A 242,314-nucleotide genomic window follows, 5' to 3' on the forward strand; every position below is an offset into this window, starting at 1 on the left:
ATTCATAATTCTATTCAATGTGATCGAACCAACATTTATTAAGTGCCAGCTGTGTTCTGAGAACTGGGGGTACAAACATTTTATAATGATGGGCCTTGCTCTCGAGGAACTTAGACTCCTTGGTGGGAGGGGAAGAATCGATTCAAACTGCCTTGTCTCCAGGTGTAATTTGTTCTCTGAATGATTAAGAAAAAGCTAAAGATGACCTCCCACAATGGTAACATACTGAAGACATTCATCATTGACAAAAAACCCCTCATTTACCCCCCACCCAAAGGAAGCGATGGGTTTCCGTGTTGTCTGACAAGGACAAAATCCACCCCCCAAAAGAAGGCGATAAAGAATTCAGTGTTAGACATCCAGTTGCTTGTAAAACACCAAAATGTATTTGAATCAAACTGTTAAATGTAAAAATGGATTTATCACAAGGTTGCCATTAAGATTTAACTCTCACAGAATGAAAAGTTATCCCCTTAACAAAAATTTTCAATTCCAGCTTTTCAAATAAATATACTCTTAACAGAAAAAAATTAAAAATCAATTCAGAATCAATTCAGAATGAATGCTTTATTTTTTAATTTCCCACAAAATAAACTCAAACTATCATTTACATCAGTTGAAATGGCAAAAAAAAAAAATTACAAATCAATCTGCTAGAACTCTCTTGTAAACACTTTATGAGCACAAAATAAGGGTTAAAAGAAACAAAATGGAAAAAACGAAATACCTCTTAAACTGAGGATAATCTGGCTGTCGTATTACCCACCTGCGGATGTATGAACAGCAGATGCATTTCAAGTAGTGCAAGATTTAATGAATTGAGGACAAGACTCAAATCAGCCCTAACCCAGTTTTCAATTACTTGCTCAAGTTCATGTATAAGAATCCATTTAAAAAGCAAATCTCTCCTAAAACTTAACCAGCAGATAGATGTCATACCCAACACAACACTAACTATGGAGATCTTGAATATGAGTTCCCCACCCCCACCCCAAAAAGCCAAAGCCCAGCACCCAAAGTGCATACACTTCAATGTAACTACAGGTCCTCCCGTGTCTGTCGCTTGTGTAAAAAAGGTTTCCTTTAATATTTATATATCTGGGAGTGAACGTATTGCTTCAGATCCTCTTTCTGAATTTAAAATATACACACGTAATCTTCCTTTGTCTTTGATAAGTACAAATCTTAGTTGATAATGGGGGAAATGGGTGAAGAAAGCTCTATGGCTGAGGTGAATAAAACAAACTCTTTCTTCTTTAAGAAGCATGAGCTGAAATGTAAGGCATTCCAAATTTTGTTGTTGCATGTAATAAGGGAATGCGGTTTTTGTAAACAATAGCTCTAAGACAGAAATACTGAAACCAAAAGACATTACTAGAGGATCTCTATTGAAGGTCCCCAAACCTAACCTATTTCACTAGAAATTAGGGGAAAACGTTTGGAATTTCTCTTGTGTTAGGAGATGCTACCCTCTGTCTTCCCTTTCTTTGTTCCAGCCCCCCACAATCAAGCATGAAAACATTTCCCCAAAGATCCTTGAAATAAAATACTGATGTAAATGCTGATTTCAAGGGCAAACAGCTTTCACAAGAGTCTATTTCTCAGGCATCTCGCCGTCTGCTGATTCTGAGGCAGCGCTGTTCTGGGGTAAATTGTCAATGGACTCCTGTGAAGCATTCCTTCGGGGAGAGTTTATTGGGACCTGAGGCTGGTGGGTAGCAGCAGGTTTGGCAGCATTGAGTGGCTTTGAAGAAGAATTAGACGGAGGTCTACGGCGACTACTTTCCTCACCAGTAGAAGCTGAAGAATGTCTTTTTCTCCCAAATTCCTCACTAATAGGAGGCTGTGTATGAACAAAGGGAATATGGTTTAAATCACCAGAGGTGTGGATTTTGGCACCTTAAAGAGGTCAAAGAATCAAGAGGAATCCGCTTTCAAAACCAGGTTCTACTATTTGCCATCACCCCCACCCAAGCTGCTTTTCCTTCTAGGGGCTCCTGACCTCTGTGACAGTTAGCTACTCCTGGCTAACAGTTTTCTGGGGGACCCTGGAATTTGGAACACGAGTCTAACATTTGTCTGAGCTTAAGTCACCCTGCCTCCCTCTTCTCTAAGGCTTGGGTTCCTGGCTCAAATCAAACAGGAGTTGCCAGGACTATAGCCTTCAAGAATGCTGGCTGCCAGGGGCACTTGAGAAAATGGCTTTACCACCTCCCAGGGACCATAATCGGCCAAGTGGCACAACTTCAGAGCCATCACATCCAAGGACACAAACAGGAGATCCCCTCTTTCCAAATCTCTCGGAGCAGTGTCCCCCAGCCTCTCTCTCCCTTCCCCCTTTCTTCTCTTTTGCTTACTCCATAATCCTCCCACATCCCTCCCCAAGACACCACGTGCCAGCCCTCCAGCATGCCCACAAAGCTTTGGATAAGGAGCCTTGCTCCCACATCACAGCATGGACCATCACCACATGTTTCACACTTGGAATCCAAAAATCTTGGGGGATGTTTGGAGAGAGCTCCAAAGGAGTAACGGACACCACAGCTGTCAGCTGCTGCGCTTCAGTGCCTACAAGACAGACTGTGGGCTTTTGGAAGGATGCAAAGAGAAGCACAGGATACTATGGAGACCCACAAAGGTGCCACCATAAAGTTTGGAAGGCACTGGCCTAGACAGTACTTGGGAGAAGATTCAATAAGATTAAAATCTAAAATACATTTTCCAAATGGTGCCCAAGATAATAATATTAAGACATTGTGTTCAAACACATAAAATATTACTAATTACTATCAAGTAAAAATAGGCAACACAACCAACTCGTTTAATACATTTTGTTTTACCATCGATGCCATGCCTTAATGGCTTCTCCTTCTGAGCAGGGCCCACCTTCCTATAAAAGGGCAGACCATCACATCTTCATTTGGGAAATTATCAAGGTTAACTTTCAAGTTTAGGGACAAAAACGTAAGAAAGCTGTTAACAACCCACACCAGACCAAAATACAATTGTAAAAAAAAAGATTACAGAGAAGGATTTAAGAACTTACATCAACTCGGAAGTCTTCTAACCTCTTAAAACTACAGAGGTATTCCTGAAGTTTTGGGTCAATAGACTGAGTCTTAGATTGGGAGTATTTTAGATAAGCCCAAAACTTTTCTAGTCCATACAGCTGACCTGGTAACAGAACCACACACACAAAAGTTACATTCATGCTACTGGGCCAGATCCTATGACTAATACATCAAACATATTAGTCAGGTCTTGATAATACCATTTCAAAAAGCCCATGTGCTTCACTAAAGGGGTGGCCACAGAATCCCAATCAAGGCCCCCCCTATCTCTTCCCCAGGATCTCAGGTGGGGAGCACACAAGAAAGATCTTTATGTGGTATCTCTACCCTTTATCAAGAGTGATTCAGGAAGCCCTGGGTTTACATATCCCTAAAAATTCACCCCATTCACTACTAGGATCAGGCCCCACATTTTAAACATGATAAAATTAGCTTTCATACCTGATTCATAATCTTTTTTGGTTTCTTCTTGGAAATCCTTGAAGATCTCTTGTCTGAATTTTTTTTCCAGTCCATAACTATAAAACCTGAACAGACATTCTAACCCATATCTGAAAGGGGATGAGGGAGTTAAGAGATAAATGTTTAATTGTTCAATCTATGTTTTCAGTGAAAATATAATAAATTCATTAAATACAACAAATGGAGGGAAGCAATATGATAATCCAAGTGAAAGGATGATGTAGCTATTAGCATAGCTGATTTTGAAATGTAAACTTCTGTACAAGATTTCCCTCTGCATCTGGTGCTGGTAACTAAGTCTTATGAAATGGTTTCATGGCGGTCCCACGCACAGCTCGAGGGCTCCCCCATTCTCCTCCAGATGTCAGGTTAAGGACAAGAGTCATCCTGAATGCATAGGCATTCATCAGTAATATCAGAGGGAATGTGCCAGGTGATGTGAGGGTACTATCACATAATCCAAAGCTAGTCTCAATTTGGCTTTGTATTTAATTTGTAACTGGGTATGGCACTGAAATAAAAGGTGCGTGGACAAAGGTCTCTTTGAGAAGGGAGCCCCCCCTTTCTTTGAGGGCACTAGAAGCAAAGTTCTGGCCTGGACTCATGCCTACTGTCACTGAGCCCCAGCTAGCTGCTCCTTCCTGAAAGGAAAGGAAATAGGCTGACGATAGGAAAGTATCCAGAGAACACAGGAACTGGATGAACTAGGCCTCTGTGTAATTACAAAGCTGAATCCCTCCCATTAGACGCTGACTAAAGCTTCTGGATTCGAGCACACTTTTCACTTTGGTTTTGTCCTTCACAAAGGCTGCCAGACCAAATGTCTCGTAAGGGGCGATATGTGAGTGATATGAATGAATGTGCCTGGTTCGCCATAACCACTGTGCAATCCCTCTCGTCTGAGTCTGTAGTGCCTTTGAGCCGCAGCACAGACACGCTCATCGTGGCACCCGCCACTGAGAAGGCAGGACGAGAAGATGAAGGAAGCGAGGCGGAATGATATTTCCGTCTGTGTACATGTGTGCAGGGCACACAAAGCCCCAGCATCATTTCCCGTGATCGAGTTTCTCTCCAGCAGGCCTGGGTGGACCACAGCCCAGGAATTAGACAAAGTCACTGTGGAGAGAACACAGTGCCCACCCTCAGCTGGGGCCCAGGGAGTTGACTGACATCAGGAGGACATCAGGCAGGTTGAATCTTGGTTGAGCCCTGTGCGTGTATCACTTGTGGGCAGCCTGAATCCAGGGGTGATGGGGAGTGCTGGAAGAGGTAGGTTGGTATAAACTAGGGTACTGTTCTCCCCCCATCTCAGACTAAACCCTGCTGTAGGCAGCAATGAAAAATATGGGGTGGACGGAAGGTAAAGAGATGAGGCACAAAGACCTGCCACAAGCCACTTTACTACTGCCTGCCTGCCTCAGTTTCCTTAAATGTAAAGTGAGGATCATAATAGCACCTGCCTCCCAGGGTGGTCAAGAGAAGCAACTGAGAGACTATGTGGACAGCTTAGCCCTGGGCCAGGCATGGAGCAGGCAGACAACTAATGACTGCATATTATTCCCTTCCTTTCCCCCCACACCCATCATAAAGGACTAAGGGCCTGAACTTCTTCCTGTGGCTGCAAGGGGGATAAAACGCTAGCTTATTACTATGAGAAGGCATCTAGGAATGAAGATGCTTCAATATGAACTCTTTAAGAATGTTAGTTTATTCAGGACGACTGGAGATGGCCCCAGATGTTTAAGGCAATTGGAGTTAAGTGACTTGCCCAGGGTCACAGAGCTAGTACATGTTCAGTGCAAGTCATAACATCACCACAATGTCATGGTCCTCTTTGAGAATGAAGGACAAACAACAAGTTTATTCAGGACATACCAGCATTATTTGAAAGGTCATCTGCCACATGAAAAGAAAAATTCAAAACAATTATTTGTGAAACCCATCTGACCTGTAGTTCTCTTTTGCATCATCCCAGGCAAGTTGTCTAAATTCCTCGTACATTTTCTTATTGAAGTGGTCTCTGAGAAAAAAGGACCAGAAACGAAAGAGGGTATTCATTTCTTGGGACTGGCCAATTCCCAAGCGTTTTCTCTCTGGAAAAATTTGAATGATAAAGTTAAGTTTATATAAATAAATATATATACACACATATATCTACAGATTCCACTAACTCAATTCAAAAAAATTAATGTTTTACTTAAGCTAAAAGGACTAAGTCATAAACCTTAACCAATAGTTTAAAAAATATTTCAAAATGTTGAATCTGGAAAAATTTTCCAATGCACTTAAAAATCACTACTGAAATTTAAAAGCTTAAGAGTGAAAAAAAGGCTCATATCATAATAAAAGGTTTTAACTTTCAAATGCTATAAAATAAGGCAATGATAAAACTTTCAAGATAAATAAAACTGATTTTTACTGCCTCAAATAAAAATCTTAAGATTTTTACAGAGGTGCAGGTTATTAACTACAATTATTAGTAACTAATCTCCAAGATTTAAACTCTAACTATAACTTTGTGAAAATGAAAGAATAATTCTAATTTGATTTATCAATTTTTTATAGCATTGAATACTATGTTAATAGAAACAAAACATTTAATTTAACAATCTTAAATTTACCTACAGACAAGTGATGGGAACCTTACCATTTAGGCACCTTCGACGATATTTATGATATACTTGTTGTGTAAAGCCGTTTTCCTTCAAAAGTTCATGAGAAGGATGCTGGAATTTTGGGAGAGAATGAGGGGTACATCCATAGCTTCCTACCAGAGGTGCACCTTCTGAAGGTGAAGCATTTGAACTACTGTTTGAAAATAAAAACAAAAAAAACTTCAAATTGGAATACTGGTGTGTAAAAGGGAGAAGATCTGGTTACACCTCTCCCCGACCATGTGCTACACAAGGAAGCAGTCAAACCCAAGTTGTACTGTTTTAGCACACTGTTGGAATTCTTTTAAACTGGTCTTTTTTTAAAAATTAATTTATTATACTATAAAAATTGCAACAGTTGAAACTATGTTACATATAATCAAAACATAAAACCAAAAAGTCAAAGTTTCAAAAACTTTGAAAATTCAAAAACTCAAGTAATAACCAAAATAAATTAAGTGGCTCTATTCCACCTTCAGCTCCATTAATTTCTATTTTAAACTAGAAGAAACATATTCACATCACTTACCTTTAAAGCAGAGAAGGTAATGATGCCAAAGATATAAAGTGGGAAGCGCAAGGTTAAATGATCCAAAGCACAGATAAAGGGGTTAGTATTCAAGAATAGAAAAGATGCATCTCAGAGGAGTCTGGGGATGAGCACACAGCAGCACCCCAAATTCCAGCTCCATGGTGCTTCCCTAACTTGCATCCTCCTGCAATATCCTATAATTAACGTATGTAATGGTGTGGCTTGTCAGTAAATAAAGAATTTGCATGCATCGTTATTCCTTGTTCTTGCTTCTCAGGATGACATCAACCTGGAATTGATGTGAGCCCCGCCCAAGGATTAGCCCCATCTGGCTGAAGTACTGAGGCTGTGGTTACTTACCGGGTAAGTGTAACTATTACAAACAGCTTTTCACACAACTAACACGTTTTATTAGTAGAAAAGCATGTAAATCAAAATGACTCTTTTTCAAATCTCAAATCTCTGTAACAGGTATCGGAAGCAATTAGCACCAGAGCTGTGTGCAGAGCAGCCACTAGGCAGTTATAGAGACTTAACGAGATCTCAGGCTCCTGGTGGCCTGACATATTTAGCATCATTGCAAATTAGATTTTAAAGCACAAACGTGATTATTAAGGCAAGGCTTATGAGATATCTCAGTGACATAAAGACTATTTGGATCAACCAATAAGCATCGGTTAAGCACCTAATCTTTTATGGTCAGACATTGTGAAGGTAACGGAAATACAAAGGTCAAAGCATCCTCACCCTCAAGGCACATGTGTACAGTCGAGGGCATACTATACAGCCAAAAGTAAGGCAAGGTCGATGAGTGGGAGGGAGGGGGCCGGCAGCTACAAGGATTCTAAGAAGCTGGGGTCAGGAGGGGAGCGTTCAGCCATGGATAACAGCCTGTGCAAAGGCACAGAAATAGGAGATGAAAGTGTGGGAAGCAAAGAAGGCCAATGGTCCTAAGAATTTACTATAAATTATAATAGCTTAGGGCAGCTAGGTGGTGCAGTGGATAGAGCACCAGCCCTGGATTCAGAAGGACCTGAGTTCAAATCTGGTCTCAGACACTTGACACTTACTAGCTGTGTGCCAAGTCATTTAACCCTCATCGCCCCAAAAAATAAATAAATAAATAAATAAATGAATGAATGAATGATAAGTTAACTTTGGATTTAAGGAGGCATGTAAGCACAATGAACCCAGCCATGTGAGGGAAGAAAATCAACTGGTCAAAGTGAAGCAAGGGATCAGACTCCCAGGAGACAAAGAGGAATAACTATTGTTATGTTGACTCAGGGAAAGCTCCAAAATCATCCGACCCCAACTCAGTGTTCACTCCGTTTTCCTGCAGATGCCCTCTGAGGTCTCCAGAACAGACCCACTGCACTTCCTCCCATGGACAACCTGAGAATCCTATGGCCCTGCAGCTACCTGCCTCCAGCTAGGGCCACCCAGGGAGACTCTCAGCAAGACTCTTTGTTCCTTTTGCACATTCCCCTAGAGGAAAACTGTGGACACCCCATCCTACCTAAATTCACAGGACAGAGTAAAATGTATTCTGGAGACATGAAGTCTGGCCAGCCAGTCATGGTAATAACTGGCACTGATGAAACATGTTCAAGATTCACTGGGTCTTCACAACAAGCCCATACGGTGGGTGCTACTGGCATCATGATTCCCATTTTAAAGGCAAATACGAGGAAGCGCAGACAGAACGGACGTCCCTTGCCTGGGTCACACATAAAGTACCCAGGGCTTCCCACATTCAATCTCCCTATGGATTGTCAATTTCCAAAGAGTTCAAATACAATAAAGCACAATATATAAACTAGACTGTTTATCCTTTTGTTAAACATAATGTGGATAGATGGGGAAGCTCAACTGGCAGAGCTGTGATTGATAAAATATTTTAAGAGTTTATATCACACGCTGTCATAACACCTAAAACTCCTTTAGTAAAAGAGCCACAAAGGCAACATATAAACCTGAGTCGGACTGAAATACCTCATTTGAGATCACCACTAACCATCCTTCCCCAGAACTCCCTGTACCCATCCCCCAAATCCCCCAAACATCAGGGAATCTGCAGGGAAAGGAGGAGAGACCGAGGCTGAGGCTGGGAATTGATTGCCCTGGCATAGGGAGTTTCCATTGAGGATATGTCCTCTACCTACATGGATGGGCACCTTTTTTGCAATTCAGTCCAGAAAGTTACATGAGCACCAAGTGATTGACTTGCACAGAGAGTTACAAGCCAGCATGTGTCAAAGGCAGGACTCAAACCCAAGTCTTGCTAGCTCTCAGATCAGCTCTCTCTCCGTCACCCCAAGTTGCTTCTCCATATTTACAGATAATCCACTTTTACTGTAAATTGGAGATCACTCAACAGTGGTGAGTATGAGTATTTTGACTAATTCACTGAAATATTCATGGGAATGTCCTATTAACCCAATAAAAAACATGCATTAATATCTGGATTAACATGCTTGAGTTTCACAGGAAAATTTTAAGTACAGCCTGAGCATGTGGAGCTCAGAGCTCTATTTCTTTGGATCATTGATTTTAGAAGTAAAGGCCAAAAAAAAAAAAAAAAAAAGAAGAAGTAAAGGCCAACTCAGAGACCACCGCAAAGGACAGACAACATTCACAACTCCAAGTTTGTCCCTAGCTCAGACACAGCACAGTGCTGTTTTAAGATACCAATGGCACTAAGACTTTTGGGACACCACCCTGCATTGGAGATTATATTAAAATAAAAGTTTATCTATTATATGCATGGCTGCTTCACCAAGGAAGCTATTTAGTTCATTATAGGGCCATGTCTTCATGTGCAGTGTTAATTCATTACTATTATTACAGTAAGCTGTAGATAAACCTCAATTGGCTTACTGAACCCCTATAGTCACTAAGCATCTCACAGAGAAAATCCCTCCCTAAACAAGTAACTAACTAGCTGTGCCAGCTAAGATGTGCTTTGACTTAGGCTCCCCGGTTGTTCTAGACAAGCAAAAAGAGGGTTGGATTAAAATGGGGAGGGGCTTTAACCTGGAGTCTGTGAAGGTGTTTTCAAAAAAGTCTCAATAAGCATATTTCTATATAACTGGTTTCCTTTGTAATCCTATAATCCTAAGTGTTTTACCTGATAAGATTTAGAAATATTGTTCAGAGAAGGGCTTCAACAGACTACAAAGGGGGTTCAGAACACAAACAAGGTAGAGAAGCCCCAAACTCAATCATTTCTAATGACCTAACATCAATGTCTGCAATTCTAAGATGCTATGTTTAATCTGCTTTGAAAAACTGCAATATGAATGTACTACCAACTAATAATGTACTTTATATATTTTTCGTACACACACACACACATATATGTATATGTATATACATATATAAATCAGGAGTAAGAGACATGAATGTTAGGAAACCGCTTTTTTTCTTTAAAGATGAGAATACCGTTGCATAGGATGGCTCTCCAGGACACAGATGGGTTATGGGAGAAATGTAAAAGCAAATGTAGCTGTGCGGGACCCTGGGGAAGTCACTTAACCCCACCAAAAAAAAAAAAAAAAGCAAATGTAAAAGCAAAAGATAGCAATAAAAATGTTATTTTAAAGATTTAAAGATATATAAAATAACATTACTAGGTCTATAGCCCAAAGAGATCAAAGAAAAAGGACCTAGATGTACAAAAACATTTTATAGCAGCTTCTTACAGAGGCAAAGAATTGGAATACCCATCAAATGAGGAATGGATGAACAACTTGTGGTACATGATTGTAATGCAATACTATTCTGCTATAAGAAATGACATGCCGGGGCAGCTAGGTGGTGCAGTGGATAGAGCACCGGCCCTGGATTCAGGAGGACCTGAGTTCAAATCCAGCCTCAGACACTTAACACTTACTAGCTGTGTGACCCTGGGCAAGTCACTTAACCCCAATTGCCTCACTAAAAAAAAAAAAAAGAAAAGAAATGACACACCAGATAGGTTCCAAAATATGTGGGGAGACTTATACAAACTGATACAGAGAGAAGTGAGCAGACTCAAGAGAACATCATACACAGTAACAGCAATACTGTGCAATAATCAACGGTGAATGATATAGCTATTCTCAGCAATACAATGATCCAAGAAAATTCTGAAGGATTTATGATGAAAAATGCTATCCACCTCCAGAAAAAGAACTGAAGTTTGAATGCAAACTGAAGCACAGTTTTGTTTTGTTTTGTTTTGTTTTTTTTCTTTGGGGGGGAGAGAATGCAATTGGGGTTAAGTGACTTGCCCAGGGTCACACAGCTAGTAAGTGCCAAGTGTCTGAGGCCAGATTTGAATTCAGGTCCTCCTGACTCCAGGGCCGGTGCTCTATCCACTGCGCCACCTAGCTGCCCCTGAAGCACACTTTTTAAAACTTTATTATCATTGGCTTTTTTGATCCATATTTTCTTTTGCAACGTGGCTAATATGGAATTGTTTTATATGACTGCACATGTATAATCTATATCAAATTGCTTGCTATATCAATAAAGGGATAGTTAAGGGTGGGAGAGAATTTGGAAATGAAAATTTTAAAAAATGAATGTTGGGGGCAGCTAGGTGGCGCAGTGGATAGAGCACTGGCCCTGGATTCAGGAGTGTCTGAGTTCAAATATGGCCTCAGACACTTGACACTAGCTGTGTGACCCTGGGCAAGTCACTTAACACCAATTGCCTCACCAAAAAAAAAAAAAAAAGAATGTTAAAAACTTGTGGATGTTATTGAAAAAAAATAAAATAAAAATGTAAAAAAACCCATAAAAACACTGTTAACCAGGCCATTTGATTTTTTTCCCCATTTATTTAGAATTTACCCAATTACATGTAAAAACAATTTTAATGTTAATTTTTTAAATTTTATGTTCCAAATTCTCTTCCTCCTTCCCTTTAAGCCCTCCCCAATTTCCCTTAAGAAGGCAAGCAATTCGGGGCAGCTAGGTGGTACAGTGGGATAGAGCACCAGCCCTGGATTCAAGAGGACCTGAGTTCAAATCCAACCTCAGACACTTAACACTTACTAGCTGTGTGACCCTGGGCAAGTCACTTAACCCCAACTGCCTCACTAAAAAAAAAAAAAAAAGAAGGCAAGCAATTCAATAAGTTATACATGTGTAGTCATGCAAAACATTTCCATATTAGGTTGTGAAAAAAAACAGACCAAACAAACTTAAGAAAAAGAAACTTTAAAAATAAATTAATAAATATGCTTCAATCTGTATTCAGATCATCTTTCTCTGGAGATGGATCACCTTTTTCATAAGTCCTTCAGAGTTGTCTTGGTCATTCACAGCTGATCATCTTACAATATTGCTGTTACTTTGTACACAGTACATTTCACTTTGCATCAGCTCATGTAAGTCTTTCCAGGTTTTCCTGAGAGCATTCTGCTCATCATTTCTCATAGTACAATAGCGTTCCATCATAATCTCATCCCACAATTTGTTTAGTCATTCCCCAATTGATAGGCATCTCCTCAATTTCAAATTCAACTTTGTTTCTTAATCTCTTTTTGGATACTGACCAACTAATGGTATCACTAGGTCAAAGACTATGCATGGTTTTATAGCCCTTTGGCCATTGCTCTACAGAATGTTTGAATCAATCTACAACTCCAACAATAGTGCATTAAGGCAGTGAGCTCTCAAACTCATGACACGATCACTCCAAAAAACATCCAAATAAGGCCATAGGAAAATGCCCGGAGCAGCAAAACTCACAGAAGAATGTGCTGAAATCATCTTCTAACCAAGAACAGCTTGGAAGGTCAGAAGGAGGGAGCTGCTCTGCTGATACAGGAGCGGAACCCAACCCCACAGTCACCCTGACACAGATCCAGTCCCAGGAAGGTCTCACCAGAGAAGGAGACCCCCAGAGCCTCTGAATCAGCTGAAGCGCCAGTGTTGTCTGGAACTAAGCTCACAGTCTGGTGAGTGGGCTGAGCCCTGGGCAGGGGGGAGACTACAGGGGTCTATGCTGGTGCTAAGGCAGAACTTGAATTTTACACCCCTGCTGAGAACCAGGAGGTAGGCTCAAGTAAAAGTGGCCCAGGGGGGGGAGGGGCACAGGCTCGTCAGAGCCACAACACACAGAGCTGGTTGATTTAGCAAATTGGTCTGAAGTCATCTATGGACCAGGGGAACAGGCCGGGTGAGTGAAGAACCTGATCCTCCTTAAATCATACCACCTGGGACCTCTGAAGTTTGGGATACTGCAGCCTGGAAACAGTGCTCCACTTTAAGGAGGTAAAAGCTAAGTAAAAGAAAGGCAAGATAAGCAGACAGAGAAAGGTGAGGCCCATAGAAAGTTTCTTCAGGAACAAGGAAGACCAAGGGGCACCCTCAGAGGAAGATGTCAACATCAGGGCCCCTCTATCTAAAGCTTCCAAGAAAAATACGAATCGGTCTCAGGCCATAGAGGTGCTCAAAAAGGACTTGGAAGATAAAGTTAGAGAGGTAGAGGAAAAAATGGAAAGAGAAATGAGGGAGATGCAGGAAAGACATGAGAAAAAAGCCAACAGCTTGAAAAGTCAAATTGGCCAAATGGAAAAGGAGGCACAAAATCGCGCATTAATATCTCATCTCCCCCATATCCCCCTACATTTGTAGTTTTCCTCTGTCTTATTATCCAAAAGGTATGAGGTAGTAATGCAGAATTGTTTTGACTTGCATCTTTTTCCAATCAATAGTGAGTTATAGCATTTTTTTTCACGTGGCTATAGATAGCTTTGATTATTTCATCAGAAAACTCTTTATATCTTTTGATTATCAATTCAGGAATGGCTCTTATTTTAATAAATTTGACTCAGTTCTCTACATGTTTGAGAAATGAGCCCTTTGTCAGAAAAACTTACTTCAAAAATTTTTCAGTTACTATCAATAACTGTATTTCCCTCTATCCTATTCCCTCCTCCCCATGGCATTTACTCTATTCTCTATCTCCTTTCACCCTGTCCCTCCCTCAAGTGTTTTGCTTCTAACTGCCCCCTCCTCCCAATCTGCCCTCCCTTCTCTCTCCCCTGCCCCCATCTTTCCCTCCTACTTTCCTGCAGGGTAAAAGAGATTACTATACCCAATTGAGTGTGTATGTTATTCCCTCTTTGAGCCAATTCTGATGAGAGTAAGGCTCACTTACTCCCCCCCCCATTGTTCCCCTCCACTCTGTAAGCTTTTTCTTGCTTTTTGAGATACTTTACCCCATTTCACCTCTCCCTTTCCCTTTCTCCCAGTGCATTCTTCTCTCACCCCTTAATTTTATTTTTAAAAGATATCATCCCTTTATATCAAACTCACACCTTTGCCCTCTGTCTAAATAAACTCCATCCAGCTGCCCTAATAGTGATAAAGTTCTTAAGAGTTACAAGTATCATCTTCCCATGTAGAAATGTAAACAGTTTAACCTTTTAACCTTTTAACATTCCTTATTATTTCTTTTTCCTGTTTACCTTTTTATGCTTCTCTAGAGTCTTGTATCTGAAAGTCAAATTTTCTATTCAGCTCACATCTTTTCATCAAGAATTCCTGAAAGTCCTCTTTTATTGAATTCTCATTTTTCCCCCTGAAGGACTATACTCAGTTTTGCTCAGTAGGTGATTCTTGGTTGTAATCCCAGTTCCTCTGCCCTCCAGAATATCATATTTCAAGCCCTCTGATCCTTTAATGTAGAAGCTGCTAGAGCTTGTTATCTTGACTGTGACTCCAGAATACTGGAATCGTCTCTTTCGGGTTGCTTGCGGTATTTTCTCCTTTGCCTGAGAGCTCTGGAATTTGGCTATAATATTCCTGGGAGTTTTCATTTTAGGATCTCTTTCAGGAGGTGCTCAGTGGAGTCTTTCAATTTCTATTTTACCTTCTGGTTCTAGAATATCTGGGCAATTGTCCCTGACAATTTCTTGGAAGATGATGTCCAAGCTCTTTTTTTGATCTTGGCTTTCAGGTAGTCCAATAATTTTCAAATGATCTTTACTGGATCTATTTTCCAGGTCGGCTATTTTTCCAAAAGGATATTTCACATTGCTTTCTATTTGTTCATTCTTTTGGTTTTGCTTTATTGTTTCTTGATTTCTCATAAAGTCATTAGCTTCCATTTGCTCAATCCTAATTTTTAAGGAGCTATTTTCTTCAGGGAGCTTCTGTACCTACTTTTCCATTTGGCCAATTTGGCTTTTCAAGGCATTCTTTTCCTCATTGGTTTTTTGTACCTATTTTACCATTTGCCCTAGTCTGTTTCTTTTCTTTTCTTTTTTTGGTGAGGCAATTGTGGTTAAGTGACTTGCCCAGGGTCACACAGTTAGTAAGAGTTAAGTGTCTGAGGCTGGATTTGAACTCAGGTCCTCCTGAATCCAGGGCCGGTGCTCTATCCACTGCGCCATCTAGCTGGTCCCCTAGTCTGTTTCTTAAGGTGTTTTCTTCAGTATTTTTTTGTGTCTCCCTTACCAAGCTATTGACTTTTTTTTTCATGATTCTCTCTCTCTTTTTTTCGGGGGGGGGGGGGGGGGGAGGGAGGGCGGGCTGGGTTAAGTGATTTGCCCAGGGTCACACAACTAGTAAGTGTCAAGTATCTGAGGTTGAATTTGAACTCGGGTCCTCCTGAATCCAGGGCCAGTGCTTTTATCCACTGTGCCACCTAGCTGCCCCATTATGATTCTCTTGCCTCACTCATTTTTCTCTCTACATCTCTTACTTTATTTTCAAAGTCCTTTTTGAGCCCTTCTATGGCCTGAGACCAATTCATATTTTTCTTGGAAGTTTTGGGTATAGGAGCTTTGAGTTTGTTATCTTCTTCTGAGGGCATATTCTGATCTTCTTTGTCACCATAGAAACTTTCTATATTCAAAATTATTTCTGTTTACTCATTTTCCCAGCCTATTTCTTGACTTTTAACTCGTTGTTAAAGTGGGGCACTGCTTCCAGGGTGGAGGGCACAGTCTCAAGTTTCAGGGGGTTTGTGCAGCTGTTTTCACAGACACTTCTAGGAATTTGTAAGTTTTTAGTTCTTCCAAGGTGGTATGATTCAAGGAGAGGTATATTTACTACTCTCTTGGCCTTTGCTCTGGTCTGCAAGCAAATATATCCTGGATTCAGGAGGCCCTGAGTTCAAATCCGGTCTCAGACACTTGACACTTAATAGCTGTGTGACCCTGGGCACGTCACTTAACCCTCACTGCCCCACCCCCACCCCCAAAAATGCATCAACAAAGAATCCTGTCAGTTCCTCAGTGCCTGGCAATCATCAGGCTTTTCATCAGCCTTGCCCCCTCCTGAGTTAGTGTGTTCATTCTGTATCTTCTACTTGGAGACACTCATGCTGTCTATGTAAGTTCCTCCTTGAGGGTAGGGGCTGTTTCTTTCTGTCCCTGTATCCCTGTCCCCAACAGTGACTGGCACCTAATAAATGCTTTTTGATTAAGTGAATCTCAAATCTCACAGAACATACTGAACACCGCTCAGATGTTCTGATGTCACCAAAATGCATGTGGCTGAAAGATGCTGCTGAAAGCTGAGGGGCGAGAGCCTAACCACTAAAGCAGCTGAACAAAAGGATGAGGAAATACAAGGGATAGGACAGGACCTAAGAAATGGAAACCATCAACAAAAACTTATAAAAAGAACAACAGGGGGCGGCTAGTGGATAGAGCACCAGCCCTGGATTCAGGAGTTCCTGAGTTCAAATCCGGCCTCAGACACTTGACACTTACTAGCTGTGTGACCTTGGGCAAGTCACTTAACCCCCACTGCCCTGCAAAACAAACAAACAAAAAAACCCAACAACAACAGTAAAATCAAAAAGAAAAGGACCAGAAGGCCTTACCAAAGGCTACCAAATCTGCCACAGAAATTATTCAGTCCTTTTTCATGAAAGCTAATGAACTTTCACTATACACATATGAAGTGAAGTTGCACGACAAGGGTGATAGCGAAGAAAAGCAATTCACCAGCTCGATCACTTCAGTGACCTGTGATTAAAGCCCTCACCAGGACATCTTGGTTAGGTCCCCACACCTCAACACTGAGAAACGCCCCCTCCAAGACTCCCAGCAGGCAGGCAGCCAGCCCTTACAGGTCTCCTTGTCCTGGGAGCCCTTCAACACTCAAAATAAGACACAGGGGGGCGGCTAGGTGGTGCAGTGGATAAAGCACCGGCCCTGGATTCAGGAGGACCTGAGTTCAAATCCAGCCTCAGACACTTGACACTTACTAGCTGTGTGACCCTGGGCAAGTCACTTAACCCCCGTTGCCTCACAAACAAAACGAAACAAAATAAGACACAGTGACGATCGGCTGATCTAAGAAAGAGATGATCGTCTGGATTCAAGCGATCCCTCTGCAAGTGAGAATCTTCATTGTTCTGAACATGCAAATTCAGATTAAGCATCATTGTCATTTTTAGGAAAATTTGCTTTCACTTAAAAGAGGGAAGGAAGATTCTAAGTTCTAAAATTCAAATACTATCCTGTTATTATGTTTACCATCCATGTCTCCTTTTTGTCCTTTTCCTCCTTCTCTGGTCTCTTGTATTCTAGAAAACTTCCTATTCATTCATTCATTCATTCAATCATCACTAAACACCTCCCAGGCACAAGGCGCTGTGTTGGAAGCTCAGGGGTGGGCAGCAGGGAAGGCGGGCAGGGAGGCGTAAGAAGGAAGGGGACACCGAGCCTGCCCCTAGGGGCAGCTGACACATTTCCCTCATTAACCTCTCGAACTCGGGAACAAGCCCCAGTTCCTGTGCTTAGAGCAGCTACCTGAGGGAGGACGCTCGCGGCCTGTGGTCTCTGGAGTCCATCACCCAGCCAACATGGCACTCTAGAGGGGGGTTGGTGCTGTGCCGTGTTTTCCTCTTTCTCGGGATCTAGAAGAAAAGGAGTCAAACATCGCAATTACTTTTCAGGAGTGTGAACTTAACAAGTAAATTAAAACCCTCTGAGAGCAAAGCAGCAAGAACATTTTCATACCAAGGATAGCGCATTGTGAAATCACATGAAGTCACAAAACTCACCCCCCCCTCCACACACACACACACATACACACACACATTACCAGTCCCCCTTACACAAGCAGTGTTGCTAGTAGCTAAGCTGCCTATGGGATGTAGAAGAGGAGGCTTCAGCATTTCATTATGTCCCCTCAACTTCATCACCCAAATTCAAAGAAGTAATTTCCATATCGTCAAAGGAAATCGGCACTAAGGTAATTTTGTATATGAAACCGCCCCCCCACTCTTGAAGATGGCCATTTTGAAAGCACTGAAGGATGGATTTTTCAAGATGACTTGAAGGAAGAGGAGACACTAGCAATGTTTGTGGCCATCTTCTCATGACAAAGAGATCCTTGAGGGAAATGATGAGAAGAGAGATGTTTACAAATGACTTTATAAAGCACAACACACTTCCAAGGCCACAAAACTGACTGAAAGGTAGAGAGTTAGACTCTGCTGTGTCCATTTAACTTTTTCCATTATAAAAAAGCATGACGTGACAGGACAAACTGAGGAAGCAATTTCCCCTAAGAGTCTTTAACATGGCCCTCTGCAACCACAAAGAAAACCCTTTTTCAATAATCCTGAAATGAATAATATCAAGCCAGAGAGTTGTGAGCTCAAGTCATCTACAATGTCTCAGACCATGTCCTGCAGAGGGTCCCAAGGGAAGAGAAATATGCTAAAAGATGATGAAATATTTCCAAAAAGTCTATTTGGAGAGGACTCTGAACTGAGTCAAGTCCCCAAAATCCACAAGAACCATTCGAGAGAGTCCTTCTACTAATCAATATATGCAAATACACACAAACGGACAAAGGGATATGTTGGGATGACGATATGCAGCTGGATGTGCGATCAGTAACCAATATACTGGACAGGGAGCGCAGGCAGAGATTCCTTTTACTCAGCTCAAGGTTAGAGAAGAATGGCCCAAAGAAGATTCGGAAAATCACATAATGCTTCCAGTGGTCCCAATCTACTCCAAGAAACAAACAGAAAATCCTCTTTAAAAGACCTCTCCTCACCCTGGTGGCAGATCATGAAACACTACAACCTTGGAAGAATACCAGTTACGGATGACTGCAACAGAGAGCTCAGACGGTAAAGTCTAAGTAGAGAGTCAAAGAAATGTCTGACCAGGAAGAGTGGTGGGGTCAACCACAGCATGTGAAAGTGAGGCGTCACAAGGCACACAGTGCAAGTGCTGACCTGGGACTCAAAATATTCAGATATTTAGTTAAGCTGGAGAGCATTTGTGATCCTAGGATTTCTGGGAAGGTCATGGACAAGAATCCACAAGACCTGAAAGGAGATATGGGTCGGAAGGAGTCACAGCTGCCCTGAAGTAAGAACTTCTTATGATCTAAAGGAGGTCGGAAAACGACGTAGAAACTTTTACAATTGACACTCATTTCACAGGCTAAGTTTTCCAGCTTACCTTCACATCGATGGCTTTCGGTTCCTTCACAACAGGATAAAATCTCGGTGTTTTGTTTGGATCTTGTAGTCGGGGCGTCCGGGGTGTTTTGGGCGTTCTTGCAGGGTGAACTCTTGGAGATTCTGGAACTGCTGTTGGCAAGGAACGAGCCATTGTTGTTGCAGACACTTCTGAAATACCAAATAATTTATGAGCCAGCTCATCAGTCAATTCTGTAAAATAGGAAGACAAAGAAAATGTTAGCAAAATTCCAAAGCTTCTGCTTTCTTCATTGGGTACAGACAGTTCTGTAAATGCTTGTCCCAAATGAGTTTGACATGATGAGGCACCGCGGCATCACAGCTCTGGAGCCAACATCAGAAAACAGACAGCAGCCCCTGTAGTTGGCTACTGACTAGATGCATCATGCTCACATTCTTTCAAGTAGCCTAGAAAGCATCATTCAAAGTGGGCTCCAAAAGCCCCCAAACAACAAGGAAACAAGGCTTATATTTCATCCTCTCTGTCTCTAACACTGTACCACCTCCTTTATCTTTATAATCCCTCAACACACAGGCTGCCCTTTCCTTCCATCCCCTGCCACAGTAGGCCGTTCATGGCTGGGGAAACCTCCCAATCTCTTCCCTTCTGTTCCAGGGGGGTCAGCCCTTAGGAAGGACCATGACCCAGGCACCCAGCAGCAGTTAATATTATTAGGAAAATAACTCCTCTCTCCTTCCTCCCACCATCCAATCTGCTAAAAATAGAAAAATGGAACATCTTAAGATTATAGTTTGTGAGAAAACTACTGACAGTAGCTGAATTTCAAAAGACACAGCCTATCTGGTTTGTGGGATTAAAAACGACTAAGAGAGCACAAGAGATAAAGAGAAAACCTTCTAACTACTAAGATCTGTGTCAGATTCTGCCTCAGGCACATGCTGGCTATGTGTCTTTTCTTCCTCTAACTTTTTTTTTTTTTTTTGCAGGGCAATGAGGGTTAAGTGACTTGCCCGGGGTCACACAGCTAGTAAGTGTCAAGTGTGTGAGGCCGGATTTGAACTCAGGTCCTCCTGAATCCAGGGCCGGTGCTCTATCCACTGCACCACCTAGCTGCCCCTCTAACTTCTTCTTGAAGCTCGAAGCAATGCTCCCCAGGAGCTCCTATCTCTAACCCCGTCCCCTACCCAGGCCAATGATGATTCAGCAAGCTGAGTTAACAATGCACTTCTCCTCCCATATGAACTTCTCATCTTTGTGAGGGATCTAGCTTGTCTAACTATGACAACCATTCAAAACAAGTTATGAAATAAATAGAACTCAGAACCACACCTTCAAATCACTGCGTAACAAATATTAAACCAACGTTTTCCAAAATAATGAAGCTTATTCAATCACAGTGCTCTCACTACAAATATGAACATCGCAGAGAAAAGTAGCTGTTGCAATTTTAAATTCATCCCATCTCTACTTTTCATATACAATCCTGTGGCTCTCGCGATCATGCCAGAGAGATCGGGGAAAGGGCATGAGCATGTTCTATCACAGCCATCCCCTAAAAAAAATTAAGAGGGCAGTGAAATGAGGAAATCGGGAGCCACTGGTTCTTGTTCCATGGCTCTATAACTGCTTGTTGAATGAAGGAAGTCACCAGCCTGTTGGGGTCCTTGAGTAGGTTTTTTATGCTAATCTGTCTATGTCCTCTTAGTGCCTAACAGATCTTAAATGTTGGGTGGGATGAATGAATCACTGTAACAAGTGCCCTCTCTGGCCAACTGCAATACCTTTGTTTCAGACCTGAGAAGGCCCTACGTTGGGCTCCTCATCTTCTCCCTCCCAGCTCCCTGCACACTTCTGGGTCCTGTAAATTCTCCATAGCCCTTTTTTGAGGCAATGGGGGTTAAGTGACTTGCCCAGGGCAACAAAGCTAGTAAGTTTCAAGTGTCTGATGCTGGATTTGATCTCAGGTACTCCTGACTCCAGGGCCAGTGCTCTATCCACTGTGTCACCTCGCTGCCCCTAAATTCTCAAATGTGAACAAGACTAAGCAGGGAACAGGACCTTTAGAGAACAAAGAAACTTCAGCTATCACCTAGTCTAATCACCTCACTTGACAAACAAGAAACTGAGTCTCAGGGAAATGAAAAGACTTGTGCCAAGTCCCACAGACAGACTACACCTCAGCCCTCCTGGTCTGTTCATCTTTTCAAGAGCCTGGGCTGCCTTTGCATTCCCCCGTGGTGAAGATGGCAGGGTTGAATTAGGAAGCCACAATGAATGGAGTGACAGCAGGACAGAGAACGGCTTTTCTACATAAAGGGCTACTGGTATACTGAGTAAGGACAAAAAAACCATGACAAGAGACAGCGAAGTCTATCCCAATTGCCAGAGCCTCCTCTCTTTGCGACCCTTACCCTAGCAGTGCCCCAGAGTAACAAGGGTCATGAGATCATAAAATCACCCATCTAAACCATCTAAAGCTGGAAAGGAACTTGGAGGTCACTGAATCCAGCAGTCAGTGGCAGAGCCAAGAACTGTTCCACACTGAACGCCTCCAGTGGTCTTGTGTGTGCCCACCCCTTCCTTTCTCTCCACCAAAAACCTGCTCAAGAAATGCTCCTAGCAGCTCTGTAACAACAATACAGGGCTTCCATGTAACCTTTCTCAGAAACCTTTGCCTTAGGCGAGAGGAATGACGAGCTAGCACATTTCAGATGTGAAAGACCCAGTGTAGAAGATTTCTTCATTTCTTTAGAGCACCCGGGAAATCACACTATGCAGGCAACCACATCCTTTACTGACCTGGAGGGTCTAGCCCTGGTTGTGAGCACAAAAAAAGGACATAACGACCTGGAGTCAGGAAGACCTGAGTTCAAATCCAGCCTCAGACACTCCTAGCTATGTGAGCCTGCCCAAGTCACCCAAGTCACCGAATCTCTGCCTGCCTCAGTTTCCTCATCTATAAAATGGGGATCCTAGCAGCACCTACCTTGCAGGGTTGTTGTGAGGATCAAATAAGATCATAGGTTTAAAGCGCTTGGCACACAGTAAGTGCTTAATAAATGTCTATTCCCTCCCCTCCATAAGTTATCATAAGTTACACCAGGTGTTACAATTTAGTGATCACTTGCCCAGGAAACCCTGGGCTTTCTGGTGCATGTTCATCCATCAGCATTTATATGACATATGATTTCTGGATATTAAAATGTTGATCAAAAACCAGGAAAAACAAACAAAAGAAGAAACATCTCATTGAAGTGATTTAAAGAGTGGAGAACAAACAAGTTTACATACCTTGCTGAGACTGTGAAGGTCCTACAGGAACGTCTAGATTTGGCTCAAAGGGAGGTTCAGGTGCTAGATTCTCAAATTGCTCTTTACTAATTAGATTTAGCTTCTTAAAGTTCTCAACTTCTTGCTGAATTAGAATAAGGAAGTGATATTACTACTAAATTGGATAATAAATTCATAAAAAACAATGTGCATACCAACTTCAAAAAATGAAACCTGCTTGTTAATAGCGACAACAGATAGTCACAACATTCATAACAAATTGAACAGAAATGGCTGTTAAAATGATTGTACTTTGGGGGCGGCTAGGTGGTACAGTGGATAAAGCACCCGCCCTGGATTCAGGAGTTCCTGAGTTCAAATCCGGCCTCAGACACTTGACACTTACCAGCTGTGTGACCCTAGGCAAGTCACTTAACCCCCACTGCCCCGCAAAAAAAAAAAAAAAAGATTGTACTTTGAATAATACTGCACAAAGTCTAAAATAGTTACCTGCCCCAATTATGATTACGTGCACTGCTGCACATGTTACACACCCTTTACAAAAGAGTATACACCAACCAGGTAGCAGCACCTACTGTGCACATAAGGCCATCCGAGGGACTGTGAAGAAGCAGAAAGACGAGGCCCCTTCCTGGCACACAAACATACACACATGAGACGCTCACAATAAAAGGCCGCATGTGCTAAGTGCCAAGCAGTGGTACAGATAAGCACAGAGGCGCTCTGTAAAGACGAGCACAATTCACAAGAGGAAAGGATGTTCCTGAAGATTGGAGGAGGCCCCACTGATTCTTCCCCCCACCCTATAGTGGGCCAATTCCTAATCATTGCTGTGATTCAGTGACAGGGTCGACCCTACCCAACCCACTCCTACCCCTTCTCCACAGGCCGTAGCTCACCTATCTTCCCACAGACTAGAACTTGGAGACTGGCTAGTCCAACTCTTCTTTTTTGCTGGACGTGTCCAAGGTATCTCTTCATCTTGCCTTGTGCTCACTGTAATGCCTGCTCTATTGTTAACCAACCTATCTAGCCTACATTTCTTCACCTCACATTCTTCCCATCTGCCCCCTCTAGAAGACACTGAATCGATAATCAGCAAGAGGACCCTCCCCGATCTGCTGCTATCACTCAGGAATTTAATTCCATCATTCTCCATTACCAAGGTGGTCCACTTAGCTCATAGTGTCTCCATCCTAACTTCAGCCCCCTTCCTTAGGGACATGATATTCCTCCCTCAAACATTTTGGTCTCCCACTTCACCGGTCTCAATCTGCCTCCACCATACACCACACACCACAACTTATAGTCAATACCTATGGAATGAATGACTGACCTCTTCACCCTTACCAAGACCTCCAAGATCTCTTTCCCTCCTGGTTCTCCCAGGCCATCGGCACTGCTCTGCTGTCAGCCAAGACCGAGTTAAGACCCTTCAGTCTTAACTGTGTAGGTGAGTATTTCAACTCATTTTCTACCTCAGGCCTGGGTGAGCCCCACCATCCACATTCTCCACCCCTGCTCCGGCACCGCTGGACACCACCAAAGGGAGTCCTCTTGTTCACTAAGAAGGCCAGTTCCTCCTCACCCTAAGTTGTCTGGTGCACAGCCACCCTTTCCATCTTCCCTGACTCTCAATCACGAGCCCCTCAGCGTCTAAGGCAAATCTTCTCTTCTCTCAACATCCCCCTTCCCCAATCCACTCCTCTCTCCTCCTCTCAGTAGAGAGGAGCCTTCATTCCCTCTACCCACCATGAGATCCCTCTCCTCTCCTCTTCTCCTGCTCCCCGCTTCTCTCTGCCTTTCCTACAGTGAGTGGTCTCTAAAGAAGACACGCTCCTTCTCCTGGCCAAGGCCAGCCTTTCCCTCAATAACAGATCCCTCCTCTCAGTTCCCGTTTTCCCTCATCAATGGCTCCTTCCTTAGTACCTGTAACAGTGCTCAACTCCGGGGCAGCTAGGTGGTGTTGGATAGAGCACCAGCCCTGGAGTCTGGAGGACCTGAGTTCAAATTTGACCTCGGACACTTAACACTTACTAGCTGTGTGACTCTGGACAAATCACTTAACCCCAATTGCCTTTAAACATCAGGGACCATCTCTAGTCATCCTGATGCGTGTCTTGCCACTGGACCCAGATGGCTCTGGAGGAGTGAGCTTGGTGACCCGGAACAGCCCTCCCTCACTTAAATCCACTTCACTGTAAGTCATGACATCACCCTGATGTCATAGTCCTCTTCCAGAACGCAGGACAAACAGTAACAGCAACAACAACAACGATCTCAACAACGCTAACAAGTTCAAACTATCTTCTCTATGAAGATGACACTCAAATCCATATACTGAGCCCCAACCCCCCCTTCCTAAACTGCAGTCCTTTGTCTGCCTATTGGGCAGATCCACCCAGATGTTAGTCAGGCGTCTCAAATTCAGCCCCCTCCCAAACTCTTCTCCAAAATTACCTATTTTCACTTGAGAACGAGCATCTCTCTGGTCACCAACAACCTTAGGGACATCTAATCTTCCCTCTCCTAACTTGTTATAGTTTACAAGTACTTGCTACTGTATCACCACAATATTTCTCATGCCTCTCTTCTTCCTGTCATATAACCAATACCCTCATACAGGTCCTCATCACATCTTCCCTGGACTATTACAGCTTTCCAATTCATTTGTCTTCCTGCCTCCAGTCTCTCCCCTCTCCAATCTATTTTCCATATAACTATCTAAAATTAATATTATTTCATTGCTCTGCTAAACAAAAATCTCTAGTGGCTTCCTATTGCATCTAGGACAAAATAAACTCTTAAGCCAGGTATTTAAAGCCCTCCCTAACTCTCACACACCTTTACAGACTCTTTCATAGTATTCTCTTTCAGACGGCCAAACTAACAAGCTAGCTATTCTATGTATCAGACATTCCATTTCCAGCCTCCTTGACTTTGCATACAACATCCCCCCTGCTTTAACTCACTCCTTTCTTAATTACCCCTCTCTATGGATCCTGCCATCTTTCCTATGGGAAGCCTTTCCTGATCACTCCTAGATATTAGAACTCTCCCCTCCATTGATCAAACCTCCTACCAAATGCATTAAGCTCACTGGGGCGAGGGACTATTTTACCTTTATTTTGTAGTTTTTTAATCTCTAATGCCTAGCATAGGGCTTTGCACACAACAGGTACTTAATAAACGTTTGAAGTATAAAACTAGGGGGTGGGGGGCCAGCTAGGTGGTGCAGTAGATAAACACTGGCCCTGGATTCAGGAGGACCTGAGTTCAAATCCAGCCCCAGACACTTGACACTTACTAGCTGTGTGACCCTGGGCAAGTCACTTAACCCTCATTGCCTCACACACACACAAAAAAAAGAAAGATAAAAAAAAAAAACCAGGTAGGAGAGGGAAAAGGAATATATTTGGAAGTCAAAGTGGTGTAAAAAATATATTAACACTTCAAAATTTCCTTTTTACTTTGTCAACTTGAACTGATATTCCTGGGAGAGTAGAATAATGTACAGTGAGAACAACAGACTAGGCAAGGAAAGCCTTAAGGCTTTATCAAGTATAATCCTTGCTTTTACAAAGCAGGGAACTTAGGCAGGGGTGACTTGCCCAAGGTCACACAAGTTTTAAGTAACAATGCTGACATCGAAACCCACGTCCTCTGACCACAAGCACTCTCTCCTCGACTCAAGGTCCCCTGTGACTTCTGACTCTAACTTCTTAAACTGTGGGTTATGACCCCATGGGGGGAGGGGGGAGATTTGGCAACAGTCAAAAGTGACATATATCTATTTTATACACCTATATACCCAGGGTCGTGTAAAACATTTCTTGGGAGAAAAGGAGTTGTGAGTGGAAGAAGTTTTTACCAAGTCCGACAGGTACTCGCTGCAACTATGGCCTCTCTTGGCCCCTCCCCCTCCTTCACAGGTGAGGCTGCGGACCCTCTCCTCTGGGCTCTGCTCTTTGCTCCCTAGGGGGCGCTCTCCTGAGCAGCCATCTTGATCTTAGTGGCATCAGCCCTCACTACCAGGCTGCTAGCACCGATGTCTCTTCTCTACTTCTGTTCCCAATGGAATTTTGAAAGGACAGGAGACATTTCTACACAAACAGAGCTGAACTGTCCACTCACCTTCAGCATTTCCAAAACAGAATTTAGTATTTCCTCCTGTGCTTCTCTTCCTAAATCTCTTATTTTAATAGATCATAATATGATCATTCTTCTTGTTTCGTAAGCTAGAAATTTTGGGGTCAGATTGAATATCCTCCTCTCTTTTATCTTCTGTATTCAATAAATACTGTAAATTCTTACCTCGAAATGTCTCTCAATTTACTTCTTCCTCTCCTTCCCACTCTGCTGTCCATTTAGTTCAGGAACGTGTCCTCACCTCATAGCTGAATTCCTGCGACAGCCTCCTAACTCATGTCCATCCTCACTTGGGACAATCTGTCTAAATACTGTGTCATAGGAATCTTTCTAAAAGCCACATTCATCATCAAGTCATTCTGCAGCAGACCTAACCCTGCCCTGCCTTCCTCAAGTCCAGTCCAGTTCTCAAGGCCATTCTTTGTCTGGCTGCACCCAACTTTGCAAATCAAACCTGAGTCTACGGACGATTTTTGGTTGGTGGCCTCCACTAGGTACGTTGGGGAGTATATCTGAGTTTTTTCTTCAATCCCTTTTTTCTATGTCAGTGAAGCTCCTGTTGTCCCTCTGACCTTCTCTAGAGAACTTAAGTTCTATACCGTATCAATTAGTCCTTCTATTGTTACAGCTGTTCTTTATTTCTTCTGCACATGTCTTGTGTCTTACCTTTTTTTTTTTCATTTCTTTCTTTCTTTTCCAGTTACATGTAATAGTGTGTCTTACCTTTTTAACCCAGCTATTAATGAAGTTTTATACTGATTTTGTGCCACCTGTGAAACCTAGCACTGGTGGGCTCATGGTGCATACATTACTTACTGAATGATTTGCAAATATATAGCAACAAGTATAATTTTCTGAAATGTTAGTATAGTTCCCTAAGGTTTTTTTAATTTCCAAGTTGCACCAAAATAATCCATGAGCTAGTTCTTACTAGGGCAAAGAGAGAAGAATTCCGCTTTTAAACTTAACTATATACTCCTGAAATTATTCTCCAATAAAGTGAGTTCAGACAATTGATTCACTGAACAAATGCTTATTAAGTTCTAGCTATAAGCAAGATAACTTTGTGAAAAAGAAATACAGAGAAAATTACAAGAAACTTGCATTCTCAGAGGGTAGATAAAACATATAGACAAATAAATCTATTATGAAGTAGAGTGAAAAATATATAAGCTAGATAGACATAAAAATATAAATATCTTTAGGGATAGATATAGGTAGAGAGACAGATATACACATGTAAAAAGCAAAGTGCTATAAGGTTTCAGGACTGAGCTGTTACTTTGGATAAGAGAATTAAGGAAGTCTTCCCAGAAGAGGCAGACTTTGAACTATACCTTAAGATTAAAAAGTTCGGTTTTAAAAAATTTTTACGTACAAAAAGCTTACATTAATTTTTGCTAAAAAAAAAAAAAAGATTACGAACTTTAAACCAAACCAATTAATTTACAATTAAACTTTACTTAATGACTCTCAGCATTCAGATATCTACACAATTCAGATATTCCCTTCTGTTTTCCCTCAGTCTGTCCTTTAGCTGTTGAAATGTTTATTTTCCTTGTATAGTCAATGTGCAAACCAACCTCATTCAGTTGTCTTCACTTTGCATTAATACATTAAAGTCTTTCCATATCTCTTCATATTACTCCTATCTGTTAATTGCATTTATAGTACTCCACAATACTGATATACCAGTCTGCTCCTTCCTCAACACCTGGGATTTAGATCACTGCTAGTTTTCTGCAATTAGTCATGTTTCCATAAATGTTTAAAAGATAGCTTTTGTTCTTTCTGAAATTTTTCTTACAAAATCATCAGACCGGAAATTTAGAAGCTAGAAGGTACTTTAGAGATTGGCCATCTACTCCAACCCCCTCATTTTATAGATGAATAAACTGAGGCCCAGAGATTTTAAGTAACTTGTCTAAAATCACATGGGTAGCCAGGATTCAAATTCAGTTTCCATAATCCCAGTTCTTTCCACATAAATGCACTGTCTCCCCAAATTTAGGATTACTGAGGAGGGGGCAGCTAGGTGGCGCAGTGGATAAAGCACCAGCCCTGGATTCAGGAAGACCTGAGTTCAAATCTGGCCTCAGACACTTGACACTTACTAGCTGTGTGACCCTGAGCAAGTCACTTAACCCCCAATGCCCTGCAAAAAACCCAACAAAACAAAACAAAGAACTGGAAAAAAGGATTACTGTGCCAAAGAGTATACCTTTCTGAATCTTATAAACTTCATAAATTCCTAATATATAGTTATGATTGAAGTTTTTTAAGATAGCTTTTTAAATATGAAATAATGACTTTTTCTTTTGAAGGGAAAAAGTATCTTTTCATTTTAAACAGCTTGCTTGAAAAATTCTATATGAAAACAAGCAACTGTTTCAACTTTAAACCTGTAATATTCATTACAATGCTGTTATAACAAAAAGCTAACTTACTTTCCTTGCAAGATCAGTATTTGCTTTAAAGAAATTGTATGTTAAATTTTCTCTTGACAAAAATTTTCTTGATAACCAACAAAATTCACAAGAGGAATCCTCATGACAAAAGAGGGAAACTGCATTTTATAACAATAATGTTGCTCTTTGGAAGAATACATAAGATATGAAAAACTAACATTATCTCCTTTGAAAAATTCCCCCCCAAAATTAAGTAGACACTAGATTTCATGATCAAAATAATTACCTTCATAGTTGCATGTTCATTTTCATCTTCCTCCATCCACAAATCTTGTTCATAATAATATAAGCCATCATTGATGACTTTGGCAAGTTCTGATGTAATTTTTGCACGGGACACATGGTTGCCCGTACGATCCCCACCAGGATGTTTTCGCATATAAGGCGGTGTCTGAGTCACAATCAAGATCTTGTTTAAATCCTGGTCATCAATTTCATAATCTGAATCATTATCAGACCAATCAGTAAATGTGTTTTTTCGTCCCTCTATTTGTTCCATTTCTTCATCAAATAAAAAATCAAGCTCTTCTTGTTCTTGTTCCTCTGAAGGTTGTTGGGGTTGGTTCGATGCTTCTTCAGAGGTGGCCATTGATTCCTGAAGAAAAAGTATTTGCCCTTCACGTTTAAGAAAATTTAGATCTACTGGAAAATAGTTTAGTTCTTTAAAGTGATGCTAGGAACAGTGCTACGAGAAAATACAACCAACCCTGTAGGTCATTTGCCCATGTCATGTCATTTGTCAATAAGTGGTCAAACGAATGAAACCAATATTCCTCTGCTCCAGGAAATACAAATTGGCTACAAAGGTTGCTTTCAGACTTCAAAGATCACTCTCTATTTTGAGTGCTCGGAGCACCTCTCCAAACCTCCCACCCTCCCCACCTACCCCCACCCATACTACACACACACACACACACACACACACACACACACACACACACACACACACACACACACTGTCAGAACCATAATTACTTTAGGGATCATCTAATGAAACCTCCTCATTTTAGAGATGAGGAGACTGAGGTCCTGTAAAGAGATATACTAACTCACCCAAGATCACACAGAGAACAAATGTAGATGATTTGCCATTTAAAGCTAGGTTCCCTAACTTAGCATTCAAGGTCCCCTCTAAGAAAGCTGAGAGAACATCTAGCTGAAGATGAGGGGAGGGGAGAAAGAAAGGGAAGGATTGGTCCAGACCTGTGTTTTTACCCACACATTATCATCAAGTACAGTTATCCCTTCCGTATCTCTGCACCCCATGATTTGGAAAATCTTAAGTAAAAAATTTTGGCCCTCCTTTGTACCAGAGAAGAAGTCTGATTTTTTTCTTTTTCTTTTAGAGGGTGTTTACAGTACCTTATTGTAAAATTTGGGCTTAGTACCTATCTGGTCGTAGTCTATACGTAGATCAATGTTAAATAAAAATACCGTATGAAAAATAACTTCTCATTAAAAAAAACAAACAAAAACTTCTCCTGTGTTGCCTGCTGGCCTTCACATATCATCTGCAGCTTCTGCAAAACTTCCCCAAAATTCCCATTCAATTTCTTATGCCAACCTACAATATATCGAAACCATAATGGGGAAAGTTGCGATGTGGAATTGATAACTGTATTCTGAAATATACACTACAACCTTAAAGGGCTGAGACTGAAGGCATGCCCTGGATCACAAAGCCAGCATGTGTCAGAATTGGAACTTGAACCCGAACTGGGGCCACATCCTAATGCTGGCCAGAATCTCTACTGAGTGAATCACTCGACCAACACACATTAAGTGTCTACACTGTGCTAGGGAAACAGACAAAAGTGAAAAAGCCCCTGCCCTCAGAGAGCTTCCCTTCCATCAAGGGAAAAAGTCCATGTAGATACATAAGCACACATGAGACAGAAAGCTTGTTAAAAATCCATCACATCTCCGGCTGTGCTGAGCATCAGCCAACAAAGACAAGAATCAAACAGGCTGTGTTCTCAAGCAGCTTACAGTCTAGCAGTGGGGAGCAACGAGACCACGGCAAAACAAACACAAAAATACGAGCAATTTCTAGGAGAGGATGACACCACGTGTTTGAGAGGTGGTGGTGAATGGCACAGACACAGGGAGCAGGAAACAGTAAAAGAAGCACTTAGGAGCCGGGGACCATCCCCATAGATTATCAGCAGGTATTATACAAAACTGACTTCTTCTACCACACAAAAAGATTTCTTTATAACTCACTGAATAAAATCAGAGCTTTTGAACTGAAAGAGCTAGAGGACTCACCCAACACCACCACCCCCTCCCCTAATCTACCGGGAGCATCAGAGAAAAATGATCTACACGTTGGATGCCATGGAAAAATGCCATCATTTGAAATAAAGTCAACGAACTGTCTTGTTTATTACAGATCATTAATTTAAAATATTTCCATTTCGGTTATGTTTGAAGAATACTTCAGAATCACTTATGTTGATCCCTATTCCCCCTGTCTCTTCTCCATAGAATGATGGACTATCATTAAGGCCCATTATGGCATGGAAGCTATATACCACATATTTATGTCTATAACTATATACATAGGTCACACATGCCTGGATATTGAGATAGCAACAACGTAAGTCATTTACAAGTTGGTTGTTGTTTTTTTTTTTCATTTCCTTTTTAGGGGCTAAAAGATTGTTCAGTTGTGTCTGACTCTTCATGAGCCTATTTGGGGTCTTCTTGGCAGATGTTGTAGTGGTTGGTCATTTCCTTTTCCAGATCATTTTACAGATAAGCAAACTGAGGTAAAGAGGGTTAAGTAACTTGCTCAGAGGTCACACAGCTAGTAAGTGTCTGAGGCTGAATATGAACTCAGGTCTTCCTTACTCCAGGCCTGGCATTCTATTCACTATGTTACCTAGCTGGCCTAAAAGGTAGGTACACCAAATTATTTATTGACTGAATTTTTTCCCATGTATAAAAACTCACCTAGTACCTATATATTCTGCCAAGTGCTCTTTGTAGCAAGGTTTTAAAAAGTGATCTACCTCTAATCCGTTCAGACTGCACAAAGACATGTTAGCTTAAGAACTAAAGATAGCCAGCCAGGCTACCAATTGTCTGATTACTGGGGTCAGGAGTTCTCAACCTGGGATCCATGAATTTTTGAAGTATTATGGTAACTATTTCAACATGACTTGGTTTCCCTGGCCATCCTGTATATTTTATTTCATCTGTTTATCAGCAGACTGACACTGGGGCCTAGACCAACAGGGTTAAGAATGTTGACAAAATTCAGACGAAAGCCTTTCCATACCACAGTGAATTCCTAGCCTTTAAGTAAAGGGAGCTCAGGTTTGAAGTTTTACATGGTCTTTCCCAGCTCATTCTGTAAATCAAAAGGCTCCCAGTTCTGGCTTTTTCTCCTTAGTCTCTTCCCTAGTGGGCAACACTTTGCTCCTCCTACGCGTTCATGCTGGCAGAACTCAAGAGGGTCCTCTTCAATTTCCTAAGTCACATTCTTAGGGAAGACCTTCCACAGATGAATCATTATTGGGTCATTACTATGCTATCAACTCCCACAAACTCAACTAAAATGTATGCCAACGCTGCTGGACCTGCAAGGGGAATAGCTGGGCTGAAATCCTGCCCCCGGCAACATCTCGGCCAGACTGACCTCCTTCAACTCCAAGGCCCTATCAAGTTCTCTGATGCTAATAAGGTTAATACAAAACCCCAACTGTAAGAAAAGTGCTAAAACAGGGATTTCCGTAAAGTTCTTTTCTAAGAGGATAAAAAATGGGTTGTCAATCTCTGAACTTGAGGCCGAGTGGTTTGCCAGAAGGGTTCCAGCCAGGCCACCGGCATTCTCTACTGACATTTCCTCATGGCTCTTAACTGTCAAGATTTACTTAGAAGGAAAGTGGATCTCCAATCCAAACCAGCCTGACCTTTTACATCATTCCTCTGAAATGCCTACAAAGGCTTCCTACTATGGGAAGCAGGAAGGCCTAAGATTCCACCTGATTTCTTTTTTTCTTGGCGAGGCAATTGGGGTTAAGTGACTTGTCCAGGGTCACACAGCTGGTAAGTGTTAAGTATCTGAGGCCGAACTTGAACTCAGGTCCTCCTGACTCCAGGGCCGGTGCTCTATCCACTGTACCTCCTAGCTGCCCCACCTGATTTCTAAAGCCCTCCACAGTACAGCAGGTCTGACAACGAGCTCTTGAGCAAGCCAGTTCATCTCTATTCCTCACCTGTAAAATGGTGAGAAGTTTTATAACTTACAGGGTTGTTGTGTGCAAAGCACTTTATAAACCTAGAGCTCACAAATACAAACCTTGAAGTGGCTGCAGGCGAGGAAACTGAGGAACATAAAGCTAAGTAACTTACACAAGATGGCAGGGAGAAGACACACTCCAGGCAACATGGTGTCTTTAGGTCCTGATCATGTCCTATCCATGCACACTTCCATGCTGCATCCCTTCCTCCAATTCTATCCCTCTCCGTTACCTAAACTTTGCTCATCCAGCAACGTTCTGTTCCAGATACACGACCTTCCAGGAAGTCTTCTCTAATATACCTATAACTCATGCTTTTTTTTCAGCTTAATATTTAATTTTCAATGGTTAAGTCTTCCCAATTATAACACAAATTCCTTTTAAGTAGGGGAGACACCCTATGCTAAAATTATCTGGGATCTCTTACAATCTGTAGCACCATGCTAGCATCCGTAGAAGGTTCTAGGACACTTGGCTGATTTACAGTGAACACCTATCAAAATCTAGTTTCACTGCCAATTTCACTAAAACTTACACTGGGACAAGAGTTTTAAGTGACCTTAAATCTACAGAAAAAATAAAAGGTTTTTTGCCAGCAAAATAAAGAATTCAGATCTCTAAAGGGTATGATCCTGTCCAGTTCCTGGTGAAGACAATGGAGCACACTCCCCTCCTTTTGGGTAGGGAATGTCCAATACCCACACTGTCGGACAGGGTCCCTGTTCAACAGTTCTGCTTAGCTGTTTTTCATTAGAAAGGACTCACGAAGGAGAACAGAAACAAGGCTAGCCAAGCAATGCCATGCTGAAGGTTATGTGTGAAATATTATACACTTAAAAAGATGGACATGAGATCTCCAGTTTCACGTTCAATACAGATACAGATGGAAATGTTAAATTTTATTTGGTGCTTGTTAAGCCTGGAATGGTTTTCAAAGCAGAGGGGAGGAGGGAGGAAGAAGTGTTCATAGGGAAGGATAGAATTGTTAAGCTGTAAATGGTTGACATTTTTTAAAAAAATGCATCAGGGCAGCTAGGTGGCACAGTGGATAGAGCACCAGCCCTGGATTCAGGAAGATGTGAGTTCAAATCTAGCCTCAGACACTTGACACTTACTGTGTGACCCTGGGCAAGTCACTTAACCCCCATAGCCCGGAAAAAATAAATGGATGAATGAATGAATGAATGAATAAATAAATAAATAAATAAATAAATAAATGCATCAATAGGGGCAGCTAGGTGATGCAGTGGATAAAGCACCAGCCCTGGATTCAGGAGGGTCTGAGTTCAAATCTGTCTTCAGACACTTGACATTTACTAGCTGTGTGACTCTAGGCAAGTCACTTAACCCTTGCTGCCCTGCATAAAAAAATTTTTTTTAAACCACATCAATAAAACTTATTTTTATTTGTTTAGGTTTGGGTGAAAGGGCATAGATCACCACCCACTGGAAAAAACTAGGAGCTAAAACCAGAGGTCAGTGTTGAGGAGAGAGGATGTCCAGGATGCTGACCGGCAAAAAAAAACCTTTACTGATCCTGTCACTGCACAGCAGCAGTCTCCATCCAAAGTATGACCCAGAAAAAAAAATATTAGACTTCCTCTTTACATTTTTGTTACCTTTCAAAATATTCCTCCAAAAACCAAGAGCACCAACTGATATTTGAAATGCTGGCTGATGCTGGCCCCTTCCCAAAGTCCTTCTCGTCAGTGACCTACTACTCCTCAGCGTATCTGGAGAGTGGCAGCTGGCAAATTTGGTGGGGTTCATTGCAGACCTCACAAATAGTCATTTCCACTGAAGTGCATTTGAGCTTCAATGCCCCCCCAGGAAAGTATATTTACAAAAGCCATCTAAGTATGAACTAAACTAAGTCATAAAATGGGACACATCTTAAAAAAAACAACAAACCCTCAAATTCACTCAAGGGAAGATCAAATAGCATGACAAACAGAACTTTAAAAATCAAAGTACAGGGGCAGCTAGGTGGTGAAGTGGATAGAGCACCAGCCCTGGAGTCAGGAGGACCTGAGTTCAAATCCGGCCTCAGACACTTGACACTTACTAGCTGTGTGACCCTGGGCAAGCCACTTAACCCCAATTGCCCAGCAAAAACCAAAACAAAACAAAACAAAAAATCAAAGTATAGAATTATATACTTAGAGTAACTGGTATGAAACAGAATTCATAATTTCATATACATATACATATATTTTTTGCATGTTTTGATTTATGTATGGAAATTCTCTGTGCTTTTTAAATGTAGCATTAAATTAAAAAACCCAGACAAGTTATAATTTAGCTCTTTTAGAAGAACTTTAGTGACTGGGAACTTACTGTGAACTTACTGTTTCCAAAGCATCCCATTTTGTCACGTTACTATAATGTATATTATTTTCTTTACAACAGCTAATCTGCTCTCCAAAATTTGGACCCATTGTTTCTAGTTCTGTATTTGCTTCCCACCTAATTTTTTTTTTACTTTAAATAAAAATGTTTATTTTTTTTTAATCCTATAAAGAAACTGCAGACTGAAAATTATACCTGTAATTCTACTACGAGCAAACAATAAAATGGCAGAACTCACACTAGTATGCCTAAAAGCGTCTTCTGCCCTATTATAAGATTTTAAAAGCCCATAAAAATGCAGCATCTTCTGGTGAATTTGCAAGAACAACTGATTGAGCTCTGCTCACAACAATTCTGAGTAAGTAGTGTAAATGTTCCCGTTTTACTGATGAGGTCCAGGATGGCTTACCCAAGCTCACATAGGTAGACCCTCTGCACCGGAACCTTTGTCTGGGCTTCAGTTTCATCTTCTGCGAAATGAGTATTAAGACATCTACCTTACTGCGATGAGATGCAAATGAAATAATGCTTGGAAAGCTCTTCTTTAACAGCATTTACAATTTAGCCAAAATCCAACTGAACAGGACTGAAAAATGGGCAGCATAATTGAATCAACACAGGCCAAAATGTAATTTTCCCACATTCCCATGCTATCTTCTTTCTCAAAGTACTTTTTTTAGATATGAGCCATTTAAAGTGAGTCCCAAAATACATAGACCCCAGAACGAGAACTTTGAATCACCATGTCAGTGTTAAAACATTTTGCAAAATAAGAATGTTCATCATTATCACTAACTCATAAGAGCAAAAATACACAAAAAATTAATATCTATAAATATGTATTCGTATTCTAGTGAGAGCAAAAATTATTTTATACTGTTAATAAAATAAATTCTACATACCCAGTTCATCTTCATCTCTTTTTAATATCTATTTTTGAGCATGGTTTTTTTTTTTAATTTTTAGTGAGGCAATTGGGGTTAAGTGACTTGCCCAGGATCACACAGCTAGTAAGTGTTAAGTGTCTGAGGCCAGATTTGAACTCAGGTACTCCTGACTGCAGGGCCGGTGGCTCTATCCACTGCGCCTCCTAGCTGCCCCTGAGCATATTTTATAACTTAGCAGGGTAGAACTACAAATATACAGATATTGGGAAGATGTGCTTAACCAGTTAAGCTGGCAGGGAAAATTATGTAGCATGTGGATCCCACAGTGTGAACCAGATAAAATGATCCACTTGGGGGTTCAACTTTTATTTTATTGATTTTTTTTTCTTTTCCTTTTTTTTTTTTTTGGCAGGGCAATGGGGGTTAAGTGACTTGCCCAGGATCACACAGCTAGTAAGTGTCAAGTGTCTGAGGCCGGATTTGAACTCAGGTCCTCCTGAATCCAGGGTGGGTGCTTTATCCACTGCGCGACCTAGCCGCCCCCTCTATTGATTTTTTATCTTAAATAAGTTAAGCTTTACTAATATTTAATATACGGCTTGGTACTGGTACCCTCATTTGAGACATAACTCAAGTGGTCACACAGACTGATGGAAGAAGGGGACAGACAAGCAGGGGCCTCTCTTGTCACTCCTTTCAGGGAATGATGACTTATTCCATTATGAGTCTCTGCTTAAGTAGATTTATAGATATAAGATGAACCCTCACAAAATGGGCAGGTGACTTAGAAAAATCCCGTAAGGAAGCCTAGAATTGAAGACAATACTAATGATTTGATCAAAAAATGAATAAGCAGGGCATCTAGGTGGCGCAGTGGATACAGCACTGGCCTCGGATTCAGGAGGACCTGAGTTCAAATCCAGCCTCAGACACTTGACACTTACTAGCTGTGTGACCCTGGGCAAGTCACTTAACCCCAATTGCCTCACCAGAAGGAAAAAAAAAAAAGAACAAGCAAAAGTCAGAGAGAACACTTCTAAGTGTGAAAGAACTCATCAGCCCAAAGGGCTATAAAACTGTATACCCTTTGATCCACCAATACCACTACTAGGTCTGTATTCCAGAGATCATAAAAAAGGGAAAAGGACCCATATATACAAAAATATTTAGAGCAGCTCTTTTTGTGGTGGCAAAAAATTGGAAATTAAAGAGATGCCTATCAATTGGGGAATGGCTGAACAATTTGTAGTATATGAATATAATGGAATACTATTGTGCTATAAGAAATGATGAGCACACAGATTTCAGAAAAACCTAGAAAGACTAATGAGCAGAACCAGGAAAACATTATACACAGTTAACAATGATTCAAGATAATTCCAAGACTCATGATGGAAAATGCTCTCTGCATCCAGAGAAATAACTTTGTTGCCAGAATGCAGACTGAAACATAATATTTTCACTTTTTTTTTTGTTTTTTCCTTTTTCTTTCTTGTGGTTCTTCTCTTTTGTTCTAATTTTTTTCTTTCACAACATGACTAATGTTGAAATTTTTAACATGATTGTTATGTAGTACAATTATATTAAACAAATTTCCACATGTCATGTTGTGAATTGGAACTCCAAAACTTACTAAAATGAATGCTGAAAATTATCTTTACATGTAAATGGAAAAAATTAAAAGAAAAATCTTATTAGTTTACAAGTATAAATGATTAGCACAAAGAAAATGGAAATTTCCTAGCAGAATCTTAACAAAAAACTTTGCACAACTGATAGATAGCACTGAAAAGTGAGTGTCACGATTTAATGACTGCACCCAATAATGCCCTTCTTCCCTTTGGATACTCGTGCCTTTGTGAGTTGGTTTTTTCAACTACAACAGCAATTAAAAATCAAGCATGAAAACAAACTAAACTTAGAACAGAATTTCAAACTGCTTTACTAATGGGGAGCTAGGTGGCGCAGTGGATAAAGCACCAGCCCTGGTTCAAATCTGGCCTCAGACACTTGACACTAGCTGTGTGAACCTAGGCAAGTCACTTAACGCTCACTGCCCTGCAAACAAAAACAAAAACAAAAACAAAACAAAAACAAATTGCTTTACTACCAAGTGTAAAATAGCAAGATTTTCAAAAATACTGAAGCATATTTAATAATTTCTCACTAAAAGCTGTTATTTTTAGCTAGAGCAAAGATTTTTATATGGTTAATGAAGTTTAAATTATTTTTGAAAATTTCTTGTCTCATTTTTATACTTTTTAATCTCTATTTTTTGTGGCATTTATAATCTAACAGTAACATGGTAGTACATGTATATGGCATAAACATATTAAACTCCTAGGTATATATCCATATCTAACAGGTATACACACACATCCACATGTGGTACTGAAAACTGTTCTACTGATAAGATAAACAGAATCACTAAGAGGCAGCTGGGTGGCACAGTGCATAGAGTGCAGAGCATGGAAAACAGAAAGACTCCTCTTCACGAGTTCAAATTTGGACTCAGAGACTTACTAGCTCTTTGACCCCCAGGCATATCACTCACTGTGTTTGCCTTAATCCACTGAAGAAGGAAATGGCAAACCACTTCACTACTGTTGCCAAGAAAACACCATAGATATTATGGTCCATGGAGTTACAGTCACGAATGAACAACAGGATCGGTGGAGTTTGGAGTTCACTCTCTATTACCCTACAATGAACATATATCCCCAGTGTTCCAAGAGCTCCAAGCCATAGAGCAGTCCAGTGCAACAGAAAAGGCACCAGACTGAGAAACAAGGGATATGACTTTGAGCCTGCATTTTCTTCCTGTAGCAATATGACCAAGTCAGAAACCTCAGAGCTTCATCTGTAAAGAGGAATAAAAATGCCTGTAACTTTAGCGTTGTTATAAGCAAAGCAACTTTTGTGCTCCAAATATTTATTTACTGGTAGAAATTTAGGGATAAGTAGGGGTAAGATATTGGTAACTATCAGGAAGCAGTAATACATTTTTCTTTATTACAAAAATACCTTCATTAAGAAGGTACTTTTTAAAAAAATGCTTCGTAATGACTAATCTTTTTAAATAACCTGCAGCCTGAACAATTATCACATATTTAATGTGACAAAATGATATTTAAAGTAAATGCATTCAATAACTATATTTTATACCCATATTAAATCAGTTTATAAAGATTGGCACCTCAGAACTCTGGGTATAAATGAGACCAAATAACTGAACTCTGTCCTCAAGTTAGGAAAAAGAAAAAAGCCCAAACATCTTTTATAGAACATCTTATAAAACACTTGAAGGTAATAATTAGCCATGAATCCTTTTCTTTTACTCTTTTTGGAAAGAGATAAATGAATGTAAATTAAGTCAAAGATTGTGGATAACAAAAACCTCCTGACTCAGAGCACTAAATCTGGGATTACTCATAAAAGATAAAGAAATGAAGGACGTGGAGCCATGAAGACCCAGGTTTGAAATCAGTCTTAGGCACACGTTAATATAACCTCTCTGAGTCAGTTTCCTCATCTGGAAAACGGAGAGTGACTGGACAAGGTGGCTTCCAACAAAGTCCCTTTCCAAGCCTATAATCTAAGAAGTTCTATAGCATAACACTGAGATGCAGTTAGTCAGTATCAGACGTTCTTGCTTGTTTTTCTTTGGGGATTGGAGAGGTTGAAATGACTAATGTACAGGCAAAAGGAAACATTTTAAAATAAGAAATTAAAACTTTATTTAAAAGCACTGCCATTCGTTCCTGGCTGTGGGCACAGGGATCCAGACCCAACAGTGGGCTAGACACAACTGGCCAGCAGAGGAGAGAGCAGTAAGACAAAGCCTACGAGTGTACAGCAGTAGAACAGAAATACAGAGGAGGAGGGTCCATGATACAGGATAAAGGCAGGAAGGGATGGAGAGCTAAGGGATGGTCTTAAGATAGTCCAGATGCCCCTCCATGTCTCAAGGTCTCATCTCCAAGCACTCCAGCTAGGCAGTTCTACAGTGCTGTGCATTTTCAGAATGTGGAGAAGGCTGCTGAGTCTTCTTAGTTAGAGACAATAGGTAAAGGTCACACAGGCGGTTAAGATTGATAAAAGGAAACGCTTCCTAACAACTAAAACTATTCCAAGTGTATGGGGGGCCTCTCAAGGTGGAGTTCTCCCCTCAAGGACAGAGACTAAAGGATCACTTGTAGGATTTGTTTATGAAGATTGTTCCTAGGTGTTGAGCTGTACTGTGGGCAAGGCCACAGGTTCCAGGGCCTCTACTTAAGGAAGGGGCTCAGAACAGTCTTCTCCCCATTCCTCATCAACGACACTGCATCTGGACTTCTGTGGATGTTTCCGTCATAGTCCAGGCCAGGTATCTTCACCCCCTGAGCCGACCCCTTCCCAAATGTTTTCTCTTAGTGTGGTCTTATCCCTTCCCATATTACAGTATAAGCTTCTGGAGAGCCGGGACTACTTTTTTTACTCATATCCCCAGGACTCAGAGCAGTGCCCAGCACGTGGTAGGTACATAGTCAATCATTATTGACTAAGTCGATCATTTCTGAGTGTAAAACAGAACACTAGATAAGGAGTGAAAAGACCAGAGGTTACATCCTGCTTCTGCCATTTACTATTTGGGATTTGGACAAGTCACTTAATCTCTTTAGACCTCATAAAATGAGAGGGCTGGACCAGATGGCATTTGAGGAGCTCTGACAGCTTTAAATCTACCACTGTAAAACTCCGGGTTTTGGTGATTCTATGTATAAGTGACATTCAATCCTCTTTAGGAGAAAATATTTTGGGGGGGGGCGGAGCCAAGATGGCGGAGAGGAAGCAGCAAGCTGCCTGAGCTCTCCTTCTGTTCCCTCAAAACGAACATTAAATCAAGCCTCTGGACGGATTCTGAAACTACAGAACCTGCAAAGAGACAGAGAGACACAGCCCTCCAACCAGAGATAATTTAGAAGACTTCAGGAAAAGGTCGGTCTGACTCGGGCAAAAGGGAGGCCCAGCGCAGGGCAGCAACCCAGCGCCGAGGGGGTCGGGGCAAGTCAGCAGGAGCTGCGGACCACAGCCGAACAACTGAGGCTCCCGGAACCTGGTTCAAAAATCTGGTGGCCAAGAAGGACAGTGGAAAAACCTACCTGCACCGGCCGAGAGGGCCACGAACGGCGGGATCAGACGCCGGGGTCTGGCGCCTGGCTGGCCGAGCACAATCAGACAGGAAGTGCAGGGCGGGGGATCTCCACACACCATAATGGCCTCAGAGTAAAAGCCCGGTCACACAGCACCTATACACCTGCACAAGAAGCCCAAAACAGGGACCCTGGTGCCCCCAGAGCAGACCTCAACTTAAAGAATAAATAAATAGGCTGCAATAATGAGTAAGAAGCAAAAAAGAGCCCTCTCCATTGACAGCTTCTGTATCAATAGGGAAGAAGCCAACACAAACTCAGATGAGGACAATAGCCTCAAATTGGCTACATCTGAAGCCTCACGAGGGAAGGTGAATTGGTCGCAAGAACAAAAAGCCTTCCTGGAAGAGCTCAAAAAGGATTTTAAAAATCAATTGCAAGAGGTAGAAGAAAAAATGGGGAGAGAAATGAAAGCAAAACAAAAAAACTATGAAAAAAGAATCAGCAGCTTGGAAAAGGAAGCTGAAGAAAACAAAGCCTTAAAAAATTCATTTGGCCAAATGGAAAAAAAGCTGCATAATCTCACTGAAGAAAACAATACCTTAAAAAATTCACTGGGCCAAATGGAAAAAAAGGTGCATAATCTCACTGAAGAAAACAATACCTTAAAAAATTCACTTGGCCAAATGGAAAAAAAGGTACATAATCTCACTGGAGAAAATATTTTGATTTCAAATGCTTTAAGTAGTGGCTAATATGGGGGAAAATCCAAAGTACACAGGAACCTAACTCAGGACATCAAGAGCCTTGCAAATGGCCTGCCAAAGGGTAAGCAGCAGTAGTTCTCAAAGAAACAACAAACTACTAAAAATCTAATCGTTCCAAACCACTCCAGAAATGCTCTTTGGCACAACCTACGGTTTCACCGCACACCCAGGAGGTTGGCCATCTGTGGTGAAAGACCTGTGAAGAGAGGTACATACCACAACACAACACAACATCTGGTGGGTGCTGAAATGGTCTAGCCGTTCTCGAAAGGCATTCACTTACACTATCAGAGGTGGCCGAAATGTCCTTGCCCATCCTCTGAGAAATCACACTGCCGAGGAAGTCAAAGAAGCAAAGTTTCCACACACACACACCCAAGCATTTATGGCAGCAGTTTGGTGGAGTAGCACAGAATTGGTAACAAATGAGCCCATCAGCCCTGGAATGACTCGATGCGGTTGATTTTCATAGACTATTTGTGCATATTAACAGGATGAATATGGTGAATACAGAGAAGCTTAGAAAGACCTTATGTAGACTAATAAAGTGAACCAAGAAGAATCAAGGAAACCACATGTACAATGAGTACGTCAATGAAAAATGACAGAAAATAAAAGCTGTGTAATGACAATGACCAGATTTAGTTCCAAAGAAAACAATTAAGGAGTTTCTTTGCAGGAGCTTGGGGAGGGGCAATGCCAGACTTGTCCAGTCTACTCCTTTATTGTGCTCAATTGTTCCTTTTATTTCCCTCTTTTTTATTCTTTGTTTTAAGGGATGGTTCTCTAAGAAGGAAAGGGGAAGGGAATATTTTGGGAAACATCAGTGATGTAAAGACAAGAGATATTAATAAAACTTTTTAAAAGGGACCATGGAGAAGTAGATCTGGTACTAGATGGGAAAGAAAGCCAGTGCAGGAACAGAAAAATAGTTGAAGAAACTGTCCAGATTTCAAAAATACTAGATAGCTCTAAAGATTGAGTAATGAAGCAGTCATTCTCAAAAGAAATACAAAAGCACCTTCCAAAATAAAAAGCATAGACTTGGGATGATCATTGATCTCCTCCATTATCACAGACACTCATTTATTGGGTTTTTAATTTTTATTTCTCTTTCTTTGTACAAAGTTTAAGAAGATGAACACATATCTCAAGCTACCCAAGAGAAGCTGCTCCATCCCTCCCCCCTCAAGCTTCCAATGCTTCCATCTATCCCTGGCCCCTCTCAAAAAAGAGGCTCACGGGGGCAGCTAAGTGGCACAATGGATAAAGCACTGGCCCTGGATTCAGGAGTACCTGAGAGTTCAAATCCGGCCTCAGACACTTGACACTTACTAGCTGTGTGACCCTGGGCAAGTCACTTAAACCCCATTACCCTTAAAAAAAAAAAAAAAAAAGAGGCTCGCCGCCAACCAAGCCTCTGATGAAGTTAATTGTACTCCTCTTTCAAGGCCAAACCCTTAATCTGGGCCCTTGATCCCACTGTTGGACTTGGGAAGTTTTTGCCTCTTCTATTAACCTCACTCCACCTTTGAACTCCCATGTCTGTTTCCTTCCCTGCTGGCCACAAATGTCCTTGGGTTTCCTCACCTTAAAAAAAAAAAAATCACTGGGGCAGCTAGGTGGCACAGTGGATAGAGCACCAGCCCTGGAGTCAGGAGTACCTGAGTTCAAATCCGGCCTCAGACACTTAACACTTACTAACTGTGTGACCCTGGGCAAGTCACTTAACCCCAATTGCCTCACTTAAAAAAAATTTTTTTTTTAAATCACTAACCTTCCTCACAAGCTTTGGTTCTCTATCTTCTCCCCCTTCCATTGCCAAATTCTACCCTCCTTTAAAGAGTAACTGGGGCACTGGACTCAGAATCAGCAAGACTTGGGTTTAAATTCCATCTATGAAACTTATCCTTTGCATGAGCCTCACTGAGTCCCTTAACATTTCTCAGCTTCATTCACATTCTGGGACAGGGACAAAGTAAACTCCTTACTTATTTGTATGCCAAAATGTAAAAATTCTTAAATTCTTGAAACTTTTATTTTGTATAGTCCTAAAAGAAAAACATGAAGTGTATCATAGTAAACTGAGACTTAGATTAAAACACACACACACACACACACACACACACACACACACACACACACAGAGTGAAATCGCTACATACATAAACAGGTTCCTCCTTGACCTTCCCCCCTTCTTGGTAAGAATACCACCAAAATGACAAAGAATTGAAAACAGAGCACATCAGCTGAGGAATGGTCGAACATGTTCTGGTATATAAATGTGATGGAACACTACCCTGCAGTGGTAAGAAATGATGGCAATGGTTTCAAGAGAAACTTGGAAGAGTTCTATGAACTGACTTATGCCATGACACAGGACTTGGAGAACATTTGATCCCATAAGGACAAACTGATCAAGACAATGATCAGCCATGATACCAGAGGGCTCATGATCCAACAGGCTGCCCATCTTCTGACACAAGCGATGGAATCATGACAGCAGACATATGGGTGGGTGGGGGGTGGGGATGAGGGTTGCAGTGAGATTTTATTTTGATTGACTATGTTTTTAAACAAGAGATTCTGGTTTTCTTGGTGTCTCATCTGAGGGCAGGGGCAGAGGTGACAGGTGGGAGAGAAAAAGGATCTTTGAGAAAAGAATGTTTATTTTTTACAAGTCATCCCATGTTGTGTTCAACACCACCAAAGAATTATTCAGAGTTCAACTTCCAAGCACAAAGGAGAGCATTTTCTCATTTCACTTTGTAAAAACGTAATGAGAAAATTTTGTGGCATTTCTAAATGAGAAATGCTTGTACACTTGAGTAGCACACATTTTAAAGCTGTTCAGATAATGTGATCTGAGCAATGCAATGCTGCCCATCAAATTAAAATTTTATAATGTGGCCTTCAAAATTTACATAACGTACTTTACTTAATAAAAAAATATAGAGTTTAGCATTCTCTTACTCATCCTAAGCCTACTCTAATGGATACTGTCCCTTATTGGGGAGATGGTAACAGCTTACCTTTAATTTAACTGGGGACGGACGATGCCTCTTTTTTACTTCTATCCAAGGCTCCGAGTCCAGATCAGGCAAACTGGTAGACAACCCTCTAGACATTGTTTGAAGGTTACTTGTTTCAATATTTTTCTTTGGACTCAATGGACTTCCCATTCTTGGAGAGCTTGGGGCAGACTCTAAAATTTTAAATTAGTTCTACAGTTAAAACAACTGTTCTTACTTTTCTATTAAACATCTTATATTTTCTTTGAATTTGGGCGTTGAAAATGTCAATCCATGTAAGAATGAAGATAAACAATAAACCTAAACTACTTGTTTCCTTTTTAAAGTTTTTACAACTGAAAGTGTTCTTTAAATGTTAAATATTAAGCCTTAAAGAATGAAGCCTTCATTAAGCACAGGAAAGATACAGAAAGGACAAAATCCTTGTGCAGACCTGTGAATGTGCTTCAATCTTGCTTGGAAAGAACCACCAAACATTATTTAAAATAGTTGATAAAAATATCAAGAAGTGGGCTGCTTACTAAACATAAGGATAGGAGAGAGATTTAGGGACACTAGTCCATGAAAAACTGGATTGAAATCTGCAGAAAAAGTTATTTCTTATGAAGTTTTAAGTTAAGAGGGAACATTAACTTTCTATCATTATCCTGGTCCATGTTCTAATGAAGAAGTTTGTGAAAGGTTATTTACCAATCCTCCATACCATCTTATTTTGAGCATTTCCCTCAGTTAGGAAGGCAAAATAATTTAAGTGAACATTCCATGCATACATTACCTACGCAATTCAATATAGTACCAGGCACTTCAATGTGCTTAGCACTAAACGTACTGTCAACTCTTCATTTATCATTTGTGAGGCCTAACAAAATTTCAATTCGACAAATTCTACACACTCATTTTCTCTTCACCAGGTACTTTTTATTTCAAATGATCTTTCCTTTAGAAATAGGCATTTTGAAAGGGTAAGGCATTTCTTCTGCAATGTGCTTTAGGTTCCCATGCATGTCCTATGCACATCTATAGGGCAGGCAAATTCAGTTCTATGGAACTGCACTGGCAAACATGTGCAAGTCATATTTTCTTTGTTCTCCTGAATAAATATTTCACTGTAAATGTTCAAGTATATTTAGTAGGTTTTAACTTCATCTAGTTATTAGCTAAGACAAGTAAACAATGTTATGCTACACTGTAGAAAATGATTTAGCCCTAAATTTGGGGATGCTACAGTTGAAAGGAAAAACGGGCGGGGGGGGGGGAGAAGGAGGAGATGGAGAGAAACAACTACATACTTTAAAATGAGAAATATGGCTTTATAATGAAACAATATGTAGGACTTTACACAGACAAAAATAAAATTGCATAAGAAAGCCAATTTTAAAAGATGGATTTCCTGAGCCATGAAAGACCCAAGAAAATACTAATACCAGAGATGCCTCTATTTTCACTATTCTCTAACAGGGGAAAAAAGTAATACGGTTAAAACACCAAAATCATAATGGAAAAATCCGATAGGCAATCAGGAGGCCCAAATCCAAGTTGAAATTCTACTACTAACTAGTTATGAACAATTTACTTATTTTATGGGCCTCAGTTCCCTCATCTGTAAAACAGGTTACACCATCCTATCTAACCAAACAGGCTTCCTATGTCAAACAACTGTATGGATAGGAAACCACTTTTTAAACCACTAGTGCAAATCAAGATAGAGATATAAAATTGTTTAAAGAAAAAATAGATAGTGGGACAACATAAGCTATTCCCTAAAGTTCTAAGTGGTATTTTTTGGGATCATGACAAATTCAGTTGTTTTATCAAACAAATATTCTTGGAGATTAAAGAAGCATTTCACAAAATACAAACACTAAAAGTGCAAATATTTTTGGTCTGAAAAAGCAATTATGAAATGCTTTTGGATAAAACACTCTGACATAGCAGAAATCTAAAAAAATTCCTGCAGATTACTGTATTTTTGAAACTTTAGAGTGCAGAATTCTAATACTCTCATTTCAAGGTCAACAATGAATAAACTCATGTGTGTCTACTTACTGAAGATCATGCGAACTCAAAACTGAGACACATCCTCTTGGGTTAACACTAGTGTCAGTACAAACTGGAGCATTTACTACATTCAGATACCTTTATTTTAAAACCTTTCAAATTCTAAAATTGGACAGCATACTTAAGAATATAAAGTATTTAAAAGGCATCATCTTCTCCCAAAATGTCATAAAACATTTCCTTCCCATTGACTTTTCCCATGGTACCAATCATAAGAAAAATAATTTCCAAAGATTTCTTCCCCTTGAAACTAAAATACTTTGTTGAGAAATTTTAACTGTTGGAAACTTAGACTTGGCCAATCTATACTGGTGTATTTCTTAAACGGAAAACAAAGCTTCCCTTCAGATGAGGGGAAAAAAAAAGATTTAAAACCATTTCTTTAAGTAACTACTGCCTCATTTAGATTTAATTACCACTATGTCAGATGATTCCAGTAAAAAATCTGCTAGCAAGTGCCGTGACATTCAGCCCTACTCCAGTGCGGGTTTTGTGATCCTTCATTCAGTATATCAAGACAGCCAGCATTTCATCAGTGCATGGGCCCTTCACCCACCAAAGCAGATACCAATCCCTCCCCTCCGTGCCTGACGAGGTGTCATGAGATGCCTCGGACAAAAAAACTCTAATGTGGTGGCTCGCTCACCACCTGGTGATGAGACTGAGGCTGCCTGAGCTGGTGAGATGGGACATCCATGGCTACCTCCACTTAAAAACCTTCCTACTAAGTAGGTCCTACTACCAGGACATGCTCTCCTGGGAGCAGTATAGCCAGTTTAAAAAACAAAAGACTAGTTTACTTTCATGCTATGGGGAGTCTTCAAAATGGGATTTTAATGGAGATTTTCTACATTGCATTTTTGTGGAGAAGAGGTATCTATAAGGTAAAATTACTTACCAATAAACTTGATTCTCCAAAGTACATCATGTCACCTGCCCATTACACCTGCTGACATGATTTTCTTTATCCATGTAAAAGGAACCACAGCCTTTGGGCATGAATAAGCTTAAATATAAAAACCTATCCTCTTGACACGGCACCTAACCAAAATTCACCTATCAAAATACATGTTTTCAGAGATGTCAACACCTTCACAATGGACATGCAGTCAAAGAGCTTATCAAAAAAGGGAGCTACCTACCAAAAGAAAAAAGAAAGATCCCAACAAGAGAGTCCAAGGGCAATTCTAGCAAACATGTCCTCCATTTTCAAAATATGGAACTTCTTTATGACTCAAGGTGTTCATTACTAGAAAATATCCGTGTACTGCTAACATTACTTGCCGAGAAAGTAACAAGTAAGTATACATGGTAGGTCTGGGATCACTCATCAAGTACATTTTTCCCCACTTGAGTGAGCACTGTGTGTGTTTTGGGGGGGAAAAAAACAAGTCTAACATCTTACCATTCCTCTTCTAATCAAGTTGCTCTTTAAGCTTTCCTGATGCAATAAAGTCCTCTGCTCGTTGCAAAGGCCAATCAACATTAGACAAGTCAACCTGATTTAAGAAATATTCTACAAAAAAAGATCAGGGTTTTCCCTGAAGGAAAAAGAAAAGACTTGTTTCTGTGATGAAGAGAAGAGGAAAAATGTTGAGAAATAAATGTCTCCCCCTCCCTCCCCCCCAAATTCCTCAGAAGAATAAAGGACCTGGCTTTAAGGCTCTTTATGTCTCCACCATATCATTTGTTCTAAAAAAGGATGATGCAAACCACTTTCCCACCCTACCAGGATGTAAACAGTCAGGGACCCAGAGCTCCATGGCTTATGGTATACTTTTATCACCTCAGTACACCAAATTTAAGTGACCAAGACATACTGGGGAGGTTGATCAAGGTTATTCCAATTATACCCCACCCCCCAATTGGGCAGTAAATAACTTTACAAAAGATTAAAATGAAAATAAAAACAGCTATATATCCTGTACTATTTATCAAGGGCTTAATCCTCAAATTTCAAGGAAACAGCAGCTCCAGAAAATTCAGAATTTCATGACTGCCCACTTCTCTACTTTGGTATCCATTCATTAAGCTAGGAGCAAATTAAATTTTGTATTTTAGAAATGACCTGAAAAGGGTAGAAATGTGTTTGAACACACTTGGACTGTTTCAGAGGCACTAAATTAACATGTGCATGTGTCTGAGTGCTAGTTATAAAAACACACACAAAAAATATACAAGGCATTCTGATTTTATTATCTTATTTTTATTAATAATGCAAAGATGATTAATAGACTAATGGCATCTCCAATCTGGCTGACCTGTTTCCCGTCTGCCCTGCAAATGGTATTTTCCATGGCAACATTATTGGCCTATTAACTCTAAAATTCCTGTTCTTAAGTTAAAACTTCCATCTTGAACTCCATTGATGTTTTACATAGTAAGGGAGAGTAATCTCTGACATGCACAAACAACATACATTAATCACTTAGTCAGGAGGCAGTGTCATCTTTCCTTCAATTTTTAAAAAAATCACCTGGCCATATTAACTCCTATAAAGTAATGTTACAATGGGTGTTTGCTGGGATCAGAGAGGCACAGAGGTGAAAATCAACAGCTAGGACAATCAAAGACAGATCAGAAAAGTCAAAATAACTCTTAAGACTGCCCAACATCACTGCTGACTGCACTGGTATTTCAAGTACCTTGAAATATGATCAGTAATACAATTCATGAGTGGAAAAGGTGCCTTCTTTTTCCTTTTCTGTATTTTAAAAATTTAATTTTAAGACATTCTTAAATTCTTTTAGAGAATCAACACTCACGAATGATGCAAGGTTCCATCAATCTACATTTAATTACATACATAACATGTCAGTAGTGAGCAGCTGATGAAGGGTAGACCAATTATCAGACAGCCTCATAGTTTGGAAAATGCCTTCACATTCAAACCTATGTCTGTAACACTGCTGATGCACACAAGCCTGGCAGCACAAACACACACACTTGCTAGATTTCCAGAATGACAGCTGGAGACGCCCTCATATCCTGGAAAGAGAAGCCCATGTAGCCCACTTCCACGGTGATGGGCGGAGTCTAAGACAACAGCAGTCCTCTAGTCCACCTCATCATCCCATAGGCAGACTCTCCACCGTAGTGTTGAACCACGCTCCTGCAATAGGAGTGAGAAAGCAGGCTTTCTTGTGCTGATGAGAACAGTCCCAGTTTCAGATCTGCTGGACCACATAGCTCCAAAAGTGATTAGATTGACTTTTCAATGAGTCACCCATTCCACTGCATATTCCGTTCACATGACATCCAAGTACATCAGAAGATCATCCCACTGACTGAAAAAAGTTCTAGTACACATTTTTCCCGAGGCGGCATCATGCCTTAAGGATGCTCCAGGAAACCATCTAACACAAAGCAGTTTGTGAAGTGGAAGTCACAACCAGTTTTTAATCCACAAAACGAGATTAACCTTATAGATAGCCCCTAATTCTGCTTTAACCAGAGTGTAGACAAGGTCTGTGTCCCTTCAAGTCAAGGTTGAAGCACATTGGCAGGGAAATTAAGGGAAGCTTGCATTGTAATTGCGTGTGCTCTACTATACCTGTATTGTGGATAAAAGAATACTTTCCAAGGATAAACACCTGGAATATTCCAACATTAAATTTACTTGGGAAAAAAAAAAGGTGGCATAGTGTATCTGAAAATCCTCTAGTTGTTTTCCTTATTCATTTACAAAAATATGATTAAATAATCATCAAAATCAAAAGCAGTTAGGCAGAAACTTCATGCCTACCAAAAGTAAGAAAACAATCTAAAAGAATGAGAGGTGAGTGAAGAATACAGTTTCAACTTTAACTCTCAGATCCCTGCTTTGGGTAGTTTGTAGCTCTCTATGGGAATTACATGAATAAAATTCAGGGCATCGAAAGTCATAGTGTGAACTTTACTCTTTCTATTGAATCCAAAAAAAGAAACTAAAAAAGGGACAGGAAGATTGGGCCACATAGCCTTTCCTACTGCTAAACTGTCTGTTCTGGAAAAAGAAAAGCCGTTACCAGTATGTGAGCCAAAGGCTTTGCCTGGTATGAACTCTGGGCAGTCGATGAGCTGAGAGAAGTCAGTTTGTGGCACGTTACGTGGAGGAGGGCCAGGAATTGGCCATTTTTCTGGTTCCACCTTTTTCCTCATCTTCTGGTCCACTATCTCCACTTCCGTGCTGTCTTTCAAAGCCTAGATGAAAAATAAATCGCCTACTGTTAGTTTCACATAACAGAATTCCTAACAATGGTCATCATTCCTTCATTGCCAACAGTGCACTTGCCTGCTTCCTGCTTAGGCCTTGAGGCCTTTTGGCTTCACAGGCTCAGCCAGAGCCCAGTGCTCAACTTCAGCTCACAATAACTTTGAAACCGTGTTTACTTCCACAGCCCAATGAAGCAGACTTCTGGGGTTTTGATGGAGCCCCAAAATAAAATGTCCCCTACCATATTCTATCAGGGATCAGTATAGTACCTGCGTGTATGCCCCATCTACAATTAGTTCCTGTATTTTTTTAAATTAATTGCTATTGCTATATACTATCAGTTCTGGGCAAGCATATTAATATAATAATATTATACCAGTAAAGGTTTAACCATGTGTCTCTGTAACTTCTCATGATCTCAGGTCAAGTGGTAGAGAAAGCAGGGAGAGCTTCAGTATGCCAGTTAATAGGAGCAAGAGAAAAGCCCCAGAAAGACCCCACCAAGACCCATGTTGTCCTAAAAAAGAGACCTTTCCTGGTATCTTCCAAGGGTTTTTATCCTCTTTTGTTTTGGGGTTTGGTTTTGGTTTTTTTTTTTGGCAGGGCAATGAGGGTTAAGTGACTTGCCCAGGGTCACACAACTAGTAAGTGTCAAGTGTCTAAGGCCGTATTTGAACTCAGGTCCAAGTGAATCAAGGGCTGGTGCTTTATCCACTGAGCCACCTAGCTGCCCCTTTATCCTCTTTTGATACAGGCAGGTCATTACTGGTGACCTATATATATATAAATATAAGGCAATTGGGGTTAAGTGACTTGCCCAGGGTCACAAAGCTAGTAAGTGTTAAGTGTCTGAGGCCGGATTTGAACTCAGGTCCTCCTGACTCCAGGGCCAGTACTCTATCCACTGTGCAACCTAGCTGCCCCTGGTGACCTATATATTAAAATGAACCCTACAGATGACATCAGGGAAAATATTGCAAAAGACCCTCACTGAAGTTGCTCAAGGCAAAGTTCATTATCTAGGTGTGGTTAGATCCAAACAGTCCTTCACAGATCTAGACAAAAGAATCTATCTCCATTCTTTTTGTCCTGGTCCTCCCCCCACCCCCACCACCACCCCACCCCCACTGAGAAATTACTTTGATAGTCCTTACCAAAATAACTTAATCAAACAATTAATACCCAGTTCAGATACAATTTGAAAACATTTCTGGCTATTCAGGGCATTTTTGTGCTTACTTTCTTGTGCTTTATTACACTCTAGAGACATAAGTATACAGTTTGTTTTTTATTTTTATTTTTACCAAATGGGTTCAAGCATACATTTGTTGAGAATACAATACTGTTCCATACTGGACTACAAAGCCCCGTATACTTACAAAGCTTTAAGCATGTTTTTTTATACTACTACTTATCTCCTACCCTGCAGCTAAGCTAGGTGCAGTCATTTCTAGGTACCTATCTGTACCAGTGTACCTTTCTACTCCACAATACCCTGGCTTCTAATTGGCGGGGTTTGAATACCAAGTGGAAAAATCTATTACATTTATATACAAAAATAAAAATAAACTGGGGCAGCTAGGTGGTGCAGTGGATAGAGCACTGGCCCTGAATTCAGGAGGACCTGAGTTCAAATCTGGCCTCAGACACTTAGCACTTGCTAGCTGTGTGACCCTGGGCAAGTCACTTAACCCCAATTGCCCCGCAAAAAAAAAAAAGTAAATAAATAAACTGAGGGCCCTTGCCCAAACCAGAAATAAAGAGCTTTCATTCCCAAATTTTATGATACCTGCTTCTAAGGGCACAGAAGCCCTTGTAACTGTTCACTTCTCAACTACAGTCCCATTTATGTAAGGATGGAGCGACTGCATGAGATTCTAGCCAACTTTATGTCTTATGAATAGGAAAAAGAAATGTGTTTTTCTCTGCTTTAAAAGCACAAAATGACCAACTCCCCGTGCCATTGTCCAAATCTAAATAGACTATCAGCCAAGAGCCATTACCTCTGTCCTTCACTACCCATCTTTACCTTCTACACTCAGCTCAGCGACCTGATCTTCCATGTAACTTTCTCTGGTCGCAAATATTTCTCCAGACTTTTTTTGTGTGTATTTTGCCTTTGTTCCTTTTGCCCCTGGAACTTATGGGACTACATGTCATAAGCCACAGCCCCACCCACTCATCTTCACCATCATCTGTAAGTACGTAAATTAGTTTGTTTTGGTATTCTCATCACATTACACAGTACCTTTCAAATACTGGAACTTAGTAAAAGTCTGTTAAATTGAACAAATTTTACTAAATGGAATTTAATTCTATTTCCTCACTAACAAAGGCATTGAAAACTTAGCTTTCTTTCGGATTGCCAGTCTTGACATCACCAGAGCTAGAAATTAGTTGTCGCCACCCCCCCAAACCCAGTGCTTCATATTTTCTAGCTGTGCAAAATAGGCCCATGAGCACAGAACATAGCACAAGGCATTGGGCAAAGATGCCAAGATTCACTAAGCTGTGTTCTCCTGCCCTCAGTCTCCTAAAGAATATCTTGGGGGCAGCTAGGTGGCGCAATGGATAAAGTACTGGCCTTGGATTCAGAAGTACCTGAGTTCAAATCTGGCCTCAGACACTTGACACATACTAGCTGTGTGACCCTGGGCAAGTCAGTTAACCCCCATTGCCCCACAAAAACAAACAAACAAACAAACAAAAAGAATATCTTGTATATTTAGTAACCACACAAATCACTAACTTATCTTTTGGTAAGGCAAGACTTTGAAATACAACAAGTTCTCTTAAAACAGGGTACATTCAGAACCACCATGGTTAAGGAAGCTTTTATTTGTATTATATCAACATCCCCTATAACCTAGAGTTCCAAAGGACAGAGACCATAACTTACTGAATAGGCTTACTTCCCCTGAGGCACATAATAAATCTATTTCTGTTTTGCAAAAGAAAAATTAAGAGGAACCTAGAAACTAAATGATCATTGATGACCAAAGAACAAATGACTAAAAGCTGAAATTAGAATTCCAAATCTAATTTTCTTCAAGCTTCTAATTCTCATTAGAAGAAAAAGAGGCTGGGGCAGCTAGGTGGTGCAGCGGATAGAGCACAGGCCCTGGAGTCAGGAGTACCTGAGTTCAAATCTGGCCTCAGACACTTAACACTTACTAGCTGTGTGACCCTGGGCAAGTCACTTAACCCCAATTGCCTCACCAAAAAAAAAAAAAAAAAAACCCAAAAAGAAGAAAAAGAGGCAAAAAAGAAAGTTCTCCAGTAACCCAAATACTAAACACCACATATCCCTCTGAGTTTTCCTCTATTGCTCTCCCTCTTCAATCCCTCTATAAGTTCGTAACAATGGCTCTTCCCTCTAGTGGGACAAACTGCAACACATCAGACTCCTGTCACCCTTGGGGAACAACACCTTCGACTGGTTCTACCTCATTCTCATTCCATGATGGGTTCACCTCCATTCCTGGCCATTTGTTTCATAAATAACATCTGATCACTTCTGCACAATTCAAAGTTGATAACATATTACGGCCTTTTCACTAGTACCATGCACCTACCCATCCTACTTTAGGTAACCAAGAACAAAAGTAGGGGGGAGAAGCTAAGGGTCACCACTGCTGCTTTCTCATCTGCAAAATGGGTACATCAACTCTCACAAAGGCTGTTGTTGCTATTTATTATTAACCTGCACAGTTCCTAAACGTCATCCAGGACAATCCCTGCTCTCCTCTCTGAAACCTGCTCTTTTTCATTCCAGATCCAAATTGTTGTCTATCTGCAAAGTCTAAGAGCTCTATTAATTGTCCATCCAAAATAAAGATCAGTCTAGAATTCTTCATTCACTAAAGCTTTTCCTGTAAATACCCCAAGATGTTTTTATGTGATTATGCTCATTTAAGAAGTTTTATAGGGGGAAGCTAGATGGCACAGTGGATAAAGCACCAGCTCTGGATTCAGGAGGACCTGAGTTCAAATCCAGCATCAGACACTTGACACTTACTAGCTGTGTGACTCTGGGCAAGTCACTTAAGCCTCATTGCCCCACCCACCCGCCGAAAAGAAAAGAAAAAAAAAGTTTTGTATCTGGGTTTTGCTATAATCAGCATGTTACCTGAAAAAAGGAGATTCTGCAGGTCTTCATGAATCTACATAAGAATCCCTCTTCTACCTGAACTCCATGCTGGACATCTATCTGATTTATATGTTGCTCTCCAAGTGCTCATCAGAAGAGCTCTTTCATGTGTGTTCTATAATAGCTAAATTTTATATAGAAAAGTGCTTTACAAATATCTCATTTGATCTTCATTAACAACCCTGGGAGGTATGGTTTTTATATCAGCCCCATTTTATAGTTGAGAAAACCACGGCAGGCAGAGGTCAAGTTACTTGCTCAGGGTCATACAGCTCATATGTGAATGAGACCAGATTCGAAGATGAATCTCCCTGAGTGCAGGCCATGCACTCTCCATTTTTGAGTCATTTTCAATCTTGTCTGACTCTTTGTGACTCCATTTGAAGTTTTCTTGGCAAAGATACTATAGTGGTCTGCCCTTTCTTTCTCCGGCTCATTTCGCACTTGAGGAAACTGAGGCAAAAAGGGAGAAGGGACTTGCCCAGAGTCACACAACTAGTCTTCCTGAGTCTGGGCCCAACTCTCTACCCACTGTGGCACCTAGCTATCCCCCAGGACGCTATGCATGATTAGATTAGATAGATCGATAGACAGACAGATTTAACTATAGATATGTTACACACACACACCCTGCTTCTGTATTACCCAAATTCTAAGATGAGAACAAGTAATTAGTTTTTCGTCTTCTCCTTCAGATGCTAATACAGACCTCTACACACAGTAAATGCTCAACAGTCCAAGTTTTCTTGCTTACTAAAAACACTCTTGGTACAAAACACTTTAACATTAAATGATGAAACAAGACTACTCCATTTTCAAAAAGAAAAAAAATTGAAACAAATCAATTCAGGAAGAGGGAGGGCAGAGAAGGGTTGATAGTGTTCACAGGTAAACATATTCCATTTTTGGTTCTAAATACCTGTAGACGCAATCCTAATGGTAATGAGATATTCTTAGAATTCGTGTTTTTTTCTGAATTAGAGCTAAAGAGTACAATGATAAGAAGGTCCCACAACATCCTCTCCATCAATGAAGTTCTTTTCAATATACAAAACATAAGAAGAGGATACATTTTCTCACATTAAATTTACATTTAAAAAGCAAAAGGCAGGCACTAAAATTTCACTATTTCATATGAAATCTCCTTTTTCTTTTTTCATACATTATAAAATAAAATTTACAATACATATTTTTTAAAAGGTCACAAGGAGTTCCAGAGTCTTGGTGCTAACTGAACAGTCACCAAAGATTATTGAGAAAGAGAGAAAACAGCAGGCAGGATGAAGGCAGTGTACCTAATATATAACCTGATTACATAGTTTGATGTTACATTAAGGCTTTATAGCATACTTTTCTTCCTCAAAAATATATTTTAGAAAAAAAATTTTTTAAATATATTTTAATTTATTTAATAGGAAAAAGGCACATTAAATTCTTCACTTACAATTTAATTTTTATTTCATCACTGTACTCCCGGGTTACATCTAAATGTAATTCTATTATTCAGTTGGAATTTATGATATTTTTAGTTCACAAAATATACAAAAATAAAAATAAACTTGGTAATGTTAAGCTCTCTTATAATTAAGCATTCACTATCTTTCTCAACTATCTTAGCTCCCACTTACAATTAATCCTCTACCTGGTTCTCCCACCATGACCTGCCCACCTTTGTTAATTCCTTTACATATATTTTCTTCAATACTCCTTTACTGTGTTCTTCCCTTCTCGTTCTTGAGAAAAAATTCCCTCCAGGGAGATCTTCGGCTTCCCAGCCTCTGAAGGGCATCAAAACCTTGCTGTGGCTACCAAAGGCAAGTGGCTCAATGAATGAAATCCAAGAACCTGATGGGCCTGTACTCGAAACTAGCCAAATCATTGTAAATCTTTTGAGGTTCTGTCTATAGCACAGGAGTAACCTAGTAGCATGAGAGGGCTCAGAAAGTCCAATTTAAATATGAAGCTGAACACCAGGAGAGAATCTGTACTGGGAATTCAAATCACTGATCATTTGAACATGTAAAAAGGATACAAGGTTCTCCCACAGAAAGAGAAATGAAATATAACATGAAACACAGAGCGTCACGTTTGTAAATATAGTTTGATTACCTCTAAAATGAGATTAACATTTGTAGTCAGGGCCTGAACACGGTGGAAACTGGCAATCAGAGAAATAGGCAAGAAACCTTGTTCATCCATCTTCCTCCTAAGAAAGAAGTCCCGTTCCAAATTTTCTATACTGAAGTAATATTCACTGAAGAGAGAAATAAGGAGGTAAATATAAGCTTAATTCTTTTATTGAAAAAACTATCATTGTCTGTTCTTTACCACGTCTCATCTGCCACAAAACACGTTTTAGCTATGGTTAGCAATAAAAATAATGGGTTAATAGATGGAAGATTAACACTAAGTAAACATCAACAATCTAGCATAAAAGTCATGAAGTCTGGCCATGGAAAAAAAAAATCTATAAAAATTCCCATGCCTCATCTAAACATGACAAAAACATTCCAGTAGGAAAACATAACACTAATCTTTTGCAGTGCATTTAATTGTGTTTTCATTTTTAGGTATTATTCAGGTGGAAATAGGTGAGTTTGCATTTTCCACAACACTGAGACTGATCTAACATGTTTATGTCAGTCATGCATATAAAAGTACCAAGAATTAACCAGTCTCTCATTTGTATTTCAATCATTTCTAAGGAAGTGTTCAAGTTAAAAGAAATTAGCATTTAAGTAAATATCACTTACTACTAGAGTTAAATTTGCAAGGTTGACTGGGGGAATAAGAAGAGCTACAGAAGAATCCCTCTTTTCTAGGCATTTCCCCAAGTAAGCTTTGTAGAGAACATACATTACATTTATGAATCAGCAGGTAGCTCTCCCAAGTTATTTCAAAATAAAAATAGGAAGTATCCTCCTTACCTAACCAAAAAGCTGATTACGCTTTATTGTTCCACCACCTAAGAGCAAGGTCCACACGTACACTGCTTTTTTATCTAAGTAGCAATGGGCAAAAATACGACAGTAATAATCATTTCCTGACTAATGCCCTCTCTCCTCCATACAAAGAATGGCAGAAGCCTGAAGGACAACAGCTAAGAACAAAGGTCTTCAAGGACACCATTCCAAGTGTGAAGGAACCAGACACGGCTTAAAGGCTTAGATGGCATCTGGAAGTGTCCCTGAACTGTGAGGACTTTCACCAAACAATAAATGTCTGATAAAGACTCAGTCATATCCAGAAGAATAAAGAAAAAGAAGGAAAAAAAAAGACATTATGAAAGACAACTCTGCCACAGCCTTTGAGAATGAAATCTTTCAGACAGTAGGCTTCCTATGAAAGGTGGGCAAAGTAAATTCCTAAGACAAAGATTAAAATTTCTCAAAGAGATGAATTATTATTAAGCACAGAAGGTTGAAAACAAAAAAGTCAAGAATACCAGGAAAGCAAGTACTGTCCTTCACAAATAAAAAGACTTGAAATTAATCATCAGCTTCTATAGCATGTTTTCCTAATGGAAGAAATAACCAGTAAGTTAAAATTCCAGAAATGAGATTTTCTAAGACTGGCATGCTACAGGTATGTATATATTAAATACACATATAAATACAATATACACATGTATTTTAAAACACTTAAGTTTCTAAAGATATTTCTTGAAAAAAGTAATTCTAAATACACAGAAAAAAATAAACAATAAGTCCTGTTCCTAAGAACTAGTTATTTTGCAAGTTTTAACCACTGAAACAACTTGGGAATTTATATTCTGGTATCTATCTCCCCACTCACTTACCAAAAACAAAAGTTAAAAGTAAAAGCACTAGAATGTATTCTGAAAGTTTAAATTATAATAAAATACCATAAACATCTCAAAAATGTTTTAACAGGAATTCAAAAAGTTAAAAAAATCACTTAATTCCTATTTTCAAGACTTAGCAAACTGGAGGAAAAAGAGTATTTTGAATTTTCAACAAAGAACCAAATGATCTTGAGGATTTCTCATCTACTTAAAAAGTCTTCTCAGAAATCTAAAAGAATTCAATTCGTGCTTCAGACTGCTATAATGAAAATTTCTACCCTCACTTAAAAATGGCTGCTGTCAAGAAATGATGCCAAATGCCTGTTAACGATGACAAAAGTTCTCATATGACTCTGGTACAGCCACTGTCACTGCTACAGAAGGTTAAATCATGACATGATGACATTCTTCCCTAGACCTGAAATAACTAAAGAGAACAGTTTGAAGGCACCAGTCTTGGCTAGAAATGATGAAGAATACAAGTTTATTTGAAAGGCACTTTCTTCTCTTGCTATTTTGTACTATTTCTGTATTTTTCCCCGATCTTGTTTTTTATGAGCACAAAATTTTTAAGATCCATTTAACTGCATATTCCTCCTTCAAATGCAAAGGGAAATTAAAATTACATCTCTGGTGGTTTCTGGAAAAAAATATCTAAACACAACAGAAATTTCCAGGAGACAAAAGGTTTTTTTTACTAAGACTCTACCAAACTAGGTCTTCTATGTTCTCCAACAACCACAGATCAATAAAACCAAGTTAACAAGCTGTCTTAAGCTTTGCACTAAAACTTGCCAAAAATCTGATGCTAAAAACAAAATAGAAATGAAAACAAATCCAAGAGATCATGAGCAACACTGTGTCTGACGTTGTGTTGAGTGTCAGAGGGGACATCATCATGTCCTACCTTAGAAGCTCTGGATTCTACACTGCATGACCAGAAATTTTGCCAAGCCTGGAGTGGCTCTGCTCCTCCCTCACTTGTCTGAGGACAGTGGAGGCCGATTATCCTGACAGGGAGCTGCATGTCCACTGTCAGGTCTCAGAAGGGGCCTGGCAGCAAGAGTTACAAAAAAACAAAACGGAATAAGTGGTTTGAGGTTGGTAGCCATATGCCAGACATAAAAGGCCTTTTTCTTTTTTTTGTAATCACTGTAACAAAAGAAGCAAGAACAGAATGAATGAGCTGCTTCATTTATTATCAGGAAAATTAAATCCACCATGATGGCATCCCAGGAGTGTCCAGCTGGTGCGGATAAAGAAATATTTGCCAGTAATAGGCAGAGGGTGTTTTCTTATTAAATAGTAAGATGACTATTCAAGAATTTTCTCTCTACTAATCCCTTCAAAAATAGCCTTCCTAAATGCTTTTTACATGAAAACAAGTATTTCAATTCTGAAAATTAAACACACAGATCTTTTGGGAACTTATCCTCTCTCCACTAAAATAAAGCAGTGAAAACACTGTACAGCTAAATGACCAGAGGACTTTTTTTTTCCGAGAGACAAAAGAACAGACTAAAGAGCCTCTAAGTTAAAATGTAACTGGGAAAGGAGCTACTGAACTCTTCCTAGTTACACTGTCTCAAAGCCAACCCAAACCCTGCTCACAAGCTGAGCCTGACAGCCATCCTCAAGGCCAAAATAAAGAAGAAAACAAAACAAGTAAACAGGCCAAACCAATTTAGAATTCATACTCAACTGACAGACAGATGCACAAGATCATCACAACCATTTCCTTTCACTTTTCTTTCAATTTATGAAATTAAGCACCCATCTAAAAAAAGAATGGGATAACACTACTTTTGACTAAGTTGCAAACACAATTTGCATTCTTAATTTAATCACTTATGAGAATTTATTTATAATTTTACAAGTAGGTTTCTTTGACATTTCCATTAACTCTTCTTAGAAATCTACGGGACACCCTCCCATGACATGTTTAACTTGCATACACCTATCTTATTATCTCATTGGGTAGAGAAATACTCAAATATGGAGGGGGGGAAGGAGGAAAAGTCTATCCATTTTACAAAGAAAAGTCAATCAACTACAGTATTTCATTAGAATGAAAATCCTTTCCTCAATGAATAAAATATGACTGGAACATTTATTTTCCAAATTTACCAATGTATTTTTTGACAAACAGAAAACATGCTAACACATTTAAGTCATAGAAATCTGAATCCATCTACTTACATGAACGATCTACTTACATTTGCCGCTTAATGTATTCTTTGAGCAGTGTTTCATCCACAGAATACATCTGAACTCCTGTACCATCATCATAGTAATACATCATGCTAGTGTTAAGTTCTGGTTGAAATGGCTGATCCGTTCTTTCACCATGCTGTTCTCGATACCCATACGAATATTCAAAGTTCACTTCAAAAAACATGGAGGGAAAAGGTTATTCAAAAGTCCAAGGCTGAAGTCAGTAACATAAAAATGCCTAATTTTACACCAGCGTGACACTGTAACACCAGTAAAACATACCAATATTTAAATACTTTAGACAAAGACAGAAGGGGGAAACAACAGCTTAATGAAAATCAGAAATAATTTTAGTCCACTTTAAAGAAAACAAAAAAGACGGCAGTCATACTTCGAGGGTTTCCTCGGCCTCGGCCTCGGCCCCGGCCACGTCCTCTTCCTCGACCTCTAAAGCAACCTCGAATATTACCACCTTCACTTCTCACACTGGAAACTTCATCCTGATCATCTCTCTTCTCTCTATCACGTCTCCAACCTTTTCAAAAGAAAATAAATCAGATGTGTTCATTGTGTTGAGTGGTTTTCCTTAGCCACTTTTTTTGGTTACAAAAGAGTATTGGGGGGGTGCTCCTATGAGTGGGAAAACATAACTAAAAATGACTTTTTTGGAGGGACAGGGCGGTGTGACTTGCCCAGGGTCACACAGCTAGTAAGTGTCAAGTGTCTGAGGCCAGATTTGCACTCAGGTCCTCCTGAATCCAGGGCCACTGATTTATCCACTGTGCCACCTAGCTGCCCCTAAAAATGAATTTTTTAAAAAATAAAATGCAAAGTACTAACAATACAGAGCAGAATCTATTTTTAAATCAACCAGGCAGGTGACAAAATTACTATCACTGCAGACTTGAACAGAACTAAACAATCCAAGCAGATTAAAATCTAGACAGAGGTTTAACCTCTAATTTGGTGTTGTTACCCCTTCCTCTATATCAAAATCAGACTCCAAAGATAGAAAAATACAATTTGGAATTAAGCAAGAAACTAACAACTATCTATACCTATTGACAGTGGGGCCTCACAGTTATGTACCCCAATTTAAGGACAGAAACAAAGCAGGTGCCCATGAATTGACAGAGCTGAAAAGAAAAAAAACACTATGGTATTGGAATCAATTACTTTGCAATAATAAATGATTAACTTGGGAAGATTTGTATGAAATGCAAACAAAGCAGACTTGAGAACAACATAAACAATCAAGACAATATAAATGTGAAGATCACTAAAGGGAAGCTCAACTTTGAGTAAATGAAAAACCCAGAGAACAGATAACAGCTCACCTCCATCTCCTTTTAGCTCAGGACCTAGTGCTGATTACTATCATCTTTGCTGAGAGCTCTTAAAATCAGCCTTTCACTGCTAACATTGACTGAATACTACTTAACTAAGATAACAATGGACAGAAAAGGCTGGACTTCAAGAAGAGTCTGAAACAGGTCCCAATCCTACTTTTCACACTTAGTTGCTGTGGGACTTGTTTCCTCATCAATAAAATAGGGACTTATCCTAGCCACAGCACCGGAGCCACACTGAGAATTATATGCCATTATCTATGTAAAGCATTTTGCAAACTTTAAAGTCTATATACTGAAGATCAGCTACTCTTTGGGACAAGGATTACATCTCATTTCTCTGGCACAGTAAGTTCCTGAGCAAAGAAACCTCCTCTCCCAGTGCCGGGCTACATCTTAGAGTGTCGGCTGAGAGCACGAAAAGGTCAGTAAGTGTCATCCTTGCCTGGAACCCTGAAAGACCCCTCCCCAGCAAGTCCACATCCAAGTCTGTCAGGAGAGGCCCTGACCCCGATCTTCCTCCCTCTCTACCCACTGAGGAACACTGCCTCTGCAGCTATTGTGGCATCTGACTTAAAACACAACATGAACAAAAATTTACCTATGCCCAGTGAGTCTGGCATTAAGAATTCACCTTTAGCCCTTTGCACCGTGAGACAATGACTTACTTCGTGAGTCGTTTCGCCGGCTGTTCTGCGCTGACTTGTTGGCTTCCGGCTGAGATCGGGAGCTGTTCCGTGATCCTGGTCTTTCTTGGCTATCGGGTCTCACATCATCTAAATGAAGTGGTACCCACTTGTGCTTATTAGCTTAAAGAACACAAAACAGAATCTTTTTGAATAATAATTACTATTGTTTTCCTAATATTTAAAAAGAAAACTGGAAAAATCATATGGCTATCTTAGAAATTTTAAAAAGCAAGTATCTTAACTTTTAGAAATAGTAGTCAATGGATACATCACCTAAAATTAATACTGTAGAACTTGAACTTTAAAAAATAAAGTAAAAAGTGAATAAGCAATTCCCCCCAACAATTTTCCAAATGAAATTAAATATGAAAAAGAAAAAAGGCAAAAGAAGGTAACTGCTTATCTAATCTCAAGGAGATAATTGTGGGACATCTAATCATTTCTCTGCATTTATGAAATTCCTAATTAAATTTGCTTAAGGTACCTCAACTAATGATAAACATTTTGCATCTTCAAAACAAAGGTGTTTGGAAAGGAGGGTGGAAATCAGTGTTAGAATACATACATTTTTCTTTTGGATCCATAAAATTATTCCAATATTTTATACTGAGAAAAATAATTCTCTGAAGATAGAGATCTTCACAATGATTTCCCGACCCTCCCCCCCCACCCCCGGTATTGAAGAGGCCTGCCAACTTCAGTGTTACCATACTAGATAATCCTGAAGAAACATCCTTAGAAATCCAAAATGCTCTGTCTGGTTTTATACCAACTTATCATAATGTAACACTAATACCTCACAGTTGCCTGGGAATTACTAAAAAATGAGGTGTCACATAAATGAAAAAGATTATCTTAATTTGATCATTCAAAAATTTTTATAGGAATATTTCTAAAAGTGTATTTATACAAATACTGAAAACCTGTTAATGCCATGTTTGGGAAGTGGTAGAATTGTGGTGTAGCAAAAAAATGGGGGATATCATTTTTACAAAGTAATACAGAAAGATCAGTATGATATAATTCAAAGGATAAAAGAGGGCAATCAAATCAGTATGCATGGTGACTAAAACTATATACTTTGTGTATAAAAAGCATATTCTTACATGTGAATGCCTAATTGGGATCAGAAGACTCTATTCTCTTTCTTACTGCCCATTACATATATGTATGAGTAAATAAATATGTCTATTTCTAGTGTCTTCCCTTGGTTGATCTCCAGTGTGTCCCGTATCAGTCTTGTCTGTCCATAGCAGTTTCCATGTTGTCCCAGCCCCTATCAGATTGGGAGCTGCTGGAGAACAGGCCAATCTTCTGCCTTTCTTTGTATCCTTGGTGCTTAGCACAGTGGGCATTTAACAAATGCTTATAAACTATTCCCTACTTTTTCCAAAAGGAAACTGAGCATCATTTAACCCTTTGTGGATGACTCAGGGTCATTATGGCTCTTGTAGAGCAAGCAGTATTAGAGGCCCTCTGAACAGAGGCAAGATTTCAAAATCAATGTCTTTCTGTGTCATCCCATGCTTCCATCACATGCAATATGCAGAGAGGGTAGGAAAAGTTAAGTAAAAAAATGTGGGACAACACCAGTGTGCCTACCTTCTACTCCCTGACAAACCAGGTATGGAACAGAAGTAATGGGAGCAAAGAATACCTAAGGAACTCAGCAAGTTCTTCTTAAAAAAACTGCAAAAGCCTTCTTTCTCGAGAGCTGTTCAGCACTGTTGTACTCATCAGTTTAATCAAATCAAACCTATCAGAGTCCAGCTGAATTTCAAATGGTGCATTTTGGAAGGGAAGAGGCATCTTAGATAAGCACTTAGCCTGTGCTAAGGAATCTGAAAGCCCCAGGAAGACACTAAGTATCTGAACGGTAAAGAAAAAGAAGGCAAAAGGTAGGAAAAGGGTCCAGAAAGGGACGTACAATAAGAAATCACAACAAAATATGCCTTCTTTTCAATTCTACCAAATACCCTAGACATGGCTTATCTGGTATTATTGAAGGTCACCAATGCTGATGGGAAAAGGAGGACCTATATGGAATCAGCCTGTAAACACCAACTTACTCCATTCCAATCTAATCCCCCCAGCATGAGCAAGTCCCATTTGGTTTGATGATGCCTCATTTAATCTCCAACCCTCACCTATTTAGAGACAAAGATGGAGAAAGGAGGTAGCAGTGATGGGCTTGCGCCCATTGGGTCCTCTTCTCTCTTAATCATTATTGTCCAGGACCCTTTTAAAACACCTTCCAGAGGAATCCAATCCTGAAGCTTTCAGGCACTTCCCTTTCCTTGCCATTCAGGATGTCAACTTTGATTTCTCCTGCCTCCTGAAGGTTCTCACTGCTTCTATAATGCTCTGCTCTAAAAAGTCAGGGGAAGTTCTGAATGAGCAAGGGGCAGAGCTCTGAACTAAGAAGCTTAAGAGGCTTTTCGATGCATTCCTACATCAGGGAGATTGCCTCAGAATATGGAGAGCTTTATTATACTTTTATAATAGAAATAACAAAACCATAATGGATTTACCTGAAATTGACAAAGAAGTCCTCACACAGGATACAGAATATGGCAGGTTTCCTGTAGGGTGGAGCAAGCCACCAAGAACACATCAGCTCCATCCTTTACCTTCCAGATTGGCTGGTGATACTAAGTGAACTCATGCTCATAGCTTAGTCCTATCCTCCAAGTTCCTGACTTGCAACCCCAATTCAAGTAGTCCCATTTTTCACAGGGCTTTAATCATTACTCAATGACAACAATAAATTTTTTTTCCAAAGTCTTCACTCACTTATTTATCTATTTCTATAACAGGGCCCCAAAAGGACAGTGGCCTCTGAAGGAATCTAAGAAGGAAGTGGTTCCTGGCACTTAGCATTTAATTTAAAAAACAACAACACATAAACCCCTCATGCTGATTAGACGAATTTCTAAACAAATACCTATCAGTAGTAATAATATATGGCTGCTCTTCCTTCTACAACATGTATGTATACATGTGTTTTCCATCATTTTTTTCCCCTTTAAGGTGGGGGGGGGGGGAGAAGAGGAAGCAAAACACATCACCAGAAGATCTAGATCCCAAAAGCTTTTGTTCTACCGTCCTCAGAACTCAAGTCCTTAGGGATACTGTCAAAGGAGAAGTATGTGCTACAATGTTCTTTATTTTTAAACAACTGCTTTTCACTGTAGGGATCTTATAAAAAAATAATAATGTATCTGCTACAACTCTCCTAGTCCCAAATCATTTCCAAAAAACCCTTCAAACCCTGATTAAATGGGCAATAACTATATTATGGCTTGCATATTTTAGAGAAAAAATTTACATTTCAGTAGCACTGTAGCTTCTAAGTACTAAGTAGAGAAATATTTTACAGTAAAGTGAGACTTTGTAAATGATCAGAATAAGCAGTGCCTGTGTGCCCATTTCATAGGATATTTATCAAGGAGAATAGAAATATAATATAATAGAAACAGCACAAGATATGGAGTCAGAGACTCCGTTTTGAGTTTCAGCACAACCATTAACATGTCTGACACAGTAACTGAACATTTCTTTAAAGTCTCAAAGGAGGTTGGAGTAAATATTTTCCAAGATCTTTTCCAGTCCTACAATGAAATGATTTTAATATCTGGAACAAAAATATATTTTAAATGATGGAGAAGTCCTCAGAGTTGCTCTATTTGTTTTAGGATGGTTGATAACCATTATTCGATGCTGGACAAAACTGAAGATTGGCCTGTAATCTTTGGGGCTATCAGATACCTAATACTAATTTAGAATTTCTAAATGGGCTGGAAAAATTTTTAAGAAATACTGAAATATAGTAACTAGGCAGTGTCCATTATAGAATATTACTCACGACTTAGTTTACTCCTAAAACTAGATTTAGGGTTTTTAGAGAAAGGTGTAAAGAGGACCACCCAACGCATACAATTTGGAGAAGATACATTTAAAAGCCCAAATCACTAAATAGCCAAATCCCAAAGAGCGGAATCTCCTTTCTCCCTGTAGAATAGATTGGGGGTTGCAGGGGAAAGAGAAGATACACAGGACCCTAATGGGGCACAAGGCTTGTACAACACTACTACTATGTGGGTTTGGGATTTTTGTTTTGTCACAGGAAGGGTTCAAGCTAGGGTTTGAGGAAGGGGTTGTAGTCTTCTCCCAAGAAATGACTACTAAATAAAGGCGTCACTAACACTTTTTAAAAAAGAGGAATGGAAGGAAGCAGATGAGTTGCAAAAGGAAAGACTCTTCCCAGCTAATTTTCTTTTATTTCCTCTACACTTCTGCATCTTTCTAGATCACTCAATTTTTATCTTTATCTTTCCAAGTAAAAGTTTAATAATTTTTAAAGCCCATACAAATGTGTGAGTAACTTTATGAAAATAGATTCTATAATATAAAAAGCTCTGGGAGATATAACCCAGCTTTATCAGACACCATCAGTTTCATCCCAACCCTCCATTTGTTTATTTACACACTTCCCTTTCCATTACTTACACACACAAATTGGATCAATAACAATCCTCAGTGTTTGAGGTTTTTGTTTTTGTAAAACTATATCCCAGTTTTTACAACTCTGGTAGAAAGAATTCCAGGAAAAGGAGAAAATGTTCCTGATATTTCCTCCTTTGTTTAGGCTTTCATCTCCATTTACTTTATGAGTAGTTTTTGCTTCACAAAAGGTCTCCTTCCTTAAAGAGTCAAGTTTGCCTAACCCCTTTGGGGGGGGGGGGGGGGAAGCATAGTTCAGAGATGAGATTTATAGATGAAGAATCAGGATCCCTAGGTGGGCTCCTAACTCTGCTATTAATGACCTTTGTGACCTCAGACACATTCCTTTATTTCTATGGAGCACAATTTCCTCAGTTGTAAAAATATGTTCAGGTTTTACTTAACATCAGAGAATCTTTGATGTCTATTAGACCATGCGCCACATGATGCTGGGAGATTATCTTCTAATATTACATAGCAATTGCCACATTACTGGTGATTTTAAAACTCCTAACATTTTTTTGGAAAGAAAAATAGCTAAGGGTTTGAGTCCTAACAGTGTGCCAAGTGGGGGAAGACTAAATGTGAGCTAAGACTGCGTTCTAAGCAAGTCAGTGTGTCTCCAGTAAGAGAGGTGACAATCTTTTTACTACTTCTCATTTTCTGTCCTGGTCATATCAGGTCTAAAATATCTTTTTTCTGGATATCACACCTTAAGCGGCATTACTGGTCACCTGGAGAGACAATAGGGGACGGGTCAAATTAAATTTGGAGAAGAATGGGGGGGGGGTGGCGAGGGGGTTGAGAAACCTTAAGAACTACCTTAGTATTTAAATGAGCAGCATGTAGAAAAAGGGTCAGCGTGATTCTGGCTGGCCCCAGAGGACAGAGCTGGGAATGACAAAAATTACAAAGCTAAATTTAGGCTTTGATTAAAGAAGATTTTGCTAACAATTACAAGGATCCACAAGTAGAAAGGGCTGTCTTTAGGAAATAGTGACACCTTGACCTCTTACCAGAAGTCTTCAAAGAAAGGCTCACTTGCTAAGGATGTATATAATGTATATAATAGTAGAGAGTTTCTTGTTCACCAGATAGGCTCTAAGGCAACTTCCTACCCCTTGAGATTATCTGAGTCTTCGACTACATTTTATAGTTCCATTTTACTGAATTATTTACTGCCAAATTCTTAGTTTGCAATTGTCAGACCCACTGTCAGTGATCACTGATAGACCATGCAGTATGGCAAATGTCCTAATGTTCAAAAAAGGGGGAAAAAATGAATTTGAAAACTACAAGCTCAATCTGATTCCTAGAAAAAATAAAAGTATATTCAAAAGTTTAAACATCTAGACCCAACAGGACCTTCATTAAAAACAGGTTCATAGAGGGGCAGCTAGGTGATACGGTAGAGCACCAGCCCTGGAGTCAGGAGTACCCAAGTTCAAATCTGGGCTCAGATGTTTGACACTTACTAGCTGTATGACCCTGGGCAAGTCACTTAACCCCAAATGCCTCACCCCTCCCCCCAAAAAATGTTAAAAACAGGTTCACAGCACTCTTTAACACTACAACATTTCCTTTTTTTACAGGGTCACTAAAGTGATTCAGGAGTTATATACATACACTTTACCTAGATTATAGGAAAGTGTGTGACAAAGTTTCATATCTATCTTTATAAATAAGGAGGGATACAGGCCAGGCAATAGTTGAGAACAGGATGAAAGTCTGGACCTGAAGAACAGTTACTAATGGCTCCACAGAAACTTGGGAGACAGTCTGTAGTGACAGTCTGTAGGATCTGGGCTTCTCCTTTGATGTTTTCCATCGTTAGAGACAACCTGAATAAAGGTCTAGAGAGCAAGCTTATCCAGAGAAAAACTGGGAGGCACAGCTAACATACAGGATACCACAGAAGGGTCCAAAAAGGCCTCAAGAGGCTGGAACATTGGACTGAAGCAAATGAGATCAAATGCCATAAGAAGAATAAAACTCTACACTGGGGTTTCAAGATGGAGGAGGCGTGGCATCCCAACAAGAGTATCAATCACAGATGACATTACTACAGATGCCAGGCAGAATGAGGTAAGCACCCCATCTGCAGTCCTGCATTCAGTTTGGGGCACCACATTTTAGGGAGCTAGAGAATAACCAAAGAAATGGTACTATAACAGGAAAGAGCCTCGAGAGCATACCATGAGGGGGTTAGCTAAAGAAAATGGGGAAATGTAGCCAATTAATGAACTATAGCATCTTCCCCTCACAGGGAAATTTTCAGGGAAAGGCTAGATTGTAGAAGGGATTCTCACAGATTAGAGGTTCCTAACTGTGTCATGGAACACTTTGGAGGCCTAGTAAAGACTATGGCCCATTTCTTAGGGTGTTTTTAAATGCATAAATACATGATTACAAAGGAAACCAATTTTATTGAAATAGTTATCAAAATATTATAGTTTACAAACTCCAAGTTAAGTAAGAGCCCAGGTCTAGATGTTCCTCAAGGTCCCTTCAACCTCTGAAATATGACTAGGAAGGAATTCCTTCCATTTTATTTCAGTTTTCGTCTTAACTTCCTTTTCACAGATAAATACTAGGGGTGATAAAAGTATGGAAGTAGAAATACGAAGTACACTGACCTCGGAGAGAGCCCCCAAAGGAATTGCTCTTGCAGGTGTTTCACTCAAAAGTGCTCCCTCCTAAGCAGTGATTATACAGGCCCTCCTTCATGAACACTTATTCTTCAGTAAGTTATCTAAATAGTCTAGACCAACCTCTTTTTCTTTGATTATTTGACTGGGCCTCGTCCTCACTGACATTTTCTCCAGGGCCATCAAGCTTTGCTTCCCGGTTTTCTTTGCTCTCATTGCTGGTTCTCTTTTCAGTCTTTTCTTCCTTTTCTTTTCTGTTTTGTGGCTTCTTATTTGGTTGACTGGTAGCATTCTGGCACTGTAAAAAATTCTGATCAATTATTAACAATTAACACTATTATGCTCATACTGAACATATGTGAGAATATATCTTGGGGTAAAATTAATAAATGAACCAAAAAAGGCTACTGAAAGCTAAACTCATACTAATTCCTAGAGGGGCCAACATACTGCCCAGCTATTTTAGCCTTTGTTAAATCTAAGGCATCAACTTAAAACATCTGGATGAAATGGCCACAAGTTAACATGGGACATCTATATGGAGGCTGAACTATGAGACACAACAGGAGAAAAGGAGATGAAAACCTCATATGAAAGTCTGGGTTCAAGTCCTATCTCTGAACGCACAGAGCTTTGTGTGACTTGGACAAGTGATCTGACCTCTCAGTGACCCAGAAAACTCATGCCTGACTCGAAATTACATACAAATTGCTGATCTGCATCAGTTAAGGGAGTTCCCCCCACAGAGATGATCTCACAAGTTTGGACTGAAAAAAAGGAAAGAAAGCTCTCCTTCCACAGAATTGCCCTGATTTTCACTGGGAAATGCTTAGAAAAGGAAATAGAATCTACAGATTCAAGTTAACAAGCATCCACCTTGTCAAGCACAGCTTCATTAAGACAGCAACCCTCCCTAAGAATGCTGGATGCCAGTCCACCAAGGTCCATGTCTAGAGTTAAATCATCAGAAATTCAATTAAAGTTTTCTGGATTTGGGGCAGCTATTTAGCACAGTGGATAGAGCACCGGCCCTGGATTCAGGGGGACCTGAGTTCAAATCTGGCCTCAGACACCTAACACTTACTAGTTATGTGACCCTGGGCAAGTCACTGAACCCCAATTTCCTCACCAAAAAAAAAAAAAAGAAAAGGTTTTTTGGCTTTATGTCAAATGCAAAGAACAATGTGTTTTGTTTTTCAGCAATAACCACCTAATACTTAAGAAATTACAAATGCAACACAAAATTCTTTAAGTTAGGCAAGCTGACTTCACATATACACACACTGCTAAAATCACTGATAACACCAAGGGTGAACTGTTAGTTCTGACCAACAACTTTAAGTGGTTCAACAGTGTAAATGAAAAGATCACTAAAAGGAAGCCAAACTAAGGAATTTTAAAAATCCATGATGGTCCTCTCAAAGTGATAATGGAACAAGCCTCCTCTCTTCAGATGGAGGGAGGGAAGTAGGGGGTTTATGAGGAGAGAATGTTGGATAAATTGTCCAATGTAGTCACTAGATCTAGTTTTTGCTTATTTTGTTTGTCACAAGAGATGGGAAGGGTCTTTTCTCCCAGAAATTACTAATATAAAGTCAAAAGGCATCAACAAAACATTTTTAAAATATTTTCAGTAGTTAAAAAAGGACTGCTAACGAAGCATACCAATCTCTGGTAGAAGGTTAGTGGACTATAGACAGAGAATGAGGTCTATAGTGTTAAGTATGGTCACTGTCACATACAAAACAAGGAAGGATCAATCAGGAAAAGGGGCGGCACACTGGAAAATGACAAGATAACAACAACAACAAAAAGCCAACCCATTTTTCAAAAAGCATAATGCAGCAGCTATTCCTTCTTAATTTACTTACCAACTCCTCAGTTTGAAATCTAAAGCTTTTCACAGCCTAGCTCCAGCCCACCCCTCCAGATTTATTTCAAATTACTCCCCTTCAACAAATCTACTTTAGCCAAATGGGCCTTGACCTTGCCATTCCTCGAACAGCTCATTCTCCTTCCCACCTCCATGCCATTGTATGGACTTTCCTCCATTTCTAGATTCTATTTCCTTCACTGCCTCTTTCTCTTAAAAATCTTAGCTTTCTCCAAGTACATCAGCCCTAGAGAGAAAGTCTTTCCTGAATCCCACAGCTGTATTCTCTCCCTCCACAAATTAAATACACACATGCAACAAATGCTGGTTTAGAAATGCTGGGTTTGGAGTCAGACTTGGAGGTTCAAATAGCCCTCTGATATTTACTAAGTGTAGCCCTAAGTAATTCACCCTTTGTGTCTCAGATAGGCTTGGTCTGGGGGAAGAGTTCCTCATGCTGACAAAAAAAGAAATCAGATCCTTTGAATCTGCATTACATTTATTGTATCCCATTACAAAATTTAATCTCCTTAAAGGGAAGTCTAGTTTTTATTCTTTGTTCTCAATCCTAGAACTACCACCATAGATCGACTCTTTGAAAGAAACTGGACAGGTATTAATCTTTTACTAAAATCCAAACGTTTTTACACCTTGACCTTGACCTTTATATTAAAACATACACACACACACACACACACACACACACACTTATACACACACATACATACATATAACTGGCATCAGATACACACACAGATCATATTACTGCGATCCTGGTAAATGAGTGATGTAAAAAAATTAAAATTGACTTTGGAGAACAGTAGTTAATGGCCTAGGTTCCAATCCTCACCCTAACAGTTATTATCCATGACCTCTGTGAGAAGCAAATGAAATAAGATCTGTAAAGCACTTTAAAAGCTATACAAATGCTAGCTATTATCACCTGAGTCAGAGTTAAACTGTAAAACAAAAACAACCCTTGATTTCTACAATATTATACCTCCTAAATCCTATGACAGTACACTTTGCAAGCTGACAATTATGTGAATTATATGACAAGCATGCTGCTTTGTGATAAGTTGAAATAATAGCCTTTTTCTTATTTAAAAAGTTCCAAAATATAGAATACTTACTTCATTGTTCACTAATTCACTTGGTGTTGGCCAATTTGTGATGTCACTGAAATCACTAGCCTGCAAAGCAACAAAATAATTACTCTGAAATGTTATCAAAATACTTCTATATAAAACATGGAAAAAATTGTATTCACTGGTAGAAATTTAAGACCAATAAATCAAGCAAATTTAAAATCATATAAGCACCTAATGCATAACCAGGAAAGAAACCACCAAAGATCAAAAAACCGTTTCAAAATAATAACTGCTAAATATTCTCTGGAATAAATTAATGCAACTGTAGCCAAACTAGGAGGAAGATAGATGGGATGCTAAAAAATATCACCTCTTTCTCCCTCCCCACCTCCCTCTGTCTCCATATATCCTTTAATATACATTTTATACTTCCAATTGAGCTTATCCAAATTGGGGAGGGGGTGGGGGACCACTGAATAAAATTTCTAAACCAATCACAAAAATAACTAAGATGCAGAAACTCTCAACGTGATTTTTCAATTTATTTCTTGAAAAAAGACATACCTTGTTAGTTTTCTTTGTCTTGGGTTTTCCCGCTTTTATAATTTTTGTGGAACTTAGTTCTAAGGGAAAAAATTATAATGTTATTTGCTTTTGTGACTTGATTTCAAGATTCATTTTTCATAAGCAATATATGTATGTATGTATGTATGTATGTATATATCAACTGCAGTTATACCAACTTCAATTTAACTACTCAACTTCAGTCTATCACATGTACACTTATTATACTCACCCTTCCCATTAAGAAATCATAAGGGGGTGGCTAGATGGCGCAGTGGATAGAGCACGGGCCCTGGATTCAGGAGTATCTGAGTTCAAATCTGGCCTCAGACACTTGACACTTACTAGCTGTGTGACCTTGGGCAAGTCACTTAACCCCCATTGCCCCACAAAATTAAAAAAACAAAAACAAGAAATCATAAGGTTCACAATACGATTTTCTGGCAACAAGCCCACTATAATTTATAGTTATCTACAGCACCAAAACCACCAGTACCTTGATAAGACCATATAGCTATAATAAATAATGAGCATGCCTAACAAATAACTTTAAAAATAAAAAGACTAAATGTTTCTCTTTCTTGCCCTGGAAGTCTCAAAAGTGCAGGAGCCAGGGCAGCTAGGTGGCGAAGTGGATAGAGCACCGGCCCTGGATTCAGGAGGACCCGAGTTCAAATCCAGCTTCAGATACTCAATGCGTACTAGCTGTGTGACCCTGGGCAAGTCGCTTAACCCCAATTGCCCAGCAAAAAAAAAAAAAAAAAGAAAAAGTGCAGGAGCCATTCATAGGCTGATCCCATTGTTCAACTGGTACAGAGACTCTGAATCTCTCCATTTCCAAACTGAGTTGGTTCTGCCCTCCCTAGTCAGCCTGCCCCTCCCCCCAACCCCGCTCCCACCAGATTGGTTCTGACCTCAGGTGCAGACAACAAATTGGCTTAGCATGACTGCAGCCCAGAATTCCAGAGCTCAAGCGATCCCCCAGGATCAGCCTCCACAGGAAGGACAGACCACAAGTGGGCATCGACCTCCTCAGCCTAACCTAACTTTTCAAACCACAAATGAACTGATAAAGTACAGGGTAATTTGTCCAACACAATACAAACTACTTCAAAAGCTGACATTAAGGGCTGTAAAAACTGGCAGAACCGTAAACTGTTCCAGTCGTTCTGGAAATCAATTTGATATTAGCTTTAAAAGAGACTAAAACATTTATAACCTTCAGCCTGGAGATCCCACCCCAAGGAAGTAAGAAAATAAAGGCCCACATACACCAAAATATTTGTAGCCACACTTCTGGCAGAAGCAAAAAACTGAAAACCAAGTAAATGCCTATCAGAGAATGGCTAAACAAGTTGTTTATGGAGACAGACACAACCAAATATTACTGTGCGACCCAAACATGGGAAGAGACAAATACTGGTGGAAAGTGAAAAGAGAACCAGGAAAGCAGTGTGAACACATACATATAACTAAGACAAAATAAAAGTATAATTTTTAAAAATTGAAAATAAATGTTAGGTCACAATGACCAAGCTTGACACCCAAGAAATAAAGAGTAGACCTTCCTCCCTTCTTTGCAGAGGTAGGGGATTATGAATGTGGAACACTGCGTATAATGTCTTGACTTGATTGATGTGCTGATTAACTGGTTTATTCTCTTTTTCTTAATTTTTACTTTAAAAGTATGGGGGATGGATATTGGGAAACAAAGAAGACGGAAAAACAAAAGATCAAAATGGCTCACCACACTAAACATTAAAGATCGTACCATTAAAAAAATGAGAAAGCCAACCACACCCACCCCTCTCACTGCTATGCAACAAACAAGGTATAAAAGTAACTACAAAAGAAAAAACACGTAATTTTGATTATATGGAATTGGAAAGCTTCTGTAAAAATAAAATTAACGTATCTGGAATAAGCAAAGCAACTGACTGGAAAACAATTTCCTACCAAATCCCTATGATGAGAGTGATCGGAAATATTAACCCCAATAAAGTGGTCAAAGTATACGGACAGTTCTCAAAAGAATTACCATATTCACAACGATACTGAAAGAACTTTCCAAGTTGTTAATATTAAGAAAAAAATCTTACCCTGAAATTTCACCTCACACTCAGCAAATTGGCAAAGATGACAAAAGATGGAGCTTAGAGTAGAAAGACTGGCACCGCTGTGATCTGACAACTATTCTGAAAAGCAATTTGGAATTAGGCTAAAAGAGTGACAAACATCCATGCCATTCAGCTCCAGAGATGCTGCTTCTTGACACGCCCAGTGAGGTCAATCACAAAAAGCAAACCTCCGGATATAACCAAAATATCATTGGGGGGGAGGAGGGGGGAAGAACTAGAAACAAGGCAAGATGTCTATCAACTAGGTAAAGATTATTAAAGAAGTTGTGTTACATAAGAATACAAGGATGCATAAAAAGGCTGAAATGAACTGATGTAAAATGAATTCAGGAAAGCTAGGAAGACAATATTCACAATCAAAATACAAATAAGAAGAGCCACAAAAAAATAGAAACCGAATGTTGCAAAATTATAAAGACCAAGCTTGTCTTCATAGGATAGACATAAGAAAATGCTTTCACCTCTCTTCCTCCTCCTCCTTTGCAGAGGTTAAGTCCACTGGTGCAAAACATTTGACTACAACAGATATTTTTTCAATTTGGAGATTGGCTTTGCTCAATTTTTTCCTCTTTAAAAAAAAAAAAGTTATCGAGGCAGCTAGGTGGCGCAGTGGATAGAGCACTGGCCCTGGAATCAGGAAGACCTGAGTTCAAATCCAGCCTCAGACACTTAACACTTACTAGCTGTGTGACCCTGGGCAAGTCACTTAACTCCAATTGCCTCACTATAAAAAAAAAAGTTATCTTTGTTATGAGCTATTTGGGAAGAAGTGGGAAAGTCATGGGGGAAGATGTAGCTGATATAAAAAAATCAATAAAAATGTGGGTTTTGTTTTTAAAAGATCAATAAAAAGTTGTGGGGTTTTTTGTGTCCTCAAAATGTAACCTGTTTCTTCTACATTTTCACAAAATCAAATGGTCTTGCTAAGGATAAATTTTCACAACTATCTTTTACACACACACACAACTTGGAAAGCAATAGACGCAAGAGGCTGTTCTAAAAACAAGTTGAGCATTACACGTTATGCTTCAAGTCAAGTAAGTCACAAAGAGGTACAAGCAAAAGTAAGCTCTGGAATCACTCGTCCATCTCTTGCATAAAGACAACAAAGAATAACCAAATAACCAACATTCATAATACTATCTACCTGAATAAGTTTTTACATTCCCTTTTAGTTTGGTTTATTACACACAAGATTCCCTTACTATACATGACCTAAATGACTTCCAAAATGTGACAAATTTTACAATCTATTAATATAGATTTTTCAAAACAGAACAATGATTTAAGGAGTTCTAGTGATGATATGCAAATTCATTACCCTAAAAACTGGTTGCATAGTGAAAAGAAAAAAAGGCAGAAGACCAAGTGTAGCCAATAGCAGCCCTAAGGGAAAAAAAAATTAAGCATTGTGCAATCAACAATATGTATTTTTTTTTCTAACTCATCACAAAAAAGACATCTCAAATAAGCTCATAATGAAGCAACTGAACTCTGCCTTCTTTAAGGACAAGTAGCACTGGAGGGGGGCAGCTAGGTGGCACAGTGGATAAAGCACTGGCCCTGGATTCAGGAGGAACTGAGTTCAAATGTGACCTCATTTATTTGACACTAGCTATGTGACCCTGGGCAAATTACTTAACCCTCATTGCCCCACAAAAAGAAAAAAAAGAAAGAAAGGAAGGAAGGAAGGAAGAAAGAAAAGAAAAAAGGGGGAAAAAAGGAAAAGAAAAATGACAAATAGCATTGCCACCTCTGAAAACTCAGTTTGTTGTTCTGTAAAACAGGAAACGATGACAACAGAACATTAGGTAGAACAAATCTTGACAAGTGATGCTATGAAAATATTGTTTATCTATGCAGAAATGGTAAAGCACATACATATTTTATACAAAAAAACCAATAGAAAAGCCCCCCCCCCCAAGAAATGTAATCACTTTCAGTGCTTGACAGCTATAAGAAGTATATTTATTTTTTTCTTTCTGGGAGATTAGGAGCATTGAAAAATATCATGCAATTTTTTTAGGTGATTGTCAGTGAAATAAATACCCTGCAGGAAATAAAAATGTTTATCGTCCTTCATTCCAGCAATACATACAAACAACCTCCTACTCCTACTCCTGTCTAAACTTCCATTCATTCTCACAGAATTTCGGTGTTGGGAGGGTGAATTTCAACAACTCCCTAGTCAAACCTAAATGAATCCTTTCCATAACATATAACAAGTAATCATAAGCACCTGTGTTTGAAGACTTCTGTAGGCAAGAAGACCCACCAACTTAACTCCAAAGGCAGCCTAAGTCAACTAACTTAAGACTGGTCAGACTGCTAGGTTTTCTCCCTTACTTCAAGGCTAAAATTGCCTAAACAATTTCCATCACTCCTACCTCTGCTCTCTGGGGTTCAACCAGACAATCTTTCAAATACATGAAGACAGTTATCATACATGCCCCACAAGTTCTCTTCTACAGAGTTCTCTTGTCATAAACTTAAGACATTCTGGTTCCTCTCCTCAGGATACTCTGGTTTTTCAGCACTGTTCCTAAAATGGGGCAACTAGAATTGAACACAAAATTCCAGCTGTGCTCTTGGGCCCTTCTGCCTCTCTTAAGGCAACCTAAACTGACATCAATTTTCTTGGCTGCCAGATGACACTGTGGACTCCCAGTGATCCTGCAGTCCTTTCCAGCTAACCCTAATCCTGATTTTTTTCAAAATGCTCTCCTATGGCAAAGGTTCCTTCATCTTATATTGGTTCTGCTATTCCAGGAATTGTCTTACGGCATTTTTTGGAGTTTTTTTGGAGGGATTGTGTCAGGAGCTCAGAGAGGTTTCCTCTGCCATCTTGGCTCCAACCCCCTCATCTTATATATTTGTAAAAGGGATTTTTTTTTAACCCAAACTCCAAATTCAAGGCCAATGACTGAGGCAACAGGATAAAAGAAAACTGAAAAACAAAATCTGCTTCAAGATTCATCACATTTCTGATGAATTGAGTGACAAATTAAGTTTTCCACACTATTTTTCTTGTTATCCCCCCCCCCCCAGCCTCCCAGGCAACATGGCTAATGTGGAAATGTTTTGCAATTGTATAATGGGTATCATATTTTTTGCTTTCTCAATGGGTTGGGAAGGGAGAGAATTTGGAACTAAAGAAAAAAATGTTAAGATAAGCATGGTCCGCCCCCCTCCAAAAAAGGTTTATCATAATTCTGTTTTTTACCTTTACTTTCTAGCTTTCTTACCCATACACCTCTAAACCCAAAACTTAATCATTTGAAACTCACTTTATTCACTTGAAAAAAGAATAGATGCAGTTTACAACACAGTAATCAAAAAGGGGACTTTCCTTAATGACAAAATAATAAAGATAATCTTCACTTTTAACAAGAAATAAAAATATGAGCCATTAAAATCAAATAGTGGGGGCAGCTAGGTGGCGCAGTGGATAGAGCACCGGCCCTGGAGTCAGGAGTACCTGAATTCAAATTGGGCCTCAGACACTTAACACTTACTAGCTGTGTGACCCTGGGCAAGTCACGTAACCCCAATTGCCTCACTTAAAAAAAAAAAAAGTTGACTGAAGGTTTCATAATTCATTTAAGTATTTTAAGTTTCATATTAAAGACAATAAATGTATCAAAAGTAATTTATGGGGCAGCCAGGTAGCACAATAGATAGAGCACTGGTCTTGAAGTCAAGAGGACCTGAGTTCAAATTTGACCTCAGACACTTGACACTTGCTAGCTGTGTCACCCTGGGCAAGTCATTTAACTCAGTTTGCCTCACCAAAAAAATAAAGTACACGCAAAAATATTTCAGTAAGCTTTCTCTTCACAAATTGTACTTGATCCATTAAAACAACTGGTATATTAATTACAATTGTCACATGACTAATACATAAAGCGAAATTTAATGGAATATGATAGCCTTATGATAGGTTTTCTGAAACAAAAAGTTTTAAGTTGGGGTATAAAAAACTGGCATTTAGAGCTCTAAAATCTGACCACAAAGGAGGAGGTACGATCACGAAGTGGGAGAACTAGATGTCATTGCTAATGATTCAACTGGCTAATGTCTAGAAGTGATTACATAAAAAGTAAATTCTAATCTCACCTTGCTTTCCAGAATTATTTTCACAGCACCCACTTATGCCCTCTAGCCAAAGTAGTTTACCTACATGCACACTAATCCATATCTCACCTCAGCACCTTTGCAAACTGGATCACATGTCCTGAAATGCTCTCCCCTTCCTCACTTCTGGCTTTTTAAAGCAACACTTTACTTCTTAGAAGAAAAAAAATATAACCATGAATAAAGAGAGACATTTCTTGTTGCCTCTTCCTTTCCACTTTCTCAGGAATGTCCAAGAAACTGGAAATCACTCTCGAGTGATATCTGGGGGCAGCTAGGTGGTGCAGTGGATAGAGCACCGGCCCTGGAATCAGGAGGACCTGAGTTCAAATCTGGCCTCAGACACTTAACACTTACTAGTTGTATGACCCTGGGCAAATCACTTGACCCCAACTGCCTTACCAAAAAGAGAGAGAGAGGGAGGAGTGACACCTGACAATTCTGTCTCATCAGCAAAAACTCCTTTCAAACTATAGCACAGGCACCACCTTTCTGACCATCTTTTTCTGCTTCCTTTGCTGCATCTTCATCCAGGTCTTACCTGTTAAACCCAGGGGTCACCCAAGGCTCTACCCTGGGCTCTCTTCCTTTCGATGTATATATACCATTTCACTCAATTTCATCAACTTCCATGGATTCAACTATTATCTCCAGTCACATGATTCTCAACTCTATTTGTCCAGACCTCAAGTCTGGACATTTCAAACTGGATGTCTTGTAGACATCTTAATCTCAACACATCCAAAAGTGATTCATCTTCTCCCCAAAGCCCCGTCTTCCTACTTGTAACTATCAGGGCAGCACCACGCTGCAAAGCTCTCCAGGCTCCCAACCTAGGAGTCATCCTGGAATGCTCCCTCCCAATCAACTGCCACATTCTGCCGTTTCTACCTTCCCTTCTTCTGACGCTGCTCTCAGCCTGCTTAAGGCCTTCACCTGACGCCTGAACAACAGCCTCAAGTAGCTTCCCTTCAAATGACCAACGGGTCTTCCTAAATCTGAAGTCTTGCCACGTAACGTCCCGCTGGTCACTGGGTTCCCCATTCCTGCCTCAGGAGCCTGATCAAATCTTGTTGGGCTCACCAAGTCCTTCATAACCTGGCTCCTCCTTCCCTTCCCAGTCTTCTTACACCTTCCTCCCCTAGCCAGACACTATGTACGATGGACATTCCATCTCACTGACTCACCCCGTCTACTCAGAATGCTCTCCCCGTCCTCATCTCAGTCTCTGAGCTTCCTTGACATCATTCAGGTCTCAAGAAGCCTTTTCCAGTTCTTCATCTTAGTGCCTTCCCTCTGAGATCAGCCCCAATCTGAACTGTACAAAGTGTTTGCATGCATAGGACTGTATCTAGTGCTTAACCCAGTGTCATACACACAGTGAGAACTTCAATTCTGGCTGATGACGACAACAGGCCTTTCTTTCTTTCTTTTTTGGTGAGGCAATTGGGGTTAAGTGACTTGCTCAGGGTCACACAGCTAGTAAGTGAAGTGTCTGAGGCAGGATTTGAATTCAGGTTCTCCTGAATCCAGGACCAGTGCTCTATCCACTGCGCTACCTAGCTGCCCCCAACAGGCCTTTCTTGATCCTCCTCAAACTTAGTACCTTCCCTATCAGCCCAAAATTACTCTGTACATACTTGATATTCACGTCTCTTTATACATATTTCTCCCAAATAAATTGTGAGCTCCAAAGATATGGGGCTGTTTGGGGTTGGATTTGAGGAAGTGGGGGTGAGAGGGTTATATCCTCAGTGCCTAGACTAATGTCTGGAACATAGCTTTTCAAACTGATGTAATCTAAAACAGGTGCTTAAAACTTCTGTTTAAGATTTTAATTTATTGGTCAAAATCTTATATCTTAAACTTTTGAAGTCACAGAAAAACCTTTGAAATCCATGCTCTCAATGATTCTTTTCACAAACCTAAATGCTAAGGAAATAAAAAATACCCCCCCAAAAGTCACTGATCCCCTTGAACCCATCCATCTACTCATGTTAACAATCTAGACATTAAACAGACACAAAGTAGACAAAATACCAGTCAGCACTGTCCAACTCAAATAGAAATGGATCCCTGAAATCCACATATTGACTTAGAAAACAACAAATTAGCAGTATCCACACTGTATTGTATTTTTATTTGCTTTGTTAATCATTTTCCAATTGCATTTTAACACCAGAGTTTTGCAGGCCTGTTTGACAACTTTGCTCTAGGACCTTGCAAAGTCTCCAACTTTTACTTCACAGAATTCAAGACTGTCACCATAAAGTTGTTCTTATTACGGGGGCTGCTAGGTGGTGCAGTGGACAGAGCACCAGCCCTGGATTCAGGAAGACCTGTATTCAAATTTGGCCTCAGACACTTGACACTTACTAGCTGTGTGACCCTGGGCAAGTCACTTAGCCCTCATTGCCCCGCGCAAAAAAAAAAAAAAGAAAGAAAAGAAAAAAGAAAAGAAAAGAAAAAAGAAAGTTGTTCTTATTACATATACTGTACATGAATTTTTTAAAAAGGACACACTAAAAATCCACATGTAGGTTCATATTACTTTCATATTAAACTTTGCCTTCCAACCCCCAGGATAAGGAAAAATAATTTTCTACGTTATTTGATAACTTAATTCCAAAAAAATTTGCTGTTTTCAAACTAAAGCTCAAACACTAGACACATTTATCAATGAAGCACTCAAATGTAAAAGAAAAAGAATCATTGATTACCATGTTTTTTAAAGCATTTTAACTGTTAATATTAAGGAGAAGTTATAACCTTACTTAAAGGGTAGATAACTTGTGAGGAAGAAAATGCCCAAAGTATTCACAAAACTAAGAAGCCCAAAACACCCACAGGGACCTCCATCATATCCATTCTAAGACTGTGTGTCCACATTGACTTGAGACAAGCCCTTATTCAAAAGCTGGTTATTTCAAAAGGTTTTTGCCTGTTATCCCAACAATTGCCTCAGTAGTAAACCCAGCTTTAATTTCCTTCTTTAGAGTTTTCTTCTACCAAATTCTAACAATTTCCCAGTACCTACTGGAAATCAAATCCTCAAATTGGAGTCAGGGGAAAGAAAAGTAAAGGAAGCAAAGGGAAGTGAGAATAGGTCAAAGAGTGAGTTACCAACAGCCATTTAGTGAAAAGAAAAATATGGGCTCATCCCCACTCACCAAGTCACTTGTGCCTTGTGAAATTCCCAAAATGTTTGGTTCAATTCAATAATCATTTATTATTAACCTAATTCTGCTCTGGGGCAGGAAAGCCCTACCCATTCTCCATCCCCTCCACTCCAGCCCCATGGCCAGGCCCCACTCCAATTCTGGAACCAAGAACAAAGATGAAATCTGCTGCCATTGTTCATGGATGGGGTGTTATCAGTCTATTCCCTAAATGCCTCACACACCATCCCAGGAACTCTAGGCCCAGGTGCCCCTCCTTTAGCCACCATTCCCTTGTATTAAGGCCTCCATTAAAATTTAAGCTAAGTGCTTAATAAATGCCTTTTCATTTATTCATTCATTCACTAATAGGCACTTAAGCTAGTTGCCAGGATGCAAAGACAAAAATGAAAGTTCTCTGCATTACATTCTACTAGAAGAAAAACAATATATCCACAGAAAAGTACATACTAAATACATAAAAATAAATGCTCCCCACAACCTCTGAGGATGAATAAATTCTTTTTGGCCTTTCAAGTACTTCTGGACCTATGCCTTTCCTCACTTTCACAGGTCAAACCATGCTAGCCCACCCTGCTGTACTCACATTCCCCTGCCTTCTCCTTACCTGGGTGTGTTAGATACTACTCCCTTCAAGGCTCAGCTAAAACCCACCCCCCCCCACCTCCTCCTTTCCCATCCCCCTCCAACTGCTCCTCCTCCCCCTCCCCCCCCCCCACTCTAAAGTGACCTAATACCCACTTTGTACCAATTTATGTGCCAGTACTCTCCTCTTTGAGACTGTAAACTCCTGGAGAGCAAGCAATCTATTTTTCTTTTTATCCTCAGGACTTAGAATGCCAGTGCTAAGGGCTTAAGAAATGTCTGATGATTGATTACAAAATACTTTGGGTAGAGATGTTAGTGAAATGGGATAATAGATTTCCTGTAGGAGACAGTATTAGGAGCACCTACGTGGATCAGTGGATATAGTATAGCGCTGGGCCTGGAGTATGGAAGACATGTTCCTGAGTTCAAATCCAGCCTCAAACACTTACTTAGTAGCTGGGTGACCGTGGGCAAGTCCCTTCACCCTGCTTGCCTCCATTTCCTCATGTGTAAAATGAGTTGGAGAAAGAAATGGCAAACCATTCCAGCATCTATGCCAAGAAAACCTCAAATGGGGTTACAAAGAATCTGAAATGACTGAATAAGAGGTTCACAGCTGAGTTTTTAAAAAGCTACAGAGAGCCAAACAGATGGACTATGTCTAAAGAGAAGAGTAAGTAAGCCAGTTAGGTTGGAATAAAGAATGGTTTAAAGGAGAATAAGCAAATAGCCTATAAAGGTAGATCACAAACAACTCATAAAGGGCTTTAAAAGACAAAAAAAGTTTTATTTTAGAGGAAACTGAACCACTAGAACTTTTTTTGGGGGGGGGGGCAGGGCAATGGGGGTTAAGTGACTTGCCCAGGGTCACACAGCTAGTTAAGTATCAAGTGTCTGAGGCCGGATTTGAACTCAGGTACTCCTGAATCCAGGGCCGGTGCTTTTATCCACTGCACCACCTAGCTGCCCTTGGAACTTCTTGAACAGAAGAGGAACAAACCTATGATTTAGAAAGGTCAATATAGCAGCAGTTTGTTGGAAAAGGAAGGCTGGAGGCCAATTAGTAAGTTATTGCAGCAGGGGTGATCAGAGTGGTGGTCATGCAAACAGAAGGGGACACTTGAGACCTTGTGGAAGTAATCACCCGCAAGACTTGGCAACTGATTGGATATGAAGAGTGAGCATGAGAAAGAATAGGGACTGGCTCCCCAGTTGCAAAGCCAGGTTATTGCAGATGATGGAGAAATAGGAAATTTCAGAAATATGAACATTAAAAAGAGGGGAAGGTTTGGAGGAGAAAGACAAGCTGGGATTTGAACATGTTGTATTTGAGATCCCTGAGATAGCAGGACAGAGACTATTTAGTGAGTGATGTGATGTTGGAGTTCAGTAGAGTAGGGTTTGTATGTATAGAAATGGAAGTCAGCCTCACAGAAATGCGGGCTGATCCCATAAGAGCTGATGAACACAAAACATGTAGAGGATAAGCCCTAGGCCCAACCATTGAGCATGGTGGTGGGTTTGTCAGGCTTTGGGGGAGGGGAAAAGGTTGCACTGGTGAGGGGATGGGCATTCTTAAGGGGAAAAAAAGCACCAAAATGCATCTGGTGCCCATCCTAATTACAAGACTATTTTAAAAAATTATTTTTGAAATATGTAAAAAACAATTACTGCAAACCTATCCTGTATAAAGCAGATAAAAGAATGGGTACCTTTTAACGAGTAAAGTTCTCTATAGTAGCATTTCTCAGTTTCATGAAAGAGGTGCTTTGGTGAGTGGCAGGCAGGTCTACCTTCAGGGTTCATTTAATACTGGGGACACCTTTTCCAACCTGTCCACTGATCTCTACATACATAGAACCACTATGTTTGACTTTAAAACAAGCACAGACTCTGCAACCAGAAGATGGCATATGACTGTGCCGGCCAGGATACCACAACCAACAAATCCCACGTACAGTGGTCCTTCAACTAAACCCCCTACCAAAGATCCCCAGTGACCTATGGAATCAGACCAAGTCCTGCTCTCTTCATTGCCAATTTAGCTGCAGCAGCAGCAGCCAAGTAGTCCTATTTCAGGCAGAGGCCTCTCCAGAGGGTAGGCCAGAACAGGGAAGGGCTTGGGCTTGGAAAGGACTAGCTTCCCAGGCTGCTTTCTGGGCAGAGGGTTGAGTAACACTACCTAGGTGGTGGCTGTGCTCAGCCTCTAAATCACCTAACATTCGAAGAGGCCATCCAGACGTACTCACAGCCTTCCAAAGAGGACAACCAAGGAACTTTTTAAAAGCAGGCTGGCCTAGATGGGAAAGAAGGAGCAAAGGCTACCAAGGCACAGTGGGGGGGGGGGAAGAAACATAACTGCTAGAATACATGCCTCTAGTCAATCAATCTGTATATATGCCAAGCGCTGTAGTAGTAGCTGGGGAAGCAAATACAAAGAAACAATTCCTACTCGCTCCCTTCGTTAACAAAACTATCATGTTCTTTCTCAACCTATAATTACTTCATTTGCTGCAGATTCCACTCTGTACTTCTAGCCCCTCAGCTCACTTACACTATTTCTGGAGCTTCAAGGCAATCTCCAGTCAATATATGGATATCAACTCTGCTCCCTCTTGCTTATTTCTTTATACTAAACAGAATAACCAAGCAAAATGGAAAGCCACCTAAACCTAAGTTACACTAAGTTATTCCTTGATTGCTAAAAGTAATACAGTCCAAATCCCTTTATTTGACAAATGAGAAAACTAAACAGTAAGGTTGGCTTGTGTTAGGGTCACACTACTTATTAAGACTAGAACCCAAATCTCTGCCCAGTGCCATTTCAATTATACCACATTAATCCAAGTCAACCAGAAAGTACAGAAAGCCAAGATGAAGGGCTTTATTAAAGATACAAGATCCAAGTTAATCTAATGCTAAAGGATTAAAAAAGTTTTCGTAGGGCTGTAAATTCACTGAAGAATGGTCATGAACGTTATATAACTATTATAAATTTCCCCCAAAAGGTACAAAACATCTATGATTAAAATATTTGACATTTTAAATACTTGTAAATAAACACTTCCCCTAGGAGAGATCAAATTGTTTCTACCCAATTTCATCCAAATTACGAATTCTTAAAGGAAAATTTCCCAAAATAATAGGCCATATCCTAAGCTTTTAAACTATCTCAATGAGTGATAACGAAGGGATTAGATTCATTGGCCTCTAGCTGCTCCAGTGACAGCTATGCCAGAAGGGTCAAGGCTAAAGACTCCACAGGTCAGAGTCCAATGCATTTGTTACGATGCCCTTCTTTGCGACGCTCGCTGTCAGTTCTGACGGGAATCCGGGCCTCGGTGCCCGCTGCCGCTCTTAGAGGGTCGAGCTGGCGGTGACAGCGGGCCCGGGGCGGCCGGGGCTCCCAGGAAAGCGCGCTGCGCGCCCTTCTAGACAGGCTCCACCAGACAAAAGCACGGAGATGACAGCTCACAAACGAGCCTCCAGCCCTCGGCCAAGTTTGCCCACGGCAGCCCCGCGTCTCCTCCGCGGCGCGATCCCCTCTCGGTCGCCCCGAGCGGGCTCCCCCTTTAAAGGCCGCCCCCCGCCCTGCCCCGGCTCCCCCCGCTCCCGGGCCCCGGCCCGCACACACACGCACCTGGCTCGGCGGGCTCGGGCGGCAGCAGCAGCAGCAGCGGCGGCGGCGGCGCGGAGGCGGCCGGGGTCGGGCCCGGGCCCGGCGCGGCGGCCACCACGGCCGGCGGCAGCAGCGCGGACGGCGGCGGCGGCTTCTTGGTCCAGGGGTTCTCCTTGGGCGGCGGGGCCCGGGGCCGCTCCCTCACGGCGGCCACTTCGCCGTCGTCCTCATCGCCGTCGGCGTCGTCGTCGTCGTCGTCGTCCTCGGGCCCCGGGGGGCTCCCCGGCTCCGGAGGCTTGTGGGCCAAGGGCAGTCCGAGGGGCTTCACGGCCACGGCCGCCTGGGGCACGCTGTGGCCCAGGGGCGCGGGCGCGGCGGCGGCGTTGGCGGCGGGGGGCGCCGGCGGCGGCGGAGGCTCCCCTCGGGCTCCGGGGGCGGCGGCCCCGGCTCTCTCCGGCTCCCGCTCCCGCAGCGGGGGCAGGCCCAGCTCGGCCGCCGAGGCCGGCTCCTCGGGCGGGGGGACGGAGCTCTCAGCAGACATGGTCCCGCCCCGCCCCGCCGGGGCCCAGGCCCAGGCCCGCCCGCCCGCCGCCCGGCTTCCTCGCCCCGCCTGGGTCACAAACGGCCCCGGCCTCGGCCAGAGAACCGGATACAGCCCGGCACGGCCCGCCGCCGCCCACTTAGCCTCTCTCCCGCGGAGTGCCCTGCGCGTGAGTGTGCGCGCGTGCGTGTGAGCCGGGCGTGTGCGTGTGCGCCGGGGGTGGGAGAGCGCCCCCTGCCCCACGCGCCGGGCCGAGCGCTAACCGCCCGCGGCCGCGGCCCCGCCCCTCCCGGCGCGCGCGCGCACGCGCCCCCTCCGCGCACACCTACACTCTCACGCGTCCTCTCGCTCGGTCTCTCCCGGTCTCTGCCCTTCCTTCTCCTTCTCCCTCACGCCTTCCTCCTCTCGCACACGCACGGCGAGCAGCGCGAGCCCCTCTCACGCCAAAAGCGCGGCGCTCTGGAACCCGGGCCGCGAGAGCGGAGCCCGACGGAATGGGGCGGAGCTGCGCACGCGCACGGCGGGGAGCCGGTAAGCGCGAGGGGCGGTGTCCGAGGGCTGGCGGAGCGGAAGGTGAGGATTTCCCCCTTTCCCCCCCCCTCCCACTTCACTGGGGGCAATGACGTGGCCGGCGTCCCGCTCCTTCCGGTCCTCGGACCCACAGCCACCACCTGAGGCTATTTACTTACAAACGCCCGGGCCACCGCGCGCGGGAGAGGAGGGAAAAAGAAAACGAACGCCGCCACCGCCCCTTCTCTCTCTCTCGGATTAAGGAGACTCGGCCCCCCGACCCTCCGAGGGTTTGGGGAAGAGGGAGGGGGCTCCGGCTACGGCGCACGCTCTGAGCCCCCTTAGAGACAGACCACTGTAACCACACAGGCTCCTGCCACTTTAGAGGCCCGAGGAAGGGAGGAGAGGCGCGGCGCGGGGCGGTACCGCGCACGTTGGCTCCTCCCTTCGAGGACGGCGAGCCAGCCCAAACCCCGCCTCCCGTCCCCGGCGCGCACGCGCGGCCGGTGGCCCGCCCCCTGACCTGGGAGCGGCGCGGGGCGGTTCCCCCCAAGTGACCCGGCCGCTCTCCGGCGGCCCTGCCGCCCTTTGCCCGCCCGCTTACCCCCCGCGCGAGGCCGAGCAAATATTGACGCTTGCGGCGGCCCCTCGGACAGCGAGGCTTTCCTCCCGAAAGGCTGCGTGACTGATGCCGCGGACGCAGGCCCCGGGCCGACGTGGGGGAGCAACCGTGGCGGGTCCAGGGGAGGTGGGCCTTTGCCTCCGGGGCAGAGCGGGCCTCCCGGGAGCCGGCTCCCTTTGACGCGTCCCTCCCCCAACCATCGCCGGCAGATTGTCTCGCTGGGCCCGGTTTCATAACATTGCATTTTATAGGTGTGACGAGTGAAGTTTTATTGGCGTGATCGATAAGGGCCTTTCTTGGTTTCTAGATAATAAAACGTTGGCTTGAATAGACCCAGGAGTTCAGAGGTTAAAGTGACATGCCCTTTGACCTATACATTTCTCGGCACAGGCCGAGCCAGCTTCTGACTCTTCTGTCATTTTGGAAAAGGTTCGTTGAGGGTATTGGATTGGTTTTTTAAAATTGCTTCCCAGGTAAGCTTTTTTTTTTTTTTTTGCTAAGCCTCAAGTCCTGCCAAATACTTTTTCACTCTTTGGGAAGCCTATAAAAAGATCGAGCGCTATTCAAAACAATGACTCTTCCTATCTGCCCCACCTTACCTGGTCGTCCCTTGCCAATAAGGCATATTGAAGGACCTCTGGACCTTGCCACTGACTCTGCAGCTGAACTCTTCTCTGTGGACTATCTATCTCTGGCTTTGGTTCATGTTTCTGTTCCCAGTGCCTAGCACAGTGCTTGACAGTTCTCAATAAATGTTTTCTCTTTCCATTAATCAGTTAACTGAGAAACCCCACCAGGCCAGTTTAGAAAACCAATAACATTTAATCAACTGCAAAAACCATTTTCCATAAGTAGTAACTCTCGTGCCTCTCTCTCCCTCTCCCCTTCCCTCCATCACCCCCCCCCCCCCAGTCATCTTCCTAAGTTCAAATCTGGCCTCAGACCTTAGCTGTGTAACCCTAGGCAAATCACTTAACCCTCTATACCTGTTTCCTCAGCTGCAAAATGAGCTGGAGAAGGAAATGGAAAACACTCCAGTAACTTTTGCAAAGAAAACCCCAAATGGGGTCCTGAAGAGTCAGACAGGACTCAACAACAAGGAAACCAATTATATTGAAATATATTTTGGAAAATGTTTCAAAAGGACCAAGTCCAAGGATCTCTGTTTCAACATTTTTAAGTTTATAATTAGGGGGAAATTATATAAGGATTTTTAAATTCTTGCTTGACAAGATTTGTTGAGTTAAACCTGTGAGAAATTATATTTACTAATGTCTTGGGGAGATTCAGTTTTCCCACTTTCTTGAAATTCCTGACCCACTCTCCCCCCAGCCCCATTCTCCATTTTTTTTTCCTTCTTGATAAGATTAAATTAACTCCCTAGCATCTTGGTAAACCCACCCCAACTTTTTAGGAATTTAAAGTGGTGAAGTTCATTGTGCTCTATTCAAGCTGGGGTGAAGAGGAATTAGTTTGTCTATATATGAAGGCCTCTCTCTCCAGGGAGGGCATCACTCAGCCCACCCAATGAAAAGGGTATACATTCTCTGAATTGATAGACCAAGGCTGAAGGGGGTCTGGTATAGCTCTTCATTTTAATATAGCCTATTCCTTAAACCCCTGCAATCTGTTACTTAGTGTCCTATTTGGCAGTAGTACCCATGATCATGTTAAATTTTCTTCCCTGCTTCATAAAACCTTTTTTTTTCCTTAGGCATTGTCTTTCTTTGGTTTCCTTCCCTTTTAGGAAGAAGGGGATTTAAATCTTGAGAACTGGCCTTTGTGTTCTCCAGTCTTTGGGGAAAGAGAGATCTAAAGTCCCTTAACAGAGTGTTTGCCTCAGTTTACAAATCTGAGGAAGTAAAGATGAGTCACTGACCGCCTGGAGGATCTGATTAAAGAGATTAGAGGCAGTTAAACCAGGACCAATGAGGTTTTGAAAAGAAGCTATAAAATGAAGCAAAGAGAAAAGTTATAGAAGATTAAGAAAAGCGCTGGAGTCACAGGCAGCTGGGCACAGATGACACAGAAAGTTTCCAGTTGACATAGCTGACCCTTGCTTTGCTAATTGAAGAAGGCCTAACTGATGGAAAGTCATTGGCTGAGAGATGAATCCTACCACCTGGTGAAGAGCTATTGGGGCTATTGTGCTTTAAGACTCCCAGTGAGAGTTGTTTCTCTGGTTTGAGGAGAAACAGGACTGGCCAGACCTGCTTTAAATCTGTTTTGCAGCTGGTTGGACAAAAAAGAACTCTTGCTATTTGCTTCTGTATGGAGATTGGCAATTCTCATCTGGGAAGGATCCTAACCCTTTTTTTTTTTTCAGTGCCCTGTTAAGGGCATTGAGCTGTCATTGCTATTTGTTTGAGAGCAAGAACACTGTTTTTGCCCAGAAGCACATAGTGAGGACCAAAAAGGGAAGCAGCTCTGGGGGTACAAATTATTCTTAAAGGTGCTCAGAGGGCAGCTGGGTGGTACAGTAGATAAAGCACTGGCCCTGTAGTCAAGAGGATGTGAGTTTAAGTCTCACCTCAGACACTTATTAGCTGTGTGACCCTGGGCAAGTCACTTAACCCCAACTGCCTTAAACTTCCAGGGCCATCTTCAATCGTCCTGATCTGTACCTTTCCACTGGACCCATATGGCTCTGGAGGAGAGAGTGAGGTTGGTGACTTTGCACAGCCCTCCCTCACTTCAATTCAGTTCAGGTCATGACATCAACCTGATATCCTGGTCCTCTTCCAGAATGAAGGACAAACAACTGTGGCAAAAATTATTTGTGGTAAATGTTAATATTCCCATTTTTAGCTAACTCATTTGGAAGGAGCCACACCTGGCCCACCCCGAGGTTATGTATGCTACTGAGCTCAGAAAGGCAGCTTTTGAAGGACCTCTCCTTTTGGGGGAGGAGAGATTGAACGCTTGCTGAAGGGAGGCAGGCTGCTTTTGGAAGGCTAGGAGTCTCCCAGAACTCGATCTTTTTCTTCGGGGGCCCTTGCACTGGCTGCACATGTTCGTGCTCTGTCTTAGGCAGCTGCTGTTCTGGCAGCAAGTGTTTGTGCTCTTGTGTGGCGACTGCAGTCTGGGTGGCGCACCAGCAACCTTAGACTGGTGGGCTGCTCAGGTGTTTGGTAAGTTTAATTACAGAAAACCCTAATAGGCTAAGTTTAGAGTTAAGAGCATTTCTCTGTATTTCTATTTTCCTATTTCCTTATCTTTGATTTTTATTAGTTTCACCTTTGTTGTCTAATTAATTCCCAAGTAATAAAATCTGATCCTTTTGTGAACTAAAGCTTAGAGGCTCCTTTCTTATTGGCCTGGGAGAAATATCTAAAAACGGCAGTTCAGAGGGGAGGGTAAACCTAAAAGGTCCCTCATATTTCCAGGACCCCAACATTAAGGCGAGTCACCCAAATTACACTCCATATATCAGATTTTGGCCCTCACACAAGAAAAACAAAGGTGCTAAAGATAAGGCCTTTGATCCAGAGTTCTAATCTGTCCCAGGGACATGAGTTCTACTTTTGTGTTTCTCAGCCAAATGTCTAGATATATCCACATGGGCAATGGTTTCTTTGCTGGGAGACTGTGACCCAGATTTAGGTGCTGGCCCCACTGTCTGCACAAGTGATTCCATTACATTACATTTGCTCCAGCAGATTGACCCTGCTAGCATCAGCCATCTTCATTTGCTCTCTTTCTTCCTTTCTTTCTTCCCTTCTTCCTTCCTTCCTTCCTTGCTTCCTCCCTCCCTCCCTCTCTCTCTTTTTTTCCAGGTAATTAGGGTTAAGTGATTTGCTCCTGATTAGAAGCTAGTAAGTACCTGAGGAAAGATTTGAATTCAGGTCCTCTTAACTCCAGGGCCAGCCCACTATCCACTATACCTAGCTGCCCCTAACAGCTCCCTTTCTTTTCTTTTCTTTTTTTTTTTTTTGGTGGGGGCAATGAGGGTTAAGCGACTTGCCCAAGGTCACACAGCTAGTAAGTGTCAAGTGTCTGAGGCTCCCTTTCTGTTGGCTTCTTCCCTGCTGCCTACAAACATTCCCATGGATTTCCCCCATCCACAGAAGGCTCATCATACTTGATCCATCCCTCCCTGCTAAATATTTTCCTCTCTCTTTTCTAGGGCCTAAACTCCTTGCGAAAGTTGTCTATATTCTTTTTGTCTCTATTCTCTGCAGGCTGGCTGCCAGCCTCATGAACCAACTCTTCAGAGTTTACAGAGTGTCTTGTAATTGCCAGATCTAATGGCTTCTTCCTCAGTCCCTACAGCCTTTGACAAGCCCCAACACTCTTGTCCTTGTAGGTGTCTCCTCTCCAGCTTCTTCTGACATTGCACTGCACTGGTTCTCCTCCTACTGTCCGACTGCTCCTTCACGGTCTCCTTTGCTGGATCTTTGTCCATGTTATGCCCACTAAGGGGTCCCCCAAGGCTATGTCTTGGACCCTCTTCTCCCTCTGTACTACTTTAAATTATCCCATTTGGTTTCAATTATCCTCCCTATGCAGAGAACTCTCAACTCTACATATCCAACCCTGGACCTGAGACATCTCAAACAGGATGGAGACATCTTGGACTCAACATATCCCAAACTGAACTCGTTATCTTTCCCCAAAAACTCTCCTCTCTGATTTTGCTATTACTGGTGAGGGCACCTCAGTCACTCAGGTTTATAACCTGAGTATCATCCCCAACTTCTCACTCTCACTCCCAATATCCATTTCATTGACAAGACTTATCCATTCTCCCTTTGGAACTTTTCTCATCTACATGCCCTTCTTTCCTCTGACCCTACCACCGCTCTGGTGCAAACCCTAATCTCCTCATGCCTGGACTATTGCAATAGTCTGCTGGTTGGTCATCCTGCTACAAGAATCTCTTCATTCCAATCCATCCTCTATTTATTTGTCAAGTTGATCTTCCTAAAATGCACATCTGATTATATTACCCCCTATTCAGTAAATTCCAGTGGCTCTCTATTACCTCTGGGAACAAATATGAAATCCTCTTTCACTTTCCCAGCCCTTCATAACCTGGTGTCTTCCTGCCTTCCCAGTATTCTTACATCTTTCTCACCCCCGCAAACTTTACAATCCAGTAACACTGACCTTCCTGTTCTTTAGACAGGACCTTCTATCTCCAGACGCACAACATTTTTCCTGGCTGTCCCACATGCCTGGAGTCCTCTTTCTTTTCTTCCCTGCCTCCTGGATCCCTTGGATTCCTTAGTGTCAGCTAAACTTCCATCTTCTGCAAGAAGCTTTTCCCAGTCCTTTTAATTGAGGTGTCTTTCCTCTGAGACTACCCCACAAATTTATCCAGACTATATCTTGCCTGTGCATAGTTGTTTGCGTATTGGCTTTCCCATCATACTGTGAATTCTTTGAGAGCAGAGACTTTTTCACCTTTTTTTGTATCTCTAGAACTTAACACACTGCCTAGAATATCCTTTAATATATCTCAGTTGACTGATTGACCAATTATTATATTTGTTTTTGTTTTTGTGTTTTGTGTTTTTTGTTTTTTTGCAGGGCAATGGGGGTTAAGTGACTTGCCCCAGGATCACACAGCTAGTAAGTGTCAAGTGTCTGAGGCCGGATTTGAACTCGGGAACTCCTGAATCCAGGGCCGGTGCTTTATCCACTGCGCCACCTAGCTGCCCCCAATTATTATATTTGAGTAATGCTACTCTAGTCTTCTTTTGGGTAAATGTTATGATGACTCCTGCTCTTGCCTCAAATGGAGTAAATAACTTGATTATTTCTGCTTCTATCATATGGGTTATTTTAAAAACTTAATAGTGTCTTATTTCCTTGGGTCTTCTCATCTATAAAATGGGGATAGGGCAGGTGGATGGCACAGTGGATGAAGTGCTGGCCCTGGATTTAGGAGGACCTGAGTTCAAAGCTGGCCTTGTACACTTGACATTTACTAGCTGTGTGACCTTGGGCAAGTCACTTAACCCTCATTGCCCTGCAAAAACAAACAAACAAACAAAAACAAAATGGGGATAACAACATATGTATTACCTACCTCATGGGGTGGCTGAGAGGAAAGTGTTTTGAAAATTTCAAATTCTTAGAGAAATGTGAAATATTATTCTGGGGTTAAAAAAATAATTTGTATAAGAGACAATATATGTAAGAGATAGATGATAGTATCTCAGACACCAGATTTTTACTGTAAAAATTTATTTAATAAATTCCTCGATAAAAAAAACTTAATAGTTTCCTGGTGTTTAGTTGTAGGCAAATGGGAAGAACGCCAGTGGTTGCTCAGGAGAAATACCGGTGAGTTCTAGGAGTCTAATGACTGACACGGGCTGTGGATTGCTTTACTTTGGGAGTTCTGAGGTGTGTGTAGCAAAGTTAAAGCTAATCAAGTACACAAGTTAGGGATCAATTGATGCATACACATCATTTCCCTAGGAGAGAAGGTTTTTAGGAGTCACCTGTGGCTGGGGCATCTCTCTCTGGGAACCCCCTCATAGCTATGTGAGTGAGTACAGGTTCTGTAAGCAAGCCAAGCTGGAGAGTGAGAAGTGGGGTCTATGGCACGCCTTGGCAGCATTGGCAAGGAAGCCTTGGTCATCCCCATTCTTTCTCAAGCCGTCGTCATTGTTCGTTGTCTCCCCAAGATGACAGATAAACTGCCACTCTTTTAACATCTGATGGCCTCTGTGTAATTTAAGATTCTAAATGTGGATTCTAATCTGTTCCCCCAGTTTTGGGGAAACTGACTAAAATCACTGATAAAACGAGTTTAGGTTTTTAAGGGTTTATTGAAAAATAGAAAGAAAAAGATTGAGAACAGAATTCCAACAGCCTGGCATTCCTATCTTTCCTCAAATTTCCTGTGAAGTCTTCTGCCGCCGCCACCACCACCATCCAGTCAGGAACCCAAAAGAGCGAGCGCTCTCCACACAGGCTCCCTCTCCTCCTTCCTGTCTCCTCCCAGAAAATAGGAGGCTCCTCAAGTTGATTGGCTGGTAGCCTTGATAGACAGCCCCCATGAGCAAACACCACTTCCTGATGCCAAGGAAAAGCCACATGGCCTTGCCCTCTGAGGCATTCTCCTCATGGCGGAGCTTTCCCACAGCAAGTCTCCAGTAGGGGACGTCATTCCAATCATTACACCTCTGAAAGATCCAGGAGCAGTTTCTGTAGACTATTTTGGAGAGGCTGGTATTTGATATAGAAAGTTTTAGTGCCATTCGAAACTTATTGGAGCTTACCAAAGCTTCAGGCTACCATAGGGCTTTGGGAGCACTTCCTATTTATTTATTTATGTGCATGCGTAGATTTCCCTGGTAAGCTCCTTGTCTTTGGATGGACAATGCCTGGCATCGTGCCAAGACCACTGGCACTAGATAAGTGATAGTTAAGGTTGATTGGTGAATCAGGCTTATTAGATGGAATTGCAGGGACTGGGCCTTGTGTTGTATGACTAGTGGTCACTTGGTAACTTTTACCTGAAATCAAACAGAGCTAAAGATACTGGCCTTATTATCATGTCCCTGCTTTTTCTTTTATAGCAGATTTCTATAATCAGAGCAAGTAGTCAGTAGAAGAAATGAGCACAATGCGAGTATGTAAGATCTTACTGTTTTCAGTTTGAATGTGGGGTCACTTGATATATCAAACAACAAGGTATATTAATATTCAGGTTTGTCATCTACCTACTAATGCTTACATGGTATTATGATAAGGTTAAATTAACGGGGTATTTTTCTGGTTTAGAAGAAAGTGAAATTCCTCCCCATTGCCCATGAGAGGGAAGATGGTAACTAGGAAACATTGTTATGCATTTTAGGTTTTATCATCAATCTGCCCAGTCAGATCTCTGTTATGTACTGCCAAGGGCACCAAGCTACCAACTCCATAGTACAAGGTGTAATGATCGGAATGACGCCACCTGCTGGAGACTTACTGTAGGAAAACTCCACCATGAGGAGAAGGCCTCTGAGGCCAAGGCCATGCGGCTCTTCTTTGGCGTCAGGAAGTGATGTTTGCTCACGGGTACTGTCTCTCAAGGCTACCAGCCAGTCCACTTGAGGAGCCTCCCATTTCTGGGAGGAGGACACACAAAGTAGGAAGCGGACGCTGGGGGAGGAGTTCGAGCTCTTTTGGTTCCTAACCTGGCCATGGTGGAGGCGAGACTCCAGAGAACTTCACAGGGGAGTGGAGGAAAGATAGGATTGCCAGGCTGTTGGAATTCTGTTCTCAATCTTTCTCTTTCTATCTTTCAATAAACCCTTAAAAACCTAAACTTGTTTATCAGTGATTTTAGTCAGTTTCCCCCAAAAAACTGGGGGGACAGATTAGAACCTACATTTAGAAATTTAAAATACACAAAGGGAATCACAGAGCAGACCTTGCTGCTAGATTAGTTGCCAGGTCCATTCACCGGTCAACCCTAACCCTGGTCCCCTTGCACCCTATGGTGCCCCAAAGGTATTTCCCCTTCCTGTAACAAGGAGCAGATTATAAGTCTTTAGTGTTAACTACCAACTGCTTAAGCCCATATATTATCTTGGGCTATTTGGATCTGAGTAAGAATGCTACTGCCTCTTCTTATACTAGAGTCGGAAGAGGGATCTGGGATAATTTTCTTTGGTGGGACTGGAAAACTGCTGTCTTCACTATTCCTTTTGTGGGGTAACTTGAACATGAAGCTATGCTTACAAATTTAACATTGGTAATAGATAAAATTTCTAATTTTACTGCATTAGGGTTACAAGAATTGGAAGAGTGCTTTAACTCTCTGGTAAATGTGGTCCTGGACTGAGGTGGAGGCTATATGGTTCAGAACACCTCCTGAAGTTTGAGCTGCTGTACAGATATTACCTGGATGGCTGAAACTGTTCACAACTGCTTGCTTCATCCAGTTTTTCATGGAACTCTTAGATTTGTCCTGTATTAGGGTCCCTGTTGCCCCTTGGTCTGTTTGTAAATCATTTGTGTTTTGTGTTGTGGTTCTTGCATTTGCAACTCTAGTTCCTAGATCTCCCTCAATTCATAAACCCCCTGTGGGCCCCTACTTTGCCCCCTCTCAGCAGGAAGCAGTAACAGAAGAGATGATCTTCGTCCTTTTTCCGGGGTATATGAAAAGAGGGGAATGATGTAGGAGGCAAAAAGGGGTTAATAGAAAAACCTAAGACCCAAGCTCTAATTCAGATACTAGCTCTAAAAGGGAGTCAGACCCCAATTAAAGGATAACTTACAAGTCAGGATGCTAAATTCTCTAACCCATAGAAATCAGTACCCATAATGGGAACAGAGGGAGAGAGGCCATGAAGACCTTAAAAGAAATGACAAGCTATAGAAACTCAAACTAGGAATAAATGATAAATGAAGATGTTTTGAAACTAGCCATGGGAACCAGAAAGAGACATACGCAGAAAAGGCCAAATTTATCCCCAGATTCACCTTATGACGTGTAAACCCCCCAAAACACACCTCCATTGAAAAAGGTCCCTGGCTCAGGGTTGGCTTAGGACCCCAGGAACTCCAAATTAGGATAAGCCCTCCCCAAGGGGGAGATTATTATAATGAGACTGATAATCAATTTATCCATACTATAAATGTAACTGTCCTTTCTTTCCCTATTTTGAGAGATACCTTCCACTATTCTGGTTCTTTCGCTGCGGTCACCCACAGTATTGCAGCAAAACTTGAGAAACAGAGTCCCTGAGTCTTGCCATTCTTTTGGGACGACTCACAATCACTTTGACCCCAAATTCTATCCCACATCACAATCATGTCAATATCAACCCCCTGCCCCCAACTCAGACTCCAGGAAGTCCCTGCTGCCTTCAGAACCCAATGCAAAAGCCTGTGGTCTTCACAGCCCTTCAGAGCCTGGGCCCTGCTACTGGGGCAGTCCTTTTACAAGTATTCTTCAGTCCAGTGACGCTGGTCTCCGGGCTTTTCCATGAACAACACACTCTTATCTTTCACCTCTGGGCATTTTCTATGGCCCTCCCCCATGTCTGCAGTGCTCTCCCTCCTCTGCTCCAACTACTGACCTCCCTGGCTTCCTTTAATTCCCAATTAAAATCATACCTTCTGCAGGAAGGCTTCCCCAACCCTTTTTAATTCCGGTGCCTTTCCTCTGGGAATTATTTCCTACTTGTCCCGTATATATATCTTGTTTGTACGTGTCTGTTTGCTTGTTATTTCCCCCATTAGATCGGAAGTTTCTTGAGGGTAAGGACTCACCATCTATTGCCTCTTTTACCATCCCCAGTGCTTAGCCCACTGCCTGACACATAGTAAGAGCTTGATGTTTATTGACTGACTGACTGACTGACTGACAGACTGACAGACAATATAAGTAGACAAGGAACAGTTCCTACCTTCAAGGAATTTGCATTTGACTCAAAGGATACTATAGGTAAGGTTGTTTAAGGAGGAACAGAGGACTAACAATTAAGGAGATGGCAGGAGTGGAGACTTGAAGGAAGCCAGGTATGCCGTCCATGCATTCAGGACACATCACGGAGGCTGGAGGGGAATGATAGCATCAGAGAAGAACAAGCTGGCTGGCTTAACTCTGTTCCAACAGAGTGGGTCGTTGGAAGTCATGTAAAATGGGTATGGAAATGTAGATTCAAGCCAGACTCTGGAGGGCTCCAAATGCTAGACTTCAGAATTTCATTTTATCTCATACACAATCAAGAGTTACTGAAGCTTCTTGAACCCAGAAGATAACAGGGACAACCCTGCTTTAGGAAGATTATTTTGCTACCTTTTTTGAGAATGGATTAGATACTTGAACCAGAAAACCAATTAGAGGCTTTTGCAATAATCTGGGAATAGGACCCACTGTGGGCAGCAGTTTCTTCCTGTTTAAAGTTATGGCCTGAATACCACTATTAGGTCTGTATCCCAAAAAGATCACAAAAAAGGGAAGAGGACCTACATGTACAAAAAATATGTATAGCAGCTCTTTTTGTGGTAGCAAAGACTGGGGAATGGCTGAACAAGTTGTGTTATACCAATGTGATGGAATACTATCATACTGTAAGAAATGATGAGCAGGCGGATTGCAGAAAAACCTGGAAAGACTTAAGTGGACTGATGCAAAGAGAAGTGAGCAGAACCAAGAAAACACCGTACACAGTAACAGCAACATTGTGCAGTGATCAACTATGATAGACTTAGCTCTTCTCAGCAATATAATGATCTAAGACAATTCCTAAAGACTTGATGTAGGAGGTGAAAAAAGGGTTAATAGAAAAACCTAAAATCCAAGCTCTACTTCAGATATCCTCACACGGGGTACCAAATGATGTGGGGTGGAATTGGGGGTCAAATTGATCGTGAGTCATCCCAAAAGAATTACAAGACTCAGTGACTCAATTTCTCAAGTTTTATTGCAATACTATGAGTGACCACAGGGAGAGAACCAGAATAGTAGAAAGGTAACTCAAATAAGGAAAGGAAAGACAGTTATATTTATAGTATGGATAAATTGATTATTAGTCTCAATATAATAATCTCCACGTTGGGGAGGTACAGGGGAGGGCCTGTCCTAATTTGGAGTTCCTGGGGTCCTAAGCCAACCCCCAAGGTGGGTACCTTTTTCAGTGGAGGTGTATTTTGGGGGTTTACATGTCATAAGGTGAATCTGGGGCCAAATTTGGCCTTTTCTGCGCATGTCTCTTTCTGTTTCTCATGGCTAGTTTCAAAACATCTTCATTTTTCATTTATTCCTAGTTTGAGTTTCTATAGGCTATCATTTTATTTAAGGTCTTCATGGCCCAACTCCCTCTTTTCCTGTTATGGGTACTGATCACTGTGGGTATGATAACCTAGCATCCTGATTTGTAAGTTATCCATTAACTGGGGTCTGACTCCCTTTTGAAGCTAATATCTGAATAAGAGCTTGGATCTTAGGTTTTTCTATTAACCCTTTTTTCACCTTCTACTCATGATGGAAAATGCTCTTTACATCCGGAGAAAGACTAGAGTCTGAATGCAGATCAAGGCCTACTATTTTAACTTTTTTGTTTGTTTTCTCTTTCTTGTGTTTTTTTCCCTTTTGTTGTGATTCTTCTTTTTTTTTTTTTAAGTGAGGCAATTGGGGTTAAGTGACTTGCCCAGGGTCACACAGCTAGTAAGTGTTAAGTATCTGAGGCTGGATTTGAACTCAGGTCCTCCTGACTCCAGGGCCAGTGCTCTATCCACTGCGCCACCTAGCTGCCCCTGTTCTGATTCTTCTTTCACAAAATGACTAATGTAGAAATGTGTTTAACACGATGGTACATGTAAAATCTATAGCAGATTGCTTGCTGTCTTGGGGAAGGAGGCAGGAAGGGAGTGAGGAAGAAAAATTTGGAACTCCAAAATCCTACAAAAATGAATGAAAACTATCTTTACACATAATTGGGAGAAAATGAAATACTATTAAGTGAAAAATAAAATAACATTATGGCTTATAAGGTCCCTTGTGAGAAAATAATTATTAATAATGGATTTCAGGCAGCTAGGTGGCGTAGTGGATAAAGTACCGGCCTTCAATTCAGGAATACCAGAATTCAAATCCGACCTCAGACACTCAACATTTACTAGCTCTGTGACCCTGGACAAGTCACTTAACCCTCATTGCCCCGCAAAAAAAAAAAAAAAAAAAAAAAAAAGATTTCTTGGGAGACCCAGAGATCAGTTTCTCAGTCCTGTTTCCCTCCCCACCCCCAACTCCAGAAAGTCCAGTTCTCCTAGAGAAACTTTATCAAATCTCATCTGGGACAAACCCAAGGGAACAAAAGAAATGAACAGAGATTCTTTTATCTAGATCATTGAAGGACTGCTGGGATCAAACCACACCTAGATAATGGACTTTGCCTTTGAGCAACTAGGGAGGTTCTTTTGACATTCTTTTCCAGTTCATTTTAATGTAGACCACCTTCAAATCTTTTCAGTCAGTAGAACTGAATGATGCTTAACCAATTAGCTTTGACCTGTCTCTATCAAAAGAGAATGAAAACCCTTGGAAGAGGCCATTTGAGGTCTTTTGGGGTTTTAGAGGTTTTTAGGACCTCATAGGTCTTTCCCAAATCTTCTAGGTCTCCTGGGTATTCTGGGGCTGCCCTTGAGTGTGCTAAAGAGACAGCATGGGTCTTTTGGGGCTTTTCTCCCAGTTGCTAACTAGCATGCTGAAGTTCACTCCTTGATTTTTCTTCCACAAAGCCTGAGACCAAGAGAAGTTAGGGAGATGTGGTGAAATATGCACACCTCCAAAACTGATATCTATAACAAAAGCAAAATTAAAAAAAACACACAGCTTTAGGGGGCAACTTGGTGGCTCAGTGGATAAAGTAATGGCCCTGGAGTCAGGAGGACCTGAGTTCAATTCCAACCTCAAACATTTGACACTTACTAGCTGTGTGACCCCGGGCAAGTCACTTAACCCTCATTGTGATGTGAGATGGATTTAGGGTCAAACTGATCAAGAGTCATCCCTTTTTTTTTTTTTTTTTTTTTTTTTTTTTGCTGGGCAATGATCTCCACTTTAGGGAGGTCCAGGGGAAAGCTTATCCTAATTTGGAGTTCCAGGGGAATTAAGCCAAACCCTGAGGCGGGTACCTTTTTCTGTGGAGGTGTGTTTTGGGGGTTTACAGGTCATTAAGATGAATCCAGGGACAAAATTGGCCTTTTCTGCGCATGTCACTTTTTGATTCCCGTGTCTAGTTTCACTTTTCAGTTTGAATTTCTATACCCTGTCAGTGTATCATTGTTATAGTTAAGGTCTCTATGGCCTGCCTCTCTATGTTCTTGTTATGGGTACTAATTAATGTGGGTAGCAAGAACCTAGGCCTTGACTTGTATTAATGAAGACTCAAGTCTTAAGTTTATTCATTAATCCCTTTCAGAACTGGGGCCTGTAAATTATAGCCCTTCTTGGAGCTCAGATCTAAATTAGAGCTTGGATCTTAGGTTTTTCTGTTAACCCCTTTTTTGCCTCCTACATCAATTGCCCTGGAAAAAAAAAGAAACACACACACACACAGAGCTTTAAATCTATGATTATCCAATCTTAGAAAGCATCTGCCTTCTATATATCTGCAACTTCTGGTAAAATTATTTTTTTTTCTAACAACGAAGGATATTGATGGAATGAATCTTCATTAATAGAAGTAGATGAGTTTCAAGAGAAAATAGAATAGAGAAAGCTGAGGATTTAGTACTAAATCTCATGAATTTGTCATAGCTAATGACAAGGAAAATAAAAGAAGCTAGAAAAAAGAAAAAAAATCAGGAGAACCAAGACCAATATCATGTAAACTAAAAAATGAAAAAGATGACAGTGTCAAATAAAGGTGAAACATCAAGAAATATGAGAACTGAGAAAAAGCCATCAGATTTAACCATGAATTGATTTCTAAATAATCCTACTTACAGATAACATTGCATCCATTCAACATGCCCCAAAACATGACAAGGCCTTCTCAATCACTTCACAGTCACTCAGGAAAAAATGGCCTATCCATTCATCTTAGAAAACAAATGAATGAAAAATATCTATTACCTAGATTTTTACACACACACAACACACACACACACACACACACACACACACAAAAGAACAGGATTAAGGGAAACATTTAAATATGAAAAGCCAACATGTGTGGCTCTCATTAAATAATCCCAAGCTACTCCCTTAGCATGAAAGCACATTTTTTTAACCTCGTTCTTCCAGTAACAGTTGCAGATCATGTAACATTCCAGAAAATTCAAAATGGTAGGTGATTCAAAAGACAATGGAAAGATGCATGGCAGATACAGCCAGGGTTCAGGATATCACTAACAATGACTGGCACAAGAGGAGCCACAAAAACATTTCCTTGGGGATCTTTAAAACCCAAAAAGGAAGCAGTACAGTCAAACTGACAGAATGAAGGATCACACACAGCCAAAGGTCTACGCTGGAATTCGAGAAGTATTGATGTAGGATAGTAAATAGTACATTGTGAGGTGTCCCAAAAGAAATATGAGACTCAGTGACTCCGTTTCCCAAGTTTTATTTAAAGACCGTGCTGACCATAGGGAGAATCACCCAAGGAGAGAGGTGTCTCAAATAGGGGCAGGAAGAATAGTTATAGTAAGAAAAAAATTATTATCTCCTCATAATCATAATCTCCACCTTAAGGTGGCACAGGGGACGGCTTATTCTAATTTCGACTTCCTGGGGTCCTAAGGCAGCCCCCAAGTTGGGTACTTTTTTCCCTGGAGGTGTGTTTTGGGGGTTTACACATCATAAGGTGAACCTAAGGACATATTTGCCTTTTCTGGCATGTTCATAAAGACGTGCTTAAACTTGTCAGACACAGAGGGTCTCTGTGTTTATGATATCTCTTTACTTAAGATCTGGTTTCTAGGTGTCCTGTCATCTAGGAATATTAATGGCTATTAATGGTTAATAGTCCCTGGCTACTGTCTGTTGATGGTGACAGGGACAAACTCTCTTGGTTACTGTAAGAACACAAACCTTAGTTTCTCTGTTAACCCTTTTAGGTACTATTGATCAAGTCTTAGGTTATCTGTTAACTCCTTTTTGCCTTCTCCATCAGTATTAAAACATAATAACAATAATAGTAGTAACCAAAGGAAAACCTCTGGTGCAATGGAAGAACCTGGGTGATTTACCTCAGTTTGCTGGAACACAGTCAGGAAGGTCTGCATATGAATCAAGCCTCAAACACCTACTAGCTTTGTGACCCTGGGCAATTAATTTAGCTTTTCATACTCATTTTCTTCATATGTAAAATGGGGATAATAATAATAGCACCTAACTTGCAGAGCTGTTGTTAGGACCAAATGAGATAATTAGGTAAAGTGCTTTGAACACAACAATTTAGTACTGATTATAAAGTAGAGGTTAATTATTGAAACAGATGGGATATGTGAAATCAAAAGAACCTAGTGTTAGATAAAACCAAAGATCTCACTCCATTCTTTTGATTTTTTCATCATGCCCCCCCACCACAAAGACCTTTCTTCTCCCTACCACCTGGTCCCTTTTAAACCAGTTCCTTTTGTGTGCTGTCTTCCCCCATTACATTCTTGTTGTTTTTTTTTTCTGTGAGGCAATTGGGGTTAAGTGACTTGCCCAGGGTCACACAGCTAGTACCTGTCAAGTGACCGAGGTCGAATTTGAACTCAGATCCTCCTGACTCCAGGGTCGGTGCTCTATCCACTGTGCCACCTAGCAGCCCTGTTTTCTTTTTCATATTTCTATTTCTAGTGCTTAGCATAGTATCTGGCACACAGCAGTTGCTTAATAACTGTTTTATTCACTGACCGGCCCCATCTAGTGGGGAAAGTAATCACAATTTGACAAAAACTCAGAGGAAAATCGACAGCAATTTGGCAGCAATTGGGTTTTAGACACCATATACAAGCTCCAAATGGATACATGACCTACAATATAAAAGGTCAAATCACAAACCGATTATAGGAGCAAGGAAGAAATTACCTGTCAGACCCATGGATAGGGGAAGAATTTCATTACCAAACAAGGAATATAGAGGATCACAAAAGATAAAATTGAGAATACTTTTAAATAAAATTTAAAAGTTTTGCACAAAAAATTCAATACAACTAAGATTAGAAGGAAAACAGTTAATGGGGGAAATCTTTGAATCATTCTCCTTATAAATGCCTCATTTCTTTTTTTAATCCATTTTTTAATCATAAAAGTATTTTATTATTTTATAGTTAATGTAGAGATAGTTTTCAACATTTGTTTTTATAAGATTTCTAATTCCAAATTTTTCTCCCTCCCTTCCTTCCTTTACCCCTCCCCAGGACAGCAGGCAATCTGATATAGGTTATGTATATATAATCACATTAAACATATTTCTGCATTAGTCATGTTGTGAAAGAAGAATAAGAACAAAAGGGAAAAACCTCAAAAAAGAAAAACAAAAAAAGTAGAAACAATATGGTTCATTCAATCAGCGTCTAGATTCAACAGTTCTTTTTTCTGGATTTGGAGAGTATTTTCCACTGAGTCATTTGGACTAATCTTGGACCATTGTATTGCTAAGAAGAGTTAAGTCTATTACAGTTGTAAATGCCTCATTTCTAAGCTATATCAGGAACTGATGCAAAATTATAAGAATAAGAATCACTTGCCAATTGATAAATTAATTGTCAAAGGATAGGAGTAGGCAATTCTCTTGAGAAAAAATATAAACTATAGTCATATGAAAAATGCTTCAAATAAATAATAATTAAAGAAATACAAATTAAAGTAATTTTGAAGTTAGACCATATACCCATCAGGCTTGCAAAATGGACAGAAAAGGAAAATGACAAATATTGGAGAGGAAGGGAAGGGAAAGAATATTGTTTAGCAACTACTATGTACCAAGCATTGCACTAAAAACTTTGAAAATATCTCATTTGAGGTGCTGTGGGGAAAAAGAACACTTTTGATAGAACTGTGAAGTGGTCCAGCCATTCTGGGAAACAGTTTGAAATTATATCCCAAAAGTCATTGAACTGTTGTGCATACCCTTTGTCCTAGCAATACTAATTCTATGCATATGCCCCGCCATTAAAACTATTCCTCGGGGCAGCTAGAGCCCTGGCCCTGGAGTCAGGGGTACCTGGGTTCAAATCCGGCCTCAGACACTTAACACTTACTAGCTGTGTGACCTGGGCAAGTCACTTGACCCCAATTGCCTCACTAAAAAAACTAAAAAAAACAAAACAAAACAAAACAAAAAAAACTATTCCTCAAAGAAAGAGGAAAAGAGCCAAATATTCAACAACTATCTTTTTGAAAACTAAGGAGGTGCTCATCAATTAGAGAAGTGCTAAACAAATATTGGTATATAATGTAAAGACTACTATTATGCTATAAAAAAATAAATACTTTCAGAAAAATAGGAAGACTTGTAGGAACTCATACAGAGTGAAATGATTAGGACCAGCAGAACACTACTGTACAGCAACAATCATATTGTAAAAATGAGGAATTTTTAAAGACTTTAGAACTCTGATTAATACAATGACCAGCCATGATTCCAAAGGATTTATGATTATGAGTGTTACCTATATCTAGACAAAGAGGGCATAGATTAATCTGCACAATGTGACACATTTGGAGGCATGGCCAGTATAAGATTTTGTTTTGCTTGACTGTGCTTATCTCTTACAAGGTTTTTTTTGTTTGTTTTTGAGTGCTGAGTTGAAAAGTGGGAGGGAAAGAAAAATAAATGCTAGGTAATTGAAAAAGAAGTAATTATTTATTTATTTTTTTATTTTTAGTGAGGCAATTGGGGTTAAGTGACTTGCCCAGGGTCGCACAGCTAGTAAGTGTTAAGTGTCTGAGGCCGGATTTGAACTCAGGTCCTCCTGAATCCAGAACTGGTGCTTTATCCACTGCGCCACCTAGCTGCCCCAAGAAATAATTTTTAAAAAACCAAAATGCTAGTAAACCTTAAAGTACTATATGTTATCTTTAATATTAACAACAACAACATTGTCATTCTTAGTGAGAATGAGAAGCTGTGGATGGGTTTCAATCTATACCGGTAGAGGCAGTGCCTGTGTTTAGAAAATTATGAGTCTACAAAATAACTAAAGAAGCTCATTAATAACTTAAGAGCAGATTTGGAGTAGTAAGCAGGAAAAGTCAGAGTTTGGAGATGTAGGGCCTCTGAAGAACAAGCCAAAGAGCTTGACATTTGGAAAAATATTTTCCAAGGAGGATGAGAAAAGAAAAACTCTATAACATTTCATGGACTTAATGATCATATTGTTCAAATGTGGTATGTGTATATTTTTAAGTGAATCCTGTTTTTCCAGTTTAGAGCATGCTGGATATAGTTTTACCATGTGATTACCCCTTCTAAGATGCTCTCACGTTCTGTATGCCTTCCAAGGAGGATTATAAGCCGTTTTCTAACATAAAAAAGTATGAACATAGCTTTGGTTCAGCTCAGAAGCAAGTACACTTGCTGACAGTCTGACATACCTTCAAGGATTGTATTAATGGTATTGATTAGTCATTGCCATCCACAAGTTGTTGTTTGTTTGTTTTAAGAAGACAGTGTGCATAGAAAATTTTAAATTCTTAATATGAAAGAACTAAGAGCTGGCTTAAGAATCATAGTAAATTGGGGCAGCCAGGTGGCGCAGTGGATAGAGCACTGGCCCTGGATTCAGGAGTGTCTGAGTTCAAATCCGGCCTCAGACACTTGACACTTACTAGCTGTGTGACCCTGGGCAAGTCACTTAACCCCCATATCCCCACCAAAAAAAAGAATCATAGTAAATCAAAACAAAACACAACAATTATGAATTAGTTTCTTTGAAGACTGTTTAATTTTGAATGTTTTAATCATATGCTGTGTTCTCATAAATACTCTGCTTCAAGGGGATAGGTTTTTTTACTTAATAATAATAGCTAACATTTGTATAGTACTTTATAACTATAATCTCATTTGATCTTCACAATAATGCAGGGAGGTAGGTGCTAGTATTACCCACATTTTACAGGTGAGGAAACCAAGGCAGAGGTTAAGTGACTTGCCCAGGGTCACACAACTATTAAGTGTCTGAGGCCAGATTTGAAACTGGGGGCTGAGCCAAGATAGTGGCTTTATGGACCTCTCCCCACAATCCCTCCAAATAGCGCCATAATTCCTGGAGCAGCAGGACCCACAAAAGGACGGGGTGAGATAATTTTCCAGCCAAAAATAGCTTAGAAGGTCGGTAAGAAAGGTCTGTCATACAGGGGTGAGAGTGGAGCCCAGACCCAGGTCTCACAGATACAGATCCAGCCCCAGACATGCCAGAGAGAGACTCTGAATTGGCTGCAGTGGTGGCTACTTCTGGAACTCAGCTCACGGTCTAGTGAGCAGGTTGAGAAGTTGGCCAGGGGGATATTGGAGGGCTTTCTGCTGGCACTGAGGTGGAACTCTGTTGTGTTGCCTGTGATTGGAACCAGGAAGCAGTCTTGAGTGGTGGCCCAGGTGGAGGAGGGGCACAGGTGTGTCAGAGCTTGCAACCACAGTGAAACAGAAATCTGTTCCCAGGTTAAAGAGCAAGCAGACCTATGGATACTTACAGACCAGAGCACAGGCCAGGGAAGTGCCTCTCCTTAAATCATACCACATGGGACCCCCTGAAGCTTGGGAAAGTGCTCCCTGGAAGCAGTGCACCATTTTAAGAAGGAGTTAAAAGTCAAGAAATAGGCTGGCAAAATGAGCAGACAGAAAAAGATGCTGACCATAGAAAGTTTCTTTGGTGACAAGGAAGATCAAAATACACCCTTGGTGTCAAAATTTGTTTTTACATATAATTTGGAAAATAAAATTCTATTTATTTAATTTTTTGTGGGGCAGTGAGGGTTAAGTGACTTGCCAAAGGTCACACAGCTAGTATGTGTCAAGCATCTGAGGCCAGATTTGAACTCAGGTCCTCCTGAATCCAGGGCCAGTGCTTTGTCCACTGTACCACTGAACTGCCCCTGGAAAATAAAATTCTAAACAGAAAAAAAAATACACCCTCAGAAGAAGATAACAAAGTCAAAGCTCCTATAGCCAAAGCTTCCAAGAAAAATACGAATTGGTCTCAGGCCATAGAAGCACTCAAAAAGGACGTTGAAGATAAAGTAAGAGAGATAGAAGAAAAAATGGAAAGAGAAATGAGAGTGATGAAGAAGGGTCATGAAAAAAAAGTCAACAGCTTGAAAAGCCAAATGGAAAAGGAGGTACAAAAGCTCTCTGAAGAAAATCATTGCTTAAAAATTAAGATTCAGCAAATAGAAGCAAATGACTTTATGAGAAATCAAGACACAATAAAGCAAATCCAAATGAATGAAAAAAATAGAGAGCAATGTGAAATGTCTCCTTGGAAAAACATCTGACCTGGAAAATAGATCCAGGCGAGATAATTTGAAAATTATTGGACTACCTGAAAACCATGATCAAGGAAAGAGCTTAGACATCATCTTCTAGTAAATTGTCGGGGAAAATTGCCCTGATATTCTAGAAGCAGAAAGTAAAATAGAAATTGAAAGAATTCACCAATTACCTCCCGAAAGAGATCCCAAAATGAAAACTCCCAGCAATATCATAGCCAAATCCCAGAGCTCCCAGGTCAAAGAGAAAATATTGCAAGCAGCAAGAAGGAATTAAAAGTCAAGGAATAGGCTGGCAAAATGAGTAGACAGTAAAAGATGCTGACCCTAGAAAGTTTCTTTGGTGACAAGGAAGATCAAAATACACCTTACACCTTCAGAAGAAGATAACAAAGTCAAAGCTCCTACATCCAAAGTTTCCAAGAAAAATATGAATTGGTCTAGGTCATAGAAGTGCTCAAAAAGAACTCTGAAGATAAGGTAAGAGAGGTGGAGGAAAAAAAGGAAAGAGAAATGATGCAGGAAAGGCATGAAAAAAGTCAATAGCTTGAAAAGCCAAATGGAAAAGGAGATACAAAAGCTCTCTGAAGAAAATAATTGCTTAAGAATAGGATTGAGCAAATGGAAGCTTAATGACTTTATGGGAAATCAAGACATAATAAAGCAAATCCAAATGAATGAAAAAATAGCAATGTGAAATATCTCCTTGAAAAAACAGCTGACCTGGAAAACAGATCCAGGAGAGATAATTTGAAAATTATTGGAGTAACTGAAAGCCATGATCAAAAAAAAAGAGGTTAGATATTATCTTCCAAGAAATTGTCAGGGAAAATTGCCCTGATATTCTAGAAACAGAAGGTAAAATAGAAATTGAAAGAATTCACCAATCACCTCTTGAAAGAGATCCCAAAATGAAAACTTCTAGGAATGTTATAGCCAAATTTCAGAGCCGCCAGGTCAAGGAGAAAATATTGCAGGCAGCCAGATTTGAACTCAGACCTTCCTGATTTTGAGGCCCAATACTCTATCCATTTTGCCACCTACCTCCCCATATGAATGGAGTTTGGGGAGCATTAGGTAGGGGCAGCTAGGTGGCAAAATGGATAAAGCACTGGCCCTGGAATCAGAAGGACCTGAATTCAAATCTGGCCTCAGACACTTAAATCCAATTCACTGCAAACCAAGACATTATATCCCAATGTCATGGTCCTCTTTGAAAATGAAGGACAAACAACAACAATCCATCCAGGTTTCATTTTAATGTATTGTGAAATCTGGCAGATACTGAGTTCCTCCCTTTAATTTTTAATTTTTGTTTTTGAATTTTAAAAAATTTCTATCTTTGTTTTCCTCTGAAATTGAACATTTAAAAAGAAGCAAGAGAAAATGCTCACAACAAATATGCATAGTCAAAAATATTCCCACATTGGCTATGTCCAAAAAATGTTATTTTCTGCATTTAAGTCCATTTCCTCTATGGCAAGAGGTGAGTAGCATGCTTCATTGTTGTCCCTCTAGAGAATAGCAGTGTTACCTTGATTAGAGTTCTTAAATCACTTAATGCTATTGTACAGTTAGATAGATTGGTAAATAGAGGGCTTGACCTAGAGTTAGGAAGGCCTGAGTTCAAATCTGACTTCAGACACTTGCTAGCTGAGTGACCCTGAGCAAGTCATTTAACCACTTTCACCTCAATTTCCTCATGGGGAGAATAATAATATCTCTCATCTCAGTTAAGTGATAATGACTTCTCTCCCAACCTCTCCTTTCCTTCTCAGTAATTGCATTAGTTTCAAAGTGCATTTACTCAAATGCAGCTTTAGTGACAGTAATCAGAGACAAAGAAAAACTTCAGAGAGAGAGAGCTCTTCTCACTCACAATACTTCTATCACCATAGCACCATATTCCCAACACACTTGGTTAACTGGGCCTTCCTTAAAAGAAACATCCAAAAAATAGCATACAGTTGCCAACCAGGAGGCTACAATGCATAGTACCAAAGTACCCAAATGTATCTATGACTTTATCAATGTAAAGGGTGTCTCCAGGAATTCAGATAACAAGCCATCCCTGTCTGCTCATCCAGGGCAACCCTTGTCCATGTCCTCTCATAGTTTCACCATAAGAGGATCACCCAGGATACTGGGACCCTTCCTTGTTTTCTCTTGACCTTGCAGGGATACCAACAGAACACATATACAATCCATCACATATCACTTGATCTTGCAGCTGACCAGACCCAACTTTCTACTGATCAGTTTTTTTGCTGATGTTACCACTATAGCTCTCCATGGTTTGTCTGTTGACACTGCAGCCTGCTTACACCCACCATGGACCTATCTCTCCATTGCCCTCAGAGTGATGCTCATAAGGAGACAATAAATGTGGCAAAGATTCATCAGTGTAGACCATTTCAGAAAAAGACTACTGGATTAATGAAAAGTTTTCATTTTACAATAACCAGCTTCTATGATCTCCAGAAACATATGGGGATTGAGCAAAAATGTTCAGCTGCAAAGTAGTTGTACATCTGCCTTGGTAGAGGAAGTATTCCTACCAGAAGTTACCCATACCAGTGAAACCTATTTCAAAACATTTCAGTTTCACAAACTGCATAAAGGAGAATTTAAAATCACTGAAAAGCAAGATACCAGAGGCTTTCTCTTGCAAAGCCTCAGCCACCATGTTGCAAGAGTGTCAGGTTTGACAGAATTCCAGGCTGCTTTCCCAGAATCAAGCACTTGGAATTTCATTTTGAATGGACCTTGTCAACATCTTTTATAAAGTAGGGGTATTTAGATCAGACCTGTGATGTCATTGGCATGGGGAACTCCTAGGGAAGAAATACCCTACTCCAAAACAGGAATATAATCCATATCAAATGCAAGATAATAGGGAGATAAGAGGAACAAAACTTTCATCCCTTGTTGAGGGGTTCAAATGACATAACAAATGTAAGCATTTACAAATCCTAATGCACTATGCAAAGTTCAGCTGTTATAATTAAAAATAACTCATAATCCTTTTTTTCTTCTGTATAGGGTGGAAGTACTTTTTTTTTTCCCAGTGGTGGTTGGGGTTTGTTTGTTTATTTGTGCCTTCTTTAACAAGCTGTTGACTTTCTTTCTTCCTTTCTTCCTTTCTTCCTTCCTCTCTTTCTTCCTTCCTCCCTTCCTTCCTTCCTTCCTTCCTTCCTTCCTTCCTTCCTTCCTTCCTTCCTTCCTTTCTTTTTGGTGAAGCAGTTGGGGTTAAGTGACTTGTCCAGGCTCACACAGCTAGTAAGTGTCAAGTATCTGAGGTTGGATTTGAACTCAGGTTCTCCTGAATCCAGGGCCGGTGCTTTATCCACTGCACCACCTAGCTGCTCCATCACTTAACTTTTTGCCTCGGTTTCTTCATTTATAAAATGAGCTGGAGAAGAAAATGGTAAATTATGCTAGTATCTTTGTCTAGAAAACACCAAGTGGGATCACAAAGAGTCAGACACAAATAAAATGACTGAACAAGAATAACAATAACAATTGCCTCTTTCCCCTTCTTTGGTTAAGAAGAAATCTCCTGGGGCAGCTAGGTGGTTCAGTGGATAAAGATTTGAACTCAGGAGTACCTGAGTTCAAATCCAGCCTCAGACACTTGACACTTACTAGCTGTGTGACCCTGGGCAAGTCACTCAACCCCCCATTGCCCCCTCCCCCCAAAAAAGAAGAAGAAATCTCCTGTTACTGTATACGCTCTCCTGGTTCTGCTCCTCTCAGTTAGCATCAGTTCATGTAAGTCCTTCTACGTTCCTCTGAACTCCTCCTGCTCGTTGTTTCTTATAGCACAATAGTATTCCATTACATTCATATACCACAACTTGTTTAGCCTTTCCCCAACTGATGGGCATTCACTCAATTTCCAATTCTTTACCACCACAAAGGGAGCTGCTATAAATATTTTTGTACATATGGATCCTTTTTCCCTCCTCTGTGATTTCTTTGGGATACATACCTAGCAGTGGTATCACTGGGTCAAAGGGTATGAACAGTCCCATAGCCTTTTGGGCATAGTTCCAAATTGCTCTCCTGAATGGTTGGATCAGTTCACAGCTCCACCAACAGTGCATTAGTGTTCCAATTTTTCCACAGCTTCTCCAACATTTATTTTCCTTTTTTTGTCATATTAGCTAATCTGATAGGTGTGAGGTGGTACCTCAGAGTTGTTTTAATTTACATTTCTCTAATCAATAGTGATTTAGAGTATTTTTTCATATGGCAATAGATAGCTTTGATTTCATTGTACATAGCAATAGCAACATTGTGTGATGAACAATGGTGATAGACTTGGCTCTTCTCAGCAGTGCAATGATCCAAAATAATTTCAAAGAACTCATGATAGAAAATGTTCTCAATATCCAGAAAAAAGAACTGTGGATTATGAATGCAGATTGAGACGTACTGTTTCTATTTTTGGGCTGGTTTTTTTCCCTCCTTTTTTGAGATTTTCCCCTTATGCTCTGATTCTTCTTTCACTAGATGACTAATGCAGAAATATGTTTAATGTGATTGTACATATATAACTTATATCAGATTGCTTTCCATCTTGGGGAGGAGGGAGAGAAGGGAGGGTGGGAGAAAAATTTGGAACTAAAAATCCTATGACGGGCCAGTGTGGAAATTTATTTTGATTTGGGGACCCTACCTTTAGGCTGAGATTAGAAAGCCTTAGGCTCTCAGGGTCTCTTCTGTGTGGGAGGTGCTGGTGCCCCTCCCCCTCTGCTTCAGCTGAGCCCAAAAGCCCCGTGGTGTGAGATTTAAAATTGGATACTAGATCATTAACTTCCCCTTTTAACTGTTTCCCTTATTTATCTCCCAGACTAGTAAATGGAAGAAGCCTCTGGTCTCTAGTTAGAGCTTTTATTGTTTGGAAATTACAAGGTGATGTTGATTAGAGGGATAGCAAAGTAGAAATACAAAACAAATAATCTTAAATCTAAGCTTAGTCTATATTCCGTATAAAACTCACCAAAAGCCCAAGGCCACCTTTGGGGGGGAGAGTCGAGTCAAGCACGTGCTGCTACAGCGAGCCGGGCCGAGTCGAACTCCAGTCAGCCTCTGTGTGTTGTAAAAAAATTATTAATAACTAACCTGGAAAATTATATATAATTGGATTTATGAAAAATTATGATTATATGAAAAATGATAAATTTAGAAAAATTATAATTGGGCCATAAGTCCCTTCGTGGTCACCATTAAATATGTGAAAATATTTTGTTAACTAGTGCTAATTTGGGGGCTGAAGCTGACTGGAGGACTAATCTGGGAACTTTTGACTATTTGGCTATCTGACTGCGTTTAATTTAATATGGGCCGTTTATAAAGTTCCACCACACTGCTCCACTCCCAAATTGATAAGCAAAATATTAAGAAGCCTCTTAACTAAATAATCAAAGCAGAGTTTATTTATTAAATACTATTTAAAATTAAGAATACAGGGAAATAAAATGTACAACCTGATTGCTTTCCTGTGGTCTCTTTCCCACCTGTTGCACTGAACTTCTTGAATACAATAAGGGCCTTAGCCACCTCTAGCCTCAGGGCACATTACACTTTCCCTGGTTTGTATTAAGGCCTGTAACTTTGTCAGCCCGGTCTCTCCTTTTCTGAACCGAACTCTCCTCTATCCTTGTCTGCGCTCCCATCTAGTCAGCCCCTCTAGTCCGTCCCATCTAGTCCCTCCTTCTCCAGTCAGCCCTTCTCCTCTATCTAGTCCGTCCTCCCCCCTGTCTCACTCCCAGGTCTATATATACCTTTTCTTCTCTCCACTCAAATCTCGGGGCTTCCTTCGCCCCCACAGACCCAGCTAATCCGCCAGCCAGGGCTGCGGCTGGTTGGGGGGGGTGCACTCCCACTTCACGTGCCTCAGCACAGGTTATCCGGGCTCCACTCAGGTCGGAGGGAGCTGGGGATTTTTTTTCCCCCCAGCTGTCTGACCTGGCGTCTTGTATAGCCCATGGGGCTTATTAGCTCAGCTGAAGCTGAGGAGGAGGGGGAGAGACCCTGAGGGCCTAAGGCTTTCTAATCTCAGCCTAAAGGTAGGATCCCCAAATCAAAAAAAATTTCCACAGTGTGTAGTGCAGCCAGCGAACAAGGAGAGCCGAAAAGAGCTCCCACTCTGTTCTCTCCTTGCCTTTTAAGCTCGCACCTGGAAATGGAGTGCTTAGCAGCTGGACTGGCGTGCATAGCCCATGCACGGCTGTTGGTCTCCTCCCCGAAAGGGTGGTCCTTTAAAAACTGGTGTCTTTCCGTATTCACTAACCGACTGTTACAAACTTTTTTACCACAGTGGGCTGTACAAGATGCCAGGTCAGACAGCTGGGGGGAAAAAAGCCCTGAGGTCCCTCCAACCTGAGCGGAGCTATCCGAAAGATCCCAGATAGCCTGTGCTGAGGCACGTGAGGCTGGAGCACACCCTTCCCCCCTTGGTCTGTGGGGGCACAGGAAGCCCTGAGATTTGAGTGGAGAGAAGAAAAGGTATATATAGACCTGGGAGTTAGACAGCAAGGGGGGGCGGATGAGAGAGGCTGAGAAGAGGTCAAGAGGCAGCTGAGGAGACTGCAAAGATTGGAGACTAGAGACAGGTCTACAAGGACACAGGAGAAGACGAGAAGGACTAGGAGCAGAGAAAAGAGAGGCCGGAGGGCAGACTGACTGAGCAGACAGACAGAAGGTCAGTGAGAGAGAAACATAGGGGTTCAGCAGTGGCAGTAAGGAGAGGAAAGTTAGAAGCAAGGCGATTTACAAAGTGAAAGGGGCTCAGAGTTAGAATGAAGGACTGAGTGCCCTAAGGCAAGCGGCGGCTAAGGCCCTTATTATATTCAAGAAGTTCCAAAGAAACGCAATGGAAAGAGAGGCACCAAAATGCAGTCAGGTTGTACATTTTATTTCCCTGTATTCTTAATTTTAAATAGTATCTAATAAATAAACTCTGCTTTGATTATTTAGTTAAGAGCCTTCTTAATCTTTAGTTTATCAATTTGAGAGCAGTGTGGTGGAACTTTATAAATGGCCCATGCTAAGTTAATAGCAATCAGATAGCCAAACAGTCAAAAGTCCCCAGATTAGTCCTCTAGTCAGATTAGCCCCCAAATTAGGCTAGTCAGTAAAAATATTTTTACATTTGAATGGCAACCGTGGCAGGACATACGACCCAATTATAATTTTTCGAAGCCTATAATTTTTCATTTAGTTATAATTTTTCATAAATCTAATTATATATAATTTTCCAGGTTAGTTATAGTTATTAATAATTAATTGTTTTTTACAGCAGTTAGGTGGCACAGTGGATAGAGCACTGGCCCTGGATTCAGAAGGACCTGAGTTCAAATCTGGCCTCAGACACTTGACACTTACTAGCTGTCTGACCCTGAGCAAGTCACTTAACCCCAATTGTCTCACCCCCCCCCAAAAAAAATCCTATGAAAGCAAATGTTGAAAACTCTCCTTATATATAACAGGAAAATAATGAAATAGTTTTATTTTTTAAAAAGAGTAAATCTCCTACCCATAGCTGTAAAAATTAAATAATTTGATTCTCTTTTAATTTTTTTATATTTATATTTTATAGTAAGGTCATTTATTTTTTTTAACTTTTGGCTTATATATCATGTTAAACATATTTCCTCATTAGTCATGTAGTGAGAGAAGCATCAGAACAAAGGGAAAAAACTTAAGAAAGAGAAAACAAAAAGGTGAAAATAGTATGCTTCTATATGCACCCATTTTGACTTTACTTTGTTGTGCAGTGGAAGATGTTGGTCTATGCCTAGTTTCTGCCATACTATAATTCCAGTTTTACCAGCAGTTTTTGTCAAGTAGTGAGTTCTTATACAAGAAGCTGGAGTCTTTGGATTTATCAAACAGTAGTTTACTATAATGATTTACTACTGTGTTTCCTGTGTCTAATCTATTCCTTTGATCCACCACTCTATTTCTTAGCCAGTACCCAATAGTTTTGACGACTGCTGCTTTATAGTATAGCTTCAGATTTGGTATGGCTAGCCCACCTTCCTGTGCAATTTTTTTTCATTGGTTCCCTTGAGATTCTTGACCTTTTGTTCTTCCAGATGAATTTTATTATTTTTTTTCTAGATCTATAGAATAATTTTTAGGTTGGCATATCACTAAGTAAATTCATTTAGGAAGGATTGTCATTTTGTGTGTGTGTGTGTGTGTGTGTGTGTGTGTGTGTTTTAGTGAGGCAATTGGGGTTAAGTGACTTGCCCAGGGTCACACAGCTAGTAATTGTCAAGTGTCTGAGGCTGGATTTGAACTCAGGTCCTCCTGACTCCAGGGCCGGTGCTCTATCCACTGCACCATCTAGCTGCCCCTGGATTGTTATTTTTATTTTATTTGATCAGCCTACCCATGAGCAATTGATATTTTTCCAATTATTCAGACCTGATTTTATTTGTGTGAAAAGTGTTCTGTAATTGTGTTCATAGAGTTTCTGGGTTTGCCTTGGCAGGTAGACTCCCAAATATTTTATATTGTCTACAGTTATTTTAAATGGAATTTCTCTTTTTATCTCTTCCTGCTGCATTTTGTTGGTTATATAAAGAAACACTGATAATTTATGTGCATTTATTTTATATCCTGCAACATTGCTAAAGTTGTTAATTGTTCAGGTAGTTTTTTAGTTGATTCTTTAGGATTCTGTAAGTATACTATCATATCATCTGCAAAGAGTGATAGTTTTATTTCCTCCTTGCCTATTCTAATTCCTTCAATTTCTTTTTCTTCTCTTCTTGCTAAGGCTAACATTTCTTTTTTTTTTTTTAATTTATTATTTTTTTAGTGAGGCAATTGGGGTTAAGTGACTTGCCCAGGGTCGCACAGCTAGTAAGTGTTAAGTGTCTGAGGCCGGATTTGAACTTAGGAACTCCTGACTCCAGGGCTGGTGCTCTATCCACTGCGCCACCTAGCTGACCCAAGGCTAACATTTCTAATATAATACTGCATAGTGTTGATAATGGACATCCTAGTTTCACCCCTGATCTTATAGGAAATGTTTCTAACTTATCCCAATTACTTATAATGTTTGTTTATGGTTTAAGATAGATACTGTTTAAGGAAAGCTCCATTTATTCCTATGTTCTCTAGTATTTTTAATAGGAATGGGTGCTGAATTTTGTCAAATGCTTTCTCTGCATCTATTGAGATTATCCTATGATTTTGGTTAGTTTTGTTATTGATGTGGTAGATTATGTTGATAGTTTTCCTAATATTAAACCAGCCCTGCATTCCTAGTATAAATCCCACCTGGTCATAGTGTACTATCCTGTGATACATTGATATAATCTCTTGGCTAATATTCTATTTAGAATTTTTGCATCAATATTCATTAAGGAGATTAGTCTATAATTTTCTTTCTCTGTTTTTCTTCTTCCTGGTTTGTGTATCAGCACCATATTTGTCTTATTAAAGGAATTTGGTAGTATCCCCTCTTTAAATTTTTGGTAGAATTCACTTGTAAACCTATCTGGCCCTGGAGAGTTTTTCTTAGGGAGCTAGTTCATTGGTAGTTTTTTCAATTTTTTCCCTCTAAAATAGGCTTGCTTAATGATTTTATTTCCTCTTCTGTTAATTTGGGCAATTTATATTTTTGTAAATGTTCATCCATTTCATTTAGATTGTCACATTTATTGGCATGTAGTTGGGCAAAATAGTTTCTAATTATTGCTTTAATTTCCTCTTCATTGGTGGTGAATTCACCCTTTTCATTTTTGATACTGGTAATTTGGTTCTCTTCTTTTTTTAAAAACAAATTAACCAAAGGTTTATCTATTTTGTTGTTTTTTTAATAAAACCAGCTCTTAGTTTTATTTATTAATTCTATAGCTTTCTTACTTTCAATTTTATTAATCTCTCCTTTAATTTTCAGAATTTCTAATTGGGTTTTTAACTGGGGATTTTTAATTTGTTCTTTCTCTAGCTTTTTTAGTTGCATGCCCAATTCATTGATCTCTTCTTTCTCTATTTTATTCATGTAGGCATTTAAAATTTCCCCTAAGAACTGCTTTGGCTACATCCCATAAGTTTTGGTATGTTGTCTCATTGTTGTCATTCTCTCTGATGAAATTATCGATTGTTTCTATGATTTGTTGTTTGACTCACTCATTCTTCTTTTTTAAATCATAAAAGTATTTTGTTATTTTCCAGTTACATGTAAAGATAGTTTTCAACATTTGTTTTTATAAGATTTTGAATTCCAAATGTTTCTCCCTCCCTCTCTTCCCTCCCCCTTCCCCAAGACAGAACGCAATCTGACATAGGTTATATATGAACAATCACGTTAAACATATTTCTGCATTAGTCATGTTGTGAAAGAAGAATCCAAACAAAAGAGAAAACCTCAAAAAAGAAAAAACACACACACAAAAAGAAGAAACAGTATAATTCAATCTGCATTCAGAATCCACAGTTCTTTTTTCTGGATGTGTAGAGTATTTTCCATCATGAGTCCTTTGGAATTGTCTTGGATCATTGTATTGCTGAGAAGAGCTAATTCTATCAAAATTGATCATCACAAAATGCTGTTGTTACTGTGTACAATGTTCTCCTAGTTCTGCTCACTTCACTTAGCATCACTTAAGTCTTTCCAGATTTTTCTGAAATCTGCCTACTCATCATTTCTTTTTTCTTTTCTTTTCTTTTCTTTTTTTTTTTGGTGAGGCAATTGGGGTTAAGTGACTTGCCCAGGGTCACACAGCTAGTAAGTATTAAGTGTCTGAGGCTGGATTTGAACTCAGGTCCTCCTCAATTCAGGGCTGGTGCTCTATCCATTGCGCCACCTAGCTGTCCCCCCATTTATATTCACATTTATGATTACTGTGTATATCCCTGCATCCTATTTCCCCTCTTGTTTATATTTTTCTATTTCCTTTCCCCTGTCCTTTCCCACCATTGTTTTGCTTCTGACCACCACCTCCCTCAATTTACTTTCCCTTCCCACCTCCCTTTTGCCCTTTCCCCTTTTGCCTTCTGGTTTTATCTTCCCTTCTATCAGCACTCCATCCTTTTCTTTCCCATTTCCCCTCTTACTTCCCTATAGGGTAAGATAAACCAACTGGGTGTGTATGTTATTCCCTTTTGGACCCTAATCAGATGAGTGTATGGTTGAAACAATGCTCACCCCTCTCTTCTTTCCTTCTATTGTAATAGGTCTTTTGTGCCTCTTCATTCTGCCTTCCCTTTCCTCTTCTCCCAATATAATCCTTTTTGTCACCCCTGAAGTTTTTTCTTAATATAATCACATCAAAATCAACTTATACCCACACTCTCTGACTATGTGTATTCCTCCTATCTGCCTTAATAGAGATACAGTTCTCAAGAGTTACAAGTATCTTCTTCCCATGTAGGGATGTAAACATTTTAACCTTATTGAATAATGTTTTACCTTTTTATGCTTCTCTTGAGTCTTGTATTTTGTAGATTGAATTTTCTGTTCAGTTCTGGACTTTTTATTAGGAGAGTTTTAAAGTCCCCAATTCTGATGAATGCCCAGCTTTTCCCCTGAAAGAGTATACATAATTTTGCAGGGTAGTACATTCTTGGTTGTAATCCTTTTTTTTTGGTTGTAATCCAAGTTCCTTTGCTCTCCAGAATATCAAATTCCAAGCCCTCTGATCCTTTAATGTGGAAGCTGCCAGATCCTGTGAGATCCTGATTATTGTTCCTTGATATTTAATTCATTTCTTTCTGGTTCTTTGCAGTATTTTCTCCTTCACCAGCTAATTCTGGAATTTGGCTACGATATTCCTTGGAGTTTTCCTTTTAGGATCTCTTTCAGGAGGTGATTGGTGGATTCTTTCAATGACTATTTTTTCCTCTGGTTCTAAGACATTGGGGCAGTTCTCCTTGATAATGTCATGAAATATGCTGTCCAGAGGGGTGGCTAGGTGGCGCAGTGGATAAAGCACCGGCCCTGGATTCAGGAGTACCTGAGTTCAAATCCGGCCTCAGACACTTGACACTTACTAGCTGTGTGACCCTGGGCAAGTCACTTAACCCCCATTGCCCTGGAAAAAAAAAAAGAAATGTGCTGTCCGGGCTCTTTTTTTGGTCATGGTCTTCAGGTAGTCCAGTTATTCTTAAATTGTCCCTCCTAGATCTCTTTTCTAGGTCTGTTATTTTTCTGAAGAGGTATTTTACATTTCCTTCAACTTTTATATTCTTTGGATTCTGCTTTACTTCTTCCTGTTGTCTCATTGAGTCGTTAGCTTCCATCTGCCCAATTCTGGTTCGTAAGGAATTATTTTCCCTAGCCAGCCAGTACATCCTTTTCCATTTGGCCAAATGGTTTTTTTTTGTTTTGTTTTGTTTTGTTTTTGCAGGGCAATGGGGGTTAAGTGACTTGCCCAGGGTCACACAGCTAGTAAGTGTCAAGTGTCTGAGGCTGGATTTGAACTCAGGTACTCCTGAATCCAGGGCCAGTACTTTATCCATTGCGCCACCTAGCCGCCCCCAAATATATTTTTTAATGAGTTGTTTTCCTCAGTCAATTTTTGTCCTTCTTTTTCCAAGCTATTGACTCTCTCTTGCATAACTCTCATTTCTTTTCCCAATTTTTCTTTTGCCTCTTTTATTTGGTTTACAAAATCCTTTTTGAGCTCTCCCAAGAGGGCTTTTTGGTCTTGAAACCAATTTCTCTTCCCTTTTAAGGCTTCATGTATAGGCTTTTTGACATTGTTGCCCTCCTCTGAGTTTCTGTTTTGATCCTCCTTGTTGCCTTAGTAATTTTCTATGGTGAGGGTTCTTTTCTGTTTCTTATCCATATTTTAGCCTCTTTCATGCCTTTTAAAGTTGAGCTCTCTGCTCCTGGGGTACAGCATGCACTGTCCCAAACCTCTTTTGCTGGGGACCAAGGGCCCAGTCACTAGCTTTCTGCTCTGAGGCCTCAGCAGCTTGCAGCTTGTTCATTGCCCTGGAGTGGTCCAGCCTATTTGTCCTGCTGGGTAGCAGATATCCCAGCTGGCAGACTGCCTTCTGCTTTGGGGCTGAGGGCCTCACCACTGGCTGGCTGTGCCACTGTTTTGCTGAACTAGGACCGAGGGTTCCCAACCACTGATCTATGCTGTGGCTAAGAGCATTTTGCTGGCTTGCCCAGACACCCTCTGCCCTGAGCTGTGCTCCCCTTTTCCCCAGATGAGACAGACCTTTCTTAAGCTCCATGTTTTTGCAGGTTTTGCAGCTGCAGAATTCATTGAGAGGGTTAATTTGATATTGTTTCTGAGGGAAATTTGGAAGAGCTCACGCAACTTCCTTGGTTCTCTTCACCATCTGATTATTATTTTACTAATTTCTACAAAGAATCCCTTTGATAATTTGATTAGAATAGCTTCAGAAGTATAAACTAAGTTTGGTAGTAGCCATTTCTATTATATTGCTATGGTCCAGCCATGAGCAACGAATATGCCTCTAATTATTTAAGTTCTTTTCTAAGGGGTATGTTGTAATTGAATCTATACATGTCTTTTATGTGTTTTGGTAGATTGATACTTGATGCATTTTTGTAATTTCTTATAATGGATTTCCTTTTCTATTAATTAATTTATAAGCCTGTTCATTTATTTATTAATTATATACAAATGTTGATTTTTGAAGGTTTATTTTGTAGCTTGCAATTTTGCTGATTATTATATGGTCTTGATTAGTATCTTTGTTAATTACCCAGGATTTTCCAAGGATGTATCATGAAATTATCAGCAGATTGGGAAAATTACATCTTATCTTTACTTATCTTTATGCCTTTACTTTCTTTTTTATTTTACTTCTGTTGATAGCCATTTCCAGAACTATATCAAATAATTGTGGGAAGAATGAGCATACTTGCTTCATTCCTGTCTTTATTGAAAAAAGTTCTAGTGTATTAAACCACTGCAAATAATGCTTGTTTGGTTTTGGTTTTATAAAGATGCTTTTTGTGATATTTTATAAGGTCCTTCCATGTTTATACTTTGTAAAGTTTTTAGTATGAGTGTTGTGTTTTGTCAAAGGCTTTTCCTGTATTTATTGAGATAATCATGTAGTTTTGGAGTTCTTTGCTTTTAATGTGACTAATTATGTTGATTGTTTCCTAATGTTGAACCATCTTTACATCCCTGGTATAATTCTAACTAGGTCATAATGAATGATTTCTTGGATAAATCTCTATCATCATTTTGACAGCAATTTGCTAAATTGTTAAAAGTAATATTCATGGGGCAGCTAGGTGGTGCAGTGGATAAAGTACCAGGCCTGAATTCAGGAGTACCTGAGTTCAAATCTGGCCTCAGACACTTAACACGTACTAGCTGTGTGACCTTGGGCAAGTCACTTAACCCCAATTGCCTCACTAAAAAAAAAAATTAATTAAAAAAATTAAAAATTAAAAAAAAAGTAATATTCATTGATCTTTAGTTTTTTACTGGACAACCTTGAAATAGGGCCTGTGAGAAGCCTGACATGAGCAGCACTTGGGAAAGAGCTTAGTGCATGTAAAAGAAAAGCAACAGAATGAAAGGGGTGAAAAGGCAAGAACTATTTCATTCCTCTGAAAGAATGACAAAATACTGTAGACAAACAGAGAACAGAAGTTCCAGTTGCCATAGACTAGGGCTGATCTGGTCAATGTGGTACCTAAGTTACAAGTTTGAAATGAAATGAGATGCTCATAATTCATCTACAAGTAAACAAAAGGAGATTGACCTAACCATGGCAAGTGAAAGACATTTGTAACACAGAAAGGACATTCACCTGAGGATACAGCATTGATCAAATTGAGAGCAGCCTTCTTGCCCCTAGGATGTTCATGGTTAGCATGGTGTTCTGGGCCTTTCTGGAGTTCCTCTTGGTATTTTTGTACTCAAGGGAACAAGACATCAGCTTGAGTTTTAGTACCCTCAGACAATCAGATCTCAAGGATGGGTTCAATACCCTTTAAAGAACTAGCTGGGGGGGGGGGGTGGCTAGGTGGCACAGTAGATAGAGCATCGGCCCTGGATTCAGGAGTACCTGAGCTCAAATCTGGCCTCAGACACTTGACACTTACTAGATGTGTGACCCTGGGCAAGTCACTTAACCCTAATTGCCCCACCAAAAAACCCAAAAACTAGCCAAGTCCACATGGCAGGGGGTGTCAGCTACTGTTTCTCCTACAACACCAAATTAATAGTCTCCTCCATATAAGTGATTTAATATCATTGCAGTTCAGAGTAGGTCTCCTAAAGTAAAGAAGTGATAATGAAAAGCAACAGTACCAGGAACATCAAGGCCCCAATACAGTTAATGACACTTCCAATATAGTTACCCATCCTCATTGTGAGCCAAGGTCATCTGTAGCAAGGTAGCTAAGAAGCCATTATTTCCTTGAGTATAGCCTGTCTTGGTGCAAAAAAATATTTTTTTTATCATAAAAGTATTTTATTATTTTCTAGTTACATGTAAAGATAGTTTTCAACATTTGTTTTCATAGGATTTTTAGTTCCAAAATTTTCTCCCACCCTCCCCTCCCTCTCCTCTCCCCAAGATGGAAAGTAATCTGATATAGGTTATATATGTACAATCACATTAAACATATTTCTGCATTAGTCATATTGTGCTTGGTGTAAAAATTAATACCAAGATTTGCTCATTGTTACCACCACTCAATGTTCCTTGGTTCCCTAGCCAGGGCCTTGTTCTTCCTTGGTCTCATGGAGTAGAGACTGGGGAGCCATACCAAATCTTTTCCACTTTAGAGGTGTCTGGTAAAGGATTGTCCCTCTTAATTACACAGAGAATGAGTAGATAATTACATTTCCCTCAATGACCAGAATATGAAAATTCCCCAAAATGTGATTACTCGGCCCTTCAGACCCTTCCAAAGACAGAGTTGTTGGCTGTCCACTAGGTAACATAAATGAGGAGAGGTCTTATGAGTTTCAGACAGTAAACAAAGAAGTATTATGGGCTTATCATGGTGTACTACATTGGGACACATGATGCTGCCCATTCTGGGCTGTTGGTTTTTTTTAGGCGATGGGGGTTAAGTGACTTGCCCAGAGTCACACAGCTAGTAAGTGTCAAGTGTCTGAGGCTGGATTTGAACTCAGGTCCTCCTGAATTCAGGGCCAGTGCTTTAACCACTGCGCCACCTAGCTGCCCCAGATGCTGCCCATTCTGCTGCCAACAGGCACTGAATGCTGCCTCCCATGCCATTGCCTGAGAGCTGCCACCATTCCCCTTTCCTATGACATAGATCTCACCATCGCACAAATAGGACTGCTCAGATGTCCTTTGATTTATAAGCCCCATAGAATGTAATAAAATTGGTCTATGCAATTAATAAATTCAGCAGAATTTGTTTTCATTTGCATTTTTGGCAGTTATTTTTCTCCTGCTTCAGTCTGCACCTTTTAAGTTCTTATTTGTCTTTTTCCATGTTTCTCTAATTCCTCATATCTATTATTTAAAGCACAATTATGTTCCATCACATTTACATATCAAATTTAATTAATTCTTCAATTGAGTAATATCCACTTTTCCTTTTTTTTTTGCTATCACAAAAAGTGCTGATATGAATATTGTTATATTCTATTGGTATTTTCATGGTATTCTGCATTTATTTACCAAAAAAGAAACCTCATCTGTCCCAGTCTTTAGGAATTAGTCCTTTTTTTTTTTTTTACTTAAAAAATTTTTTTTTAGTGAGGCAATTGGGGTTAAGTGACTTGCCCAGGGTCACACAGCTAGTAAGTGTTAAGTGTCTGAGGCCACATTTGAACTCAGGTACTCCTGACTCCAGGGCCGGTGCTCTCCACTGCACCACCTAGCTGCCCCAGGAATTAGTCCTCAAAATGTCCAAAAACTTAACTTGTTTTTCCCTCTAAACCATCACCATTTCCTAACTTCCCTATTACTCTTTGGTGAACTATCATCCTGCCAAGTCACTGAGGTCAGTCATAACTCTTTCACTCACTCATACACACACACACACGCACACGCACACACATACACCATCATAATCAACAGCCAAATCCTCTTTTTCTACCACCATAACATGTCTCGTATACAACACTTTTTTTTTTTTTTTTGGTGAGGCAATTGGGGTTAAGTGACTTGCCTAGGGTCACACAGCTAGTCTGAGGCCGGATTTGAACTCAGGTACTCCTGAATCCAGGGCCGGTGCTTTATCCACTGTGCCACCTAGCTGCCCCTACAACACCTTTTATTACACTGTTAACACCCAGTTGCAGGTCCACATCACCTCAGGACATGGCAAAAACCTGGTTTTGCCTCAAGTCTGTCCCCACTCCTGTCCATCTTCTACCAAGCTGTCCAACTGATCTTCCTAAAGCATCTCTCTGGCAATGTCACACTCCCCCCACCCCCTATTCAATAAACACCAGTGGCTTGAAATTACGCCCATGATTACTATAAAGTTGTTTGATGCTTTTTATAACTTACTCCTTTGCATAGAGTCTACAATTCAACACCACTGACTTGCTGCTCCATGCTCTCCACCTTCTGCAAGAAATCTTTCTGGTTTTCCTGAATCTTGGTGCCATCCCTCTGAGATTACTGCCACCTTATCTGCCATCTTGATTGGACAGGACTGTTTGTTTGCATGTTGTCTCTCCTCCCCGTCAACTGGCAGCTCTTGAGAACAGAGGTTGGCTTTTTGTTTTGTGGCCTTTCTTTGCATCCCCCCCACTACTTAGCACAGAACTTGGCCACAGTAACTGCTTTTTTCACTTAGCTTGTTGAAACTGCTCTCCTTACACTTTAGTTGCTTAAACCGTGACTCAATGGCTTCCCCAATTCAGCCCACTCCTTTATTAATCTGACCCAGTTCTAAAAGATTCCTGAAACTTTTTTCTTTAAAAGACTAAATTTCTTTTGACGTTAACTCCCTTGAAGGCAAGAGAGGGAAATATGTCCATATGTCACACCATGAACACACAGTGCTAAATCTTTTAACCCTAACCAGGGTATTCAGGGAAAAGTTGTTTGTTTGGTTTGGGGTTAGGGGGAAGGGTTATAGGGACATTTCTGGTTTTCCCAGGTGGAATCTCTTTGATTACTGACCCCTCTTTACCAAGGGTTCAATAGGATATGTGCTTTTTATAAGTATTACACTGATGAAGAAATAAAACCACACTTTTAAATAGGCTTTTATTATACAGTATAAACAGTTAGGAAAATCATATCAATTTGAAAGTTACAGTATTAATTCCATACCCCAAATAAGAAAGCACCACATTTTAAAATTACATAAGAATTAAAAACTGTATACATTAAAATGGTCTGTTCACCAGTAATCATGAAATTCAGAAACCTTTTAACAAAGGTCTACATGTGAATTTCTCTTTAATATTTACAAAGATAATCTTCATGGCAGACAAGGATAAAATGGCATGGTGGCAGAAAAAGACAAGGTGGGACTTGGTGAAGTTATATACAAAGATTAACACTGGTTTCCTTGCATTTATCTGTCTAGTTATAAATATGGGAATCTTCTCATAACTTCAGTTTAATATTTTTTCAAGTACAAAAATCTCATAACACTACTCTAAAAAAGTAATGTGTTTGTAGCTCCTGGAAAGAATTTTTTAAAAGAGATTTAATTACATGGAAAATCTGTTAGACTTTCCTTCATGTCAGTAATAAAAACCTGAAATTTTATTTTTCATGCAAAATTCATTAGCAGAGAAATAAGCAAGCACAGAAAAAAAAAATTTTAATGGCTGGGGAATAAATTTTTTATTTTAAGTGAATTAAACGAGGAAATGAAGTAGAATCATTTTACCAATCAGAAAGTAGACATTTTGGGGGCGGGGCAATGAGGGTTAAGTGACTTGCCCAGGGTCACACAGCTAAGTGTCAAGTGTCTGAGGTCAAATTTGAACTCAGGTCCTCCTGAATCCAGGGCTGGTGCTTTATCCACTGCACCACCTAGCTGCCCCCAGAAAGTATACATTTTGAAAAAGTATTGAATAAAAAACCTTTATCTCACATTTCACTAATGTTCCAAAAGAATTCAATATTGCAGTAATATTACATATGAAAATGAGATAATAGCGCTAACCAATGGATAGTAAGCATCATATTATTTCCAAAGATATTTCAGTGGAAGAACTATAATTAACATATCTTTGTATTAGGGCAAAGTTTTTCAGATTGTTTTTTTTTTTACTCTCTAAAAACTTACTGGTAATTAAGCTTTCCAAATAACTTTATGATACTTGTTTAATGGCATTTTGCAGAATTCAAAATGAGTATTTTTAAATTGTAAAGGCACAGAGTCATTCAGACATTCTCACAAGGCTGAGAACACTTTTTAAAAACAATTCATACTCAGTACTGCTCAAGGTATATTTCAAAACAAAGACAACCTCTGGAAATTGGTAAATTCCCTAAATATCCTTGAAGCTAAATAATATTTCTTGGAAGCTTCTCTATTCTAGCTTTATGTTTGTTAAGATAAACATTAAAAGAAACTACTACCAAAACTATGCACATTAAGAACTCATTTCTTCTCCAACTTAAAAAGTTACTAATTTGATCATACGGATCAGAAAACTACATTAAAATTCAAACTCTCAACTTTACAAATTACCTAATTTGGTATTTTCTATAAAAGAAGTCAACAGAACAAAACCTCACGTGACCATTAAAAACTGAAATTACAAAAATTTACAATGTGAAAATATAGGTCTTGGCTTAAATTATTGGCATTTAACAAATAGAAATCAAGTAAGACATTTCAGTAATTATATACCACTCAAATTTATGTGAGGGTATTCTTAAATAAAATGTGCTAAAATATTTGGCAACAACTAAAAAGTTATTCAGGAAAAGAAAATACTGATGTCATGGCACTCGGGTATAAAATAGACATACATACATATATGTAGCATACTGTGCCAAATTTTCTATTATCTTCCTAAGTTCTGGAGTAGGGAAAGGGGGCTTGGTTTAACAATCACTGTTGTCAGGCTGACATCTGAAAAAACACTTGGTTGAGATTTAAGCATAGAGACATTATCTGGCTTTTTGTTTCCTGTGTTGTCATAAGTTTCTGATCATTAAAACACTACTAACTGAATCAGTTTCTTATGGAATCTGAAGATATTTTTGACAAATCACAGGTATAGTTCACAGTCAACCAATTCTAAAAGTAAGGTTACTAACTTCAACATAGAACAAAGGGCGAATCCAAATGTTTTTGAAAGTTCATACAATATAAGTGGGAGTATTAAATCAAGAGATTTCATTTCATTGGTTCTATTTATATTGTCACTGGATGTTCTATGAGCTAATTCATCTAATTAGAATTAAAGTTATATAAACACTAAGGGACAGTATCTGCATCCATTAACCTTTTAGCAAGTTTCCCAAGCTGGTAGATCTTCAAAACTGAAATGCTGCCTAAGTTCATAACTTCCAGGTGCTGTAGTTTGCTTGTTCTTCAGACAATAACACTGGATGAAAATGCCTGGCATAAGAACCTCAAACATGGTAATCATCTTAGTTGTGCTCAGTAAGCATATTTATGGAGAAAACGTTCAAATGCATCATAGATGGCTTGCCTGAAATAGAGTAGATGAAAAAACAAACAACATAAAATGAAGCTGTATGAGCACTGTGTTTATAAACAGCGAAGTTGGTTCCCAATAAGGTGAGGTTCATCAGTGCAGACCTCCCTCTTATGTAGTGAGTCACACCAGAACCAGGATGAGTGCAGGGGTAGAACCCTGGTAATAAAGTCACTACCACTGCCAGAAAACTAAAAAACCCAAAACCACTCAGTCGATTATGTAGCCACATTATTGTATGCTACGCCATGCCAGGAGGTAAGTTCATTTTACTGTTATGTTATCTCAGAACACTTTTTGAAGCTGGGCCCAAGCGATGATCATGATGGTCATGTGTCTTCTACAAAGGTGATCTAAGTTGACTTCATACATTAAAAAGTATTTAGATCTCTGGGTCACTAGAATCCTATATTCCTAGCAAACTGAAACCAAAAGGTCAAGCTGTCTGTACTAGTTCAATAAAAATGATGAAGAAATCATTTCAATCTTGTAGAATTCTATTAAAAACAGGTTTAAATGTATTTGTGGTAAATGTCTACACACACAAAATAAACACACACATATATACATACACACATGTGTGGGGTGGGGATTCTACACTTTTAAATAGTAAGAGTCTGAAGATTTTGTTTCCTAAGGGAATGCTCAACCAGTGAAGAATGGCTAAATAAGTTACGGTATATGATGGGATACTATTGTGCTATAAGAAAGATGAATGAGATAGTCTCAGGAAAAAATGTTAGACTTTCATTAACTAATGCAAAGTGAAATGAGCAGAACCAGGAGAACAATTTACACAGTAGCATCAATACTGTAAAGATAATCAGCTGTGTAGGACTTAACTCTGATCAACACGATTCCAAAGGACTCATGATAAAACATGCTATCTACCTCCAGATAGATACCTGAGGTACTCAGAGTACATATAATGAAACTCCCCTCCCATCTCTAATGTGGAAATGTGTTTTGCATGACTTCATAGTAATAATGCGTTTTTTATTTCTTGCCTTTTCCATGGGTGAAGGAAGGAAAGAATTTAGAACTGAAAAAAGAGATGAATAAAAAAAAGATTCATTTCCTCAGTCTACATATTTACTTATTTGACTACTTCTTTTTGGTGATGACTTTATAAGAAAGAATTTTTGTTTAAAAACACAGACAGGTGGGGGCAGCTAGGTGGTGCAGTGGATAAAGCACTCAGGAGTACCTGAGTTCAAATCCAGCCTCAGACACTTGACACTTACTAGCTGTGTGACCCTGGGCAAGTCACTTAACCCCCATTGCCCGCAAAAAAAATTAAAAATTAAAAAATTTTAAAAAACACAAACAGGGGGCAGCTAGATGGTGCAGTGGTTAAAGCGCTGGCCATGCATTCAGGAGTGAGTACCTGAGTTCAAATCTGGCCTCAGACACTTGACACTTACTAGCTGTGTGACCCTGGGCAAGTCAAGGGCCTTGAGGGCTTGCGGCTTCCTAATTCCCTGCTGTTCCCTCCAGGCCACCTGTCTACATGTCACATAGACACCACTTCTTGCCAATCTTACTCCTACAAGTCAGCAGCTCACAAATGGACGTCTGCCACCTGCTGGTGCAAGGAGGGAAATGCAGATTGCAAGAGTGAGCAAATGAGACCACGCCCTAAAGGCTGAGCGTGGATGAGTGAACAAGCCCTACTACTGTGGGCAACCACTGGCAATATGGATATAAAACTGAGGAAGGAGCTTGGGCCACGGAGCTAAGCAGGGCAGGGAGCCGGTGCGAGGAAGGCTTCTCCCACCTGATCAGTGCCAGCTGCACCACTGTCTCAGGAAGGGTCCAGGGAGCTCCACTTGGGGGATTCCCTCACCAGCTGCCTCTGCCCCATCTGGCTGCTTTGCCCCTTCCCTCTGTGGACCATCTTCCCTGGGAGAACCTAAGCTTTGGGAGAGTAAGGCCAGCCAAGCTCACTATTCACACAGGGCCTGGCAGATCCTATTTCCTCTTGGCACATGTAGGAGTGTAGCCCATTGGTCATTGTTCCTTCTCTCCTTCCTATTCCCAGGGTTATCCACTGCCCACAAACAGATCAACCCCTTCTTACAAACCCCTTCACTTCATCCCGACAGCTTTCCTCTCTTCCCTTCCACGCTTCAATGATGATGTGTCTACACAGGCTAGACACCTTCCCTTCCTTACAGTACACTCACTTCTCCATCTTTTACAACCTGGCTTCGACCACACCCTCCTGACAATGGTCTTTTCTTCCCTTCTTCGTTTCTGTCACCTGTACAGCTTCCATTCTTGACCCCCCAAGGGATGGTATCTCAGGGCTTCCATAACTCTTCTCTTGGTCTTCTTCCTGATGGCCCTTCTACAGGAGTTCATCTCTATGAACCAACAAGCATTGGTTGAAAGCACCTACTATGTGCCAGGCACAGGGTAAAAATGGAACCTTGTAAATCCTTACTCTATTTGCTATCAACACAAATGTTTAGACCTGGGGTTATTTTTAAATACTTTGATAACTGTATCTTCATTTAACTATTTGAATAGAACTGATTTCCTCTGAATGCCCAGGCATGGTATTTTAGGCATTTATAAACATAATTCTGAGAGAGGGTCTATAGGATTCACCAGCCCTGTCTGCAGGCAGTCAGTAAGCCTGGGGCAAATGACTGGGCAAGTCCCTTAATTCCGAATTCCCTCAGTTCTTTATGTGTAAAAGGGGACACACTGGAGAAGGAAATGGCAAGCTACTCATAGAGCTGGACACAACTGAACAGCAGCAAGAACAACTTCTGTGCCTCGTTTTCACAGATCCCAGCCCTCAGGAATCACAAAAATACGAAACACCTCTTGCAATATTTAAAATTTAAAAATTTTTTAAAAAAAGTAAACAACCAACAATGCTTCAGCAAAACCATGAAATTATATACAATGTGGAGTCACTGAAGGGTCTCCACAATCAGTCTAGTCCCAACCTGCCTTTCCAGTGCTAGTTAACATCACTCTCTTTCAAAGTCAATGTTCTATTCCAGCCAACAGTAAACTATTCCCCTTCTTGTCCTAAATCTCCCTGTTCTGTGAATTTGTACAGGCCTCTGTCCCTTTATAAATTACGATCCCTCAGTTCCCCACATCCTCCAAGACTACTGTTTGTCCTTTGTTTGTGAAGTGAACCAGAAGCATTATGGCCGATGTCCTGACTTGGGCATAAACTGGACTGAAGTGAGGCAGAGATGCACAAGGTCACCAGCCTCATTTCCTCTTCCAGAGTCGCTGAAGTCCAATGGCAGGACAAAAGTGAGGACAAGTGGCGGTGACATCTTGAATGGCTGACCAAACTCTAAGCCCTCCACCGTGCCTGCGTCAGCCACTTCCATGGCTGTGGGCACAAACTGTTCTCATCTGCTCACTGTCTGGGAAGTCTTCACATGCCTGGGGTAGACATCCCCATAACTCAGTGATGGGGCTGAGGCCTGTCGCTTACCCTCCACCTCATTTAGCTCATCCGCCAAGACAGTTTCTCCCAGGATGTGGCACGCTCCAGCTTCTTGGAGCACGGGTGAGAGTTGGGTGACAGGGGGACACCAAAGGTGGATGAGCGGGCCTGAGAAGGACTCGTTAAAGCCTTCACAGAGGGGCTAGGCCTCCCTTAACACCCCATACAACCTCCAAGGCTAATGTCAGGTGCCATCCCTGCTTCTTCAAGTCTGTCTAGTTCCTCTCCCTTTCCTCCACCATGTTATATAATGCATTCGATGTCTCTGTGCCACATCCCTCCTAGGAGGCCCGACGCTGCCTGAGGGCAGGACGCTGCCATTTTTCATCTTGTAAAGACTGCCTTTCTCCAGGCCAACAACCTGGATTGTTCTTAAATGTTTCTCATGACAATTCCCAGCCCTTTCCTAGTGGCTGGCCACCAGCCACACTCTAGTTCAGAAGTTCTTAATCCTTTCTTTGTTGCAGACCCCTAGAGCAGCCTGGTGAAGTCTATGAATAATATTATCAGAATAATACACAGATTACAAAGGAAACTAATGACATCATACAATTATAAGAATATTGAAAAATCAGGTTCTTGGACCCTACATTAAGAACCCTTCCCACAGCAACTAAAACCCCTCAGTCTTTTTCAGAAAAACCCCTCTGTGAAATGACAAGGTGTGCTCACCTCTATGAAGCACAGGGAATTGTTTTTCAAAAATCCTTACTGTGTGTGATTTTGCAAGCTTTGGCCCAAACGTCCAGCCTGCTGATCTTCTTTTGTAATAGTATCCATCCTCACTGGCTTCCGTCCTGTCTGTCTCCTTGCCCCCTCTTGGCCCAAATCCTGGAGGTTTTCTACATTAGGTGCTTCTGCTTCCTCTCCTCTCACTGTCATGTCTTCTGACCTCCTAATCCAACTGACACTGCTCTCTTTAGACACCTCATTCCTTCCTTGCCAAATCCGGGTTTTGTTCTCCAGCCTCATCCTTCCTGCTGCCCTCTCGCCAGTGTTTGACTGGTGCTGTGATAAAATACTGGGATTTGGCAGACGCCCAGGGGCCCCACCTGAAGACTGATTTGGAATTGACTGAATTGGGTGAGACTGAGAAACTGACTGAGAACCTACTTAAGAATGATTCAATACAGAGACCACACCTGGCTGGCCCTGAGTGGGGTGTTCTTCTCAGAGGCTGTGGACTACAGCATCAACAGGAGACCACCCTCAACCAATCAGCTTGAAGGGCCTCCCCTTTCTGGGAGGGAGACAGGAAGTAGGAAGCCGAGGCTCGCTCCCTGGATTGCTCTTTTTGTTTAGGAACTGGCAGCAGGGGCAGAACAGAGTACAAAGGTATACTCCATGTGTTCTCTATAGAAGCATGGATAGCTAAATAAAGGTGGCTTTCTCAACTTCTCTCTCTTCACGAACTTTTTTTTTTTTTGGTTTTCGTTTGCTTGTTTGTTTATGAGGGGCAATGAGGGTTAAGTGACTTGCCCAGGGTCACAGAGCTAGTAAGTGTCAAGTGTCTGAGGCCGGATTTGAACTCAGGTCCTCCTGACTCCAGGGCTGGTGCTCTATTCACTGTGCCACCTAGCTACTCCCTAATACACTTTGATAAATACTTAAAATTTATCAGTAAATCTTAGCCAGTTTCCCCCCAAAACTTGGGGGGCAGGTTAGGACCCACATTAGATTTTAAACATCACAGTTCTGATCACTCCCTTCTCTTGCTTGTGTGACTGCCCCTTCTCAGCTTCCTTTGTGGCACCTTCCTCCAGGTTGTGCCCTTTGATCACAGCTGCCCTCCCACTGTGGCTACCCCCTATGGCTCTTTCCTGGGCCCTGCTCTCTGCTTCCTCAAGGCCATTTTACTTAGTGATCCCTTAACCTCCCACAGCTCAATGTCATCTGCATGCAGATGATTTTCAGATCTACCCATGCAACCATAACCACTCCCCTTTTGGACATCTTGAATCAAATGTCCTGTAAGTGTCTCAAACTCAGTATGTCTAAAACAGAATCATGGGGCAGCTAGATGGCGCAGTGGATAGAGCACCAGCCCTGGAGTCAGGAGTACCTGAGTTGAAATCCGGCCTCAGACACTTAACACTTACTAGCTGTGTGACCCTGGGCAAGTCACTTAACTCCAATTGCCTCACTAAAAAAAAAAAAAAAACCAGAATCATTTTCTTTTTCCTTGACCCTGCTGTGTTCATCTGAGTGTGAATGTTGGACTTCCTCGAAGCCTCCTGGCACTCACTCACACATCCGCTCTGTGCTCGAGTCTTGTCATTTCTACTTTACTAGACCCCTCTTATCTATATCCCCCTCTTCATCTTCTTCATCAAGCTGCCACCCTGCCGCTACAAGCCCCTTCAGTTTGGTCTCTCTCTTCTTCTTTTTTTTTAGTGAGGCAACTGGGGTTAAGTGACTTGCCCAGGGTCACATAGCTAGTAAGTGTTAAGTGTCTGAGGCCGGATTTCAACTCAGGTACTCCTGACTCCAGGGCCAGTGCTCTATCCACTGTGCCACCTAGCTACCCCCCTTGGTCTCTCTCTTCTAAACAGCCACCAAAATTAGTGTCCTAAAGTATAGGTCCGACCATGTCATCAATGGCCCCTCTTGTTTCTAAGACCCAACATAAAAACGCCCTGTCTTGCTGGCCTGTCCCTGGCTTTCCAGCCTCCTCCCATCCGGCTCCCTTCGATGACTGTGATGTGGTCACACGAGTGTGGCTGCCCCTGCCACAGGATGGTCCCTCTCCTCCTTCCCTCCTCATCTTTACCTTGTTTCCATGTCCTCTCTCATACCTGGCGTAACCTGCCTCCCCCCCACTCCTCTCCAGGCCCCAGTGCTGATGCCTTCCCTGTGGTCGAGTCTCTGTGCCCGAAGGCACTTGGACACTGTCTCCCCATTAGAATGTGAGCTACCGCAGGGAAGGGTCCCATGTTTTGCTTCTCTTTCAATCTCCAGCACCAAGCAGAGCACCTGACACAAAAATAATGAGTCCTAATTTGGCCGTCCAATGTATCGGTTATTTCCATAGACATGCTCTGATTTGCAAATCTGATGAGGGGATGCTCTTTTATGTCTTCATCTACATCACGGAAAAAATGAATCCGAAGAGGTTTGCTACTAGAAACCTTGTCTTTCAAGAGTGAGAGGAAAATGAAGGAAGCAGGATGGACAAAACAAAAAGGACCAGACCAAGCCTTTAGACTAAGCACCTCACCTGAAGAGTCCTTGTTTGAAAAGGTAAGCACTGATATGTCCCCCTTTGAGGTATCGGATTTCACATCCAGGCCAAATTTCTTGAAGACTTCGAACTCCTGTTCGTGGAATATAGGCATCTTCTTTGGCTTGGACCACTATAATCAGACTTGGATCGACTGGAACTATGTGTAGGGTGAAACAATTGAAAAGCATGTTTATTTAAGAGGGTGAACATAAGCATTTCATACTGATCACATGAATGGTATGAAAAACTAAAATGCCCTGATAATCACGAAACTGTCTCAAATTCAAGTGATAAAAAGATCATTTTAATTACATGAAGCTGAAAGCTCTTCATGAGCCGAATCCATGCAAACGTAGAAAATGTAAATGGACTGATATTGTTTGCTACATAATATACACACATTTAAAAATAGGCAATGCAACAATAGTAATAACAACTAACATTTATATAGCACCTCCCATGTGGTAGGCGGTGCTAAGTCTTTTGCAACTATTATCTCCTTTGACCCCCACAACACCTGGGTGGTAAGTGCTATTATTATTCCCACTTAACAAATGAGGAAACTGAGGCATACAGACTTGCCCAGAGTCAAGCAACTAGTAAGTATCTGATGTCAGATCTGAGCTTTGGTCTTGCTGCCACCAAGCCCAGGGTTTTATCTACTACGCCACTTAACTGCTGCTTAATGAAACCTGCCAATAAACATTTATCTTCAAAAACCTCCGCTGTAACATTTCTACTAAGAGGCCATCCAACCTCTCCTTGGACATTTGCAGTGAAGATGAACTCATAACCCGGTTGTGTGACAGCTCTAATATTTAGAAAATTTTATTTTCCTTATGTCAAGCAAGCAACAAACATGTATTAGGCACGTAAGTATGTGCCAAGGAGTACCCACAAGCCCGTAACTTGACTCACTGGCCACAGTGCTGTCTTCTGAGGCTAAGAAGAACGAATTGGATCTCTCTTCCTCGGGAAGGCCTCTGAAATACTTGGAAGAGTTACCTTCTCTCCCCCACCCCCTCTTCCCTTTAATGACATTTAATGTGTTGTTAATACATGCTCACCAGATTCTGATCATTTCATAAGCAAATTAAATATTTCCCAAACTGGTTAATCTCAATTACAGAACGTTTGGAGGTTCTTGATACAGTATGCTACAGTCTTTAAAACAGTTCACTTGCAAAACCCTGGATTTCAAGAGAAAATTAGTACCTGAGAAATTTGCTACGTGAGTGCATTCATCCATGACGCCCTTCATAAACATCAAAGATTCCTTCTGGAGAGTGCTCCTCCTCCTTTCTTCACTGAGCTGGTGGCTGGATGGACTTAGGCAGCTCTCACTGAGGCTCTTCTTGGTGGACAGTGTCTGACTCAGGGACGGAATCTTAGAGACCTCTTGCAACACAAGGCCTTCTGATGTGGCATTGAGAGAGGCTTTGCCAGTGTTATGGCACTGTGAAGATTTCATGCATAATGATTCACCCATGTCCAGGTTCAAAGTTCTGGGAGCCAGATCAAAATTAGCCAGGTTGTCCACACTATTAGGGAAATGTTTCACAAAGTCTCGTCCCATTTTAAAAGAATCTGTCTGAAGAGTTGAAAGGGGGAAAGAAAACAGAACATATCCTTCAGGAGGATGCCTTTATTAAAAATGTCTTATTTATCAACTTTGCCTAAACATCCAAAAAAAAAAAAAAAAGAGAGAGAGATAAGACTAAAGGAATTAAAATCAAGCAACTTCCAAAGAATGCCACTGAGAACCAGGACCTGTATAAAACTAGTCACTCACACCACACTTACAAAGACAGGACCACCTTAGTCATCCTCATAGACCCAAAATGCAACCTAGATTATATGACCAAAGGTATGCTATTTCTTTTTTTTTGTTTTTTTTTGCGGGGCTATGGGGGTTAAGTGACTTGCCCAGGGTCACACAGCTAGTAAGTGTCAAGTGTCTGAGGCCGGATTTGAACTCAGACACTCCTGAATCCAGGGCCAGTACTTTATCCACTGCGCCACCTAGCTGCCCCTAAGGTATGCTATTTCTACCACAAATGTTTCTATACACATTACTCTTAAGATAAGGTACTTTCACAGTTGAAGTACCTAGAAAGAGTTGACAGAAGTTCATTCATTCATTCATTCACTTATTTTTATTTAGTTATTTGTTTCTTTTGCGGGGTAATGAGTTAAGTGACTTGGCCAAGGTCACACAGCTAGTAAGTGTCAAGTGCCTGAGGCCGAATTTGAACTCAAGTCATCCTGAATCCAAGGCCAGTGCTTTATCCACTGTGCCACCTAGCTGCCCCAACAGAAGTTTTTTTAAATGAAGTTTTTGAAGTACGATTAATATTTATCAATCTGGAAATATCAAAGTCTGATAATATTTGCATTTCTACCAAGAAAGAGGGAACTAAATTACAGCAATAATGATCTTTTGGGAGGAGTTGGACAAAAGAGATGCAACAGAAAAGGTAGGCACAGATAGGCTTCAACTTGCATCATTAGCGAGAATTCATGAATCAGTAAGATCATAGATTTCTTTAAGGTTTTTTTTTTTGGGGGGGGGCAGGGCAATGAGGGTTAAGTGACTTGCCCAGGGCCACACAGCTAGTAAGTGTGAAGTGTCTGAGGCCAGATTTGAACTCAGGTCCTCCTGAACCCAGGGCTGGTCCTTTATCCACTGAGCCACCTAGCTGCCCCCAAGTATTTTTAAACTTAAAAATTTTCTCCACTCCTAAGAGAAGGAGAACTAAAGGGTGGAGTTTTGCATTTTCTCTAATACAAGTCATTCCTATAATGTTTAGAGAAACAAAGACAAAATTAAGGTTCCCTTCAGAAGCTGATTAGGACTTTGATAAGGAAGAAACCATGGACTTCTGAACAGTGAATCTGACCGAGTATTGATAAAATTTTTCCACTTTCAGGTGAGACCAAAGGACTTTAGGACAAGGACAATGAGAACATATTTCTTGATGTTTTTTTCTTTAAAGAAAAGGGACAACATAATATGCTTCCACATGATTAATATAAAAGCACAGGCAGTGTGGTACTGGGGAAACTGATGACACACCGATTTATGGGAGAAGGAAGCATGCAGAAGGCAAAGATTTGCCTTTATTGTAGTAAGAGTACAGGCATTGGTGTTTCATTTGTTCCTAAGATCTAGGTGGGGGCAGTAAGAAGAAACATGCAAGGATCAAATATAAATCTGCTTTTACAAGTAAGAGCAAAAACCAATCCAGATAAGAAAATGGGATATTTCTTGGTGAGTAAAAGATTATTACAGAGATTTTCCAAAATTTCTTTACAAAGATGTTAATAATGAGATTCATTTACCTATCACCCCAGTGACAAACAAAGACATGTTCTTAATCAATTTCTGGGCTCTTAGGTGGCAGCTAGTGTCAGAGAGGAACTTTTCTATTTCGAAAATCTTGCCTAACGTCCTACTCCAAGGCCTAATTGTGTCTCTGTCAGCAGAAAACACGCTATGGCGGGTCCTGCCAAGTTCAGGATCAGCGACAAAAATCTATGTCAGCTCTCTACAGCAGTCCAGTTAAAGCCAGAGGAAAGGCTCGGCACCAGGTCAGCATGAGGGCGATGAATCCTCTAGTCACAGAAACTCTGGAAGATGATCTGTTAAGAAGAGGCTGTCAAAATTGTAGACTGACATAAATAAAACCTGTAATTGTCACAATTTGGAGACCTGAAGACCATTTTATCATAGATTTATAGAGATACCTAAATGGTGCAGTAGATAGAGCACTGGGCTCCAGTTTCAGACACTTACTACTGTGTGACCCTGGACAAGTTAACCCTCTTTACCTCAGTTTACTCATCTGTAAAATGGGCTGGAGAAGGAAACGGCAGTTACTCCTCACTGGGATTTAATAAATTAGTCATTTACATATGATTAAGCACCATGTTATTGTTTTACTATTCTTCTAACAGCCATTGTTAGAGGGCATGCTATAACCAAGTTGTGGAAGTAAAACCAAGCTGGCAGAGTAGGAGGAGCACAGCCTCGCTCGTCCCCCCAACCTCCCCCGTCCCCCCAACCTCCCCCAGAAAGGAAGATACAGAAAATGCCCCCAGTTGAATTCTGATTAGGAAATCTGATAAAAGTCATATCAAGTCACTTTCCCAGCCCCAGGAAGCTAAGAGAGACAAACAGGGAGGTCTGCAGACAACAGTAATGGGATTTGATCAAGAGCAACTGTGTAGGGGCAGCTAGATGGCGCAGTGGATAGAGTGCCGGCCCTGGATTCAGGAGGACTTGAGTTCAAATCCGGCCTCAGACACTTAACCCTTACTAGCTGTGTGACCCTGCCAAGTCACTTAACCCCAATTGCCTCACTTAAAAAAAAAAAAAAGAGCAACTGTGTGGAACATTTGAGCACCCAGGGCAGGCCATGAGCTGAAGTGATGAAAGCTGCAGCAGGATCTAAGACTGAAGCTCAGGACAGACTTTGCAGAGAAGTGCACAGAGTACAGAAACAACAGAAAGTCCACAGACAGAAAGCAGGCTAGTAAGATGAGCAAACAAAAGAGCATCACACTCAAAAGAGCTATTATTATTATCATAACAGGAAAGTTCAAGACACAAACTCAGAAAAAAAAAGACTCAGAAGACTCTACAAGTCAAGTCTCAGAGAAAAATGCAGCTCAGACACAAGTCTAAACAGAATTCTTGGAAGAGTTAGAAGCTAATGCCCCCATAAGACATTAAGAAAATTTTAGGACAGTCAAAAGTCTGAAAAAAATAGAAATGTGATCTTCATAGGCAAATGACCGAGAAAACAGATAGAGGAGAGGTCATAAAAATCATAAAAGAAAATTGCCCAGACCTCTTACAATGAGAGGGCAAAGCAGAAAATGAAAGAATCCACTGATTACCAAAATGAAAACTTCCAGTAATAATGTAGCCATAATCTAGAGCTTCCAGGTCAAAGACAAAATACAGCAAGAGAGAATTCGAGTACCAAGGAACCACAGTCAGGATTATACAAGATCTAGCAGCCACCAGGATAAAGGGACAGAGAGTTTGGAATATGACCTTCTGGAAGCAAAAGATCTAGGTTTACAATAAAATAACAAAACTGTACGGTAGGGGATGTGAGGGGTCCAAGAAAGCAGGCAAAGAAAGCGATACACAATCAAAAAAGGAATTTCTTAAAAATGCATTTTCAGAGTTCTACTTCTTGTTTTAAAAAATTGGAATACTTCTTATTTGTGAATGACAGGGAAGACATCAGCAAGAGACAATTTCTTGCTAAAGAGGATATCTGTCCTTCCTCCTCATACCCTACTCTCTTCACTCCTTGCTTACATATTATTTCTAGGTGGGATCATATAGGATTGAGAGTTCGAAGGGACCTTTGTGATTACTTACTTCAACTTCCTTATAGAGCTGATATGAGACCCAGAGGCCCTGTGTAAACTAAAGGTCAAATTAGCAGTAACCATGCTAATTCAAACCCAAACTTAGGGTTATTGCTATTATAACATACCACCACTCTAACAGCATATAAAGCTGATGTCTAAAGAGATTTAATGGAAGTGATTTTGTTTTTGTTTTTTTTTCTGCAAGGAATTAAGTGTATGAGAGTGTTTTCAATAATTTTTTTTAAAAACCTGATAATTCAATTTACCTTTAAATACCAAGTATCTAAGGAATATAAGTCTATTATTTTCTATTACACCTTAAAAATATATTCATAGAATACTATTGTGCTATAAGAAGTGATGAGCAGGAGGAGTTCAGAGAAATCTGGAGGGTCTTGTGTGGGCTGAAGATGAGTGAGATGAGCAGAACCAGAAGAACATTGTACATAGTATCATCAACACTGTGTGTTGATCTACTGTGATGGACTATATTCTTCTCACCAATGCAAGGGTAGAGAAGAGTTCCAGGGAACTCATGATGGAAGAGGATCTCCAAATCCAGGGGGAAAAAAAAAAAGAACTGTGGAGTATAGATGCTGAATGAACCATACTATTTCTTTTGTTTTTGGTGCTGTTGTTTTTCTATTTTGAGGTTTTTCCTCATTGCTCTGATTTTTCTCTTATAACATGACTAATGCAGAAATATGTTTAATGTTATTATATATATATGTGTATATATATATATATATATAAAACCTGTATCAGATTACCTACTGTCTAGGGGAGGGGGGAGGGAGGGAGAAAAAATATGAAATTGGAAAGCTTGTATAAACAAAAGTTGAGAACTATCTTTACATGTAATGGGGAAAAAAATAAAATACTTTATTAAATTAAAAATATATATATATTCATAGAATTTAAAGTCAGTGCTATTTTTTGTATTTCTAGAGAGTAAGAACAATGAATCATTCTACAAAGAAATCTGTATTTACTCTAATGAACCCCCGTAACAAAGAAATTTGAATATGCTTACCCCACAATATTCAAGCATATGAAAAATCTCTTCTTCATAAACTGTCTGTGTACAGTATTGTTTCTCCAACTCCCTCCAATTGATTGATTTACTTAGCACACCCTAAAATAACAGCCAAAATTAACATTCATACACAAAGGCCACTTCATTATCACTTCTACATATTTAAAGTTGATTAAATATTAAATGTAGTAGTAACATTACCGTAGTAAAAACCCCAGAAGCAGTTGACCAAGAAAGACATGGAATTAGTGGCAAAGGTTTAGGCCAGTTGGTTACAGCTAATGAAGCCATCTGTAATAAGAATTACATAGTTACATAATGGTTTAAAAAGGAGATCCTGCAATAAAAAAAGAAACCATTTCCAAGAAGTACTATTCAGTTCATTTTTTTATAGTTCACTTTTAGTACAATTTCCCCCCACAAAATGTTTGCTCATGCAGATAGTTTTCAATGATTATATACTTGGCTCCTTTTTTTATTGACCCATTCATGTATTTAATGAGTGCCTACAACTTATATATGTCACTGTGCTATCTGTTGTGGGACATGTAATAAAACAGCCCAAAAAGATACAGTGACTTAGAGGAAGAAATAAATTACTTAGAACAATCATACAAAGTAGGAAGCAGAAAGAAGTAGAGTGTTACTGGAGTTCAAAGGAGGAAAAAGTCATCCTTCATAATGGTAACGCTTGGGTTCAAGTGTTGCTACTGACCCCTAGTGGGCCAAGCAATGCTTTAAAACATGCACTGGCAGAAGCAGGTTCCTCCTTGGGAGTTCTCTCGCTATACCAGGACATCACAGGTGCAGTCCCTGTCCCTAGGCACCTCGACTTCCAAAGGCCTCCTCACGGTGTGGATTCACCCTGGGTTCTTGAAAGCTGTTACAGTGCCTCAGAGCCTGCCCAGTGCCCTTCACAGACTGATCCATCCAACAAAGTGAGAAAGGTAGGCTAGAGGTCAGAGTAAAAATGCTGAGCTGAGGAGCGAGGGCTTAATTCAGTAGATAACAGAATCCCTGATGATTTCATAGCAGAGAAAGAGGTCTAGTTTAGAAAGATGACGGGTAAATGTACATAAATTGGAACAGAAAGGGGTAGGGGGCTACTGCAGTCCAAGTGATGTGTCATGTCTTCAGAGGACTGATGGCAAAAGTATTCCTATCTCAGGGGGCCGCTAGGTGGCGCAGTGGCTAAAGCACCGACACTGGATTCAGGAGGACCTGAGCTCAAATCTGACCTCAGACAATTGGTACTAGCTGTGTGACCCTCGTTGCCTGGCCAAAAAACAAACAAACAAAAGTTTTCCTATCTCTCTGCAGAGAGGTGGCAGGCTGTAAATCCATCATCTCCAGATCTGGCCAATATACTGAACTGTTTTGCTTGACTAATCATTTGTTTCAAGGGAGGGTTCTATTGCGATAGAAGAGCAATAGCTATTAAGAAGTGACAGTTATGTTTAAAAAGCATAAGTTAAAAAAGTTTTTTTTAAAGTTCAGGTGTATCTCACACCTGTTAGATCAGGTAAAATAACACACGTTGGAAGATTGGGGCATATAGACTGTGGGTAGAACTGAACTGATCCCACCATCTCAGAGAGGCTATCTCAAACAATGACAAAATAAGCCTTACAGATCTGGGGTATGATGAGAAGGCCAATGGACTGAGAATCTAAATAACACCTGGCTCTTCTAGCCCCTGTACTGCCATGGATGGTGGGATGGAAGCTCACCACTCAACTTTCCTCAGTCTCAAGTCATATCTACAAGATGAGTGGCTTATTTCAGGTGATTTCTAAGGTCCCTTCTAGCTCTAAAATTCTATGAAAAGGTCAATTCTCTAGTTCCTCTAAGCATAATCATGCCTCAAATTAGAGATAGAAATACACAATATTAGACTGTTCCCAAGTCCAGTACTAGAAAATTGTTGATAATTCTACTGTTTCTACATAATAACAAACATTTTAGCAGGGAATAAAATGGCACAATAAGCATGAAAGCAGTATCAGTGTCCAAAGTGATCCCACCATCTTCAACTCCAAACATCTGTCTTAGTTGTAGACAAACAAAAATAAGACAACCAACTCGGAAAAGGTTTTTTGTCAAGAAACAGAAGCACCAAAGGATCAATGTATTCAATACTGTCATAGCATGTGCTGACAACTGATGATAATTTTGTAAAAATTTAGATAACATTTACCAGTAACAAGAGATTTACAACAGCTTTCAATTGCTTTTAAATACAGCTAATATTTTCAGTACTCATAAACTGCTTTGGTCCTAAATAACAAATGCTTATATTCTCTTCATCACAACAGTGAAAAGATATATTATGAGTTCTCATTTGCACACATGAGTATCAACTAGGCAAATAGGTATTAGTTTAAAAATTTCAGAGGGGCAGCTAGGTGGCAGGGTAGACAGAACACTGGGCCTGGAGTCAGGAAGACATCTTCCTGAATTCAAATCTTGCCTCAGATGCCTACTCGCTATGTGACCTTGGGCAAGTCACCTAACTCTTTTTGTCTTGGTTTCCTCATCTGTCAAATGAACTGGAGAAGGAAATGGCAAACCATTATAGTGTCTTTGCCAAGAAAACCCCAAATGGAGTCACAAAGAGTTGGACACGACTGAAATGAAACCAAAAACCATTTCAGACCATGAATGAAACATGCTACCTGCCTCTTCACAGAGAGGTGGTGGATACAAGATGCAGAAAGAGACATACTTTTTGGTTTTTTGGACTTGGCCAATGTAGGAATTTGTTTGCTTGCATATTTGTCATAAGAATTTTTTTCCTTTTTGGGAAAAATAAAGAGTTCCACTGTATTATTATTATTATTATTAGCAGGGCAATGAGGGTTAAGTGACTTGCCCAAGGTCACACAGCTAGTAAGTGTCAAGTGTCTGAGACTGGATTTGAACTCAGGTCCTCCTGAATCCAGGGCTGGTGCTCTATCTACTGTGCCACCTAGCTGCCCCTTCCACTGTATTATTTTAAAGATACTGCATTATTTTTACTACCTAAACTTGTTATTCTAGATTATACTAACTATAACTAAGAAAAAGGCCAAGATCTTCCACTGTATCAGGGACCATTGCCAGTCTTCCTGACTTATGTCTTGCCACTGGACTCCGATGACTCTGAAGGAATGAGGCTGATGACTTTGCCCAGCTCTGCCTGCAAATCAAGCCATCACCCTCTTGATGTTACTGGTCTTCTTTGAGAATGAAGGACAAACAACAACTACCACTAAGATAAAAAGATATCATGGTGGGCTAGGTGACTGTTTCACTATCTCTCAAACATAATAATGATAATAGTCAGAATGTATATAGTGCTTTACATATATCATCTCACTGGCTCCCTACAACTAAATTAGATGAGGACAGAGGCTAAGTGACTTACTGAGCATCACAGCTACAACAGTAAGTGATCACTAGGGAAGGATATAAACTAAGGCCCCCCCACCCCCCAATAGAAAGGAATAGTACAGGAAGAAAGGCTTTTCATTCTGTGTTATATTTTAAGGAACACTATGCTCTACTTCCAAGTTTCTTTGATTATTTTTTTCGATGTGTGTTCTTAGCAAAATATTCTCCTAAAATGAGAAAATGCTTAGTGTAAGTTATTTTGACTCTTCACAGCTGTCTGATGCTTTACTTGTTCAAAGCAATTCTCCATGTATTATCTCATTTGAGTCGGCAACAGCCCAGTCACACAGGTGCAACAGTACTATTAAGGAACCCTGTACAGATGAGGAAATGAAGTATAACAAAGAAGCTGAAGGACTGGCTCACTGTCTCAGAGAGTGGGTGGGTTGAAGGAGTCAGTGGAGGAGCTAGGTTTCTTGATCACTAGGTCAGTGTTTTATTATTGCACTATAATACATGCAGTGCCTTTTAGAAGAAAATCCAATAGTGTTAACTGGTAAATTTCCATTTACCAAACTATAACTTTACTCCTTAAATGTGGCTATTGACTTCAAAGTATATACCCACTTAAGGGCTGTATACAATTCATAGCTCTAAAAATCATTTAACCATGTTTTAAAGACAACTTTTGAAAACCATCACCTCGAATTTCATCTATGTGGATAATTCTTCTACCCATGCAAATCACAGTTCCCCTATGACTTAATTATCTTTGTAGAAATAATCAGCAAGAACCATTTAAAGAGAGATTTTCTTTACTAAGAGTTTAGCAATGTAGTTGGTGACCATTTTCTGATGTTAAAACCTACTTCTCTAGACAAAACTTCAATTCCCAAACTTTAACATACGAGGTAAATTTCCCTCTAAGGATTTTAACTTACATATGTAATAAATGTCTATATTGTACATTAGTATAAATTTTCCTTGGGGAATAAAAAAAACCCAAACCAACAATTCAAAGGGACTTCTTAGTGTAAAGTTAAGCCTAGCTTTACTTTATCAATTATAATAATAATTGAATAAGGCCATTAAGTTCATAACATAATAAAAGAAATGAAAACAACATAAAGGCTTACATGTCCTCCCATGGATATTCCAGTCATCCCCAGAGGTCCATAACCCTCCCTCTCTAGCCAATGCAAGAGAGCTGCAGACTCTAGAACAAGGGCCCCTCCCATCACAAAGAGGTCAGACACATTTTTCAAGCTTGACCTTCTATTCTCAAAAAGAGAGAGAAAGAGAGAAGAATGGGCTTATTTCACAAAATTACATTTCCAAATATCATTTAACTAATTAAAGGTTCTTAATTAGATTAATCAAATGAGATAATATATGTAAAAGGCTTTGCCAGCCTTTAAGTGCTATATGGTAACTATCAATCTTATAGAATGTGTAGTATAGAGAACTGGCCTTGTAGCCAGAAAAACCAGGGTAAAATTCCTGACTCTGACATTAGCTTGTATTACACAACAGCTCTGGTAGCATGAATATTATTAGGAATTGTCAGCTTATAAAGGGTATTTTTTTTGTTGGTTGAAATGTCAATTCTTTCTGATAGGAAAACTCAAACTAAAGATAAGTTCTTATTTTTCATTTTATTTTGAATAGCAACAAAGTAACAGTATACACAGAATAGCTGTGGCTGTAGTGGCCCAAGAGTTTGCATTTTAAATGATCTCTCATGTCACCTTTTGACCTGATTTATTTTAAAAGTAAAACTTGTAAAAGGAGTTATACTGGAGCGTTTAGAAGAAGTCCTTGGTTCTATGACAATAAAAACAGTGCCTTTCTGGCCTATCTACAAACAAAACCCCATGGACTAAAGTCCAGGATCGATCCACAAAATACTAAATTCCCAATTGCCTCTCTAATGAATAAGATTACAGTATGCTAAGATTCCAATGTGCAAATGTTTTGACTGATTTACCGATTTTAATTTTCACAATGTTTCAAATCCTCTATTTGTGCTCCATAAAATGTAAATTCTTCAACCTCTAATGTATTAATTTCCCATACTCTTTTAATAATGAAGACTTTGAATATGCCCAAATCTCCTGTTAAAATTCAGCACTACAAGAATGAATAATCACACCCATTCCTACATTTCCCTGTCTAAAACAATGCCTTCTGGCCACTACTACCTACATATGCTGTTACTTGAGGGCTTATATATGTATTCTTAGCTCTTAATGAAGTGCCTGGCATACAGTATACTCTTAAGAAATGCTTTTTCATTCACTCATTCATTCATTCATTCATAAGTTCTCACTACAGATAAAACAAAATGCAGAAAATGATTAAAACCTTAAATTCACGAAATAATTTTAAGCAAAACACTTTTAACAGGAAGGGCACATTATACTTACACTTGATCTTTGGGTTTCCTACAGCCATTTAAGAATGTATGTCAAAGAAAAAATTTAAAATTGGGCACACAATCATATAAAAAGAAAACTGAATAGGAACAAAACATGATGGAGACTTAAGAGTGATTATTTAAAAAGTTATGATATTTTGTGTTGAAATTAACTATTACAATTATTAAAACTTAAAAAGTGGCAAAAACAATTTTAACGTGTTCTACTGAAGGTTAATATTAAGTTTCTATTGAATCATTAAAAAATAAAAGAAGAGGTTTTACTCAGGGAGAAAAGATTTTCCATTAATCTTTTAAAAACCTCTTCAGAACTGAAAACTAACCTAACAACTGTTTGCTTGTTTTTAAAGGGGCACATTATCATGCACTTTCCATCATTGAGCCATGAAGAAATAAAAGATTCTTGGTTGTTGCAAAAGGATATAATAAGGATTCTCTAACAACAAAGAAGCCATGCATGCTTCTTTGATCATTGGGCGGGCCATTAGCGTTCGTCGTCTCCAGTAATGCTAGAGAAGGAAAACCCGATAAAAGAACAGAAATATCACATTTATGAGGCAGGGTGAATTGACAAATTACTGTGGGCTTATGGTTTTAGTCTTACGTGATCTCCTGTTCCAGCAAGATGAATGCACACTGGTCTGTATTTGCTGTTCCATTCTTTAGGGACAATGAATTGAAACCTATTTCAAAAATAATTTATAGTTAAATTCTCAAGATGCTTCCCAGGAGAACATGTGAAATATCCTAAAATAGTAACTTGTTCTGTAAGCGTAAAAGGCCAAATTTTGGATTCTCAGATACTTCACTGAGCATCAGAGGTCTCCTGAGTCCAACCACAGATGTCAGAGAATGCCCCCATGACATCAATAAGTCACCCTCCAGCCTCCATTGGAAAGCACCCAATGAAAAGACAGCCGCTCTCATGTGAGGTGGCCCATTTCACTTGGAAAGCTTTAATGGTTAACAAGTTCTTTACATCAAGCTCAAATCTGCCTCACTGCACCTATTCAAGTGCTGTTGTGAACCCTTGTTTGAAACAAGGCATAAAACTACTAACAACCTGCTAAAAGAGCACTCAGGTGCAGCGAAAAGAGAACTTCATCTGTAGTCATCAGACCTGAGTTGAAATCTAGTTCTGCCACCCACGAAATGTGTAAGACCTTGGGTCTCAGTTTCCTGATTTGTAAAACCAGGGGGGTTAGACTAGTTCCAATACTGGCTTCTAAAGTTCCTTTAATCAATAAATCAGCAAACATTTACAAAGCACTTACTATGTCCTTGGTACTAGGGGTGGAAAGGCAAAAGTCAACCCCAAGCCTGTCCAGTCCCTATATGCCAGTGCTTCCGATGATTAACGACCGACCTCTACTTGAAGACTTCCCTAGGGGTGGGAGGTTAGGGCTGGGGGAGATGGAGTATATTTTACCACCAGCTTGGGCAACACATTCTCCTTTGGAGAACTCTCGGGGTTCTTTTGTTTGTTTGTTTTTGCAGGGCAATGAGGGTTAAGTGACTCGCCCAGGGTCACACAGCTAGTAAGTGTTAAGTGTCTGAGGCCGGATTTGAACTCGGGTCCTCCTGAATCCAGGGCCGGTGCTTCATCCACTGTGCCACTTAGCTGCCCTTGAGAACTCTTATTGTTAACAATGTTTCCCCTAAATTTGCCTCTGCAACACTACTGTCAACGTCTGTTGTTTTGGCCCTTAACAGATGCCTCTCCTTGGTCTAGTCTCTTTTCCCACTTTTTCTATCAATTCACATCCCTCCCTTCTCAGTTTATCCTTCCCTCTTTTCTGACCTGGCTTCCTTTGTCTGCTCTCTCACTTTATTCATCAGTCCTTTTCTTCCTTCCTATTAGCACAAAACATATAAACATTCATAGGTTGTATCCAATTTCTAATATGGTATAACAAATATTATGACCACCTGGAGTTGCTAGGTGGTGTAGTGGATAAAGTGCCAGGCCTTGACTCAGGAAGATCCCTCTTTCTGAATTCAAATCTGCACAGACACTTACTAGCTCTGTGATCCTGGGCAATTGCTTAACCCTGTTGGCCTCAGTTTCTTCACCTGTAAAATGAAACTGGAGAAGGAAATGGCAAACCACTCCAGTATCTTTGCCAAGAAAACTCCAAATGGGGTCACAAAGAGTCAGACATGACTGAAAAATAACAACAAAAATAATGCAAAGAACACCCAACTCAGAGTGAATAGACCTGGGTTTTAGATAAATGGTTACCTATAAAATAACAAGTTAGAACTGATGAACCTGATTCTGTCAAAGGCACCACCATCCTTCCAGTAGCCCAGGTTTGTATCCTCACACACTTTTCCCTCGCTCCACATATCTAATCAGTGGCCATATCTTGCCCTGACTCCCCAACATCTCAAATCTCTTCTCATCCCAGTTCAGGTCCTCATCATCTCTCACCTGGACTATTGAATTCTAAATAGTCTTCCTCAAGTCTCTCCCTGCTTTAATCTATCCTCCACACAGCTTCCCAACTTCCTTCACTGCAAGTCTAATTGTAGTGCTACACTATTTCAGTCGATTCCAGTGGTTCTCTATTGCCTCTAGAATCCAATATAAACTTGCTATTCCAAGTCCTTCATAACCTAGAGACTGAATCTCCCTGTCCACCATGAGTTCCCTACATACACCATACATCTCTCATCCCCGTGAGTTCACTCAGGCTTTCTCCTGAGTCTGGAATGCACTCCTTCCCTACCTCTGCAGGACAGGACCCTTTGTTTCCTTCAAGTCAGGAAGCCTTTCCTGATGCCAGCAGAGACTCCAGTTTCTTCTTCAAAAACCTGGCTTGTATTTACATATTCTTTTCCATGTACAGCCTGGTGTCCAGGACTGAATGTCAGCCCCTTGAGAGCTCCTTGACAGAGTCAGGGACTGATAAACAGCTGAGTAAATGCCTACTAGTTGGTTCATGCTTTTCCATTCATTACTTTTCACGTTGATTTCTGGAGTTATTACTTTATTTATTTTGCTTCCCTCCTTTACCTCAGAGGTTTATACCGAGAATGGATTTTGTCAGCTGAGAATAAGAGAGTCAGAGAATGTCAGAGCTAGCAGTGACCTCTCTGGGCCTCACTTTCTCTTCCATATAAGTAATGAGGCCCAACTGCAGGGGAGTGGACAGTGAGTCCCAGGCTAGAGAGCCTGGGCTTCATAAAAATGACAGAATGTTAAGAGTGGGAAGGTACCTGGAAGGTCACCTGGTCACATCTGACCACAGGCAGTCTGACCCTGCTCTGGAGGTGGCAGCCACTCCACTTTTATTTTTTTTATTTTTTTTAGTGAGGCAATTGGGGTTAAGTGACTTGCCCAGGGTCACACAACTAGTAAGTGTTAAGTGTCTGAGGCCGGATTTGAACTCAGGTCCTCCTGACTTCAGGGCTGGTGCTCTATCCACTGCACCACCTAGCTGCCCCCATTCCACTTTTAGACAGCTCCTGTTCTAGAAGTCTTCCCTGACACCACGCCTGAGGTAGCCCCCATGTCCTTTGAAATGCTGAGGGGGAAGCCTGTCTCTGTTCTAAGTTATTGGGGAACCTAACTGGGCTTTCTAATACATGGCTACTTATAAATTAGAGGCTATTGGACCAGTTTGGGCAGCAAGCATTTATTATTCATCAGAACACATGTAAACCCAGCACAGCATCCCAAGAAGGTGGGGCGGAGGCTGAGAAGATCCAGCCCGGGGTAAGCGTAAAGTAAGTCCATATCAGGGACAGGGAGAGAGCAACCCCAGGGATTTTTATCCTCTTTCGGGTAGAGGCAGGTCACTATACATTGATCCAAGCCAACTGGCCAGTACCACTCAATTTCACTGATTGACATGACTTGAGGGGTAGCCAAGGTGAGTTCACTTCCTCTAGGAAGTCAGGAAGGTCAATCTGCATTCCTTTTGTTAAGCTGCAAGCTTTTCCCAAGCTGGGGAGGAGGGGAGCCATTTCTGGATTTCTCCTAGAAATCCATTATTTTTTATTTATTTTATTTATTTATTTTTTCAGGGCAGTGAGGGTTAAGTGACTTTCCCAGGGTCACACAGCTAGTAAGTGTCAAGTGTCTGAGGCCGGATTTGAACTCAGGTCCTCCTGAATCCAGGACTTTATCCACTGCCCCACCTGGCTGCCCCAGCATTTGTCTTCTGATATTACAAAGCTTAGTCTTCCCTCTTTTACATTCCTTGGTTTCAAAAGACACTACGCCAATGTGGATAGGAACATAGTAAATGTGTTACTTACTGCCCAATCTCTCTCCTCCCTTTCACAGCCTAACTCAGAAAAGTTACTTAAATCAACTGCCTCTTTTCTACCTTCCACTCACTTCTTAACACCTTACAATCTGGCTTTTAACCATAGGATTCAATATATCTGAAACTCCCTACAGCCCAAACAAAGCTCACCCGTCCTTCCAAAGCCTTCCCTTTGAATTTCCCCCTATCTGCTGAGGGTATTACTAAGGTTTGCCACCTTAAGTGATCTTCTACTCCTCCTCCCTTACTCTTCACATCTAACCCAATGCCATGTCTTGAGGATTCTACCACACAATTTCTCACTGCGTCTCCACAATTTTTCACCTCTCCACGCGTGGTGCTATTGCCCCACTTCAGGTGTTCATTATATTGTGCGCTAGTTAACAGACTCCCTGGTATCCTTGCCTCACAGCACACTCAGCCAATCCATCACCCACACAGATATAAAAGTCAATGTTAAAACATGTACAAAGAATCTCACAGTCGCTTTTTCAATCTAGTAGAGGAAGAAAGAACATCGATTTGCAAAGCACAGGTTGGAACAAGTTGCTCAACTGCACAAAAAGCTCCAGCGGCTTCCTTTTGCCTCTAAGATTAAATATAGACTCCTGATTAGCTTTGAAAGCCTTTTGCCTTCTGGCTTCAAAGTCTACTTTACTAAGCTCATCCGCATATTGCTTTCCCCACCCCCTTATTTCCAAGGCTTTATTGAACAGGGTTACAAGACTTTTAGAAAATTCTGGGGGGCAGCTAGGTGGCACAGTGGATAAAGCACCAGCCCTGGATTCAGGAGTATCTAAGTTCAAATCCGGCCTCAGACACTTAACACTTACTAGCTGTGTGACCCTGGGTAAGTCACAACTCCCATTGCCCCACAAAAAAAAAGAAAGAAAGAAAATGCTGGTTCTAATTCCTTTCAATCCCCTGGCATGAAATGTTGTATTCAGGGATAGACACATACACACACACATATATTCATACTCTGTGATGAAGACACACACACACGCATACCACAGCTACCAAAACTGGTGGGTCCAGTCTATATCCATTTAAAAAATCTTATTCATAGACCCAGTCATGGGCACAAGACTTATAGTCAACCAGCTCTTCAGGTTTAAACCACAGGCTGATGTCCTTCTTAGCACTTTTTACAGAATCACTGCCATGAATGATGTTCCTGCCAACTTGAATGCAGAAATCCCCACGGATGGTTCCTGGCTTAGAATCAGCTGGGTTAGTCTCCCCCAGCATCACTCTGCCTGTCTTCACCACATTCAAGCCCTCCCAGACCATGGCTACAACAGGTCCTGAGTTCATGTATTTCACAAGCCCAGGGAAAAATGGCCTGTCCTTCAAGTCAGATGTTCCTCTGAGGCCCTAGGGAACTTCATGCCCACAAGGCAGAATCCCTTCTGCTCAAAACATTTGATGATGTCCCCAACCAAGCCCCGCTGGACGCTGTTGGGCTTGATGGCAATGAAGGTGTGCTCAGTGTTGGCCATGGTCCAGGGAAGCGTAGGCTGGAGCAGGAGAAGCGGGCAGCTGTGGGTGCGGCAGAGGTGGCAGCTAGGCCCAAAGAGTCTGCACTTCCCACATATTGCTTTTCTTCACACACTTTACAAGACCACCCAATGAGCCCACTGGCTGTTTCCTGTCTGTGAAATGCCATCTCCCTCCTCTGCCCTCCACACCTGCGATGCAGCCACCTTGGCCTTGGTCCTCAGCTTCTTTCAAAGCTCAGCTCATGAGTAGTTTCTTCTAGGAAGCCTTCCTGGCTCTCTAGTTTTCAGGACTTCCTCCTCCCCCCACAACTTATCATGTAGATATTCCTCTGTTCACATGCTATATCCTATTAGGATAAGCTCCTTGAGTTCAGGGCATGTTTTGTGTTTTAGCTTCACCAGCTTTAAAGTTCAATGTAAGCTTGAGTTATGAATAATCATTTAAATGGAAGTCAAATAGGAAGAGAAAAGTTGGTACTATTCGCCTCTCCTGTTTTCATACCTTCCCTTTTCTCATGACCTATAGTCAGTATTTTTTTCCAGAATTTGGGGGCACTATCTTTTCCGTACACAACCAGCGAGGTTGTGTTCTAAAGGAACACCTTATAAACCTTATAAATATCTCTAGTACTTACTATTTACTAATCTCTATGCCAATCCCTCTCTTGCCATCATTGTCATTTCAGTACAATGAACTAGGTAAAGGAGGAAATAAGAAGTCACAGAAGATAAAGCAAGTAAATACTGCTGGTCTGCTAAGTCAAACTATAATTACAATTCTGATATCAATTTGCAGTTTGACCTTGGGAAGGTCACTTAATTTCTGGATAGCTTAGTTTCTTTACAATGAGTAGAGGAATAAATGACCTCTAAATTAAATAAAACTTCAAAAGAAAAGTACTAAGAAAGTAAAAACATGGTTTTTGCATTTTGCTTTCAAAGACATAAAAATATTTTATTTAGAATAAGTTGGAGTGTGAAAGACTCCATTCTGCTGTGTAAATAAAATATTTTACAAAAAAATACCAAAATCAAAATAATTGCAAAAAGTAACATGTCTAACTTCATAATTACTAATTTCAAATAACATGAGCCTAACTGAATCAAGTTTTTTGTGACGCATGACATTTAAAAATTTTTAAATATTTTAATTTATTTTGTTAAATATTTCACAATTACATTTTTTTTAATTCTTTTTTTATTTTATTTTGTTGTTTTTTTTTAGTGAGGCAATTGGGGGTTAAGTGACTTGCCCAGGGTCACACAGCTAGTGAGTGTTAAGTGTCTGAGGCCGGATTTGAACTCAGGTCCTCCTGACTCCAGGGCCAGTACTTTATCCACTGCGCCACCTAGCTGCCCCCACAATTACATTTTTAAAAGTTAACATTCATTTAAAAACATTTTCAGTTCCACTATGCCCAAAGGGCTATAAAACCACGGACACTCTTTGTCTTAGCACTATCATTACTAAGTATGTATCCAAAAAGAGATAAAAAACAAAAAGGACCTATAGGTGCAAAAATATTTATAGCAATTCTTTTCTGGGGGCAAAGAACTGGAAATAGAAGGGATGCCCATCATTTGGGGAATGGCTGAACAAACTGTGGTATGTGATTATGATGGAATACTATTGTGCTGTGAGAAATGAGGAGCAGTACCTATTGGGTTGACTAATAGGACAGCAGAGGAAAATGACAAATGTTGTAGGGCATATGGGAGAAAAAATGAGTCATGAATACACTGTTGGTGGAGCTGTAAACTGGTCCAAACATTCTGGAGAACAATTTTAAACCATGGCCAAAGTGCTATAAAAACCAGGCATACTCTTTGACCTAATAATAGCACTACTAGGTCAATATCCCCCCAAAAAGGGATAAAAACCAAAAAGTTAAAGGACCTACATATGTACAAAAAACATTTATGACAGCCCTTTTCTGGTGCAAAGAATTAGAAACTGATGAGCTGCCCATCAATTGGGAAATGGCTGAACAAATTGTGGAATGAGATTATGATACACTATTGTGCTATAAGAAATGAGGAGCAGGATGCTCTCAAGAAAAACCTGGAAAGACTTACATGAGCTGATGCAAAGTGAGATGTACTGTATACAAAGTAACAGCAATATTGTAAGATATGTGAATGACTTGGCTATTCTCAGCAATACAATGATCCAAGACAACTCAGAAGGACTTACGAGAACTGATGATGTCTGAATACAGATTGAAACATATTTTTTTCTAGTTTCTTTTTCTTAAGGTTTTTTTTTGGTCTATTTTCTTAAACAACCTAATATGGAAATGTCTTGCATGACAAGTTATGCACACATATAACTTATGTTGAATTGCTTTTGTTCATAAGGGGGGTAAGAAGGGAGGAAGAGAATTTGGAACACAAAGTTTTAAAAATGGATGTTGAAAATTGTTTTTACATGTAATTGGGGGGAAAATAAAATAAAATTCTAAAAAAAAAAAAGAAATGATGAGGATGCTCTCAGAAAAACTCAGAAAGACTTACATGAGCTAACGCTCATGATGAAATGTACATTGTACAAAGTTACAGCAATATTATAAGCTGTGAATTACTTAGCTATTCTCAGCAATACAATGATCCAAGACAACTGAAGGCCTTATGAAAAATGCTATCCATCCCCAGAGAAAGAACTGATGATCTCTGAATACAGACTGAAGCATGCATGTGCATGTGCGCGCGCGCGCGCGCACACACACACACACACACACACTGTGTGTGATTTAAAATTCTAAATGTGGGTTCTAATCTACACCCCCCAGTTTTTGGGGGAAACTGGCTAAAATCACTGATAAATGAGTTTAGGTTTTTTAAGGGTTTATTAAAAGATAGTAAAAGAAAGAGAAAGATTGGGAACAGATTTCTTATAGCATGGAAATCCTAGCTTTCCTAAACTCCCACCTGAAGTCCTCCACAAAGCCAATTGATGTCTCCATGGAAAAGAGCAAGAACTCCACCAGGGTCAACTTCCTCCTTCCTGTTCCCTTCCAAAAATGAGAGGTTCTTCAAGCTGATTGGCTGGCGTCATTCAAATTCACTGGTTCACTGGACCCAAAGGTGGTCTCGATGTAAAGTTCCAGTTTTTAGCTTCTGAGAACAATACCCTCTTAAGGACCAGCCTCAGCAGTCAGTCACTCTCACTTAATTCAATCAGTTTAGATTAATCTCCAGGGGGCCTTTGAGTACCTGCTAAATCCCCTTATCTACCACATTCCATTATCTTGACACAACACACACACACACACACACACACACACACACACACACACATATCTATTTAAATTTCTTGATTTTTTTTGGTCTGTTTTCTTTCACATGCCTAATATGGAAATGTTTTGCATGACTACACATGTATAACCAATATTGAACTGCTTGTCTTCTCAAAAGGAAGGTGAGGAGGGAGGGAGAGAATTTGGAACTCAAAGTTTTAAAAATTGATCTTAATCCCCCCAAAGAGAAAAAACCTATTTGTACAAAAATATTTATAGCAGCTCTTTTTGTGGTGGCTAAGAATAGGAAATCAAAGGAATACCCATCAGTTGGGGAATGGCTAAACAAGCTGTGGTATATGTATAAGAAATGACAAGCAGGATGATTTCAGAAAGGCCTGGAAAGACTTGTATGAATTGATATATAGTGAAGCAAGCAGAACCAGGAGAATGTTGTACAGTGATAGCAATATTGTTTGATGAAAAACTATGAATGACAACTATTCTCAGCAATACAATGATCCAAGACAATCCCAAAGGACTAATGATGAAGCATACTATCCACCTCCAAAGAACGAACCGATATTGACTGAACACAGACTGAAGCATGCTATTTTTCACTCTTTCATTTTTTCTTTTATTTGAGTTTTCTTATGCAAAATGACTAATATGATAATGTTTTACATAGTTGCACATATAAAACAAACATCTGATTATTTACCTTGGGTAGGGGGGAGGGAAGGGAGGGATAGAATTTGTAACTTAAAACTTTATAAATAAAAATATTTATTTAAAAAATGAGTGTTAAAAATTGTTTTTACATGTAATTGGGGAAAAAGAAAATACTAAGCCTTCACTTTATTTGGACACCTATTCTTTTTTTTTTTTTAAGTGAGGCAATTGGGGTTAAGTGACTTGCCTAGGGTCACACAGCTAGTAAGTGTTAAGTGTCTGAGGTCGGATTTGAACTCAGGTACTCCTGAATCCAGGGCCGGTGCTCTATCCACTGTGCCACCTAGCTGCCCCTGGACGCCTATTCTTAGGCAAATTCTGCACACTCTCCTAGGCCACTGTAGCCCAAGGTTGCTTTAATACTTCCAAAGATACTAGGAGGAATCACTCAGAAGTACGTTAGTCCAGTAGTAGTTAGTGCAGATTGTCAAATATATTTGCCACCTGAAAGATAATGGATGTTTTATTTACTTCTTCTTTGTGTTCTTTAGAGTTTTTGTATTTAACACCTCAGAGGGACACTTCTCAATTTTTAATGGAAATAGAGGGAATGAAGATCACAAGGCTCCAACTTTGATAGTTCATCAAGCACTGTCCTCATCCTACCTAAGTGAAAAGCAATGGCTTCTGGCACCCATTACACTACCACCAGCTTCCATTTTAGAGTGCAGAAGCAGCAATAGCAGAAGCTTTGAATTAGAGGGAGAAAAATGGCACGCTCTGTTTCTCTAGCTACCCATCAACTTTCCAGTACATATAACCCCCTGCTGTAGAAATAGTGAGACCAGCTAGGTGGTGCAGTAGAGAGAGTGCCAGGTTTCTCTTCCTTAGATCAAATTCAGACTCAGACACTTACTAGTCATATAACCCTGTTTGTCTCAGTTTCTTCATCTGTAAAAATGAGCTGGAGAAGGACATGGCAAACCACTCTAGTGTCTTTGCCAAGAAAACCCCAAATGGGGTCACAAAGAGTCAGACACTACTGAAATTACTGAACAACAAACAATATAGCAATGGTAACATCAAATATAGAAAAGGAGAGATGAAATTTATGGGGCAGAGATCCAGTTAACCTTAGGGCACAAATAAATCAGCAACCACTCTAGCACCTTTGCCAAGAAATTGCCAAGTGGGGTCACAAAGAGTTGGACATGACTGAAATGACTGAACAGCAATGAGATAGTAAAACCTCATTAATATATTACATTAAGACAGTGATAATTCAGCCAAGGATAGGTCAACATTTCTAATTACATTATGAAAAAAACATAACCATTCAAATGAATGATAAAGAAAACAGGCTTGCAGGAGTAATGAGAATGAAATGTTTAACTTCAGGGAACTTTACAAACACTCCAATTGTTATACTGGTTACAAATCACTTATCCATTCATGAAAAGTTCTTTTAAGGAACTCTACATAAAAATATTTTAGCCTCTTTAAAGTTAGTGTATGTACTTGAAAAGTAATGACTCTTCATACTTCTTACTAACTCAGAGCAGTACGAAATGAAAATCTTATACAAGCATCATTGAGCTGTTTTTTAATATTCTATTTTAAAAATGAAATCTCTTACCTGGCAATAACAGATTCAATTGGCATGAGATCAGGAACATAATGAGCCATAGGAGAAACAAAATGTCCTTCAAGAATCTTACAGTCAGTCTCTTCTTCAATCTGGTAGAGGAAGAAAGAAACTAAGATGTACACGTCTGGCTTTATACGAGAAACCAATTACCAAAAAAGTTCAAACCAACAGGTGCTCTCTACGCATGTGCAAAGGGATATGGATGCAAAAGAAACATGACGATCAGCTATGTGCAAGTTTATATCTAGCTAAGAAGTTAAAAAAAGGAACTGGACGATGAATCTTTGTGTAAGATGTCACTGTGTTACAAATCCAAATTCTCTGATCTAGGTTCTTTCAGGGTTTAAGGGAAAGGAATTGCTTGGTGTACTTTCCACAAGAACTGAAACACTTCAAGTCAATAGCAAGGGTAAGTTACATAGGTATTCCATCTGCAGCCAGAGTCAGCCCCAGGACCTCCAACTCTAGGGCACACAGAAGGCTCATACAAATAAGAGGGCTATATTTGATTTGCCATCAACATCCCATTACACATTATGGTGTTTACCTCTATTAGTGGTCTTTTGACAGTGAGGTTTTTATGTCCTAATATAACACGGTCAATTTTTGTTCAGGTGTCATGTACCGCTGAGAAAAAGGTATATTCCTTTTATATCCCCATTCAGTTTTCTCCAGAGGTCTATAATATTTAATTTTTCTAAAATTTTAATAAGCTCCTTCACTTCTTATTAATTTTGGTTAGATTTATCTAGTTCTGAGAGGGGAAGGTTGAGGTCCCCCACAAATATAGTTCATTTCCTGTAACTCACTTAACTTTTCTCTAAGAATCTGGATGTTGTACTACTTGGTGCATATATGTTTAGTACTGATATTACTTCATTGTCTATGGTACCTTTTAGCAAGACAGTTTCCTTCCTTATCTCTTTTAATCAGGTCCATTTTTGCTTTTGCTTTGTCTGAGATAAGTATTACTACCCCTGCTTTTTTTTACTTCAGCATAAACATAATATATTCTGCTCCAGTCTTTTACCTTTACTCTGCGTATTTCTCCGCTTCAAATGTTTCTTAAAAACAGCATATTGTAGGATTATGATTTTTAATCCACTGTAATCCGCTTCCATTTTATGGGGGAGTTCATCCCATTCACAGTTGTGATTACTGTGTATTTTCCTCCATCCTATTTTCTCCCTTATTATACTTTCCTCTCTCCTTTCCCCCATCCCTTCTCACCAGTGTTTTTGCTTCTGACCACCACCTCCCTCAATCTACCCTTCCATTATCAGCCCCACCTCCCTTCTGCCTCCTAGTTTTACCCTCCCTTCCATCAGCACCCCACGCTTTTCTTTCCCCTTTTCCCCCTTCCTATAAAGTAAGATAAAATTCTATACCCAACTGAGTGTGTATGTTATTTCCTCTTTGAGCCTATCAGATAAGAGTAAGATTGAAGCAATGCTCACCCCTCCCTTCTTTCCCTCTATGGATTACATTAGAGGGTCTTTTTTCAATAGGTCTTTTGTGCTTCTTCATGTGATGTGATTTATCCCGTCCTGCCCTCCCTTTCCTTTTCTCCCAGTATAATCCTTTTTGTCATCCCTTAAGGTTTTTTAAAATATCACTACATCAAAATTAACTTATACACCTTCTCTTTATGTGTACTCCTCTGATCTGCCTTAATAGAGATACATTTCTCAAGAGTTACAAGTCTCACAGTACTAAATGACTATAGTAATCTACTGTTTGATAAACCCAAAGACTTCAGCTTCTGGAATAGGAACTCAGTATTTGACAAAAACTGCTGGGAAAACTGGAAGATACTATGGCAAAAACTAGGCACAGACCAACATCTTACACCTTATACTAAAATAAGGTCAAATTGGGTTCCCTTGGTATTCTTGAACTTTTGTTCTAGGTGAATTTTATTATTTTTTCTACCTGTATAAAATAATTTTTGGTAGTTTGATTAGTACGGCCCTGAATAAGTACATTAATTTAGATAGAATTGTCATTTTTATTATACTGGTTCAGCCTACCCATGAGCAATTACTATTTTTTCAATTGTTTAGATCTGACTTTATTTTTGTGATAACTGTTTTCATATAGTTCCTGGGTTTGTCTTGGCAGACAGACACCCAAGTATTTAATGCTGTCTAGTTATTTTAAATAGAATTTCACTATATCTTGCTACTGGACTTTGTTGGTAATATATAGAAATACTAATGATTTATGTGGGTTTATTTTTTATCCTTCAACTTTGTTAATGTTGTTAATTATTTCAACTAGCTTTTTAGTTGATTCTCTAGGATTTTCTAAGTATCACATTGATGTGGGCAGAATTTGGGGTCAACTCGATTGTGAGTCGTCCCAAAAGAATGACAAGACTCAGTGACTCAGTTCCTAAGTTTTATTGCAATACTGTGAATGACCACAGAGAGAGAACCAGAATAGTGGAAAGGTATCTCTGGAATAGTGAAAGAAAAGACAGTTATAGTTATAGTATAGATAAACTGATTTATCAGTGTCATTATAATAATCTCCCCCTTTGGGAGGTACAGGGGAGGGCTTATCCTAACTTGGGAGTTCCTGGGGTCCTAAGCCAACCCCCGAGGCGGGGACCTTTTTGGGCTTACTCATCATAAGGTGAATCTGGGGACAAATTTGGCCTTTTCTGTGCATGTCTCTGTTTCCCATTTTCCACTAGAATTTCTATACCCTGTCTTGTGCCTTATTGCTATGTGACCTGACCCTTCATGGTCTTGCTATGGGTACTGATCACTGTGGGGGAGAGAACCCAGCATCCTAACTTGTGAGCTATCCACTAACTGGGGCCTGACTCCCTCTTAGAGTTCAGAGCTGAATCAGAGCTGGGGTCTTGGGTTGTTCTAGTAACCCTCTTTTTGCCTCCTACATCAACATAACAAAACCTAATGACTAATCAACAAATGAATTTAATATGCAAAAACCATCCCGTTTAGTAAAAAGTAGGCTTATTCCCATATTTTAATACTTGTTACAGTTTAACATTCAACTTAATCTTGACATATGTTTTCAATGAAATGTAGGTAACTACATTTATTCTGAATACCTTGTCAATGTATACTGGATAATCTCTTGAAACCATATTCTGACATTTTTCTCGATTACCAATTATCTTTCTGAATTCAAATAGTCTATTATGGGGAAAAAAGGAAGAAATTAGTTCAGTTTTTCATCCATTATAAAAATAATCACATTACAAAACAGTTGAAACTTTGTTACAACAAATAATTATTCAGATTTGTTTTTTACCCATTGCAAAACATCCAGTTTATGGTTCTATAAGTATTCTTATTTTTAAGTACAAAATGCTTTTTAATAAACATAATTTACAATTTTATACTAAGATTTAGGAAAGAAATTAGAAACTTTTTATTTGAAGGATAATTACAACTATTAATTTGTTGTCATAATAATAATATAGTACTTGAAAGTGTCTGTCATTGGTCAAGTCACTTAACCTTTGCTTGCCTCAATTTCTTCACCTGTAAAATGTGGATAATAAACAGCACCTCCCTCCCAGGACTGCTGTGAAGGATCAAACTAGACAGCCCATAGAAAATGCTTTTGCAAACCTGAAAGTGATAAGTACCAGGTATAAACGTAATTGATTCTATAACAGCTGAGCATTGATAAGTGTAGGTACTTATCACAACCCTCATGTTATTTAGGAAATGATCCAAGAGAGTTGTCCTGGCAAAAAGTATCATCTCTGTAGCAAACCTGAAGGTGAAAGGACTAAATAGTCAAGATCCAGTATTTACTTGGACTATAACTCCATGCCAAACGACACCTGCAATTCCAGTGTAAATATGCAGGGCAAAATGCTCACCGTTTCAGATCTTCAGGTCTTCCCCATCCTCTGATGAAAAGTTTTGTAAGGAGGAGCCGCCGGTAAAAAACATCCAGCTTGCTCACACCCATCAGTACATCTAAAAAGCAAACACACACATCACTGTGAACTGATTTTACTAATGCCGCTCTTGAACATGTGAGCTTTCTAGCAAGTATACATTGTTAAACTTTGATGTTTCCCTCGGGAACAGTATAGCACAAAAGGCCATGAGATAAGGAATATGAGAAAAGAACTTGAAATAAAAGAGGAAGGATAAAAATGAAGGCAAAATTAACAGATGGCCTCAGTTTTAAAAATATTTCCTTGTTGCTTTCATGGTCTTCTGAAGGGTTATCCTCTTTATCAATGAACTTTCAACCCACAGTCGTTTTTGGTAAGTAGCGGTGTAGTAGGGGTGGATTTAATTGATCAAATTGCTCATGAGGTGTCCCAAAGAATTATAAGACTCAGTGACTCAGTTTCCCAAGTTTTATTATCAGACTGTGAGGCCACAGAGGGAATCATCCAAGGAGAATGTCTTGAATAGGGAGATGAAAATGGTTATATTTATAGTGAGAAAAAGTAGGTTATCTCCTCATCTTAATCTCTTCCCTGTGGGAGGTTCATGGGAGGTATTATCCTAATTTGGACTTCCTGGGGTCCTAAGACATCCCCCTCAGTGGGTACCTTTTGCTTGGGGGTGTGTTTTTGGAGTTTATACATCATAAGGTGAACCTAAGGACACGTTTGGCCTTTTCTGGCATGTCCCTAAAGACATGCTTACACTTGTCTGACCCAGAGGGTCTCTGTGTTTTTGATATCTCTTTACTTAAGATCTGGTTTCTAGGTGTCCTGTCACCTAGGAATATTAATGGCTATTAATGGTTAATGGTCCCTGGTTACTGTCTCTGTTGTGATAGGGACAAACCCTCTTTGTTACTATAAGAACACAAACCTTAGTTTCTCTGTTAACTCTTTTAGGTACTATTGATCAAGCCTTAGGTTTTCTGTTAACCCCTTTTTAGCTAAAATGGATAGGCTATCTGTTAGTCCTTTTAGCCTCCTCCATCAGTGGGGGTAATTTACCTTTTAAGTCTGTTCCACTCAATTAAGGAGAATTTAAACATTAAAAAAAAAAAGAATTTAAACTTGCATTTCTAACAAGGTGGGTTTTTTTTTTTGTTTTTCACTTAAGATGAAGAAGAAGTTAAGTGAGGGTTAAGCCCCTGGAGTTTATGAGTAGGGGCTGGTCAGGTTGGACCTGAGATTTAGGACAATAACTGTCGTGGCTGAATTGGACTGCAGGGGGGAGACAGGTGCGAAGGCCTGCACCAGAAGGGCAGCAGAGTCAGAGGACAAAGAGGATTTATAAAGGTAGAAATGAGAAGCTTTGTCAGCAGCCTGTGTTGGACTGAGGGTCATGAAAAATGAAGAGGAAAATAAGATGACCCCTCAGTGGAGAACGAGGGATTCAGAAGCCAAGATTGCTCCCTACAGTAAGAGGGAAGGTAGTGGGAGAGATGGTTTGAGGGCTAAGATAACGAGTTCTGTTTTTGTTTGAGATGTCTGCTGCATATGCAGTTGGAGATGTATGAAAGGCAGTTGAAGATGGGAGATCAGAGGTCAGCAGAGAGAGTGGGGCAGGAAATGGTGCATGGGAACTAATTAGATCACCAAGTGAAGCAGTATATAGGGAGAAGACGACCCAGCACGGAACTCTGGGGGGACACAATAGGTAGAGGGCAAAGGAGACAGAGGAAAGGTCAAATAGGGATGTGAGAAAATAATCGTTAATAATGGAGTTTGGGGGGGACCCTTCCCCCCCACCTTTAGAAAGGTCACTTTTTAGGAGGGAATTCTAATCCTGTTCAGGGCAAGTACAATAGAAAAGGCTGTTAGGACATGTGCTCTCTCTTAGAAATATGGCACTGGGGGTTTTTTGGCTTGTGTTAACTTCCACGCAGTCAATACTCTTCATATTTAATATACTTTAATAAATACTGCCTAAACCAGTGTGGTAGCCTTTATTACATAAACAGCAATTAATATATAAGTAGCAATATTTTAGAAAGCCCAGTATACTCCCCCAATAATTTGGTGACCACATAATTTAAATAACGCAGGGAGAAAGAAAGCCAAGAGAGAGAAGAAAGTATCAAGAGGGAGAGTGTGATCAAGTGTCAAAGGCTCCAGAGAGATCAAGGAGAAAGAGGACTGAGAAAAGGCCATGGGACTTGGCAAATAAGAGATCTTTGGTAACTTTGGAGACAACAGTTTTGGTGGAAAATAAGGTCAGAAACCAGACTGTAGGAGGTTAAGGAGAGTGAGAGGAGATAAAAATGATGGTAACTATGGGAAACAGTACCATTTAGGGCTAGGGTTAGAGTCAGGTTTTTCAGGATAGGAAAGACATGGGTATGTTTGTAGGCAGTAGGGAATGAACCAATAGAGAGGGAGAGGTTCAAAACAGGTAAAAGAGTCAGGATCATGGAGGGGAAGAGAATATGTGTGACTAGAGAGAAGATGGAATAGGATTGCTGAAAAATTGGAGAGGTTAGCCTTGGTAAATCATAAAGCCATTTCATCATGTGAAACAGGGGTGAAAGAAGAGAAAATGTCATTAGAAGTGGAATTCATCTTCAATAAAACTGTTCCTGTCAGACTAGTGTAAAAGCACAATATTGATTTTTCTTCCCAGACAACCATAGGATTTTGTAGTAGGGACTTTAAGGAGACAGATACACAACTAAAAGAAGGGAAAGAAGAAGGCATCTGAATAATAACTGGCCTTTATAGAGATGGCCTGAGAGCTAAGAATGGTTTTTACATTTTAAAACAAAGTTTTATGGCACAAAAACAGACACTGGGCTTTATTCAGCCATGGTCTTCACAACTTTCACATTTGGTAGCTACAGCTATTATCTATATTTTATAAGTGAATAAACTGAGACCCAGGGGATTCCAGTGACTTGACCATGGTCACAGTAGTTGGAGTAAAACCTAGATGTCCCTGGATTCCATAACTTCATAAATGTAAATGACGAAGATTTCCAGAGCCGAAGGATGGAAGGACAGCCCACGCTCAGCTCCCTTAAGCAGAGCTAAGGCCGTGAGAGTGCTGTCCAGTCAGGGGATGGACGCTATCAGCTCTCACCACTTGGCTGCTTAGGGAGGTGGGAAGGATGACAGGAGGGCAGGGTAGTCACTTGTCACAATGGATAACTCAAATATTCAAAGCTGGAAAGAAGCACAGGGACCTAATGTAGTCTCATTTTACAGAAGCTCAGAGAAGCTAAGGGACTTGTCCAAGATCATACTACTTACCAGTGGCAGCAGAAGAACTGGATCTCAGATTTTCTAATATGCAAGCCAATCTTTCTATTGTAAGATAATACCCTGATTCCTTTTTACAACTTTCCCCCCATGATTCCCAGATACATATCCAGTCTTAATTTCTCTGCTGACCTCCAATCACTTACCACCAAATGTCCTTTGCACACCTGTGAGTAGATGCCTTGTGGCTATTTCAAATTCTAACATATCTAAAGCAGGGCAGGGATCCCAACTGTTTGGTATGGTACCTCTCATGCTTAATAAATGCTAGCTGACTGACAAAGAAAATAAAGACTGTGACCTGATGAAATTTAAAATCTAGTTGGATAAGGCAGGTCTCTTAAATTTAATGTTACTTTGTATTTTTTCAGTGCCAAATATATTCCTTATTTTTAAAAAATTATTATTCAGGGGCAGCTAGATGGCACAGTGGATAGAACACTGGCCTTGGAGTCAGGAGTACCTGAGTTCAAATGCGGCCTCAGACACTTAACACTTACTAGCTGTGTGACCCTGGGCAAGTCACTTAACCCCAATTGCCTCACTAAAAAAAAAAAAAATTATTATTCAAATGAAAACAGGAACCTGAATAAACCCAATGCATTGTCTGTCTCTAAGAGAAAAAAGGACCAAAAAGATCCTAGAAAATAACAATGTCATAATTTTAACATAGTACAACTTAGAATTTAGAACTTAGTAACTGCAATGCTGAACTGAACTACAATTCCTTCATACTAGGATTCTAGGATTCGATTAAAGTGGAAGAATTGTATTCTTAGACATAGTCTTAAAAAGAATCTTGCACTGATTAGCATTTAGAAATCTGGGAGTAGACCAGAAATGACCTTTCAAGGTTCCTTCTCTGCACTCCTTCCTCCAGGCTATGGTTGTTAAAACTTCTGAAGACTCCGTATCAGGCAACAGAGGAGGATCCAATTTAACCAGGCCTCCAGACTTTTTCTCTGGGTGTCCAGATGCCTCTACCTTTTCTTCCTTTCTCCCACCCCTTCACTGTCTTCTTTCTTTGCTTCCTCAGGACTCACAGTGGAACAGGTCTTGGCTTTGTACCTCTGCAGGTAGACAGAGCTGCTGGTGTAACTTTCCTGATGTTGAACTGGGAAGAAGAGGTAGCGAACTGCATTTTGTTTTGTTTTGTTTGACCTCTGATGGTTCATATCTGCCAGTTCAAAGGGAACAGGATTTATGATGATAGAGGCCAATATGGGTAGTTTATACCTTAAACAAATTTAAATGCATCCATGGAAAATAAAATTTCAAGGAACACCAATTGCTACAGCCCATGTGAAAATCAATTAGTATCACCAGGTAATCTAGAAGAGTGATACAGTCTTCAGAAGTCTGACAACTACAGCCTCGAGGCAGGAACGAATGCTAGTTTACATAAAGGAACCTTGAAAGGTCATCTCTGGTCTACTCTCAGATTTCAAAATGCTAAGCATGGCAAGACTCTTTTTAAAAATATATCTAGGGGGGGCAGCTAGGTGGCGCAGTGGATAGAGCACTGGCCCTGGAGTCAGGAAGACCTGAGTTCAAATCCAGCCTCAGACACTTGACACTTACTAGCTGTGTGACCCTGGGCAAGTCACTTAACCCCAATTGCCTCACCCCCCAAAAACAAAACAAAACAAAAATATATCTAGGGGGCAGCTAGGTGGTGCAGTGGATAGAGCACCGGCCCTGGAGTCAGGAGTACCTGAGTTCAAATCTGGCCTCAGACACTTGACACATACTAGCTGTGTGATCCTGGGCAAGTCACTTAACCCCAATTGCCTCACCCCCCTCCTCCAAAAAAAAAAAAAATATATATATGTATATCTAAGAGGGGGCAGCTAGGTGGCGCAGAGGATAAAGCATCGACCCTGGATTCAGGAGGACCTAAGTTCAAATCCGACCTCAGACACGTGACACTTACTAGCAGTGTGACCCTGGGCAAGTCACTTAACCCCCACTGCCCCCCAATATATATATATGTATATATATATATGAATATGAAATACAATTCTTCTACTTTAAAAGAAAAAAAAATTTATATCAATTTCATTTCCAATTTTTGTCCCTGACCCACCCTCTTCCTCATAACAAAATAACATGTTTAAAAATGGCTAGACTAACCACCCAACCCATCAGCAAAGTCCAACATCACCTGCAATGTCCTACACGTAGTCTCCTGTCCCTCTACAAAGAAGATGCAGCCTCATCTCTTCTCTGGGGCCAAGCCTGGTAATTACAATTTCATAGCATTTAAGGTTCATTCTTTTGGGTCTTTTTTCTGGTTCTTCACAATGACACTTTTAATTATTGTGTATATTTTTTATTGGTTCTGATTGCTTCATTCTGTACAATTTCACATCTATATAAATTCTTTCCATGTTTCTCTCTATTCTTCATACTCTGTTTCTTACAGTGAAGTAATACTGGTATGTTACAGGATACTACATTCACACACCACAATCTGTTTAGTCACTTTCTAGCTAACGGCACCTGCTTTGTTTCCAGTTCTTTGCTACTTCAAAAATTGTTACTATATTGTGTTGTACTCGAGACCTTTCTATCTTTGACTTTATTAGCACATATGCCTACCCTGAGTGACTTTCTTGGCATAATTCCAAACCACTTTCTAGAAGGGCAGCTGACTGCTCAATCAAGAGTGATGCCATAGTGACTATTTCCACCTTTTGTCATCTTTGTCCATTGAGAGCAACACATAATGGAAGCCTATTTCATGCCCAATACTGTGCTATTTCTCAGTGCCTTATCTCTCAAACCAATGCTTTACTATGTCCTACTTTTTGGGCAGAATACAGTTCACACCTTGAGTACTAGCTTTTACTAGAACAAGGGAGAGGCTAAAACTGGTCAGAAAAGCAGTGAAGAATGTAGACTGGGGTACACATTTCTTTCTCTTCTCCCATGAGGCCATCTGCCTTACTAAAATGGGCTGCCTTAGAGCATGGTACGCTCCCTGACACTGAAAGTCGTCATAAGGCAGAGAGGCTGGATGACCACCCGTCCTGTTACAGATTTGTTTCATGGGGTGCACTGGATGATCATTGAGGTTCCTTTCATTTCTTGGGAGTCTGCGCATCTAGAGAATAAAAAGAAAGACACAGTTCTTCCCCTCACAGAATCTACCAGGCGTGATTAAATTTTGTGCTATAAGATTTTTTTTTAAAACAACAGTTCAGCAGAAAAGGACATCTTATTTAGGAGAATTAAGGGAAGATTTCCTGAAAGAAGTGGTATTTGAGCTGAACTTAAAGGATCAAAAGAATTCTGACATGGCTATTGGGAGATGAATGCACGATAGAGTGAATGAGACAAGTGAGGTTATGGAATGGAAAAGGATGGGGCGCGTGAGAAATGCCGAATATGGCCGATACAGAAGAACAGGAGGCTGGGCCAGGAAAGTCTATTCGAGCCAGAGCTTCCAGAGTCCTGACCGCTGAGCGGATGGACTCTAGCTCTTATTCAGTTGGTAAAAGAGAAAGATCTTTTATTCTGTACTAAAGTGCCTGGCACTTGCTAAGAGCTGCGAATAAATATACAACTGTAAGCATCAATCAATAAACATTTGTTAAGCACCTACTATGTGCCAGCTAGTGTGCTAAGTGCTGGGTCCTTGAGAACTCATAATTTAGAATTAAGCATAATCTCACAGTATTTCTGGTCTAGGAACATTTGGGTGCAGAAATGGTATATTTTTTTAAAGCACATAATGGTTGAACAAGTTGTGGCATATGAATGTAATGGAATACTATTGTGCTATAAGAAATGATGAGCAGGTGGAGTTCAGGAAAACCTGGAAAGATTTAAGTGGACTGACGCTGAGTGAAGTGAAAAGAACCAGGAGAACATTGTACACAGTAACAGCAATGATCAGCTGTGATAGACTTGGCTCTTTTCAGTAATGCAATGATCCAAGATAATTCCAAAGGACTCATGATGGAAAATGTTCTCCACAACCAGAAAAAAGAACTGTGGAATCTGAATGAAGATTGAAACATACTATTTCTACCTTTTTTTGTTTTTATTTTTTCTTTTCTAAGGTTTTCCCCTTTTGTTCTGATTCTTCTTTCACATTTCAGGAATATGTTTAATGTGATAGTACATATATAACCTGTATCAGATTGCTTTCTGTCTTGGGGAGGGGAGAGGGAAGGGAGAAAAAATTGCAACTCAAAATCTTATAAAAACAAACGTTGGGGGGGGGGGAGCAGCTAGGTGGTACAGTGGATAAAGCACTGGCCCTGGATTCAGGAGGACCTGAGTTCAAATCCGGCCTCAGACACTTGACACTTACTAGATGTGTGACCATGGGCAAGTCACTTAACCCCCATTGCCCTGCCCCCCCCAAAACAACAAATGTTGAAAACAAAATACATAAAACCATACAGTGAGAAATGGATTGAGAGCCAGAGGGGCAGAGGTCCAGTCTGATATTTCATTTTCTAGAGAAGATGACTGAAGCCAAGAGTGGAGAAATGGCATTGGTTCATTATTAATTTATCTGTCTAAAACCTCTCATCATAGTATTTTTAAACATTTCAAATAGCTACATTCCAGTGTAACAACAACAGCAACAACAACAAAAATCTTGATTCAATCATGCATGGGAAAGTGATTATGAATTTTAAAATAAAAAATGCCAAGAACCAAAATGTTACATTTAATAGTCACAAAAATTGTAGTGGAAAGATGAAGCCACAATAAGAAGATAGCTAACAGGGGGCGGCTAGGTGGCGCAGTGGCTAAAGCACCAGCCCTGGATTCAGGAGTTCCTGAGTTTAAATCCGGCCTCAGACACTTGACACTTACTAGCTGTGTGACCCTGGGCAAGTCACTTTTTTTTTGCCCCGCAAAAAAAAAAAAAAAAAAAAGAAGAAGATAGCTAACCGCACTTTTAAGGCTTGGGAATGTTAAAGTTTATGTATGTTATCTCATTTGAACCTCAAACAACCTTGAGAGATAGGAACTATTGCTATCTGTACTTTACAGATTAAGCAACTGAGACAGGTAGAGTGATTTGCCCAGGGGTTATGCAGTTAGCAAGGAGCTGAGGCAGGATTCAAACTGAGTTCTTCCTTGACTGCCCCCAATCCAGCAGCACTCTATCCACCACCCCAACTAGCAGCCTAGCTAGCTGTAGAAAGGGATGATGATTTTTTATGTTCTAGAAGGGTCTGAGTGAAATGTCCTTTAAAACCAACTACTTCTCTTTTTTCTGATGTTTGACAAAGCAACTCTTTGACAATTAATTTCACTGGTGTACACAGATACTGAAAAGGGAATACACTAAACAGACCATCTGGAAGTGGCTGCTGCCACTGTATGCAATGAACTGTATTCCAACATACAAATAAATCAATCTCTGGTGTTAAGACTACTCATTAGATTGGTTATCTATGAGTGATATACTGAAACAATTTCTGGGCTAAGAATCAGACTATAAATAAATAACTTACCTTTATGGCCCACTAACCATTACACAGTTATTGTGTGCCAAGACCAAAAACAGTGTTAATCTTTATATTCTAATGTATTGTGATCTTAGGCATGTTGTTCTGGAGAACAAAACCCCCAAATCTAAAATATAAATAAATTGGACCCAAAATAATACTTTGGATGGATCCAGGACCTGGGGCAACCCAAAATACCATATAGTCACCTCTAGCATTCAGAGAGTTTACTGGAGTCAGATGACAGTCTGGGCGAAGACAGCCTTTAATCACACAGGGTTGGACTTAAACTATCACCATTTTTCAGAGCAATATGATAAATCATTTTTCCTACAGGCACAGTTTCTACAAAGAGGGAACTACTTTTCCCCCATCAAACCTCATCTTGAATATTATTGTGTTGTTTTGGGTGCCACAGTTTTTAAAGGAGTCTATGTTATATGAGAAATTGAAGAACTAGTCATGTTTAGCCTAGAGAAAAGAATCAAATATGAGAACTACCTATACATAATTTTGTACATATGGATCTTTTTCTTGTCTTTGATCTCTTCAGGGTATATTATATCTAGTATCAGTATCACTGAAGAACATAAAAAGAATCTGGAGAAAACAAGAGGAGAATACAGTAATCTTCCTTGAACAACTATAGTTAAAGGAAGAATTCCTCACTAAACAAGGGATAGAAATAATTATAAAAGGGGCATTTCAGTTGCATAAAATTTAAATTTTTTAATAAAAACATCAATGAAGCTATAGAGAAGTTATAGGTTATATATAGGTTAGTCAGGGAAAACGTTTATAGCAATTTCTTTGCTAAAGATCTAATGTATATGTATATCTAAATTTGCACACAATATATACTTGAAATATAAGCAAGAACCATTTTCCAAAAATGAACAGGAAGTTTCCCCAAAAGATCCAAGCTACAAATGACCATATGAAACAAACTCCAAATCACTAAGAAAAAATACAACTTAAAACAGAGATTTTACCTCACACTCATCAGATTGGCAAAACTTAAAATGCTAAGTTTTACATGGGCTATGGGAAGGCAGGCACACTAATAAATAATAAATTGCTGGTAGAGCTATGAACTGGTCTCACCATTCTGGAAAATAACTTGGAATTATTTTTTAAAAATCAATAAATTGTATGTACTCTTTGAATTGTGTGTGTGTGTGTGTGTGTGTGTGTGTTTAGACACAGACAAGGAGACAGAGACAGAGACAGATAGAAGCACTTTTTGTAGTAGCCAAAAATTGGAAGGAAACAGTCCTCATTGATTACAGAATGGCTGAATAAATTATAATACGTGAATACGATGGACTATTGCTGTGCAATAAGAAATGAACATGAAGAATTCAGAGAATTCAGAGACCTTAGGAAGTCTGCAACATGTATCAACTGCTGTGATCATGACAAAAGGAAAACAATCTAGAAAGATAGAATTCCTAAGTCTGTAGGTGAATGAGCAAGCATATGACTTCAAAGGAAGTTAAGTGTGAAGTATCTCTCTATCCTCCACTGCAGCATAAGTTATCTTCCATCAAGAGTCCTCTCTTGTCCTCTACAAGGCTGTGATCATCAAGATTCCCGGAGTTTTTGTCTGGGTTCTGTCAGGATCCCAAACCACAAGGCTCAGAAAGTGAATTAAGGAAACCTGCTATTCATGATGAGCTGCAGAGCAAAGCGCCCAGTTTATATCAATAGGGAGAGCAAATTTAGTTCCATTAAAAGCAGTGGCTTCGATGCCAAGGAATGAGCTCTTTCCTAGAATCACATTTCATGAAGCTGAGCTGTGTTACTAAAGTGATGCAAGTGCTTGGCCGTCAAGTACAAAGATCTTGTATCATTGCTCTCTAGACATTTAAGCACAACCTTTGATTTCTTTGCTTTTTCCTGATAGTCTTCACTTATACTTTTATTTATCCTCCAAAGAAATAACTTAAATTATTTGTAAATTGCAGGGCTTAGTGGAGCCATGTTGGGTGTTGTAGGGTTTTTTTTGGGGGGGGGGGTGTTAACCTCATTTTTAATCCTCATTTTAATCTTCATTTATATTCAGTTCTCACTTTCCCTCACTCGGCATAGTCAAGAGTTGGGGTTCGAAGCTCTTAATTCTAAACTGGCCCAGTAGTAGACTAAACCTTTCAGAAGGCTCAGTAAGAGACCACCTACCTTCCCCTTTGGCATGCAGTCGATAAGAAGTGCACTAGGCCACCAATCAAAGTGTTACTGAAGTCTGAACTGTTTTCCTACAGGGAGCTGAGAAGGGGTAGAGGCCCCCAACAAACCAGAACTTTCAAATAACTTTTTAAAACGAAGAAGGGCAGTGCCAAACACCTTCCAATGCCTCCCATCAGCTGCTCACTTGGACTCCCCAAAGAAAAGCTCAGGACCTTCAATCTCATCATGTTGGAGAAGGGTTCAGCTTTGATATTCAACACCTCAGTAGCCTCTCCCCTCTGATTGGGGGGCTGGAGGGTGGAGCAATGAACTCCTCCCTTTGGGGCAGGCTTCTCTTCTTCCAGGAGCTACGTTTCCATCAGCTGCTTGGCTGGGTTTCTCCTCCTGGACCATCATTCTCCTCCTGGTCAGCTTTTTTTTTTTTTAGTATACTCTTCCCTTGGGGGCTCTTTTTAGCATTTGTCCTCCCAGAGTTCAGCCTAGGGACAAGCAGCATAGTTGTTCAGTCAGGGTTTTTTGTTTGTTTTCATCTGTCCAGTGCATTTTACAGGTGAGGAAACAGGCAAACAGGATAAGTGACTTGCCCAGGGTCACACAGCTAGTGTCTAAGGCCAAATCTGAACTCGGGTCTTCCTGACTCCAAGCCAGACACTATATCCACTTAGCCACCTAGCAGCCCCATGCTGGAATTAAACAGAGTAGGAACTAAAATGTTTATTGACTAGGACATGCTATGCCAAGGACAAAGAGGAGCCTGGGTTTTCAGCAAAGTCAGGGTACCAGTTCACGGCCTCAAAGAAAACATTTAGCAGAACCCTCTTTTTCCTACTCTCCTGATTTCCACATCTTTTGTGGACGTCACAATAAGTAAAATTAAAATAGATTTTCTAATGAAGCAGCTGAGGGACACACTAGTTTCCATTTATATTTTTGAACCAGACCTATGACTTCATTCATAGAGAACTCCACCTGGGAAAACTATCAACCAAGCTCAGGCCGGCAATCTAGAGTCTCCGGATGCAGCGAGCAGTACAACTAAGGAGTCTCCCCTGGAGGAGGAGGGAATCGGAGTACTTAGCACTTCTCAGACCCCTGGCCTACAAATAAAAAAAGATTATTGCCAAAGATAAGCCAGACAATACAAAACAAAAAAGACCTGTTCTGCTGATTTCCTGTGCATCTCCTTGAGACAATGACCTCTGAAATAATTTTGTGCATTGGCCAAGTTCCTTTGTATCCGACTATCGACATAGGGAACTATCTTAAGGAGGAGTCTCAATCAATCACTAAACACTGATTAAGCCCTTTCTATGAGCCAGGGGAAACAAAAAGAGGCACAAGATAGCGCCTGTCCACCGGACTTAAGAGGGGTGGCGGACCGAAAGGAAGCCAAGAAAGGTCAGGCGCGGAGGAAGGAGCGTCCGCTGATGGGGCTACACACCAGAAGACGTTTCACCCACAATGCCGCCGTTTGATCTGCCTCCCCCGCTCGGGAAGCTGCTGTGGCTCCCTACTGCCCGCCCTGGACAGCAGACGGGCCGCTCCCTTGCTGCCGCCCCCGCGTCCTGCTCCTGGGGTCTTTGCAGCTTTGGGGGACGCCCACCTCGGGCACCCCGTCCTGGCTGAAACCTCCATCGCCCCCCGGGCCACGGGGTCCGCGTGGATGGTGCACGTCCGCGAAGCCGCGGCCGCGCGGGGCTGGGGGAGGAGGCTGCGGAGCGGCCCCCTCCCGGTAATGAAAGAAACAGGCCCGCACAGGTAACGGACAGGTGAGCCGACCTGCTCCCCGCGAGCCCAGCCCGGGTCCGAGCGACACGTCGGAGACTCTGGGGGCGGGAAGGAGCCCCGGATTCGCGCTCCTCTCCGAGGCCCCGCCCCCATCTTCTGGAGGGGGAAACTGAGGCCCGGGAAGAAGCGACTTACCCAAGGTCACCTGAGGGATGGGAGGTGGAGCGTAGCCGCGAAGCCCGGGGCGGAGGACGGACGGCGCGGGACGCTGGGAAAGCCCCTTCCTCAGTTTCCACACCAGACCAACGACGGCACGCGCCGTCCTGCACGTAGCCCTCTCCCCTCCTGCCCCGGGCGCGCGCCCGCCCTCCTGTCCCTTCCCCCGGCTGGGCGCGCGCTCGCCCTCCTGTCCCTTCCCCCCGGCTGGGCGCGCGCTCGCCCTCCCCCCCCCCCTCCTCCTCCTCCTCCTCCTCCTCCCCCTCCCACCCACCGCCCTCACGAGCCACTCACCGAGGGCCGGAAGCCTGGGGCCCCCCAAACAGCCCACTGATCGCCCAGGCCCCCCAGTCTGGGGCTCCTCCTCTCAGGCCCACCTGCCGTACCCGCCCACCACGTTGGGGAGGAGCCTGCGCTCGCGGCCAGGGATGAGGAGAGCGTCCTCTTGGACCCTGCCGGTCCTCCATCTCATGTCAGGTGGCGCCGCCATCTGGCTGGCTGCCAGGGAAGGGTCACGAGGTGGAGAAAGAGGGCGGGGCGGGAGAGGGGGGGGAGAGACCTCAGCTCTCAAGCCTGGCTCGCCCTCCCGCGCACGCGCTCTACGCCCCAGGTCCGGCAAGTTCCTCCGGCTGGTTGCTTCGCCCTGCTGCGCACGCGTCCCGGCGCCGCCGATTCAAAGAGAAGAGCGCCGGCGCGCCCCCGGGTTGGAGGGGCACGAAGTGTCGCGAGAGTCGATCTCGGAATCTGCGCGCGCACCGCTCCCCTACCCGGCCGGAGGGCAGGGGCCGAGCGCCGAGGCCGGGGCGGGTCGGTAGCCATGGCCGCCCGCGGAACCGCCGAGGAGCAGCAGCCTCTGCTGGGCGAGCAGGGCCCGGGGAGCAGGTGAGCTGTGGGCCCGAGGGCCGGGGGCGGCAGCGCCTTCTCCCCCGCTCTCCGCCCCTTCCACACGCAGGGAAACGGAGGCAGGGGACGCCGTGCCCGGAGCTGCGCGGTCGTTTTCTCCCCTCACCAGGAGGATGCGCGGTCGAGCCGAGCCGCCCCCGGGCCGCCGGGTATGTGGCGCTCCGCACTCGCCGGCCACCATCCCTGGGTCAGGACGTGGGCAGCCCGGACGAGTCAGGAGCGCCGGAGTTAAAATGCGGAGCCTGGGCAAGGCGCAGTCCCCCTGCCTCAGTTTCCTGATCTGTAAAATATGGGGCGTGTTAAAAATAATTGCACCTCCCCGGATATCAAAGGAGCTAGGTATTTGTAAAGTGTTTCCAAATCTTACAGCACGATGCGTGTGCGGATGTCGATATAACAGATGCAATAACGAAACATAACCGGGCTCTACGTAACTGACAACATAATATGCAATCTACAAATACACACACAGGTCTCAATACTGGCTGTTGCTCTGACTCATCCGCCCGGCGTTTGTCTTCAGGACTGTGTGGTACGAGTCGTTCGCCTGGTTCGGCCGGCGTCACTCCCCCTCCCTCCCACACGGACTGTCCCAGGCTCCTGTCACTGCCGAAATTATCGCCTTCCTAGGCTGTGATGAGTCGGCTCCCCTCACTTCCCAGGCTGTAAAGCGGCTGTAAAGAAGGATCCTGGCGGTGGAAACAAATCCACCAACCCTCCCCGTGAGGCAGTTGTCAAACCCGCGGGTGAAAAGGGGCCGCAGTTTTTCTAGTTGAAAACTTGGCAGTGAGTCGTTCGTCACTAGAGCCAAAGGATGCTAAAGAACTAGAGATGGTAGCTGTTCTTAGCATGAACTGGTCCTGTCGAGGAGCGCGTTGTTTTTGAGTCTTGGGCGATCGGGATCCCAGTTAGCACATGAAACAGCCCGAAGGAAATGACAAAATAGATATTCTCCCGAATCTCCGGAGAAGGAGAAAAGGCCATTTCTCTGGCATGAGTGATGGAATGAAAATTAGAGATGTAGTTTTAACCATTTTAATCCTTATCGACCTACTCTGCTTACTGTTCTCATGTGAGAATGGTTTTTTCCTTGAGTTATTTAGAATTGTTCCAATTTGAATCAAATCACATTTGAATTGATAATTTTTTGTTTTAAGAATATAGAAGTCAGGGCAGCTAGGTGTCACAGTGGATAAAGCACCGGCCCTGGAGTCAGGAGTACCTGAGTTCAAATTCCGCCTCAGACACTTAACACTTACTAGCTGTGTGACCCTGGGCAAGTCACTTAACCCCAGTTGCCTCACCAAAAAAAAAGAAGAATATAGAAGTCAATATAATCGTGTCCTCAATTGCATCCAAAACAAATACAGTGAAGCAACCTAAATAAATTAAGACTTCACCCTAACCAGAATTTTGGAAAATGCTGCTCAAAATAGAAACACCTAAATGCAACGTTTTAAAAAATTGATGTTAAAATTTGTTTTTACATGTATTTTGGAAAATAAAATTCTATTCAAAACAAAAAAAAATAGAAACATCTAGGTGGCACTGTGGATAGAGTGCCAGGCCTCGAATCAGAAAGATCTGAGTTCAAATCCAACTTCAGACACTAGCTGTGCAACCTTAGGCAAGTCATTTAACCCTATTTGCCTCAGTTTCCTCTTCTGTATGATGATCTGGAGAAGCACATGACAAACCACTCCAGTATCTTTGTCAAGAAAACTCTAAATGGGGTCACATAGTCTGACACGACTGAAAACAGACTGAACAACAATTTTAGATTCGTGAGTTTCCTGAATAGCTGAAGGCTTCCCTTTTAAGCACTATATTTTTAATTTTTTAAACCATTTTATGTTAAAATATTTCTAAGATATATACTCCACCACCAACAATAATCTCACCTTTTCCCATAATGACCCATTCTCATCCTTGGTCTTTGTACTCTGTTCTATATAGCACAATTATGCCCTCAGGGTCTATTAAGACATTTGCTCTTCAACAAAATAGCCTCAGATTCCTGTAGCACTTGAGTTGAATCTTTTAAAAAAATTTTTGGTAGTTTGTTGGCTTCCATCTTTTTTCAGCTGCTAGTGTGTTTGATCGAAGGAACTTTTCACACCTTGATTTTCTTTTTAAAATCTGCTGATGATGGGCAGCTCCATCCTCACTAAGATGTTTATCAGCATCACATCTGTGTGCATTACCACATGTACGTGACTGCAGTTGGGTGTGATCCATTGGGCAATGGCTGTCTTGGACACCTGCTGTGAGTGGGCTGTGAACTGGGCAGACCTGAACAGGGAGAATAAAGCATTTGAGGATTTGAACACCACTTCAGTGTTCCCAGGCTGTCCTCCAAACAAAAACTCAGTATTTTCCTACTGATGCTGTACAGCAGTGACTCACCGAACAGCACTGTTTGGGTTCTTGGAAGATTGTTTGGTTTAAGTGAGGGCAGTGGGAGCCAGGTGATGGATGGGCACAGATAGGACTTGCATGGAAGGAGTCCCATCAAGGAGATTTGTGGGCAGGAGAGTGAAGGGTGGCAAGCCCAGGTGTCTCAGTGATCCCCATTAAGGTTAAAAGGCCTGCAGGGAGGCCTCCAGTGCAAGAGGGGGAAGGGCTTCTTCCTCTCTCCCCCAACCCAGTATAGCCTTTCCTTCTAGGCGCTTTCATTCTAATAGAGAAATGAAACATGCTCAGGGAAGTAGGGGCCAGAGAAGAGAGTTCAGGGGAGTCAGAATGGAGACAGATGGTGGGCATCGATAAGCCTTGTATACAAAAAGTGGGACAGGAATTTTTTAAATTTACATTTTTATATACACACACATATGTATATTATATATTTATATATAAATTTTTTTTTGCAGGGCAGTGAGGGTTAAGTGACTTGCCCAGGGTCACACAGCTAGTGTCGAGTGTCTAAGGCTGGATTTGAACTCAGGTCCTCCTGACTCCAGGGCCAGTACTTTATCCTCTGAGCCAGGTATTGGTCTACTTTTCTAGGAGCATACAGTCATGGTGATTGGTGGTTGTAGGACCGAGAGCTGGAAGGGCAGGAAGGAGCCTTGCTGGGCAGAGGGTCTGATGGTGCTGGCTTCACTCTGGTTTCTTTTTGTTGTTGTTGTTTGTCCTTCGTTCTGGAAGAGGACCATGACAGATGTCATGACTTTCTGTGAATTGGATTTAAGTGAGGGAGGGCTGTGCAGGGTCGCCAACCTCACTCTCTCCTCCAGAGCCATCTGGGTTCAGTGGCAAGACATACATCAAGATGGCTGGATTTGCCCCTGTATTTGAGGCAGTCGAGTTAAATGACTTGCCTAGGGTCACACCACTAGTAGTGTCAAATATTGAGGCCTGATTTGAACTCGGGTCCTCCTGGCTCCGGGGCCAGTGCTCTATCCTCTGTGCCACCTAGCTGCCCCTTCTGGTTTCTTGGTGACTAGATGGGCATAGGAAGCATGGGGCTGGCTAGATTGGGTAACATGGGTTTTCGCTCTCACTCTACTATAGGCCAACCTACTACTTTGTTAAAAGACCTGAGGAAAGGCCTTCAGCAGATTGGGTAGGCAGCTCTCTTCTCTTTCCCTTCTGCTCCCCTTCCCCCAGGGTATTCATGCACCAAAATTGCACAGCATGAGAAGTCTTGGATGGATTGTGATCTCCTGTGTTAGAGGATTGTGGGGATCACAGATTAAATCGGGTTTAAATTTTTTTTTATCAATTAGGTGGGGGGTTTTGGGGGGGGGCTGGGCAATGAGGGTTAAGTGACTTGCCCAGGGTCACACAGCTAGTAAGTGTCAAGTGTCTGAGACTGGAACTCAGGCCCTCCTGAATACAGGGCCGGTGCTTTATCCACTGCGCCACCTAGCTGCCCCCACAGATTAAATCTGGAAGGGACCTTAGATAGACCAGTGGTTCTTAACCTTATTTTTTGTGTCATGGAGCCCTTTTGGACGTCTGGTGAAACCTGTAAACCCTTTCTGAGACTAATGTTTCTAAATTAATAAAATACAGGGAAGGGGTGGGGCAGCTAGGTGGTGCAGTGGATAAAGCACAGGCCCTGGATTCAGGAGTACCTGAGTTCAAATCCAGCCTCAGACACTTGACATTTACTAGCTGTGTGACCCTGGGCAAGTCACTTAACCCTCATTGCCCCGTGCATAAAAAAAAAAAAAGGAATTGCAAGAAGCCCTGTCTTAGGTTATGGTCAGATTTTCAGAAGTTTGGGTATATGATTTCATGGTTCCTGATGTGGACATTCCTTCCATCAGTTCTGTTTTACTACCATGTTCCAGGAAAGAACTGTGCATGTAGCAGGTACCATTGCAATAGGAGAAGACATTATGCATATTATACTTGCTGTGCTCTGAGATGGCACTGGTGAGACAAGAGCAAACTTCTCTGGAGGCCTCTTGTGCCACCTCTGGCATACATCCTCATTCAATCAACTTGGCCACAGGTTTCAGAGCCAAAATTTAATTTCCTGCCACCCACTGGTGGTTTGTATATGTTTTAATCCATTGAATAATATTTAGCACTTTTTCTTTATTTGTTACAAAACATTTTCACCTTGAAGAAAGTCAGATTTCTTTTGTTATGCCAAATTTAATCATCTAGATAAAAGTGAGGGGGCAGCTAGATGGCGCAGTGGTTAAAGCACCGGCCCTGGATTCAGGAGTACCTGAGTTCAAATCCGGCCTCAGACACTTGACACTTACTAGCTGTGTGACCCTGGGCAAGTCACTTAACCCCCATTGCCTTTAAAAAAAAAAAGTGAGATGGTTAACGAGTATTAAATCCTAGATTCGATGGAGCTGCCTTATTATCCAAGGGAGTTTTGTGAAACCCTGGATTAATAGGGTTCATTGGAGCAAAATGCCCTTCTACTGAATTCTAAACTGAACCCAGATAGCTAGAAGGTAAGTCCCTACCTGGTGACTTCTTTCCCCAAGATAGTAAGTCCATATCTTATGGGGACATCTAGCAGTCCTTATCCTTTACCAAACCCTTTTTTTGGAATCCTGTAATCTTATCATGGTGTTTCTGTATTTCTCCCATGCTTGTTTAACTGAAATTGTGAAACTGCTTTGCATCACATCCATTCTTAACAGTATTTGCTTTTGGGTTGATTTGTATCATACTAATGAAACCAATAACACCCTGTAACCAGTGGTTATATACCCTCTGAAAAAGGGAATCTTTGAGAACTTTTCCTTTGGAAAGGGTCTCCACGCGTCATGCTTGCTTGTTAGTGCGGTGAAATAAATCTGTGCTTGGTTTTCCTACCAATTATCGGATTTGGTTTTCCGTGAGGTGCTCACTTCCTATAGGAGATGCGGGGATGGCCTTCTCCAATATGTCTATGTGAGTTTCTTGTTTTGTTTATTTTGTAGGAGAGCAGGTACAAATGTAGCAGGTACAAACTAGAAATTCACAAAAAATGTTGAAAACTATCTTTACGTGTGTTCATTTAAAGTCTTTGAAATTTTGTCCTCTTTGAGTGTGGAGATGTCATCAGGAAAACTGGACTCTGGTCTGGACTCTGGTTGTCTCTAGACATATATATACATATATATATATACACACACACACATATGAAGACACCAATAGCTGGTTAACATTTGTAACACTCAGCAACCTAAGAAGTGTATAACAGTTACTTTGGTAAAATATTAGTGATTTTCCAAAAGTTTCTCAGTAGCAAGACAAATATATGCTGGTCTTACCCCGATCTTCAAAAAGTACGGTTCATTCCTAGAAGAACCTCTCGGATACATCTGAATCAGTGATTTCCTTTGAGAATGCTTTCCATAGGCCCGGAGACTTTAGACCTGGAATGGGCTGTCAAGAAGAGCTAATCCCCCTCCCCTTGGTTGAGGGACATTTCCCCATGGTTTCCCTATGTTTAAATGATCTCTCCTTATACATAGCACTGGTCAGTAGGTGCTAGTTATTTTACATAAATGTTATTTTCTCATTTTTCTACAAATCTAGCCAGTGCGATGTTGTCGAAACTGAAGAGCATTACAGGAGTCGGTGGCGGTCCATTCGAGTCCTGTATCTCACTATGTTTCTCAGTAGTGTAGGTGAGTATTGGGGGCTGGGAAGGAAGGAAACAGATCAAGTCCTGTGAGTTTCTCTACTATGCCTTAGGTAATGGATGCATTTTCAGCTCTTGCCAAAGTATCAATTAGGACTAATGCTGGTTTATGGTCATAAGATTAAACATCATGCATGAAAATGGACTGACCACTTTTAACAGAATGTGGCCTCTTTGAGTTGACATATACAAATTCTGATGCCTTCCCTTGCGGTTTAGAGAACCAATGGACAGAGTATTTGTTAATCAAATGAGATAGAAAATGCAATACCCACTTAAAATGCTGTATAAGTGATAGCTGTTCTTCTTATTCAGCCCCCTCTGTGTGCTAAGCTCTGGGCTACAAGACAAAAAGGAAATGGTCTCTGACTTCAAGGAGCTCCTGTTATAATGGGGGAGGTAACTTATACATACCTAAGTATAGCCCTTATAGAGAGAGTGAGTACCAGGCACTTTTGGCTGAGAAGCCTTATGAAAGATGGGATGCAGGAGGAGGCACCTGAGCGATGGAGAAGAAAGAAGAACTTCCCAGACCTGGGGGGCCAGCAGTGTCACCTCAGTGCTGCCATTCGTGCTTCTCTTCAGGAGCGGTGAAGCGCTTCTGCTTTCTTGTTAGTCTCTTTTATGCTCCAAAAAGTTTTGTGTGAAAATCAGGAGAAAATGCCCAATAATCTAACAGATTTATTTTGACATTCATTTTTATTGTTTTTATACTACCTTGGAGCTTTTCTATTTCTGTTCGTTTATAAATCAAGCCCTTTTGGGGCAGCTGGGTGGCGCAGTGGATAGAGCACCGGCCCTGGATTCAGAAGGACCTGAGTTCAAATCCGACCTTAGACACTTGACACTTACTAGCTGTGTGACCTTGGGCAAGTCACTTACCCCCAATTGCCTCACCAAAAAAAATAAAATAAAATAAATCAAGCCCTCTCAAGAGATATTTGATAGAGTGGTTGGGGTTTTCCAGTTAACTGCTTCCCTTCTTATCCTAGATAAGTTAATTTTCTTTGTCTAAAAGCTTTTCAATTTCATATAACCAAAATGATCTTTCATAACTACTTCCATCCCCTATTTGATTAAGAATTCATCCTCTGGGCAGCTAGGTGGTGCAGTGGATAGAGCACTGGCCCTGGATTCAGGAGGACCTGAGTTCAAATCTGACCTTAGACACTTGACACTTAATAGCTGTGTGACCTTGGGCAAGTCACTTAACCCTCATTGCCCTGCAAAAAAAAAAATAACAATAATGAAGGCACCAAACTTTTTTGAATATGATTTAAGATGTTGGCCTAAGACTAGTTTCTGTTACTGTTTTCCACAAAAATCAGCAGCATTTCTGTATTGAAATGCTACAAGATAAATCTGCACAAATCAGCAGCATTTCCAGGAGTATGTTGCACTTACATTTTTAAGCTCTACACACCAATGGAGGTATTTCCTCCATTGTTTAGCAGCAGAAGCCAGTGGGGACAGCTTTTTTCTCTTTCGTTTCTTTTCCATCATCTTGTTTGCCACTGGCAGAGCTTCTGTGAAGCCCCGCTGGGCCCTTTCCTGCCATGATCAGACTTAAGAACAGAAGTCGAGTGGAGAAGGTTCATGATGACATTTCGAGCCTGTAGTTCTGTGTAGTGTGTGTGAAGGAAAGGGTTGGAACTCGAATTGTACAATGACCTGCTTTTTGTTCACCTTCCACAGGCTTTTCGATTGTAATTATGTCAATATGGCCATACCTGCAAAAGGTTTGTAAGTCTTGACTCACTTCCTGCTGCTGTGTCCTTGGGGCCTTCCCTGTGCAATGCCTTGCACAGAGTTGGCACTTAATAAATGTGTTGAATTAATCAATATTCATGAAATTGTCCAGTCACTTAGGGAAGGGGACTTGAGTGATCCTACTCCTTAAATTGCTGTGTTGCTTAACATCCCTGAGGTTCAGGAAGTGCTTACTAATCATGTGACCAAAGTGTCTGTTGCCTCTGGTTTTGCATATAACCTCTTTGTATCGCATACTGTGCTTTTGAAGATCACTGTTGACTTAAACCCTCAGTCTCCCTCTCAGGTTAAATTTTCCAAACCTTTCTAGGTAGGGCCCGTTTCCTACTCTTTCCTCATTTCCGGTGTTTTCTTCTCTAACCTTATGAAACAGGCCTATGTCGTCTGCTGTAGTGATTGGAATGACGAATATGTGTGATCTGTGGTAAGGCTGTAGAGTGAGAAGTCTCTGTATTCCTTGGGAATCTCACCAAAAAGCCTCCCTTTGAATCCTCTCAGTTTCTGATAACGGCTTCACTGTCTGAAATCTCAGCATCTCATTCCTTCACCCAGAATTCTCTGGTCCTGTTCATCACGTGTTTCTTTTATTGAACGGCTTACGTTGCTGGGCCCTACAGGACCAGGCCACCTGACTGCTGTTTTTTGGTGCACAGGGAGATGTTGAAGAGTAGACCTCATTTTATTCTTGTGGATTTTAGAGATCCCTGAAGTCAGGGGGCCCAGCATTCCATGGTGACACAGTGACCTTTCTTTTTTTATATTATTTCACAATCAGAACATAATAATGGTAATCAGCTTTGATATAGCACCTTAAAATTTATAAAGCAATTTATGAACATCCCATTTGCTTTCCACCCACCCTGTGAGGTAAGTATAGTATGGATATTATCCTCATTTTATAGATGAGAAGCTCAAGCAGAAAGGGATTAAGTGGTTTTCTTAGAGTCTTGCATCTAGTAAATGACTGAGGTGAGACTTGGACCCAGTTCTTCCTGAATCCTCAGTCTGGCTAGCTATCTACTCTGAAAAAGTTTATGTTTTAGACTTGAGTTTAAAAAAAAAGAAACTTCTTAATGGGTTCTATTTCTATTTGCAGATTGATCCTACAGCAGATGCAAGTTTTTTGGGTTGGATTATTGCTTCTTATAGCATTGGCCAAATGGTAGCTTCACCTATATTTGGCTTATGGTCTAATTTTAGACCAAGGAAAGAACCTCTTGTGATCTCAATCTTCATTTCAGTGGCAGCCAACTGCCTGTATGCTTATGTCCAGGTACCTCCCTCCCACAATAAATACTACATGTTGCTGGCTCGTGGACTTGTAGGATTTGGGTCAGGTAATGTACTTATTAATGTGTGTATGCTTCTATTATGTCAAGTCTAGACTTGCTTTAACATTCAAGTCCCTGCAGAATTTGTCCCTGTCCGACCCATTAGACCTTAACTCCTTTGAATCTTCAACACAGAGCTTCTCGTCCAGCCAGGGGGCAGTCGCCTCCCTGTTCCCTTAATAGAGGATGCTCAGGCCCATCTCTGTGCTTGTGCTGGCCTTACTTTGAATTGTCTCTCCTCTTTTTCTCCACCCTCCCAAGACCCAGCTTCAGTTCTCAGACTTTCTCCCACCTTGTCCACGCTATTCAGCTTAGCACTTCTTTATATAGTGTTTGCTGTTATAATTATCCACATGCCTTTTGTTCCAACTAGATAGATTTTATTTTATGTTAATTTTGTGTCCTCCACCAGCCCAGTGTTGAAGCACATTACAAACAACCAGTGCTCATTGGAATTACTGTATTTCCTCCCCTCTTTCTTAGATTAAAGCTTCTAGAGACAGGGTGTGTAGTTGTAGTGGTGGCGGTAGTGGTAGTGGTAGTGGTAGTAGTAGTGGTGGTAGTAGTAGTAGTAACATTTGTATATTGTGTAAGAGGAGGAGGAGGAGGAGGAGCAGCAGCAGCAGCAGTAACATTTGTATATTGTGTAAAGTTTACATGCTTGGGATTTTGTTGTAAAATTAGTTATAGTAACTTATACCTTGCCATTCAGACAGTGCATGCTCAATAAATATTGAACAAGCAGAAAAAGGATTGCTTGGTGTTGGTATAATGGCTTCTTTAAATAATTAATGAAGTACTAAAATTTCACATTCACATTACTGAAAGGGGATGCAATAAGCTTGGATAATAATAATGTTTAAAAATCTTAATTGGTTTAATGTACTGATGCACCTCAGTATGTGCATCTTAAGCAGTTTTTATGGATTAGGGAACATCAACCATGCCCTTTACCATAACTTCCCTTTCTATATAATGCTTAGGCAAGATGAATTTTATCAAATGGAAAATACTTTCTTTTCATCTGAATTCCTATTTTTCCCTTTCTTTTCTTTTTTTAAAAAAGGAAATGTGGCAGTAGTTAGATCTTATATTGCTGGGGCTACTTCCCTTCAGGAAAGAACGAGTGCCATGGCCAACACCAGTGCTTCTCAGGCCTTGGGCTTTATCCTGGGTCCAGGTAGGTATCTATTCTTTGGAGGGAGGAGGAGCAGTGAAGTGTTTGTCCGCCATTCAGTTAGGACGACCTCCACATCTGTCAGTTGTGTTAAATGAAATCCAGTGGTTGACTGATGAGAAACTAGATTTTTAAAATTTCATTTATTTATTTAAAGTTTTGTGTTCCAAATTCTATCCCTCACTCCCTACCCTCCCCAAGGTTGCAAGCAGTCTGTATAGATTATACATGTACAATTATGTAAAACTTTACCAAAACTAGATGCTTTTATGTATCATATAAAGTAAACAACTCTTCAGCATCCCAGCCCTTCATATTCTCTATTATTTTTACATGTTCAATAGAAACTTAATGACTTAATTGTGTGTGGGACTGGCCTTGGCCTGCTTTCTTATCACTTTGGGAAGTGCCTATATTCTTCTTCCTTTCTGCCATTTATCTTGCTTGGTAGAATAAAATCTGAGTACAGAAATAGGCCTATCAGTTTTGACCCTGTCCCTTTGCACTTTTCCAGTCTTACATGTGTGAATCATTATGCATTAGCATCTTTTTTACTGTGCTAAGTTTTTCAGACTTGTTTTGCTCTGATTGGAGAAAAGGGAGTGACGTGGCAAGCCATTGATCTTCAGGTCAACATGTATACAGCCCCAGTTCTACTCGGCGCCTTTTTGGGAATTATCAATGTTATCTTGATCTTTGCTATATTAAGGTAATTGAGTAGAAATACAATTATGCTGGTAGATTTTGGTGTTGATGTGGTTTGGCACTGCTGAGGGGGCATATTCTCATGTGGCCTTCGACTCCTTATTTATTTTTTTTTAATTATTTTTAAAATTTTATTTATTTATTGGGGTTTTTGTTTGTTTGTTTGTTTTTAGTGAGGCAATTGGGGTTAAGCGACTTGCCCAGGGTCACACAGCTAGTAAGTGTTAAGTGTCTGAGGCTGGATTTGAACTCAGGTACTCCTGACTCCAGGGCCAGTGCTCTATCCACTGCACCACCTAGCTGCCCCTTATTTATTGGTTTTTCCATCTTGTTTGTTTTAGTACTTAGAACAAAATAACAGTCTTAGCACTCTTCCCGAGCCTCAGTTTAGTCTGAGTTTTGGCAGACCTGACATCACTTGTATAGGACATTGATACATTTTTTTGGGGGGGAGGGGTTTGCAGGGCAATGGGGGTTAAGTGACTTGCCCAGGGTCACACAGCTAGTAAGTGTCAAGTGTCTGAGGCCAGATTTGAACTCAGGGACTCCTGAATCCAGGACTGGTGCTTTATCCACTGCGCCACCTAGCCGCCCCCACATTGATACATTTTTATATTCGACCTCTTATTTATACTTTTTTTCATGTTCTCTATAGACCTTTTAAAAATTTTAATTGGTCAATGAGGAGTCTGTGCATGACATAAAATAATTATCTTTATTTTGTATTTTATATTTATTCATGGACTCTAACAGTCATTTCTAGGCTACTCTAAAAGACAACAAAAAACTCAAGATAATTCCATTATGTGAATTGAATGTGTTAGGGCTCTTAATGGGATTCATGAACTTTTAAAAACATTTTGATGACTACATTTCAGTATAATTGGTTTCCTTTATATGATCCCTGTATATTTTATTCATTGCATTTTATTTGTTTGTTTATTTGTTGTTGGTTTTTTGCGGGGCAGTGGGGGTTAAGTGACTTGCCCAGGGTCACACAGCTAATAAGTGTCAAGTGTCTGAGGCTGGATTTGAACTCAGGTACTCCTGACTCCAGAGCCAGTGCTCTATCCACTGCGCCATCTAGCTGCCCTATTCAATGCATTTTAAAAGATTATTTTCACATGAGGTTATTAATAGGCTTGCCTAGCCTTCCAAAGGAATCAATGAAATAAAAAAAGGTTAAGAACCTTCACAATGTGCTTTATTTTATTCTGGGGAAAAATATGATGTTGAAGGGAAATCAGATTTGTAAGTTATCAGTAGTAAACTTTCATTGACTAGATCTAATTGGTAGTGATTTACAAACAATTGTATCCATTATCTTTGCAGGCCCGCAAGGAACTTGGGTGTTTCCCAACTGTGGTGTTCATATTGTCATGATATTCTTTAGAAAATAAAATGTGTTGGGGAGGCTAGGTGGCAAAGTGGATAAAGCACCGGCCCTGGAGTCAGGAGTACCTGAGTTCAAATCTGGTCTTAGACACTTAACACTTACTAGCTGTGTGACCCTGGACAAGTCACTTAACCCCAATTGCCTCACTAAAAAAAAAAAAGAAAATAAACTGTGTTTTCAGTGCACTGATGTAATAACAGGTTAGGGCTATAAAGAAATTCATATGAGCCTCTAACATAGGCACATGAAGTAATGAATGTTAAGATAATTGTGCTATACAATAAAATACTTCATTTTCTTTATTTTTAAGGGAACATCGTGTGGATGATTTAGGAAGACCGTGTAAAAGCATTAATTTTGATGAAGGTACTGTTGAATTCACTTAAGAATTTATTGAGTTATTAGATTTGATTGCCGTTTGATGAACCACCTTCAAGAGTCCATACGCTGTGAGCCCCACCACCATGATTGTCTTTGGTCTGAGAGGCAGCCAGTGAGCATCCTTTTTATTAATAAGCGGCTGACTGTATTCATAAAATGATTAAATTACCCAGGGGAAAAAAGGTTTATTGAATTACAATTACATTGCTCAAATGTTGCTAATGACCCTTGGATGTCTGGTGCTCATTTAGATTTTGCTTCTAATTTTAAAATTGGACCCGGGGAGGAGCCTGTGGGCACCACCGCTTCGGAAGTTGACAGTGTCCCTTGGCATGTAGATTCATTGTTGTTCCCAGCTGAAAAGGGCCCCGCATCCAGCTTGTCCTCTCACTTCAATCCCCAGCTCCCTTTAAAGCTCAGGGCAGGCCCCCTGAGGCGTCCTAACCTTCCTTATGCTCCAGGTCACTCCTGGGATTCCTCTATATTCTGGATGCTTGTTGTATTTTCTGTTTGTGTGAGTGTTGCTTCCCTTGATTCTCCTGTTAGCTCCTTGCAACAAGGACTATTTCATGTTATCTTTGTTAAACTGATTGATTGATTTGCCCAAGTGCACTAGTCCTATTTTCACAGAGTAAATTATCTGGATCGGCATTGAAAGCTGCTAAGGATGACTTCATTGGTATTTTGGGGGGGTTTTTGTTTGTTTTTGTTTTATTTGGGGGGAGCAGGGCAATGAGGTTTAGGTGACTTGCCCAGTGTCACACAGCCAGTAAGTGTCAAGTGTCTGAGGTCGGGTTGGTATTTTGTTTTAACCAGATTTATGCCATCATATTTCAGGCTTTCTTAATCACAGGACAGGCTTGTCCTTTCCTTTGCATTCTGACCGTCTGTTGTACCCTTGATCCCTTGGGAGATCTAAAGGTGTAAGGCATAAACTCTTCAGTGGAAATGCCACGGGATTTGGAGTACACTACTTGGGTTCAAAACGTAGCTTTGCCATTTGCTACCTGTGTGTGTGACCTTGAGCTGGTCATGTTCTCCAGGCTTTAGTTTTCCTCATCTATAGAATGACTTGATCTTTGAGGTCCCTTCCACCTCAAAATCTGTGTGGTCTTCAGAATCAACATGTTGTTGAAACAAGACTTCTCTGTGCTAAAATAGGAAATGTTACTTTTTTACAAAGTGCTAAGCTTAATGTAACTAGGTGCCCAAGTGCATGATATAAATCAGCTATAGGTAGGGAGAAATAGATGTTGATTAGAGTTATTGGAGTATGAGGTGAAAGAAGTTGGAGTGTGCAGCACAGAGCATTATAGGAGGGTAGCGTAGCTTTGGAGGAGATCAAACACAAATTTCTGAGCAAAATATTTCAGAAGGTGTGGGGATTAAGTGTCTTCTGAGTGTGGTTTTAATTGAGACTCACTGAGGAAATTATAAAATTGTTTTTTGTTTCTTTGATCTTTCATGACAGTAAACCATAAAAAATTGTCTATTATAGAATGTTTTAATTTTTAGAAATCTCAAACATGTAAGCTTGATTCACGAATTTAAAACCACTTAAATATCTTATTTTTATGCTAGTTATATTTGTCATACATCGTGATAAAAATATCCCCAAAGAGCAATGGTTAACCTGCTAAAATGTTGACACACACTGCCCTAGTCATTTTCAGATATAGTAACTACTTAAAATAACTAAATCATCTTTAGGTTTTATAATTTTTTGCAAAATTAATCTTAAAAGTATCAAAGCAAATTACTACCTTACAACATATGGTATAGTGCATATTCCTTTAAAAAAACACACACCAAAACTCTGTAGTAAAGTTTCATCAGTTAGCAAGACTGACTTTTTTAAAAATGAAAACTGTATTAAATTATGTCTTCTTGTAGAGTTTTAGCTGATTTTTATTTAAATCAGATCTACCCTACCTAGAGGGCAGGATTTGGTATGTTGTGGAAATTTTCACTTTCAAAATTGATTCAGTTCTTTTAATTTCTAAAGTATCACTTATAGACCCATGTAAAGGAAGGAAAAATTCCTAAGAGAACAGCCTGGCAATGTCATATGATTAAATCACAGGCTCCATGTGGGCTTTGGACAGTGTCCTTTATTTTTGGCATTTTGGTTTCTAAAGCAAAGCATTGCTTAATAAATATTTATTGAATTAAATTTTTTTAATGCACTGGTACATGAATATTTCTTTTCCATTTTCTTTTGCTCATTATTAGAAGAGGGCACCTCCCTTGCTCCCTCTTTTGTCTTCCCCCAAACCTTTTTAACGATAATAATGATGGTGGGTGGCATTTACATAATACTTTGTTGTTTTATTTGATCAGTGCTTTCCTGGTATAAAATGATTAATTATTTGGGGAAAGTTGTCATTCTCAAATATATATGCTACATAGCGGAGTCACACAAAGGAAATGTTGCCATAGCCAAGAAGACAGCTCCACATACTTGCTCTGCCCTTTTTACTTTTGAAAAAATGCCCCCTTCAAACTTTTTTTTTTTGGTAAGGCAACTGGGGTTAAGTGACTTGCCAAGGTTCACACAGCTACTAAGTGTCTGAGGCTGGATTTGAACACGGGTCTTTCTGAATCCAGGGCCAGTGCTTTATCCACTGTGCCCCTTAGCTGCCCCTCCACCCCCAAATTTTAAAAAGTGATTTTGAAAATGGAAATCTCTCAGTGTTCTGTGTTTCCCTGTGACCATGGAATTTGAAAAAGACACCAGTCGAGCCAAAGCTAGAAGGTGTTTGAGTTGAATCCTCAGGACAGACTCTGTGTGTCGGTTGAGACCAGCCTGGCTAAGCTGGAGGAGCGTCATCCCCAGGGTGGCTGCAAGGCCACATCAAGTCAAAGACAGGTTGCGATCTCCATTGATGGAGTCGTTACCCACACTTTAAGAGTTGCAGGTCTTCCAAGTATTCAGAGCAGTGCGCATAGTGAGGTCACTGATGAGGGCTTTCCTTAGTCGTTATAGTCTTCACAAAGTCCTTAAGTTCTGATCTTTAATAGCTTAAGGAGTTATGTGATGATAAAAAATGTACATGGCTTACAGTGATCTTTTCAAGATCATCTTTTCAGACTTTGTAGCATTATTTTCAAGATACTTAGGGGTGGAATTTGATATATGTGGATTTTCTGTTTATGGTTTCCATGATATAGTGGCATAGATAAACTTTAAAAATGTGAGCACTGTGGGTAATTGAGTTATTCTCATATTTTTATGCAGCAAGCACGGACGTTCCTGATACCCAGGAAAGCATCGATCAAGTTGCTGTTGTCACCACCAACATTCTTTTCTTCATCATCCTGTTTATCTTTGCTGTTTTTGAAACGTGAGTTTTATTATTTCTATATCATGTTACCTGAATTGACCCATTTTACTTATTAGGAAAACATGTGAATGTGCCTTCATACTCCATAAAAGACAGTTTTCTCTGATCATGATCAGAGAATAACAAAATCTAGGCACTGAAAATTGTGGTATTCGGTAAAAACTAAGGGTTTTTTTTGTTTTGTTTTTTGCCATGTTTAGGAGAGCAGGGGAACCTGCCATAGCATCTTCTTTACTCATTCTTCTCTTCATATCTAATCCTTAGATACTAAGCACTAGGATTAATGTCCGGCAGTTTAATGCCACAGCTTGTCAGCAGAGTTACCAGCTCTAATATAATTGTACTCGTAATATCCAGAGATGAATTTTCTAGTACCACAACCCTTTGGAACACCATCTGAACTGGGAAAGGACAGAGGATGCTGCTCCAGTCTGTGTGGCTTTTTGGGAAGTGATTGGATAGAAATATTTAAGCTGTTAGGTTCCCTATCACCTTAACATTTCCTCCCTCTAGATGGAAAGGTAGAGGACTGTAGGCACTTTGTCACTGGCAGGCTTCAGTAAACAAAGCAAACATTGACTCTTCCCCAAGTGCTCCGACCACTCAGTTATTCAGTCTTCTCACCTCCCATGAGCTACTCTTCTGGCCCACCTCAGCCACGCCCAAAGACAGGCTTGATGCCTCCATCTTGCTATGCCCACAAATGTACTCCATCCCGCTCAAGAATTCTGAAATCCTCTTACCGACCGACCATCATCACTTGACTTTGCACCTCTCTCTGTTCCTTTCCTTACCAAACCCTGCTTTTTATTTGCACCGTGACCTCCAATCCCTTGAGCCCTCAGTGCTCTCACAGGCCATCTCCCCTAGACACTCTTTCCTCTTTTCCCCATCTTGACTCCTTGAAGAACCAATTCAACTCTACTCTTTCCTCCTCTCTCGAATCCCTTACCCCCTTATCATATCGCCAGTTATGTCCAGCCAGGCCTCAGCCTTGATCACTCCCAGCACATGTGCTGCTGAGCAAGGAGTGACGAGGCCAGTCATTTCACAGTCACAGCCTGTGTCTCGGGAACCCCATAGTTGTTGGCATCCCCTTTCCTCACATTTTCCTCAAGCACTCTGCCTCATCTTCCCCTGGCCTCCTTTTTCACCTCACCTCATATTGTACTTTATGTTGCACAAGTTGACTCTGCCGGGGAATGCAAGGTGGGGGTGGGATAGAGGCTGCCTAAGGGTGAGACCTGCAGAAATTCTCTGGTCTAATATAGTCCCTTTCACCTGGTAGGAGTTTAAATCCGACATGCACAATGCAAAGTACAATACTGGGTGAGGAGGAAAAAGGCGTCGGTGGGAGAGGCAGCATGTAAACCTCCTGAATTTACTTTAAGACTTATTGAGAGACAAATCTGGGAGGTCTGATACACCAAATTTTTTAAATTGAAACTGAAACCCAGATCTTGTTTCAGTACTGTGTCTATGCCATATTATGTCTAGCTAAAGGAAAAGTCAGAAAGAGAAAAATGAGAAGAGGGAAAAGAAAGGGAGAAAATGGAAGGGGGAGAGAAGAAGATGGGTCCTGAGACAAAATGGTTTCATAACAGTGAGAATGTTCAATCTCTAGAACAATACAAATCTGTATTGATGCCGTTGGATGTGTAAGAAGGGGAAGGAGAGACAGGCACAGGAAGACTGGAAGGATGCCCAAGCGTAGGCTTGTGAGTCACGTGGCTGCTTTAGAAAGTGGAAGTTATTCATACAGACACTTCCTAATTCACAGTTTTGAACTAATTCAGTTTTCATTAATGTTACATATAAGTATTTTCTCTTCTTGGTATAATCTTCTTGCCTTCATTTGATCTTCTTAGCATTGCTACTCCGCTAACAATGGATATGTATGCCTGGACCAGGGAACAAGCCGTTTTATATAATGGAATAATTCTCGCTGCTCTTGGAGTTGAAGCAGTCATTGTTTTCATGGGAATTAAAATACTTTCCCAAAAGTAAGTCATCATGTTTTTGTGCTTTGTTTCCATTCTAGCGGTTAAAATTAGAAATAGAAAACAGTGATTGAGCAATCAAAAAAAGTGTTGCTAAAGTATCTAAAATATATATTATTTATACCTCTTTATGCAAGTTAATAGTTCTTTAAATGTTATATATTTATTTCTTTGAAATAAGATGTTTTAAGGGGCAGCTAGATGGTGCAGTCGATAGAGCACTGGCCCTGGAGTCAGGAGGACCTGAGTTCAAATCTGGCCTCAGACACTTAACAATTACTTGCTGTGTGACCCTGGGCAAGTCACTTAACCCCAGTAGCCTCACAAAAAAGAAAGAAAGAAAGAAAGAAGATGTTTTAAATGTGAAATGTGAAAATTTATAGGAATCTTACATAAGAACCCTTTTGTTTAAAAAAAAATTGTGAAATAATTACCTAATTTTTCTGTTGCAATTGGAGAACAAATTGAGACCTGCATGTGGCCTTGATCTCTAGGTATTTACAGATTATTTGAGGAGGAATAGACCCCACATCAATATAGTAGTATGATATATTATAAAATGATATATAATGAAGTGCTGGATGTGTTCCTCAAAGAGGTAAGTACCATGAGTTCATAGAGTGTGAACTGGGGTAATCAGAAAGTTTCCTGAAGGAGGTGAAGCCTGACAAGGCCCTATACAGGCCAAGGCTCTCTTGAGTCGGGGTCCTCCCACCCAGAGAGGGCTGTGCTGAGGCCACCATTCAGAGTGTGGAAAGGGGAGCACATGCAGTAGTCAGTGGGGCTCATCTCCAGCCCTTTTCCCATGATTGCCCCAAACTCCGTGGGCTAACCTTGCATGGGTGTGCGTGCTGCCACTCCCAGTGCCACGCATGCAGAATCCCCCCTTCCTTGGTATACCCACATCCTCTCCCCCATTCACCACATGTCTGCAGCAGGGGGGCCCCTCAGTTCTCTGTTCTCTAGGGCTCCCACCCCCTTTTTGTTTTTAATGAGTAAGTAAGTCACATATGAGTCAAAATCTGCCTTGCAGCTGATCTCTTGGTCAAATGAGATAGCACAGGGCCTGGTGCATGGTGCGCCCCTGATACAGACTCACTCTCCTTCCTCTTCCACACTTATCCTTCTATCATCTAGCCATCCTCAGCTCCTCACTCTCTTCTGTTTCTCTGTCACTTGCCAAATATCCTTTCTACCTCCTCAGCATATCTCACATCTCTTGCCTTCTTTCTACTCGGACACCACCACTCACACCCTGGCTTAGGCCCTTGCTGCCTCCCTGCCCCATCTCTCCTTCCCTCAGCTGCCACATGGGCAGATCAGACCATATCACTCCCCTGCTCAGTACATTTCAGTGGCTCTCTACCAACTTTAAGATCAAACATTATTTCCTATTTATCTCAAAATTTTCTTCCATAACTTTTATATTGTTAGTATGCTTCTACATCTCCATGATTTCTACATAAATTAAGTGTACACATATGTGGGTGTGTGCCCCCTGATTTATGGCTAGTAGGATGAGGGTGTGTGGAGGTCACTCGTATGGGCAGCAGTGGTGGAGAAGGAGGTTGCTCTGGCAGAAGGAGCAGCATGAGCAGATTGGGAATTTATGTGGCATGGGCGTGTGTTGACCAGAAGTTGGCATGGCAAGCCACTTTGGGGTGGGGAAGTCTGCTGTAAGCATGCTGGTTTTGAGATAATGTCAGGACATTGAAGGGTAGGCCTGTAACGATCAATCAGCCTGAGAAGCTCAGACATCTTGGAACATCAGTTAAAAGATTGTCATGCGGGGCAGCTAGGTGGCACAGTGGATAAAGCACTGGCCTTGGATTCAGGAGTACCTGAGTTCAAATCCAGCCTCAGACACTTGACACTTAACTAGCTGTGTGACCCTGGGCAAGTCACTTAACCCACATTGCCCACAAAAAAACAAAACAAAAAAAAGATTGTCATGCTCAGCACATTTTACTTACCAACACTAAAAAGTACAGGTATTCCTTCTGGGAAATATTTCCAGGTATATAAACTGAAATAAAAAGGGTTCTACTTGGAATTGTTCTAATTCCTCACTCTCTTGTCCCTCGTGTCTCATCGTACACCATACCTTCTTCCAGTTTTCCTTTGGAGTCTCTTGAATGTCTTTTCCATGTCTGCCCACTGCCATGCTCCTACCTCCCACCTAGCTCTCTATGCCTGGATGACTCCCTGCCTTCATTTCCTCCCCACTAACCCATCTGGGAATCTCTTGCATGGAGAGAATTCAGTCCATGGGAGCTGAGAGGCTAAGAGATAGAGAAGAAGGGCCTAGGACAGCCTGGGAGGGACACCCAAACTTACAGGGCATAACAAAGGAGATGGAGAAGGAGCCGTCCTAACAACCCAGAGAAGGGAAGGTATGGGACAGGGTGGGGGTGGGGGTGGGGTCACCACACCTGCAGAGAGACGAAGAGATCGTTGGTAACTTTGGAAAGAGCAGCTTCAGTTAAGTGAGTGAAGAATGTGGAGATCAAGAACCTGGAGACTGCAAGGATGCTAGTGTTGCTCATGGAAATAGGAAAGGTCTGAAGAAGGGGAGTGAGCAGCCATGAGTGCTTGTCCTACTCACTCCTCTCCACCAAAAATAACTCACGTGTGTTTGGGGGCTGGGGGTTACCGCCTCTAAGCACAAAGGTGATCAGGTTAGGCTGTGCTGACCTGGAGGGAAGAGTGAGAATGGAAGTTTGTGCCTCTGCTTCTGACACCTGGTTCCAGTTAGATCAGATCTCTTTTGACTTGAGGGGCCTTCTACTGATGTGTCTGGAAAAGCCAGCCCATGGTAGGAGAAGGAGAAGGGGGAAGAAGACGGGGTGGTATACTTGTATAGCATCAAGCCTATGATTTACTATCATGGGGACACTGGGGTGCTACCCATCTTCCCATTCTTCCATTGATTATTCACTTGAGCTCAGGCCCATTTGTAGATCCCTGATCTAGGTGATAAAAATAGGCAAAAACTTAGGCAACTCAAACACTGATTGATAACTACCATTTCCTGATTATTTTCAGTTAACTGATGTTTTTACTGTGCATTACCAAAGTTGTTTAAATTAATGAATGTCTATTCTTCCCTAGAACGGGAGAGCGTGTACTTCTACTCAGAGGATTCATAATTGTTTTAATCGGATTCTTTGTCTTGTTACCTTGGGGAAATCAGTTTCCAAAAATACAGTGGGAAGGTATTTTCTTACTTGATTATAAAAACTTATTTTTATCTGCTTAAGCTACTTTTGTTTTAAAATAATGTTGTGTGCTTCCTTTTCAGATTTACATAATAATTCCATTTCTAACAAATCATCCGGAGAAGGGATCAAATTTTTTTGGAAATTAGTAACAGGAAATTCTAGTGAAGCTCCAACTGGCTGCCCCATCGAGGAGTCCTGGTGTCGCTACACTCCAGTGATTCACCTGGCCCAGTTCCTTGTTGCTGCTGTGCTAATAGGGATGGGCTATCCCGCCTGCAATGTTATGTCTTACACCTTATACTCAAAAATTTTGGGACCGAAGCCTCAGGTAAGAGAATTACAGAGAGACTACACTATAAGGTCTTGTAAAACTTACAGTTTTTAGGGCAGCTAGGTGATGCAGTGGATAAAGCACCGGCCCTGGATTCAGGAGGACCTGGGTTCAAATCCGACCTCAGACACTTGACACTTACTAGCTGTGTGACCCTGGGCAAGTCACTTAACCCTTATTGCCCTGCCAATAAAAGAAAGAAAGAAAATGTCAACCTAAAAACACGTAAATCAAACCATTTAAAAATAGTGTAACAAAAACTGCAAGCTTTTTTTGGTTTTGTTTTCGCGGGGCAGTGAGGGTTAAGTGACTTGGCCCAGGGTCACACAGCTAATAAGTGTCAAGTGTCTGAGGCCGGATTTGAACTCAGGTCCTCCTGAATCCAGGGCCTGTGCTTTATGCACTGCGCCACCTAGCTGCCCCATGGTTATTTGACATTTTAATTCAAGAGAATAAATTTTTGTAAAAATTCTGTTTATTTTTGCTGAGATTTCCCAAAATATTCCTGGAAACTCTGAGCTTAAAATCTAGTTTCCCTGGCAGGAATAGTATAGCAGAAGTGCCTGTGTCCAAAGATTATTCTTCAGAGTTGATGAGGAAGGAGACTATTGACCTTAGTTGTCTGACCACAGACCTGTGTCTATGCTTGACTGTGAAAATGGAACATAGCCTTGAAAAATTTTTAGTACCGATACATTAAAAACCTACCAGATGGGAAGGTTTCTTCATGAGAGTCAAACGTTTTCCTCTGCAAATTGAGACGCAATATTTTTCATGTAGGAGAGCATGATGATTATGTGCTTTTTTTCTCCTGTGAAAGGAAAAGAGAATATTTGAATAATAAGCTACATCCTGTAATTTAAGATGTTAAGATACAATTTATAATGAATTTTGGCAATATTTATCCTTTCTAAAAAAAAAGTCTAGAGGCTTTTCTTTTTATACCCTAATACATGGTCAGTTTTTATGTAGGTGCCATGTACCCACTTCTTCAGAGGTCTACCATATTTAATTTTTCTAAAATTCTGTTCACCTCTTTAACTTCTTTCTTATTAATTTTCTGGTAAGATTTATCTAGTTCTGAGAGGGAGATGATGAAGTCCCCCACAAATATATAGTTTTGCTTATCTGTTTCTTCTGGTAACTCAACTTCTTTAAGAATTTGGATGCTGTACCAGTTGGTGCATATGTTCAGTATTGATATTATGTTCAGTATTGATATAACTTCATTGTCTATGGTACCTTTTAGCAAGACATAGTTTCCTTCCTTATCTCTTTTAATTAGGTCTATTTTTGCTTTTGCTTTGTCTGAGATAAGGATTGCTACCCTCTGCTTTTTTTTTTACTTCAGCTGAAGCATAATATATTCTGCTCCAGCCTTTTACCTTTACTCTGTGTATTTCTCTGCTTCAAATGTTTCTTATAAACAACATATTGTAGGATTCTGGGGTTTTTTTGTTTGTGTTTTTGCAGGGCAATGGGGGTTAAGTGACTTGCCTAGGGTCACACAGCTAGTGGCAAGTGTCTGAGGCCGGATTTGAACTCAGGTACTCCTGAATCCAGGGCTGGTGCTTTATCCACTGCGCCACCTAGCTGCCCAGGATTCTGGTTTTTAATCCACTCTGTTATATGCTTCCATTTTATGGGGGAGTTCATCCCATTCACAGTTGTAATTACTAACTGCATTTCCCTCCATCCTATTTTCCCCCTTGTTTATACTTTTCTCTCTCCTCCCCATCCCTTCTCACCAGTGTTTTTGCTTCTGACCACCCCCTCCCTCAATCTACCCCTCCATTATCAGCCTCACCTCCCTTCTGCCCTTTCCCCTTTTGCCTCCTAGTTGTATCCTCCCTTCTATCAGCACCCCACCCTTTTCTTTCCCCTTTCCCCTCTTACTTCCCTATAGGGTAAGATAACATTCTCTGCCCAACTGTGTGTGTATGTTATTCCTTCTTTGAGCCTAATCAGATGAGAGTAAGACTGAAGCAGTGCTCCCCCCTCCCTTCTTTCCCTCTATTTGTATTAGGTCTTTTGTACCTCATTTGATAGGATTTATCCTGTCCTTGCCCTCCCTTTTCTCTCCTCCCAGTACAATCCTTTTTGTCACCTCTTAAGTTTTTCTTTTAATATCATCACATCAAAATCAACTTATAGCCACGCCCTCCGTCTGTGTGTACTTCTCCTATCTGAGGTACAGGTCTCTTCTTCCTGTGTAGGGATGCAAACATTTTAACTTTACTGAGTAACTGTTTTACCTTTTCATGCTTCTTTTGAGTCTTGTATTCGTAGGCTGAATTTTGTTTAGTTCTGGGCTTTTCATTAGGAAAGTTTCACAGCCCCCTTTTCACTGAATGCCCATCTTTTCCCCTGAAAGAGTATATGTAATTTTGCTGGGTAGTACGTTCTTGGTTATAATCCAAGTTCCTTTGCCCTCCAGAATATCATATTCTAAGCCCTCTGATCTTTTAATGTCAGGGCTGCCAGGTCCTATGTGATCCTGATTGTTGTTCCTTGATATTTAAATAGTTTCTTTCTGACTGAATGAAGTTTTTTCTCCTTTACCTGATAATTCTGGAATTTGACTACTATATTCCTTGGAGTTTTCCTTTCAGGATCTCTTTCAGGAGGTGATTCACGGATTCTTTCGGTGACTATTTTTCCATCTGGTTGGTTCTAAGACAATGGGGGCAATTCTCCTTGATGGTGTCATTAAGTATGCTGTCCAGGCTCTTTTTTTTTTTTGATCATGCCCCTGAGGTAATCCAATCCTAGATCTATTTTCCTAGTCTGTTGTTTTTCTAAAGAGGTACTTTTTGTTTTCTTCTACGTTTATATTCTTGTGATTCTGCTTTACTTCTTCCTGTTGTCTCATTGATCGTTAGCTTCCATCTGCCCAGTTCTGATTCTTAAGGAATTATTTTCCCCAGCCAGCTTTTGCACCTCCTTTTCCATCTGTCCAGTTGTATTTTTTATGGCATTATTTTCTTTTTCCAAGCTATTGACTCTCTCGTGCATAACTTTCATTTCTTTTCCCAGTTTTTCTTCTACCTCTCTTATTTGGTTTGTAAAATCTTTCTGAAGCTCTTCCAAGAGGGCTGTTTGGTTATTCAGACAGTTCCTCTTCCTCTTTAAGGCTTCACATGTAGGGATTTTGACATTGTTGTCCTGAGTTTGTTTTGATCCTGCCTGTCGCCTTAGTAATTTTATTTTATGAGGGTTCTTTTCTATTTCTTATTCATATTTTAGCTTATCTCATGCTTTTTAAAGTTGAACTGTGCTCCTGGGGTGGGTTATGCTGGTCTTAAAGAGAAGTATCAGTACAGACTCTGCGAGGCATTTCACAGACACTCAACCAAGTAAGTCTCTGAGACTAGGGTTGCTTGTCTGTTTGTTGTTCTCCCCGTGTGTCCAAATCTCCATAACCCTATCTGGGGTTTTTTTGGCAAAGATCCTGGAGGGGTTTGCCATTTCCTTCTCCAGCTCATTTTACCGATGAGGAAACTGAGGCAAACAGGGTCACACAGTAAGTGTGAGGCCAGATTTGAATTTAGGAAAATGTTTCTTTGTGGTCTGTCATTTTTGCATTGAATTGCATTGAATTTGCATTGAATTCAAATAAAATTTGAATAGTAAATATTATTTATATAAACTGTTAATGATTCATCAAGCTGAAGTAACATTGCTGAATTAAATATAAAGCTAGTTTTTCATTCTGATGTATACTTGAGACATCTCTGTAATCTGTGTTAATCTGTGTTCAAAGGAAAAGAAAGAAAATAATGGGGAGAAGTTGTTAACTTCATTGAGAAGATCTGACTAGGAAAAGGGAGGAAGAAGACACAACTCTTAGGCTTGTGCTGTTAATAGCTTCATTGCCCCCATTTTGTTAACAAAAACTAAACATTGTTTTCAACCTCTTTCTTCTCTTTAGGGCGTCTACATGGGCTGGTTAACAGCTTCGGGAAGTGGTGCAAGGATTCTCGGACCTGTGTTTGTTAGCCAAACATATACTTATTTAGGGCCTCGATGGTCATTTAGCTTAATCTGTGGAATGGTTATATTAACAATCATGCTTTTGGGAGCAGTTTATAAGAGACTTATTGCTTTTTCTGTAAGGCATGGTTGGGTCCAGGAGTAAGCTTGGGATAGTTAAGTGGCAAAGGTAAAGGGCTACATGGAGCTACCTCACCATAGGCTTCATTTGAAGATTGCTGTGAACCTGGGAGCTTTATTTCCAGAAAACCAGTCAATATTCTGTGTCTTGTCATATGTATGGAACACAAGCTAAATTCTGCCCCTCTTGCTTCGGACCTACCCTAGGGCAAGTTAATCGTTTTTAGATTATAATTTCTCTACATACAGGGTGAAACAACGTTTTTACATCACCTGATCTAATGAACAGACAGCAATATATAAATGCTGAGCAACATTCTTCTAATATAAGCTGCACCCTTTACTAAATTAGTTTTAAATCAGGTTTACACTGACAGAGAACAGAAAAAGATTTTCTACAACAAAAATATAGAAATTGTTGATGATAGTGTGAGTCAGATGGGTTATGGCTCCGAATTTTCATGCCACAAAAAAAAAATTGGAAATGTATATTAGTATACATTATGTTGTTCAGTTCTTGAGTCCATTTGGGGTTTTCTTGGCAAAGATACTGGAGTAGTTTGCTGTTTTTTCTCTAGCTCATTTTACAGATCAGAAAACTGAGGCAAACAGAGTTAAGTGACTTGCCCAGGGTCACATAGCTAGTTAGTATCTGAGACCAGAGTTGAGCTCAAGTTTTCCTGAATCCAGGCCTGGCTCTCTATTCACTACACCACCTCACTGTTATATATTATACTGTAGAGCCACTCATGGGTCAAAACAACATTAGTTTGGGTCCCATCTCTGATGCACAGTGGCTCCCTGTCCCCCTGCCTCCCATAGCACATGCTGTATATCATCTCACAAAGTTAGCAGTGTCTTTCATCTATCCGGCCCTTCCTGAAAGTCCCACCAGTGTGCAAAGTATCATGCTAGCTCCTAAGAGAAGCAGAGTCAGAGCACCCCAGCCTCAAGGCTCTTCCTCTGTAAGTGAGATGACACAAATGACTGATCGCACATAAAGTAGGTGCTACAGAGTGAGCCTGTGAGAAGGGCTTCTGGGGGCAGCCACTTCTGAAGGAGCAGAATCAGGGAAGGCTTCGTGGAAGAAAATGACATGCGCTTGCCTTCTGACCAGATTGGGGAGGGGAGAGGGAAGGGAGAGAATTTAGAACTGAAAATCTAACAACTTTGTTAAACGAGATGAAGAATAATGGGAGGTTTTTTTGGAACCAAGTTGTGGAGGGCTATGACTGCCAGGCTGAAGAGTTTAGAATTCCTTTGGTAAACAGGTTCACCCAAGGTCTCAGCAAATGATTCCTTAGTGCAAATGCACTTACAAGCCAAGACAGAATTCCAGGCCATCTGCTGCTTTTAACTGCTCATTAGCCACGGAACATAGTATAGATGCACTTGTGTCTGCATATACAGAACAAATCTTTAATGATAAAGCTCTAGGTGAATGCTCTGAGCATCTATTTAAACCTGAAAGACTCTTCATGGTAACCCTGGGAAGAGAACAGAGATCAGGTTATTCCTCTACATCAAAAGTAATTATTTGTCATTCGAAGCAGAATAATTTCACCAGGTGGGAGACACTGGGGAAAAGCCCAATACCCTCCTAGAGTCAGACCAATAGCTTTAATGGTTATTCCCCTTGTGTAGGTTTTGCTATGTTTACCCTGGATTTGACTGAATTGCACTACGCATGTAAATGTTTCTACCTCTCCAGTAAGTAGCCGTTTTAAAAGGATCTGAGTAACACATATGGGCTTGAAAAGAATGCTGCATGGTGGTAGTCAAGGTGCATTGACAAAATGCAAGTCTTCAAATGGTTTTCCTAAACCAGTTTTCTCCTATAAGCCCTGAGTATTTTTACTTCTAATTGTTATACTATAATTTGCACTTTAACTGTACTTCATCTAACTTCATTTCTTGTAGCTGATCCTCTCATCTCTTAGATGGTTAAAAGTTGGCTTAATTTGCAAATTTGTTTACTCAGTTGGGTTCATTCACCCATCCCATCTGGCATGCTTCTTATGCCATAGGCTTCACTGTCTTGGGCAGTGACTAATTCTAGAAGAAAGATTCACCCCTCAGTGCTGGCAGTGGGCAGTGGGCACGGAGAGCACAAGGAAGCTTCAGTGTAATTGCAATGATTATCCTAAATCTTGACCTTGACCAGCCCATCCAATGTAGAGTTTGAAATTGCACAGGCCTATCTTGTTCCTCCATTGAAGGAAATCAGTTATTCTGAGGGCCTTACTGCAGGAACTGCATTCAGTGACCCCTTAGTCAACGTGGGCTGTGCACCCCAAACTGTGGTACAGCAAAAGATAGTCTGGGCCCTCAGAAAGTGATAACAGGTAAGTTGCAGTGTTTTGGGCAGTAAAGCAAGTGCAATGTCTTGTGAGTTTCAGACTCTAAGTCATACAGAGGCTCATTAGCCATTCACCCAAAGACCGTAATAGCCATAAGCAGGGCTTCCGTGGCGCATTGCTGACTTTCCTTCCTGTTCACTTGTGCACGACTTCATGACCCCATTTGGGGTTTTCTTGGCAAAGATACTGCAGTGATTCACCATTTCCTTCTCCTCATTTTACAGATGAGGAAACTGAGGCAAACGGCATTAAGTGACTTGCTCAGGATCACATAGCTAGTAAGTGTCTGAGGCTGGAGGATTTGAATCAAGTCCTCTCTCTGGGCCTAGAGATCTATCCATTGAGCAACCTAAGCTGCCCAGTACTTAGTTTACAGCTGAGTATAAATGAAAATCAATTTTAAGATTAAAGGTGAAGATTGAATTTCTATTATTTTCATACTATTTGTAACTAAAAGACAACCTTTGACAACTTTTTAAAAAATCTACTACTTTGGCTTTTCAAGGAACACTAACTTTATTTTTTAATCTTACTCACTGGCAGTGTAAAAGAGCCCCTAACAAACACTGAGAGAAAAGAAATGTCAGCACCTTTAATATTGTGGGACATTCTGGAGAATCATGTGGTTTTCTTTGGCCAAGGAAGTAGCTGACCACAGTAAAAAGTCTCAAGTGGGACAGATTCAGGATAAATTGAAAAAAGATGGTAGATCTTTATAGTACGGTCAAGTGTTTCCAAAAGTAAATTAAATTATTTGAAAGAAAAGAATACATTCAACTCAGTGCTACCGGTGACTAATATGGAATATTTTGTGATGTATTGTATTAAATGATGAATTCTCTTTATAATAAATATCTGGTTTGTACGTGTGTGTATATTTGTACGTAGTGACTTCTAAGCTCATTTGTGAAGCCTCTTGTAGGCGTATGCTTAGAATGTGCTTCCTCATTACAGAGCACACTGGACAGATGTGTGGCCTGTCCACTAAGTGCTTTTGGTCACCTCTTGGGATTTGGAATTTGATCTGGGGAGTTGCTAAGGATTCCTGAACAGAGGAAGGGGCGTTTGCATTATGGTAACAGGATGGACTGGAATTGGCATCACGGTAGAATGAAAAGTGTGATGTGTGGAATGTCAGAAGATCTGTGTCCGAGGGAAACTGTCAGGGCTCTGGTCAGTATGGGCTTGAGAAGCCTAGCAGGGAATGAGTGACCCCTCTCTGAAGAGAGGAGGCAAGCCAGGTGCTGGACTCGGCCCTCGGTGGATTCCTGTGGCTTTATGTGTTCTTTCTGTAAGGGAGTCACTGGCAAGTGACTGCAATGGAAACATATTAATAAAACTCTTTTTTCTCAGGACAGACGGTTTGGGTCTTTCTTGCTGTGTGGTGTTCTGAGCTTCACTTTCCTCATCTCTAACATGAAAATGATAATATTTACAAAACCTTACTTCATGGGAGGCACACCTCAGATCATGTAGGAACGTGAACCGTTAGTTCATTCATTTTCACCTCTTACCTCCCCTGTACTTGCACCTGTATGTGCCTTATGTCCTCTTCTCCCCAGTCCATGTTCTCTTTTCCTATCCCGTTGGCCCTCCAGGATCTCTTCTTCACTGGTGACAAGTTCCCTTTAATCCTGTTTCATCTCGCATGTTTTCCGTCCTCTGGCACTCATGGAAACCTGCAGAAGAGATCGATTCCCTGCCTGTACTGGTTCTGAGTCGTCCTTGGGTCACTGGACCAAAAGGAGACAGTGTATCATTGTTGCCACTTTTAAAAAAATTCAGTGGTTTTTTTCAGTTGCAAATTCCCCACTCCTTCCACCCATTGTCACTGCCTCTTTTTTTTTTTTTAGATTGTCCCTTTGCCAACCATCACTCAGCATCCTCTTTATTAATATTGCCCTGTTCAAGTCTTTGTCACAGCCACTTCTTGTACCCAAGCCTGCTGAATTTACCCTTCATACTTGGCTACTTCAGTGTCCCTGGGGCCTGCTGGACTCCGGTGACCTGCATCATCACCTTGGGTGTTCTCTTGGATGGACATATCAAAGACTTTCACCGTCAGCCATAACTGCTACCTCTAGGATCTTGATGTGAAGTTTGGAAATTCTGCTCTTCAATCACCCTGTCCTATCTTTGCCTCAGTCCTCCTAGACCTTGTCCTCATCTCAACCTAAAGTCCACACCTGTGCCCTCCCACTTCTCCTTAAGCTGTATCTCTTAGCCAAACTTCTTCAAGAAGCCATCGACACTAGGTGCCTCCACTGAAATTGCTCCAAAATGACCAATGATTTCTTGTGTGTGTGTGTGTGTGTGTGTGTGTGTGTGTGTGTGTGTGTGTGTGTGTGTGTGTGTGTGAGAGAGAGAGAGAGAGAGAGAGAGAGGCAATTGGGGTTAAGTGACTTGCCTAGGGTCACACAGCCAGTAAGTGTTAAGTGTCTGAGGCCACATTTGAACTCAGGTCCTCCTGACTCCAGTGCCTGTGCTCTATCCACTGCACCATCTAGCTGCCCCACCAATGATTTCTTAATTGCCAAACCCATTGGCCTTTTCTCAGTCCTCATTCTTTTTGTTTTTGTTTGGTGAGGCAATTGGGGTTAAGTGACTTGCCCAAGGTCACACAGTTAGTAAGTGTTAAGTGTCTGAGGCCGGATTTGAACTCGGGTACTCCTGAATCCAGGGCCAGTGCTTTATCCATTGCGCCATCTAGCTGCCCCCCTCAGTCCTCATTCTTGACCTCTTCCTCTGAAGTTTTTGATATTGCTGATTATTTATATTCTCTTCTGGTTTTCCTCCTACCTCCTCGACGACTCCTCTGTCTCCTTTGCTGGATCCTTCTCCAGATCATGCCGTATGACCATAGATGTCCCTCAAGGTTTTGGCCTGGGCCCTCTTTTTCTTCTGTGGTACCTGGTCTCATTAGCTCTCAAAGATTTAATTACCCTCTCTGTGCTGATGATTCTCACATCTATCTTTCCTGCCCACTCCCTCTGCTGACCCCCAGGCTCATGTTTCCAAATGCCTTCCAAACATCTCCAGCGTGCTGTCCAGTGAACAGCTTAAACTCGCTATGTCCAAAAGGAAACTCATTATCTTTTCCCCTAACCCCACCTTCCCTCTGTTTAAGACACCACCATCCTTCTTTGGGTTTGCTGGTAGTCTCAGTCAGGAGCTCCTTCAGGATAGGGGCTGTCTTTTGCTTCTTCTTGTATCCTTAGGGCTTAGCACAGGGCCTGGAAAATAATAGGTGCTTAATAAATGTTTATTGACTGAGTCAGGAGATAATGACCAGGTGGAGGAACAGCTTGGTAGGCAAGTGTCCCTGAATTGGAGTCCATAGAGGGGATTGATGTGTGTGAAGACTGGAAGAGTAGGAAGGGTCAGGTTGTGAAGGGCTTTAAAAAACAAACAGAATTTTGTATTTGATCCTGAGGTAATAGGGAGCCACTGAAGTTTATTTATTTATTTATATTTGGTGAGGCAATTGGGGTTAAGTGACTTGCCCAGGGTCACACAGCTAGTAAGTGTTAAGTGTCTGAGGCCGGATTTCAACTCAGGTCCTCCTGACTCCAGGGCTGGTGCTTTACCCACTGCACCACCTAGCTGCCCCTTTCACTTTAAAAAAAAAATTCTAATTAATTAATTTACTTATTTATTTATTTAATTTATTTTTTTGCCGCTGAAGTTTATTGAGTAGGGGTTTGACATGGTCCGACTTAGACTTTTACAAAGATCACTTTGGTAGCTGAATAGAGGAGTTTGGAGTAAGGCAGGGAGACCAGCTAGAAGACTATTGCCATAGTCCAGGTGAGACATGACAAGAGAGGACCAGGGTGGTGGCAGTGTCCTGTGGGCACAGGGGAGATGTTACCAAAATAGAATTTAGAGGACTTAGCAACCTATTGGATATGGTGATTTAAAGGGAGGGTTCAAGGATGACAACAAGGTTCCCATCGAGCCCAGGTGACTGGGAGCTTAGGGATACCCTCCCACTATAATACAGAAATTTGGGAGAAGGGAGAGTTTAGGGGGAAAAATAATAGATTCTATTTTGGACATATGGAGTTTGAGACATCTGTGAGACATCCAGCTCAAGATGTCCGTTAGGCAGTAGAAGATATGAAACTGCAGGTCAGTCAGAGACCGGAGAGGTTGGGGCTAGCTAATCATCTACATTGAGATGGTAATTGAACCCTCAGGAGCTAAAGAGATCACCAAGTGAGACAACTCCAAGGGAGAAGAGGACAGGGGTCTTGGCCAGACCCCTGGGTGGGATGATTGCAATAGCCCCCTGCCAGCCTCTACGTTAGTATTCCTGACACGCAGATCGGCCCGGTATTTAAGGCCCTTTAGAATCTGGCTTAAAAGGAAGTGAGTGCGTCCTTTTCAGTATAGCAGCTACTCCCTCCTATGCATTCGTCCAGACTCTTCCCGTTAATCCATCCCATGTGTTCTACAATCCAGATCCGCCTACCTTTTCAACATTTCATCTCCGGTTGTGCGTCTCAATGGCCAGGCTAACATAGCTACCCTTTATGCCAAACCTTTTTTGCCTCATAAGTCTGGCCTGGCTCGTTTCAAGGGGGCAGGAAAATGGACCTGTGATTTAATTGATCTAGGGCACTCCTAGAACCCCAGATGAGTGAAATCACAGTCAAATCTGGCCTCAGACACTTAGCAGCTGTGTGACCCTGGGCAAGTCACTTCACCCTGTTTGCCTCCGTTTCCTTATCTGTAAAAATGAGCTGGAGACGGCAGTGGCAAACCACTCCAGTATCTCTGCCAGGAAAACCGCAAATGAGCTCATAAAGAGTCAGGCATGACTGAAAAAATGATTAAACCATGAACAACTCCTAGAAACTCCTTTTACCAATGTAAACTGGCACCTGCTCCGCTACTTTTAGTCTTCCAGTATTTCTAGGGACCACTGAGGAGGTCAAGCAAGCATTTGAGGAGGGTCACATAAACAGAATGTGTCAGTGGTGGAATTTGACTGGCCAGGTCTTTGTGACTCCAAGGCCAGCTATGCTAGTGAAGTCAAACTTAAACAAATGAGATAATGATCAAATGAGAGACTATTTGAGATAAAGATCAATTGCAGCTGGGTAGTGCAGTGGATAGAGCACTGGCTCTGGAGTCAGGAGGACCTGAGTTCAAATCCAACCTCAGACACTTGACACTTACTAACTGTGTGACCCTGGGCAAGTCACTTAACCCCAATTGCCTCACCAAAAAAAAAAAAAAGATCAAATGCAATACTATCAGTAAAGTGCTGAGCCTGCTTATTTCCTTCCTCCCCAAATGAAAAGCGTGGCCAGTAATCTGCATGTAAGGATCCACATTGACCTAGTTTTAAAGTGTCAAGTTATCCGTGTTTGCTTTGTTAAATATTTCCCAATTATATTTTATTCTGGTCAGCGGCGCTCGGGTGTGTTCGACATCTGCACCACAAGGTGGAGCCATGCTACTTCTCACCGTGTGTTTCCCTTCATAGATCCAAATTTACCTGGCCATTCTCCAATTAGTGGACATATAAGTTAGTTAGTGTCATTTGTTTTCCTATTACAAATGCATTTAAGAAACATAGTGGGTGCTCCTCATTTGGGAAACGGCTGAACAGATAATGCATATGAATATCATGGATCATAATTATTGGGCTGCTGCTTTGTTGTTGTTCGGTCGTGTCTGATTCTTTGAGCTCATTTGCGGTTTTCCTGGCAGAGATACTGGAGTGGTTTGCCATTGCCGTCTCCAGCTCATTTTTACAGATAAGGAAACGGAGGCAAACAGGGTTAAGTGACTTGCCTAGGGCCACACAGCTACTGTGTCTGAGGATGGATTTGAACTAAGGGGGAGGAGTCTCCAGGACACTCCAGGCTGGGCACTGTGTCCGCTGCCCCACCTAGCTGCCCCATTATTGTGCTCTAAGAAAAGGGAAGAATTCAGAGATCGACAGACTATAGAGCTGGATGAGAACACGTGGCTCCCTAGTCCAAGCCATTTATAACTCAAAGGAACCCCATTACGATGTAGCCCCTTGCTGAAGATCTCCGAAGAGCGGGTGACCCGCCCCCCACTCCGGAGGCAGCCCACTACATCTATGGGCAGCTCGCAATCTTCCCCCGCCCCCTCCATTCTTTTTGTTCATGGTTCTGTCCCCTGGAGACAGAATGAGTCTAATTACCTTTTCCATAACCGAACACAGCTCTCGCAAACCTTCATCCCTTTCTTCCCAATAAGAGTTTAGGTCAAACATGCCCGTTGCTTCAACCAATCCTGAGTAACCAACCCTTATCAGGATGATGGGCAACTTCAGCATCTTGACTGCCCTCCTTGTCCCTCTCCAGTTATCAATGGCTTTAAACTGTGGTACTCGGAACGGGACACCCTTTGAGGTCTCCCCCAGACGCGGGACCAGGACTAGCATCTCTTCATTCCTGGGATCTCTGCTTCTTAAGAACAAAACAGAGATATTAAAGCGAACTGATGCAGTGGAGAAAGCGGAGCCTGAAGAGCTTGATAGTTCAGTTACTTTCGGGGACTTCGTCCCTGAAAACAACGCTCCAAAGGATCTGATCTCAGATTACAAGCAATGACCGCTCGGTTTAGCAATGCAGTTGAATGAAATAAGCTCCCCTTTCATGGGAGGGAGGGGAGTGACCATGAGTGTAAAATGCTGCACGACCTGTCACAAATGGCCACCGTCTGTCTCGTTTCGTGGTGAGAAGATTCTAATTATGGTTCTAGACAAAAGGCACTAGTAAAACTTTAAAAAAATATTTTAGGGGACAGACCTATTATGACCTGAAGTCAGGAAGACTCATCTGGCAAACCTCTCCAAGTATCTTTGCCAAGATAATCTCAAATGGGGTTACAAAGAGTCAGACATGACTGAAAAACAACCAATTAGCAAACTGGAATTAGTAAAAAAAATGACCAACTCTAGGTAGAATTGTGTATTCTCAGATTTACCTCTGAAATTACTGGTTTATAGTCCTGTAGAAAATGGACCAGACGGGGCAGCTAGGTCGCTCAGCGGATAGAGCACCGGCCCTGGATTCAGGAGGACCTGAGTTCAAATCCGACCTCAGACACAACACTAGCTGTGTGACCCTGGGCAAGTCACTTAACCCCAATTTCCTCACCAAAAAAAAAAAATAAAGAAAATGGACCAGAAGTGCTTGGTTTCCCAAATAGTCCTACCAGGATTCTATTCTAGTCTTTATTGGAGTGCTAGTTTTGCTATTTTAGTGATTGTCTTATTTTTCAGATTGTGTGAAATTTGAGCATTTTCTCACGCGGCGGGATCTTTCCCCCAAATTTATTTTTCGTTCACATGTATTGCTCTAGTTTTTGAAATATAAATGAAGAAAGACATAATTGGAAAAGTTCTCATCTGACAGCAGAATCCCTTCTAAATCCCTGATTAAATGTCCCTCCAGCCATTGGGTGAGGTACATACTGCCTAATGAGGTCCCCATCCTAGTTTTGGAGAGTACAGTGTGCGCCCAGAGATACATAGACAATGAGAAGACTTTAGCCTCAGGGAGTTTATCTTCTAGAAGACTAATGAGAAGAGTCCTCCTTCTTTGGGGTGTAATAGTTGCAGAGACAGTGGGCCTTGGGCTGGACATGAGGGAAGTCCAGAGGGCACTTCTGGAAAGGGAAAAATGGTCAGGAGAACCGAGGCAACTGTCTGACATCCAGAAAGAACGCAGAACACTGTTTCTATTAAACACACACACTTCAGAACTTTACTAGTCCTGCAAACAGGGAGCAACCGTCTCTTTCAACTCTGCTTTTCAGTTGAGTTCCAGAAATGACGGAGATGTTAATGAGTGGAACCATTACACACAGAGAAAGTCCAAAATAGAGTCTTCTGAACATCTTTTGTTTTCATAATCCATAAAATCCTTCAGTTTAAAAAAGAAAATATATACACATATACAACCACCATTAAAACACACTGCTTTATAGACATAGTTTAAAAAAAGATTATGGACAAATTGCTTCATTTTAAATGCTACAATAAAATTATAGTTGTTGGGTTGGGTTTTTTTTTTGACATGTCAAATTAAATGAAACACTGCATTTATTTGTTTTTCCTTTTTTTTTTTAACAAAACGCTTTTGTAGGAATGTTTCATTAGAAACTTGGTGCTACAAAAATAAAGATATAAACAAGTATACAATTTTACATTAGTTGTAACATATATACAAATTATGTACATGTTTAAAAATCTTAAAACCAAATTTTCCATGATTCCCAACATGCCTGAGAAAACAAGAAAAACAAAGAAGCCCCCACCCACCTACATAGAGAATGTGCACACTTCCATTTCACAACACATACATAAATACAGAGGCATAAATATGGAGGCAGCAGGACACTGCCTACAAAATGGGTTTGTCTCCTTCTGACTTTGCAGCCTGGTTAAAATACATGCATTGCAGTCATATTAAAATCCTCTTCTGGAAAGGCCTTCTGAAGTGGCTGTACTGAGATGAATGAAATCACTTCCTTTCAAGCCAACAAAAAGTCATTTATTTAACATATATCATCCAAAAGAACTCTTTTAATCAGTGAGAACCAGGAGTTGGATTAGCAAACATCAACAGAATGGAAGACAGATACTGTAATTTCTCTTTGATGTATTCTGGTAATTTTTCATTTTCTCCATACCTATGGAAAGCAACAAAGGTAAAGAAAAGATAAGGCCATCATCTCAGTTTGATTATTAGAATTATACCATATACTAAAATGATCATGTTTTCTTCATGAGTGTATTACAAGAGGTCATTATAGGAAACGTTACTGATTAAACACAAAGACGAATTTTATACCATCAACCATAGTACAAATAACCCGATCTGTCACGTTTCTTTATCAGCAAAATTAAACACACCTGTTTTTGTTCCCTTTTTCTACAGACCTGATACATTTATTTATTCTTTTTTTTTTTTTGGGGGGGGGGAAGGCAGGGCAATGAGGGTTAAGTGACTTGCCCAAGGTCACAGAGCTAGTAGGTGTCTGAGGCCAGATTTGAACTCAGGTCCTCCTGAATCCAGGGCTGGTGCTTTATCCACTGAGCCACCTAGCTGCCCCCAACTCATGAGATATTACTGCATCTTCATCATTCAGTAAAAGTCTCCCAAGTATTTTCTAGTATTGGTGCCTTACAAAGCAGGAATTTGCTTAAAGTATTGCTTACAACCAAAATACAATACTCTTTTAGTTAACAATATGGTTTAAAACTTGAAAAAAGTTAACATGATTGTAATGTATAACCCATTATCAAATTACTCACTGGCTTTGGGAGTGGGGAGGGTGGGAGAATTTGGAACTCAAAAAATATCTTCACATGTAATTGAGAAATATTAAAATAAATAAATATTTTTAAAAAACGGTTTTTTTCAGGCTCAGACTGTTGTCTGAACCTGAGAACTCCAAGAGAACCTCTCCCAAAGTAAGACTGACCTCCCTTTCCTTATCACCCTCCTGGCCCTGGGAGATCTCTTTTCAAATAGCTTGGGCTGAGAAACTGTCCCTGGACCTAGGGCTGAGGAAGTAACCTGGAGTTGGAAATCTCTTTCCAGGAAGTGTGTGTAATCACCCTCTTTCCCCAGTCAGAGACAGAAACTAGATTATGGAAGGTACCAGGAGAAAAGGGAAGATTTCTTTGCAGAGTCAAGGGATTTGCCCTCCCTTCCTTTCAGACACCCATAAGCAAAACTTCTCGGGAGAAGAAAACGCTGAGTGGCAGGAGTTTCTGGTCTGTTTTTCAAGTACACTTAACAATCTCAAAGCACTTGATGGAAGACATCACCGCCTTTTTAAAGTATGACTTCGAGGAAACCAACGAATGTCTCTACTGAGTGCTTGGACTATGACTGGTGACCTCTGCAAACAAAGGTGACCTTCTGTAGGTCAAACATTATAGACCGAAGAATCCAAAGACCTGAGAGCAGATACAGAAGTATTGAGTTCCACCTCATTGGAGTTCTTCAAGAAAAGGCTGGATGACCATTCATTTACTAGTGTTTCCCCCAATACATTTTTGTTGTTGTTTTTGTTAAAAAAAAAAACCAAAACAAAACAAAAAGAAAAAAACCAAAAACTTGAAAAAAGGAATGGCTTGTTTTCTGCCATTTCTCTATTCTTCTCAAACATACTGGGTACAACCCCAACATAAAGAAGGACACTTTCAGTCAGTACTTTAATTCACAAAGTCCTTTCAACTATTTTCTCTCTTGGAAAAAAACACACAAACATTTATCTAAAATCTTCATTCTTGACTAGAGAATTACAATGTTAGAAAGCAATCAGGTCAACTCATGAATCAGTCACTCTGTCTCAAGGTTATTTTCAGCGTCTCAAGCAGTTGTATGTCTGACTAATGCTATATAAATAGATTGACAGCAAAAAAAAACCCCAAAGCAACAAACAAACAAAACCCCACAACCCAAAAACCCAAACCTGAACAGGAGAATAGCCACATCGTTGCATTAATTTTTGAGAAAATATTCAAATTATGAATAAAATTATGCAAAGATAAAGCATCTTAATGAGGGACATGCTGTTAAAATGACTATTTTATTAACTATAATGTGGATAGAAAACAGGATAATTGAGAAGAATCTGGAAATTAGCAGGCCCTCAATGACTCACCTGGTTGTCTGGCCATTTGGTGATACGTAACTGATGGAGGGCACTCCGGCCTGAGCCACCAACTGGGATTCATCATTAAATCGAACCCACACAGCTCCATTGGTTAACTGGGAACAAGTGTTTGGTATTATTCAGTACACAAGAACTTGAGGATTATATTTGCATCTCTGATAATGGCGTTTAGAAATAAATTGTATAGGAACATAGCAGGAAAAAACAGTACCCAGGTGACAAAAAAGTTTTTTTGTGTTGAGCATTTCCATCTCTAGAATGTTACTCCCCTAAACCTCAAGATTAGGGTACTTTAAATTTTAAAAAGTCAAGGCCAAAGACTAATCTATATCTGGGATCCTTAGAATTCTAGAAGACTAAAAAAGATTAAAAAAAGACCTTTTTTTTACCCTCTCCTCTTACACTTACATGCTAGGTGACACAGAAAGCATTTTGTTGCTGTAGTAGAACAACAAAGTCGGGGTTTCATACACGTATGAACCAAAAACACATTGAACCTCTTAATACTACTTCTAACTTTAAAAAAAGTACTATTTCTCATAAAGAAATAGCAGAAGGACTTAATCTTTTTTTTAAATACCGCTTTCAATGGTTGTAGAATTTATTTAGTAAAAATCCAATGGTTGTGGGATAAAGAAAGACCAAGGCACTTCCTAAATGAAAGATGTGTCACTATATAGCTTTTCTTTCTTTCTTTCTTTCTTTCTTTTTTTTTTTGCAGGGCAATGGGGGTTAAGTGACTTGCCCAGGTTCACACAGCTAGTAAGTGTCAAGTGTCTGAGGCTGCATTTGAACTCAGGTACTCCTGAATTCAGGGCCAGTGCTTTATCCACTGTGCCACCTAGCTCCCCCCGCCACTATATAGCTTAATGTGAAAATTATTCTGTTGGCCAGAAAACCAAAGAAATTATTGAACAATCTGAAACAGGAAGATGGCTAAGTATTTTTTGTTGTTGTTTTTGTGGAGCAATGAGGATTAAGTGACTTGCCCAGGGTCGAACAGCTAGAAGATGGCTAAGTTTTAAAATACCACAGAACAGATGAAAAACAAAACAAAACATTTCCCTCCATAAAAAATGAGTCCTTTATGTCCCAGTACTATAAAACCAACAACATATGAAAAGTCCCAAATGCATTAATTCTAAATTAAAGACTCCTACGGTAGTGGGTAGCCTGGAAATTGCCTAGGAGGCTCTTGAAGTCTGTGTTTTTGATAATTCTAAATATGAAAATGTATCATCTAGGCAAATGTTAGACTATCTATAAGAAATGCAACCTCCCCAGCTTACTTAATGCTGCGGCTAATAATGCTAATGGTGACGATAATAATCCTGATGATAGCATTACATATTAGTGTTGATACACGTTTCTACAAAGCATTCTGCATATGTAATTAAATTTAATCAGAAAGACTTAATATTAGTGGAAAGAAGTATTTGTCAGTAAAACATGTAATTATAATATGAAGCCAAAAAGAAATTTATAATACTAAGAAGTATTTTAAAAATAATTTTCCTATTGGCTAACTGCTCACCTGTGTAGCCCAACCAACATTTTTCACAAAAACCGACTTCAGAACCTGGGCTGATTTTGGAAGATAATCTTTTGGGCTGGCAGAAGACCCTTCTGTTTCAGACACAGCTGTTGTCAACCCTGAGCCTTCATGTGAAACAATCTAGAAACAGGTAAAAGATTACTATTTTTAGCACATCATGACCCACTAAGCACTTTTATATACAAAATGGTGGGTCTTTATTACCCTCAAGCCACCTCAGCACAATTTTCTAAGGCTATTGGAAATTCAAAACATCAGACAATGCTGCAACCTGCATGGTGTTAATAAGCATGACCACACAAGGTACAAGTCACTCAAATGCCACTTTTTAACTTAAAGGTAAGTTCTTCAAATTGGTGATATGTCTGACATGTCAGATATGTTACTAATAACGGTTTTGTTCCAGAAGATTTAAGTATTTAGGATAGAGGCAAATACCTGAATATTTGTTAATTTACCAGAAGATCTACATTTACAAAACAGAAAAGTATCTGATTTTTAAAAGCATAATTATTTGTATATGTAAGGCCTGCAATTAACTAAAAACCAAATAATTTGGAAACTGGTAGCTTTAATGTTAATTTTTTCCTTTCATTTTATCCCTAATTATCCAATAAATGTTTAAACAAAAAAGTATCAAAATTAAATACTCTTATTTCCTGTTATAAAATGGAGGCCTTTTGTAAAAGATCATTGTCATTCAATTTTCATGTGGTGTGTTGGTAAATGCTTAGCTCTCCAGGAAAAAAAAAAAAACCGTGCACACAACACATCTTTAAGTTTAATAATCAGCATTATTTATATTTTCTCAGTCTCTTTCTTTCTTTCAGCAGGACAATGAGGGTTAAGTGACTTGTCCAAGGTCACAAAGCTAGTAAGTGTCAAGTATCTGAGGCCAGATTTGAACTCAGGTCCTCCTGAATCCAAGGCCAGTGTTTCATCCACTGCACCACCTAGTTGCCCAGTCACCTTCTTAAGTATAAACAATCAACAATGCAATAAATTAGGCCCTGACTTGTAGTGTTTGCTGATTTTTGAGGTGTAAATGCTCACACTGGAAATTCTGCAATCTAGCTTTTAGGAGCCAGTATGAGCTGACCTTAGCACAGTCCTGAGGATAATCAACTAATGATTTTTTTGGGGGGAGGGGGGGCGGGCAATGGGGGTTAAGTGACTTGCCCAGGGTCACACAGCTAGTAAGTGTCCACCTAGCTGCCCCCCAACTAATGATTTTAATTTTTAATTTTTTGGTGAGGCAATTGGAGTTAAGTGACTTGCCTAGAGTCACACAGCTAGTAAGTATTAAGTGTCTGAGGCCAGATTTGAACTCAGGTCCCCCTGAATCCAGGGCTGTGCTCTATCCACTGTGCCACCTAGCTGCCCCAACTAATGATTTTTAAAAAGATGATCCGCCACAATGACTCCAGACTATATACAGTCATTGAGTTTATCATACTTGTATTTATATTGTACAGTAGAAATAACTGACTTACTGAAGGACTAGTGTTAGGTACCTGGTTTGAAGACGCCAAACTGCTTACCACCATCCTATTTAATAATGCTGTATCTTTCCCTAAAGAATTTGGATCCACGCAAGTTGGAGGGGCCACAGCCTGAGGGAAAACAGGGTTGCCTGGCTTTCTGAAGAGAGAAAAAAGTTTTTCAAGTAGACATTTTTTTCCAAAAAAAACTTTGCTCACCTGAAAAATTAAAGTGTCAACTATTTTCCTGAAATATGGACAATACGTTTTTTGCTCAGTTAACTTAAAAGAACGACATTTTTAGCAGCAAGGGCTCATCATTTTGTAAAACTACATGTACCTTCCAATGATTATAGGAAATAAGGGAACACTTCCGTGTTTTGTTTCTTCTACTGCAAGAACAGACTCCAGTCCAAGGCAAAAACGATGTTCCTGTTTAAAACAAAGAACTTTTGTCACTACTTCACCAATGCTAAGAGGATTTTAAAAGTGTAAACATAAAAGTATATATGTACCTCATTAGCATGATCGACATATATTTTTATTTCTTCTTTCAAGCTATCAACTTCAGCTTCTCCCTTCAAAGTGTAGGATTTCCCGGATTTTTCAATCACATTAATTAAGTCTTCTGTTTTGTGTATTTTTGCTCCTTTAATAAAAGAACAAACCTTTTAAAGCCATTTTTCAAAGAACTGCAAGATTTTTTCATTGAAAGATCACGTACAATTTTGCCCTTGGGAAAACATGCCATTTCTTTCCTGTTGGTCAGATTGTTAAAGCTTGCTGTATTGCACTAGAGATAGAGATAGGGGCTGATGCCATGATTTCACTGGTATAGGACACAATGCAGGCTGGCAACTTAATTTTAAAGAGCAGTGTCGGGGGAGGGGGAGGGCAGCTAGGTGGCGCAGTGGATAAAGCACTGGCCTTTGATTCAGAAGGACCTGAGTTCAAATCCAGCCTCAGACACTTGACACTAGCTGTGTGACCCTGGGCAAGTCACTTAACCCTCATTGCCTCCGCAAAAAAAAGAGCAGTCGGGAGCAGGGATATCAAGCTCAGAGAGAAATGGATTCCTACAGGCGACATGCCCCCTTAGAAAACCACAAATGAACATTATCTGCATTGTAGGGTATTTTTATTTCATTTCACCTGGCCTCCCTACACTCAGGAATTCTGTATGAGCTCTGCAGCTGGGATACCTCTGGCCTAGAGAACACGTGGGGTTGAAGCAATGTTCCCAGGGCCACATGTCCAATAACCCTGGAGATAGCTGTTACCAACACGGATACAGGCCCAGCAACCCTCCCAAACTGCTGGAGGGGCTGACAGCTGCACCAGTGGATAAAGTAGCTAGCACTCATAAAACTGCCTATCTTCTAAGCACTGCTGTGTACATTCAGCTGTTTCTACTCTGTATAAGACAGGTAACCTCAAAGGATTGACTTGGTCTGTGAAAGCTATCTGATCATCCCTGCACCATTTTTTTTGAGAGAAAAGACAAGGAGACTTAAAGGGAATGAAATTCAAATTGGGGGAAAATTTAAAATATACTTTAACCACACTTAATATTTTGTCAGCTCTGACATATTTCGATTTACGGTTATCCCTTTCACAATGAGGGAATTAGAAGTGTTCCTTCAATCTGGAAAATCCACATAAAATTTTCTGGCCTTCCCATTCCAGAGAGTCTGAGTATTTCCTTTTTCTTTTGTGGAGTGTTTATAGTACCTTATTGTAAAAGTTGGGTTGATGTTATACAATACAATAGATATATTTTATGCATTTCTGAATTTCTAAACTCTTCCTGTGTTGTGTGTTATCTGTGGCTTCTGCAAAACTGCCCCCAAATTCCTATTTAATTTCTTATGTCAACCCATGACATCAAAATCTCAATGGGGAAAGTTGTGATATGGAAGGGATAACTGTATTTTTATATTAAAAGCAAAAAATGGGGCTTCATCTACCTTACTCATTTCAACTATCAATAAACATTAACACACACATGACATGGCACATGTTTGGTATGAGTTGTATGTACACTAACAAGTTACATTATAATAGGGTTCTGTTATATTTCATAACATAATAAACAGGTATATTCCCTAAAGAAAACAGCATTATTACTTTTTTAAGTGAGTGCTTACCATCATAAAACCAAACTTCAAAATCAGCATGAGGGGAATTCTCCATCAAAATGCATTTAGCATATTTTGAAAAGAAAGTGATTTTGGGTGTTTTAGATCTTACAAGCTGTACAAATCTGGAAGCATACTGATACTTTCTCCAGTATTTTTCTGCAGGGGTGAAGGGATAAGAAAGAAATATCAACAGTATGCATTAATTGCTGGGAGAAATACCACTGGAATGACATAGAGCATCTGCAAAAAGTCTTGCAATTTCATGATTATTCCTGCTATTCTTTGAACATCCAGGTTCAGAAGTTAGTATATGTATCACATTAACATAAAACTTCTGGTTAAACAAAACATTCCCAAATCCACTAATATGAAACAAGGCAAAATATTGCATAGTACGATTCCAAAGCAGCTAACACATTAGCAGTCTTTTGAGTGTCAAAGGTAATGTGGAATCTGCATTTTACTATTTTTAAAGAATATATCCTTAAATCAATTGTTATAATATTGCAAACATGGAGGCATTGAGCTGAGGATTGTTTTAACAATTCACTGTACATGACTCCCAGCAAATGGGTCTCCTTGAAGCCCTCTGAACACCAGCACATCTTACTATCAATATCAAGGCAACAACCCCTCCCATCTGTGAGAGCTTTAATTATTAGAAAATTCCTTCTCTGAGCTGACATGTCTCCCTATAACTCCCACCCAGGAGTCTCAGTTCTGCTTTCTGGGGCCAAGGAAAATAAACTTAATTCCTCACCAACGGAAAGCAAACACATGTACCCAAGTCAGAGAGAGAAAGAGAGGGGCAGCTAAGTGGCACAGTGGATAAAGCATGGGCCTTGGATTTAGGAGGACCTGAGGCCTCGGACACTTGACACTAGCTGTGTGACTCTGAGCAAGTCACTTAACTCTCACTGCCCCAACCCCCCCCCAACAACAACAACAACAACAACAACAACAAAACCAAAAAAAACCCAACCCAAAAAAACAAATCAAAGGAGAGAGAGAAAGAAATATTATTTCCCTTTACCAAGAAGGGAGGTATGTTTCATTATCTCTTCTCCAGAACCAAGACTAATCACTTACTACAACTACTAAGAATTTGGACAAATTAAATTCTTTTCATGGAATGTTATGGCATTTATTCTAGAATTAATTTTTAATTAGTGAAAAAACAAAACCCTATTACAAAGACCATCACTAAAAGAAGTGAGATAGATACATTATGTATCACTAGGTATGGCCCAGCTACATCTACAGTAAATTTCCTCTTACACTTTTACACACACACACACACACACACACACACACACACACACACACACACACACACACACACACACACACGGTATTATGTAGAAGAAAGATACCTGAACTATACCTGGCAGTCATGAATACCACTCATACCTATCTTACAGAACTACTAAGATGATCTAGCAAGATAATTTGAGTAAAAGTACTTTATAAACCTCAAAGAGCTATATAGATATGGGCAATTATTATTTTTATTAATTTTTCTTTTAATGAACTATGTAACCTGCTATATCTATCCAGCAAGGGTATTTCAGAAAGAAAATGACATACCTGGTAAAGAATCAAAGCTATACCTAGCCATGTCTTCAGAAGGAGGGAGTGGTCTATCAGCAAGAGGAAAACCTTTTCCATCATTTGGATAATAAATGGTGATCTGTGAAAATAAAAATCAGAATTTCATATTCTTAGCCAACAGACTATGTATGGTCTAAGTAAAGGTCACTGAAATTGATACAACCAGTAGTTTCCCCTACTCCTACTATAACATTTTAAATGTACTCTGGAAGTATTCTTTCTACAATTAAATGTTTTTATTGATAAACTGATTCAATAAATTATACAAAAATAAACAAATCAGTTAATCCCACACAACCAACCATCTTTGAATATAGGCACAATAGGTTAAGAGTGACTGCTGCAGCTACTACAGGCAACCTCACTTTTAAAAGTGTGATGTCTCTAAGTACCATCATAATCCACTGCTTTTGTTCAGAGTTTAGTTGCTGTTTAATTTTAAACAAATTACAGAATAAATATCTTTCCAGAAGTCTCGGCACCCCACAAAATAAATCAAATGAGGAAACCTGAGAGAAAAAAAAGGTTTTTAAGATACCACCTTAGCTTTCCACTGAAAGGCTTTTCTCCCTGTAACTGATTAAATGGCTAAGTAATAAAGATGGTGGACATTACCGAATTTCCATCACTGGAAACTTGAAGAACTTCTTTCACATACTCTTGGGAGGCAACCTCCTTCAGCAGTTCCACACACACTTCTTCTGTGTCAAGTATACTCACCTAAAAACCAAAAATCAAAAGCGTTTCTCTGTGGCTTCTGGGGAGGGCCTCACACACTTTACAAAGCCACATAAAAGAGAAATGAAATATTAGCTGTATCTTACCATGGGAGGCGACCACAATAATGCCAAACTCATCTCTAAGTGCAGCTGCTCCCGTGTTCCCTGTATCAGCCTGTGCCACCAGGGGACCAACCATTTAAAAGAGGAAGCAGGAAGGAGCAGCTACAGCCAGGTGAGAAACAGCCAATGGGAAAGAAGGTGACAGAAGGAGGGGTGGGGAAAGAGAACAACAGAAGAGCAAGCCCAGCCAAGCAACAGGAAACAAAGAAGGTCTAAGAGAGAATGAGAGAGAGAAAATAAAGGGGTCCTCTATGGGACATATACTATTCACTAGGAAAAGACAAAAAATGTTTATAGAATTTTAGGAGCCAAAATACCAGAATGAAGTTTTAGTTCATCTATGATGACTTTCTATTTTTTTTAACAATAAGCTTTAAAAAGAAAAGTTTACTTTCAATAATTTACTTTGTAGCTTATTTTTCTGGGGGCAATCAAATAACATATATTATGCAAGTCCCTCAAAAGATAAGTGGTCCACAGATATGAATGGTTTTCAAAAAAAGAAACGAAAATTATTAACCACTCTAAGGGGCAAAAAAGCCCCAAATCACTAAAACATAAGTGCAAATTAAAATAACTGAAGTTTCCCATCATGCCAAGCAAACTGGCAATGATAAAAGACTGAAACATTCAACAATGAAGAAACCACAGGAAGCCTGGCACATTACTATACTGTTGCTGGAGGTATAAATTGATCCAGCTCTTCTGAAAATCAATTTGTAATGACTAAAGTGACTAAAATGGGGCCGAAAGAGACACAACACGATCTGGTATATACTCTAAGGAAGCCAGAGACAGAGAAGTTTTCATTTCTAGCAAAATAGTCATAGCAACACTTCTTGAGCAAGAAAATGAAGTTGATGTCCATTGATTGGGAAGTGGTTAAGCAAACTATGATGGAATAATCATGATGATAACAGCAGCTAACATTTGTAAATAATAATAAGGGCTAACATTTATGTGCCAGGCCCTGGGCTAAGTACTTTACAAATATCTCATCTGATTCTCATGACAACCCTGAGTGAACAGCATGGAATATTATTCAACTGTTTAAAAAAGAGAAACATGAAAAATCTGGAGAAATGTGGAAAGACCTATAGATAAACTGATGCGGAACAAAGAAAGCAACAGCAACAACATACACAGTGACCACTAAAAAAGATAAGCATCATTCAGATGAACCCAATGACCAATCTCGATCTCAAAGAACCAATGTTGAAACACTTTCCTTCATAGGACATTCGACAGCAACCCAGATCTATAACTAGAATAGTTCTGAGAAGCCATTCATTTAGTGCAACCCCTGTTGGAGGTTCTCTAGTTTTTCAGATGAGGAAAACTGAGGCTAGGGAAGGGCAGGTAAATGATTTGCCCAAGGTCACCTAAGTGATAAATGGCGGAGCTAGTATTGAAATTCAGGTCCTTCGATTGGATGATGCTGTAACCCTGTGACCATCCAGATGGACCACAGGCATAGGATACCACAGACACGCTCACTGGACATGGACCAGTGTGCTCCAAATCTTTTTCTTTGTTAGAAGGGAAGATTCTACGGGGGAAATGATAATGATATTTAACAAAAGCATCACTTATAACTCAGAAGTCTGATATCATTATCAGATGAAATGGCTCTTTTGATTCAAAAAATATACTAACAGCAAGCATGTTATCTCTATTTTCAGAAGCTGTTCGCTGTAATCACAGTTGTCTCTAGCGGTGACTGGGACAAAGTAGGTGTCTCATACATACTCGTGGAACTGAATTTGAAAATTTAACATTTCCCATCCCCAACTGACAACCCAAGTCTAAACTATCCAAGAAGCAGAACCACTGTCTAATTAAGTATCTCCTTCATCACCACCATCTCTTCATGTGGTGGAGCAGGAGAAGCAATGACTTTGACCTAAGACCTGGAGTAAGAGAAAGGCAGAGTTGTCACAAACATCTTCAAGATATAAGAAAATATCCCCAACACCATGTTTCACTATCAGCAACAATGTGTTCAATGAGACATCGTGTCGATTGTTGATTATGCTCTTCTGGTTAATGGACACACACTTAGAACATGGAAGACGTACCACTGCTTTTTTTGTTTTTTGCCTGATGGGCTTTAGCCTATGGGCATTCAAAGGAGAGGTCACACTCCGCAATGTACACTTCTGGTAGCCCATTTGTGGCTCCATGCCCCTAGACTTGCTTGGGTCGGAAAGAGGATGGGAGCCAAACACAGGCACGGGCTGAATGGTTTCAGGTTCACGGTGGCACGCAGGCATATATTTCATGGTATTTGGCTGTTTGACACAACGTGAATTGTCGGAAGCATCTGTATCCCTGTTAGCCATCCTGTCAGTCCATGCATTTCTCCTTGTGTCCTGCAAATCTGGATGACCCTGGACAGTTCTGCTTGAGTTAATGCTGATGGGAGCAGTGGGCTCTCTTAACTGGGCTTTAAAAAACCATACACAATAAAAGAGTTAATATAAAACTATTTTAGCTTTATGGAAAAAATATATACAGTATATGCACTATAGGGGCTTAAAAATGTTGTTGCAATCAATGGAATTTTAAAAGTAATTCTTACACAAGCATTTATTAGTTTTCAAATGAAGATCTTAAGAGTATTTCTTAAAGTGAATGACTGGAACCATCTCCCTCATGCCATACACGAGTCAATCTTTCAAAGTTTATTTAAAACCTTCACTATATTAAAAAAAATCATCATTACCTATTGTGTTTTCCCTCCCTTTTAAAAAAATTTTTTTGTTTGTTTGTTTTTGTTCATTTTTTTTTTTTTTTGCAGGGCAATGGGGGTTAAGTGACTTGCCCAGGGTCACACAGCTAGTAAGTGTCAAGTGTCTGAGGCCGGATTTGAACTCAGGTACTCCTGAATCCAGGGCGGGTGCTTTATCCACTGCACCACCTAGCCGCCCTAAAAAAAATTTTAAACCAATTTTTCAAAATTTAATTGTATAAGGATTCATCATTTCTCATTCTCACTGCTCCCCCAAACAAATAATTTAAAAAGTCAAAGAAAACCTTCATAAAAATATGACCAATACTACCAAATAAAACTCCACATTGGTCATATCTGCAATATATGTCTTGTTCTTCCTATTAAGTCCATAACTTCTATATGGAAGTAATTTTTTTTCCTGTAGTTCCCTAAATCATGATTGTTCATTGCACTGATCTGACTACTTAATTCTTTCACAGAGTTATTTTTCTTCATATTATTAGTTTCTTTCCATAAATTGTTTTCCTAGTTCTACTTATTCCACACAGCATCAATTCTCTGAAGTCTTTCATGTCTTCCCTCTCCTTTTAATGATGGATTACATTAAACAATATATTTTTTAAATGCAGCAGCTATCCTATTACTAAATAAAATGAATGTTTTGTTTTTCCATTTCAATGAAGATGTTAACTGAAGATTGTATTTTAAAAGACTAAGATAGATGATAGCCATATAAACAATTATGTAAAGCTGTATTCCTCGCCCCAACAGCTGTACATGGACAAACTAATTCCCTTTTGGGATATTGGAAAAAAAATGTATATATATAAAGAATAGGAATGGATCCAAATTTGTGTTGTTTAGACCCCTGCTTAAATTACATGCTCATTACATACAACTTCTGTCCAGCAGGTAATATAATACTCGGCAGGATCTCCTCCTCTCCTTCTGCTTCTTTTTTAATCACTGTGACCCATTTGATTTCTTCCCATCACACCCTTCTGGGGGTCTGTCCTGTTCTCCAGTAAAAAATGCTCAGCATCCCACCTACCTTTCAATCATTAAAATAATAACAGAATGGCAGATGCTTAAATATATGCTTAGGCTACAGCAGAATCCACGGCTAATTAGTGTACCGTTGTACCATCTGGGGATTAAGACAGTCATATCAGCTTCTACTGGAAAAATTTAAGTTTACTTGGCACCATATAAGTAATAGGCACAATCTTCTTCCACATGTAAGGTGGAGAAAGGGACATTTTTTTTTAGAGACATTTAATGCTCTCTTCCATCCCCATTCCCACCACTTGCACATATAGATTTTTCCCTCTGTGCCCTGCCTGGCCTGTCTTGCCCTACCCACTTCCATTAGGGATCCACAATTGCCTTCCTCACACAACATCCTGCCTATAAACTTTGAGCTGTACTCTACTTTAAACTGTTGGTCACTGCCATTTACATGGTGATCCCGTCTTTAAAATCCCTTTCTATTGGGTCATTAGACTAAAAGAACAGAACATTAGAGTGGGAAGAGACCTTAGAAATCCAGTCCAACTCATTTTACATAACAGGAAGGCTTAGGGAGGCCATGTGACTTGTCCCAGGTTGAAAAGCTGCTAAGTAGCAGAGCCAGGATGCTACTTTTGGGTCAGGGACCGGGTTCCTCTACCTACATTCTCACTCCCAAGTATAAGGTGAGGCAGGCTTAGCAAGACAACATTTCAGGTCAAGAGTTTTGGGGGCTTTAATGAATCCCAAGTTCAACATGAGTCAACAGTGGGTCGCAGTGGCCAAAAAAGCTCATGTAATTAATTATAGGCTGCATCAAGAAGAGCACAGTACCCAAAGCAGGGACAAGATAGTCCTGCGGAGGTAACACGTGGTGCTGGCACGCACTCCAATTGCCAGATCTTGGGAAGGGCATTGATCAGAATGGTGGCACAGTTAGAGATGATGCCCTACATAAACTGGCTGAAGGAACTGGAGGAAAAAAGCCTTAGGGAGAACAAGTATTTGAAGGACTATCAGGTGGAAGAGAACACATACTAAATAAACTTATCTGACCTCAAGGGTAGGCCCAATGGGAGTGAGGTACAGAGAGACTCTTTAGCTCCACATAAGGAAAAATCTCCTAATAATTAAAGCTGCTCTGAACGGAATGGTAGGTAGTGAGTTCTTCATGGGAGACAAAAGTTGGATGGCAGCCTGTCAGGGATGGGCTGGATTAGATGAGCTCTGGTCCCTCCCAACTCAAGAGTCCTACGAACATGTTCCACATATACTTACCATTTGCTTGCAAGTTTCCAAACCACTGCTGAACTGTTTCCAATTGAGATACCTGGTCTGAAAATGGAAAAGCAGATTTTCCTGGATGGAGAGGACTGGAGTGGAATAAAACAAATGGTTTCACAATTCAGCAAAAATCAACATGAAAATACTTTCATTTGAAAGAAGAACGTTTGCAAGAGAAATCATTTTTCTCCATTTCAACAAGCACTTATATGTGCAGTGTCAGGCAGTGGGAAGACAAAGAACAAACTGCAACAGAAGCCACCATCAGTGAGTTTATAGTCTGCTGGGGGAACAACAGGCATTAACAATGGAAGCAATCAGGAAAGGCCTTTTTGAAACTATCTTGGTTTGTCAATATAGAAAAGAACACAAAAATACAGCTAAAAATAATCTTCTGCATGTCAAAAAGAACCTAACAAAATTAAGAATGTGGAACATGAAGTAAATGCTCAGTAATGTGGGGGAGCGGGATGCACTAAGAATTGAGCCAGAAAAGTGTTGGGCGGGAGGTCAAAACACAAGGTTAGCAGGGTGTCTTCTCGGTTTACCAGCACGACACGTAAAGGTCAACGGACAGAGAATAAAGGAACTCATCACCCTTGTCTGTGTTCCCATTTCTCTCTAAGTGAGCTCCTCTGTTCCCAACAGTGTCGGCGGCCCACTGGCACCTCACACTCAGTCCATCCAAAATGGAACTCATTATCTTTCCCCACAAAGCCTTCCCATCTTCCCAGTCACTCAGGGTCTCAACCTCAAAATCATCTTTTTCTTCAGCCTCTCTCAATCCTCACAAACACTTCCCCCGCCCCACATCCTATCGATTCTAACTTTTCTTGCCTCTGTCCTTTCTTCAGTCTCACAGCCGCTAGATTTGCTGAGACCCTTACCATACACCTCTCTTTGGCGGACCACTCCACAAAGCTCTGTTGTTCTCTGTAACTCCCACCTTTCATGCTAACCTGACCTTCCTAAAGCATGGATCTCACCATGTCATCAAAGCACCTGTAGTTCTTTTCTGTGTCTAAGACAAATACAATCTCCTCTGGTTGGCATTGAAAGCTCTTCACAGCCTGGATCCAGTGTGTCTTCCCAGACTGCCCACACAATACTTTCCCACGTGAACTCTACCTTCCAGCCAAAATGGTCACCATACAAGACATCCTGCCTTAGGCTTCCATACCTTTATATGGGCTTCCCCATATCCTTGAAATACCTTCTCCTCGTTGTTGCCTCATGCCAAGCCAACAACTATGTTAAGAGGCTGCTAGGTGCCAGGCACCACACCACAAAACAGTACCTATCCTCAAGAAGGTCACTTTCTAGTTGAGGGAGACAACGCGCATGTAAACAAGACGTATCCTGGAGATGATCTCAGGAGAAAGGCACTAATGTTACAGGGCACCAGGAAAGGTTCTTTGCAAATGGATTCTTGCAATCCAGTGGATCCATTCAAGGTCCTGCTCAAGCACCACCTCCCACACAAGGCCTTTCAGGCCTGATTTGTAGTGTTTCCTATCCCATCAAACTACTTAGTACTGATTTCCTAAGTATTTCCCTTTAATCATCTGTCTACACCCTCTAGCAGACTGTAAGCTCCTGGAGGGAAGAGGCAACTATCATTTCTTGTCTTTGTCCCTTTGGTGACTAGAACATTAATAGGCTCAATAAGTGCTTGTTGAATAGGAATTATTGATAATAACTGTAAGAGAGCAGAAAGAACTAATCTTACTGTGCTTGATCTTTATCAGGTCTTTCAAAAGAGCCAGGGATATTTGAAGTATTTTCTTTAAAGACTCGAAAAATGTTGGCATCACTGTCAGCAGGTGAAAATCTCTCCTCACTTCCAGGCCATTCCCTTCTGTTGGGCTTTGAGAGGATATCTGCTGAGTGACAGCGCTCCACAGTGGGTGGCGTGGTTTGAGAATGACCACTAGAAGTACCCGAACGATCAGAGGAGTGGGCTCTGCGTAGGTATCGAGAATGTGGCCTTTCTTCAGTAGCTTGTAGCAGTCTTCCCCGGCCACTATGATTGGTCTCTTGTCCTTGAATTCCCCACTGGGTATAAAAACTGCTTCCATCACCAGATGAAAAATTACTCACATTCTTATTCTTTGGAAATATAGTCATTTTATTTGGAAGTGGCTGACCAAACAACAGTCTTTTCTTGTCTGGTAAACAACCACTTATACTGGCACTGGAAGACCCAGTAAGTGCTGTAGAAATTGTAGCATGTCCACTATCTATTGAATCTTCTACAGTGCCCGAATCTTTAATTCTCCCTGAAGAACTTCGACACATAAAAGGATGATCCAACACTGAAGACAGACTTAAACGTTCTGCTGGATTTCTACGAAGCAATTGATGAATAAGGTCCTTGGCCTCTTGAGACAAAAATGTCGGGATTTCATAATCTGCCAATATCACTTTATTTAATGTGTTTTTGACTGTGTCAGTGTCAAAAGGGGGTCTACCAATAAGTAATGTATAAAACATACACCCTAGGGACCAAACATCAGATTCAAGTCCATGTGCACTTCTTGTGGCAACTTCTGGTGAAATATAATTAGGAGTTCCACATAATGTATAGTGCTTTTCATTTGGCATTTTCAATTGAGTTGCTAGACCAAAATCAGCAATCTTGACATTCATATTACGTGTGAGTAAGAGGTTGGAAAGTGTGAGGTCCCGATGTAATATACCATGAGAATGAAGATACAACATTCCTGTGATGATCTGGTGCATGAATTGTTGAACTATTTGGAGGCAAAAAAAAAAAATCAATACCAGAAAAATCCCTATTCACACAATAAGATGGCAAAGTAGGACTACAGTTATTCGTTCTAAAACATTGGCTTATAGCTTTGCCATCGCTAACAATATCATACAAACACAACATAAATACTACAACTTTGTCCCAGATGGCAACAAGAAATGAGGAGTTATGAGATCAAGAAATCAGTAATTCCCTCTTGTAGGGATGACTTCTCTTGATAGGAGTCATAAAACCTGAATTTTAGTCCCACCTCTCCTACTTACTAATCATGTAACCTTAAACCAGTCACTTAACTAATGTGAGACTGTTTTTTCATTTATAAAATAAAAATAACATCTGCCTTACTTTAGTGGTTGCTGAGGCTTAAATGACATATGGATATTCTGTTAGCTTTAAAAGTGCAGTAGGTTAAAAAAAATGTGAAGAGGATTATATTGACATGAAATCATCAGAGGCATTTTCTATATTTTCCTACCTCTACCTGGATGACAGGTCACAGTGAAGGGGCACTTTAAGCACCAAGCCAGATGCAATCATGACTTTCACTGGCAAACCAGCAAACACACCACCCCACTTTACCTAACAGGTTTAGAAGGTTTTTTTTATGAGAATATAGTCTAGGGGGCAGCTAGGTGGCACAATGGATAAAGCACCAGCCATGGATTCAGGAGGATCTGAGTTAAAATCCAGCCTCAGACACTTGACACTTACTAGCTGTGTGACCCTGGACAAGTCACTTAACCCTCACTGCCCCCCCCCCAAGTGTAAGAATATAGTCTAATAGGGGACAGCTAGGTGGCACAGTGGATAGAGCACTGGCCCTGGATTCAGGAGGACCTGAATTCAAATGTGGCCTCAGACACTTAACACTTACTAGCTGTGTGACCCTGGGCAAGTCACTTAATCCCAAATGCCCTGCAAAATAAAATAAAATATAGTCTAATTAAGACATTAAAGGCCCTCTAAAAAGTCCTTTTACTGACCCAGACCAGAAACTGAAATTGTTTTATTATTGTGACTTTTGCAAAAATAACTCAAGACCAATTAAAACATACATTAGTCTTTAAGAAAAGGGTGCCTTAACACATCCCTTCTTGCTATTGATTAAGCTTTCTCAGGGAAAATACTCTGAATGAGGATTTGTTGGGAAATAGCTATTGTCTCAAAACAAACCACACAAAATTGAGTTTGTCTTAATAAGAACAGCACCAAATATCAAAGTGTTATATCATGTCCAATTTTATGAAAAGCATACCTTCACTTTCAGAGAAAGGTTTCATTTTATTCTTCAGATACCGGTTCATTTCTCCATTATGACATATTTCTAATACCAGATATACATAATTGCTATCTTCAAAGTAGTTATAAAGCTGAAATACACAAAGAGGAATGATAAGCTAATAAACGGTTCCTGGGAGAAATCCCGCCCAACTGGGAGCCACTGCTCTCCTTCTGGTGCCCTCTCACCTCCAGGATAGAAGGATGTTTCAGTTGACAGTGTATCTTCACTTCATTTTGGACCCTCTGGACCATCCCAGCTTTGTGCATGGCCTTTTTATCAATCTAAAAAATGTTTGACAAATGACAATGTTAAATGCAAATTTTGTTCTGTCAAATGGAGTAAAAATAACTGCCTTTATGTTCTATTAGATAGGGGCAGCTAGGTGGCACTGCAGTGAATAAGATGCTGGGGCTGGAGTCAGCCTGAGTTCAAATTTGACCAGTGTAACCCCAGGCAAGTCACTTAACCCTGTCTACCTCAATTTCCTCATCTGTAAAATGAGCTGAAGAAAATGGCAAATCACTCCAGCACCTTTGCCAAGAAAATGCCAAATAGGGTCACAAAGAGATGGACGTGACTGAACAACTCAACAACATTATATTAGATATAAATCACTGACAGGTCATTTCAAGGAAATCAGTTTTAAATCTAGCTATCAGATTGGGGTGGGGGGAAGGGAAAAAATTTGGAATAGTTTTTTTCTCTAATAGGCTTTTAAAAATGGGATTTTTTTATAACTTCAGGGTTTTGCCGGTGCCCCGGCCCTACCTTTTTATATTATTTTAACCAGCTGCCTTTCTCATTCCTAACTCACAAAAACTCTCCATCAAACATAAGACACGTTACCTATTCTACAGGGGTAAAAAGAAAACAAAAAAATCAAAGTAAAAGAAAATCCTCCCTCACTTTCATTCAGAAAAAAGATGATTCTAGATTTGATTTTTAATACTTGTTCTCCAAGGAGGAGAGACAGTATGATTTTATACTAAGTTTTGGCAGAAGGGTATAGTAGAAAGAACAGATTTAGAATCAGTGACCCGAGTTCCAATCCCAGCTCTTCAACTTTTTACCTACCTGCCTCACAATAGAGATGCAAATCACCCAATTTCTCAGGGCTTCAGTATCCTCGGGTGTATAATACAAAAACTGGATTAGATAATCTGTAAGGTCCCTTCAGGCCAAAGTCCTATATTACTCTATATTTTCAGGTTCAATATAAATAAGTGGGCATTTAGAAAAAATTCTTATGAATTATATACTTAAAAAATGTCAATAAAGCATCGAAAAAATACTGAAGGCAGCAGAAAGGAGTATGGAAGAGGACATAGATAAGCAGGAAAGAACTGATAGTAGCATGTTAAATTTAAAATAACAATTCTAACTAATAGAGATTCAGTTTCACTAACAATCCTCTTTTTTGTATTCTTTGGATATGGAAACATATCCAAATTGTCAGTAAACAATAATTACAAAAAGAAATTCGGTCCTTGAAACAGATAATAGATTTGTCCAATCACCACAGCTGACTCTATACACTTTTCCACAAACCAAGTTCATGTACTTGCTCATAAACCAGACGGCTGTTGTTCAGTCTCTTTGTGACCCATGGATTATACTCTCCGTGGGGCTTTCTTGGCATTTCTTGCTCTACTGGAGTATGGCAAACAGGGGTTAAGTGACTTGTCCAGGGTCACAGAGCAACGTCTTCCCGACTCCAGTGCTCTGCCCGCCTAGCTGCCCCCTCCTGTATACAAGATACAGACGGATCCGGATAGAGGTGGAAGCCTGCGCCTATGGACGAACCCTGAAGTTCGCGGCTCTCCAAGACTTTAACTGACCCCGGCACTCCTTCCTCCGCCCGTGCCAGCACTTACCATTTTGATCGCCACTTCCAGGCCGGTGTGGATGGCCTCCGCTCTGTAGACACAGGCAAAAGACCCCTTTCCAAGGAGGTTTCCAACTCTGAAATCCTTAGAAAGAGACAGAGAGGGGTCGTGTCAGGGAGGTTCTGCAGGGGAAGGGGGCGCAGGGGTGCAGGGGGGGGCGTGGGAGGGGGTGACGGGGGCCTGGGGCGCACCTCGATGGCGGAGGCATCGCGGGGGCAGGGCATGATGCGCCAAAGGGTCGGGGCTCCTGCCTCTGCAAAGGGTCGGGGCTCCTGCCGCTGCAGACTGAGCACCTCTAGCCCCCGGCGGCGGACCAAGGCCCGGGGTCCCAGCTCCCGCCGCAGCTGGCGCCCAGGAAACCGCCGTCCCCAGGGACGGGGGGCGGGGGCCCCGCGGTCCTGGCATCCTAGGGCGGCAGCTGCGGCGGGAGCAGGGGCGGAAGTCCCGGGAGACTGGCAGCGCCCCCCCCCCCGCCCTCTCCTGAAGTGGTCTGGCCCACGCTCCCCCCCCGCCCCCTCGGAAGTGGTCTGGCCCACACTCCCCCCGCCCCCTCGGAAGTGGTCTGGCCCGAAGCCGCCGGCCCCCGCCTCGCTTAAGTGGTCTCTCCCGCGCCAGTCCTAGGGCCCGGCCGGCCCTCGGACCCAGCCCGCTCGGCTCAGAGCTCTCGCCGCGGCCCCTTCGCCCCCTCCCCGTCCTCCGCCCTCACCTTTATCTTCTCCCCGATGTAAGCCGCCATGTTTCTGGGCTGTCACCGCCGTTAGCCGGGCTCGCTCCTTCCCGCAGTCCCTCGGAAGCGGCGCTCCAGGCAGCCGGCCGCCTTCGGCGCCCATCAGGCTCGGCTCCCTAGGCCGCCGCTCCACGCGGCGGCGGCGGCGGCGGGCACGGCCACCTCCGAGGTCCCGCCTGGGGCTGGGCGGCACAGCCATAGAACCATTTTGAAAAATTCCGCCCGTTGCCGTCAAAGCGAGGCTGGCGCGTACGTAGGGACGTCAGCGTGCGTGGGGCGTGCCCGAGCGGGAGGCCCGGAGCGCGCATGCGTGCGGGAGCCCTGGGGGAGCTCTTCCTTCGGAGCCGGGGCTTGCGCACCGGGGGAAAGGAACCAGCGGAACGCGGGAGAGGCCCCGGGACTCCCCGGCGCTTAGCACGGCGCTGGCACACGGCGGGCGCCTAATCAATGCTTACGGATCGATTGACCCGACATCTAGGGCTGGAGTCCTCAAAGGTCTTGAGTGGCACCTAGTAGGTACTTAATGTATACTGAGGCACAGAGGTACAGGGGCTTGCCCGGGGTCACACGTCCGGCGAAGGATTTGAACCCAGAGCCGGGACCGCCTTCTGCGGACCCAGACGCGTGAAAGTGCTCAGAGCAGTAGACGGGTCGGGGAGTTGCCCAAGCCCACCCGCCCCAAACTGTGATGCAGCCCCTGCCTTTCCCGCAGCGCATTTGCCCTGTTGCCCCTCAGGCCTGTCGAGGTTCCCCCGATAATTCAGCCCAGCCATTCAATAAGCATTTATTTATTTATTTTTTTTAGAGAGGCAATTGGGGTTAAGTGACTTGCCCAGGGTCACACAGCTAGTAAGTGTTAAGTGTCTGAGGCCGGATTTGAACTCCGGTACTCCTGACTCCAGGGCCGGTGTTCTATCCACTGTGCCACCTAGCTGCCCCTCAATAAGCATTTATTAAGCGCCGACTAGATCACCTAGTTCATTTACGAAATTCTTGCTATGTGCCAGGGTCTGAATCAAACCTCTTCCTTGCAGATAGGGACAGTGAACCAACATTGTTTATCCTTTTCCTTCAAAATGTTTTATTTGGAAAGTCTTGTTTCCAGGTCCGAAAATAATACTACCAGTTATTGGTAGTCCCTGAATCACCCGGGAGATCATCTTTCAGTTTGGTTTTTTTTATCTTAGTGCCCTTGGGCTCTGTTGCAATGTGGGAAGGAAGTATGTGCATTAACCTTCTCTATCCAGCCACCCCCAGATCTTATCCGGGAAATGGTGTTAGCCACGTTAGTTCACGTTAGCACGTGAACTCCTGGAGGGCTGAGACGTTAGACCGCTATCCCTCGGTGCCTCCTTTAGTGCCCTTTCCCTGTTGCCCCTGGGGTAAAATGCAAAGATAAAAAGCCTAGCCCTGCCTTTTAAGCGTGATTTCCTGGCGCACGCGCACTCACCCCTCATGCACTCTGCCTTCAAAGTTCCATCAGGTAACCAGCTCGTCCCCAGACGCCACGTTCCATCCCAGGGTCGTCCCCAGTCATTCAGACTCATCTTGCCACTGGACTCTCCCAGTCCCGGACTCGGCTCCGGGCCGCCCCCCCCCACCCCCCGCCCCGAAGCTCCGGTGCCACTAAGGCAGGCAGGGCTGCCCACCCGAACCCCGAGATGCACAAGAGCGCCCCCCATGAGGGCACCTGCACAGCTGGCGGCCGGTGTGGACGGGAAAGGCCTCTCGGGCGCCAGGCGGGGCTCCCCGACCCCACCCCCCACAGGGCTCCGACCCTCTTCTACTGCTGAGCCCAGGTGTAGACCTGCCAAAGAGGGAGGAGCTGAGGGTGCCGGCATTGTTACCGGCCCTTCTACGGCTCCATGCCTTTTGAGCTACAATTCCCCATGCCCTACCCTACTCTCCTGGTCTTTCTATTGCTCCATCTAAGAGCGGGAAGAAAACTTGGATCAAGGTCACACAGCTGCTGAGCCTGGTCTTAAGCTGGTAGAGGGAGAAGACCAGAAAAAGGATCCTTCAATCCAGATGTTCATGGAGGCAGAGATCAGTCAAGATGATTTCAGTTCACGTCCAACATTCGTTTAAGTTGGCATGAAAATCATCCTGCAGCAGCTGAGGGACTTCCTTAAAGTTACACAGCTGGTTATCAGTCAAAGATCTCAAATCCAATGGCCTTTTTTCTGTCACCAGCTTTTTTCCCCCTTTATTTTTTTGGGGGGGCGATGAGGGTTAGGTGACTTGCTCAGGGTCACAGTGTCAAGTGTCTGCCGCCAGATTTGAACTCAGGTCCTCCTGAATCCAGGGCCTGTGCTTTATCCACTGCCACCTAGCTGCAATGGCCTTTTTTCAATCCTCATTCTCAGCCTCTCTGCAGTCTTTGACCTTGTTGGTCACTCCTCTTTGTTCTATCTCACCACTCTTCGATCTCTTTTCATCTAGGTAAAGCCTGCTAAGTGTCCCCGCCCCCATGCCATTCGACTTGACCTCACTGGCTTCCATGGAACTAATTCTCTCTATGCTAATGATTATCAAACACTTTTAGAACTGTATATCCCACAGACATCTTAAACTGAGGTCCAAACTGGAACTTGCTTTTTCCCCCTAATCCCACCCCCCAACCCCAGTTACTATAGAAGGTGGCACCATCCTCCCTGTCCCTTAGGCTCCCAACCTAAGAGTCATCCCTTCTGCTTTCAGGGTCAAACACAAAAGGCTCTCTCGACTTCAGAACCAGCTCCCTTCCACATTTCCAGTCTTCTTATACCTTACTCCCAGACACACACACACTTCCACCAACACATTCCCCTCTCTGAGCTCAGGGCTCTCTCTGCTTGTCCCCATGACTGGAATATTCTCCATCTCTGTCTTCTGACTTAAATCCCTCTGTTGGTTATTTATCCTTTATATAGCTTGTTTCTACGTAATTGTCTGCATGTTGTCTTCCACCATTAGATTCCAAATTCCTTGAGGGCAGGGACCTTCTTGTACATCCTCAGCACTTGTGCCAAACATGATATTCCAGAACAGTCTGGAGTATTCTTTTGTTTTTTTAAAGAAGCCACTGAAAAGTAAACCCAAGTCAGTCTGTGCTGAAACAAAGTAGAAGCTGCAGACCGGAGCTGACCATCAGGGCTGGTGCTGAGTCTCAAGAAGAGGTGGTGGTGAACTTATTGATGTTTAAAGTCAAAGACACAGCCTCAGGCTATGGCAGCCTTGCGGTTTTAGTGCTGCAAGGGACCTTAGGTTAACAATCCTTCCATTTGACTGTTAAGAAAAAAAGGGTCTGATGTCGTTAAATCACAAAAAGTGCAACGAGAATGGTTCTTCTGACCATTATATCATTATTCCTTCCCTTATGTTTTAGAGGTTGGGAGCAGAACCATAAGGGGGGGGGGTCCTATCAGGAAAGGGGACCAGGTGTCTTACCTAGCCTAACAGCAGGCACTCAGCATATCATCATTCGAATCAAATAGGCAGCATACATGGGGACAGAATTCAACCAAACACTGTTTTAAGCCCAGATTCACATTTGGTACTTTTTATCTTTTTTTATTTTCAAAGTATCTCTTTACTTTTTTAAGTTTTTCAATAACTTTCAGTCAAAAACTAGACATATTCTGACAAACCCTTTAGTGCCATAAATTATTCTGATGGGCTCATTATCACTGACTGAGGTTTCGACTCTACTTCTTGCTGCTAGCTTTAGTAGAAGTTATTTTGTAGAAAAGAAAAAGTTATTTTGTGGCCCATGAATAGGGTTTACTCTTCTACAGCCTCATTTACTGACTTGTTGGCTCTTGTTTTCACATCACCTGTCTCACAAAAAACTGGATAGGTCAATGGCTATCTAAAATATTCAACTGATCTTGATACCTTTAATGACTTTTAATAATAAAGGTCTTAGAATTCAGGAATGAGGCTTTTGCTGCACATTAACCTTTTCTCCTAATATTCAGAAGTATAAAATCCTTTTCTAGAAGATATCAGAATGGAATCCTTTTACCCAGTGAAAACATTTCTTCATGTTGTGTAAGCCTTTTGTAAAGAACATTTCTTATAAGACTGAAAAATTAGACAAAAATAACAGTGGTTAGAAATTTTAAAAGCAAAGGGGAACTACAAATAAGTAGAGGAATATGGCAATAATTTTTTTAAAAAACCTTTTTTGCCCCACTAATTGCCTCAAATCAAGGATTACTTTTTTCCAGACTTGTGATACTTTGGGAACATTAGTTTGGCAGCACTACACAAATGAATTCAAGGAGAAACTGAAGACTGCTATGAACATAGCTGAGAAGTTATAAAAATTAGGAGTAAGGTAAAAGCAAGCAGTAATCAAACCCTAGAAATGGAGAAATGGAATGAGTAGTTTGTAGTAAACAAACATTTCTTAAGGACCCGATAATAAAGGAAAGATTCCTATTGTGGAAGCCTAGAATAACAGCAAAGCCACTTTTGGTTGGGGCAGGGAATAGAGAACATTGATCTTCGGCTTGGTGTCTGTTCACTACCTGGTTACCGGTAGTACAAGTGGAGCAGCACTAGATATAACTAGAAATAAAGCATCTCAGCTCAGTTGTGCTTTCAGGGCAGGAGATGTGTTTGGGAGCCATCAGCTTGAAGGGGACAAATCAAACTGTGAGTGTAAATGAGCTTTCCCATGTCATGAAGGCAGAG

The 242,314-nt window shown here is 40.9% G+C and overlaps 4 protein-coding genes and 1 pseudogene across 15 annotated transcripts; 1 reads left to right on the forward strand and 4 right to left on the reverse strand.

The window, feature by feature from the left end:
* Positions 1-352: 352 nt before the first annotated feature.
* LARP1B (La ribonucleoprotein 1B) lies at positions 353-89,034 on the reverse strand. 5 transcript variants are annotated; one of them, XM_043971757.1, is made up of 20 exons: positions 88,282-89,034; positions 74,603-74,661; positions 74,081-74,140; positions 71,198-71,384; positions 66,455-66,505; positions 63,903-64,043; positions 62,277-62,420; positions 61,888-62,056; positions 57,976-58,120; positions 51,529-51,703; positions 45,464-45,636; positions 29,276-29,644; positions 22,433-22,556; positions 19,160-19,329; positions 17,486-17,592; positions 6,181-6,341; positions 5,482-5,626; positions 3,513-3,622; positions 3,047-3,174; positions 353-1,843 (listed from the first exon to the last, which is right to left on the reverse strand). In XM_043971757.1, the coding sequence occupies exons 1-20, from the start codon at positions 88,799-88,801 to the stop codon at positions 1,595-1,597; spliced, it is 3,387 nt and encodes a 1,128-aa protein (XP_043827692.1). In that variant the 5' UTR covers positions 88,802-89,034; the 3' UTR covers positions 353-1,594. The 5 variants fall into 5 exon arrangements, with proteins under 5 accessions (XP_043827692.1, XP_043827689.1, XP_043827693.1 ...); XM_043971754.1 differs by having other exon boundaries at positions 354-1,843; positions 19,160-19,371; XM_043971755.1 differs by having other exon boundaries at positions 370-1,843; positions 19,160-19,371; positions 71,198-71,372; positions 88,282-89,028.
* A 39,953-nt stretch (positions 89,035-128,987) lies between these two features.
* ABHD18 (abhydrolase domain containing 18) lies at positions 128,988-178,991 on the reverse strand. 4 transcript variants are annotated; one of them, XM_043969459.1, is made up of 14 exons: positions 178,790-178,991; positions 176,543-177,030; positions 165,552-165,651; positions 164,769-164,853; positions 161,675-161,775; positions 150,956-151,034; positions 150,776-150,860; positions 150,341-150,368; positions 149,051-149,189; positions 144,744-144,833; positions 144,540-144,641; positions 139,331-139,706; positions 138,110-138,272; positions 128,988-131,405 (listed from the first exon to the last, which is right to left on the reverse strand). In XM_043969459.1, exons 3-14 carry the CDS (start codon positions 165,641-165,643, stop codon positions 131,354-131,356), a joined length of 1,392 nt encoding a protein of 463 aa, XP_043825394.1. In that variant the 5' UTR covers positions 165,644-165,651; positions 176,543-177,030; positions 178,790-178,991; the 3' UTR covers positions 128,988-131,353. The 4 variants fall into 4 exon arrangements, with proteins under 4 accessions (XP_043825394.1, XP_043825393.1, XP_043825397.1 ...); XM_043969458.1 differs by lacking the exon at positions 176,543-177,030 and having other exon boundaries at positions 178,790-178,990; XM_043969462.1 differs by lacking the exons at positions 176,543-177,030; positions 178,790-178,991 and adding an exon at positions 178,475-178,653.
* Positions 155,688-156,130, reverse strand: LOC122730358 (annotated as a pseudogene).
* A 209-nt stretch (positions 178,992-179,200) lies between the features above and the next one.
* Positions 179,201-207,228, forward strand: MFSD8 (major facilitator superfamily domain containing 8). Of its 4 annotated transcripts, none has more exons than XM_043969454.1 (12): positions 179,201-179,377; positions 185,396-185,487; positions 187,197-187,240; positions 188,368-188,608; positions 189,669-189,782; positions 190,344-190,488; positions 192,191-192,246; positions 195,500-195,605; positions 197,474-197,608; positions 200,717-200,820; positions 200,907-201,154; positions 205,089-207,228. In XM_043969454.1, exons 1-12 carry the CDS (start codon positions 179,313-179,315, stop codon positions 205,293-205,295), a joined length of 1,557 nt encoding a protein of 518 aa, XP_043825389.1. In that variant the 5' UTR covers positions 179,201-179,312; the 3' UTR covers positions 205,296-207,228. The 4 variants fall into 4 exon arrangements, with proteins under 4 accessions (XP_043825389.1, XP_043825391.1, XP_043825392.1 ...); XM_043969455.1 differs by lacking the exon at positions 179,201-179,377 and adding an exon at positions 182,327-182,384; XM_043969456.1 differs by lacking the exon at positions 187,197-187,240 and having other exon boundaries at positions 188,513-188,608.
* An 8,146-nt stretch (positions 207,229-215,374) lies between these two features.
* Positions 215,375-237,847, reverse strand: PLK4 (polo like kinase 4). Of its 2 annotated transcripts, none has more exons than XM_043969466.1 (16): positions 237,614-237,847; positions 236,896-236,991; positions 235,207-235,302; positions 234,995-235,109; positions 232,696-233,719; positions 230,961-231,055; positions 228,019-228,386; positions 225,714-225,818; positions 225,075-225,177; positions 223,494-223,643; positions 221,862-221,995; positions 221,687-221,778; positions 221,380-221,506; positions 219,845-219,985; positions 218,299-218,405; positions 215,375-216,312 (listed from the first exon to the last, which is right to left on the reverse strand). In XM_043969466.1, the coding sequence occupies exons 1-16, from the start codon at positions 237,641-237,643 to the stop codon at positions 216,210-216,212; spliced, it is 2,886 nt and encodes a 961-aa protein (XP_043825401.1). In that variant the 5' UTR covers positions 237,644-237,847; the 3' UTR covers positions 215,375-216,209. The 2 variants fall into 2 exon arrangements, with proteins under 2 accessions (XP_043825401.1, XP_043825400.1); XM_043969465.1 differs by lacking the exon at positions 237,614-237,847 and adding an exon at positions 237,099-237,324.
* Between the last annotated feature and the right edge of the window lie 4,467 nt (positions 237,848-242,314).

Source organism: Dromiciops gliroides, chromosome 6 (genome assembly GCF_019393635.1).
Source record: "Dromiciops gliroides isolate mDroGli1 chromosome 6, mDroGli1.pri, whole genome shotgun sequence".
Taxonomy (NCBI): Eukaryota; Metazoa; Chordata; class Mammalia; order Microbiotheria; family Microbiotheriidae; genus Dromiciops; species Dromiciops gliroides.

Coding starts and splice junctions, on each gene's coding strand:
- LARP1B (XM_043971754.1), bottom strand. CDS start 88,801: ATGTCTGCTGAGAGCTCCGTCCCCCCGCCCGAGGAGCCGGCCTCGGCG. Junction 45,637..51,528: donor AGCCTTTGGCTCACATACTG/GTAACGGCTTTT, acceptor TTAAAATTTTAG/AGTCTGCCCCAAGCTCTCCA. Junction 3,623..5,481: donor GATGCAAAAGAGAACTACAG/GTCAGATGGGTT, acceptor ATCCCCTTTCAG/ATATGGGTTAGAATGTCTGT.
- ABHD18 (XM_043969459.1), bottom strand. CDS start 165,643: ATGGGTGTGAGCAAGCTGGATGTTTTTTACCGGCGGCTCCTCCTTACA. Junction 150,369..150,775: donor GTTGTTAGAGAATCCTTATT/ATATCCTTTTGC, acceptor ATACATTCTTAA/ATGGCTGTAGGAAACCCAAA. Junction 139,707..144,539: donor ATATGCTTGAATATTGTGGG/GTAAGCATATTC, acceptor TCAACTCTTCAG/ACAGATTCTTTTAAAATGGG.
- MFSD8 (XM_043969454.1), top strand. CDS start 179,313: ATGGCCGCCCGCGGAACCGCCGAGGAGCAGCAGCCTCTGCTGGGCGAG. Junction 179,378..185,395: donor GAGCAGGGCCCGGGGAGCAG/GTGAGCTGTGGG, acceptor CTACAAATCTAG/CCAGTGCGATGTTGTCGAAA. Junction 200,821..200,906: donor TCCAAAAATACAGTGGGAAG/GTATTTTCTTAC, acceptor CTTCCTTTTCAG/ATTTACATAATAATTCCATT.
- PLK4 (XM_043969465.1), bottom strand. CDS start 237,131: ATGCCCTGCCCCCGCGATGCCTCCGCCATCGAG. Junction 225,819..228,018: donor AAAAAACAAAAAAAGCAGTG/GTACGTCTTCCA, acceptor TTTGGTTTTTAG/GTGAGTATACTTGACACAGA. Junction 221,507..221,686: donor TTTCCTATAATCATTGGAAG/GTACATGTAGTT, acceptor TTCTCTCTTCAG/AAAGCCAGGCAACCCTGTTT.